Genomic DNA, 251,402 nt, shown 5'->3' with positions numbered 1-251,402 from the left:
TAAGGAAATATTTTTAAAAACTTAATCTCCTCTAGCATGTGTACTGTAACTTCTCTCCTTAATTTATTTAACATCTCTCCAAGAAATTTGAAATTAGAGGTAACTTACTTATTATAATATAGTTATTGCTCAGATATAACATAATTTATATAACCTTTAATCTTTCTTGCTTTATGTCAATTTCTAATCATGCATATCAAATTCTATATTTTGATGTGCAACATCGCCCGGTGGCTCAGAAAGCAAACCATTGTATTTCCTTTCAATTACTGGTCATACGAATTAAACGCTGTCCTAACTTTTATTCAAGTGAATATTGCATACTGCAGCATATACATTACAGTGTGCATCTCTTAATACTTTTGAAATAAAGAATATGTCTTCCTTTCAACCATCAGGTGCTTGACCTAAGTATTGTTCTAATTGTCAGTGAATAATTGAATATATATCAAATGGAAAGATAATATCGGCATTTCATCTACTAGTTGGAGCTAGTAGTTGCTTTTCCAGTAACTTCTCATTTCCTTCAACAGTTACCACTAGATAAGTATTTTCAGCTTCTTCTCCCTTATTAGGCAGGTCAGAATAACACAAAACAAAGTCCTTTCTCTTCTGGCTCTTCAGTTTCCTTACCAAATTGGTGGTCAAGTCAGTGCACCAAAGTGTCGCCTGTAATTTATGGACGCAGGTTATCTAATTATGAACTTAATGTCTACAGTAGCTCTCACATAAAGCAGACCAACTTGTTTAAGGGAAAGGTATAGACCAATCGATTCTTCTCCGAGATGTTTTTTTGCATCTCACATGTACAAAAACCACACCCAGTCATGATATCGGAACATCTATTCTTTCACAACCTTTTTTTCTGTCAACATGTTATATTCACGAATTTCAGGTCAACAGGTTCATTTCCAGTGATCATCATTAGTCTCAGTCACACTGTATATTCTTGTGATACTTGGGAACTTCTTCTTATGGAAGGAAACCATACATTATTCCCAATGAGAATAACGTTTTCCATCCAAACATGATCGAATTTGGCAAGCATCCCGTTCCATTACTCTAGATGTCATCAACTCAAAGGAAGAATGCCCATAACAGATAGGTCTCCCAGTATCAACAAATTTTGTATGCATCTACTTCGTAGTTTGTATTACTCAGTCCACCAGTTCATCAGATTGGGGGTAATAAGGTGATGTACAAATTTTCAACACAATTAACAATTTACTCAACTTAGTGAAATATTAGTTGTTGAAACTAACTCCCTCATCAGTGTGTATTTCTTCCGCTGTACTGAACTACTTTATTCAGTTCTTGGCTATCATACTTGTGATGGTCTGTGCTAGCATATTGACAAATTAATAAGTTTCATCCTAATTTGTGGAGCATTTAGTGGTCACTTTTGACCAGTGGTATTAAGGACGACCTGTAAAGGAGGTCCAACAACTCATTGTTAAAGTTTATTCTATCTTGGTCGATTTTTTCTCTGGGCAGCATACATTGTGTATTTCTCACACTACCAGAAGATAATTTAAATAACTCAAAGCCAAAAGAATTGCCATTGAATGTTAGCTTAAGTGTAGGCTACATCTTGAAGCTCTACATGTTTGTGTTGTGCAAAGTACAGAGTTTTCTTGCAGCATAACTCTAAAGGTTATTTGTTCCAGCATTGTTGGAGCCTCATAAGCTGATGGCAGTAATAACTCATATTATCGAACTTGTACTTGCTGATATAGGGCCATAGGTTATGTGCACCTTGTGCTGATCTGGTTTGAGCTTTATGCACAACAAGAAGTACCTATACTAGATTATTGTCCTTATCACAGAGTCCCTAAATCATTAATTTTGACATTCATCTGCCACAGAAGACACCTACACACAATTTGAGTTCACTATGGCTGAAATCACCTAGGTTTCTATTCACACATAGTGTCTAAGTTCTGTACTTGTTTCACACATGTTTCCATGTTACAGGCCCAAGCAATGAACCATGATATATTCTTGTAAGTTACTCAACAAGCTATCATCCTCTTTAGATATTTAAATTTGTTAAACACTTCAATGAAGCATGGTACACTAAATGGCGAACTTCCTGCTATAAAAGTAGTGTAAGTAGTGTTTTATGAAAAGAACCACTGCAAATAGCTGTTTTTAATTGTGAAACATTTGCCTTTGAAAGCTACAAACATATGACTAGCGTATATGAATAGATTTTTCTGGTCCTTCCTGCAACAACGATAGAACTATTCATACTCCATTTTTTCTGATCTAAGTGTCCAATAGAAATTCGCAGCTCAGGTACAGATAAGCCAGTTCTAAATAATCAAACAAAGTAAGCTTTAGGGATCAGAGTGCCTGATCACACCCCCTGCGCCATGCAAAGTTTGCTTTTACTTTTGTAAGAAATGACAATGATGCTACTATCTTTAAAAAAACTGGCCAAAAATCATTAACAGTATGATGTGAAACTATGAACCCTTCACTTTGTCATGGGTTGAGATCAATTCCTTAAATAGATATCTCAGCTAAGTCCATCAAGATTCTGTCTCTTTCCAAGAGCATTCATTATTGTAATCTCCTTAATGCTCCAAGGTGGCTGACATGGTGCTGCTTTGTCAGATATTTATTTATTATGTTTATATAGTACTGAAAATCACTGTTTGACCCAATCGACCCTTTTGTCCCACATGAACCAGTATATTTACTCAACAGATTACTGAGTTGCTTTTGCTACATTTCGTCTGTATTGATAGCAATATCATGAACCAGAAATTATGGTGTAAGAAAATCCACATATTTCTGTTCAGCCATGGTGTAATGAACAAAACCATATAATTACAGCTAGTGTAAGTTAGTAGCACGTCATTTACCATGCTTACAACCGTTCCAGAATCAATAACTATAAAGTAACAGAATGATTTCATACTTTGTCAGAGAATCACTGTGTGAGCTAATGCTGCCTGCTTTCTATTCAGGAAATAGCGTATTTCTGCATAGCTAAGATGACCACATTAAGTAGAACTGATGCACAAGAAGTCATCTGTATTAAACTGTAGAACATCACTTGTGTACACAGAAGTACCTGGGATAGATCTGGGTGACACTGGATGGCCTTTCCATGGATAATCAGCTCACCAATTGTGCAGACAAAAACTCATGGATACATACTACGGTATGTCAACCCAAAGATGCTAATTTCAGATTATAAACAGTTACTCTTGTTCTATGGGTGGCACTGCCCACGCTAAGCCACAGATCCACTTTTCTTATAATGTGTCATCTATTGCCATTCACCAAAATTAAATGAATATTCATTGACAATAATAGTAATCTCACTGCAAAGGCTTGAGAGATCGTAAGGTCCAATACAGTCCTTACTACTTTTTGTGTACCAAGAACTTAATCTCCCACTCTTATATCTTTACTGGCTCATATTAAGTTTTACCCAATCCTAGCAGAGTTGGACTAACTACTAACTATTTGGTGCATGCTGTCCAGTGTGTTCTCTGACAATTAGTCATATGTGACTTGGTTTCTATCAGTTTTCCAGCTAATTTACCATATAGTCAATCACTTGTTGCTGATGCTCTTGAACATGCTGATTTGATGCTGTGCAGCAGAGTGCTAAATTGTGGTTTATCTGGAATGTTCTATGTTATCTGCTGGGACAGAAAGCTTTGCCATCTTTCTGTATATAAAGTATATAAAGTCCATTCACTTGTATCACTTGTATACATGCGAAAAGATGCTTTACTATTCTCATCTTGAACTATATCTACATGAAGACATTGGCTGTGGCTATAGTACGTATTTTATGGACTAACCTTGTAGTGACATTTACTATTTTTATGGCATAATTAGCGAACTTTCCTGTGGTGAATGGATTAATCTCTCCATGGCATTTATCCCATGGGTTGTTCTGCATAACCCCGTCCTTTCGCTGAAGACCAGCGAATTACATTATTTTTCACTGGTTATTAATAACTTATCTGTGAATAACATACTATTGTGGAAATATCTAATTTGCCACAACAAACTCCCTTCTCCCCATTGGCCAGTTTGAAGGGAATTGAATTGGTGCTATTGTTTGTATACGATTGTCTAAAAATTATATTGCTGCTACACATTTAGTGTTCAGTATTATCAAAGTACACATCATTTAAGCACAGGGCCAGGGATTGTACAACCTGTTTCTGAGTCATTCCATTCAATGAAGTAAACCTACTACTTGAAATACTTTAACATTAGTGAAAATTTTCTCTTGCTATCTGATTGAAAAATGGACTTAATTTCCTTGAATTTGCTCTCAGAAACCTATGTACTTATCTGTAGTCTCTCTTTCTCTCAAAATCCCAGCAATACCAGGGTATGACATCATCGATGGTCTTAGTTCTGGATAGAAGTCACTGAGAGGGACTCTAACACCCAAAATTGGCAGTTAGTCTCAGATTCAAGTCATACATCAATAAGATACTCATGGTGCCATACAGGTGTGTCAGCCTCAGATGACTTGATCAGTTATAAATGACATTGGAAATATTTTCATCACCTTTATGGGTCATGGTCTTCACCCATGGGTGATTCTTATAGACACCTCTGACTGGCAAAAATCGTCAATCAGCTTATGTCTAGCTTCTATCTACTGATTGCTGCTAATCTGAATCAAAGGTCAGCTGCTGTACTAACTGACAATAGTCCAAGAGTTCGATAAAGACCTCTTCATACGGTCTTAAACTTGCCTGGCTCCAGTCCATTTTAGTGATACACATTTATTCATGCTTCCCTTTTGATGAGATTAAAACTCAAAGGTACTATTTGTTCAAGTAGTCTGAACATTTTAGAAGTGGGCAAGTCTTCCTGGGTCAGCAATTATAGGCTTATTTCATACATTTCTACAATATGAGCAAAAGTTTTATGTCCAGAAAAGGGCTTTTCCTAGACTTGGCATCTCTCTTATACAACCATCTCGCTCTGCTCGTAAATCCTTCCCTTCTCTGGTGAGTATTTCTACATCCAAATAATACCATTTTTAGTTAAAGTGTTATTTCCAATACTTCTGAAACAAAATATTAAGCAAAGGCTAGTAGCCAACTAAAAAATGCGTTGCATAAACTCAACAATAAATTGTAATATAATAGCGCTAAAAATTCTCCTTGCTGCTACTAGATCTTTCCTTTTTCTTTTCTTTTTTAACTTAATGATGCTGACATAAATAGAATTAGAAGAGTACTGGTAAATCATCAAGTTGTATAGTTTGTTAAAAAATTCCAGGTCTCAGGTGGCTTAGATATATGTGCATAAGTGAAAGAAAAAGAACAAGATAAGTGAAGTCAAAAATAAAATTCAGTCAGAAAAAAGTTAGGAAACTAGCCAGAGTATGAGTCACTAACCATAATTGGTTATATTTTAAAGTATGTTTGACAGTTCAATAGAGATAAGGAGAATAATTTGTTTTTGTGATTCGAAAAAAACTTAGTTATTCCGAGTTTTAGATAAAACTATGTTATCCTTTCATGTAAAGAATATTTTACTTGTTTTGTGTATATTGTTTTTAAAATGTAAATTGTGTATTGTCGTTTGTAGTTCAAATTCATCGCCAACAAGTCACAAACACTTAAAGTAGAATAAACCTAGCCTACTCAAATACAAAATCTCTTACATTTGGCGAGCCAGTCAGGATCATACAGTGGTAGCAGCTGTAGAAGAAGACATGAATAAGAGCAGAAGTTGGCCTACATACGCAGAGAAAAATATTGAAATTTTTCGTGATGACGAGAAACCCACATGAAGTAAAAATGCATTCTCAAGCACTTTAATTAACATAAAGTACAGAACAACGTTTCGACCTTCTTAGGTCATCTTCAGGTTAACAAAGAGAGAGTTTGTTTTTTATTAACCTGAAGATGACCTAAGAAGGTCGAAACGTTGTTTTGTATTTATTTTAATTAAAGTGCTAATACCCATACTAGCTATCTTGAAAATACATAAATACTGAAGTTTATCACCACGCTGTTAATCGTGTCAACAGATTTTGATAAATTGATAGAAAAAGATGAGCATCTTGGATTAAAAGAGACTATGAGAGTTTTTAAAACAGTAACAAAAACTAGAGAGAGAAGAGAGGAAGAAAGACTAAAATGAATAAAGGAAAATGCAGAGGAAGGATAAGAGCACAAACAGAGAAAGAAGAAAGGGATGTTGAGTTAGAGAGAAGAAGATCACAAATTTAGCTCACCCAACAAAAAGTTGTTGTTGTTGTTTGGAATTAAGCACAAAGCTACACAATGGGCTATCTGTGCTCTGCCCACCACGGGTATCGAAACCCGGATTTTAGCGTGCAAGTCCGCAGACATACCGCTGAGCCACTGGGGGGCCCCAACAAAAAGAGGAAGGAACCCAGGATACTTTCCTAGCAAAATATAAAAGATTCGCTCAAATTCAGAACTTGGACAAAGTGACAGTGCAATCTGTCTCAGCTCCTTCTCACAGGAAAAGTATGTTAGAAGATATAATGGACTATGATAAATTAAAAGTATTGAAAAGCTTTGAACTTACTGAGGAAGGTTTCGATGAAAGTTCAGAAAAATCAAACCTGACACTGAAAATCTGCATTTCTGTAGTGATATTTGGCAAGATTGAGTGGCATGCCTAAGTGTGGCGATAGTTTTGAGGACAATGGGTTGTAAACCAATCTGTTCTTTTATATTATCTTTATGATTATTATTTATTTCCTGGTTTTTGATTTTGTCAATCTTAGTTGTTGAACTTTAAAACTTCAAACAATATAAGATTATTTCAGTTAGACAAAGCAAAATAATTAATTTAGTATTTAAAGGATAATTACTGTAAAAGTTATAACCGCCAAATAATACTTTTATTTAAAACCCCAGATAATACCGTTTTTTTCCCACACACTTATAACATATCAGGTGCGTCAGGTGATACATTAAAATAATTGAAGATGTGATGCAAAGGTCTGGCTCTGAAATAGTAAATGAGGTGGAAATAATCAATGGAAGGAGTATAACGGGCACGTCCAAGGAAGCTAACCAGAGGCTGACGTCCACCGAAGGTGACAAGAACTCCACATACAAAAGTGAGAATAAATCCAATATTTATAATAAAACAGAGCACATTGCAAAGGAGTGCAAGTCCATCACCAACAAGCACACAAAGCAACTACACAATTTACAAAATGGTTTTGGTAAGAAACAAGAAAAGAGTGAATGCCACCACAGATAAAAATATAATTGAGACAACTCATCAGATTTACCACAAGAAGGAAGTGCTATTTTCACAGTTTATGAGTGTATACCTGATGGTCAGCTGATGATAGCAAATGGATGAACAGTGTGAGAGGTGATTGGAGTATATGACAAACATCGAGAGGTGCCAACAAATCACAACATGGCAATAGTTGAATACTATGCTGAGGACAAAAAGTGAAGGTCATATGAGACACTGGGTGCAGTAGTGCAACACTGAGAACCAGTCTCGTATCTGATGATCAGGTGACAAGAAAGCTATGCCGTGTGTGTTAATTAAAGGGACAGCGAAAAAGTATTCCATAACAAACATAAAGATAGATACTTTATACTACAAGGAAAACCTTGATATCATATGTATGGAGGCATCATTGTGATTGGAAACAAACCTAGTTGTAGTAATTTGGAGAAAACAGAAAGAAATGGATGAAGCATCTGCAGTTCGTACAAGAGTTCAATGGAAGAACTTAAAGATAGACATCAAGCCATTTAGAGTATCAAAGAGTGAAAGAAAGACTTTTCTAAGTAGAAATTTTGGGACAATACCCAAAATAAAGTCGATCATACAACACATGAGAAAAGATACTAACAAAACAGGGAAGTGGAAAAGAGTATTGAAACAGACCTTTCAAAGTAGTTTTACTTGTGAAGCTAAAGACAGTAAGAAATAATTATGTAGTTTTACTTGTGAATCTAAAGACATCAAAGACAGTAAAAAATAATTATGTAGCAAAAAGTCAAAGATTGACATCTTGAGGTTAGACAGAAGGTCGTAGTTCATCTACCCACAGCTAACAATAAACTAACTCAACAGTGGAAAGAACTTTTTTGCAGTACAGGAAGTGGAGGTTAAAATATACTATAAGGTAAGTGTGAATGGGAAGAACAAGAACTATTATGGCAATCTTTTGAATAGGTACATTGAAAGGGAAGAGGACTTTAAAGGTGCAGATAATGAGTTACAGGTGGGCAGAAAGTGTGACTGTCATATAAGCAGAGTCTTAAGGCAGTGACTTTGCTATAGAAAATGACATAATATCACTGAGTGGAGATGAAATGTGTAAGGATGTCACCATAAATGAAGAACTGAGTGGGAAGCACGAGAAGGAGGTATAAGATCTACTGTTTCAGTGTACAGATAGATTAGGAAAAGCAAAACATGAAGATGGAGACAAAATAAGAGATCCTGTCAAGTTGAAGTCCTACTGGAAGCCCTAAATGAGGAAAGACCAACAAGAGAATTGTAAATGTTAGTATGGACTATAAGAGAAGTATCAGTATATGTACTAAGAACAGTGTTTGTATATAATGTAAAAAATGTTGTAAATATTTTTCAAGAAAAGGGACTTAATGTTGGATATACAAGACTGTTTAGTGTTAATACATATTATTTAGTTTACTTTGTGACTTAATTTTAATGATTGTTTAACTTTGGTGACAGGAGTGTTGAAGCTCGATTGTTTTAAAAGTGTTAGTTGTGACAAATTCCATATCTGTATTATCTTACATTATGTATGTATTTAATTGTTTTATTAGGCTTTAATAATATTGTTGATGTTTCGTTACTCAAATCTCTAGTATTTTTCTCGTTACCTTAACTGGTTATTGTTAAATCATCACCTCACGCAATTTGTAGAAAAATCCCAGACCTCAGTGATCAAGATACATGTGTGTTTATGTGATCAAATTAAAAAAAAAGTGAAAATAAAGTTGTCAGAAACAAACGTGAAGTTGGCCAGCGTGTGTGATTAACTGTAAAGAGTGAATTTCACAGTTGTAAGGAGAGTAGTTTATCTTGTCAAACGGAATAATGGAGTAACTGAACCCACCTTTGCAGGTTTTTGACAAAAAGAAGATAATTATTCAAGGTTTAGGACACAATTGTGATAACTCATAGTATAGTGTTAGTGAATTATTCACTGATACTACCGTGATAAGAGTAGATAATAATCATTCATCTTACTAGTTGGATTCTAAAGCAATTGAATTAACCTGTGTGTATTTTCGTTTGTTTGAATTTTACTCAAAACTACACGAGAGCTATCAGTTTAGCAGTTAAGACTAGAGAGAAGTAAGTCACCACTTACTGCCAACTCTTTGGCTACTCTTTTACCGATGAATAATGGAACTAACTGATCATCATAATGCCTTTATGGCTGAACTGGCGAACATGTTTTGTGTGACGTGGATTCGAACCTGCGAGCATCAGATTACAAATCGAGCTCCCTAACCACCTGACCTTGCCGGGCTGATGGACTTTTGACAAGATAAAGAGAATTATTTAGGGTTTTAGATAAAAATGTGATATCCTATAGTGTAAAGCATTTTTGTACATATGTTTGAGTTGTTTTGTAGATATGCAAACAATTCACAGATACGCATTGTAGAAGAATCCCAGCCCACTCACACATAAAAACTCTGATAACCCTTTAACAACGATCAAAAATAGACAGAAAATTATATTTTAGTGCAAAATACTAACAAAATATTTTATTCTCGTGTTAAACTAGATATGATAGCACAGGTCTTGCTCCAACATGGTCATTGACATGGTAAATGAGGTGGAAATAACCATTGTTAGTGGTAATACTATGGTTGCACCTATTATGCCACGTTCAAGAATAGAAATTTGGATAACAACTCACTAAGATCAATATTTGACGATTATGCAAATAATCTGGAACCAGCATCATATTTAATATTGTTTTACAAGGTTTATGCTAGCTTTTACAGCATCTTGTGCTATGTTCCTCTTGAGTGAGATAGAGCGATAAACAAATGGGGCTTTACATCACTTTGTGTTTAGGATGCTCAACTTTCAAAATGTGATCCACTATTTCAAATCCAATTACTATATGTGATCGACCTTAACAGTCATGTGGACAATATAATTTGATGGTTAATCACATGCTTGTCGGTAAAGGGTGACCAAAGAGTTTATGGTGTGCGGTTGACCACCGTCCTTCTCTCTAGTCTATCACTTCTAAGATACGGATGGCTAGAGCAAGTAGGTATCAAATCGATTTAAGTAAAATTCAACAAAAGAAATCAGTAAAAACGATTAGTAAAGTTTAATACTTGGAAATTATTATTGTGCACTGGACAATAATTCTGTAAGAGTACAACTTCATTTTACAAAGATGGATGATGAAATTATTCAGAATTTAAACTCTGCAGATACATTTAAACGTATCGATTGGATATTAGTAGATCTTGATACCTCATACTAGTTTAAAAAGTAGCATTTTGTTACTGTCACCAGTTATTACACAGTTTGTTTTAAAACGTTTCTTTTTCCATTCGAATTTCTAGCACTTCAATGTTTAATTATTATAATCATAGAAGGGTACTTCCTAAGACTACACATAATGTATGGCATAGAAAAAAGAAACTATGGTTAGGTTAACCTGAGAATGTGACAATAACTACCAAATGTACTCTCTTATATCTAGAACTTTTGCCAATATAGCATTAGCTATAGGCCCGGCATGGCCAAGCGCGTTAAGGCGTGCGACTCGTAATCTGAGAGTCGCGGGTTCGTGCCCGCGTCGCGCTAAACATGCTCGCCCTCCCAACCGTGAGGGCGTTATAATGTTACGGTCAATCCCACTTTTCGTTGGTAAAAGAGTAGCCCAAGAGTTGGCGGTGGGTGGTGATGACTAGCTGCCTTCCATCTAGTCTTACACTGCTAAATTAGGGACGGCTAGCACAGATAGCCCTCGAGTAGCTTTGTGCGAAATTTCAAAACAAACAAACAAACAAAGACTCTTACTTTCTAAGGTATCAAGCAACGTTTAGTTGTGAAGCACTGATTAAGTGTTTTTCAATAATAATTCGATTTCGCTAGCTTTGTTCTAAATAATTTGTTTTCATATGAAATCGTGTAAAAATCAGGAAATATGGCAGTTACACATCAAAGACATCGCAGCTAATAAGTCAAATCCTAAGGTGATTGTTTAAAAATAAGCGCAAAACTAAATGGGTTATTTGTGCTCTGCCAAGCAAGGATATCGAAACCCGATTCCTATGGCCGTGAATCTCAGGGGGCAAAATCCTAAGGTTTGTTTGTTTGTTTTGGAATTTCGCGCAAAGCTACACGAGGGCTGACTGCGCTAGCCGTTCCTAATTTTGCAGTGTAAGACTAGAACGAAGGCAGCTAGTTATCACCACTCACCGCCAACTCTTGGGCTACTCTTTTACCAACGAATAGTGGGATTGACCGTTACGTTATAACACCGCCACGGCTGAAAGGGCGAGCATGTTTGGTGCGACCGGGATTCGAACCCGCGATCCTGAGATTACGAGTCGAACGCCTTTACCTACCTGGCCATGTCGGGCCTAAATCTTGAGGAAATCGAAAGTTGTTTCAAATTATTTTTGTTTGTTTGGGAATTTCGCACAAAGCTACTCGAGGGCTATCTGTGCTAGCCGTCCCTAATTTAGCAGTGTAAGGCTAGAGGGAAGGCAGCTAGTCATCACCACCCACCGCCAACTCTTGGGCTACTCTTTACCAACGAATAGTGGGATTGACCGTCACATTATACACCCCCACGGCTGGGAGGGCGAGCATGTTTAGCGCGACGCGGGCGCAAACCCGCAACCCTCGGATTACGAGTCGCACGCCTTACGCGCTAGGCCATGCCAGGCCTTATGTTTCAAATGATGATGATCACTTGAAATTTTCAAAAACCTATATCTTAAAAGGACTTTTTAATTCTTGATTTCTAAGCAATTAAGGTCGAGTTTTAAAGTAAATGTTAACAAATAATTATCTATACAAATTCCATGACAGACTAGAAATCTTGAATGAAATACACATTTGAGATACATTACTATTTGAGATTACCTATGTGGTCTTTCATACTGAGGTTTGTAATTAATGTTGGCATACATTTACATTTAGATACTCCATGAAAGATTTAGTGTTCTTACATGTAACTCGACATGGCATTCTCTTATGCTCCCATGCATTATCATACCACACAGCAATCTACCTATAAGTGAAAGGAAGGTGTGTTCTAACACAGCGTGAAAAATTAAGATAGTATATGTCAAGATGAAATGTTTATGATTTTAACAGATTCTTGACTAAAATAGTTTTCATATTTATCTAATGTAACACGCTTACCTGCCTCCTAGAATAAACGTGACTGATTTTGAATATTATGTTATCAAAATAAAATTAATGTTGCTGTGTCTACTAAATTTAACTCTATTTATATACACACTTTTCTTCTGTTGACGATATTAAATGTGAGGTGAGTGAAAGTACGTATCTCTACAGGCCATTTCTGATTATTTCGTTTTGTTCGTGATTACTGTTATTTTCGTTTCATTGTTCGATTGCTACAAATTCTAAACCCTTAAGGCGGCATTTGTACATGTGTAAAAAGTATGGTTATGGTAACGTCGGTAAAGGTGGAAACCAGATTAGATGATGATAAATAACGCTGTATACTGAAAGTATAAATGAGTTAATATGTGACAATGATTTGTTGCTTGTTTTGTTTTTTTTGTTTGTTTGTTTGTTTTGGAATTTCGCGCAAAGCTACACGAGGGCTGACTGCGCTAGCCGTTCCTAATTTTGCAGTGTAAGACTAGAACGAAGACAGTTAGTTATCACCACTCACCGCCAACTCTTGGGCTACTCTTTTACCAACGAATAGTGGGATTGACCGTTACATTATACACCCCCACGGCTGGGAGGGCGAGCATGTTTAGCGCGACGCGGGCGCGCTGATTTGTTGCAACAAAATAAGTGTGGTTTGTTACATTTCAAAACCAGGTTTTACAAAATTAATTATTTTTACAAATGTAATAATATATACAAGTGTGCAAATTTTCAGCATAACAAAGAAGTATGACTTGAGACTTTGCAATGCGCTACATGTAGGGATAACTTGTTTTGATTTGCTTGGATCAAATGAGAAACGAGACATTGGATATTCTGTGTTTTCTTAATGCAGGTAGAAGCTTAATACAAGTTGGTCCCAATTTCAAATACTCATAAACACATGATTTCCAACTAAATGAAAGACATTGAGTTTGTACAGAATATGTATTACAACCACGTCCATTTGTGGACACGAACACATTGAATGTTGCCTTCTTTTCTTCTTCTTCTTCGTAAAGCTCCAACAATCGGACATAACATCACAAGGTTTTTTTTTTTGGTTTTTTTTGCAAAATTGCTAGACAGGTCTTGATGAAGTTTAATTCTGGCTGTCATAAGATTTTGAACTGGAGGAAATGGATTTTTAGGAGAATTCCCAACTTTAGTAGATTGAACAAATACAAGTGTTTGTTGAATGGCAAGAAGTTATATTTGTAAAAAGCAATTTAATGTATTAAAGTGTAATCATTGGAAACGACAACTACTTCCTATTATATTTCAACTTTTTTTTTTTGTCCAAGTAAGTTTTGAGGTCGTAACATATACAACGTTTAAATTCTTCAATCAGAAATAATTGTCTCAGTTTGTTAAAACTGTTGTTAATATGCAACAAATTACACCATCGATCAAAATAAACCCCTTTCTTTGTGGTCAAATTCCATATAAGTTTAATTATCTTGCTTGCGATAACTTTTAAACTTTTGGCAAAAACTTCCTTTACTAACTCGTGTGCTTTGAGAACAGTTGTTTTAACTTTATCATGAATCATAAAATATTCTCGAGATAAAGTGGCATAAGCTTCTTGTGCGTTTTCAGTTTAAACGATTTGTAATAATAATCACCACTTTTCGGTGGGCCATTCCATGGTTTGGACAACCTTCTAAAAATATTGGAAATATTAACCTGATTTCCATTAAGATAGTGATATTTCAACATAATGATTAAGTTCAATGTTGTTATTTTTCCTTGGTTTATCCGAATTGAGTGTAAGTTTTATTTCTTTCAGTTCAACTTCTTTCTCGGTCATGAGAGTTTATTTTCTCTTTCATCATCGATGCAAGCTTGTTCAAGCTCGATTTGTTTAAGTTTTAGTTGGATTTCTAACTTATCTCTATCACTAAATACCGATTGGCCAGTGGGAAGAGTAATATTCCTTTAATGTTTGGACAACAAATCGTAATCGACTACTATTTCAATAGTACGCTTTTTCAGATATTTTTTCTCGTTGACTTTTTAACTTCGAATTCTAAAACTTTAGCAATTCATTTTTCTTATATTTTTCTTGATAATCATACATGCTTACATCTTTCTGGCAGTGATAAATACATAAACTGAATTATAATTTGAATGTTAATTTTGATAAAATTTTGCCTCTGATTCAAATCGCAAACGAGTCGTCAATTTATCATATTAAGTTTGTTTGGTTTGTGTTTTAAATTTCGCGCAAAGCTACACGAGGGTTATCGTGCGCCAGCCGTCCCTAATTTAGCAGTGTAAGACTAGATGGAATGCAACTAGTAATCATCGCCCATCGCCAACTCTTGGGCTACTCTTTTACCAACGAATAGTGGGATTAACTGTTCCATTATATCGGCCCCACGACTGAAAGGGCAAGCATGTTTGATGTTACGAGGACTCGAAGCTGCAACCCTCAGATTACGAATCAAATGCTTTAACGACCTGGCCATGCCGGGCATTATCTTAAGTATTTCGGTTTTGAATGCCATGAACCTGAATGAAACTGTAATTTAGAGTTAAAAGTTAAATAAATGTCGACATATATCCAGTTTATGACACTTGTTGCCGACAAGACTGATACACACAGTTTTCTTTCAATAATAGAAATATATTTTAAGAAAGAAACGCAATTTACGGTAAGGGTGATTACAAATAATGATTTACATACAAGAGTTTCACAAACTTACAAACAATATTGAGGCCTCTATCTGGAATCTCATTAAGGTTTCGATGTGCCAATAATTGTCTGTCTACATAGGCTATTTCAATTACTTTAGAATACCCTTTGATAAGACAAGTTATTCTACTTATTCCTTTTAAACCGTTAATTTCACCATAGCATAGCAACCCCAACAATAATAAACTTTATGTTTTCTAGCTTACATATATATGAATGTCTTTCTTCCGTGACTTTTCTTTTTCTCGTTTTTTGTTGTTTTTTCATTTCGCGCAAAACTACACGGGGACTATCTGCGCTAGCCGTCCCTAATTTAGCAGTGTAAAACTAGAGAAAAAGCAGCTAGTCATCATCAGCCACCACCAACTCTTGGACCTCTTTTTACCAACGAATAAAGCCCCTATGGCTAAAGGGCAAGCACCTTTGGTGTAACGGGGATTCGAACCCGCGACACTCGGATTACTCATCGAGTGCCTTAACCATTTGGCCATGCCGGACCTTTCTTTTACTTTACTCTGTTTACGTTTCTCTGGTCGCTGCTATTTATACGTCTATCACTTATGCCTTCTATAAATCCCCATAGCCTCGACGTTAATGGATTGTACGTAAACGTTCGATAGCCTCTACATCAATGAATTACAAGCACAAGATAAATAAATAAATAATACTACACTAAAGAGTTTTTTATGTGACATAAGCCTCTTTTCTAAATAACGATTAAAAATTTTGTTTCACTACATGCGAAGACTGTTTTTATTTCACATACTAAGTTCTATCGTATAGTCTACATCAACATTCGCAGTTTCTTTGTCTATTACGGCCTGGCATGGCCAAGCGCGTGAGGCCTGCGACTCGTAATCTGAGAGTCGCGGGTTCGTGCCCGCGTCGCGCTAAACATGCTCGCCCTCCCAGCCGTGGGGGTGTATAATGTGACGGTCAATCCCACTATTCGTTGGTAAAAGAGTAGACCAAGAGTTGGCGGTGGGTGGTGATGACTAGCTGCCTTCCCTCTAGTCTTACACTGCTAAATTAGGGACGGCTAGCACAGATAGTCCTCGAGTAGCTTTGTGCGAAATTCCAAAACATTCTTTGTCTATTTCTCCTAACACAGAGCATTTAATAGAGCTTCACTTTGACAGGATCCCTTGTATTTATCTTGATCTTGTGTTTCCTGAGAAATATCTTTTCTGATCTACCTGAAAATTGTGCTAATTGTCTTCGTTTATTTGTTGTTTGTATTAGATAATATCTTCTATGTGATATTTTGTGATTAGGTCAAATATCAGCCCTGGATTACACATCAAGCAAAATAGTGCCTATTGCTTAGGGCACCAACGGAAAAGGGGCACCACAGAGTTTTTACTCTAGCATTCATGCCCTTAACGTTTTCACTGCCACACTCAACTTTAGTCAATCTTTTTTGTAATTGTCCTTATCTGCCGTGATCGACTTTACTCTGTACTGTTAAAACAACGTTTTCTTTGGCTCGGTGAGTGACTAAAGTTTCGAGAAACTATAAAACTATGTAGCTGAAGTAAGTAGTAATTGATTTGCGAAAGCTTGCTGGAAAGAGCAGTACAAAATGTTGATAAAACATCAGATAAAAGATGATCGTATGTTATGATGTCTGACCTCGAAAATGAAATATTTTTCTCAATCATTCCTTCTGTTGTGTGGCCTGGCATGGCCTAGCGCGTAAGGCGTGCGACTCGTAATCCGAGGGTCGAGGGTTCGCGCCTGCATCGCGCCAAACATGCTCGCCCTCCCAGCCATGGGGGCGTTATAATTTGACGATCAATCCCACTATTCGTTGGTAAAAGAGTAGCCCAAGAGTTGGCGGTGGGTGGTGATGACTAGCTGCCTTCCCTCTAGTCTTACACTGCTAAATTAGGAACGGCTAGCACAGATAGCCCTCGAGTAGCTTTGTGCAAAATTCCAAAACAAACAAACCTTTTGTTGTATGTTCATAACATACGATCATCTTTCACCTGAAGTTTTATCAATATTTTGTACTGCTCTTTCCAGTAATCTTTCGCAAATCAATTACTTCTTACTTCAGCCACATAGTTTAGTAGTTTCTCGAAACTTTAGTCACTCACCGAGCCATATAAAACGTTGTTTTAACAATGCAGAGTAAAGTCGAACACGGCAGATAAGGACAATTACAAATAAAATAGACTAAACTTCAGTGTGGCAGTGAAAGAGTTAAGGGCATGATGGCTATGGGAAAATTTCTGTGGTGCGCTAAGCACGTGCCTATTTTGCTTAATGGTTAATCCAGATCTGGGTTCTATGCATACACAATAATTAATAAGACTAGTACTAATATTTCTGTTCTGGCGTTTTGTTAGCATGAAAATGACGTAAGAAGGTCGAAACGTTGTTCTATACTTTATTTTAATTAAAGTTTCAATACCCTTACAGCCGTTTTGAGAATACTTTTGTATTGGTGTTTAATACAGGGTGTTCAGAAAGTCACTGTGCACATATATTAATTAACAGACATGTTTCAATATAGAATACAGGAGGTAAACATGAATGACTATAAACAATGTTGAAAGTGACCCCCATTGGCATCAATACAGGTCTGGATTCTTATTTTGTTTGTAAACACCGCTGTCAGTTACTGGCTTGAAATAGACTGAATAAAATGTGATTATAAAACTGCACAGTAACTTTCCGAACACCCTGCGATGTGTCTGTCAGTAACAATTACTAAATGGAAGGTTATGCATTTACTCATAAATCTCGTATTTGAACTAGCTTTTATTTAAGCCATTAGATTTGTGTTTTATTCTCGCAATGTTTTTCAGTAAAGCAGGAGTTAGGGGGCTTGTTTGTTTGAGATTTAGAATGAAACTTGAATTCAAAGCAAAAGAACAACTAAAACAGTATTCCAACTTTAAGTGAGTATTACTATTAGGCTTAAGCCTTATGTCGTGTAAACTACGTATTTATAATTGTAACTTATTTAAGTTAGGTCAAAGTTCTTCTACCAGTACGTGTATTACTTTCAGTAGGTGTTAGTAGTCTTTACTTCCGACTACAATTATAAATAGTCGAGAGTAACCTATGACTAACTGACCAATATATTCAGGTATAATTTTAGTTGTGATCAATGTCTATAGTATAAATACAATCAAAAATTCTATTAGCGTTACAGTGTAAGTATTATATTTTATGGCAACAAAACACCTCTATGATGTCTGGAGAAGTTGAGTAACTTATACACTACTATGCCAAGATCATTTTAGAAATTTTTGTACTTTTCATATCGCAGCAATTTTCATACAAGTTTCAAAAACATACAAATACATAATTATGCGTGTATGTGTATGTCTGTTTTTATATAAGTTATAACCATAAATGTTTAAACCATAGACAAAACACGTTAAAATTAAACAAAATACACTGCATATTTTTAAAAAGATCCTAGAGTACGAGTTACAATGTTGGATTATAAAATGTATCCTAGGTTTTGGAGGTGACAGTGGACATAGTACCCACATTGTGGTAGGAATACACTGTCTATCAGTCATAACCTCCAGTTCGCTAGAGTCGTATGAGAAGATTAAAAGTTTAGAAACTAAGAGAGCAAGTGTGGGTGCTCTAACCCACAATGTCCCACATCTATATCACCCTTCACTGCCTGCAGACAATTGTGGGAAGGTGATTACTTTCCCAAGTTGAAATAAGAATAATAAAAAGATAAACAATAAAAGATGAAAAATAAATAAATAAAAAACCAGGTACTACCATCTGGGGGTAAGATAAAACTTACCTCTTGAAGTTAACATTCTTGCCCCCAATATGGTAGAGGCACTAATTAACAAGACATCAATAAATTGATAGTTTACTGTGACTGTTGTGCTTTTATATGCAGCTATGTCTGCATAAAGTAGTGCCAAGTTCTTAAATTACTTTATTTTTAACTAAAAATAATTTTTAGTAATTTTAGTGAAATTAAATAATTACATCCAAATGAAGCCAAATATGAATTGTATTCATAGTGTAAAAACCATTTGTGGGGTATAACAGAATAGCACCTCCTTTTTTCCAGTCATACTATATAAAGGGTTCCCATTTATCATACACTTCATATGATTAAAGGGCATTGGTCAGATACATGAAAAAAATTATTTGGTACAAAAGTAAAACTTCAACTTGCACATCATTCTGTAGTATATCAACATCTTCACAACAATTAGAAACATCAAAGATTTTAATGTGATACTAATTGCTTTATTATTATAAAATAATAATGAAATGACATGTCTAGGTACTTTGTTACCTTGGTAACAAAGGTGCAGTAAGACTGTAATCCATTAATAATAACAGTTTGTTTTCTCTCACCGAACTACCTTGCAGTCTGTTTAACTTCTTTCTTTTTACAATGCCAGCTGATATTATAAGTCCTTCTACACGACACTTTATTGAAAGTGCAGATAATATGTAAAAACGTGGAAGAAATTTAGCTGATTTGTAAGTCAAGATATGTCTTTAGAGAAGTCATTTTGGCTTTTATGTATGGGATCGTGTTTTACAAAATGAGTTGTAAAAGCTTATTTCATTAATGTGTGTAGAATTATTTGCTTTTAAAGGTAAGCAAGACTTCTATTTCTATAACTTCCAGGACAACTTCAAAAATAGAACTAACATTAACTGCTCTAATTATCAGGTATCTTTATACTATCTGGTGAATTACCACAAATGAGAGATTTTCATATGTAATATTTGACTTTCTTTAAATTCCTGAGGAAGACCTTGCTTGTTTTGGCACTTAATGAATTTGTAATTTCTTCATGACCATCACAAAAAATCAAAGTAAATAAATAGCCCCTTTTTTTTAGAATATTTGTATATTGTAAACAAACTTAGAATTATTATTATGATTTGTAAAACAATGTAAGGTTTGTAATAGCTCAGTGTTGATTGTGTTTAATTTTATTGTTTTATTCTGTATCTACCATCCAAGTATGTGGCACAAGTACCTGTTAAAACTTCAGACATCATAATATAAAAAAAGATATAAAGCAACAAAAAGCAAATTTTGACACAAATGTGTGTCATATGAGATTGCTTTTAACTTCTGGTTCAATGTGCTGACCAAAGGACACTGAAAGCCATGTGTATAAAATTATCTCAAGCAAAATGTCTTTTTTCTTCTTCTTTTTTTTGAGGGTGAAGAAAAATTCAAAATAGGAAAATAAAAGGATGTTTGTAAAAAGAAGAGAGTAGCATTAGGCTGCTTATTTCAAACAAGCAAAGTTACTTATCCCAAGTGGCACCTGTTTCCAGTTAACCTATCAATTTAAATTACTTCATGGACTTTAAAAAGGTTAATTGTGTTGGCTACACTTTTGGTTTTATTCAGATCCTAAGTTCTGAGCTACTGATACTGATCATCCTAAAAATGTTGAACATTTACCATGTAAAGATTGAACCTTAACAAAGATGTTGACATGAGCATACTTGGGAAAATATCCTCATTTTAACAGTTTGCTTATGTTTAACCCTTTTGCAATTGGTTCATTATAATATACATGATTTTTTCTACACACTTGCACATGTTAAGTATTTGCACTATAACCTTTGATACTACGTGTGTATCTTCCCAAAATGTGGTAGACGTTTAGTGAAGATTACAATTTTTTTTGAAAAAAAAGTCAGGTTTTTTAATTAAATACTATTCAAAATATTTGTTTGTGAAAATATTGAATCTGTTTTGTTGCTAGTCCGAGAGGAAGGTGATTTCATGTTATGATTAAAAGAAGCTTGTCATCGTCCCAAAAATCTCAAATATTATTTGTGTAATCTCTAAAACCTCCTAAATACATTTCAAGTGTTTGTTTACAGTAAGACTTTATATTTTATTATTTTCTGCACTCTAATTATGTGGAATCTGTAAACTGATCAACCTTGTAACTATAATAACAAATTGGGAACTAAATATAAATTATGCTTTTTTACATCTTATAATGATTACGTATTATAACATGAAAACAGAAATAATTAGTCTGACTAGCATAGGCCTCGTAACATTATGTATATTTCGTGATGATGAGAAACCCACTGAAGTAAAAATGAATTCTCAAGACAGCTAGTATGGGTATTAGCACTTTCATTAAAATAAAGTACTAATATCCATACCAGCCATCATAAGAATATATGTATTTATTAGTTTTTATTATATTGAACTTCCAGTCATGCCTAGCTAACATTTATATAACTTACATTGATAAAATGCACGTGCACTTGTATTACTATATTCAATGAAATAAAACAATACAAAGTTACCATTGTGTTTTAGTGGACCAGTATTTTGTAACATGTATAGTTACAGCTCCATTATTATACTTTACGTATGTATATAGATTATTTAGAGATAAGTTATAACATTTTTCTTAAAATATAGAACAGTAAACGAAGAAGTCAAGCAAAGAATTACCTTTTCTAACTATGACCCTTGAACTTGGTTGCTACTGGATGTAGGTTGCTAAGTCTTTTAAAATTGTGTGTGCGAAAGATAGCAAACAAAATCTTTTTTTTTTTTTTTAGGTGTCATATATACAGTTGAATAACCAAAAAATTATAACTCTACTGGTATTATAGAATTCCACTTTATTTTATTAAGCTTGGTAGCTAAGCTCTATTTAGGTTTAAAGAAATAAAAAACTTCAAGCAGATTAGAGACACAATCTACCTACCTTGAAATCTTGGTTTGAAAGAATGTGGTAGCACTTTCACACATTAAAATAGCTAAGAAAAACCACTTGGGGGGCATTCTAAGCTGTTGATTGACTATTTACGTCATGTATTAAAGTGTATATGAAGGACCATTTCTGAAATGGAAGTAGGTGAATGGGTGGGGGGGGGCAATGTGTTTGATTCAGGGCATAAGCCATATCTCAGGAACATAAAAAGATACTAGGTTCTTATTTTATATTCTAGCTTGGTAATATTAGTAGTTTGAGATTCTAATTTGTACAATATTGTACACTTTGTATTTTGACATCACAAACATCTAATTTTAAACAGTGCTGCATTCAACATACCATGTGACTCACTAAAATCCATATATTTAGATGTGTTCTTTTAATGTTTACTTTTAAATTAAGAAATTAACTCATACATAATATTAAAGTTTGAATTATAATCTACAGTTTGATCCAAACTTATGGATATGAGTTTATAAAATAGTAGTTCAATAAAATTTTGAATCCCGGTCAACAAATGTGATGACATGGCCTTTGACCCATGTCCTGGCCTGAAGAAGTTAATGTACTTGGGGTATAAAATAAAAGCATAATGTATATTTCCTGCAACTCACTTTGATTTACTAATATCTTTTTAACCAAATTCCAAACTTTCCTTTAGTTCTTTAAATTTTTTTTGAAAAAAGGTCAGGTTTTTTAATTAAATACTATTCTAAAGATTTGTTTGTGAAAATATTGAATCTGTTTTGTTGCTAGTTCGAGAGGAAGGTGATTTCATGTTATGATTAAAAGAAGCTTGTCATCGTCCCAAAAATCTCAAATATTATTTGTGTAATCTCTAATATTACAATCATAAACTATTTAAGTAGAAGTCTTATCATTCTATTATTTACTTGGTTTATAATTTTACCTTGTTTTGTTAATTTTAATAACATTTATTTCTGTTTAGATAGAAAACACATGCAATAACAAGAGACCTATCAACCGTCTTAAGGTGATTAAATATGAAATTTGTGTATACTGCTCTCTGTTAGAAAAACTTAATATAGTAGTAGTATTTTAAAACTGTTGTGATCATTATGGAAACTGAACTGAAGTTTTGAATTTTTCAACTCTGTTAATATTGTAATATCAAAAATATGAGATTCTGAATAAATTTGTTTTGAATAGGACAGGTAAACAAAAATTATTCAGTGTATGTGTGTTGAGAAAAAGATCTCCAGTGCTGCCTCAGGATCAGAAGATGAGCATTTGTAATATTTTCTGTGAATGTTTTATATATTGTTAGAACAGTAAACAGACTCCATAGCACTGTTTCTGAGTATGATGTTACATTATAATCAGTTTATATGTATTAGAAAGCATTCACTTTTTGAAAATAAAGCAGAAGGTGAAAAGTGTATGCAAATACTGTTTGAGACATAAGAAAAAATATATTGAGATTTTTTTTGAGGATCATTGACTATAAGTAGGTAAATATCTTAAGGTAAAACTGAAAACGTAGAAAGTTTTTAAACTTATTTTTCAATGCAGTAAGCTTGTACCTTTGTATTTAGATGTGAAAAAAATATTATTACAATTAGGGCAATTTTGAGGTTATGAAAATTTTCTAGAGTTCTATATATTATAATAATATAAGGGTGTGGAGAAAAAATCCAAGGGACAAAAAGGTGAAAAAATTCTACTAAAAGTGTCTTTCATAAAAGTTTATTTGATTTTCTCCATCCAATGAAACTTACAAGTAGTAGAAAGTAGATTATATCATAATCAGTGATGTGGAGAAAACCCACTTGTAGAGAAATATATATATAAAAATGGTTCATTTGGGTTGAGAAAATTTTTTACATGGAAGAGTGAAGAACATTTCAACCTTCTTTGGTCATCGTCAGGTTTTTTTTGTGAAACTTATAATGACAGAAGAAGGTCGAAACGTTGTTCACGCCTCTACATAAAAATTTTCTCAACCCAAACGAGCCATTTTTACGTATAGATTATATCATGTAGAATTTGGTTTTATTTAATACTGAACACAACAAGTGCAATGCACTTGGTAGCTCAGATTTTTCGAGAGTGGTGTTTCATTGTATTTTGCATCCAGTTTCTCTGTAAGTATTGCTTTCTGGTTTTTTAACGTTATCAGGACTATAGAGTACTACAGACAGGATAACAGTGGTTTACATTTATGCTTCTACAAACTAAAATGTTGATATAGATATATAATAAACAGTAAACCTTTTTGTAACTTTTAGCTTGTTAGTTCATCTTCCTTGAGTTAGCAGTCAAACTCATTGTAATAATATTGCTTTTTGTTAATGTATATATGTACTCTGCATGTGTGTGTAACTGAGGCTGTGTTAACAAGAGATATGTATGTATATTTGTACATATAGTTTTAGTTCACATTTACAGGCGCATGTTTTTAAATGCTTTGTGTATGTGCTAGGCTTCCATGGTTCGCAATAATTTTCAGAAATGTTTGTTGTTCCCCAGAAATCTACCAGGAGTGTTTTTTCTAGCAATATATTTTTTTAAAACAAAAAGATGTGAAGGCAAAGGACTACGTGTCAACTGGATAGAGTATAACAGTTGCACTTGTCTCTATGACTGATATTGCTGCCCTTGGAGTTAGGTAATGGGAATTGTGTACTCCTGACCTTCCAGTGGTTCAACAGTATGTCTGTAGACTTATAATACTAAAGGTTGGGTTTAGATATCTGTTATTAGCACAGTACAGATTGTCTCTTAAATAACTTTACTCTTAACAACAAACAAATTATGCTTCCGATACAGTACTTACTTCCTCTCACAATACTAGCTGTTCTTGTTCAGTGCTATCCTCTGTATGCAAACCTTTTCTTGCTACAAGGCTTACACTCTTTCCTATTAGAATTGTAAAATTCCAACATGACATGCTCGCATTATGCCAAAACAATCACTTCTCATTTAGCAGGACTTGGGTTTGGACATGTTCTTTTGTTTGTTTAATGCTTCATGTTCAACTTTGTTTACTCAGAAAGTAGTTGTTTTTTTAAATTAATTTACTTTCATTTAGCCTGCTTCTTTTATTAGTATTTATTTCTAATCACCTTATTTTCTGCACCTAAATTTGGGGGAACATTTCTGTGCAGTGAATTCTGAATTTCACATTACCACTTTGGGATCTACACCAACAACAACCTTTTTTTTTTCCTCAGGCTTCAGGTGTTGGCAATCTGATGGTGGATTTATCTGCTTTTTACACTGGGACAATCTTTATTCTCAGACATTGTCCAGGGTACCCCAGAACAGGCTGATCCTATGCAGTCTAACAAGGACTTCAGTCATATTTTTCCACCTCCATATTTTGCCCAATGAGTCTTTATGGCTTTTGTGTCTCAGGTTTGTGAAATTTTTGTCCATTTACCCTATCTAAATTCATACTGATCACTTTGCCTTAAACAAGAAGATTATCATGCCATTTCCTCTGAAGATTTAAAATCATGTTACATTTTCCTACCATTGTGCAGGCTATCCATTTTTAATCCAGTATTTGTTAGTTTCCTTATTGCCTTTTTGGGGGCAGCTCCTGAATCATCTCTCTGTTTCATCTATGTCCTATATTCTCACTTGCATCTTACTCTAATCTGTACAGTATCTTTCTTCCAAACATCTTCCACCTGAAGCTCTCCACAGAAGTCCTGAAGAGTTTTTTTGAGATACCCATGCCTTTCTGTCCTCCATTTTAGCCCATATATAATTTCTTGCACTTGCTTTTGTTGGTACATTACAGATTGTGATGACGTGTTGGTTTGAGTCAATTGAACCTTAACATATCTTAGGGATTTACATGTGGCACCATTTCCAAGGTGTTACATTTTTAATGTAGTCCTGGAAATTAGAGCTTCTGGTCACTTTGGCCCAACACCATTTCACCTTTACAAATATCATAGTTCATTTGTCTCAGTTAGAGCCTCTTATGCCTCCAATTACCATTTTGCATTTTTCTCAGCCCTTACCCATCCTTTCAAGTTGATATGTATCATCACTTTTCTCAATGATATAACCCCTATCTCATGCTACAAGTACTGGAGACTACCTAGTGGTTCAGGTCTGGTTGGAGCTCAGCTGTTCAAGTTTCTTCATCACTGGCATTCTTATTGGTGGTCAGTGAATGCCTCAGATTCTGTTGGATGGATTTGTTGTCCAGTTTCTCTCCCTGTCTCCTTACCCTATTTCCTTCTCTCCCATTCGAGATACTATGACCAGATACTACCTGTCAGAAGTGGTTCAGGAATATTTTTTGCAGCAGGCTACTGATCCTGTTTCCCATTTTTCATGAGGTTTTTATTCCCACTTTTTCATTGTCTTCAAGAAACCTGGAGATTGGTGGCCAATAATCATTTTATCTCACTTAAATAGTTTCATTTCACTACTCTAGTTGACCATGGAGGCCTTTTCTTGCCATGAGGTGGGCATTTTTTTCAAGGGCTGTTGATGACCAAAATGGATGACTCCACACTTGCCTACATAATATCAATAGCACTTCAGTATCATCCTGATCTTTGAATTGTCTATCTTGGATGGGTTTTTTCAAAATCAGGCCCTCCCCTTGAAACTTGCCTTAGCACCTTTACATATTTTGTTGAATAGTCTAAGTCTTTGCTTGACATCTCCATGCTCTGGAGTATCAGTTGGACCTAGCCTTGGTCTTTATTATTTCATTCAGTAGAACCATTGGTTTACCATGCCATCCATCTTCAATCACTTACTGCCCACAAGGTTCTATTGCTTTTCAGGATGTAGTCATTAATGATATTGCTGGTCTCCCAGTGGTCATGCACATACGAGATTCCTTCAGTCAGTGCTTTGCAACTGATATAAATTTGTTCAGGATTCTGTTTCCCTTTCTTTTTCCCTGCAAGATGCTTTAGTGGTTGGGCAGAACCCATACATTTTTACAGACACATCTCTTCAGGGAGGTAAGGTATGGGTAAATCACCAAGAAGCTTTGAGCCATTAGTCTTTAGGTAAAAGCACTTTACACATCAGTGTTCTTGAGCTTCTAGCATTATGTTAAACATTGCATCACTTCCTTCTTTTCATCTGGCATTGTCTGGTGATATTTATTCATAAATTCTACAGTGGTAGCACATTTCATCCATCAATGGGGCACCCTGTACAGAGATCTCTGTTGTCAGACATCAGATCCATTGTACTGGGCCCTTGCAAATCACATTAATATTTTTGCACGTCATGTGCAAAATGCTTTCAGACTGCTCATAAATCATCTTCCATATCATAACTGGATATATTCCATGGAGCGTGCATTAGATCATCATATTCAGATATCTTTGAAATTGGTAGGATTCTCCCCATGTGAATATCTTTACTATGAGGCTCAACAACAAATTATCTCTATTTCAGTCATGTGTACTTCATTTCCATGCTCTAGCAGTTCATGTCTTCAGCCAGGATTGGTCACACAAGTATTTCTTATCCACCCATCCAATTACTTTTTATTGGCCAGATCAGCCTTGATTTCTAGAAGTGACCTCTGAAATCAAGGTCATCACTTGATTACACCATCAAGGATAACCTGTATGATAAACTATATATATACAGTTTATATCCCTTCTGCAGTGTAAGGGATATGCAGAAGTTGATTGTATTGTCATTCTCATTTAGTGTTGCCATTTATGTGCACAAATTTTTTTTGCATGTCACATATTAGTATATGTGAATACTAGAGGTATTCAACTCTAATAGACAGTTGAATGTCTATCAGCTGATGACATTCCTCCAATCTTTCCATTGCATTGTCACCTTTATTTCTTTAAGTGGAGTATTGGAGTCCTTACAACTTTCCAGTTCCAAACCATTGGGTTGGTTTATCATGGAGACACCCTGCTTCAAAGTTATAGTTTGGTACAGGAGTGTAGAGGGAGTTACATGCATCATGTGAGCATGTCATACTCTAACTTTTAAGGAGGTGATGCATGAGAGATATGCTGGAATCTAGCAGTTCCATTAAGGTAGGAGTGGAAAGCTTGTGGCATGCATAAAGTAAATGTTTGCATATAGAGAGGGCAGCACTGGACAAGAATAACTAACCTTGTAAGGAGAGGTAAATACCTATTGGGAATACATTTTTATTATAGAAAAATTGTAACTAATGATATGTTTAGTTGTAACTTTTGTAAGTTTTAGTTGACTTAGCATTAACAATAGACTTGAAGTTATTGCCCTTAAATACTTATGTTTACATTGCTAGTATTTTTTATCCCACTGTTTACAGTCTTTATCCTGTAAACAAGTTGAAGCTTCTTTTTGCTTTAACATCAAGGGTTTTTAAATACTTGTATACAAAATGTGACCAGTATGATAAAATAGGATGCTAATTGTTATATACCATGTGTGTAAAAATAAACTTTAGGACTCCTTATTTTTATGCTCTTGCTTTGAGTGTTTATTCCATTGTTCTTCATGTTTATTAATACTATTTTGTAATATACTGGATTAATCTGCTGCTCATTGTGGCTTTGCACTTGACTGTTGTTCAGCACTAAGCCTGAATACCATGTGTTTTTGCTGTGAAATATACTGACATATGCAAGAAAATACAATATGCAGAAGTTGATTGTATTGTTTGAGGGTGGTAAAAGTACCTACATGATGTCAGTGACTTGTTACCCTTTTTCATTATCCAGTCATTGAGTTCAGATGTGATTGGGCATGAAAATTGAAATAGATTAAGAATTTAGTTTGTATATATATTCTAATGTGTTTTTCTTTCTGTTAAGAAATCTTGGGAAAAAGATAAAAATTGGTGATACAGACCTTCACTTTGAAAAGGTTGGTAGTGGACCACACCATGTACTGCTACTTCCAGGAGCTCTTGGTTAGTAAATAATTAATCTTAGTTTTTGATATTTTATGCTAAGATGTGTTTTAAAGGAATTTTGGACTGAAAAGAAAGGCCTAAAAGTATAAAAACCAAGTTATTCAACTGTGCATCAGACTAGTTTGGAAGTGTAATAGGGCATATTATGGCTTACCTGTTTTCTGTATTAATTGATTATTTTGTTTCTACAATTTTATTCTGACAACACATGATTTGGGGCATTTATTGTTATCTTATTCTAACTACACCAGCCTGTTGTTCTTTTGTTAGATGGCATCTGGTGTTTCAGAATATTTTGAACATGGATTGAAACTGGAATTATTTTTTGCTGGCCAAACCGTGATGTTACTTAAGACAAATGTTGAAAGGGAACAGATGTTTTAAGGTTATGCTATCAATTAAACGAAGCAAGCACTTTGGTGACTGAAATGTTGGTATGCTTTTTTGGTTCAGATTTACTTTGCTGTAATTGTAGTAAGTTTGTCAGATATTTAATTTGAGAGACAAAAAACTACTGAGCCATTCACTGATCCAGAAGGGTGTGAGTGTCCATTTGTCTATTTATATATGCACACTGTGTTTTATGTTGTGTATAAGTAACAATTTTGATGTGTTAAATTACCTTCACTCACATTCTCATTTAGTGTTGCCATTTATGTGCACAAATTTTTTTTGCATGTCACAAGACTTGAACTCCCATATACCCCACAATCAACATGGTTCAACTGCATCTCACTTGTATATCGTCATGAGATAACTCTCCACCAGAAGGAGTGGGATGGACATCCTGACACATGTGGCTCCCTCTATTTGATTTTGCTGACTACCAATTCTTATTAGACAGTGGTCAAGTGCTGACATTTTTCAATTTTGCTCTTTTTATGTACTCATCTAGGTGTTTTTGTTATTTTTTGGGATTTAGTCATTTGCTACAGTTAATTGTCTGAAATATTTTAACATGGTAACTTGACTTTGTTGATTTTTTATTCTCATTTTAAACTTCATGGTTTAATTTTCTCAGTGTAGGACTGACTACATGACCATTGTTACTTATATGTAGTTTTGATGTTATGACTTAATATTTTGGGGCAACATAGAACCTGTTGTTCTTTTTCAGCTGCTCCATCCTTTAAACTTTTTTTTTTTAATCTTAAGACAACTCTTATCTTTCATATACATAAAGGTTTTTTTTTTTTTAACTCACATTTACTGCCTCTGATATATATGAAGGTAACTTATTTCAAAGGTCAACCAGCATATAAAAAAAATAAAAATGCTTTAGTTGAAGAGGAGTCCTACCCTACCACAGTTTATATTTCTATCCCCTCATTCTACTGTTCTCACTGTTAAGTGTGAAAAAATGAATGTTTCAATACCAACAACTCCCTTTACAATTTTAAACACTTCAGCCACATTCTCTCTAATTCTTCATTTGTCAAGAGAAAACAATTTAACAGTTTGACCTCCATCATAGGTACCATTCTAATAACTCTTCTCTGAACCCTTTCCAACAATTGAATGTTTTCCTAAGGTAAGGAGCCCAAAATTAAACACTATATTCCAAATATGGCTTATCCAATGACCTGTACAATTAAATTATAACCTCTTTAAACTTTAATCAGTATTTCTGTAAATACAACCTAAAATTCTATTTTGTCTGGATAACCTATATGCAATATCTTGCATTTATTATAATTAAAACCTATCTGTCATGTAATTATCCAACTTGGTAAATGTTCTAATCCTCTTATAAATTAGCAGCATTCTCTTTAAAGCTAGCAGTAGATAAGACCTCAACATCATCTGCAAGTGTAAGTAATTTATTGACTGTTCCTTCATCTATGTCACTGTAGAGCTGATCTTTGATCCTATTTGCTAATGTATCCTCCACACCTATAGAGATATTTTTTACAAGCCTTTTATGTAGCACCTTCTTAAATACTTTCTGAAAATCCAGATATATCAAATCTACACCCTTATTCTCATCTACATAAGCAATAACTGTTTCAAAGAATGTTAAAATATTTGAAGGCAAGTTTTCCCTTAGTGAAACTCTGTTGACTATCCAATAAAATTCTAGACTTTGTTAACTGGCTTTGTAAAGCATCTTATATCAGACTTTCTAAAATTTTTCCCACAACTGATGTAAAACTAATGGCTTTATTAATAAAATGACAAATTTTATTACCTCTCTCAAAAAGAGGAGTAACATTAGCGAACTTCTATTCCTTTGGTTACCTGCTCATTGTTTAAGGATTGCCAAAAAATTGTAGCTAGTGGCTCACATATCCAATCTTTAAACTTCTAAAACCTTTGGGGAAATATCATATGGCTCATAAGCCTTATCATTTTTAAACTTCCCAATTTTTTTAACCAGCTCAGAATTAAAACAAAGATGATAGCTGATTGAAAATTGAATTAGAGAAAGTGTAGTGTGTTTGTACTGTATTGTTATTATTGTTCACTATACTTAATACTGCTTGTGTATTCAAGCAAGAAATTTAGTTTTTTTGTGAATACCATAAGTGTTTATAACAAATTTATAAGAAATAAAATTGTTTCATCACACAATCTATGATGATGTGAATTTGTTTTAAATTCATTTATAGAGACAGTATAAAGAAAAGAGTAAATTCTTAATAGGGATGTGGTTTGTTCAAGGTTTGTAATATTATACAATGCAGGAGATGTGGAGATTAGATGAGAAATGGGGTAAAATGTTTATTGGAAATTTTAGATGTTTTTATTTAGAAATTGATATGTTGAGAAGATGTACAATGAAATAGGTTATGCATGATCAAGGCTGAGTTGTCTTTGTTTTTTAACCTGTATTATCACAGTGTTTTTCTTCTGACTTGTAAGAATATGACAGATTATAAATTCAGAAATGCTATTCATTTCTCTGCAAAACAAAGAGCTATGACCTCATGTGCACAGCCATGTAAATGTTTACACATGCCACAACCCTCTTGACCAAAGTTCCTACCCTTCAACATGCCAAACATATATCACATTATTTTAATAACCACTAGACTAGTAGCTTATGTACCTATTCCAATTCGTAGGACATGAGGCACAGAACCTGTTTGTATGTCTTTAAGAATAAATTTGTCTTCTTTGTTTTTGTTTTGTAAAGAGCTTTATTTGATCATGTCAATTTTTCTCTCTGTTTCAGCTGTTCTGATTTTTACTGAGCTTTTTTTATTTTGAGGCTAGACATTAGTAAGTAGAAGGGACTCCCATACTTTACTAATAAAAAAAAAGGGGAAAATGCATTGGAGGGTCCTAAAGACTACATCACTGAAGACAGTGCAATGGGTGATCACTGGAGGTAGAAGACTAGTGGTGTGCATTGAATATTTTCACCAATAGAGGGCATTGTTAGTTGAGAAGTTTCTATTGGAAATATACTTTCAATTTAGGAAAGTTCAATCTTTTTTGTGACAGACCTACTCAATCCTTTCAAGGTAACCAATTACTAAACCTCTTTTTACAGCAGGGAGATGACGCAAATGAAAGGCTTTAGTAGATGGATTTCTAAAAATGTCGGCAATGGTATCCTTAACCTGATTGTAGTAACTGAAAATGGTAAGTTTCTGCAATGTGTGGCATATGCAAGTGTAAATTTTAGGAATAGATGAACAGTATTTAAGAACTCCAAAACTAATAAGAGACTCTTTAAGTTATTGATATGTCACTTACAAATCTGTAATAAACTAATGGGTGTTATTGCCTTCTGTTTTCCAAGAATTAAGCACTTTCAGTTCAAGTGTATGCATAAATAGTACAGCTAAGACTACAGCTATCCTATTACCCATAGCTATCACTTATTTCTCTGTGAGTGCATTTCTCCTGCTGTTAGTCTCAGTTCTGCTAAAGAGTTTTTTATTTCTCTACCTTAGTCTCTTTTTATAGCTCTTCTTATCTTTTCTTCTTGTTTCCTTTCCTCCACCTTCCAACCTCATTTGTGTTCTTTCACATATTTTGTGATTGGTCATGATTGATGTGTTGAACACTTTTCTGCACATCTCTCTATATATTCTATGTTTTGTTCATCTATTTTTTGCATCTTTTCTGTTCCTTCAACTTAGTATCAGCCCTTCTAGTATTTGTTGGTATTGTGAGAGCTTTTGCTTACCATATTTACAATCCATGACCAGTGTCACTTTTCTTTAACTGTTTATATCTGTTAACCCATTTTCTCTTGTTTCCTATTTATCTCCCTTCCTTCTTTTATGGTGGCTATGTGGGTAGGAGCTAATCTTTAGAATTTAAATCCTTTCTTACACCCACTCATTGTTGGGTACTTCTGGCTATTTCCTTTTTCTCTCATTTCATTCAGCTTCAACCCATCTTCTATGTCTGCGAGCCATGGCATATTTGGTTTCCAGGTTTATACATTTGTTCTCTTCCTGCATGAGAGGCTTTCTTGATTTGGAGGACTCTGGCTTCTGGAAATTCCTCTTTCCTTTGTATATCCTACAGGGGATCTTATAGACCAAAGGTTTTCTTTTGTGGGGTCCTTTATCCTATTTTTAGTCTTTCTCCAAGGAATTGTCATGGTGACTGGTCCCTGCCCATATTATTTCATGTATTCCCTAACTGCCTCACATGCCAGGTCTCTATTCTTCAATGCTTTGCTTTCTGATTTAGGTACATTTTTCAGTGAGTACAAGACTCCTGACATTGGTATGTTGGATGAGAATTCAGTCTGCATCAAAGTGCTCGACCTTCTCATTTTTCATTAAACGTGTTCCCGTTCTTCCCACTATTGATGGTTCACTTTGTTTTTCCTGCTCCAACAATGTTTGTGGTTCCTGTTCACATCCTTTGCTAGTAACTTTAATCTTAGTGTTAGACTACCTCTCTTGGCCAGTCTGTATTTTATCAGTGAGGTTTACCCTTGTTTGGGCATGTCCATCTTGAGTGATTTTTTTTCCTTCTTCTCAGTTCTGGGCTTTCCTCTCTTAGAGTCCTCTTCCTTAAGTTCTGACTGTCTATTTCTCAGATAGGCCTGATATTAGCCGTTTCTCTATATCTGCTTCCCGGTTCATCTTCTCTTTCTGGGCCTCAGATTTAAAGACTATTCTCATTTTGAACATAACTGTTGATGCCTCTTTGACTGCATTCTCTTAACATTCTTTTCATCATTTCATGATATTTCTCTGTCACCATTTGTGGCAGGTCTTTTGTTATTGGTCCTACTGCCTTTCTTACTTGGCTATTCAATAATGGATTCTCAGGTTTAGCTTTACCTGTTTGTTGGCTGGTTCTAGGCCTTCTCCTTTCCTAATACTAAGTGGTGTTTCTTCCCCTGTCCTTTCCATTCTATTCCACTCATTTATTCTCCTTAGTCCTTCTCATCCTACTTCCTTCCCTGACTGAAACCTTACTGAGATCTTGCTCAGTTTTTTGCATGCCCTATTCAAGCTGTTGACTTCCTGGCTTCTATATCATCTTTTCTTATTTGTCTCCTCTACACCTCTTCAGTGTTTACAGGTCACCATTCTTTAATCACTTCACTATTGTTGAAAGGAATGCATACTATTTCTAATTCAGAGCCTCTCTTTCATAACATAAGATTTCACTAAAATATGCAGAGTCAAGATAATGGAAAGCTCTCATATCATATGTCTACTGTGAGATGGAGTATTCTGCAAGGCCACTAGAGATACCCTTGTGATATATATTCACTCTTGCCTGTTCTACGGATTGTTATGGAAAAATGTCAGTACCATAGAAGTGTTCTTTCCATTTCTCTGGCTCATGCTTGCTGGCTTTTACAACTAGGGCTTTCTTGTCCCCATAGCACAATCTCCAGTAAAAGACTTTTTCCAAACTGAAAGATTTTCAGAAATCCAGGAACATTCTTTGGGTTTTTGCTCCATGAATTTTTCTCATTTCCTTGAGTGAAGCACAAGAGACCTTTCCCACTTACAAGTTCCAAGCTATTGATATGGTATATCATGCAGAACCCTAACTGATTGGAACTCATCTACTATATCTAGAACAAAGATTACCACTACAGTGAGAATTGTGGTGATGGTTACACTGTTAGTGTAGTCTGAGTCACACTTTGTAAATCAGATACGTCCCTCATACCAATCAGGATTTTCTTCTGCAGTTTGAGTCTGTCCAGTAGAATTGATTTAAGCATGCACTAAGTGATTGTTCTCTTCTTGCAACTGAAGCCTGTCCAGTAGAGTTGAGGTGAGCACACAATAAATATGAATCAGTGCTGAAAATGTATTATCCTCCTAATGTATATCTAATTTATTCCATGTTATCTGATTAGTAAATAAAAGGAACACTCACTGTTTAGTACCTGTATATCTGTATCAAGTTCTCCTCCCATAATCTGTGTCTATTTAGTAGACTGAAGGAATCACACCATACCAGTTTTTACTACCAGACTAATGTACTCTCTTCCTGCAGTTCATGTAAATCATGGAAGAGTCAGACAGTAGAGCTGAGATGTGTCTCTCAATACTTCCTCCTTCTACAGTTGGCATAAGTCTTGTTGCACCCTATGATTAAGTTTAGTTGTACACAGGTATTCATATTACATAACAATGTGCTGTACTTCTGCATCTGGAATTTGTCCTCTAGAGTCTCATAGTAGAGTTGAGGTAAGAACTCAAAGTGTAGTCTGAATATGCCCAATCATAATACACATACTGGCTGTTTCACAATTTCTATGCATGTACTTGAATGGTCCAATTATAATTCTTCACATCCCTGCATCACATACTTGTCCATTTTGCCTCTTGTCTTTTCCCAAATGGGCAAAACATGTACCCTTGATGAGACAAGATAAAATTTTACATAGTGTGCTCCAATGAAGCCTCTGCTTTTGGGTGTCACAATTTCTGGACATTCTTTGGATGGTTTCTAAAGGTGCTCATCTACTAAGTATATTCTGTATTGATTCCTTCACTGTCTTAATTTGGAATTCTAGTTAATCCAAGTTATCACCTTGGAAGTTAACATTTATTCTCCTTGAGAATTTATTTCTCATAGATACTTTTCACATATTCCTACCTCATCAAAAAATAAGGATTTACAGTGCAAATGTACAAGGAAAATTAGTGCACATGGATGTGTCTCACTCTTCTGTTGATTGAGGACTTGTGTTGCATCTCGATGGTATCATGCAGTGGTGCGACAAAATTACATTATAAAGTAGGTGAAGGTTGCCCTGAGAGTAGTAGAAAGTAAATTTCTTTTGGCAGATGTGCTAAGAAAAACAGTTAATCTATGTGTGGAGGTGAGAATCTATTGGAAATAAATTTGCAGGTAAGGAAAGTGTTAACTTAAAGTCTGAATAAACATGAAAAATATAAAATCAAACATATGTAAAAACTGATGCTAAGCACATGCATCAAATACACACTGACTGAACCCTTAGAGTTACAGTATAAAAAAAAAAGTAAAGTTTTACTGTAGAGAAAAAATATTTGATAGTTATGAAGTTTTAGTGTTTATGCAGCAAAAGTTTGAACATTTTCAGATGAAGAAAATTGTTTACCTTTACATGAAAATCTTTTTACATTATAAGCAGTCAGCACTTGGATTCCATAACAGCAAAAGAGTTAACTTGTTTCATGCCTAAATTTTTTGAAATAGTTCTTTTAAATTTTATTCCTTCTGTTTAAAAAAATATTTATTGTTGTTATAAAAATTCAACATTCTTTTATTTAAATCCAGGTTCTGCACAAACAGATTTTAAACCTCAACTGAATGGTCTGAGTCATAAGAAATTTTCCCTTGTTGCTTGGGATCCTCCTGGCTATGGACACAGCAGACCTCCTCAGAGAAAATTTTCTACAAACTTTTTCTACCAAGATGCTGAGTTAGCTGTTGCATTAATGGAGGTAGGGTTTTCAGTAGCTTTTAAAGTTTTAATTTCAAAAGTTAAAAGATAATTGTAAGATTTCATTTATTACATTAAATTGACTGAAGTAGTGTTTTAGCTATTTTTTTATGATTATTGACATTTGAAAACCGAGATAGAAAAATAAATATCACTGATGAAATATAATTTAGTTCACCAGGATTTATCTTATATTTTAAAGACCTGCGCAACAGAAATTATAAAATTTACCTTTTTGCTACTGTTGAAAATAGATGAGCTCTGAGAAATAGGGTTGTGGTGCAGTGAGCTAGATAATATTTGCCATGGTCACAAAGGTACTGAACAGCTTTTGTGTATATTAGTATCTTTGAAAGATGGTCAGTAATTCACTGTTACAGTATATTGGTTTACATAACAATTGAATTGTTTATAAGAGTTTGAAGGTATTAATATTATCTTGTTATCATGCAAAATAAAATATGAAAAGTTTAAAATAGTAATAATTCAAGTTATCTCTTTCTTGAAGTCATGAAATTTGCATTTTATTTGGGAACTCTGGACTGGTATGTACTTTTAAGGAAGCCAGATATGGAGATTTTCAGTTTTTAGGTTGAAGGAGAAGTTAAAGCCTATCATAACTGAAGTAGAGGAAATAGATAAAAAGAAGTGTACACTGTGGAAAATAGCAGCAGGATTTTGTTTGTTTTGAATTTTGCTCATAGCTACACAAGGGCTATCTGCACCAGCTATCCCTAATTTAACAGTGTGAGACTTGCTGTCAACTTGTGGGGTACTCATTTACCAACAAATAGTAGGATTGACAGTCACATTATAATGCCTCCGTGGCTTTGGTGTTATGGGGATTCAAACCTGTGACCCTCAGATTATTATGCCTCAGCAGAATTTTAAGAGGAGCTTAAGCTTTTATGTGCAAGGAATACATAAGCATCAGCTAACAATGAATTTCAGGAAGTTAGAGTACTATTAGGGTTAAAAGTATTGAATTTGATTTCTTGACAGGGCAAGTGGATAGGATAGTCTGTATGGTAAATAGAAAAAAAAAAATCAGACTATGCTACCTAGGGATTTTAAAACGAGCTTAAGTTTTTACTAGAAGAGAATACATTAGCTAACAATGGAGGATGTAACTGCCAAGCAGGTGATGTAATAAAGGGAGCTAGCAGAAATACAGCTTTTGTAGTGCATGTAAGGGCTAATGATGTAGGGATAGGTAGGTCAAAGGAGCTAATTAACAAGTACATAGTGTTGATAAAAGTATTTAAATAAAAGTCCATAACGTATTTTTGTCTGGGATACTGTTCAGGGTGAACTATGAGGATGAAGTTATAAGTAAGTCACTAGGGCTATATACTGGTATGTAAGGATGAGCAGATTGGTTGGATGGACTTGTGGGATTAGTTCAGTGGAAGAAGAGCTTTTTGGATAGGGGCTATCTGTGAGAAAATAATCAATGTAATTGATAGTCATAGATAATCAAAAACAGTGATAAGTTTGGGTGCAGTAAACCAAATTTGACTTTGGTATGCATTTGCAACATTTATGTTGACAGCTTAAAAGGAGGTAAATTATGAGTTATAGTAACCTTATGACATGTGTACATACAGAAATCACATCATCAAGCTTATGATGTTAGTCATCAATATCACCATCTCTCAAGAACCGATTACTTGTGGTTCTTGGGTCTTTTTGGGAGGTCTATTGAAATGGAGTTGTGTAGGTGTTTCATGTTGTGTCTGCTATGTCTGGTTATCATATGTGATCATGATCAGGTGATGTTTTACTAAAAGTGTGCATTGGTTAATGAGATTTGTGTATACATGTGTGTCTGTGGAGAAATAACATTCTTTATGTATGAACCAGTTTGTATACATTTAGTTATGCACCTGTATGTCACATATCGAAGAAAACCTTTTTTTAAACAAATTAATAATTTAGCATGGATATTTAGACATGTTACAATGATTACAGTAATTAACTTAGGGAGTACTGAGATGAAAATGTGATGTTGTCTATGTTTATTTGATCTTAGTAAAGAATATGTTTCATTTATACCTAAATTGAACATTTCTTAACTAGAAAATAAATGAACATTCTAATATTTTGAATGGTTCTCAGAAACTAGAAATTTCAAAATTCAGTATCTTGGGATGGAGTGATGGAGCTACAACTGGATTAATCATTGCAGGAAGATATCCGGATAAGGTCCATAAACTGTGTACATGGGGAGGAGGTAGTTATGCAACTAAAGAAGATGTTGACAAATTAGAAGGTATGTGAACAAAATTTTTAAGTTCATTAAGAACTTTGTTTTATATTTCATAGGAAATTATTTGTTAAAAGTAAGTGAGAGTTTGTTTCAAATAATGTGGAATTTGTGTAAAAGTATTGAAATTAAGTGAGAGTTTGTTTCAAATCAAGTTTTGTTTAGGAGCCAGATTTTGTTACAATAGGTGTGGTGCATGTGACTTGTTGGTGATAAATCTGTAGAGTAAATGGACAGCACACAATCAACTTAAAATTTATGCATGTCAAACACATGTACAAAAGTTTGTTACACTGTTGTTTACCACAGTTGAATCAAGAGTTTTAAAATATTCATTTTTCTTCTGAAGGAGACTGTGTAGACTGTGGGAAAGAGCAGCAAGATTTTAAGATAAGCTTAAGTTTATAGATGTAAGAAATGTGTGTATTGTCTTATAGCAAAGCCTCATCAAGCTATCTGCTGAGCCCACTGAGGGGAATCGAACCCCTGATTTTAGTGTCGTAAATCCGTAGACATACTGCTGTACTAGCAGAGGGCAACAAGGAATGCATCAGCTAATAATGACTTTAAGGAAGTTACAGTATTCTTAGGGCTAAAAATAGAGAATTTTATCCTTTAGCTAAAAGGCTGGTCAGTTACTTTAGAATACAGCTGACAAAACAAATTATTCTTTCTCTTTTATTACAATACATTCAGAGATAAATTTACTTATGCTACCCTGTGGATTACCAGTTGTACCAGAGTTTTAAAGAATTTTTTTAATGAAAAAATCCACACAGGTTGGAACAATTACTTTAGAACCCAATTGACAAATCAAATTATTCTTCTCCTTCTGTTCTATTACATCATAAACTGTGAAACTTTCACTTTAGAAATAACCTGTGACAGTTAAACTGACAACCATGCAATCTGTCTTCACTTTTAGTTTTTATGACTTTAACTTTTTACTTGCACTTCATATCTGCATATATTTATAACATGTGAAAGAAAAATGTAAAAATATCTAGCCCTCTAATAACAACAACATTAACATAAGAAAATCATAGAAACTTGGAGTAACATAACATTTTGGAAACCAATTGACTTGGCTGTTCCACATTGTCTAATTTAAATTAAAAATAAATAAATGAAAAATTTTAAAGCCAGCCCCTATCATTCACATGCTTATTAAACATTTTCTTAAACTCGTGTAACTTTGCTGCTTCTTTGGCATCCAAAGGCAGCCCATTCAAAAGGCCAACTGCTGTGTTAGAAAATGAAACTGTCTTAGCTGAAGATGACTCCTACGCTGTCAAAGTGTATATTTATTTCTCCCTAGTTCTATATTTTCACTGTTAAGTATGAAAAAAAATGATGCATTAACACTGTCAGTTCCCTTAATAAACTTTAAACACTTCATTCAGACCCCCAAACTCTCCTTTTTCAACAAAAGCAATTTGAGAGACTTTAGCCTCTCCTTGTATAACAAGCCCTTCATCCCAGGCACCATTCTAGTAACCTTTCCAACAATTCAGTGTCTTTCCTAAGGTAAGGAGCGCAAGATTAAATACTGCATTCCAAATATGGCCTGACCAGTGACCTGTAACCTCTTTATAACCTCTTTATACTTGTATTCAATATTTTTGTAGATACAATCTAAAATTTGCCCTACCACAAGCAACAGCACTCTGCTGCTTGAATACTTTGAGACTGATGAATTATTACACTGAGATCCATTTCCTTCATAACATTGTTAAGGTTGCTGCCATCCAAATTATACTTATAATTAAAGCCCATCTGCCATTTATTTGTCAAACTCACAAATGATTTATATCCTGTTCAAAGCTAGCAAAATCCAAGACCTTAATATCAACATTACAAATTTAACTAATTTATTGACTCTTCCTTCATCTGTGTCATTGATGTACATCTAAAAGAGCAATAATCCTAATACTGAACCCTGAGATACCCTGTTTGTGACATTAATCCAGTTTGACTGAACTTCTGCTTTCTTCCATCCAGCCACTCTTCCATCTAATTTGCTAACATATCTTCCACATTTATACAGGTTTTTTTTAAAGCAGTTTATGTGACACCTTGCCAAATGCTTTCTTAAAATCCAGATATACTAAATCTATACCCTTACTCTCAACTACATAAGCAGTATTATTTTTAAAGAATGTTAAAAGATTTATAAAGTGTAAAGCAATATTTTCTCTTAAGGAAATCATGTTGACTATCTAATAAAATTCTAAACTTTGTTAAATGACTTTTCAAACCACCTTGTAAAAGACTTTTCAGATCTTTTTCTCACAACTGATGCAAGACTGATGCATCATGTCTTTAATTACTGAAACAATTTTTATCACCTTCCATAAAGGGAGTTGCATTAGCTAACTTCCAATCCTTTGGTACCTGCTCATTATTCAAGGACTTAAAAAAAATTGTAAATTGCTTGCATATCCAGTCTTTAACCCTTCAAGAAAATACTATCTGGCCCAGGAGCCTTATCATTTTTAAACTTCCCAATTTTTCTTATCCAACTTTGATTTAATGCACTCATCTTGTTTGACCTCATTTCTATTTTTCAACTATTCAAGATGTGGAACACTTTTTAATTTTTCATTGGTAAAAAACCAAAGAAAAAGCAAAATTTAATAATTCATTCATCTAATAATTGTCAGATACTAGTTTTCCTGTATCATCCCTTAAGGGTACTACCCACACTTTAACATTTTATTTACCCTTAATGTACTTAAATAAATTCTTACTATTGATTTTTACATTTTCAGCCAGCCTTTTCTTCATGATGTCTGAAATACGCGTTTCATAAATTTTCTTGATTTTTGTAATTTATGATGCTTTTCTTTAATTTTATCTCTACAACTCTTTTTTTTTTCAGTCATCCTGGTCTTTCTGCTTACAATTAGCCTTTTCTTTTTATAAGGAATATGTTTATTTTGAATATTTAAACATTTATCTTCAAACATTTTCCACATCTGATCAGTATCTCCAAATAACTCGGCTGTCAAATTCACAAAAGATAATTCTTGTTGCATCCCTTCAAAATTTGCTTTTTTTAAAATCTGTAACCAAAATATCATCATTCTTCATCTCCATATGCAGGAAAACAATGAACTTAATAGAGCAGTAAGCACTTGCACCCACATGTTCTCCTGTTTTCACCATCTAGATCATTTCTATATTTGAAGTTCACAAATCTAACATAGCATTAATTTTAAGAGGTTCCTTAAGTAACTGGTGAAGAAAAGCATCTTGAACAGTTTCCAAAAATCTCTGTCATGGTTTGAGTCTAGCATTTTCCAGTCTATATGTCTGAAATTAAAATCGTCCATAATTATGACTTCATTAACAGCTGAAATCTAAATCTCATTGTAAAGTTCCTCAGTAATTTCATCTGCATCATTTGGGTAAGTAACAAATTCCTACTAACAACCTTTTCCCTTTATCTACTAATAGAAAGTCAAATGGATTCAATCTCTTTGCTATCATCTTTGATATTCTCAATTTCAACAGGATGTAACTCTTATTTTACATATAAAGCTACTTGTCCCCCATCTTATAATCTGTTAAATAGTATGTTACCCTGTATTTCAAAGAAATTTCTGTCATCCAAATCATCTGCATTTAACCACATTTCAGTTATTCTCATTATATTAGAATTCCTCATTCTTACCAGTTCTCTGTTATATTTGTTGAACTTCTAGCATTACAATAATAACAATTAATCCTATCCTTATAACTACTTTTATATCAACCCTCACCACTGTCTAGTCCTAGTTTAAAACTTTCCTTACAGCTGAGTCAATAGCAAGCAAGTCAACCCCCTACCTTATTCAGATATAATCCATCAGTTCCATAAAGCTCTGTCCTACCTCTAAACTGGTCTCACAGTTCCAACTATCCAATCTGATTATCCTTATATACCAACCTAGGCCTAGAATTTAGACCTAGTGACCAACTTACAACTTCATCACGACAGATAAATTGTGGCAGTATCCCTGAAAAAGTTAAATTATGACATTTTACTTTAAATACCTTTATGAATGCCTTGTACTTATTAATTAGCTACTCTGAACTACTTTTCCCCATATCATTAGCCCCCTACATGCACCACAAAAACTGGATCTCTACTAGCTCTCTTTATTGTATCTCCTGTTCTATCAGTTATATCCTGCACCTGTTTCCCTGGGAAACATAATCTGATTCTTTTGTTTTCTTTCTCTCCAATAGTTCTTTGTATGCAAAAGCTAAGGACTGAAATTTGTTACTCAGTAAAATAGGCTCATTATAATTAAATTTACTACTTTCTACTCTAATATTATTCTTTCTAATTTACTGAAAGTCACTTTTAGCTGATGTATCCCTTGCATGTAAATGCCTCCTACTGCCATTTCCCACAGTCTATATCTTTCTTTATCTGTTGCCTCTACCTTAACTAGGATAGCCTCTGACTTCTCAACCTGCAAACTTGGCATAAAAGTTTCACATTCCAGTTACTAACTTCCTTAAAAGTACATGCCAGTCCTGATTTCCCAATATATTAAAATACTAGTACTCAAGTTGACTTGTATACACAATGTACAACTTGCACAGAGTTACGTAATGAAACTTGTTGTTACTAATGCTTTTAAAGTAATTAACGTTTAACACTTGTTCTGAAAACTAAATTATCATTAAATGTTAAATCACTGAATATTATCTCTTCAGCTTAACAGCCTTGTATATACAACATTACACATAACTGAATAAAAAACAAAAAAACTAGTTTTTTGACAGTTTTCATATTTTAGTACAGCTACAGCATAATGCAGTACCTTTCTCTGGTAGAGCTGGATGATTAACTTAAATGATCAAAACTATGAGTAAAGTAATTAGCATCACAAAAATATTCAATTAATCAAAATGAGTGTTTCTGAAATTTTATCAGTTCAACAATCCAAGTTTTATAAGTAACCATTTAGTTAGCCTAATAATAAATCATTATCAAATTCCACTAATCACTTAGTACTTAATGAGTAGAATTAGTAAAATGTAGGATACCTTAAGATATCTTGGATATCTATAAGGGGTGTTAGTTGCTATCTGAGATCTTCTGTACATGCAGATGTATAACAAGTCTCCATTTTTCTGGAATTTTTCATGACAGTTATTACCTGAGCTTTAGAGGATTGCTGTTTTTTTTAATTGGCATTGCTGTACTATCTTTGTGTATTTTGGAGTGAGTTAAGAAAAATTGCATTCAAGAAGTAACAAGTATTTCCTCTATTTTCTCACAGTTGTGTTTCTTAAATATGTATTCACTACTTCCATCTCATCTTTAGTTCATGTTATATTTGTTTGTATTCAATCCATTTCAGATTTAAACAGTTTTATCATATTTAGCCTAATTATCTTCAGTTTAAAATTTAGTATTAAGTTACATTTCATTTATTATTTACTATCAATGGAGAACCTATCTAGATAAGACTATATCATATTTTTGCTAGAATACTTTAAAAAGAAATTGTATTTGCATAATAATTTCTTTGTATAATTTACTTTCCTATTTCACTTTAAGAGTAATTTTTCTGATAAATTGTTTGTTATACAAAAAGAAAATTTTTATATATTAATGGCCTACAACGTGTATTATCCAGATATCAGGGATGTTAGTAGATGGAGTGTGAAGATGAGAGAACCAATGGTTGGTCTTTATGGTAAGGATTATTTCCAACAGCTTTGGAATGAGTATTGTGATGCTTTCCAGTTGCTTTGGAAACATACTAATGGTGACATATGCTGTGAAGAATTGTCAAATATAGAATGTCCAACTTTAATAATCTTTGGTGAGAAAGACTACTTCTTTAATTCTGACCATTTGGAATTTCTACTTAAGAATATAAAAAATACAAAGTAAGTAAGATTTTCTCATTTATTGATTGACATGTTTGAAAGGTTTGTAGTTCCCAGTATTACAAAATACTAGTAGAACTTGTACAGAGTTACTTAATGAAATATGCTGTAGCTAATGCTTTTAAAATAATTAACATTTAACACTTTCTGTGCTATTATGACAGTGAGTGTTTGTAAGTAATGTAATTTTCTCTTTACACACTTTACAAGATGTTTGTGTAAACATCAGCAGGTTCATCGTAAACGGAGATATTTTTTTTATATGGAGCTGTTATATATTGTTTTACAAATATAAAATTATAGTTTTAAAGATACTTAGAAAGTATCTCTGAAAAATACATATAGTTCAGTTAATCTAACACAAGTGAAAACTTTAGATTTTATACTAATTCTATGAAAAAATTAGAACATTTATTTTCTAAAGGTGTTTTTAATTTCACTTTCAAAATGATTTAAAAACCTATTGTTAGTTCTGAATTTGTAAAAGGCAAACTTCATAGATTTAGGTGTTATATATCTTAAGTTTATTCTAATATACAATGATTCTTGAATACTATTTCAAAAATTAACTATCAAAAAATTGGTGAAATTATTAAATGTAAAAGAGATGAAACATGCTTCATGTCTTTCATCATTTTTTTTAATCTATAGCTTACATAGCTTTTGTCTGTGTATTTTATGTTATATGTTAAAAATTTTGTGTTGTATCCTAAATAAATTAAGCTGCTAGATATTGTTACTGATGTATATGCTATAATTACTTTTTTACAGGTTACATAAGATGGCTGATGGGAAACATAACTTGCATCTGCATTTTGCCAAAGAGTTTAATACACTGGTTGAAGAGTTTCTCTCTAATCCATAAAATTACATACAAAGATAGTGAATTTTTATGTTAACTTGTAGAAGTATATTAAACTTTGGTAGTGGTTCAATAAACAGTTGATTCCATTCAAAGTGTTAATGTTTATGAATTGCTGATGGCCAGTATTAAAGGTACTTTTTCATTTGTGGAAGGTATTTATTTCTTACAGAGCTACAAATAAAGTTTCTTTCATTAGGACACTTTACTCCTCAAAATGAGATGAGATAAACTGGGTGAATTGACTTTTGGAAAAATAATTGTGTAGAAAGAAAAGTGCTTTATATATTAGAGGCCATAAAACTACTACTTGACTTCATTCCAGTTAATCTTTTGTTATTCTGAGTATTATTCATACTGACAAATGGATACTAAGGTAGCAATCAGACTATGAATATGAATACTATGGCAGGATCTCTACTCTTTCAACTTTTCAATTACAAGAGTCCTTCGAGAAACTGCAAGTTTTTTCTTGCCTTAATAAGAATTTTATTATTTTATAATTAAGTAAGAATTTTAAAATGTATAAAATCCAAACTACAAACTTGGTTTTCTAACAGTTTAAACAACTCAATTCTCTTGTTAATTATTTCAGTAACTGACTTCTTTTATCTAAGTCCAAAGTCAAGTAAATTAATTTGAGTTTGTGATATTTTCTAGAGAATTAAAACTGAAGAAAATAAACTTTAGGTTTCCTGAAATAAGGATATGTATCTCGATGTTTGAATTCACTCAGAAAACATCAACGTTGTTTAATGGTAAAAACCTTCAGTGTTTTACAATTAATTTATTCTAAGAAAATCTCAAAAATATTATACATTTTGAGTTACCTGTCAATCATTTTGTGCTCACACCCACTTCCTTAACTAAAGTTGTACATTTATAAATTTTAAATCTATCATGTTTTAATTTTTTTCCATCCCAATTTTGAAAATCTGAAATTTTGGTGTGTAACATGAATCGGAAACTAAGACCACAAAAACTGTACAACATTGACCTGGTGTGGAAAAAAATGTAAAACTACTAAGAATTAAAACTAATAAATAAACTTTAATCATTGAAAACTAACCACAGCTAGTGATCTCATACATAAAAAATACAGTAAACGTATACACTCAAGTTATTATTCTAACACCATATATATTTAAATAAACATAATAGACAAACTAATAATAACCAAAACAATCCGACTAAAATTGGGTAATCTCCACTCAAAACAAAATATAAGCCAAAAATGAATACCTTCTTCAACCATTGGACATGAGCCTGGCATGGCCAGGTGGTAAAGGCACTCGACTCGAAATCACAAGGTCGCAGATTCGAATCCCCGTCGCACCAAACATACTCGCCCTTTCAGCCGTGGGGGCGTTATAATGGTACCGTTAGTCTAATTTAGCAGTGTAAGATTAGAGGGAAGGCAGCTAGTCATTACCACCCACTGCTACTTTTTTACCAACAAATAGTGTGACTGACTGCCACATTATAACACCCTTACGGCTGAAAGGGCGGGCATGTTTGGTGTGACGAGGATTCGAGCCCGCAACCCTCGGATTACAAGTCGAATGTCGGGTCGGTCATATCAAAGAACGATGTAAATCCGCAGACGAAGCGCTGTACTAGCGGGAGGCGTTATCATAAGCGTAATCAGTCTTCTTAACGTTTTTTCATCCAATTTTTGTGGGGCGCTACCTTGTAATGAGATCTACAATTTCTGATAGAGATATGGACTTTAGGTCAGCTAGCCAGAATACACAACTGTCCTTCTCTTCTACTGAGGCCATTCGGTATACTAAAGGGCTTATTACATGGAAAATAAAAGAAAGCAATTAGAACAAATGAATCATTAACAATTTCAACGGTGAATCCCACTATTCGTTGATAAAATAGAAGCCCAAGAGTTGGCGGTGGGTGGTGATGACTAGCTGCCTTCCCTCTAGTCTTACACTGCTAAATTAGGGAGGGCTAGCGCAGATAGCCCTCGAGTAGCTTTGCGCGAAATTCAAAAACAAACCAAACCTTCCAAAACGGAACGCAGAATGCACGAAAAGTGATACAAACACACGTACACGATACTTATCTATGGGGAAATTACCGCATAGAACTTCAAAGTCCAGTATTACTTGTATCAAACACATATAACGTTGATATTTGTGCACACAACTAACGGACTCTCGTCCACTAGTTAAAGAATATAAACTTTACTAGGTTTTATATTATTCGTGTTATCTTACAAGTAGAATTATAATCGTTCCTAAGGTGTTTTTAATGATTATGTCAGAAGCAATAGCTTTCCTTCTGAATACCTTGTAAAACTGTTTTCAGAAATAGAGTAGAGTGAAGACGTATAAACCGACAGATATTTATAAGAGATACAATGAGGTATATAAAAATCATTCATATCAATTCTTACGCACATAAAACACGGAAATTTAACAAAATGAGTGTTGGTAGTCAGAAAACACTAGACACGTGTAAAACAAAAAGGATGACTATCTACAGAAAATAGTAATAAAGGTTGTTTGTGTACGCAACTTACAAGCAGTAATGAAATGAAGAATTCGTCAGAGAACGTACATTAACAAGATAAATATTGAAGAAATTACCATGATATATAAACTTTCTAAATCGACATCGAGAAAACTGAAGAGAAACACGTATAAACGACAATTAACTGTGGAGAATAAACCACTTGTAACAGAGATCTGGAATCCAGGATTACTTGTAATAAGCACATAGAAGACGCACAAAGTTTTGCAGGTAATTAACCTTGTCTATACTGTACGTCTTGAAATTTCTTATCCACCGTACAAAAAATGTTGTATTCAAAAACATGTAAGGACAATTGATAAAGTGCTCTTACAAGTACATATGTAATTGTTATTCGTTTGTTTATAATGGTTACGTCAACACCCCTTGCACTTGTTCTTCTAAACAATTCGAATAAATCGTTTTCAGAAATAAAGGAAAAAGAGCGAACGTAAAACGTGGTTATCATGGTTTATTTTCGGTTCTCTCAGGAAAGTGTACTTGTGCATTTTCATTTTTTTCGGTAGTGTTTTTTTCCTGATGTTACAATTTGAGTGAATAGTCTCTAGATGTCACGAAGAAGGCTGTTTGTCGATGCACCTAATGTCAGTCAAGATGAGGTTATGGAAGCTGTTATTTATCAATATGGAGCTGCTACAATAAAATTTGTTGTTCCACTTTCTAAGGGCTATGAGGTTATACCTGATTTAAAATACTACGTAGATTTTATGGTGGATCCTGGATTGACTATTAATAATGAAAACTGTATGGCGCAGTGCATTTTTAGCCGTGCTCTGACTGTTTCATGTTTCGGTTTTCCCAGAATACGTTTGTGATGCGAATATTATTTCAGTTACATGAATTTGATTGCGTCGTTAAAAATAATATTGTTTAGAAACGGGACAAGGGCATTTACAATGGTATTCGATTTGTGCGAATATCTTTTTCCAATTTCTGCCTTACGTGATTAAGGTGTTGGATCCGCTGGGGAAAATATATTTATTAAAGCGAAGCATGATTACCAGTGTTATATGTGTAACTCGTGTATCGCTGACCAGCGGTACAGTGATTTCCCCAATTGATTTTTCAACACTTTCATGGAAAAGGTCATGTTGCTCGTAGTTGCCAAGAGATTGTGGAAGGGCAAGTTATTGAGGAACAGCCTGCTGGAGCCACACATACACAGGTCGCATTGCCGGACGACGCGAATGGTGTGGAGATGATGTCCATCATCGGTTATTAATTATTCGACCATGCTTTTCCTCTCCTGTACCCATTACGTCGAATACAAAACAAGTACTAAAATTTCATCAATTATTATAATCCTGAATTTACACTGTTGGAGTGAAAGGAGGTCAGTCCATCTGCGTGATTACTATCAACAACAGTTCGACCTGAGGTCCCTTCAGTTCGCTGTAAGGAATATGCGAAAGTGGTTGATATGGGAGTGAAAACTTCGGCTAGTAGTAAGAAATGAATGTAAGGGTCTCCTAATACTTATCAGAGTGTGAAAAAAACTCAACTAGCAATCAAAAATATATTAATTTTATTATCTTTTTCCCAAAATAATGAATCAGTATTATTACTAAATTAGTAAATTCTGGCAAGGGCAATTTTTTATGTCAAATGCGGTGAGTGGTCGTCAAAGGGTGGTTGTGCATCTTTCACTTTATCAGTCTGTGAGTTTACACTATACAGAAAACCTGGGAAGAGTAGTAGCTATAAATTGTAATTCTAATAATTTTTTATTTGTCTTGTTTAATATGTACGCTCCTTCTGTCACATCTCAACGAGCTGTTTTTATATTATTATTTACACTTTTTTCAGCTGCGACAAATCTAGTTGTAGTAGGTGATTTTAATTCGTCACTAATATTAATGTGACGGTCAATCCCAGTATTCGTTAATAAAAGAGAAGCGAAAGAGTTGGTGCTGGGTGATGATGAAGAGCTGCCTTCCCTCTGGTCTTACAGTGCTAAATTAGGGACGGCTAGCGCAGATAGCGCTCCTGTAGCTTTGCACGAAATTAAAAACAAACAAAAGAAACTATACGCCCAACCCCCAAACCTCGCTGGCCAGATTGTGCACTACAACCTTTATTGTTGACCAACGAATCATTTAACTCCAACCTCGGTACATATATAGCGTGGGTATGTTATAAATATGTAACAACAGCCAGGGCATTTTTCAAAGACTTTTTAAATTTAAATTTATTCTTAATTAATTAAATCAGAAAGCCTTGATGGACAGTTTTGATGTAATCTCCCTCTTCACAGAAGTCCCAACCACTGAAGCGTGCAAAATAGCTTTAGAACTTTATATTCAAGACCCCAACCCATTGATACACATCCCCAGCAACCAATTATCAACCCTTATAGAATTCACTACCACCAAAACTGCCTACAAATAACTGGCGATCCCATGGACGATCCCATGTCACCAGTTCTAGCCAACATTTTTGTGACATAGATTGAATTTCAAGCGATCAGTTTAACTCTACACCCACCACTATACTGGTACAGATATATTGATGATACAATTGCTGGATTCACATCTTCAGAATACACACTTAGGTTTTCAAACACTTTAACTCTTATACACCTCAACATTAAGTTCACCTGGCAATAGGAAAAAAACTAACCAAATAGCATTTCTCAACCTTGATATCACAAGAACCGATACACAATTCAAAACAGAAATCCACAGAAAAATCACCCGTACTGCGCTATACATTCCCTGGGACTCGGCACATGAAACAAAACAAAACCTCAACATATTAAGAAACCAATTAAACACAGCCACTAAACTATGGCCACCCGATAAAATTAACAATTAAATCAACAAAATAAAACAACAACAAATTTCCTCCAAAAACCGTGGGAAAATTATACGCACACTCCTAGATCAACAATAATAAATCCCAAGATACAACAAACTACAAACCTTTACATTGCTGCGTACCATATATTCCCGGCTTAGCGTAAAAATAACCAACATTAGGAAAAAACTTGAAACACAACATTCCAGTAAACACCAAATTCACTCAAAAGTCAGGTACAAAACTAAAGTCCATACTATGTGAAAACTACACTGGCAACGCAACGCTCAGTTACAGTGTTTATGACCATTAAATACTTCTCTAATCATATGCACTTAACCCTTTCTGTGGGTGATGTGAAAACTGAACATGTACGGCGCAATCCCGCTAACATCACATGTCGCTGTTTCTTTCTTTCGTGGTCCGGCATAACCAAGCGTGTTAAGGCGTTCGACTTGTAATACGAGGGTCGCGGGTTCGAATCCCGGTCGCACCAAAACATGCTCGCCCTTTCAGCCGTGGGGTCGTTATATTATGACGGTCAATTCCACTATTCGTTGGGAAAAGAGTAGCCCAAGAGTTGGTGGTGGGTGGTGATGACTAGCTACCTTTCCTCAAGCCTTACACTGCTAAATTACGGACGGCTAGCGCAGATAGCCCTCGAGTAGCTTTGCGCGAAATTCAAAACAAACAAATACTTTCTTTCAGAATGTGCGTCTTCACTTTATTCCAGTAACGAGTGACCCTCACGGTACGCGTTTTTCATTTGAAATTGAGTGAAAGAAGCTATAGTATTTATGAATTACAATAAGTATACTAACAAAATTACCCTAAAATAGTAACTAAACAATTCCAAATTTCTATAATAAGAAAAGAAATAGCACTAATATTACTTAAAATATTTTTTTTCAGACATAATTTAGAGGGATGAGGATTTGCAGATTTACTGCTCGTGTATAACGCATGCACGTATGTACTATGAGAGGTGAAGTTTCTCAGCATCTCGTTGTGTTTTGTAACAGAAATGCAGAGTTCTTGAATATAATATAATGTTGTGACAAGTGGAGTTATATATTGGGTGTCTAACAATAATAATGATTAGAAGACCTAGAGGTGTTACAAATGTACAAATTTTAGTGGCAGCAGTGGTTGGATTCGTTTCAGGGATTTATATTTGGTATCCACCTCTGCAAAAATATGCGAATGAAAAAGGGAAAAGATTAAGTCAACAAGAAAATCAACGTTAGATACTACTCTGTGATGTCGAGATACTATTGTTATTAGTAGGTTGTAGATGTAAAAGAAAGCTAAGCTCGTTGGGCATGTGTAAGTAGTTATCCTAAAGTTATAGTACTTATAATTATACTAAGGTTAACCATTTTAACGTGAAATTTGAATAAATTAATAAGGTTGATTTACGCTGACAGTAAAAGTAACAATAGATCAATCTATTCATTATATAGTCTTAATATTGCTTCAAGCGAATCATGGTTTTCTTGTTAATGTTAGTTAACGCTGTCGTTAATCTTAAGTTATGCAGTGATATTGAAAATGAAAGACATTGAAACTAGGGAAGGAGCCTGAAAGTTGGTTTTTATTTTAAGTATTGGTACACTTACACGATATCTAGTAATGAAAGTTTGACGAAATGTCATAACATTTTTCACATGCTTAAATTAATTTAGATTCAATCCTGTACGCAAAATTTTGAAAGTTTGTATGGTGGAGTCTAATTTTGAGATCAAAAGCAGACTCGTTTAGTACAGCCTTAGGGCACACAACTATTTAAAACCCAAATATTTTCATGGTTTATCAGAAGAATATAACATAAAGAAGACGTTAAAAACCATAAGCAGCTGTGCTACAGCAATTAAGGATAGTTATTTTACATTGCAATAATGGGGGGGGGGAGCTGAACTCCCACTCTGCATCTGTGCTTGTGGTTATTATTTATATAATGAAGCAAAACATACCCAAAAAATTAAAGATATTAGTACATTTATTCACTTTTCTCATATTATTGTAGTGTAAGAATTTTTTTGTTCATGTTTCAACATCTGGCTTTTTCTTTAAATACCTATTCTTGTTCAGTGATGACGAGAAACCCACTTGTTGAGAAATTTATATGCAAAAACGGCTCGTTTGGGCTGAGAAAACACTTTACATAGAAGAGCGAACAACGTTTCGACCTTCTTCGGTCATCGTCAGGTTCACAAGAAGGTCGAAACGTTGTTCGCTCTTCTATTCTTGTTCAGTTTATTTGCCTTTTCACAATTTACATTAAAGTGTATAGACAACAAATATATTCATTACTGATGTTATTCAAAAACATACACTCAACTATAAGTATTTTAACTTTTTAGTGGTGGATTTAGGTTGGGGTAGGGTGGTTACATATCCCATTTTTATATTAATTTAAAAATGTTTCAAAAATTTGACACCCTATCCATCCTCCTTTGTCACTTATTTTAAATAAAAATTGTTTACTACAACTATGATGTAAGTGAATTCTCCAATAACACTATGTATACAACACAAATTTTGTTCCTGGATAGTATGTGTTATTTCTTAAATGCTTATGTTGTAAAAGTACAGAAAATGGCCATTATTCCCTTCAAACTTTGCTTTTGTGACTTGGATAATGAAATTTAGAAATTAACCTATTTTCTGTGTAAAAAACTGGCAAATTTGCACATTTTCATTTACATAAGGTCTGAATAAAACAATATGTGAATCAAGATTTACACTAAAGTTGTACAAAAATGAACAAAAGTGTTTTGAAGTGAGTAGTTTTTCAAGATGGCTGCTTTCTCTCTGGTGGAGTGGATACAGGGAGCCTAGGGCAATGTGGCACTGGGGCGATGGATGATAGAAGGTCCGGATACATGATAACAGATGCATTCTTGCCAGCTTGATTTTTGAAAGGGTCCATACAGAAGTAGCAATTGCTTGAGTGATCAGTGGGTTCACACCAAATTCTTGGAATATTGAACTTCATGGCTCTCTGTTCCCCTCTGTACCATTCTGCAAAACAGGGAAATAAAATTGTTATTGTGAAGAATAAATTTATTTCATCCACAACTAATGTGTAAGAAGTTCATGCAAAATATTTTATGTGATTTTCTTCTATACTATTGGAAATTTAAAAAAAAAATTAAATTTTAAAAGATCTAAAATTTGTATAATATAAAATTTTACTATCTAAGCAAGCAAAAATTGTCTGTCTTTTAGAGTGTTTTTTGTAGTGCTTGCAGGTAAAATGAGGTGTCCAGGGTTTGTCTTGATCCCTGACAGGCATACCGAAATATTGCCTTGTAGACTTCACACATTTTATCAGATGCTGTCACAGAGTACTTCTTCACTCTTGTCTTGATAAACTGGCCACATTGATAGCAGAATGCATCTGAAGAATGCTTACAACTTCTTGATGCCACCTCTGATAAAATTAGATAGGTCTATGTGTCCACTTAGGCAGATAGAACTAAACTGAAGTGGTAAATGGTGAGCCCCTGTATATATATTATTGTGGAAAGTTCTAGAAAAATTTAAAAGGTTCTTGAAAATCTAATAAGTTCTACAACATTCTAGAAAGTTCTTGAAAAGTCTTGTAAGTTTGAGAAAATTCTCTGTCAGTGACTCAGCACTGAATCTACCTGGAATGTTCTGGAAAATGAGTAAATTTGGAAATTTCATTACCCAAGTCATAAAAGCAAAGTTTGAAGAGGCATAAGCAATTGGGATATAACACTTACTGCCAAGGAACAAGAAAAAGTAAACCATTTGTTACATAGTGTAATACAAATAAATTGTGAATAGCTTGTATTTAACTTTCAGACTGAATCACTAGAATTTTGAAATGAAGGAATGAAAACATATTTAAGTAAGCCAAAACTCTGGTTATACTTAACTTTTAAGCATTGTTTTGAATTTACATGAGCTACTTATGTTGATGTTAGAGATGAATGCAAAAATGCACAAGTTTAAAATTACAAATGGATGTTTATTTTACATGGTTTATGTGGATAAAAAAAACTCCATTGTTTCTCAATCTCTGCAACATCACAAAGCAGAAATATTGTGATATTGTATTTAAATATATATTTTTTAATGGAACATTTTGCCATATAAAACTGATTCATATTTTTTCTGAAGATGCCATGTAGCATTCAAAAATGCAGTTTTTAAAATATGAAATCTAAATATTGCTAGTGTTGTGGTGATGTTATTTCAACAGATTCAATTATTCACGTATAAATAAGGATTTGGTGTACTAGTAAGTGATACTATCAGTTTTAGATAGTAAGGGATTGTAGAGTTAGACTGATCTGTAGAATAATTTATTAATTTTATTTGTAGTTGAGTAGAACAAGACAGATATTAAAGACTAGTTAACTCCATTATAGTTGAAGATAGTGCACAGTGAAAAGAATGGAACCTGTATAGTTGTTGCAAATTTGTATGTTGTCTTAATTGTGAAGCCTAAAAAAAAGAACTTTGTGAACATAGCATTATTGAAGAGTATTTCATATAGTTAGCAGCAAAAATAAATGAAGTTAGGCAGAAGGTTGCTTTGAAGGAGGTTCAGAAAGAGTATTGTGTTACAATGCAGAGATTTATGTAATAGTGGAGCTCTTCATTAAATATACTGATTGTGTAACTTCTAGTGGGGAGGGTAAAGAGACTAAGACTAAATATTATAGAGCTTGTTAATAGTGTAGTTTCTGGTACCAAGAAATAGTTTTTTTTCTTGTGAAAGGGAAAGCAAATAGTGTTGTAAAGTATAAATCATTAGAGCAACTCAATAAATAATAATATTTTGAGATAGTTTTCAAGATAAAGAATTGTATGGCATCAGGATGTTTATGGAAGCTCTTAATTATATTTATTAAAGGTAATTTAAAGTGAACTTGCATAGTGATGAAGAAGTTAGGGAAATGGGAATAAACAAATTGATTATATAGCTATAACAGTAAAAATGTTGAAAACAAAATTTAGAGCATAACATGTTAAACAATACTTTTTAACATAAGTTTTAGATTTAAAAATAATAACACAAGATTCAAAAATAAATTTAGTAATTGCTTTTATTCTAATACCCTAGTATTATGAACAAAATAGATTTCAGGGCAGTAGTTGAAATGTAGAACAATGGCATAAATATTACAGGAAGTTGATTAGGTTTAATGAGTTTTAATACTAAGAATTGTATGAAACTGCAGGTAGTGGACTATATAAGAATGTAGTGGTATTTGAAAAGAGAAGATATTAAACAGCTAAGTTCTTATAATGTTGTGGATTTTTTAATGCTTCTTGGTTTTATTATTTTTAATTAGAGTTAAATAACAAAACAAATAATTATTTATTAAGATTGTGGACTAAAATAGTAGGTGTAAGGTATTAATTGAAATTTTAGTAGTGTAATGTTAGGACTACTAAGTATTAGGCTTAATACATGTAATGGTTCTTTAGGCTTAGTTATAATTCAAGTTGCAGTAAGATTGCAAGACAAATTAAATACATTGTTTTATTTTATGAATCATCATCATGTACCATCTATCTCAGGAAGTTGACTGTCACAATACTCTACTTCTGTCCTGTGACTTTCTCACCAGAGTCTTCACATTTTGGTGTCTCAGCTCACTCTTTAATAATTGCTATTCATTCTGTTTTGGATCTTTCCCTAATATTTACCTTTCTGTTTGACCATCTAGTAGGGCTTGCTGGATGCCATATCATTATAATATGGTCGAAATATGCTACTTTTTTCTTCTTGATGGTTGTTACAATTTATCTTTTCACATTCACCATACTGAGAACTTCTCTGTCTGTCAGGAATATTTTTGTCATATGTTGCTACTCCCACATCTCAAATGCTTCTAGTTTGTTAATCAGTGGTTGTCAGGGTTCATGTTTCACAGCCATATAACAGAGTTGACTATATATATATATTTTGCACTTGATGTTTTTCTTCCTTGTTTTCACACTTATTGTGTTTGATGTCAGACTTCTTTTCTTTCTATCAAAGGTACCTCTTGCCACCTTAATTTAATTCTCTTAATTATTTTAGCTTCATTTTTTCCATCACCTATTACAGTCTGGCCCAAATATGTAAATTTCTCTACTTGTATGTTTTTCTTCTGTTTTTTTTTTTTTTATTTGAATTTCTGGCTTATTGCCATATATGCGTATCAGCATACTCTTTGATTTCTTAGCACTCATTTGCATTCCATACCTTTCCCATGATATCTGCATAATTCAAAATATTATATACATCTTATTCCGTTTCAGCCATTAATACAGTGTCATCAACATATCTTAAATTGTTTATCCCCAAGCTACCAGTCTTAATACCTTTATTACTGTCAATGCTGCAAAAGATGTTTTCTGAGGACAAATTAAATGGACACAGAGAGAGGACACATTTCTGGCATACTATTATTTTAATTTGTATAATGATCCCTCTTTGGTCCTTATGAATTGTTTTTGGTTCCAATACAGACTTTGTATCAACTGCAGATGTTTGCTGTTTATATCTTGGCTTTTCAAGTATTCTATCAGCTTTTCTGGTTGACCTTTTTGAAAGCTTTTTTGTAACCAATAAAACACATACATTTCCCCACTATCCAAGTATCTTTCTGCCATTGTTCTTAAACTAAAGTTTCCTTGTTTGCAATTGATATTTTATATATTCTCTATCACTCTGCCTATCTTCTCCCTTATCTAGATTATTCCTTCCTCCCAAAACCATCTCTGTGACTTGGGTGCATAGTTTTTTCTTTACTTCTATTTACCTTCCTTCCATTCCACATTTTTACTCTTAGCTAGATCAGGATAATCTTCTGTGTCTGGTCAGGACTTTTTGTTGTTACATTGCCCATCTGGTTTCCTTCTGTGATACCTGTTCCTGATTTTTTATCCCATGGCATTCCTATGTGATCTTTACTCTTCAACCCTTACTAATTGGATCTGACTTTTTATCCATTTGGCTTCTTTCTTCTTGCCTTCTTTCTTCCAGAATTTGTTTCAGGTGTCTTCTCATGAGATTATACGCCTCATCTTTTCTCTCACTTGTCATCTTCATTGTCCATTGAAGAAAATTCTACAATCAAGCATGTGAATCATGCTCAGAATGTTTGTCTCCCATTATTTACATGAAATTGAGGTTTCTTCTTTATTGGATTTTTCAGACTCCAGTGTGACTCGTATATTTCTATTGATGCTTTCTTTTCAAGGACTTTCTCTTTATTCATCATTTTATGGATCTTTCTTTGTGGCAAGTGATGTCTGGCCAGGTATTTTTTAACATAAATTCTGAACTGTATAATCATTGTGATTTGCACTTTATCATCTATGGCATGTTCACCATTGAGTTGGGCTGTTCGACAAGGTCATTTGTAGATACATGACCTTATTATATTTTGCTTCATAAACATGCCTGTCCTAGACCACACCACCCATGGACTGCATGAGTAAAGCAGAAGTGGAATGCTGCCCATCTCTGTCATGCATAGAGTGAATAAGCTGGTATGGTCTGTTTTTCAAAATAAGGTTTTGTGGTCACCCATTGCACTGTCTCAGGTGGTGACATTCCTCCAAACTTTACAGTGTGTTGTCACTTTCCTTTCTTTGATTGTGTATGGGAGTTCTTACCACTTTCCATTTCCAAACCACTGGGATGGTTAACTATGAAGGTACCCTGCTGAGTGAGATGTCAGAATTCAGTTCATCCCTTTGATTAGGAATCTTCATTCTACCCTTGCATGGATTATGGTACTCTATGGGCAGGTTTTGGATTTAGAGTGAAGTAATTAATATAAATCATTACACAGGTTTTGCATTGTTTATTTTCCTCCTTTGAATTTCTTTGACTGTGTTGTGGGTCAGTGGTTCACGCAATTGCTCCAGTTCTGTCTTTGGCTATCCCTCATCCTCTCTTGTTATAGGGATATTTTTCCCATTATAATGTTCATGGCTTGTCATGTGGTTCAGGAATTTATTGTATGTAATAGATGTCATTTCAACACTGGATGTCAGATTCACAAATCGAAAACCCAGAGTTAATCCCAGTGTTATACCCAGGAATCATTGTGGTTCTCAATCTTCTGACTTTCAGGGTTGTGGTGAAAACAGTAAAATCTTCATCTTACCCTAATGTGGATGGTTGCACCCCCACAGGTGAGTTTGGCATATAGTTTACTTACCAAGTATGGTCTCCCATTCCTTAGCCACTACAGTGTGGGGAACATCCTTTATTTACTCACCTTTCTCATTGTGAGATTGAGTTACAGTATATTTGGTTAGGATCACTTTCCTGCAAAATTCTCTCCTGTTGGATGTGCTTCTTGCACATCCAGGTTCTATATTTTACACATTCTACAGTTGAGTGAAGACTATATCTGGTTCAGAAGTCATGTTTCCTTTTTCTAATGTTTTATATCTGAATTTTTTATTTCCAGGTGTATTTCTTGGGAAGGGTATTTTTGTTGACTCTTTGCACTGGTCTCTCCTTAGCAATATGAAATTTTAGCTAATCTTATGAGGATAGATAAGTAGCATATTGGAAGTTTATAGGAAATTTTCCAATACTGAAAATTCATTTCTGCTAGATATTTACGTTCTCACACATTTCTCATCATTTTTTTTACACATTTTCCCAGTGCTGACATCTTCCATCAAACTTTGAAGTGATATTTTGGAAGAGGAGTGTAGAGAGAGTCGCACGTGTCACGTGAGCATGCCATACTCCTGTTGGTAAGGAGGTGAAATAGATGATCTGCATGAGAGACATTGCAATTTTGCCATTCCAATTGGGTGAGCAGAAAGGTTGTAGAATGGATAAGAAAACGTTTGCACATAGAGAGAGCAACACCGTAGAAGAACAGCTAAGTTTGAGAGGGAGAAGGTACACATTTGAAATACAATTTCAGTATAGGAAAATTATAACCTTTGCATATGGCTATCATTTATGATTGTGGTTGTTTGCCATTTATAGTTTTCAACATTTTTTTTCAATGTGTTTGCATTCATTGGTTTCAATGATATTTTTTGGTTTGTTTATTATTACCAAATCAAAAAGAGAACTTTATATGAATTTGTGATTCAGTATATTGATTACCTAGTTCCTGTTATTGTTGGAAATGCTACTAGTAAAACTTTCCAGGAATTGGATGTGACTTTATTTGAAGAGGAGGTAAAAGCTTTAATCCTTCTGCAATAGGTCCAGCATAAAATATGAGTTTATATATATATTTGCACATAATTACAGTTATGCCATAATGCTTGATGCATTACATGTACCTTTACAAAATTTGGTAAACATTAGCTTACTAATGTTTTTTGTTTATAAAAAATTAGATTTTTTTAATGAAATATTTTTATTAAAGATTTGTTTGTGAAAATATTGAGTATGTTTTGTTACGAGTTTAAGAGTGAAGTGATTTCATGTTATGATTAAAAAATATTCTTCATCCCAAGTATTCTCAAATATTGTTTGTCTAATCTTTAAAACCTTGTAAATACATTTCAGACATTTAGTTTCAGCAGGACTTTATAATCTGTCTGTTATTTTCTCTAACCATGTGATTTTCTCTAATCACATTAAGAAATACAATTAGGAATTAATTATTTAATTATGCTTTTTTCATTCTAGGGTGATTGCAGATAACATGAAAATACAAATGTTTTGTTTAAGTAGCTTAAGTCTCATGACATTTTATATTTATATATGGATATTATTTATGACCTTGGAGTTGTACCTGGCTAACATTACATAACTAGGATTGATGTATTGCACTTTCATTTGTTACCATATCCAGTAATAAAAAAGTCACTTTTAGCCTTTACAAAGTGAGTGTTTTCACTGTGTAAAAGTTGTCTGTCTTGTAATATACAGTCAAATTTCAGTTATTATATGTGTATATAGTTTATTATTATCATTTAAAATTGAGCTATTAAACTTTATTTATTATGTATTTAGTTGGTAGTTGTTTTTCTGGCTTCTTTTTACATTGGTTTGTTACTCTTTACACCTTTTCAAGAGATTTCAACTTCGATGTCCTTTTTTTACAGTTGGTTACGGGCCCGGCATGGCCAAGCGTGTTAAGGTGTGCAACTCATAATATGAGGGTCACGGGTTTGCATCCCCATTGCACCAAACATGCTCGCCCTTCCAGCCATGGGGGCATTATAAAATGACGGTCAATTCCACTATTCGTTGGTAAAAGAGTAGCCCAAGAGTTGGAGGTGGGTGGTGATGACTAGCTGCCTTCACTCTAGTCTTACACTGGTAAATTAGGGACGGCTAGCACAGATAGCCCTCGAGTAGCTTTGTGCGAAATTCAAAAACGAAACAGTTGTTTACTCAGATTGATTGTCATATGCAACTTTTTTTTGTATGTTTAAGATGAGTGATTTTGCTGATTTTCTTTTTCCTGCTTCACTTCGGTGAAGGATTTTTCTTTTCCTCCTTTCTACCTATTGCTTTCAGATCTCCTAGTGACAACTAGTACACTGAGTACTTGATTTTGATATCCATGGTAGCAAAATGCAGGTACTTTTTATGTAGTTTTGTCTTCCTTTACACATGAGAGAATTAATTATTTCAAATCGTCAATACTTGGGCTTTAGAGCAGGTAAATTTTAATAGTTTTTCAGTTCTAGATTAATGAGTACTTTTTCAATGAGGTATGCTTAGAAAGTTTGTACTTTATATATTCCTACTAACTACATCTAATTCTTTCTTTGTTGGTAAATATGTGCCTTGTAATCTTAATTTTATCATTGCAGGACTTAATTTTTGGGCATTGCTACATCACTGACATGTTCATTTCTTACCCTTTCTTTGTTCTTGAAACTGTAATCCAAAGTTTCTCCACCAACTCTACAATTTGGAGTCCATTCCGATAGTATCCACATCATTATTTTTAACTTAGAAGTTGATTGTTCTAGTTTAGGTCCCTACTCTTTGGACTAAATTTGGCTCCTTATGTTTTGTTGGGTGATAAGAACGTTTGTCCTACGTTGTCACCCGGTAAGTCTTTGCAATCATTAAGTATGTGATTGGCTTCTACTTAACTATTTGTGTTCACAGATCACACTTATCTTCTCCTACAAGAAGCAACATGGAAGAGATTCTGATAAAAGTGGTGAAGTCTGTTTTTACCCCAACTCAATATCTACCTTGTGCATCTGGTTTTCTTCTTCAAGTCCAATCTTGGTCACCTTTGACCTTTTCTTCATCTTTGGGATTGGGAGAAATCATTTCATAAGGCCATCACCTTGCATTTTGTCACACCTTGAGAGGTTCTATCTCTTTTGAGTATATGGGTTTCTCTGGAAACTTTCATTCCTATGGGTTGAGCTCATACAAGTTTCCTTTGGTGGATACTCCTTAGTTAGTGGTACTTCTCAAATCCCTTAAACCACCATTTTACCCTTCCTTCCTTAGTCAGGGTTGGCTTAAGAGCTACACAGGGACCAAACTACAATGACGGATTGGCTTTCTTCACCTTGTATGGATTTACATTTGTTCTTGGAGGCTTCTTTCAAGTGAGTTGGGGTGCTTACCTCAACACTTGGGAAATTTCCAGACTTTTGTCAGTCAAGAAGTCTGCTCTTTATATCATTATTTTCAAATTTTTGGTGGTTTATTTAGCTTCCTCCCCAGGATGGTTATAATACACTGTACTATAGGTGGGAAGTACTATTAGTGAATAGTGATTACATGCTATATCCATGTTCAGAAACAGCAGTAAATTTGTGGGGAATATAAACTAGCACACTGAAAATTAAAATTTCAGTGTAAGAAAATGTTAACATTAATGTTAAAAATGCAAAAAGTATTTGTTTAAACATTAGTACCTAAACAAATTATCTTGACATACTTTTCATTTGTCTACTGCTTATATACAGTTAACTTGTTCTTTGAGTTGTGTTTCTCAAGAGTCCATGTTTACGATGATTGTATTCAGGAATGTAGATTTTACAATTATGTAAAATGTCGGCATTTTTATCACATATCAGGATACTTAAATTGTTTTTTGTAATAATATTAATTTGTGTGACACTTTTGATCAAAATATTTAGTAATTCTAATTATTTCAAATCGTTGATGATAGCAACAGATCATAAACTTATCTGAATGAAGATGGTGTGTATGCAGCATACAGCGTGCAGATTTGTAAAATTAAGAAACTGAAAACTGCCTGTTTCTTAAACTGCTATTAATCTTATAGCTTTTGCAACCATTTTTAAATTAACATTTTAACAGTTGTGTTATCAGATATTTATCCATTTTCATACCTTCTCACAAGTGCTCCAACAAGTCAAGGCCTTATCAAAATTAAGGATAACAGTATGTGGAATACTAAACATAAAGAACAGTAACTGGAGATGTATGGATTTTGGAATATAAGTAAAGGAAATCAAAATGATTTGTTATGTGTACACAACTGACAGTTATGATTTACATAGTTGTAAAACATAAGTGTTAAATTTAGTATGTTTAGAAGTGATAACTTATTGCAGGTTTGTTTATGTAATGGATAATTCATTACTAGATTAGTTGTTGTGAATTATTACTCAAACCTTTTGAATTTTTTTTTTTATCTACATCCTAATGTCTTGTAGTTTGTAGAAAGTTATACACTTCAGTCAGGTAATATATGTAGGTGACAAAATTAGTGAAATTAAAAAGTTAGACTGTGTTTGTGAGTTTAATCTTAATGGGTGATTTTTTAAATGATTATCTAATACTATAATAACAAAGATAAAGAATAATGTCATAGGGTGTTCTAAAATAATTGAACCTATGTGAACTTTGATGAAAAGAAAACCGTTATCTAAAGCTGTGAATAAAACTGTGATTAACTGTATAATGAGTATTTGTATGTATTTTATCTTGGTTTAGTATACTGTTTTAAAACAAGAGGATTGTGTGCTGTTTATTTATTGTTGAAATTTATTGCCAACAAGTCACGGGCACCTACTGTAAAAAATCCTGTCTATACATGTAAGTTAAAACCTGATGGGATTCCTTTTGAATTTGGGGAATTGAGAAAAATGCCTTATGGTTGGATGAGGATGTTATATGAGGATATTATAAAGGTTTTCTTAACAGTAAAACAATTATTTATTTCATTTGACATACAATATGAATTAGTTATAAAAGTACCCCATTAGATGTTACCTATGTTTTAGTTTATCCAAAATCTAAAAGTATTATTTCAGGAACATTATACAGCTAAGATTGTTTTGTTTCCAGAACTACTATTATTGTAGGTTTACTCTGAATGTGCATTACTAATAGATACTTTTCTATTCCACTTAACATATAAATTCTTCACAGTTTACACTTAACTACTTGGAATAACACTGTGCATCATGTCTGTCATTGCAAAGCAACAACTAAAATCACATCAAAGTCATTAAAACACTAAGTTCTTCTATTATGTATAGAAAGATTTTTCCATCTCTAGCACTTTGTGTATATTACACTCAATCTGAAAGAGATGACCAAGAACAGGTCTGCTTAGTGTCAAGAAAACATATGACTTTATAGCAACTATAACTTTGCAAAAAGAACAAGACATAAGTAATTAAAATATGGCTTCAATAGAGTTTTAAATTGCATAAATACAAAACACTTTTAAATTATCATAATTTATCACAAGTGTCAGTAATTTATATAAACAAGACAGTTACTGTTGAATGTCAAATAAAGTATTTTTCTTGCTGTTTTTACCCAACTTATTATTTTCTATGTAACAGTGTTGCAGTTACACTCATAGTGACAATAATATTAGTAATATTTCAGAATTTTAATAATTTCATTATTTTTTTTAGCATCGTGTAAGAAATATCTTGGACAACTGCTTTCCCAATTACCATATCATTGATACTTCCAGTCATTGTTGGATTCTCTGACAAAGCATTTGAAAGGAACATTTCATCTTTATACTCTATGGTCAGCAAGCTGTTGAATGGACTAATTGCCACTATAGTATGCCACATAATTTACAGAATAATACTAATTAAAGCTAGGGATGAAAAAAAGGTCCCTTGAAGTGCATAGAAATGTGATTTACATCCTATTGTAGAATCAATAATACCATTTGTTAAGTCATGATACCACAATCAATAAATCTATCTATCAATAAATAGATAAAACATTTAATATTTATACTCTGTAACATTTTGAAGAGAAAATAAAAGTGGGAATTATTATATTTTGAACTTGTGTTTAAACTATATAAAGTACAATACTTTAATTTTAAACTATATAAAGTACAATACTTTAATTTTAAACTATATAAAGTACAATACTTTAATTTTAAACTATATAAAGTACAATACTTTAATTTTAAACTATATAAAGTACAATACTTTAATTTTGAACTATATAAAGTACAATACTTTAATTTTAAACTATATAAAGTACAATACTTTAATTTTGAACTATATAAAGTACAATACTTTAATTTTGAACTATATAAAGTACAATACTTTAATTTTTTTTGCTACTGATTGGTACAGAGAAAAATACAGAAAATACATTTTAATGATATTGTTTATAACAGTTTTAAACTAAATGGTTTGAAGTATAATATAAATTAAATGGCATTTGTCCACAGGTAAAATATTAAAAACAAGCATACTGATCACACACAAACTTTTGTAAAAAAGATAACATGCATAGGTAGTTCAGAAGTTTGTTGATACGCTTCAGTAATGGAGATATGTAGGAAAATAACTAAGTAGTATGCAATGAGATATGGAGTAGAGTGAAACGGTTAATGGAGATTGCTCATTGGGCTCATTAATCAATTACATTCAACTACTTTGTTACTAATAAAACTGATCCATTATTCTCTATGACATGGTTAAAAAAATAATTCTAAAAATCAAACTTAGAGCCTATGAATACGGAGCACAGATAGCCCATTTTGTAGTCTTGTGGTTAATAAAAAACAGTGCAACATTTTGATTAGTTGGAATCTTCAAAAATAGTAATTAGAAACCCTAACTTCAAGTAGTTGGTTATTTACTTTGGTTAATTAATTATGTAATTGCAACGTACATGGATTGCATTGATTATTACATTTTCTTCAGAGCTCTTACATGAAGCAAAATATGGCATGAAATAGTTGTACTCTTAACAGTATTATTTGTATTGTAATATACTTATGTATATCAAATAAAATTTTGTGTTTGAAAAGTTAGAGCTTCAAAGATGTCAAGAAAAGCTGGAATGAAAATGCATTGGTGACTTTAATATTTTTCAAGTTAAATGTGAAGTTGAAAGTAGAAGAAATCTGAAGGTGAATGAAAGTTTGTGGTTTTATAGGAAAGATCTTTGTAATAACAGGAGATTTAAAATAAGTTGTAGCAAACAAGCTTAATGAAATTATATCAAATCACTAGTGGTATTATGAGCTCCAAAAGGTGTTGGTTGATATGTTTATAATACAATAATTGCAGGAAATTAAAGTTGGAGAGAAAAAAAATGCAAATACACATTACAGATAAATCAAGGTGTCATATACCATTATTTCAAAAGAATAACTCCAGAACTGTAAACAACGTGCATGATACCACAAACATTAAATGCAAAATGAAAGTGTAAACCTGAAATCTGAATGGAAGAGTTTTGATACATTATGAAACTATAATAATAATGTAATGATAACAACATGCAGTTGATTCTTAATGACTTATACATTTTTTTCATCATATGACAGAGGGATCTGTTAAACTTACAAAATTGATTATTCAATACGATTATGTATCGGTCAGATGCCAACTGATACTGGTACTAGTTATATTAACTAGCACACTGGACAGTCAGCTAAGACCCACGTAAGATGCAAGATGGATAATTCCTTAGCTTAAATCTAAAAATTTGAGGAGACACTACTTAAGCACAAAATTAGTAAGTTAAAGCTGGGAACATCCAAGATGCAAAAATTACCAAAATAATGTTATATTCAGTTTTTATGTTACGGCCATGTTACTTTGCCTGGTGTGGCCAGAGTGCTTGACTTGCAGTCTGAGTGTCATGGGTTTGAATCCCACCAAGTATGTTCATCCTTTCATATGTGGGGACTAAGAAGTGATGGTCAATCCCACTATTTGTTGATGAAAGAGTTGGCAGTGGTTGGTAATGACTAGCTGCCTTCCCTCTAGTCTTACACTGCTATATTAGGGATAGCTAGTGTAGATAGTCCTGGTGTAGTTTTGCACAAAATGCAAAACAAACTGAACCATGATATTTGCAGTTTGAACTGTTTTAGTTGCTTTAGTTTAGCAAATAAGTTTTGGTGGAGAATATTTCATAGATAAAATTAGAATTATGAATGTAAACTTGGTTTAAAAACTATTATACCAAAGAAAGAATGCCAACTTTATAATATAAAATTCAGTGTGATGACATCTGATATGTTGTCATGGTAATCAACTTCTGATATTGAATGAAGGAGATTGTAAAAGATAAAATATAAATTTGAAAAACTTTTTTTTTTTTTCCTAATGAGAGGTATTGTGAATAATTATGGACAAATTTGTTATAAGAGATATTTCATTATGATAATCTTATATTAAACTATATCCCAAACAACAATATAACAAAAGTTGATTTACTCTAAATCCAGCCCACCACTAGTACAGTCTTCAGATTTACAACGCTACAATCAGGGGTTCGATTCCCCTCGGTGGGCTCAGGAGATAGCCCGATGTGGCTTTGCTATAAGAAAACACACACTCTAAATCCTCAAGCTGATGTTGAAATAAATTGGATTGGTGTAAAGAGTTGTTAAGAATAATGTTCATAATGAATCAAGTGGTATATTTACCTATTGTAAGAACTACAAGAAATGAAATTAACAATATTTATGATATTCTCCCAATTTCAAGATGCTGAATTAGATTATTCCATACATTACTCAGATTTATTAGTAGCCAAGTTAATATCAAAACAGGAACCTGGTGTTTAGAAAGCTATACCAATTATAAGGTAACTTATTTAAAACTGTATTTTCTATAGTAATTTGAAAATTGAATTTTTCTGCCAGCTTGAACTCCAGCAAAAACAATACAGATCTTCTTCCTTAGTAGCTGATGAGGATAATAAATATTCACAATAAACACTTCGAAAATATGAGAACTTTCTAATAATAGTGAACATATATTTGGTTTCCATGTAGTAATCCATATAAAAAAACATTTAAGAATCTTGTAGATCCATCTGAAATTTGTAAGAAATAATGATTGTACTTGCATTGTTATTTCCAGATGGAGTAAAATCGTAATATTTGTCATACAGCTTTGTGTGAATAAAACTATGATTTTCTTATGAAAGAACTTATTTATTAACAAGTGTTTATATTTCGTTTTGCAAAATATCTTCTTTGGAAATTATAATTTTTGTAATACAATGCTTTATTTGCAAATAAACTGACATTTGTGTAAAATTTTTATTTAAGAATCATATGTCTAACAATTTTCTGTTATTGTAGACAGAGAACCGTCAATAATCCTAACAAGTTTAATAGAAATAATGGAAGGAATAATACGTCCCACATAATGAACCGTTAACATTGTGAATGTAATTTTACAGATTGTTACTAGATGGCAGGTATTATATGATAGTCTTGTTACTGTTTTACTTAAATTTGTTTGCCTTGTAATTCACTAGGTTGCACGAACGTGTTTTGTTAATAAATACACCTGAACGAAATCAGTAACCGGAGATGTCTGTTTCTGAAACTCACTGCTTTATTGCTACATTCTCTTTGAGTGACCAATAATAAACAATTAAGGCATAACGAAACAAAGAATACTGCAGGTGTGGTAAAATTTACGCTTCTAATTGTACCTGAAATAATAGTATCAAAGAATGCACAGCTAATTTGTATGTTGTCGTAATGTTTAATTGGTTTATTCCTTTCAGCTATACCACAATAAGATTTTCTGAATTTATAGTGAACGCTAGTAATCTATAAATATTTTAGATTACTATGGATCAATTTTAAAATTTCCAGTTTTAGGTGGAAAAGTGAATTGAATACGTTTTCTTTTCTGTCACAACTTTTACATTTGTTGTTTTTTACACATTTTCACATCATAAATGCCCATGACTTATTATATAACTTGAATAAAATGTGTACATTGGTTAATATATCTGTGTATGTGTATTCTTTTGAGAAACAGAGAGAAAAATCATTAAATCCTATAAATGGTTTGAATGACGTTTTTTTTAAGATTTTAACGCCTATAAAAGTGATGTGCGCTGTATTTGCCTGATATAGGAAAGTTAGTTAACAATGCACATCCATTTTTATGATAATATTACAGCAAAATCGAAATTTTATTCTGAGTAATTAAAGATATATTTATAATTTTGTATATGTATATATTATTTTTTTAACATTTCAGACACTAAATTATTTTCTTATAAATTGGTATGATAATAGAACTGTCAAACTTAATCTTGTAGTATAGACAGGAAATAACCTACTTCTCTCCAGAAGATAGGGCTTTATCTAAACACCTGTTCTTATGGCAGAGTCTCAGCTGTAGTGGTCATTCGGCCCGTGGGGGCGTTATAATGTTTCGCTCAATCCCACTATTCGTTGGTAAAAGAGTTGGCAGTGGATGGTGATGACTATCTGCCTTCCCTCTAGTCTAACACTGCTAAATTAGGGACAGATAGCCCTCGAGTAGCTTTGTGCGAAATTCGAAAACAAACAAACGTAGTGGTCATGTAAGTAAACTCAGAATTCTTATTCACTGTCTTTAGTAAACATCTTTTCATTGTTTAACTGAAATTTTCCTGCAGTCAGCAATTTGAAGCAGTGTAACAAAAAAAAAAAAAAATATGAGTTTGGCCAAACGTAAATTGTTTTGTTTGATTATGGAAAATAGCCAAGACAGCTGAGAGTAAAAGTAATATAAGTGAAGATTATACACAACTATCATGGTAAGTTTGTCTGTTTTAAAATTACGCTCAAAGCTACACGATGGCTATCTGCGCTAGTCATCACCACAAACCGTCAACTCTTGGGTTACTCTTTTTCCCAACGAATAGTGGGATTGACCGTCACTTAATAACGCTCACACGGCTGAAAGGGCGAGCATGTCGTGGTAAGTTAATATTTTGGGTTCGCCCTGGAATTTCACAAAAATGTTAATAGAGCATCATTTTAAAAAGCCATCTTGTTCTTGAAACAACGCTCAAAATATTTTATCTCAGTGGATGAGGCTACTAAAACATTGATAATAGCAAATTAATTTATTTTTTAATTATTAAAATTCATCCATTTGTTCTTCATATTATTATTCTTTCACGAGCCTGTAGAAAAAAACAAATCACTATGAATATTTTATTCAAATTTGGATAAACCTACCGAAAAACTCCTGCACAAGTAGCAGAGCTATTTTTATGTTGATGCTTGAAAGATAAGGAAGAATGTTATTGGTTGTTTCATCGTTACTGGGCAAGTTTAACTTCAAAGCCACTCCAGTACCAAGCATACAGCAAAAATAGATAGGTACATTGTGCCAAAATCTGTGCACAGCTACTAAGTCAAACATCGCAGAAACATAGAAGATATTTAAGTATCATTATAATAGCTAGAAATGCTCTATTTTATACTAACCAGAAAAAAAATATTTTATTAGAACGGACATTGCATATGTTTATAAGTGTCTCCAGCCTTATTATTGTTGATTAGTTTTCCAAGCTGCTCCATAAAAATACGCTTACGAATATTTTACTGAAACCTGGTCAGCACTGATTAATGAAGTATTAAGTATGAAACATGTATCTAAGTCCTTCATTTTCTGTCGTTGATAAAATCCAGTACTTTATTAACGTGGATTAATTGGAAAATAATTTGTGCAACTTCTATCACATTAATTGGAATGTGCAAAATTAAAGATTCATCATTTTTTAGTTTGTTTTTCAATGTTTCTCGAGTTCGTTGTTTTTCGGTTTTCTGGGGCTATATCAGTATGCTTTCTAATAGTGAACAATTACCGTACCAGATTTCTCTAATTTCGTTAGTGGTAATTTATTCTAATGATTTCCGAAAAAAAAAAATACGCGTTTACACAGAAATTCGCATACAAAATTCCTGGCTCAGTAAATAATGGTTGGGTGGAGAAAAAAGCCAATGCAACAGTGAACTATTGTAAAATATGCAACATTAAACTGAATGCATATGCGCGTATGTACCTTAAAATTTATTTTTGCATATAATCATAGAAACTTAAGAAACAAAATAATCATAAATAATTAAATTAAATAAAAAGGTTTTTTTGTCCCTAATTGTCAGCAGTATTAATAAATTGTAATGTAATCAAAACAGGGATTTGTAACTTGGGAAAATAATGTAGACTATTCCCCGCCTACTGCCCGGCGTGGCCAGGTGGTTAAAGCACTCGACACGTAATCCGAGAGTCACAGGTTCGAATCTCTGTCACACCAAACACGCTCGCCTTTTCAGCTGTGGGAGCGTTATAATGTGACGATCAATCCCATTGTTCGTTGGTAAACGAGTTGGCTGTGGATAGCGATGATTAGCTGCCCTCCCTGCTAAACTGTTTTATTATTTTTAGAGTCCGAGTTGTAGGTTTGAAAACATAATCTTTGCATTTTGATTTACGAACTTTTTTCACAATTCCTCTCCTTTTTTTCATTCAATAATTTCTAACTATTTTGTATATTTTAGTTCTATACGATAATTGTTATTCTTACAACACAAAAATAAATATCACCCAGAGCTTTGTTTCGAATGAATTTTAATTTATAAGTGGCGTATATCTTTTTCTTATTCATTTTGAGTAACGAACTGAAGTAAGAATTCACGAGTTCAAGCAATGTCATGCAGTTACCTTGCAGAAGCCAAATCCAATCAGTAACATTTAACTTCATTCACTTTATGAACCGAGAATTGTTGACATACAACATTTTGTAATATAAATATGGCGTTTGAAAGTACATAGGTAAATGTTGATACAAAAAAGAAATTCGTAACATGAAACAAATCTTTGATTTATAATAGTTATTTTCTTTGTTCAAAGCTACAAAATAGGTTATCTGCGCTATATTACTCGTGTAGAATTGAACCCCGTATTGTAAACTTACCGATGTCCCACCAGGGGAAGTGTTTTGTAAAGAATATTATCACCATTCGTAATATTACAATTGTTCACTCTTTGTTTTTGTTACCAAGTTTGAGTTCATGCAGATATGTGTTTGTTTTCTTTTTAAGTGTAAAACTAGCTGGCGACACTTTTCGTTGGAGTCTGCAGAATGTCTAAAATCAGCATTCAATTTAATTCGTGCCTTGTGATTCAAAACTGCCCAAATAGCATCAGAGTCAAAAGAACGTTCATAAATTAGATGTAAAAGATTCAGTGGTTTGATGCATTGTCAGTTACGGAAGTTTCTCAGTGTCAGGAGTTCCTGTCAAGTCTCTGAATACATTCAAACGTGAAAAGGAAACTAGAAAGGTATTTGAAATAATATTTACATATGATTCAATATACAGCCATTAAAGTGATTAATGGTTTACCGAAATTATATAATTCATTTTACTCTAAAAATTATGCATAACAGTAACTTCATATTACATTTATAATTTTAATATGATTTTTTTCGTTAAATAAAATTACATTTGAAAAGATTCGAATCTGTCAGTGGTAAGTGACAATAAACACCAATATTTCTTTGTTATAAAATTATATCTAAGTTTATTATCTGTTTGTTTCAGTTGTGGAAAAAGCAAATGTTCCAAACAATAAAGAATGCTGAACCAAAAGAAAAAGAATTAGCGATAGAAACAGAAGAAATAGCTGCAAACAGCACTGTTTACGCTGATGGTGATCGATTTCGTTGCTACAATTGGTTTATGTGCAAAAATACTGTTATATCTGGATGTGAGGAACAAGTTTTGCAACAAATTAAAAGACATCACTAGACAGCGTCGTTGCTAGAAGAATTAGAATAAACCTTCCATTCATGTGAAGTCTGACATTATAGTGGAAAGATTCTGTAACAGTGAAGACATGCAACAAATAATATCAGGTGGAGACGCGAGCTTGTATAAAGTATTAATAGCTTGTTTGTTTATGAATTTCGCGCAAAGCTACTCGAGGGCTATATGCGCTAGCCGCTCCTAATTTAGCAATGTAAGACTAGAGGGAAGGCAGCTAGTCATCACCACCCACCGCTAACTCTTGGGCTACTCTTTTACCAACGAATAGTTGGATTGACCGTCACATTATAACGCCCCCACGGCGACCCTCGGATTACGAGTCGAACGTCTTAACACGCTTGGCCATGCCGGTCCTAGTAATAATAAACAAGTGTAATTGTGTTAAACACGTAGAGAAAGTGTAGTGCGCCAATCATGAAGCTCAATGCTACACCAAAGTACTTTATGAAATTTCAAAATCTAGCTTCGAAAATATACGATTACCGGTGTGGAAAGACTTAAGAATTAACAGAAAAAAAATGCAAAGGAAAAAAATATACCCGAACAGTGGAGACAGCTGTAACGAAGTAGTTTTACGATGTATTTAGTGATGTAAAATAAATATTAGTCAACATTTTTTTGAAAATGCTGGTTTATCAAGACATAGTAATATTTCACAATTTCCACGACTCAAAGATCAGTAACTTATTAGCTTTCTGATTAGGTAAACTATAATTCAGATAAATTTGATAAAGGTAAATATAAGTTTCTAATATTTTCATCAATATATAAAGTGATGTTCTTCAATTTTCAGCATGTTTTTAATATTCCACCAAACGATTTTGTTTAGTTTTGCGGCATTACAAAGCCAAGAATAACATTTCGAATAATTATACCATAAGTGATTCTGTTCTTTATTAACTTAATTTTTTTTTTATATATTTGGTAACAACTTCAAAATTAGTCGAAATCTTATGAAGATAACAGTACACTTAGTTTAGATTTTCACGATGCAACGTGACGAATAACATGAGCGAACTTCAGTAATGCAAAATACTGTTTGCCAGCGTATAGTAAACAAATATTTGAATTTTGTTTACACAATTAATCAGGAATGTACTATAAATTAATAGTGGTACTTAGAATTTCTAAAAAAATTGTAGTCGTAAAAACATTTTCTTTACAAAATTTGGTTTTTAATCTCCTAAACACAACTCAAAAATAGGCCTACAATTAGTATTTTGTAAATGTCAAACATATCTTATTAAAATATGATATATTGATAGTAAAGATTCACAGCAATATTTGTTAAAAGTAGTCAATATTGCCAGTGATTGTTTTAACAGGAAGACTAAAAAATATCATGCGTGTAAGTCAGGTGGTCAACTCGTCATCTGAGGGTTACAGCTTTGAATCCTCGTAACATCAAATATGCTTGCCCTTTCAGCTGTGCGGCCGTTATAATGTTTCAGTTAATCCCACTATTCGTTGGTCAAAGAGTAGCCCAAGAATTGACGGTGGATGGTGATGACTAGCTGCCTTTCCTTTAGTCTTACACTGCTAAATTAGGGGCGGCTAGCGCAAATAGCCCTCGAGTAGCTTTGCGCGAAATTCAAAACAAACAAACAAACCATACTACTGCACCTGACATAATAATAGTTTTGTTTTTTTTTCCCCCAAAGGGCTCGACAATTAATGTTTTGACTTGGATAGTGTGTCTTGCATGTTTAGAAACTGATGTCACAGTGTATGGTATTTCCAGAATTAATGTTTAGGCGTTAATATTATTTCTTGTTTTGTTCGATGTTATAGACAAAGCACAAACAGTTCATTGCGTAGCTTTGCCCTTAACATCTAACAAAAAAAACAACAAAAAAAACGAGAAAAACGTTGAAGGTTCAAGTATTTTTACATCACAATATTTAGCAGTGTAAAGAAAGCTCTATACCAAAGAGAAAGCAAACTATATATAGTGCCGAAAAATTAGTGTAAAAAGAAGAGAGAGACGGATATAGACAGGTACTTGTGAGCTTAGACATAATAATATGCTGTAGCGTTTATAAAGTTTGTATAGTAACAACAAAGTAAAGAGTTGCCTTGTCAATTGAGATATAAAGTAATTCAACAATGAGATATAAAGTAATTCAACAAACCCGTGTAGAACTTATAGCTCGAGATACTCTTAAACCCACCAATAATATTGCCGTCACTATACCAGGCAAAGTGAACAGCACAGTTATGTTGGATAAATTAGACTACAATAGCAAAGTCAGACAGGTACTAAGTGTTACCAACTACTGACAGGTCCTGCTTGCTCAAGAGAAAGCAAACTGAATAAATTCATCCTAAATTTGAAGAAAATTAATGCCCTGAACGATAATACTTATGACATTAGACCAGTTCGTTCCAATGCTGGCACACTTGACGTGTTACAGAGGTTCACAAATCTAATTGCTCTATGACATTATTAGACCTATTGTTTCCAGCAAAGGTTATTTTAATTACAAACTATCAAAATTCTTACGTTCGTTTTCAACTTATTTAATTTTTAATAGTTTCACAGACAAAGATAGCATTGATTTGGTTTATATAATGTTAGAAACTTATGGTTTTAAGCTGATCATTTAGTCACCTTAGATATTGAATATCTGTTCACTAGCGTTTCCCTAGATGAGACTATTAATCTTTATGTAAATCTGTTTTTCAAAGACAAAAAAATGTGTTACTGGATAGCCTTCATACAACTGATGGAGTTAGATTAGTGTAAGAGCTAATGTTTTCATGAGAGTTATCTTAGGGATTGTCATACAGAGTTCAAACCTCATATTTACATTCACTCTGTTGAATACATATTTTTATATTCAAAAGTGAAGATCAGTTAGGTGAATAAAAGTTTTATGTAATCAGTTCTTTGTTCTTATCTCATTCTGAGAAAGGTTTTGAAAATATTTTTTGATTCTGAAACTAACACAGTTAAAGCTATTGCTTTATTCATATACACCTTATATGAATGGTGCCTACAAATTTTTAGTAGATACACTGTAAAGTCATAGCAGTTTCACTTTAAACATTATGAGCAAATCACTCTAATACGTAACACAGGTTCCATCAATACGAGTTATAATTCACAAACACTCGTGTATTTCAACTTTATATTCTTCTTATTGCTCCTTCCTACTTTTTAATGGTATTTTCATTTTTTCTCAACAACTTTCATGAAATGATGTGTAAAGAGCTTAATTATAAGTTTGAAAATACGGGTTATATCTATTTGGCTGTTTACAATATGCAGGGGATTGTTTGAAATTACTGAGTAATTGATATCACGCATATCTGTGCAACAGAGAGAAATTTATTTTAATATGAATAACAGTTCACTTGAAAAAATACATATGAGAATGAATCCCTTCCGAGGTTTGCTGTTCATGGTTGTAAAACTTTCACCTTTCTAGTCATCTATGAAGTTTTCATTAGACAAATAGCAGTTGTGTGATAACCTGTAATATCTCAGATAATATTTGAAAGTAGAAACAAACACTTCAAAAATGCATATTACATATATAAATCCTCTTGTCAATTTATACAATGTGGATAACTACAGCCATACCAACAATTAAAACCAACTTCCCAAATTAGCGTCTACACTTTGCAGGAAATAACAAAACACAGATCCTCTTTCGGCCCAGTTTTCTACCATAGCCGCAATCTTCCCATTGCAAACTGTAAATTAATACATTAATATTTTGCTTCACTCTAAAACTATATATGTTTGTAGTTAAAACATTAAGAAGACTCAGGTATTTGAAACATCTTGGTTATGAACTTATCACATCTACTCCTTTGTTTCTAAATGTTAGAAGCTATGACAGAACTATGAATTAAAATAACATAATTAAGTTCTATTAGTTATTATACTTCTAAGTGATATATTCAAAACACAACAGCTGTCTGGTGTCTTTCATTAAAATATAATACACGTTAAGTACAGAAGGCACTTTGGTTTATTACTAACTGTTTTAAGATTAATTTTCATTGGACAAAATTGTAATTTGTATGCCTAATCTCTGGTGGTTAGTTCTTGCCTTATATTTCAGGTAAGGACATCTTTATAGCTGCTTTCTATCACATTAATTGATTTTCAGGGAAAGTCACATGATGTGAGGTGTGCTTTACATGAGTGTAAGAATATTAGTTTCTCTTAATTTACAGAAAACTGTGTATAAAATTATGAACAAATCTTCTGAACATCTATTTAGATTCAGAAATGAACTTGAATGTTAATATTTTTAGTTTTTTCTCTTGACTGATGAATTTGTTAATGTGTTTAATAGCACTGAAAGGAGTTTTGATCAAAATGATGCTGCTACAACTTTCTGTAGTTATTTTCGCAAGCTTAAACAATTTTCAAGCTTTTTCTCAAAACTTAACATTACAGAAATTTAGTCTCAAAAAGTTTTACCTCATAATAATTGTAATTTTGATTTTAATTCAACAGTTCGTTTACTCCCAGTTAACACATTAATTCTGTTGAACTGTATGAAAGATTGACATATCTGCAAATATTTTTAAAAAACTGACACAGTAAGATACATATTTTCTTCAACAAGTTTGTTGCACGTCCTCTCACTATAATTAATAGCAGTTTTATTTATTAAAAAAATAGACCAACAGTATCGTACTGAGCCAGACTTGTAAAACTTTTACCTGATAAAATCAAATGTGTTCTTTAAGAAACCTAAACTTTAGAATGTTAGTTTTGTTGAAATATTTTCAATTAGTTGTTGTACCTAAGAAAACTTACACAGTGGAGTGATTTTCTAAATAAAAGGAACAACTGGAGAAAAAGTTAATTTACTCTACTTCTATTTATATATGATATACACATTAGAAGAAACTTTACAAGCTTATTACACAGACAAGTATACAGTTATATGTACATAGAGATATCTCTATACATGAAAAAATTGTTCACCCAAGTAAGACATTAGTTCTTAATACATTATTGTCTGAAATAAACACAAAGTAAACACTGTCTTATAATATCGTACCTCATGCATCTTGCTTTTTTACCCTTTCTACTATGGAAATCTTACAAGATCAAGCTAAACCTGTTGTAAAAAAAAGTACTGTTGTCAATTTTAAAAATGAATATTCCCTGGATAATTTGAAATGCAGTAAAAAAGAGATTGCTACTGAGATAAACAGTTGCTATAACATATAAACATTACAGTAACAATTCCTAAGAAAGATATACTTATAAACAGTCATTTGTTGTAATTTCAACAACACAAACAAATTAAATAAAGGTTGTACATTTTTTGAGCAGAAAATTGATTTTAGTTTAAAAAACAAAACAAAGCTTGCCTACTTAATAACAGCTACTTATCTGTAAAAAATGTATTATTAAGAATAAACTATTTCTATCTTCATTTGTTAGAATAAAAGAAAAGAGATTAAAAAAATGAAGATAATCATGCTATGAAAACACCAATGTTTCTTTGAATGTTAATTACAGAAAAGCATTCTAGAAAAAATCTTAAATAAAAGAAATAAAGCCTATCACACATCTCATTCACAGAAAAAAAAAACAGTATATATTCCCTGAAAATATGAAACTTAACCTTTCATTATTTTTATTACAGAAAGCTATAATTAACATAAATTATAGAAATTAAGTGATTATCTAATTATGATGGGTAAAATTTTATTTTTCACTCAAGTACTTTTCTTTATAAAAACACTAAAACATTCTTTAAATTCAACCAACACTACAAAGTAGTGAGGGAAAAACATAATTTTGAGATTGTTATACTCCCAGTTTTATTCTATTTTCACAAAATCACCTATTCACAACTTTATCATCTATTAAATACAATGTTACCTGTATCATTACCTATATACACACTATACACATTTTGTTTGAACCTATAATTACAAGTAAGGTACTATCTATTGTATTAATAAAATAATTCCTAGAAAGGCATAAGCTTAACTTTTTATAACATAATAATAATAATCTCCATTACTTGTATTATTACATTCAGTATTTTACAAACTACAACTGGACATAGGATATGTTTAGCAAGCTGCAATGGAAGCTAAAAAGAGAATTTATGTCTCATTGCCTCATGTATCTGTGAAGAATTGTTTAGCAGCTGTCCATTTGTCTTTTGGGAATCTATTAGCCAATATCCATCGAACATCTGTCTCTGAAAAAAGACCAATACATGATTTTACAGAAGAAAGGAAAATGCAGAACCAACTCTGTCAAGTTAAAGATTTCTTGGTATCATATATGTATCACATAATTAGTACAGCAGTTTATGGACAGTATTGAAAGAAGCATAACCATATTATGAGTTGCAGGCTAAGTTGTCTGTAATAATATCAACATTTTTAAACTGCTATAACTCCTCTAGAGACAAGCAATAATAATAAGAATTCAATTTTGTTAAACCACCTAAAATCTTGAAGCTTAGAATACGTATGTTTTAGATGTTCACAGAACAAAAATTAGAGTTTCATTACAACATCAACAGTTATATAAAACACACATTAACACCCTAGGCAATATTCAAATTCATATAAGTAAAATTGTTATTCAAAATGAAAACAACATTATAAAAATATTCATTCTCACTTTTATATAACTGGATGATGTGTTATCAGATCTTGTATTCTGTATCTCTTAAAGTTTCAAAGTTCCAGTGGATTATCACAAGGTACTGTAATACTAATTTACAGTAGTTCATTTTTAAATTTAAGTCTTTTTTTCTTTTTGTAAATATTTCACTGAACTTGAGCTAAAGATAATTTTTACCTTGCTTTAATTTTCTTGTCTTGTCCCTTGCTCACCTAGACAAGACTATTTCACATTCTCCGTCTTACCACACTCATTACAATCACCTGTCTACAAGTGTATTGCTTATTTTTGTTTCCCAAGTAACCCTTCAATCTCTATTTATCATTTGACTTTGCTTCTTCTCCTAGACAAATTTTAACATCTTCTTTAGTTAAAGATGTATTTCTGATAGATATTCTTCTCCATACACCGAGTACCTGGATCCCTTTACCACCTGCCTATGAGATTTGCATACTAATGATGATATCATCACATGCCAATCAACAGGAGGCAACGTATTTGTGCTCTAACTATCTTCATTCTTAAACACAGCAAGAAAATACATCAAAAGCGGGAGGATGTATTGAAGTGAGTATTTATTGGAAATACGTTTTCAGGTAAGGAAAATGTTAACTTTTAAGACAGTACTTCACCCATACATATAGCATATATAGAATCCCACATTAAAATGGTGGAGAAACTGGTGCAATAAATGTAAACAAGTTCCCTTAAGAAAGTTCATGCAGTATGACTCTTGATGGGAGGAACTCCACCAATTGGAGATTACATCTCATCTAGACTATGGTATACTCTTTGTCTGTAAGGAAACAGAGGGAAAGACAAAACAGCTCCAAGTGTTTCAAGGATGGGCAAAATTTGACTTTGATTAACCAAGAACCAGATCACAAATGGTTGATAAAGAAGAAAATGTGATCAGAAAACAATCAGACTGTATGGTGTCTCTCTTATCTTATCTACACACATAGAGATGAGAATGACAAACCCTTCCTACTGTAGAAGGAGGGCATGCTGACTGATTGAGGGTGACCTGTACTAAACAGACAGTGTCACCACAATACTGTGTTGTACAAAATCAGTAAGGACCTCTTTAAGGTCTACCATTCCAGCAGCTAGCTGGAAAGAAAAAAGGGTGGATGTCTGTTGGAAAGATCTTTTACTGAAGACAGTAGAATAGGTGACTGAAAAACCTTATTTGCAAAAGGTGGCAAGCATTTGCCAAAGAAGTGGAAGTCAATTCCTAGGTGTCATCTTTTTGTTGTTTTGAATTAAGCACAGAGCTACACGATGGGCTATCTGTGCTCTGCTCACCACGGGTATTGAAACCCGGTTTTTGGTGTTATCTTTTTCCATGATAGTCCATTGAATGATATGGTCTACATAAGATAAATGAATAATTTTAATACAATAAGGATACATCTAGTGAGCACTGGCAGATTGAGGGCATATTAGTTGAGCACTTTCTGTTACTCCTGGTCTGATGAAAACTTTGGGAGGTAAGTATATCTTAGAAGGAAATACCAGCTACCTAGCAGAATCCTATAAAATGTAAAAGGGTAATGAGAATAAAAATAAAATGTACTTAGCCTTCTTAAAGATGGCATGTAGTTTTATTGAAGAACAAGTAACTGGAAGATATATATGTAAAAACAGCTGGTTGGGTTGAGATATTTTATGTAGAGGAGCAAACAACGTTTCAACCTTCTTTGGTTTTATATATATATTTTTCTCTACAAGTGGGTTTTCTCATCCTCACAGATTAAGCAACTGGAAGCAGTAAAAATGCCATGAGAGATGAAAGAGCCAGATGATTAAGACAGCATGAGAAAAATGTGCAAGTTTGTCTACATGCAAGCCTCAGTGATCTTGTCAAAGGGCTGATAAAAATAAAATGTAAGATAATAAAACCATTAACGTGATGTAATAAAATGTAAAAGAACCATACCATCACATTCCCAAGCAGTTGAAGTCTTGGAAAAAAAGGCCCAGTTTGGATAGAGAAGTGAGTATAGTGAAAGAAAATGCAGAAAGCATAGATGGCATATATATCTGAATGATTTCAACCAGAGGTAAGAAGAGGAAAACGTATCTTCAGAGAAAGAAAAAAAATGAGCATGAAGTTAATGGCTTGAGAAAAGTATGTGTAATAGTGTATAAAATGACATCATAGTCCCAGTCAGGCATGGGAATAGGCAAGGAACTGGTAAAGGAAGGAAGGATCAGAACAAAATGGATAGTAGAATAAAATTGTGACAGTAATAGAAAAGGTAAAATGTAGTTGATAAAGCCATTTGAGAGCCAGAAACAGTGAAAATGAACTATCCATAGATGAACAACAATGTGCAAAAAGCCACAATTTTGGCTACAGTAGGATAACTTGGAGGAAGGGAGAGGCTGATGAGCCAATACTGAAACATACTGATATATGGACAAAGTTAAAAAATGACAGAAAGGTGATAAGAAAGAGGTTACGAAGGCCTAGCACTGCAAGCAATGAATTGGACATGTCCTACAAATGAAGATGAACAGATAACATCCATGGGTGAGAGAGATGTAGTTGGAGTAGGGCATAGGATGAAGAGGCCTAAACATCAAATGACAAAGCACAGAAAATCAGGGTTGTACCAGTCACTGTGAAACCACCAACAATCCAACAAAGTGTGTTATGTATCAAAGTTAGAACATATGGGAGAAAAGAAATAGAGGGAAAGGCATACAGAAAAAAGTGAGACCAGTCCTGGCTGACAGCATCTACTGCCAGGGTTAAACTACAAGGAATTAGAGATCCAAAGAAGGGAAGTTAGGTGTAACAAGTGGCAAAGGCATTGAACAGAGTAAACATAACTTTAAAAATCTGAGGGTGAGGAAACCACTCTAATGCTTAGAACCCTGTTCATTCAAGAGAAGTAGCCAAACTGAGCAACTTCCCACAGAAAAATATAAGTATGAAAAAAGTTCACTCTAAAAAAGGCAAAAATAAGTTAATCATTCAAGTAATAAGAGAACCTCTGCTCTAACCTCTGAACATGGCAAACAAGTTTCTTCTGACTCAATTAGAAATAAGGAATAGATTCAACACCAAAAGGGAGAGCATGGTATTGAAGACCTCAGCTTAATAGATAAAACACAGGATGATCAGAATGTACAAAAAGTGTTCAAAATGTTGACCTTAAACATCCAAAGTCTGGGTGAAAAGAACCATTAGAGACAAAATAAATCATCTATATGGAACCAAGAGACAATAGGAAACCAGCTGAGAGATGGCAGGTTACTAACTGGAAATCAACTTTCAGTCTTCTTGGGAATTACAAAATGATGACAGGAATTGTAAATGTAAATACCTTATTAATGGCATTCTTGGTTAGTATGTGTGGGGCCACATCTGTGAGACACTGAAAATAAAAAAGGAACAGATGGAGGAGGAAAGAAAACAAAAAAAGGGAAAGAAGTGGAAAAACAGACTATGGATGTCAACCAAAATGACCCAACTACTAGATAAAAATGTAAATCAAAAGACACAGGGTCAGACCTGAAAGGGTTGTCATGATGAGATAAGCAACAACCCTGACATCAGTAAGTGGAAAGATAGGAAACAGAAGGCCTGGAAAATGGGATAGGAAGGAGAGAGACAAATTCAGTTGGCACAGGAACAGAATGGTGGCAAGAGAAAAATAGCCAACTGTAGTAGTCAATGAAAACTGATGCCATACCACCTCTGTTTGGGTCTCTAGTGAATCAAAAACACCCCAGAAGACCTCTGGCCAGAGAAATGTAGCCCATCAGAAAATACACAGAGAAGCAGTGGGAAGGTATATTAGCTAGGAGAGCATCCCATCAAATAAGCGCCAACAGCAGAGAAACAGTAAAATTATTGTAGCAGTAGTAGTGTTAGCAAATGAGGTGAAAAGGAAAGAACAAACCTCTCTGGAAAAAGCCTTCTTGGAGCATAATTAAGTGCCTCATACATAAGATGAGGTGACAAGGGGTAATGCAGGAGGGTGATAAGAAGCATACGTAGGTGCAAAATTGGGTAGTAAACAGAAACAGTCATGATTGTGGGACAAAGCAGAAGGTACCATTACCTGAAAAATCATAAAGGTTTTTTTCTTTGTCTCTAGCAATAAAAGAAACCAAAGAAGTTTAAAGTTGCATAAACTCTTACAAATCTCCCATAATTTATTAATAATTTTAAAAACCTGCCCATTCCAGACAATGCTGAGGAAAATAATGAAATTAATTTTAGAAAATTATTTTTAAGTGGAAGTTCAAGGCTAGTGACTTCCAAATCTCATATGAAGATACACGAAGGATTGAGCTGTTATGTGTGTTGAGATGAGAAGTCATCTCAAAATTTGTGGAATAGTACATACAAAGTTGAGCTACACACTTTCTGTAATAGTGATTTCAATAAATTCAGAGCAGAAACACATTATGTGAGCACACATCAAAACTGTTGAACAAAATACATACCATCTTTGTTTCTACTTGAAGACAAGGAAGCTTGATAAAGGTCCAACAGACACTCCTGTTATTATAGAAAAATGTGTTGAATAACAAACTATAGTTTCAGTAATATATTTTATTCTTTCAAGAAGTAAGCTATATATACCAGACCTTTTAGTCAATTATTAATGTTTTAAATATAATAATTTTCAAGAAACTTATCCTGAAATTATAAATGTTATTCAAATTCTTTGCATTTCTTTAAGTCTATTTAGTTAACAACAACAATTATAACTTTGTCAACAAATATACTTTAGATACTTCCTATTTCTATGTTTAGTAGTGGTGTATTAGCTTTTCCCCATTCTATGAGCAATAAAAGTTTTAAATAGTGTGTGTGTGTGTGTGTTTGTGCAAATTTCTGATTATTTAAAAAGTCCACCAAACATGCTCGCCCTTTCAGCCGTGGGTGCATTATAATGTAATGGTCAATCCCACTATTTGTTAGTAAAAGAGTAGCCCAAGAGTTGGAGGTGGGTGGTGATGACTAGCCTTGTCTTCTTGTCTTACACTGCTAAATTACGGATGGCTAGTGCAGATAGCCCTCGTGTAGCCTTGTGAAAAGAAAAAAAAAAAAAGAGTCAATAACCAGATTTTGTAATTTTCTGTTTTTGCTTACGTATCTGTTTTCAATTCTAAATTAAATGTGAATTATTCACATCCATAGAGCAAAAACATCAAGCTAATTGACAAAGATGAAGGCCATTCTTACAATAGGGGAACTCTACTGTTTCAATGAGTTACAACTTTTCTGTGTTAAAAGTACCAATAACTGAAATAGATAGAACTAAGCCATTTTTATGTGTAACTTGATATAAAGTTACTATAATTAACTTTTGAAAACATAATAAAATCCCCACTTGTTTTTTTCGAGAGACAATAATTTGAGAGATATTGAGCTCTCCTCATATGACAACTCCTCCATTCTGTGCATTACAGTATCTACCTTCTGAATACTTTTCAACAATTCAATGGCCTACCTATAGTGAGGAGACCAAAACTTAATGCAATGCTCCAAATGTGGCTTAACCAATGACCTGTATAATGACACTATGCTTCTGTTCAATTTTTCTGTAGATACAACCCAAAATCCTATTTACCTTGCCACATTGTGCTTGGATGGCTTAAGAGACTGATCATTCCCAATAGCAAGATTTATTTCTTCCACAACACTGTTAAGGTTATTCCCATCAAAATTATACTCATAATACAAATTGAAATATCCCAAATGCATTTATTACAATGAAAACCAACTTATCAAGTACTTCCTTTCTTAAAACATTAGCACGTCCTTCTCAGAGCTAACAACATTCAAAACTTTAATGCTATCAACAAACTTAAGTAATTTATTGACCGTTCTTTCATCTATGTTTTTGATGTATTCAAGAATAGCAAAGGTCCTAACACTGAGCCTTGAGGTACCCCATAAATGACATTAATCCAATTTGACCAAAGCCCACTTATAACTACCCTCTTCTTTCATCTCTTTAGCAAGGTATTTATCCAATGAGCCAACCTATCCTTCTTAAACAAGTTTTTTATGGAGCATCTTGTCAAATACTTTCCGAAAATCTAGATATATATCACAATCGTATGTCTACCTTCATCTATACAAGTGGTAACCTTTTCAAAGAATGTCATAAGATTTGTAAGGCAAGATTTGCCCTTAGTTAAACCATGCTGTCTAAATAACAAAATTTTAAACTTTTACTAACTCTTGCCGTGAAGGGTCAGGTCAGTACCAACTACCAACCTTGTAACCATCATATTCCCAAACTATAACTAAAAGTTGTATCTTCACAAAATATGGCAAGCTTTCAGCAAATATTACATAAACAATCAGATTTTATAATCAAGTATTATAAAAGTATTATGAACACATGGAGTTAGGGTGTGAATGCTTGGGGCACAAAGTGTTCTTCACTGCAGTATTAAAAATACTTTTGTACATATAATAATTTTCAAGTTCCACTTGTGTAACCTCTAAAACCTCCTAATTAAATATCATTTTTTTAACAATTAAAATTTATATTTTATCAGTTATTTTCTATGTTATAAATATTTATGAACTAGGGCTCTATTCAACAACCTCACAACAACCATAAAAATATACGAAATGAATCTAAAGTTACATAAATAGCTATTCTTGTTCAGTTCAGCCATGCCACAAGCCTCAAGTTCCTACATACTCCACAATCAATGTGGTTTCAGCTGCATCTTGCAAGTAGATCATCATCCAATAACCCTGCAATAATAGCAGTGTGATATACTCTCCTGATGCATGTAACTTTCTCTATTCAATTCTACTGAACTATTACTTCATGTTTTGCAGAAAATGGAATCACTGAGGGAAGTGTGAGTGAGAGGAAATATATTTTCAGCATAAGAAAAATTATAAATTGAGTTCATTAAATCCTCTCACATAAATAACTAGAACACCACACTTAACAGATGGAGGGACTTGTGCAAGAGAAGGAAAGAGGTTTCTGAAGAGCATCCTAAAAGAGGAGATCCTTGCAGTGGAGGACCATGCATCACTTCCATTACACTTCACACCCAGTATGAAAAGAGGTGATGTAGATAAGGGTGGAAAACAAAGGAGCACATTTAAAAGGGAAATTACACTGGTTGGACAAGGATCCAAACCATACGATATCAACACAGATGACAGTACTGTGAGCAAGAGTAAAAAGGATATGCACCAAGGTGTAGAGTGGCTAGGGTGTGGTGGACTATATACAGCAAGTCATCCATGCTCAAAACTTGGCCACCAGGAATCAACATCCATACAGAGGTAGGATGAGAATCATACCACTAGTAAGTCACCAAAAGTGAATGACAGCATTTTTGAAGTAAGAGCATTAGCTTTGGTGAAGAACAGTAATGGTAAATTATTACTTAAGAATGATAAATTTAAGTACAAAAGAAAACTTTGTATGAAATAAAAAAAAATACGGGAAGAGAGTACAAACCAAAATGATGATAGCACTGCAAAACCAGAAGTGACAGTTCAATGCAATTGAACAGATGGAGTCATGCATGTCAGGAGAGTAAATTATGTTCCTACTGGTGGAAAGTTATTGCATGATAATCATCATGCAAAAAAGCAGTTGAGCAATGTTAATCATGGGGTGCATAGGAGCTCAAGGTTTGTGGAATGTGAAAATATTTTTGCATATAGAGGGCAGTGCTGAATGGGAATAACTATTTATGTAAGTTGAGGTAATGTGCTGTTTTGGAATTACTTTTTTTTTCTCTTTCTTTAATGACTACAAAATGTAACAGGAAACTAAAGTTTTTTTATCCTAAATAGCTTACGGTTTGTAACAGTTCACATCCATTTCTACTTAATTTTATTATCTTATTGCCTTTTGAATAATATTTAATTAATAATACTGACATAAAACTTGTAAAACCACATAGTGAAGTTGTAGCTCAAATTACCATATTAAGTGTAGTAATGCACATGCTATTAACCAACAAATACACTTCTAATTTTTTTACATTTCAGTTACTTGTATAATAATAATAAAAAATATACTTGAAAGACTACAAAACTTGTACTTACATTTGATATTTTTTTGCTGTCAGTTGCCAATGAAACTTGCACCTACTTTTTTTTTGCATTGATGTTAAATTAATAGATTAAATAATTCCTATTTATATAAAGAATGAAAACATAAGAACACAAAAACAAAAAGACTGTATTATAGCTATTACAATTTTACTGGCTTTTCAACTAAGGCTAAGAGCTTTAAAATAATTCTATTACATGCTCAAGTTGAATAAAATAACACTTTCAAACTGAAGATGAAATTGACAATACTCTGTTCTGAAAATAATGTAACATTAAACATCATTTAATAAATTAAAAGCTTGTCGATTGGTTACAAATTACACAAGTCATCAGAAAGAATTATTTTCTACTTGTAAAAAAGACAATGTTACAGGCAGTTGTGGCAAGTAAGAGTGACTCTCTTTTACAGCTCTCTAAACAAATAAGTTTGAAGACAACAAAAGTTAGACTTTGCAAGAGTAATATCTATATTATGAGTAATTTATTTTACATTCCATACTTGAGGGAAGAGTTGTAAATGAGAACAAATGTCATGATTTTCATACAATGAAAGAAATGAGGATTTACTTAAACATTTCCTTATAAATTTAAGAAATTTATACTTGTATACTGTTATATTTTGATTTATTATCTATGTTTTGATGCTAATCTTATTGTATATATTGATAAAGTAGTTATTTAATTCAGTTTCGAATGTAATTGTAAAATGCTGTAACTTGCATATTTTGACATACCCAAGTAAGAGGGTTAAATGACTTTGCAAACCATTTTTTATCAGCCTTTGAAAACATTTTTCTGTTACTTATGTAAGATCAGTAGATCTATAATTACTGGAACAATTTCTGTCCTTTTTCTTTAAAGAAGGAATAACATTTGCCAACTTCTGGCACCTGCCCAGAAGCTTAAAAACATAGTAGCAAACTGCTCAAATATCTAGTCCTTAACCCTTTTCAAAACCCTTGAGTAAATATCTGGCTCAGGTGTTTTAGAATCCTTTAAACTTTCCAATGGTTTCTTAACTTGCTCAGAATGTGGTCATCTTTTTCAACTTTGTTCTCATCTAGCAACTGTTCAGGTAGAGGAATATTTCTCAAACATTTGTTCATAAAAAGAGAATAATAGTCTCATATCAGCCTTTCAGTATCATCCCTCAAAGACTCCACTTCCATCCTAAAATTTTCCCTTCCCTTCACATATTTAAATAAGTTCGTTCGATTTACTTTTTATATTTCAGCCAATGTTTTTACAGTTTCAGATTTTCTATTTTCTAACTTGATCAACTTTCTTGATCTACTACAGTGAATTTAAACTTCTTATATTAATGATGCTTTTAATTAATTTTATATTCTTTGTGAGTCAACCTGGTTTTTAACTTCCAGAAACTCTTTTCTCTACAAGGAATATCCCTATCTTGAACATTTAAAATTTTATCCATATTTGATCAATATCCATAATAAATTCAGCAACTTAATTAACAGGAGATAATTCCTGTCTCTTCATTTTTTATTTATTTATTTTTTAACATTTGGAACACAAATCACCTTATTCCTGATCTCTATGCAGTGAAACATGAAATTAATTGAATAATGACCACTTGCACCCAAATGCTCTCCAGTATCTAGTCTATAAATCGTTTCTTTATGAGAATTTAACAATAACTCTAATGATTTATTGTAACATTTCCCAATTTAAAGTGCCTGAAATTAAGAGCTGCTACGATTATAATGCAAGATTTACTTGATTAATATTTTCCTTCTTGATGACAAATCTATATAAATCTTACAAATATTTTACACATTATTACATTTGAGGAGCAAAAAATATTTCAAAAAGAATAAATTATAATTAAAAATTTTAAAACTCAATAAATAACATACAGGTCACTTATTCACAATAAAAAACTTGCAAGATCAAGAAATTAATTTAACACTAAAATATAAAACTGCACAACCCAAGCACTTTCAAGAAGTGGATCTTTTTTTAGTCAGGGTCAAACAGAAAAAGAAGGGTATACCTTTAAAAAGTCTTGGGGGTTATAGGTTATTATATTTTACAATACAGATGAAGTATCAGTATAAGAAATTATGTTAACCATTTATTTTGTTTGGTCCAACTTTTAAGTTTTTAAATTATTGTCACCTACTGAATTACATACTGGATGTACTCTAAAACTGACATAACTATTAAGTTGTTACAGTTGAGAAAAACACATGGTTTTACTTTTTCTGAATTAAATAACAATACAATGTAATATTTTTTTAGCACGTCTACATAGGCATACAAGTTATCACAGAGCAATATAAGAACTTCTTTAAATATTTTATCTCAAATTAAAAAAACAAAAACACTACCCAAGACTAAGGCTAATGAGAACAATAAATTGAAAATGACTTTAAAGGAATACCAAACTACTTACTTCTATATAATTTGCTAACAGCTCTGGACTCATCTCCTGTTCCAAGATAGCTCTATTGTGACTGTTGTCATGGCAACAAGAAATAAGTGTGGGATATAATAAAGTCATAAGCTGGAAGTCACTAAAATACTGGAAGGGTAGAGCACACAGCTGTTGGAGAATCGTAGGCTGCTGCCCTGACTGAAGGATCGTCTAGCAACATGCACGAGATTATTCTTCTGAATATCATTATTTAAACACTGATGTAAACAACAATTTTCTTTGTGTTTTATAGCAATTATTAAACAAAAAATATTTTCAAAAATAAAATAAGGTTTTAACTTTTAATTACCTCTTATAGTATTCAACAACAATGAAATGGATTTGGAAGTCAGAGTTTTGTTATAATTTGAATTTTATTGCAATGCATTTTTAAAAACACCTTAATGGTTATCTTCCTCTTGAGAATTTCCACCCCTACCTGGTTATCAAGGTTTAGGACAGTAAAGTATCCGATCATAAGGATGACTTCACATAACAGATCTTGCAATTCCCAGTGAGAACAATACCATATCAGGTAACTGGCAATATGTCGTAGTTGTAAAGACAGACCTTCTCTTCCTAGAACATTCTATAAAAGTGTAGTAAAAAAACTATAAACAAATGTGAAACCTTACAAAAAGACATTACAAAACATGATTTTATATGTTAATCATAAATTAACCAGTAGTTTTACATTATACTGCTTTTTTAAGTAATTAAAAAAGTAAAAGTAAGTAAAAAAACTATAAACAAATGTGAAACCTTACAAAAAGACATTACAAAACATGATTTTATATGTTAATCATAAATTAACCAGTAGTTTTACATTATACTGCTTTTTTAAGTAATTGAATGAACAAATAATTCTTGATGTACTGAAAAACAAAAACATCCTATTCAAGAGAAAGCAAACCACTGATTGTTATATATACGTATTACTTTCTTAATTTTTAATTAAACGTTTTATTAAACAAAGATTCAATAATTCCAACGACTTGGTTTCAATCCATGAGAGAGAAATTCTGTAACACTGGAAAAAAAAACATTTCTCTTTGCTCGCATAAATCTGGAAACCAAAAATGTATTATAAGCAAAAGGCTACAGAATTCTATCACATCTAGTAAACCACAATAAAACATTAGAATAGCATCTTCTGAAAACCTGTCCACAAACATTTCACTTGCAAATTTATAAGAAATCAAAAATAATGTGAAATAATATTGAAAACAACTTGCTCAAAATAGGTTTAACAAATTTTAAATTCTGTGCAATACCCAATTAACTCTTCCAACAGCTTAGAAGTACAAACAAAAAATAATAAAATTTACTAAAAAACCTTCATAGCACAAAAAAAAGGATTATAAGGTTCACTGTAGTGTAAAAAACCAACCAATATAAAGCTACAATAATATGTATGAAGATATTACCTTGTTTGGTCTTTAAAACCTTAGCATTAGCTATGGTATCAGGAAACTCTTGTATTAAATTTTGTGTAGTAATTTAGGAAAAGGTATTGTGAATCACCTTAAAATATATTTTTCCAGATACAAATGTTACATTTAACAACTAAAAACGGATTTTAATCTAGAAGTATTTTTTTGTAATATGCAGTTTCTAATAGTACTTATGGACATATCTTTTTGATAAGGAAATTATCTGAAAAAACTGACTTTTAAAAATTTTGTTAACAAGGTTATGTTTGCATCTTACAAGCTTGTCATACTTAAAAAGCTTTAAAACATTCCTATTTGTACAAAAAAAAACTTATATTTCTCTAAACAAAATTGTCGTTTATTACCATTCAATATTTCAGTTGTTGGTCTTATCAAACACGTAGTCCACAGGCAGTATACATACAGGGTTAGGTCTAGTTAAGTCAAAATACCACAATAAACATACCATAAGGAATACCTTTAGTGATTTCCCTCTCACACAAAGCAAGGGTAGTCTTTTGTCTATTTTAAATATTACAAATTGCATATCCCAAACTGAAATGAACAAATACTTCAAATAAAAGTTTACCTATGATGTTACTTACTAAAACTAATTCAACACTTTTAGTCTTACCTGAACCACTTCGAGATCAAGAACAGCCATCTGGTTTAAGAGTTTTCATGTTACCTAGACCATGTGGATATTAAAAACAGTCATATTTTCCAACAGCTTTAGTGCTTACCTGTATCACCTTGATATTAATAACAACCATCTGGTTTATCAGTTTTAGTGCTTACCTGTACCATCTGGAGATTAAGAACAACCATCTGGTTTATCAGTTTTAGTGCTTACCTGTACCATCTGGAGATCAAGAACAGCCATCTGGTTTATCAGTTTTAGTGCTTACCTGTACCATCTGGAGATCAAGAACAGCCATCTGGTTTATCAGTTTCAGTGCTTACCTGTACCATCTGGAGATCAAGAACAGCCATCTGGTTTATCAGTTTTAGTGCTTACCTGTACCATCTGGAGATCAAGAACAGCCATCTGGTTCAAAAGTTTTAATGCTGCCACTGTTACCATAACTGTTTGATGTGGAAGTTCAGGTGGTGGGGTATCCCCACGAGAGGGTGCTCCAGAATGCAGCAACATACTATACAGCAGAGATACTATTCCAACCAATTCAGTTACTTGAAATGTAGCAACTAGCTGGGTGATATCTTCTGGTCTCTTCTTCTCAAATATCTTTTCATGTCTTAAAAGAGAAACTATTTTAAAATATTACTTTTATTAAAAAATGAAGATGCAAATTTGATATTCAATCAGCTGTGTTGCAATCACTACTACTTACAAATAAAGTAAAATAATTTATAATAAATAAAGTAAAATATGTTCTTTCTTGAAAATTATTACCAAGATCAAAGAGCATTCCAATGCAAAGATGACTGCTACATATCTCCCCATTATCAAATATTTAAATGGTAAAATAAATTATCATAATGCATAAACTATATTCAAATAGCTGTCTTATTTCTAAAAAGATTTAACTCTGCTTAAAATAGATCCTCACTTACGACTTATAATAATTTACTCAAATTCCTACCATGCAAAAAATATCTCACCTCATTGCCAAAAGGTCTGCTAAAGAAGTCAGGAAATCCAGACTCTGAAGCAAAAATTCTGGTACATTTTGGGACTCATCTATAGGACTACACACGCTATTGTGATACTGGCATAGTTTATCCACAATACCTATACTAACAGTGTAGCTATAGAAAAAACAAAGTTTATTTCATTTTCAGAATTCAGCATGGCTTACTGTATACAAACAGATACACAAGATTTTGCATTACCAACATATTAATTTCTTCCACAAACAATAACAGAATATTTTTACAGAAAATATTTTACTACTTACAAAATTATTTATTTTTCAATAAATGTACACAACTCATATAGTTTACATTTTGAAAATATTCTACAGTAACATCATTTACAAATAAGACTCCAGTGATTTGTTTTTCAGGTGTACATAGCCACAGATCAGCAATAAAGACCTTCCACTGAAGTTGTCAGTTACCCACTTGGCTAACTTTGGTGCCAAACAAATACCTATTTACAAAAAAATAAATCTGACAATACCCTTTGAGAAAATTAATCAAATCTGAATAACTTGTATCTCAAATCATCTTTCCAGATATAATGAGAAGTACAGTTTTGTCATGTAAAGTTAACCCTTTTGCAATGGGTTACACGTCAAAGGCCATGTCATCTAGTTTGTTGACTTGCATTCAAAATTTTATAGAATCACATTCTAAATTATAATTCATATGCTAATATTATATATTAATTAACACATCTAATGCAAGTTATTTAATGTTGCGTAGACATGACTGGAATGTCATTATAATAAAAACAATAAACATATATGTAAATATATAGCATTAAAGACTTAAACTATTCAGACTACACATGTATTTTTGTCAAAGTCCACACAGATAGATTCAATTACTTTGAACATCCTTTGACAAGACATAATTCTCATCTGTCAGTTATTACAATACAAGCTTTGAAACCAACTTCAGAAATTCCCCATTATGGCTAATTCACACACAGTCTAATTTCACTTTTACATTCACTAACATGGTTGCCTATACACATCTGTATATATGTTGCTCAACTGAGGCTTCAAACTATAGTACATCATGATGTAACAATCTGTCTAGCCATCATTCACTGCACATTATGTGGTTTTAATGGCTTACATTCAAAATTTTATTAGACTACTTTTTGTTTACGTTTGTGGTTCTCAAACGTTTTAGGCTTACGTACCACTTTTAATTTTCTTTATATTACAAACCCAGATAACAACAATTTATCTTAAACACTTATCCATTAATAGGAAGAATGCAACTGTTTTTTATGGCAAGACTGAAAAATATATGCAATTACTTTTGTGAATCTGTATAGTATCAAGCCAATGCAGGTTAAGGGTGATTCTATAAGTGAGGAGGGTAGTATGGGTTATTACAAATTTTATTATCTTTCATGTTAATTTTGTTGTGTGCTACAGTCATTAGCTCCTGCCAAGCGTGTTAAGGCGTTCAACTCATAATCCGAGGGTCGCGGGTTCGAATCCCCGTCACACCAAACATGCTTGCCCCATTCAGCCATGGGGGCGTTATAATGATGGTCAATCCCACTATTCGTTGGTAAAAGAGTAGACCAAGAGTTGGCGGTGGGTGGTGATGACTAGCTGCCTTCCCTCTAGTCTTACACTGCTAAATTAGGGACGGCTAGCGCAGATAGCCCTCCAGTAGCTTTGTGCGAAATTAAAAACAAACAAACAATCAATAGCTCCATTTACTACCAGTGGTACATTTACTACAGTTCGAGAATTACTGATTTATGTCACTACTAATTAGCACAGCATAAAATTGTAGATAATCCATATTTTAGTAGTACAAATGTTTTAAGTTTTTTAATTTTTGTAACACAATTTTTCAAACAATGCTGAATGTTTTCCTAGTGTTAGAAATGTGACATTTCCTCTAAGCATCCCCTCTTCTCTATTTTATTTGCTATCCCTTCAATAAATACCAAATGTAATATAAATTACTCACTATAAAATAATCATGACTCAGACAAACCATAATTTTTATAGTCTTCAATTTTGTTTGGTTACAAACTCAAATAGAAAATCCCGTCTCTTGCCACATCCTCTCTTTAAGGATTTGTTAACAGTTCACTCTTATGTTTAATTCTATATTATATCTAACCAATAGAAAGCAAAGGTTTTCATTTATAAAATGACTTTTTATACTGTTTTTTTTTGTACAGAGCTTTGTCAATTTCTCTTTCTTTGTCAATTTGTCAATTACAAGTTTAATTCCCACAGAAAAGATAATGACTAGTTTAGATGATTTTGTAGCAGCTCTTTTCATAGAGCTAGAACACCAAAAAAACTGTAATTGCTAAGTGAAACTGTCTGCTTTTTGTATATAAAAAGTACAATTACGCATCACCAAAAGCTGACAGCAAAAACAGAAGACCTAGGTAAAGTATAGTACTTTACTTCTTGTTTTTCATGTTTATTCTTCTTATTATAAAAGTAACTTGGTTGTAAAAACAGAGATCTATTTAGGTTAGTTAATGTTAGATTAGGTAAAATAAATAATAATAATAACAAAGTTTCATGAGGCACTCATGTGAGCAGCTTGTGAGTTATGTAATTCGACTGTGTAAAATCAGCTCCACCTTTCTCAAGTGATTTAAAACTTATAATAGCATGGTTCAAAGGACAAAACAACAAATTTAAGTGTAAATAGATGTATACTGTTACAAGTTTAAAGCTACTTAGGATAAACGGATGTTGTTTAATTTTTCTATTTAAGTCTTTCTAGAAATAAAAAAGGATAACTTAAATTTATTTTGATTTTCTTTTGGCAATTATGAGGTCAGTCAAACTGACCAACATTGTATAGATTTTAGAGAAAACAGCATATAAGAGATAAAGATTTACTAAAAACAAACATTTGAAAGGTAGTGAGGTGGTTTTAGAGATTACAGAAATTGAACTTTAGATTTTTGAGATGAAGAGTATTTCTAATCTTAACATAAAAATTACTTTGCACATGGGCTAGTCAAAAGACAATACTAAGTATATTCACAGACAAATTATTTTTCATTTAATTAAATACACATACTGTATTAAAAGTTAGTAGTATAACAACTATATTGACTTTAAATAAGTACAAAGAAGTAATGTGGACAGTAAAATAAATCAAGCCTGTGTTGAGAGAGTTAAAGCAAGGAGAAAAATTCAAAAGGTTTGAGTAATGTGATGTTAATTTATGACAACTGAACTACTCAATAAATAATTCATAAACAGTTGTAGAACCTCACTTTATAATTATCTAAATCACAGCTTCAAATGAAACAGTTGTGTAAATCTTACAAACACTTTACAGGGTTGGTCGATTTCACCAACTTTGAAACCACCATAAAAATTAGAAAATAATTCCAAAGTACCCTTTTCTCTTTCTGGAATGACTGCAAGTTATGACAGGAAACCACAATTGTGTAGCAAATTATGACAGGAAACCACAATTGTGTAGGAAGTTATGACAGGAAACCACAACTGTGTAGCTTAAGTAACTTAAAGCTCATATTAATACTTAATTTTATTGTTTTTCGAACCATGTCTAATCAATAAGCTTTTAACACATTGCAAATCACTTAGCAAAGGTGTAACTCTTGTTACTTTATCAAAATACATAACACACAAGTTACTTATGAGAAGCTTGCAAGCAAACCTCATAAAAACAAAATCATTGTTATTATTTCTATTTTATATGATTAAGCCTCGTCTATACCATTAAGTTTTAAACTCTTATATTTCAGTTAGTTTTATAACAACAAATAAATAATAGTACTTACCTGAGCCTTTGTTTATTTGCTACTGATCAACAAAACTTATCTCTACTTTTTTATACTTGTGGTATAACTGCAATAAATAATTTTTTATTGAATTAAATAAATAATGGACCTAAAAAACATGGAATGATAACATTCCATAATGGCCTATAATTACCACAAGTTTTTAACTTTTGGCTTTCTATCTACATGATAAGAGCCATTATTAATTTCACTTTCAGTTTAAACCTTTATTCTCATGAGAAACATACTAATCAGATGCCACATCCTCTCTTTCACAAAGTGTCAGTACTTCTCTCAACATTTAATATTATATTATTTATGACCAATAAACAGCCAAAGTTTTTCTCTCTCAAATGATGTAATAGGTGGTAGATGATTTATTTTCCAGTTTATGGTTCTAAAACCCCAGGCTGATTGAATGCTATGAAAATTCTATACTTTTTGAAGGGGGTGGTGAATAAATTAAAAACAAAACATCTTTACATAAATAGCCTTATGAAGAAAACACAAAAAATGAGAACATTCATTGTGATAATGGGTAACAAGGTTCTGTGAGGACATTCATTGTGATAATGGGTAACAAGGTTCTGTGAGGACAATCATTGTGATAATGGGTAACAAGGTCCTGTATGTGGTGCTATGGAAACTAAAAATGGCTTCCTGTATACTGAAGTCGACAAAAAACCATTTTCTCTCTTTACAAAAACACCCAAATAAGTCAAATAGTCTTCTTTTTCACTTTCTAAAGTAAGTTGTATTGTGCGGCTGATAGAGTAAATTTTTGTTCATAGGTCCGTCAATGTCATAGTTAGAAATAAATTATTTAAAATATATAGTGACTGATAAACTTTATGAACCTGATAATATAGACGGGATCATTAAAAAAAATACTGTAATAAATTAAAAATTCTGAATGCACCAAACTTATAAAAATAAGCATGAGAAACAAGGAAAGTTAACATTTTCCTATACTGAAAATATATTTCCAGTAATACTTTCCACCACTGACACTATAGCTGTTCTTCAACACAGGTTTTTATTTATCTAAGCATTGGCTTCTCATGTTACAGTCTTTTACATCCCACTTAAATGCACTTGGAAATATATAATTTGCAAATCTCTCCACCTACTAATACTGTATATAAGCATGTTATTCAGATAATGTTATCACTTATTTGAGATGGACATCACCTCTTAGTTGGGAAGGAGGATGGAGGAGTGTCAACTGAGGTAAGTATTATTTGACACACATTTTCAGTTTAGAAAAATGTTAACATGCAAAACATACTTATTAATTGTTGGCACTATAGCTAGAATCTCACACTCAGAAGATGAAAGAGCTAATGAGAGCACTATTGATATATAAAGTGTCTGCACAAATGAAGGGTGTAACAAAACAGTGGTAAGTAGGGGAACCACACTACATTCAGAACAGGTATGTTCTTCACCTGGAGCACAGTTATTGCATCAAGAGTGGAAACAGCCCCAACCAGACAGCCAAAGTTCCACAACTCAGAGATAGAATTAAGGGATCTTTGTCTCTATTATCCAACATCAGTGACTAATGTGATTGAATCTCAATATTAGATATACATATGTTTGTATTCCATCCTATAGCCACAGAATGAAGCATTCCAAACCACCAGAATCATGAGAAGAAAGTAAGCAGCACTGAATCAAACATTTTCCTCAACCTGAAGAAGTCCAAAAGGTAACACCCAGACTCAGAATAATGAGATTGTGTATGCCTTACTCAACTAAAATAGCAGCACTCATCCAGTCTGGAATTAAGAACATTTATCCTAACTCGAGAGCTGAGTGAGCTAGGAGAATTCCACCTGCTACCCACTTAAGACAGTGTTAAGAAAATGGACTTCTCAGCTTTGATAAGAAAACAAGCCTGGTGGCTTCTGAAAAGAAAGTTTGGTTGTGTTTTTCTGCTAAATAATGAGATGGTGCCATAAATAACCAGTCATCCATATACTAGTGAATGCCCAGGCCCAAAGCATGAAGGTGAGAAGAGAAAGCTCTTACCACTTTACAGAAAACATATGATATGGAGGCAAGTTCAAAGAGCAGAGCCCTGAACTGCAGAACCTAAATCTCATGCAAAAAAATGTAGTTACTGATGGAATGACTTCAAGATATGAATGTGGAGATAGGCATTGGTGACACTGAGCTCAGTCATCCATAGACCTGGTGAAATATGCTAACATAGATTGATAAAGGTCTCCATCATGAACCTGAGAGGATCTAAAAACTGGTTGAGACAAGATATAATGATGGTTGGCTGACAGTCTCCCATCTTTTTGGGCACAACAATTAACCAAGAATAAAATCCCAGAAGAATGGAATTAGCTTTCTCCATAGTCCCCTTGACTAATAACTCCATGATTGCTTTGGACAACATATTTATGCTCGATGGATCTGTTGGAGACAGAAATACCACAGGTTGGGAGGATAATGGAGAAGGTGAATTAAACTGAATTATCAAAAGGCCAGAATCAGAAGGACCCATGGAACAATGGTGAAGGAATTCCAGGTGGCCAGAAAATAATGTAAACTCACTTCCTCGAACCCATCCCCACAGGGCAATCATTGACATTCATCCCGAGTGGAGAAGCCAAGAAGATAAGAATCAGATCTATTCTGAACACCAAGAGCTTGAGCAGCAGAAGTCAAGGTTTGGGACACTTAGCAGTAGCACCACTGGTAGGAGCTGAAAAAAGCCAATAAAAATATGGAATAATGCAAATGGGTAACATGAATTTGAGACTTCAACACCTCTGGAACACCTGCAAATATCAAGGGACAAGGAAAAGATGCCTTATATAACTCATGGAAGGCTACCATAGGTAAACAAAAACCTTCAAACAAGGCATCTCTATCCAATAAATCCCAACATCAGACAAGCCAGTCAAACAAAACAAAGAGAAGAAGTTGATGCATGGACTAAGGAAGCAATAAACAAAGAACCCAATGCACATTCTAATTGGTGTGGGAGATGCTTATAAGCTTCCAACAAAATCTGGATAGAAGATAAATACCTAAAAACAGTATTGCGGTTCAAACATATATGAAAGAATTGTAATGTGTTATAAGTGATTACAGGGTCTAGTGTGGAACCCCACATGTCCAAAAGGGGATCAAGTATTTGAGAATATAAATATACATTGTCCTGAAGGTGGTAAACTGAAGTATGCTCTTCAGACAAACATGGTGGATGGACAAGGCATAGCAATTCCATTACATAATTGAGCAGCAATGTCTGGTAAAAGAACAAAAAACAAAATATTTACATACAGAACTTTCTGCCACCAAGGAGGGAGTAGATTCATATGTAACTGGAGAAGATCCCCCATCCTGACTGACTAACTGGAGAAAAGCAGCAGTAGGTGGCTGATCCAAGTTGTTCTCATGAGAAGCCAGCCTTGTAACCACGGGTGGCAAAAAGTCCAAATTCTCTCCAGATGATCTCGGATCATCAAAAAAGCAACCTTAAAATCCCCTGGAGAGATACTCCAGACTGAATATATGTATCCATCTCAGAATGAATCATATCATGAACAGCCTCAACTGAGAGTGCTTCTCTCAATATTTGAGAAATACTAGATATTAGAGTTGGAACAGGATAAAACCAATCAGTCTCTGTGCTTGAAACAGTAACCTGTGAATAAACATCTGTTATAAAATTTAAAAAGAAATAATTAATATTATACATCAGTTATAATTAAAGACATTAGATGATGCTAAAGTCACATCCAAGTATGTTAGTTACGGCAGCACATTCTCAGAGAAACCCTTATCTATATGTGTTGAGCACAGCACATTCTCAGAGAAACCCTTAACTGATAACATTATTTATATGAGGTGTTTATATTCAACACCAGTATAGAGGGTACACTGATGCATATGAAGATATTACCAATAGACGGGAGAAAGTGAGAAAAAAAAATCCAGTGCTTAGATTGGCAAAGCTGAAACCCTGGAGGCCAAATAACAGCTACAGAGTTAGAGGATGGTATGTTTTGCAAAACATGCAGTTGTGAGCCATATATATCTTGTCCAATACATGATTTTTCTAAAGAGGGCATTCATACCACTGAAAATCTCAACAACAAAGACGCCACTGCTGAAATTACATCAAACAAAAACAAAGAACAAACATACCAAAACAATATTTTAGGGCTTATACCCTTTATGAATAAAACTTTAATCATTCATCTTTGTTAAGCAATCAGAAGATCTGGTTTGATCATGCACATCACACAAAACCAGTAAAAAGGTGAAAAATATAGTTATTCATTCAACCTTCAATAAAAATACTTCATGCAACTACAGAAAGTGCTTTGCTAAACTCTGTATAATTAGGAACACCACCTATGTAATGACATGTACACAGTGTTCAGCTACATACAATGGTGGAATCTAGTCAAATACATGATTGTTTCAAAGTACAAAATTTGTGCCATTTCAAATATTTACAATAAAGAAGTCACTGCTGAACATTACATCAATGCACATGATACATTTAATGAGATACCTTATCAGATCGAAATTTTAGAGATTTGTGACAACTATCTTTACAAGAAAATTAAGGAATTTCTTTTGATTTAATTCAAACATCCTTCCACTAATGGATACAATGCCTGGCCCCTATAAAACTATTATTATCTCACATAAGACTTTGTTTTTAACATTTACTTTTATAACCAGTGACTAACCTGTTCAACAATACTTTTAGCACACTTCTTCATTGCCAGTTGTACAAAATCAAGTACAAAGTGGTATTATGTTTTACGCTTTCACAGAAAACCAACAGCTTTCTGTATCTTGCAATATCGAATTTCTATTGGATACTAACTAATTGAACATGCTAACACAGTTTGTTTATTTTTTTCTAAAATACAGATAATCTTTACTTACCGAAGCTTCTGAGTCCTGCTTATCCCGAAGTTGTTTCTTGTAGACGGTCTTATTAAAATATCTCCCATTTTGAATGATTTTAACAGCTTTCTATTTAGAATTGAGAGACCACAAGTACAAATCTAAGACGCTGGAAATAGGCCAACGCGTGACCAATAACCTACGACAGGCTCACAACATCATGTGAAAAAGAGCGTGCGAGTTTTGGACCGTGGTCCTGCGTTTCCAAACTTATATAGTGCTGCCAGATTAGTGAACTGCAGAAAAACACCCATGCAGGAAACTAAGGCCCTCTGTTGTCGAACGGTAAGCGTACTTTTAGTACACTATTCTTTCATATTGTTGTAGTTTTATATTCTTTTTAGTTACTATAACATACAACTAGTTTTGTAACCTGTCACATTCATAAACCCTTAAAAAAGGTGTAATCTAAAAAAAATGTCAGCTCAAAGAAAAAACATTTAACTGAAATTGTTTGCAATCTTTGTTACAAATAGTTTCAACACTTCAGCCAGTGAAGAAAACTAAAAAATAATGAAAAGCTTACAGAACACCTTTCTACCAATAGTCCACAACTATTATCTTCCTACTAAGTTTGCTCAGTTTAAAATAATTCAGTCTTTTACTGTTTTAAATGTTACATTGGTTTATATTGTTATTAAAAACCTCATTTTAAAACTAAATTACTTTTCTGATGATAAAATTTTAACTTGATCAACTGACTATCAGTTTTTTTCCCGTATAAACTGAATGATCTTGTATGATTAATATAAAGTGAAGAGTTCCTAATACAGTAAGTTGATCCATTCTATGCAATTCTTTATTCTATTGAATTATAATTATCATAAATATAAAGTTACATTGGAAAAGGAGGTCCAAGTCAAATAAAAATGAATGAAGAAGATGTGAGTACATCTGTCTGTGGCAGACAGAATAATCTGCAGCAGATTTGACAACTTCAAGATAGTTTAGGTAGTCGATGAAATCCCTTAAAGTAATTCGTAGTTTTGGTCTTCCATTAACTAAACCTGATTTTGAAATCTTTTTTTTTTATATTTGGAATGGGATTAAGTGAGCTGAAACATCTTATCTGTAGCTAGGATACAGTCTACACTCGCACAACAGCTTATGTTTGAACATCTTGCAAAACAGGTTTTCTTGAATTCTGTTTACAATTAGGTTAATCTCATGGTATTTTTGAGATATTCTGAGGCTGTTTCTATAAACTTACCTGTAATTCCTTTCAGATGAACTCTGACATGTAACACAAACAGTATGTGAAAGACTAGACACTCCTAAAAACAAAGATGCTAAGCACAGGACTGGAAAGACTACCACTGACAACTCTTCCAATTTAAAGAAAGCATGTGTATAACTTTGTAAAGCAGCAGCAAAATTAGCTTAGCATAACTAACTGATAAAAAAAGAAAGTTTTTTTCACTTAGTTCAGAGGATACTTTCAATATCACATGGCACTATGTTTTACTTTTGAAGTAAAACTGTTGAAGTTCCTAGCTAAATGAAATTGAAGGAAAAAGCTGTAAAAATCTTTTCTGTTTCTTTAATTCTAAGACTTGATACATCTCATGCAGTGCTATTTCTTAAATAAAATGCTTATTTTGTTAACTTGTTGTGTATACAAGTCAAGTTTAATGATCATCATGATGTGAATTATGAAATATTTGTATATCACAGAAACACTGGATCATTCACTACAAGAAGACAATACTTTACTTCCTTGTGGTCATCATTACTGCTCTAGTCCCAAATATAAGGCAGCCCTTGTTTTATAGTAATATGGTTTCTTTTAGTATTCACCATTGACAAAGTGACGCTATAAGGGAATACCATTTCCAGATTATGAAAAAGTGTCAAAAATACCCTGAAGAGATATGGAAAATGTGATAAGACTACATATCATATATTGCATGATGTCTCTGCATGCTCTTTAATAAAGAAAGTTTCAAGAAATACAATATTATCGTTCTTTCATCACTTCCAGTGAAACAGCTGCTTGTAAGCTGGTATAATTGTAGTCCCAATAAAGTATAAAACTATTTTATTCTTCCTTCATAACTTATCTAATGTCTATTAAATATTCTGGTTTCTTGTAAGGATTATATTACTGAGTTGAAGTATACAACAAAATTATCCATATCGTTTTCTTAAGACCCTTATGACTCACTACTTGGGTAAATTTGTAACTCCAAATCATATTTTCTTAAACAGAACAGAATGCCACATAATTTTTCTTTTATTTCTAATCACAAACAGAAGTACTTCAAACTTTAAAAAAATACAAGATACTCACTGATGCCCCCTAATGATTATCAAACTACTATTGGGAAGAGAAGGTTAAATCCTAGCTTACTATAAGGGTCTACTTAGTACACATATATTTATATTCCCAGGAATCTATTGGAAGTACTTTGGATTGGATTTTCATTAATAAAATATAAAATAAATCAATCACTTACAAAATGTTTCATATTTTCCTAATTTTCCCAATCTTCACTGCTCATTAAGAGGTTAATGAAAGAAAGATCAAGCTATCTTCTTCTCAACAACAAATATTCAATACAAGAGAAACAGTACAAGTAAGCTGAAAGTTAGTTGCAAGCCAAACTTTAGGTCTTAGATCATATCTGGTGAACAGAAATTTTGAAAATTAATCTCTGGCAACCACAAGAGCTCCACACTACTTTAAAAGACAACATAAAATTATCTGAGAAGACATGCCAAAAGAAAGTTTCATCAAATAAAAGTAATTAAACATTCACAGAGTATCTACAAATCCTTGAAGATTGTTTACACGTAGGAAACAGAGCAGATTTGAAAAATTACCCTTGTGAAATGAAGTTCACAATTTGTAAAGCTACTAGCAAAAATTATCAAGTTGCATGATCTGATGGTAAATATCAAGAGATGTTTTAATATATCATGTGGCCAAAACAATCTGCAGGACAAATTTTGTTATTAACAGCAATGATATTTTAATAATTTTCCACTTTCTGTACCTCTGACTATGGTAGTCAAAATTATCACATATTTTCAGTGAATGTGTTCTACTGGACCCTGACTTCACATACCAAGTTTCAAGGCAGTCCATTAGCAAATAAGATAAATAAAAATATGCAATTTTGGTTAAATTTGTTCCTTTATTTTGCACTGAATGTCCAGAAATTTTATTTGATATAAAAAACATACTTACCTTTCATGGACATTTTAAAGTTTGATACACTGTTAGATCTTTAAAAATTACAATTAGATCTTTTATTTTATCCATCCACCATTATGCCCCAAGTTGAACAAAAAAATGTAATCTGTCAGACTAATGAATAAATATTTGCTGTAAAGTTCATATCAATGCTATCAGCACAGCTACCAGTTTGACTGCCAATTTTTATTTCATTCCTTTAATTTGCATGTTAAATACTTTTTGGGTCATACCTTTTTTTTTTAACATATAAGGAGTTTTTGATTAGATTCAAGTAACTTTTAAAAGGAGTTTTGACACCAAAACTACAAAGTGAATTATGAAGATTATGTAGAAGACATCTACAGATAGCTTACATAATAGAGTAATGACACCATATAATATCCTAAAGGATGGCATTAAAAATTATCCAATCAAGAGTCCACATGAGAGAAGTTGTAGAAATTCATCTTAACAAAATGAAAAGAAAAAATGTCAAAAATATTTTTCTATCTTTAATTACAATTTTACTAGTTTTAAACTGAGTAAGAACAACAGTAAGAACAACTCAAAACTATAGAATTAACTTTAACAACACACAATATTTTAAGAAGCACATAACAACGATTCGAGTTTGTAATTTTCCTTTCATAAATATGTTATAAAAAATTATTAGCATTTGTAAACAGTAAACATAATAAAATCAACTTCTGAAGTTATAGAAGCAAACATGTCTAAGGTATTATTATTAATATTAATAGTTTTAAAAAAAAGAAAGTTGTATGTTCACAGTCAAAGACATTTTAGTGATTTGGAAAGTCATCTAATTAGAATTTCTGCAAGTAGTGTTTCAAGTGAAATGGAATAACCAGAAATTTTAAACAAATATACTCTGGCAATAACAATTAGTTCAAACAGTCAACAACCTTTCTGGTGCAGCATGTTGTATTCTTCTTCTAGGATCACATCTTCAGTTTCTTTCATTTTACATTGTTGAAAAGTTACTCATACAAAACTGAAATAACAATTACTAAAAAGGAAGTTACAGAAATGATAAGCATTTGATTCATATGCATTGTCGTGTGAAAAGAAATTGACTACCGTTTCCTCTGAAGCACCTCAGTCTATAGTTTAAGTATACTAATAGAGATTTATTAGCCATTTATTCTCACAGTTTGAAATAAAGCAAATTGTATATTTCCATCGCAAAATATTTAATTCAATTTATACTTTATAACACATTAAACATGTTATACAAGAAGAATCCACTAATTATATACATGTCATTGAACTAAGAAATTGTTGTCATTTTCCCTAACAACGACTTGTGACTCAATTATGACTGACTCAAGTGCAACTGAACATTTGCTTCTTTAGGCAGGCCAATTAACAAACACAAATGTCTCTGCATCAAACAAACAGGCAACTTTCTTTATCAAGTGCAACCATTTATAAAACAACAAAGACAGTTTTGAAACTAAAATTAATACAGAACAGATTAATCAAAAGCAAAAACAAACAAAAAAACAACAATTCTGTGGATCATTTCTTAGTTCTACAAAATGTGAAACTTTAAACAATAAGTTCACTAGTACTTAAATTGTTCTTTTTAGCAACTATACCTTACAACATCCAGAACCCACTGCTGGGTTTCTTCTTCGTTCTTTAAATTGTGAAGGTCAAATGAGCTTTTACAATGATGATGTTCAATTCTTGAAGGATGACCCAAACCTTTGAATGCCATAGCCAGCAAATGCATCAGCATCCCAGCTAATTTATTAACTGGAAGGCAAGCCATTACTGACCCAAGAGAATTCATCATCAGCTGACTAGTGTCACCTTGAAATAAACCCTGGAAAAATAAACAAAATATATTCCTTAGGATTATTTTGCTAGTAGCCCCATCAGTTTTTAAACAAAGTTTACTAAACTATTTGTTCAACAAATTGTTGTATGTGTATGATCTAATGGATAAAGACCCCTAACAACACAAAAATGTAAAAAATAGAGTCAATATTGCAATTAATTTCACTAATTACTAATGGGGTCCCTACGTATTTTACACAAGTGATTTCACTAAACTTTATTGGTCAGTTCTTTTCACTGAAAGTTGTAACATGCAATAAAAGAAAATTACTCAAAATGTGGCCCTCACCTGCACTAACTGATATACAAACTCAGTTGGTAAACTGACCAACACTTAACAAGAAGTAACGGGGAATGGAGAATGTAAAACTTTGCAACTGGGGTTCCAAAATCAGAGTTTAAGACAACAAACTATATGTTATTAAGTTATTTCCTTGCATAATTAAAACTGTAATGCAGAACTGAGAGCCAAAAATACAGTAACTGTTTTTCTGAATATAGTATTCTCACTGTTCGTTGGGTTTTATAATAAACCTCTCACATAAATGATAAACTTTTTATACAAATTTCACGAAAGAAAATAACTAGTTTTAAACAATTTTTATATAATGTTTTTTAAAAGTCTTCTATACATTTTGTAATGTGATAAAACTATACTTTATAAACATACTACATTCTTACTGAGTATTTGTACTTTGCAGCAAAATAAAATATAAATTATTCAGTTATTTATTTAATTACTGTGAAAGTATCTTGTTTGTTACAATAATGTAAGCTATAGGCTTGGAATAATAGGATCACGTACACTGTACTCAATAAAAAAAAAATCAGAACTTTTTATTCAGTCTGATACTATGAACATTCACCCTCATTCCTAACCAAGTGGACAAGGAATATTTCACTTGCCCCTGGAATTAGGGAGAGGAAGTAGAACCTACGCTCAACCAAGAATGGGATCACTTCACATTTGGAAGTGCAAGGTGATAGTGGACCACCTTCCATGACCAATATACTGAACTAACATTGACCAAAAAGAATGGCCATGCATTCCCCAACTGATTTTGGTGAAAAGTGACATGCAAGTGATTCTTCTTCTATAATGATAATCTGTTATAGACCATGTGAATAAATTTACAAAGCAACCTTGAGAGAGAGTAACTGAAGATAAGTCACAAGAAGCAGAAGGATCCCAATGAATAAACAATTGGTTCCTAGTACCTCAAAATGAGTTAGTACAAGTGACATAACACTAAATGTCAGCACCATACATGCATTTGATCTACTTACAAATTGTTTTACTTTTGATCCAAAATGGGGTGACGAAAAAAGTTACAAAATGAAGAAGCATTAGAGTTGTATTGTAGCATCTGAAATACTTGGCAGTCAACAGGTTAAAGAAATGTATGTTGATACAATCACAACATTCTGAAATACACTGCTGGCCAAAATCGTAAGGCCAATGAACATAAAAAGAATATGCATTTTGCGTTGTTAGACTCAATCACTTATTTGAGTAGAACTTTGAAAGATGAAAATAAGAAAAGAGAAAATAAAATAAAAAAAATTTTTTTAGCATTTAATACAGAAAATGTAAACACTATGAAATTAGCTTAAATACTAGCTGGTCAAAAGTTTAAGACCACACTGAAATGAAGCATTAATCGGTAAACATGTAACGAAATTTAGCCATTTGTGTTCATGCATTAACGTTAACATCTCCCAACTGACATCTCCTGTGTTACATTCAGTAAAAACATGGCAAAGGTTAAAAAGTTGACAGAGTTTGAATGTGGTAGAATTGTCAAGCTGCAAAAGCAAAATCTCTCTCAACGTGCCATCGTTGGTGAGATTGGGCGTAGTAAAACTACTATTGCAAATGTCTTAAAAGACCCTGAGGAATACAGAACGAGATTTTCAAGTGGTCGGCCCAAAAAAATTTCAGGGGTGTTGAGCAGGAGGATTTGACAGGTTGTCCGGCAAGACACCAGCCGATCTTTGAACCAGATCATGGCCCTTACAGATAAAGAATGAAGCTTAAGAACAATAAGGTAACATCTACAAGAGAAAGGTTTTAAAAACTGTAAACGTCTTCAAAGGCCATGCCTCCTTCCACACCACGAAACTCTGTTGGTTAAACTCTGCTGAAAAGCACCAAACATGGGACGTAGAAAAGTGGAAGAAGGCTTTGTTCTCTGATGAGAAAAAAAATTTAACCTGGCAATGTTACTCGCACAATAAGGATATCCCACTGGAGACATTTTCTACATGACACAGTGGAGGAGGTTCTATCATGATCTGGGGTGCTTTCTCCTTTCATGGAACAATGGAGCTTCAGGTTATACAGGAGCATCAAACAGCAGCGAGCTACATTGGCATGTTGGAGAGTGGGGGTGGATGGCAAGGGAAGTCTATAGAAATGGATGTCAATTCCAAACACTGCATGATCTTCATAAAGCCATCTTCACCATTTGGAATAACATTCTAGCCAGCGTCATGCAAACACTTATATCGACCATGCCAAAGCAATTCTTTGAAGTTATTTGCAATGACGGCCATGCAACTCACTACTGAGACCTCTTGTTGGATGCACTCAGAAGCGTGTCACAGCGTTAACGAGCCACACACAGCAGCGTACCACAGCATCAATAGACTATACACAACATTGTACCCAAGCCTTAACAAATATATGGCAATTCTAAAAAAATTATAAGTATTTTCACCCTGGTTCTTTCAGTTGTCAACAGGGATCAATGAAGTATTATTATAGTGTTAAAATTAACACTTTGTAATGGCAAGGACGATTTAACCACAGAAAATGGAAAAAATGACAAAATATTCTCTTGTTCTAACAGCCACACACAGCAACGTACCACAGCATTAATAGACTATACACAACATTGTACCCAAGCCTTAACAAATATATGGCAATTCTAAAAAAATTATAAGTATTTTCACCCTGGTTCTTTCAGTTGTCAACAGGGATCAATGAAGTATTATCATAGTGTTAAAATTAACACTTTGTAATGGCAAGGACGATTTAACCACAGAAAATGGAAAGAATGACAAAATATTCTCTTGTTCTAACAGCCACACACAGCAACGTACCACAGCATTAATAGACTATACACAACATTGTACCCAAGCCTTAACAAATATATGGCAATTCTAAAAAAATTATAAGTATTTTCACCCTGGTTCTTTCAGTTGTCAACAGGGATCAATGAAGTATTATCATAGTGTTAAAATTAACACTTTGTAATGGCAAGGACGATTTAACCACAGAAAATGGAAAGAATGACAAAATATTCTCTTGTCCTAACAGCCACACACAGCAATGTACCACAGCATTAATGAGCCACACACAGCAGTGTACCACAGTATTAACGAGCCACACAACCCATACAAAACAGTGTACCCTAGGATTAATTAGCTAGACACAGCAGTGTACCACAGTATTAATGAGCCACACAACCCATACAAAACAGTGTACCCTAGGATTAATTAGCTGGACACAGCAGTGTACCACGGGATATACAGTCAACTAAGTTTGAAAATTTTTGAAATTAATTACTGTATTATTCATTTAAACTTTTAACTTGTTTTCAGTAACTTTCTGGTATTGTTACAAAACTAATTTCTATGACAAAGGAGAATTATAATTACAAACAAGAACAGTGAATAAAAAAAATATTTCTTACATTCAACCGAAGTGATAAGTAGTCAAGGAGAACCCCAAGTTTATTACTGAAGACCATGTAATAACAGTTTTTCTGGATTCCACAAGCAGTACTAAGCACCACACATGCCTTCTCCAAAACCCTAAAAAAATAAGTCCTTATGGTGAATAAAACATAAAACCGAATACACTTTCTCAGGTTACCTTCAAATTTGTCACGAGTAAATCACTTTTATAGCAAGTTTCACAGAATATAAAACAGTTTTCTAGAATAATATCTGTAAATATTTATTAACAAGAGGAAAATTTAGATCCGTTAAACTTTAATTTTAGCCAAAAGTAAAAGATTGTTTTGAATAGATGGGTTTCTAGATTTATAGATATCACACTAGTGCTTCACGTAAGCTTCTGCCACAGAGTATTTTACTCTTCAAAAAGACTGTAATGCTGAAAATGAAAGTTCATTTCCAAAAACTTTTATATTTTTGTATATGAGTGACTTTGTATTTTTAATGTATTTCAACACCTGACAATTTGACACTATTATGGCACTAGGCACTTGGTCTTATTTCTGGGTTATAAGAACCTCCTAAGACAACTAGAGTATAAATGTAATAACAGTAAGTGCTTGATTGATAATAAACAATAAAATTAGTCTGCAGTAATTTTCATTTTGACAATAAGAAAAGTTGCTGATAACCAATGCATAACTCTTTTGTGAATTTTTCCTATCCTTGTTAGAACTTGTACTTTCTGTAAAGAGAAGAAATAGTCATTAAATGATCTATAGGCCCGATCTATTATTCGATTTTTCACTACCTCTGCAGGAAATAGAAATTTTATTGAATCACAACTCTTCAACCCTTAAACAGCAGCCATCATTGACTGATGCTGCTACTTACAACATTCCTGCTGTTTAAGGGTTAATACTTCTTGGAAAACTAAACCAAACAGATTTGATAGGCCTCCATAATACAGCATAGAGTGTAAATAATTTATATGATCCAATGAAAAGGACTTCACATCAAATCCTACCAACTGTTATATAACTCATCTGTCAGTTTCCAGTGAAACTAATCTGTGTTTTTTATCTGTTTTATTAATGATACAGACATTTATTGTTGTTTTTTTATCTGGCAAATACACACACACACACACACATACATATATATATATAAATTATATAATTAACAGTGATTAGCATATGCATGTAATATTTTTTATAATGCATGTTTTAGGTAATAATGTGTATTTATGAAGATGTACATTTCATCTAGAGCACTGCCCCACATTACTTTGTTCCTCGTTGTCTTTTACTTGTGAAAAGCATTATAAATACACATTTATTCTAAAGAAATAATGTCAAAATCTTATTACAAGAGTACCTTAAGATGCTATAGATATTTGGACCACAGGATAAACTATCCTACTGTGTTTGAAGACAGACATCATGAGTAAAAATTAAGAAATTATTTATTTTTTTAACAGAACTAAAGAATTTACAAAATCAAAGGTTATTATTACAAGCTTAACAAAGCATCTTCTGAGTGTGTGCAAATACAGATACTGAGAATTTAATGAAGACAAAAAGTAACTCAGATATTAAACTCTGCAGAAAGAATATAACAAGTTAGATCAAGATATTTAACTTAAATATTTAGAAATTATCCAGTTTTTCCTTTTCTTATTTATGCCACTAAATTTTATTAGTTTATGGAAATTGTACAAGTTCAAATTCTTACTTTTCCACACGTAGTTCCTGGCAGACAAACACATTTCATAGGCTAGTCTTATTTATAACATAACTTGAAGTTAATCTCATGCACTTTTTCTTTACATCCATATTGCTATGTTGTTCTTACAATTGTTAATGCTAACCCGTGCTATAACAATATGCATTATCCAGTTCAGACAATGACATGCTAGATATTTACTACCTTTGAAACTAGACATCTAACAACTTAAATTATACAAATACCAGATCTGAATTAGAGGAGTCACTTAAGGAAACATGCTCCTTGTGCTCAAAGAGTTATAAATTATGGCAATTAGTAATTTTTCTGTGACTAACAGAAAATAGTAAATACAATGCACATTAGAGAAGAAATGTTTATGGCATATTTCAATGATTGAAAATATTAAATACTATTCCAGAATGCATTGTAGGTTACAGAACTGCAACAACATTTCAGCTGTTGAATACTACTGCAACAAAGCTTTTAACTGATAGCAGAGGAGGTAAGACTAATTCAGTTACAATATATAAACTTAACTGAAACAATATTTACTCTAGTCACTTGTAAGGTATCAAAGCCTTATGATATATAATGCAAAAGATGGTAAGTCACAAACTATGGTCGGTATAGAGTGTAATATCACATATGATGTACAAAACAGTGAAGTTAAATCTGTTAGTTGGTAAAGAATGTCAAATGACATCTATTAGCAACTGACATATCATGATTCACCAGCTAAGATGTTATGTATGAATTGACAAACATTTTTAACAGTGGTAACTATTTATTTTTTCCTTCAATTTCATATATTATGTTAAGCTGCATATTGCTTATCTTAGTGTTACTGTTTCACATTAATTAGAATGACACTGTTAATAGTTAACAAGCAATGGCTATCAAATTTAGATACAATGTTGTTGTTGATTCATTGCTTCCCATAAATTAAACATACAGGTAGAGATAGTAAAGATAGAACTAAAAGCTGCCCAAAGGCTGGTTCTTTTCTATGACATTTACCATGACCTACTATTCTCAGCTTCTTTTTATTAAGCATGCCTTGACATTGGCTTCACTTAAGCCTAGAATCTTTGGACACCACACGAGGGTTCAACAATTCTTCACCACCGGACACACTTCTGAGTTGCATTCTTCACTGAACTGCAGATTATTTGCACCATATTCACCTATTGATCTTTTCCAAGTCTGTTTCAGATTGATCACTTTTCTTATGCACTGTAGATTCCATTTGGCAGTTTGTCTGGTGATTTTCGAGGGTTATGTCTAATCCAACCCTGTTTTCATTTTTTGTAATTTGTGTGATGATTGGTTCTCTACTGTAGACCATGATATTTATTTTTCTGGCAACTTAATGAAAGTCTAGAGTTCACTGAATACAGTGGTGTTTACTCTCCATGCTCCAGAACCACATAGCAGTACTGACCTGACATTACTATTGAAAATCCTGAATCTGTTTCTAATGGAGAAAACCTCTGTTTAGGGTGTTAAGGGAACAGCCAACCCTCCATATACTGGTTTTTATGTTTTGATGTTGCAATCCAGTACCCAGTTTCATAAGCTTGGGAAAAGAACATGACAATAACATTTGGTTGCACCTGAAGTCATTGTTTTTGAGAACATTAAATTAGGTAAGCTAGGATTCAGAAAAGCATTTTTGATATTTCATTTCTCCAAAGAAACAAAAGACATTCTCACACTAACCTGAACAACTTGATACCACTTTCTATACCCATAAATACACCTTCTCATGCTAACCTGAATGACTTGAATTCACTTCCTATAATGCTTGATGATATATTATGTTTGACATTTCAGAATGCTTAGAATGGCAATTGTAGTTGTGCAAGAAATTCTATGGGGTGCACAGAATATGGAAACAATCTCACATGTTAAGAGGTTGTTGATGATGAACACAAATAAATACAAATCTCACCTTTTTTGTACATTCTTTAGTTTTCTATTTTTACAAAACTGAGTTAATGTTCAAGTAAAACTTGATTTTTAAGTAGATTCTAAAGATCATAATTGATAACTTAAATATAATATTTTCTTTCAACGACAAATTATATATATACATAAGTTAAGGATAATTAAAAATATAGGAAGATTATTACAAAATTGTTAAAATAATTATATCTTTGGTGTTGTTGAGTACAATGTAAACAAAGCAAAATATCAGTTGCAGATCAGAATCACGTAAACTGCCAAAAATTATCTGAAAGGACCTGGAATAAGTGCTAAATTTATTACATTCATATTTTTACACAATACAAATATTTCATACTTAGATAAAACAACTTAAATAAAAAATAAACAAATTTATTACATCCATATTTTTTTTTTAACACAATACAAATATTTCAGACTTAGATAAAACAACTTAAATAAAAAAGAAACGAATTTATGCCTTGAAGAATGCATGACAGAGATACACAGATGTTGCATGATGTAACCTAAAATCTTGTGTACCCTAAACTTTTTGCACTTCAGCCAGATGATTAACTGCTATTTGGAGTAGTCAAACACAGTTCAAAGAGCAGTGAAACAAATAAAAATAGATGTAAACAGTTACAACTTGAAACTTTTTAGAATAAATCATTTTAATTTTCTTTTCCAATTTAAAGTTACTTCACAGTTTTTATGGTGGTTACAAGGTCGGTCTTAAAATTAAAACCATCTTGCACTGAGATTAGCCAGAGTCTAAGTCAAAATGGCTAACATAAATTTAGAGAAAAAACTGGTAAAAATACTTTATTAAAAATTTTAATGCTTTTATGTACAACATATTTGTAATGCTTAGTAAAAGTTTTCCAAAGTTCAAAAAGATACACTACATAAATCTGGAGTTATAGTAAATATTTCAACAATACAGGGTCAGTCCAATGGACTAAATATGGCCTTTGAAAATAGAGTTAAGTGATAAAATGTTGTACATATTAATTTCTAATGAATTACTGAACCTAAGAAATTACAAATGTTGAGTATGTTTTTGAGTGTTATATAAACCAGCTACATAAATAAATATTAAAACAAATGAGTAATTTCTACTAACCTACTGGGTATTACAAGTCCAACTTTTGGAGCAGTTTCCAATACAGCTCCAACAATTTTCATTAGAGTAGATATGCCTTGTAATCCATTAAAAACTTCTAAATCATCGATCCTGCCCCTCGAAAATATCCTTTGCAGCTCTCCTAAAGCTCTGTCCAGGCTACTGACCAAGCTACTTTCCAGTGGTCCTGAACTTTGACTAGATAAGCACTTAGCTATTTCTTTTAAATTCTTGTGTATCCTGTTCCAATCAAATTTGTATGAAAACTGTCAGATACTCAAGAAATCAAATAATTCCATTTCTTTATTAGATCTAGGCATTTGATACTATAATATTATATATATTTCTTAATGCATATAAATAGCATTTTAGATACTTTTACGTATCATTATAATCCAGCCCAGGTGAAAAGTTGTGGTACTGAACAAATGACGTACTGGACAGTGATTTGCAGCAGACAAAAAGATATACTTGAAGTAAAATATTTACACAGCTATGACATAAAATCCTTAAGAAATTAATCAAAAGAGTTCTTTACAAAATGTGCAGTTTATTACAAAATAAGGATAATGGTTCCAGTGATTCTACAATAACATGTCAGATATCCAGTTATACCATTCTACAAAAATGCTTAATATTATTTTATAACTTTACAGCTACTCAGGGAAGTAAACAATGACTGAAACACATCAATAGTAAATATTTTTCCAATATTAATACAAGGTGATATGGTAGAAGTTGTGCAAAGCATGTATACAGAATCAAGTGAAAGAATAAAACCAATTATTATAGATATTTACTTTTAATTAGCTTTATGGTATTTTTTCAAAGGTAATTAATGTTATATTTCTATAAATGTTCTCACTTTGTTTTGTTTTCTGATTCCATCAAGCCAACAGTTTCAACCCATGAATCTTCATACTCTGTTCCCCTATAGAATACAATATCAATACTTATTTGAAATCTTACAAAAAAAAGCATTATAATACTATAATAAATGTTCAGTAACATTTTGGTATAACAAGTGAAATGAATAAAATTAGTTTAATATCAAAACAATGCATTAACAGATCTTTTTATTCATATTTGTATTTTTGATTTCTTATTATTGATATAGATTTTTATGCTAAATCATGACTTACATTCTTCAAATATGAAAATTCACTTTGGGTTGGGTTTGTTTTGAATTAAGCACAAAGCTACACAATGGGGTATTTGTGCTCTGCCAACCATGGGTATTGAAACCCAGTTTTTAGCACTGTAAGTCTGCAGACATTCCACTGAGCCACTGGGGGGCTTCACCTTTGGAAACAACTGTGAGTTATGTTAAATTATATAGCATCTAAAATAATGTTTTGTTCCTAAAACAAAAGTGAAGAAACTGTCAAGCAACATCAACAATGTATTTGATAATTGGAAAATTAAGCATATAATTATAATCAAATAATTTACAGCCCTAGCACAATACTGTTTAGTACAAACAGAGCAGATTTTTGAATAAGGAAAACCTACATCCTGAAAATGCTCACAATTCTATTTCATATCTCGTGTGATTTCCTAACATAAAGCAAATACATAAATTTTGTGTTTCATGTGGTAATAAAATATATGCATGGTTTTGTAAAGCAAATACCTGTTGAATAACTGTGTGGTTAAAAATCCATTCTTTATGACCTGGCCAATGTTCTTACACAGATTGATTCTTCCAGACCAATGGTCTATTATCACTTGTAATACACAAGTATTCCTTTTTTAAGAATTTTGCTTAAAAACATGGTAAGAATTATTCAAAGAAATACGTAGACTTTAGAATTAAAAAGTTTAAAGTGTTTTATTCTATTTAATCGCTGAATCTTGATGCAGACATCATCAGTTACTTATTACATGTTCTTCAGTTAGATACATGTTTATTTCCAAACATAAATATTGTGCAAGAGATTAGAATTTGAATATTTCAAAAGGAAAACAAACTTCAGTCTAGAATTTGAAGTGTTGAAAAAGAAGTTTAGTCTATAATTTGGGGATGATGGAAAAGAAACTTTAGTCTACAATTTATTTCGTTTGTTGTTAAACACAAATATACATAATGGGCTATCTGTGCTGTGTCCAACAAACTTTGTGCTGAGCCAATGGGAGACTTTGTAGTATTGTGGTGATTCATTTATTGTTTGGCGTATATTTACGCAAAGCAATTGAGCTATATGCATCAAACAAATTATAAAAAAAAACCTTAAAAGTAAAAACATTATTAAACATAAAAATGAATCAAGATAAATCTAAAGAAACTTTAAAAAGCAGGTAAAAAACTTAAATAGAATTAAAAATACCAAGGGCTCTTAACAATTAAAAAAAAAACAAGTATGGTGGACAGTATCATCATGGCCAATGACACATTCCTGAATCAGAGGTAAACTCATACAAAAAACATCTAAAATTGTGTCAGTGTTTAGAGTCATTATGACAGCATGACAGTAAAATGTGAACTACTGTCACTAAAGTGTCACAAAGGCCACACGTTGGTGCATCAGTCCAAGATAAAAGAAAACAAGTTAAAAACTGTGACCAATGCCTATCCCACCCAAGACAACTTCCTCCTCCTGATCCTTACAAAAACAAGACGGCAAAGAGTAATAGAACGTTTGATCTAGAAAAGCTTGTTATCACATTGCTCATTTCAAGTCAACTGTTGCAGAGCTAAGCATGAATACAGGACCATAGTCCATATATGGGACAGGCATGGTAGTGATAGCACCAGAGTGGACATGATCCAGGGCAAAAGAAACAGCATACAACTCAGCAGTGAACACAGAAACTATAGAGAGGATCCCATGTGCAATCACCAAACCACAACAAACCATGGTAAAGCCCACAGAGTCACCTGATTTTGAACTATTTGTGTAAATGGGAATTGAAGAATGGTTCTGAAAATGTTTGGGAAATAGAACATAGTACTTCCACTTGGAAGTTTCTGCCTTTCTCAGATGACTCAAAGAAAAGTCACAGGTGTGGATGGTGATAAGCCATGGTGGGATGGGCTGACCAATGGATACAGCAATGCCATTCAAGGACTGACCTAATTCAGCCAGCTGTGCCTGGACATGAAGGCCAAAAGGAACAATGACAAACCATCTATTCCATAACAGTGCATAGCCCACTGAGGAAGGAAGACAACCATAGGTGAGATGCTGTAGTAAGGTCCACAATTTTGAAGAGTACTATAAAGAAAGTTGCCAGTGGCAGAGGTAAAGAAAAGGTTCGTGGCACATGGGTCAGGTAGCAACAACCATGGCCAGTCTCCCTAAAAATTATAGGAAAATTATCACTTCTCCATGTGTACACTGTAAACTCTCCAAGAAAAGTGAAATGCTAGATAAATTGATAGAGAAATCAATAACAGTAAGACTTACTAGTTGTATAAAAATAAATATAACGACCAGTACTGAAGTAAGAAAGGTTGTGATTCAAGAGCATATGCTCTATGGAACAATCCCTCCCATCAATATCAGCAACACTCCAAATAGGATTATATCCATTAAAGTGCCTCAGGATTAAAAAGGGAGATAGCAACTGTTCAGTGAAAGCATCAATGTCTCATTGATTATTGGTTTCTCCAGAAGACAGACAAAGAGAAAAACAGTGATAATACGACCCAAGAAAACAGACAGGTATGGTCTCTAAAAAAGGGTACTATAGTCTATATTTTGACGTATTGGAATGAAATTTCAGTTTATAATCTGGAACTTTATTTGTATTTTGATGTGTTGAAAAATGAAAAAAATTCTAGTCTATATTTTTGAATTTTGGAAAGAAATTTGAGTCTATAATTTGGGTTCTTTTAAAAAACTTCAGTCTTGAATTTGAAGTGTTGAAAAAGGTATTACAGTCTATATTTAAGAGTGTTGGAAAAGGAATTGTAGTGTAATTCAAAGTGATGGACAAGGAAAAAGAAACTCAGTCTATATATCTGTAGGGTTGGAAGTTCAATCCATATTTTTGAGTGTCAAAGAGAAACTTCAGTCTATATATTGGGGATCTGAGAAAGAAATTTCAGTGTATAGTTTGGTGTATCAGAAAATGTATTACAGCCTATATACTGCATTACTCTGAATTTAAGATGCACCCCACATTTAAAAGGGATTTTCAGGAAAAAAAAACAAACTTTGATGATAATCAGTAGGGAGTAAATATGATTTAAAAGAGTTTATTAACAAATCAAAATTGTTAATAATGTATTTAAAATGAAATAAAATAAATATAAATATATAAAATATCCAGGAAATTTAAAATTTTCATTACAATAACGTTTCTTCCTGCTTTCTTTATTTAATCAGAATGTTACTCCAATGTTTCTTCTGACTCATTGTTATATCCTGAAGTTGAAGCACCTTCATCACTTGATTCACTGTTGTCCCAAATAATACTATCTTGAGTTCCATATTCCACATCTTTAAAAACTAACAGCAATTTCTGACTAATTGCTGTGCTTCGCCATAATGATAAACCTTCTTTTTTCATAAATTTCTCACACAAGCCACAAATAGCACTGAAAGAAATAACACTATTTCTTGAACATTCTTTTGCTTTTAACATTTTAACTTTTCTCCTTTATTTTATAACTCTCTGAAAAACATGAAAACAGAAAACAGAAAATGACTTTGTACTTTTTCTTGCAAAAAACAACAACTTAGTTTCACATCATGCCAATGACATACATTTACGTCACTCACTGTACATTTTTTACTGGCTGCAATTTCCCAATCTTTTTGGCACACAAAGTAAATTTTAAATTTGGTATCATACATAAAATGCTTTTTCATGGGTAAAAACACAACAAAACAGTGCAACAGAAAAGTCAGACAAAAACTGAAGATGGTGACATCCAGCTACACAGATAGAAGTGCCGACATTGACAAATTTGACATTTTCTATGTTTTTCTTAGTCTTTCTAAGCTAAATTCTTTTTAAAATATAGTTCAATCTGTTTGCTAGTGCAGGATTTTTTAAAAAATCTTTGTTGTTTGAGGAAAATGATGTTTGAGATTTTCAAAAGTGTCAAAACAGTGCAAAATTAAGATGCACCATAATTTTCAGTTTGACAAAATATGAATAAAGGTGTCTTAAATTCACAGTGTCACAATATTAAGGAAAATGAAATTATAGGCTATCAAGCAATGAAGTCTCATATGTGCAAGTTTCCTCCTCTATTGTCCAGTTGCTAAAGCAAAGCTATGGTTTCAATGTTCCAAACACTTTCAATCTTTTCTTCTGATAAACACAATTTGAATAGATAAATAAATCATATCTGATTTCACATAAATCTAAAATTATATCCACATAACAAAACTTGTATATTACAACAATTTTAACATATAAAACTGCATGAATAAATAAAAATCACTTTTGTTGGATACACATTATTTGTTTGAAGAAAGTTTCTGTCATCCACTATCAGTTTGACTCATTGACAAAAAACTTATAAGTAACTTTTCAGGCTTTTAATGTGAGGACTCGTATTTGCATTAAGTATAACCATATTTTTTGAGTTTTTTTAAATTAATGCACAATATTTTGGCTCAATTACCCAAGCCTTCTACTGGTGCAATTATGATCAATTAGTTACAATAGTGGAATGATTATTATTTGTTTGTGCAAATCTACTCAAGGGCTGCTTGCACTAGCCATTCCAAACTTTGAAATAATAGACTATATAAGAAGGCAGCTGGTCTTCACCATCCAGTTGGCTACTCTATACTAGGACAAAATGGTATTAACTATGAAATAATAATGTCTAAAAGAGTTCAGTGATTGTTTTTGTTAGTCAGTTTCAACAGCTCAGATATCAAAGAATGCCATTCCTTTCAGTCACTGATTTTTCAGACACCTGACTGTCACAGAGGTAATCAGTCTGAGTTAGAATAAGTTAGAAGCTCAGATTGATGTTCTGGTGAATCAAGAGTAATCCAGCAGCTTTTCTACTAATCGTTTCTTGTATAGCTCTTCACGAAGAGTCAGATACATACTGCCAGTATCAGCTGAGTAGAGATCATTCAGCACAGTGCTTTTACTGCCAGATTCCACACTTCACCTCTGATTTCTTTACTAACCAGACCTTATGTTAAATTACACCTTATGTCGTCATGATGTATGGTTAGCATTCATCCAAGTTGGTTTACAAACTCATCAAACATGTACTTGGGATTTTGTAATACCATTCATGAAAATTATCAAACTGAGAATGATACGGTGATGTGCAAACTTCTACCACACCCAGTACTTGGCCTAAAAAAACTGTTTCTACATCTTCACAATATTACACGACAATACTCTGTGCCCTCCAGCCCCTGAAATAAACTAAATTAGATTTATCTCTTGCTTTAGAGTTATGCGGAGAAACAGGCTGCATCACAGGTTGATTACTATATCTCAGTGACTCATAACAACAACAAAGCATGAAATCCTTCAATCATAACAGACTGCAAAAATTCTTGAAATATTGTGTGTGTCATTACCATGTTTGCCAGTTTTTGATGGCCATACTTTAACTTGCTGAAAGGAAAGTTACTTCTAAGATATGTCTAGGTTTTTCAGATGCTCTCTCAATTTGTGGTTGATAATAATTCATGTCCGTAAACAAGAAGAAATGTCAATATTTGTATGGTTCATCATTGCAATTAATGCAATGGCTCTGATAGCTTCATGGTGTTCAGAAACAATTATTCAAGAAATGGTTATATTTTCACAGGTGGTAAAGATAATATTTGAATGTTTCCATAAAGCTAAGAAAGATATTGTTGAGAAATATAAATGTAACCTTCCTATCAGAAAAATATTGTTCCTAGTGCTTGAGAGAATGTTAAGATCAAGTCACGTCAGCCAAATTGTCCCTAAGCCACCCATTAGCTACAAGAACAGGTTGAGAATGCACATGTGACTTTCACAATGTCTGGTAAAAGACCTTATTCTAGTCAAGTTTGTATTCTCAGATAGTATTCCATTCTCAACTGCAGTTTTGTCTTCTTCACCCATAAGTTCTCTGTAGTTTCAGGAATTAACCTACCATGATCAATATTTATAAACTTTAGAATACTTAGATAAACTTAACAAAAATATATCTTGAAAATAAACTCTTGTTCAGGTTACCAAAATACCTTTCAATAATCTAGTCTTTGACAATCCCAAGTAAAAGTGGAACCAAAAGGTAAGTACTAAGTCAACAAAAGCAGCAGATTTGAAGGAAATGTACTGAAAGAAATAAAACTCGATCAAGCAGCAGAGGGAAGACTCCATATTTGAGAAATGAGAGAGAGCTGGGATATTTAATATCATCATGGCCAGTCTCTAATATATGTTTATTATGCTCTGGTGCCTGTTAAGGTCTTCACCAGACAACAGAGTGCAAGATTATGTTGATGCCTTACACTGTTGAGTAAGACCAAAGTAAGCAAACGTATTCCCTATATAATGGCCAATGTTACATGTAAACAAAGCCCAACGTCCAGATTAATGCACATCTTTGCCACCTACACCTTGATTTCAACTAGATTACCTAGCTTCAAAAAACATGAATGAGAAATTTTGAATATTTCATAATACATATAAAGATATTTTCCTTTTATAAGATATTAAAGGATGTAACATATCTATTTTCAACTGCTATGCTGATAATTAATGTTTGTAAGTGTTTGAAAATCCTTTATCTTCATGCACCAGCTTATGTGCATTAATAATAATATACATGTAAAAAAAACAGCTGGTTTGGGTTGAAAAAAATTTTATATAGAGGAACAAACGATGTTTCAACCTTCTTCGTTCATTGTCACAACTTGTCAGTTGTTCACTCCTCTATATAACAGTTTTCTCAATCCAAACCAGCCATTTTTTTTACATATATATGAATTATATTTCTGATTCAAAATAATCAATAGTGCCAGTAACAGAACAATATATTTTACCAAAGAAATTAGTAAATGTAATAACCTGAAAGTCATTCTTTGCCGTAATTTCTTACACCGTTTCTTTAAGGCTTTTTGCCTTTCCTTATCCAGGGCAAGTTGTGGATCCATTTTATCAGCAGGTGCATCAATAATGTGTTTTAAATTGTAAGATTCCTGAAAAAATACAACAAAAAAACTAAAATTGTTGCATACTTTCTATACCTACAAGCAACCCCAACTCCATTTCAATTGGAAAAATTACTTACATAACTTTTCACTTTAACTTTAGAATTATAAAATATAATTCACACACTATTACTTTTATCCCATACTCGTTTTGCTTCAAACCTTGTTGTAGTAATAATTCTTTAAAATACAATAGATAATTCTCAAGTTTAAGTTTCAAAAAAAGAATCATATTTCAAACCACAGTCTAACACTTTCCTTCTACTTCATTTAAAATGTGTTAATAAAGTGAATTATGTCTACATAATTTACTGTTTTTATGTAAAGAGGTCTTTTCACATTGCCCTCTTTTAAATTTTACTTAATTTTTCTAATTTCAAAATTTAAAATCTGTCTTTAAATGTTCTAATAATGTCTAGATTAGCAGAAATGGCTTATTGCCATTTTAAAATTGGCAAATTTGGACGTAGCATAATTATTGTTCCAATCATTCAAAATATTTTAGTGTGACTGATTTTTGCAAAACTTTGATTATAGTCTTTCCAATTTTCTGAAATATGATACAATCTTAGTACTAAAATTTTCTCTTTTATACATTGACATGTTCATGGTGGAACTGAATACAACCTTAACAAGATCCACCACATTATCATACTTTATATTTATTGAATTACAAGTAAGATGGTTTTAGTCATTAATATTCAGCATTTGAAAAGCTTATCTCAACAGGCAAAAGAGTAGGACTTGAAATTAACACTAGCAAATGAAAGCTGCATGGCACACTCACAGTATTGGGAAATGCGAGATAGTGAGACTGCAGTTTCAACTCATCTGATTGGTTGCTTGGACATGTAAACTTCCTCATAATTATGTCACAAGTTGTTTATCATGATTCTTTGTGGGATCAATGAAGATGAAGCACAGCCAAACTGTTACGTTAGTCCTTTGGCTTGCATTTTGCGCAAAGCTACATGATGGCTATTTGTGCTAGCTGTTTCTAATTTAGCAGTGTAAGACTAGAGGAAAGGTAGCTAGTCATCACCACTTACTGCCAACTATTGGATTACTCTTTTACCAAAAAATAGTGGGATTGTCCATCTCATTATAATGCTTTTGCAGATGAAAATTGAACATGGTGAGACAAGAATTCAAATCCACAACTAGAAGATTAAGAGCCAAGTGTCCTAACCACATGGCTATATTAGTCAAGTTTTGTTTGATAATACAGATTTTGAAGAAACATAAGGCTATTAATTTTGATAAGTAATCAGTTGATATAAAAATATAAGGCACAAATGATAAAAAGTATTAGGAATGGTGTACTTAAAACAAAATGAAATGGAAGTTGTATGTAATTAGTAACTCTGAAATGGTAAGATGTATCATGTGAAGGATTTACTAATGCTTTTATGGACATAGACAAATGAACGGCCAGAAGATGCATCTTCACATATAACAAAAAGTTGAAACTGGAAGTTCATGATTAAACCAAACAAAACTTCAGAACTAGCTTCTGATATAGGAAGTTGTGCATTATACTCTCTTGAATGTAATCATCAGACCAGACCTCAAGAAAATTACCTTACACCACTGATAACGGCAAATCACAGTCCATAAGATCTTTTGAATATAATCTCTCAATAATTCCTACCACTGCACTTATAATTTTATAAAAATCATTTTTTGAATGGCTGTAAAAATAATAATGTTAGTTTTTTTATTCTAAAATAGCAATAAATCATTTCCGATAATCTAGACAATATTAAAACATTTAAAAACACTATTAGTTTGTTTACTGAATTTCACATAAAAGCCAATCAAGGGTTATTTGTGATAATCATTCTCAAGTTTGAAATGACATGCTTGTTGCCAGATTCTCTTTATCTTTTGTTTGAGCATGTCTTGTGTTTGTTTAGCAGTTAAACTAAAACATTTATATGTAATTAAATTGGTTTTGATGTTTGAAAATATTTTGAGAGATGAGGACATAAAAGATTAATACATAAATATACCACATATATCATCTAAATGCCTATTAATATTCAACAGATTAATTAATGAGTTGTAACACAATCTAATTTTAGAGAATAATAATGTTGCTAGTGACAGTCAAAAATCTTTTAGTGCAAAAAAACAATTAGCAACTATTTGCTTGTGCATTCAAAAGTTAAGTTCAAGGCCTGAAAGACTAATATAATTATATATCTCAGGATGGCTGGTATGGGCATTAACACTTTTACTAATAAAGAAGAGAACAATGTTTCTACCTTCTTAAGTTATCTTTAGGTTAATAAAGAAAGAGTTTCCAACTGGCTGGTGCTGGGCACATGTTAGGGACGAGAGTGTAAATGAGTGTGGGATTGTAGGTGGCATTACAGTTAGATGTTAGGTTATTAATTAGTATAGGTATAAAGGTGTTCCTTTATATTGGTTTAATTTTTTGTCTACGTAGAGCTTCTTTGATTTTCCATTAGTTTATATTTGTTTTCTTACTTCGTAACTGGAAGTTTTCTATGGTTATGTTGTGTTTATTTGATTTGCAGCATTCAAAAACGTTTGTTTGTTTGTGTTCTTTGAATCTGGTTTCCATTTTTCTGCTTGTTTCTCCAATATAGAAGTCGTGACAGTTGTTGCATTGTATTTTATAAATAATGTTAGTTCTGTGTTTACCAGTGTATTATGGACTTTAGTTTTGTATCTGGTTTTTGAATAAATTTGGTGTTTACTGGATTGTTGTGTTATGTTTTTTTTTCAAATGTTGGTAACTTTTTCACTGATGTTTAGAACATATGGTATGCAGCAGTGTAAAGTTTTGTAATTTGTTGAATCTTGGAATTTATTATTGTTTATTTGTTGTCAATTGTGTTGTTGTATCTAAGTATGTGCATATAATTTTTTTCAACAGTTTGTGGAAGAAATTTGTTGATGTTGATGAAGTGTTGTCGATTTCACCATTAATTTTATTGAATGACCATAGTTTTTTGGCTGTGTTTATTTGATTTCTTAATATGCCGATTTTTTCTTTTGTTTGGACTACACATTTCTTGGTACTCAGCACATGACTGGCCTATTTTGAATTTTGTGCAAAGCTACACGAGGGCTATCTGCACTAACCATCCCTAATTTAGCAGTGTAAGACTACAGGGAAGGCAGCTAGTCATCACCACCCACCGCCAACTATTGGGCTACTCTTTTACCAACGAAAAGTGGGATTGACCGTCACATTATAACGGTCCCATGGTTGAAAGGGAGAGCATGTATGGTGTGTCGGTGATTCGAACCCGCAACCCTCAAATTACGAGTCAAGTGCTTTAATCACCTGGCCATGTCGGGCCCCTCAGCACATGAAACAAAACAAAAACTCAACATATTAAGAAACCAAATTGACCTAATTTTAAACAGTGGTTCATACAACATACCACATGACTCACTGAAATCTGTATTTAGGTGTGTTCTTTTACTTTAAATTAAGAAATTAACTAATATACACTATTAAAGTGTGAATTATAATCTACAGTTTGACTCCAAACTTACTGATATTAATTCATAAAATAGCAGTTTAATAAAATTTTGAAAACAAGTCAACAATTGTGATGATATGGCCTTTGTCCCCTGACCATTGCAGAAGGGTTAAGTAACAACACAATTTAGCTATTTTAAATTAATTAAGTTATAAAATATTAATATTTAAATAATCTTGAGGTATTAAACTAAGTCTATTTATTTGATGAAAAGGCAGAAAACTAAATTATATTATTCATGATGACAAGAAACCCACTTGAAGTTAAAATGTATCTCAAGATGGCTGGTATGGGTACTGACACTTATTAATAAAGCAGAGAACAAGGTTTCGACCTTTTTAGGTAATCTTCAGGTCACCAGAGTGAGAGCTTGCTACTAACCATTGCTGAGCACATCTTATGGATATTAGGTCAACATAAGTTACATAATGTTAGGTAGGCATGAATAGAAAAATTAAGCTACTTAGACTAAAAATTTGTATTTTCATGTTATAATATGTAGTCATTCTAGCATGAGAAAAGCATAATTTATATTTACTTCCTAATTTTTTAATGATGGTTATGAGGTTGGTTGAGTGACAGACACCATACAGTTAAAGTATAGAAAATAACAAAATATGAAATCTTACTGAAAATAAACATTTGAAATGTATTTAGGAGGTTTTAGACTCATAAGCTACTCTTGTCAGACCAAACAGACAGTGGGATTTGACAGTCAGCCTTTTAATGCAAAGTGTGTAGCGTGATTTGATTTTAGCAATCACGAGACCCAAACTATGGAACCTCATCTGCTCAGTCTGGCACACTAACTAATTAACCATGCTAAATCTATTAAAAAAACATTAAACTTCAAAATGAAAATGAAATATTTTACAGGAGCAATTTCAAGAAATCTCTCTAAAATTACAAACAACAAAGGGAATTACATAATGATAATATATGCTGAAGACATATTTTCTGTGTTTAAAAATCTCTAATATTATGCCACCTACAAGTCTTCTGTTATTTTAATTTCTTTAAATAAAATGTTAAGTTTTTTAAGCCCAAATTAAGTAAGAAAACACCAAAATTTTACAAAAATATTAAGTTAATTACATGACTACTTTTTACATACCACATATCATTTTGAAGAGCACACTGTGGTATGTTGATATTAGTCAAGTAATTAACTTTATACTTTTGTAAACTTGTGCTGTTTTTCTTTCTTAATTGGTGCTTAGAAACTGTTAATCATAATAAAATTTGTAGGTAACACAAAGAACTACATAATTTCATTGACTGCTTTAATCACTTTGATTTTTAATACTATGTAAACCTGTAACATCTTACTACTTCTTCTGTAGATGGGTCATAACCTTGATACTGTTCTTTAATAGCTTGCTGGTGTTTCTTCCCAAGCAAGTGGCTCAATAAATAAACTTCGGAACCAATCTAAAAAAAAATAAAGTTCAAAGATGGAACAGAGTTCAACTGATTTTCCCCACACATGTGAAATATTTATGTAAAAATCTATAAGTCATAAGATAAGAAAAAAAGTTTACTTGTATTTTTCTTATGCTCTTATTTCATATAATGAACTGGTCTCATTAAAATATCTATCTTTAATGTGCTACTACTCTGTAAAAGAGCTAAAGTAATCCTTTCATAAATTGATGTAGTGCATTCATTGAGGAAGAACAGAAATATATTGGGTACATTGATACAGATATAATTTGAAAATGTTTTAATAACAATTCACAAAATCATTGTAAAGAAACAAAATTATAAGAAAGAGTGTACTGCATTCAACATCAAAGACAGAAATTTATGAAGTCCAAGTACATAAAATGTGGTCAACTTGAAAGTTTCTCCTAACTTGCAATTTTTATTCAGAATCTCTTTCTTAAAGGTATGTGACAGAAGAAATACAACAATACACATAATGACCAGAAGCTTATTTAAATCTTTCATAGCAAATGATAAGCTTTGTAAGTATATCAATGAAAATAACTTAAAACTTAAGCAAAAAGCTGTATATAAATGTGACCACAAATTATCACATTACATATCTGAAAATACACTGAAGAAAAGCTACTGCTTGTCATAATACAGCTACTAATATTACAATTAACCTTTTTAAAAAAAGTTTGCTGGAGGTTGTTTCAGGGTTAAGAAAAGCTTGATGTGTGCTATGTTTCTATGATTAAAAAACAAACTTGTTAGGTGTTATATCTCTAGACTGAGAAAAAACTGATGTGTTTCTACACTGGGAAAAGCTTGTGAAGTAGTATGTTTCTAGTCTCGGAAAAGGTTGTTGGATGTTATGTTTAAGGGGTGAGAAAAGGTTGTTTGGTGCTTAGTTTCTAGACAGAAACTAAGAAAAGCTTTCTAGGTGTTATTTTTCTAGGATGGCAGAAAGTTGCTGGGTGTAATTTTCTAGGCTGAAATATTTTGCTAGGTGCAATGTTTCTAGGCTTTGAAACACTTTATATGTGCTATGTTTCTACACTGAGAAAATCTTACTAGACTTAGAAAAGCTTGTTGGGCTTGGTATGGTCTGGTGGCTCAACTCACAATGAGTTCAAGTCGATGTCACCAAACATGCTCATCCTATATAGCTGCTGCTGGGCTGGCCAGCTGGGTGTAAAAAATCCTCACTCACAAATTACTGTTACCTAATTGGGATTGTGGTCATTACAGAGAAAAAGACCTAGAAAAAGTTTGCTGGGTACTATGTTTCTCAGCTGAGGAAAGCTTTATGAGTGCCATGTTCCATAGGCTGAGAAAAACTTGCTAGGTGTTATGTTTTGAAATTTAGAAAAAACATGCTGGGCCTGACATAGCTTGGTTATTAGATTGCTCAATTTACAATGCTTATATTACTCAGTGAGTGTAGAAACGTTTCCTAGAGGCTAAAATATCTTAGATAATACCATTATATCGCTCACAGACACTAACTGATGTGTGTTGATATAAATAATAAATAGTAAAGAAAAGGAAAAAAACATTAAAAATAAAACTAAAATTGACGAGGTAAAGATATGCACATGACCCAAAGAAAATGTTTTAAGCTTATTTGAAATAGAGTTTAAAGGTATGTACACATTTTCATTTCTTAAGACAGGACAGAGTCCAGTAATCTTGATTTACATGTACCATGTTTTCTCATTGTATATTATCTTTAAAAAAGTGTTGGTAATTCTCTAACATTTACATTATTTACAACCAATAAAAAGAGAAGACTTTACTTCAGTGAATTATTTAACAGTATAATTTGTTATAATGACATCTTTTGAATTATTAAACCTAGATATTAAAAGATGCTATCACTAAGTTCACTTCTTCCAAGTAAGGTATAGACTTCAGTTTGAAAGCCAGGGAAATTACAATACCTACAGGAAATTGTGTCCTTTGTATGTATTATTAATTTACATTCCTATTTGAAATAATAAATTCAGTAAAGTACTAAAGTACCAAAAATTAGGGCTAGCTTTTATTGGGGCTTCCCAATTGTGAAAAAAACACAAAATCAAAAATGAATTACAGAACTTCTTGCTTGTTATGTATATATTTTTTATCTACTACAATAACAGTAACTAAGATATAAAAAATAAAAGCTTATTGAGTTAGGTAAAAATATAAAATCAAATTAAAATATTCTTATCAAGGTATGAACACAAGCTGCACATAACTCAATACTTTGATTTACTGTACCTTACGTTATTTCTTCACAAGTTGTTTACACTGTTTCTCTTTTCATGTTAAGTAGTTAGACACAATGTAAAGAACAATAAAGTATTGAAATAAATCAAAAAACACAAACTGTTACAAGCACGAGGCTATTTAGAATAAGCAATTGTAATTTTTTGTTAAAATCTACGGCCATTCTGGACAGAAAAAAGCTGTTCACCGTGGTCCACTTCAGTACATGACCAAGGGCAATTTGTAGTTGCCTCTCAATATATCTCATGTTCAACAACTGACACAAGATGTGAAAGTCGCCAACATTGAGCTTGTTTGCAACAGTAGGAGGGAGTTGTTCAGTGATGGCATTAATCTTTACACTGAAAAGTGTGACACTCAAAACACAGCTCGGAGGGACTCCAAGTTCTTGTAGAAAAGAACTGGAAAGTTTCGAACCCACAGGAACTTGGAATCTCCTGTCTATTAAAAAAGTTTTAATAAAAATCACAAAATGTCATACCTCCATGTTGTATCATAAGCCTTCTCAATGTCAAAGAATATTGATACAAGATGTTGTCGTTTGAGAAAGGCTTCTCTGATTGATGTTTCAAGTCAAATTAGGTGGTTCATGGTGGAGTGCTGTCGTCGGAACCCACACTGGGTGGGCGAGAGAAGGTTGTTTGATTCGAGGAACCAAACAAGATGAGCATTAACCATCCTCTCTAAGGTCTTACAGAGACAGCTCGTCAAAGCAATTGGATGGTAGTTTGACGGAATCTTGGGATCTTTCCCAGGCTTAGAGAAAGGTAAGATAATAGCCTGGTGCCAGACATTAGGAAAAACATTCTCCTGCCAGATCTGGTTAAAAACAATTAGAAGAATATCAAGAGAAGCAGGAGGTAGATGGCACAGCATGCCATAATGTACATCATCTGGTCCAACAGATGTACTGCCAGACTGATAAAGTGCCATTTGCAGTTCCACCAGTGTAAAGGGACAATTATAGTCAAAGAGACAGTCAGTTTGAAAGGAAAGAGATGAACACTCCACCTGAGTCTAGATGGCCAAGAAGGTGGAGGAACAAGTAGAAGAGCTAGATACCTGGCAAAAGCTTTCACCTAGAGTATTGGCAATGCTTTGGACATCAGCTACCTCTTGGCCATCAGAGTGCAAGATCAAGAGGGGGACAGAATTGTAGTGCCCACTGACCTTTCAAACCATGTCCCATATGACCTTGGAACTGGTGGCAAAAGATATGCTAGTTGTGAACTCAAACCAAGATTCCTTCTGGCTTTGACATTTTACCCACCTAGCATGTGCAGGGGCCCGTTGAAAAGCGATGTGGTTTGAAAGTGTGGGATATCTACGGAAAGTATCCCAGGCCCGTTCTTAAGCCTGCCATGCCATGTGGCAGGCAGGATTTCACCATGGTCAAGAATATAGTGGAAAACGTGTCAAGGTTTTGGGAATACATTGAGCAGCTGCTTGTATAATACAGTCAGTTACTGCTGCCACACAGTGGTCTATTGATGGCTGATTCACGATGGCAGGATAAAGTTCTGCGAGAGCAGTGAAAGTGGACCAGTTTGCCTGATCCAGCTTCCACCGGGGCACGCGGGTAGGGTGGCATCGACCACGGCCAGTTTCTCTCTAAAGGATAGGAATGTGATCACTGCCTCTTGGATTATTGTCTACCCTCAATGAAAAATGGGAGAATAATGAAGGGGAGCAAACCGAGAGATCAATAGCGGTAAAAAACTGACTAGGTGCATGAAAATAAGTGGAAGATCCAGTATTGAAAAGAGAAAGATTGTGATCAGAGAGCATATGCTCTACAGAGCGACCCCTCCTATCAATAACAGCACTTCCCCAGAGGGGATGATGTCCATTAAAGTCCCCCAGGATTAGAAAGGGAGATGGTAACTGTTCAATGAGAGCATCAAGGTCTGATTGATCATAGGTCTCTCCAGGGGACAGGTAGAGAAAACAAACACAAGAAACTTTTTAACAAGAGTATCAAAATCTGATTGATCATAGGTCTCTCTAGGCAACACAGATGGCTACGGCTTCCAATGGTGTGTTGAGCGGCAAAGACAGGATGGGCACATGCTGATCAACCACCCCTCCGTGTACTCGGTTCATCACACAGCCTGTCATTTCTGTACAGAGAAAACTGCCAAAAGGTGACTGTATTGGCAGATTTCAAAAATGTTTCTTGTAAGGAAAGACATACAGGATGGTAGGAAGCAACCAATGTTTTGATGTCATCCATATTAGAACATAAACCTTGAGAGTTCCATTGTATCAAAGTGGCCATTTTTAATGATGGGTGGGAGAAGTGGCTGGAGAACCATTTTGTTTATGACTGCGTCTTTTTTCCTTACAATCCTTATTCGAGGGAGGTCTACTGACCTCCATGGATCCTGCCAGGTCTTTGTAGTTGGAAGAGGATTCCAGTTACTGAGGACATGAACGAATGATTGTTTTGCATCTTGGGGTGGGAGAAAAAGATGTATCTGAAGAAATGCCTGTACCTGGAACCAAAGAATGTGGTTCTTGGGGTTTGTTGGAATGTATGGGAGGAACAGAGATGGGTGTAGAAGTTAATTTATCAACTATTTTAACCATAGAGGTCAAAAGATTTTTCATTTGTTTTGAGAACGATTCTCTCTTTTGGCATAGCGAGATCTGTCTGCACTCCCACTGTAGTTGTGGAATGAAGTGCAGCAGCATATGTCCAAGATGACAGCAATTTCCAAGCCTCAGGATAACTAATGATATGAGTCATTTTCAAACACTGCACCTCTTTTTCCTCCAACCATTTAGGGCTAGAACGAAAGTAGGAAGGGTGAGAACCATTGCAGTTGACACAATGTGGGTCCGTTTCACACTCATAGGCATCGTGGTCCATGCCAACAGAATGAGCACATGTCAGGGAATCACAACATGACGTCTTTGAGTGACCAAACCTCTGATAGGGTTTGGAATATATGGCCATACCCTGCAATTTAGGTAACTTGCCTTGACAGCGACAGGTGGACGTGGTGATGTAAATGTCAAAATGAGGACATTGGTTGGCATCATAATTCCATCTTTCTAAGTGGAGATACGCCTCACTGCAGAAACTCCTTGTTGGAGAAACCAGTGAGAATCTCTGACTCAGGGATGTTCTTCAAATCCCTTTCAACAATAACTCCTCATGATGAATTCAAGGTAGCATGAGGAAGTAACCTCAATAGGTACATCCCCAATTGCCTTTGAATTCAAGAGGAGTTCATTGTGCTGTGATGTGGATGTTTCAACCAATATGTGTCTGGATCAAATCTTCTTTACCAACTTTGGAGAGCCAGCAAGTCCCCACAAATCACTTCTGAATAAAAAAGGCAGACATTTGCCCTAAAGGTTTGTCTGACAGAGAATGTAGGATGAGAAAATGAGGTACAACTGGTGGTACAGACGTTGAAGATTGCTGATGAGAGTCTTGAAGACGTGATCGTTTACCTATTGACTGTTTTTTCACTATTTTATTTAAAATATTATTAGGAGGATCCATAGGCAAAAAGAAAATTTCGGTGCTCACTGAACCCACCCACCATGGCAAACACGTAGGTGGATGTTTAGATCCCAGACGAGGTAACCTGAAAAAACAGAACCTTCCCTGGGAAGTTCCATCACCACATTCAGGAATCCACATTGGAGAAACCAGTGAGAATCTCTGACTCAGGGATGTTCTTCAAATCCCTTTCAACAATAAGTTACCTAAAGAGAAAGGCTTTAAAAACCATAAATGTCCTCAAAGGCCATACCTCATTCCTCACCATACAGAACTAAGTTACTGACATAAAAGATATAGACTATTCTAGTCAGAACTACATGAATGATATACAAGATACAAACTAATCCATCCAGAACTATGTTATTTACATACAAGATACAGACTAACACAATCAGAACCAAGTTACTGACACACAGACTAGTCTATCCAGAACTAAGTTACTGACATACCAGATACAGACTAATCCATCCAGAACTACATTATTTACACACAAGATACAGGCTAACACAATCAGAACCAAGTTACTGACACACAGACTAGTCTATCCAGAACTAAGTTACTGACATACCAGATACAGACTAATCCATCCAGAACTACATTATTTACACACAAGATACAGGCTAACACAATCAGAACCAAGTTACTGACAAACAGACTAGTCTATCCAGAACTAGGTTACTGATGTACAAGACACAGACTAACACAATCAGAAAAAAAGCTGTTGATATACAAGGTACAGACTGATACAACCAGAAATGAATTGTTGATATGCTGAACTGATTGGGTATACCAAACATTTTTATGTAATGCTTCAGACATTAAGAAACTAAGTAGAATTTACATAATAGAAGTTTGTGGGTGTGACAAGCAGATGTGAAGAAATGGGATAGGAGAGATCACCCACATTGTGGAATAAGAACTACAACTAGATGAAGTGTGGTTAGCTAGCACTAAGAATAATGTGATTAAAAAAAACTGACACCCAGCATATCCATGAGCAGACTTGAAGAGAAAAAGTAAAAGGCAATCCTATGTTGACAATGACAAACCGACGATGGTACTCTGTTAATACAGAACAGAAACCTTTATATTAAAAGCAATAATCTGAATATTTATGTGAGACTGATTACCACAGAATCATGAAGTGGAAATGAACTGGTAACTAAATTTACTCATTATGACAGCAATCAATCAACAGAAGTCCAAAGAACTGTAGAAGTGCCAGAAGAACTTGCAGGTAGCTGTGCACACAACTTAAAAACTCTTAAGAATACTGAGGAAATATTATGTAAAAACCCACATTAGGAGCTAAAAATTAGCCTTCAAGCTGAAAGTAGAAGCTACCTTTATGCTCAGATTTCTCCAAGACAAAAGGAAAGTTCACTTAACTGAATTTCTGAAAGTTCGAGATTCTGAAGTTGTCCAATTTACAAGAACAGCCAGAACTCCTCTTCAACTTTGGTGTAAGTCAAACTGATCAACTAATGCAGTTAAAAAATTACAGCAAGTTTGACGACAGAAACTGTTAACTGTAGTAAGTCTGCATATCATGCTGATTAAGAATTTACAGAAATAAATAACTTAATGAGTACTGTAAAGGAATTATTACAGGAAACAACTAAATATCTAATGTGAGAAGTTGTATTTTTTATAAGCAAAGAATAAAAATAACATTTATATTTGTGGATGGAATTTCATTCTCAGACTCATTCTTTAGTCTAATACTAAAATTCTTTAAGTTAGAGAATTGTGTGCTCCACTTACAACAGCATACTTTCACCTAATACCAATCTGGTGTGACTTGCAGTAAAGTCATATCATAACTCCTATGACTAGCCAAAACACCTGCCTGTCACAACCAGGAATGAGCTTTTGACATACAAGATACAGACAAGTCCACCAGATCGAAGTTACTCACAAGATATAAATTAATACAATCATAAATGAGTTGTAGGTATACCAGATACACATTATTCCAACCAAACTACATCACTAACATACAAGATATAGAATAATCCAGTGCTTACTCAGTGAATGCATTTATCAAGGTTAACCCTAATCATGTTGGATGAGTTTTCATTCACTTAGTTTTGTTGCGACTTCTCTTGCTTTTGACATATAATGCTGTAATCAACTGCTTAACTGCTAATTTACATGCATCAACTATTTCAAAAAATACACATTTTACAGACTACGCATAAGATTCAGCGAGAGCTGCAGTTCTCATCAATATATAAGATATTCATAGTAAAATCAGTTGCTCGAACCTTAGTGTGGTATTCTATCTGATATTAATGCCCATCCCTTACCTCAACTAATTTATGTAAGTAAAATTTATACTACTAATTTAATCTTTTATCTATATAAAAATATAGGCTAATAATAAATAAGCTGAGCATCATAACTTCAGTTTTATCCCAAAGATTACTGATAAGAAGTGAAATTCTCCCAGAGTCAATACAATGACATTTTGAAAATTCAAAAACAGATAAGACTCACTTTTTTGTCATACATTACAATATTGTTAATGACGGTAAAAAATAAACAAAGTTGGTCAACCTGACATCTAATTACTTTATGCAACATGAAATAGTTTTGATCTACAACTAGTTGAGAGATCCGCAATTCAGAGTGAAAAACAACTTCACAATTTTATTTTTTGTGTAATAATTTCTTCAATTAAAGATCAAGGAATAAAACAGGTGTTATCTTACCAACACATTACACAAAATACACATTTTTTTCACTTCATACGGCACAAGACGTGGCACGTCATCGTTTACAGAAGAATATCGTCGAACACTAAGTTCAAAAGCCTTCTGTCGTATCTGTTCCATGTTTTCCTCGTGACGACGGGCACTTTCTTCTTGCTAAATATGAATTGATGCAAAACTTTAAGCTGTAACATACAGTTTAACAAAAGACTAAAAATTTTTAGTAAGTTGCAATAAAGCCGACAGAGGCAAATAAAAGAAAAACAGTTCTTACGCAGAAAGATGTGATACGATCTCAAATTAGTAATTTCATTTAATAATAGAAGTAAGTACTTGCATCATTCTTTCTTTGTCCACAAATTTCTGCAGCACTTCTATTTATTAAGCATAAAAAATATTTTATATGAAATATTTTACTGCACACGTCAGGTCAAACAAAATTAAAAAAGTTCAGCAAAACATAAAATACAAAGAATATTTTAGTCAAGTAACCATTTCTGAAGTTGTGAACTTTATTCTAAGATACTTACTGAAGAGAACTTTTACTTCTAGTCTGGAAAAATTCTAAAAATGAATCTCAATGAAATATCCACAATAACTCTTTAGTTTAATTTACATTTCTCTTTCAAAAGTTTTACCTTCTGCTGAATTTTCTTCTGGAGCCCTTCCACTACGGCCTGTTGGGCTGCACTTAGAGCTTGTAATCTCATTTCTCTGTCTCTAAACATAAGACAGAAATACTCAATAATATAACAGTTAAGGCTGCAGCATTTATCTACAAAAGAATCCAACAACTATCTAACAATTTATTATGCAAAAATTTCAATTTAAAACAGTAGGTTAAGAACAAAAACAGTCTTTCTTCACAAAGTTACAGATGATCTGTAAGTCATGGCATATTAGCTTACAAGCACAAATATGTTAGGTTATCCAGCATTTGTTTCTAGAAAGCTTACGATGGGATATAGAAAGTTTTCACATAATTGTTAATATAATAAAGTATCTTTACGCTGGATTTTCGGCAAAATAACATTTTCAGAAGTCTCATGTAATTAAACTGTTACACTCGGCTATAAGCACTTTAAACCAAACGAATAATATTTGTCCATGTGCTAAATTTTAGTCTTTAGTGGAAAAAAAAAGCCAAAAATTATTTTCAGTTTGACATATGTTGAACTACTGTATGTTGACTTCCCAGGCATGTATGCAATTAAACAAGTACAGTAGATTCCAGTTAACTGGGCCACCAGTTAATAAGGATGGCCGTTCATTGGAACAAATTTTGAATAAAAAAATCAATCAAACATATAACCCAAATTTGTTTTGCTTATTTTGAACACCAAACCATTTAATTGTGCTGGTATCATGGCGTGCTGTACTGCAAAGTGACCTGTGGATTGTTACCAAGTCGTCGCTGACCGACTCATTGGTGTGTTTGTCTTTACCGCTGCCATATTTTGCTTCTAGTTTGGCAGTGGCTGCTGAATGGATCAGTTGGATCCTTGTCGCTTGTGTAACATGTCAGGCTCCTTCAAAGATGCCATAGAAAGATTTAATGCTTGCTGAGAAAATTGCTTTTCTGCACCAAATTAAAATAATACTGTCTAACACAAGTCAATGCCAGCTGGTTGAGATAGCTGGAGTGCTGAAATCTACAATAGCATGGGTAATATAGCAGCAAGATAAACTGCAAAACAAATGGATCTTACATAAAGGAGGAGGAGAAGGAAATTCTCAAAAATGAAAGTGAAAAGATCAGATGTTGAGGAGGCTCTCAATAAGTGGTTCTCTATTGTAACTGGACAAGGTGTGCATGTCAGTAGTCTAATGCTAAAGAGTAAGCCAGAAGAGTTTGCTAAAAAAGCTGGGTCACAATGATTTCACAGCAATAGATGGTTGGTTGTCTCAATGGAAATCTAGGTTTGGCATTAAATTCAAGAAAGTGCATTTTGAAAAGGAGAGTGCTGAACAGTGAAAGTCAAAAAATTGCCAAATCTGCTTCAGAAATTCTGTAAAGATATCTCCAATGCCAATGAAACAGGCCTGCAGCTTCGTGATCTACAAGCACACAACACTTTCTGATTCAAAAAAAGCAATGAATGACATCTGTAATTTTTGAGAAATGGCTAAAGAATTGGGACACTGAATTGCAATTAACATCAAGAAAACTTTTGTTGCTTCATGACAATTGTGCAGCACTCTCCCACTTACCTTGTTTGAAAAATATCCATTTGCCATCTAATACCACCTCCTTAGTGCAAAGGAATCATAAAAAAGTTGAAAAATTTGTGTCGTAGAAAATTGGTACACTACATCCTCGAAGAAGTTGAAGAACATATGCTGGCATCATCTTCAACAACTAAGTAAACAAGTGCAAAGATTAATCTTTCACAAGTAGTACAGTTTATTGCCAATAGTTAGAGAGGAATAAGCACAAAGACCATTCAGAATTGCTTTGCTCACTGTGGTTTTAAACATTCTGTCTTGGAGTTGCCCAAGAATCATGATAGTGAAAATGAAGCAATTTTAGAAGTGCAACATGTCAAAACCTATGAAGAGTTTGCATGTATCGATAACAGCCTGCAGCATTACAATGCAAATGAAGATTGTGAAGGTGCAATTGTTGATCAAATTGTTGACCAAAAAACATCAGAAAGCCAGAACAGTGATGAGGATAACCACACCTGAGTTTGAACAAGTGACTTACCAGCAAATTTAATGATGGATTATGACATTATTTTATGGAAGAAGGCAATGAAGACAGTACAATATGTGCAGCAGATACCTGCACTGATTTTGTTCAGATGTACTCAGTTAAGAGAACATAGCAGAATACGTTCGATAAATTTCTCCATCAATATGCATTAAGAACTACAGTAATGCAAATAGGTGAACGTGTACAAATTAAATTTGTTTTTAGGATAAATATTTTTGTCTATTTGTACAATTTGTTTCAATTCTTATATGGTAAGCAGAAGTCACCAAGGATACATTTTCCAAATAATGGCCAATCAAGATGGCCTTATAAATATAGCCATATTTTACAGTCAAAACCAAAAAGATGTTCTTTTAAATTTAATGATCCATAACAGTTTTTCACTAAAATCTCTGTTTTGAGTTTCTTTTGATTCTAATAAATCAGCCTTTCTACTGCAACTGTGGTTAATATATAAAAGTAACATATAATCTATATAAAATATAACATTATTTTGATAAGAAACTGAGAAGTTGTATATAATCCCACATATATTTCTAACCTAGCTTTCTGATTGGCTATCTCTTGCCTCTCTTTTTCCTTTTCCTGTTGCTGTTGTTCTATTTTTTTATCCTTTAGTTTCCTTTTCTCCTGTATTTCTTGTAACTTGGCTATTCTTTCTGCTTCTAATACACGACGTCGTTCCTAACGCACAGAAATAAGCAACTGCCATTTTAAATTTGCAAGCTGGCAATGATATCGAGTAACAAAATGTTTCTAATATGTTATTAAAATTTAAAATATTAGAAGTGAATAGTATTTATTATATATTTTCAGTTCTAAAAACCTAAGTATCTTTGGGAAAAATGCATCATTATTTAATTTAAAAGAAAACTATTTAAAATCATTTCACTTTCAAGCAGTAATTGATCTAGGTACTACTGGGTTACAAAACAGTGAATAAAATATTAATTTAATATTAGCTTAACATCAATAACAAACACTCATATCTACTACTCTCCTAAAATGTTGAGAAATCAACAATCAGTATTATTATTATTATTAAAGTAGAGTCTTTATAACATAAAGTCTTATAAAAGGCATTAACATTGAATTCCTTACAATTACAACAATTATACTAAACGTTCTTATAAATTATAAAAAGTCATAATGATAGCAAATTCCTTCTAATTTAGCAAGGTTAACAGAAAATCAATTTTTGTTCCCCATCAGCATAATGTCATTTAAGTAATGTAAGTTATTATCTGAACAATTTGTTTTAGAATTTTTGCAAAAAGCTACACAAGAACTACCTGCACATAACCATCCTTAATTTTGAAATGATAGGTTAGAGGGAAGTCAGCTATTCAACAACATCTACTATCAACTCTTGCCTTCTTATAAATGACATAAACATTCTCAGAGTACAGAGCTTATTTTATGGCAGAGGTACAAACCAGGAATTCTAAGGTTTATAGTCAGAGTATGCTACCATTAAGCCATCGAGAAAATATAAAATAATATTTGATACAGTTCATATTTTAATTTAATGATGGTCAATAACTGAACATTAAATAAAATTTCAGTGCAGTTTAAATGTTTGTTTAAAGATCACCTGTAACTGAACATAAAATAATATGAATGTACTTCATATGTTAACTTAGAGATGAACTGCAATTATAAGAACAATATTTTACTCCAAAACTGCACTTTGGGTTTGTTTTATTTCTAACACATTATTTCCATGTTTTTTTTCTGATCATCCTCATTAATACCATAAAAGTACAACATAAAGTAACTTTAAGAGTATTATTACTTCAGCTGCAGCTTCTTTGGCTGCCTTCTCTTCTTGTCTTCTTTGTCGCTCTTCCTGAAAAGAAAACAAAAATCAAAATTGTTCTTTCTCTGATAATTTTGTACAAATTTATACTGTTTATAAAAAGATTGTGATCTTTCAAACATGAAGCTTTAACAACAGCTTTTATGGAAGAATCTAGAGAAATAAGCTCTTTCACTATGGACTCAGTCAATTTGACATAAAAATTTACCCCAAACTGATGTTAAGAGTTTACATATTATAACTTCAAATATGTTTTGGATATCTTCACAAAAGTTTGTACACTTTCTGTATGCATTAAGCACTATTTGCAGAAAACAAATCACAGTAATTAAAGAAGTATTTTTACTAAAACACTTCTCTATAAATATGTGGAGTCAGAGTGTTGATTTCTCCAAGTGCAAATTGATTTTCATGTTGAAATAAAAATATATTATACTTTATTTGAAAGATCTCAAATTTCATTTGGATAATCTCTAATCTTTGGATAATAAATTTAAAACTTTTTCTTCAGTAAAACTTCACATTTTATCTGTTATTTTCTCTCATCTAACTCTATGCCAGGTTGGTCAATTTGACTGATCTCATATCCATTTAAGAAAACTTGTGAAACTACATTTGTTTATCCTAAATAGTTTTAACTCCTAACAGTATAGGTCTGTTTATACTTAAATTTTATTGCCCTTTGAACTGTATTTAACTAATATTCCCACCATAAAAGTTACAAATAATTTGTCAAAGGTATAGCACATGATATAAGCAACTGCCATTTTAAATTTTCAAGCTGGCAATGATATCGAGAAACGAAATTTTTCTAATATGTTATTAAAATTTAAAATATTAGAAGTGAATAGTATTTATTATACATTTTCAGTTCTAAAAACATAAGTATCTTTAGGCAAAATGCATCATTATTTAATTTAAAAGAAAACTATTTAAAATCATTTCACTTTCAAGCAGTAATTGATCTAGGAACTACTAAATCTCACACAAGTGAGATTTTAGGAACTATGAACTACTTGTGAGCATACTATGTGAAATTTTTTATCATTATTATTATTAATTTTACCTATTTAACATTATTTAATCCATAAATTTTCTAATTTTTAACTTCAGTTTTATAATAATAAATAAAGAATATAAATAAAAAAATACTTGAATATTTTTCTTTTTTACTGTCAAGTTTCACAGACACTTAACCCTACTTTTTTATACTTATGACACTACTGTACTAAGTATTTTTTTATTTAAAAATGCACCAGAAAACATGAAATAATGACATGTAAAAAGTAGATAATGCCTTATAACCCTCATAATGTTTCTGGACTTTCTAACTATGCAAAAAGAGCCATTGCAAAATTCAGCTAAGCTTGTCAATGCATTTCCCATGGGAGTAAAGTATGAATTAGAATTGAAATAGACAACTGTCTGCACAGCATATATACAACACAAAATATATTTTGACAGATTAAAATTTGGCTTTCTATTGGTTATAAATAATATGGTATTAAACATCAGAGTGTGCTAATAGTAATTTGTGAAAGGCAGGTGAAGTAAGAGGGGTCTGACTTTCTATTTTACTGATTTGTAATCAAATAATATCAAAGGCTATAAAAATTATGCTTTGCCAGAGTGTTGATACCATTATAAAAAGTAATTTACACTAAATTATATATATATATATAAACTAGAGAACAGAGGATGCCTAGAGATTCAATGTTACAATTCTCATACTATGATAAATTCAGGATAGTTTTTAAATATTCCCTTATAAACTTAAAAACTCTAAACTTGTATACAATTAAAACTTGAATTATTAACTATATTTTTATGCTACATATATTTATATATCATGTCAAGATAGTAATTTAATTAAATTTTGAATGTAACCCCCTAAACTTTCATGACACTTGAAAAAAAAAAAGGCCATAGCAAAAGTGTTAATTAAACTTGCACACATAAATACTTGCATTTTACATGAATAAGGCAAAGTGTTGAATCTAATAGGAATTTGACATTCAATGTTAACTGTATTTTGTATTTTCCTCAAACTTTAAACTTACTCACCAATAGAACTATAACTCATAAAAATTCAACGAGGACAGGTGAAGTGACTATAAATATTTGAAACACAGCTACTTATTTATTCATAGCTGCTATAATTTTTATTCTTCCAAAATATTTCCCAATTTTACTACACAAATGAAACTCTTTCAGGCCAAGCAGATAAAAATTGTTTCTTAGCCTTTCTCCTTCCCTGGACCTAAATACACTCCTGTCAGTGTCACATAAAGTGAAATGTATATCTATATCCATTATTGTCAAACCATTAATAAATCTGTTATGTGTTTAAAGAAACTTTAGCAGATTGAACTAATTAAAGTCCTACTTAGTAAAGTTGAGATTTTCAGTAATTTATTGAATCAAACATCTCACCTATTTTGTAAAAAAAAATCTATTTTCCTAACAAACAGAAACTTAATACTTCTGACAAAAGACTATTAAAAAACCATGTTATTTTCTGTTTTAAAATTTGATTCAGCTCTATGGAAATTAAAACGGGTTCAAATTCTCACCTGAATATCTTGTAACCGAGCTTCATGGTCTTTTCGTTTAGTCATAATATCATGCCACTTGTTTTGTGCTTCTAGTGTATTGATGAAAGCTATTTCATTAACCTGTAGCAGATAAATAATACTGTTACAACCTCTACTTTTAATCCAGTTGTTTCAAGAAACCATACTGTTTAGCTAGAATAATTCAATGTTCAGTGATTGGAGGAATTATGTGTACTAAGATCACACCTAAGTTTAGGAAAACTTTGATCCATGTAAAAGTAAATTTGGTTGGGGTTATTCATTGAATCTGTTGGATTGGCTTACTGACTTAGTGAGTCTGTCAGTCAGTATGAGATGAGTAGAGTTTTGTCTTTAAAGGATTGCTGTGAGACTACATTTTGGTTTCTACACCAAGCATTATGTAAAGTTTACAAATAATCAGAGCATAATATAATCAGCCAGTTATTAAATTCTGGCTTATAAAATATTTATATTAGAGTTTCAATGAAGAACAGAGAAAGTAAATTACTATAAAAGTGGAATTTTTATTAAAAATAATTTATTTTCACAGTCATTCTTATTTGTAAACATCAAACACAAGAGCTGTAAAACTGAAGTTAAAGAAATAAAACATCTTTATTATTAATAATACTGCACTTTGAATAATTCATTCTACCACATAACATAAATGAACTGAATCACTAACAAAAATAATTACATAAATACTAAAAGTGATCAATAAAAAGTAGATAAATTAAATGCAAAACTAATCAGTTTTTGAAATATTCACCACAGTATCTTAAACAAAGTGCTCTAGGTTACTTGTAGAAATACCCAGGTTAACGATTTCAAATTACGATATTCAACAAATACATCAGAACTCATCTCTTTTTACATTAAATTTCATACCTTCAAACAAATAACATGTATACTCCAGTGATTTTTACTGAAAAACTGAAAGATCAAAACACAACAGTGTTTAACACTTGATAACCTTGCTTATTATATAATTAAAACATGCAATTAAAACACCTCAAAGTAATTGAAATCACTCTAGAAAATACAATTAAAAAAAGGAATGAAAGATAAAATAATGAATAAAAAATTTCTCTTAACCAATCACAGGATTAATTTTTTTGTATTAAATATTGAACAACAATTACCTTCTCTTGATTTTTCACATGACTAGTTTACAGATTCAGTACTCAGTTACTTTCTGACCATCCACAACTGGATTTTAGATTCAACAGTGAACTATAATTTATTTTCTCTTAATTATTCATTAGGTTTTAGATATGGTATTCATAGTTACATACTCTTCACAATTTGTAGATTCATTATTGAATGGAAAATTACTTTATCTTGACCATTCATGAAATTACTTTGTAGATTCAGTACTAAGTTTAAAGTTACCTACTTTAAACTATTCACCTGATGAGATCTTAGATTTAGTACCATTTTTTTTTTTTTAAATTATGACTTGAACACATGCATTTGTCTGTACATATGTCAACATGGATTGGAATAAAGAGATGCAGACTTCTCATGGCCATTCACTTCACTTGACTAGTTTTATAAATACTTGGTACTCAGTTCAAAGTTACCTTCTCCTCACACCCATGTGATTAATTTTTATATTTAGTACTGATTTAAGGTTACCATCTCTTCACATGACTAGTGTCAAATTCAGTACTGTGCTCAGTGTTACCTTCTGATTATTCACAATCCATGACTATTTGTAGATTTAGCACTGAATTCAATGTTACTTTCTCATGATTATTTACATAGTTAGTTTTCATATTCAGTATTGAATTCAATGCTATCTGTACTTCTTTACTTTCTTCATTTACATATATAGAAAAACAGATGAAAATACAGCCCATTTTCCAGTAATATGAAGTTACGATATAATGTAGGATGTTTTCCACAATGAAATGTGATGTTTAATAAAACACATGTACAATAATTTAATTACAGTAGTTTCAGCAATATGCAAGATAGATTCACTTAGCTGCATCTTCTTAACTACATTCTATCTAGAGCTATTAAATGAAATACACAAGTTGTATATGAGAAACAATACAATACAACAATGCTGAATATTAATTTATAACTATTCTTGTCTTTTGCTGAAAATATACTATAAATACATTTCCAAGAAAACAAAACTTTTAACAGAAATGTATTTTCAATGGAATACAGCAAAATCCAAAAAGTTGCATTCAGTAACAAAAATTAGATGAAGCTCTGTCATTTCTATTTGAAAGATGAAAGTAAAATATAACTTTCCTTAACTTTTGAAATAAATACAGATAAAAACAAACCTTCTCTTCCTCATCATGAGCTTTCCTTTTAATCATCTGAAGTTGTATCTTTCGTTTTTGCTCAGCACGTAACAGTTTCTGTTCCATAGTTATCCTTCTCTGTAACTTTTGTTCTTCTTTCCATGCTTTCATCTCTTCTGCCTGTTAGATTACTAACACAATAAGAACTATATTCACTTGGAAATGACTGCATTAAAATCAACTGGATTTTCCATGTCTTGTTCAACAAAACTTATTTTTCAAATTTAAATATGAGAAACAAAACAAGTTTCAAGACACTAATAGAATGTTAAAATAAGAAAAAACCAAAAATAATTAGGATATTAGTAGAATGTAACTTATCAGCAAAGGTTTTTGCAAGGGAAAATATACAACAAATACACATTTTGAACAAAGTTTTCATAGTGTATTTATCTTCATAGAATTTGGCAGTCCTTCAATTGCCATTATACGTCTGTTACATAAAAAAAACACATCTTTTGTGAAGTATTTTAAAAATTGAAATACAGATTTGTCCATAAATACATATTCAATATTTGTTTTGAATAGTCCATGCACAAAGTAATTTTCATATTAACATTAAATATTCTTTTCCTCATTTCAAAAATATCAGATTTCTGATGTGTAAATACATTTCAGATGTTTTGTTTTCAGTCAAATTTTATATTTTATTTCTTATTTTAACTACCATATCTCTATATGGGATCAGTCAATATGACTGACCTCATAACCATAAAAAAATCTAAATCTAAATTAACTTTTTTTTTTCTAAAACGACTTTAAATTGTAACATTTCTTTACCCTAAGTAACTTTAAGCTTGTAAAAGTGCACATATAATTGTAATTAAATTTTATCAACAATTGAACTGTCTCTCACTACTGTTTCCTCCATTATAAGTTGTAAATTACCCACAAAAAGTACAGCTTACATTACACTATCAAGTTATACTACGCTTCAGCTACTACAAGCTGCTTGTGTGTGTGTGCACCTTAAAAAACATTTTTATAATACCATTATCATCATTTATTTTATCTAATCTTAACTAACCTAAAAAAGTTCACTATTTTACATTTTAGTTACTTTTATAACAATAAAAAAGGAATAAACATAAAAAAACAAAGTAGTTACCAGAATATTCTTTTTTTCTTGCTGTAAATTGTTCACAAAACTTAATCGTACTTTCTTTGTACTAATTATAGTAATTCACTAAATATTTATTTAATTAAATAATGCACAAAAGGAAATAGACTAATAGCATGCAAAAATTCATCCAATTTCCCCTAACTATAAAACAATTTCTAGCTTTTAAAATATGCAACAAGAATTATTATAAATCCATCCATGATAGTTGTTAGTTTTTACACAGAAACAAAGCTTTTACCCTGAATGAAACTGACAGTTATCTCTTCAGAACACAATGTTATTTGATAGATGAAGACTTTGGTTTTCTATTGGTGATATGCAATTAAACATAAGAGAAGTATTAACAAATTCTGAAAGAGAGAATGTGGCAGTAGCAGTCTGATTTTTTATTCACCAGCTCTGTAACCACACAATGTTGAAGGTTATAAAAATTATAGTTTGTCTTAGCAATGACTATTTATTAGTAAGAAATTTACATTTAATTTTGTACTTTGTAGAACAGTGGTTGATAAAACAGAGGGAGATGTCTAGAGAAAGTGTGACACCATGGAGAATTCAGGGTTTTTTAAAGTATTGCCTTAGAGTATTAAAAGTTATATACTATTAAAATATAGATTATTGGCTAATATTTTATGCTATACTAATTTATATAACATAAATAGAAAGTAGGTTAATAAAATTTTGAAAGTAAGATAGTGAAACCTTGTGTCATATGTAGTAACAACTACCTGTGGTGATACGGTTAAACTTTGTTAACAATGTTTTTCAGTTCCATCTCAAATGTGGATAACTTCATGATGTAAAAATGAAATACACACACACACAGATATTCACATATATGATTTAAGTCTGTTTTTGATGATTTCTTATATATATAAATATTTTTAAGACCATATAATAATGAAACTCAAACTGAGGTACCTCAAAGCTTGTATTTATAGCAAAAATTATGTTAGTCAGGAAGATGATTATACCAATTTTACTGAATGTAACATTATATAGGTAAAAACAACTGGTGTGGGTAGAGAAAACTATGTAGAGGAGCGAACAACATTTCGACCTTCTTCGATCATTGTCAGGTTCACAAAGAAAGAAAGAAAGTGTTACTGACCAATAGCTGATCACATGTTTGAAGGCAGTTGTGTAATTGTGTGTAGGGCATGCTCAGATGTTTGATTATATATTAATATAGGTATGAAGGTGTTCCTTTGTATTGGTTTATTTTGGGTTTAAGTTGTTGTATAAGTAAGGCTTCTTTAATTTTGCGTTTGTTTATGTTTGTTTCTTTATTTAGTATTTGGGTGTTTTCTATGGTTATGTTGTGTTTATATGATTTGCAGTGTTCGAAAACATATGAAGGTGACTTTTTGTGTTCTTTCAATCTGGTTTCCTTTTTTCTACTTGTTTCTCCAATATAGAAGTTGTGGCAGTTATCACATTGTATTTTATAAATAATGTTGGTGTGGTGTATGTCAGTGTTGTTTTTACATTGTATAGACCTCAGTTTTGTGCCTGGTTTTTGAATAAATTTGGTATTAACTGGAATGTCATATTTTGTTGCTAGTTTTTGCAAAATGTTGGTTATTTTTCTACTGATGTCAGGAATATATGGTATGCAGCAGTATACAGTTTTGTGATATTTTAATTTGTGGGATACATTTACTTTTGTTAGCTGAATTTGCTTTTTGTCTAGGTGTGTGCGTATAATGTTTTCTACAGTTTGTAGAGGAAACTTATTGATGTTGATGAAGTATTGTTTTATTTTGTCTAATTCGTCATTAATTTTATCTGGTGAGCATAGATTTATGGCTGCATTTATTTGGTTTTCTATTATGTTGAGTTTTTGTTTTGTTTCATGTGCTGAGTCCCAAGGAATGTATAGTCCAGTATGGGTGATTTTTCGGTGGATTTCTGTTTTAAATTCTCTTTTCGGTTCTTGTAATTTTGAGGTTAAGAAATGATATTTGATTGCTATCTTCCTGTCCACATGTGAAGTTAATGTTGGGATGTATAGAGTTAATGTGATTGAAAAAATTAAGTATGTGTTCTGTAGATGTGAATATCAAAACAATGTCATCTACATATCTGTACCTATGTAATACTGTATTAATTGCTTGTGTTTCAACTTATGTTCGAAAAATATTGGCTAGAACTGGTGATATTGGATTGTTCATGCTTAGGCCATTTGTTTGAATACAGTTATGGTTGTTGAACATGAAGTTTGTCTTCATCCTGGTGAATTCTATGGGGGTTATTAATAGGTTGCTAGGAATGTCCATTGATAGGTTAACTATTGGTCAGTTACCTCTTTCTTTCTTTGTGAACCTGATGATAACAGAAGATGGTCGAAACGTTGTTCGCTCCTCTACGTAGAGTTTTCTCTACCCATACCAGCTGTTTTTAAATATATATTTTTCTCTACAAGTGGGTTTTCTCATCATTATGGATTATGAATGTGAAATTGGTAAAATATATTTTGCAGCTAAATAAAATTCTGAATCTCAACAGCACTTAAAATTATATTATTTTTCTGATGAAACTTATTTGAACATAATCACTTTTTTTAAAAAGATTAATTACTTTTTTGACTATATCTTTAAATTTATGAGCTCTTTCTTCTAAGAACTTTTCTCTTTGCTCTTGAGCTTTGGCCAACTTCTCTTCATGACGCCGAATGGTTTCAGAACGGGATCTACAGTTCAAGTTATAAAACAAAAACTATGATATTTCAACTGAATTGTTAATAAAGTATAGTGCTTGCAGTTCAGTATTTACCACATAAACCACAATGGGTTATTTATTTCTAAATCAGATGTTTTAAACAATATTTGACAGTATGGCTACAAACCAAATGTTTAGGTCACACAAGTTAACATTTTTCTTACCTGAAAATGTATTTTCAATAGTTACTCAAGTCTGCACACAATTATCTTCCTATATTCTTTTTAATATTCTGCCAAAGATATTTGCACTCCTGCCTAATTTCATGTGAACTTGCACCATTGCATGGTAATGTTAACAATGCAGATAAAGCTCTCAATCAATGGGGGGTGACATCTCCATGTACACCAACTCCCACTATGCATTATGTACTTATGAATCTTTCTTTCTTTCATGAGGCAAGTAAACATTTGGACCAGAAGTGGGGAAGACAGATGGAAATGTGCATGGGGGTTGGGGGTATGTAATGGGGAAAAAAATTTAAGTGAGGAAAATATTAATTTCCATAAACTCATTTCCAAACACAGTTTAACTAGAATCCCACATTCAGATGGTAGAGGGACCCATGCATGCATTAGCTAGATAATCTCCTTTCAAAGAGCATCCAAAAGTATGTAATGGCAGGGATTTGTAAGGAAGATTTTCCCTTAGTAAAACCATTTTGACTATCCAACAAAATTCTAAACATTGTTAAATGCCTTTGCAAAGCATCTTTTAACAGTCTTTTCAAAACTTTACCACAATTGATGCAAGACTAATGGGTCTATAATTACTGGGACAATTTTATTACCTCTGTTGGGAAAAAAAAAAGAAAAAAAGCAATATTAGCCAACCTCCACTCCTCTAGCACCTGACAACAATTTAATAACTTATAAAATACACTACATAATTATTAAGTGGTTTACATATCCAATCCTTAACCTTCTTCAAAACATTTGGGGAGATTATTATCTTATTTAAGAGATTTATCATTCTTTAATCTTCCCCATTTACCTTAACAAATTAGTTAAGTGAAGTTTGATGAGTGCAAGTGGAGGAAGAGAAGAGTTTGTGTACATGGAGGTGTGTTGTTTTTCTATTAGTACAGGACTTTTACTGAATGATGAGATCATCATGCAGTGATGCAAGTTTACAGGAAATTAAACAGGAATTTTTACAAGACTAGTGGCATGAAAACCAATTTGGCAAAGCACATCATAGAACTGAAAATTATATCTAAACTGTGTGAAGAGGTTTTTTCAGAGTAGCAGGCCTTAATTACATGAGCTTTACATTTACAAACAGTTTATGCATTTGGACTTCTTTACTTCAAACATGCTTTGGTCATGCCTAGTCTTAAAATTACCAACAGTAATGTATTCTGCTATCAAAACTTATCCATTTGGATTTATTTACACCAAGAATATGTTATTCAAAATCAGTCTTAAAATTACAAACAGTAACGAAGTGTCATGCTATCACAATTTATCCTCTTATATTTCTTTAATTCAACAATACTCTGTTCATGATTAAAGTCTTTAAGTAATTAATGGTAATGTAGTTTCCTGCTATTACACTTTTTTCATCTAGATTTCTTTAAATCAAGAACACTTTGTTCCAGAATAAAATTTCTAAATAACCAACTGTAAACTCCTGTTATCACACTTTATCCATTTAGATTTCTCTACACCAAGAGTACTCTGTTCAAAATTCTCTAAATTCCATACAAGAATTTAGAACTTCATCTGGCCATCTGTGATTACAATCATCATATCCTAACAAGCTATACATCATGGCACAAGATAATTTTAAAGCAGAACAAAACTTAAGATAATTTATGTAGTAATAATTTATCTTGTATATCTGTAGAATAGTAAAGTGACTTGCAAAAATGCATGTCAGGTGTAGCATATCACACACATAGTTAAGTAAATATTTCATATACTTCAAATTAATCCAACACAAAATCATCTTAATAATAATAATAATAATAATAATAATACAGAGTTGCTGTAGAACTTGTCTGTATAAGGTCAACAGTCATTTTCAATAACATTTTAAATCATACTAAATACTTTGAACTTTGTCAAACTAAGAGAATTCTTAGAGACAAACTGGCAAATATCTTATTTAAAAATTCTCAAAGATGAATAGTCAAACACCAGTTTCAGTGGCATCAAACAAATTAGTAAACTTTCAAATTCATGCACTGTGTATAAATTATAGTATTATTAGTTACAATACAGGCTTGCTTTTCACTTTAAAAACAAATTTAACTTGCAATTTCTAAAGGATCACCTTAACTGAAGACTTTAACAGCATTTAAGTACAGCTTATAAAAATGTTCTGCAATATGTTTTATTCCTCAGAATTTTTAATACAAAAGGAAAAAAATTACTTTTTTCTGTAGGGAGAAGATAACTTTTCATGCATTTGGAGTGCTCTGCCAGGAGTCCGTAGTTCCAGTTCAAGATATTCCATCTGATCACCCCAAGAAAGGCCTAATGAATGAACCCACTCCTGAGCTGTAAGTTATACAAGATTTTATGTTTGATCTTGTGACAATAGGCTTAATGACTCGACCCATTTCTGAAAATTAAATAAGGTTTAAAAGTTGATCTTATAATGATCAACTTAATGACTCGACCTATTCCTGAAAATTAAATAAAGTTTAAAATTTGATTATCTTGAAATAAACTTCATAAATCGACCTACTTTTGTTCTGAAAATTAAATAATGTTCAACACATGACCTTGTTTATGACAGGCTTGATTACTGCACCAACTCTTGTACTGAACATTTCATGATGTTTAACATTTATAAACAATTTGAAATTGTGTATAAGAATACATATTAACAAATTGTTTGTAGTATAATCACTGAATATGTGTTCAAAAGCTACAGATGTAATTTAACACAGAAAACATTGGAATTTTGCATTAAAAAACTATTCTACAATTCAGAGTACAAGTACAAGTGAGCATGCACTAAATAGAAAACAATTTCACCATACTTTGAATCCAACCAGGACAGGCTACACTTTTTTCATATTTATACTTTTGTGTAGAGCTGGATGATTAGTGGTATTTACTAGTTTATTAAATAATGGGCTCATTAATCAATTACATTTAATTAGTACACTTGTCCTGAACCCAACTTTTCAACTTTTGATGTGGCATTAATCATCCTATTTTTATTCAAATTGTTTATTTTCATTTTCAAACAACTCTTGTTTCATACCAGAGACCTTTTTAGAAGGTTTCCATTTAAACATTATGTGAAAAACCATTTTGGTTTAAAATTTGTTATCACAGGTGAGGTAATATCATCTTATTTAAAACATATGACAATTGCAATTAAAAATAATTAAATAGTCAATTTATTTATGTAGGTTATTTGAATAAGATAAAACTACTATTCAATAAATATTTCAGTCATCAAAATATTTTGTTGTTGAATAACATACTAACTAAACAGTAAACTAAATCTGTCTAATATGAAGATGATTTTATGTTATTTGGGCAACATAATAATAAAAATATCAAATAATAACATTAAACTTCTTGACACTAGTCACCATAATATCTGTTTCCAATGAAAGAATAATAATTAATTTTTAAGTGTTAGCTGTGTAATAATGTAATCAATGTTTTAGGTTTTAGCACTCCTTTATATATATAAGAAAATACCTTTACTATAATGATATAGTATCTTGGATTAATGAAGTGTTGACAATATAGTCTTAAAGCAACCCGTATAAATTAAAGTACCACTTGTAACAGTCAGCAATTTCAAAATTTATATTTTTATTTCTAGTGATGTGACTAATGCAAATATAAAAATAAAACCAACTATTTCAAACTTTTTAATTAAAATTAAATAGTTATAATGACAATAAGGGAAAATATTATGGTACCAATAAACATGATACTGATTAAAAAATTGTTTAAATGTTGTTACTTGTACAGCCATATCATTTGCATTTTTACTTATTTTAGACATCAACAATGCGTAAAACATCTTTATCACAAAAATTCTAACTTCTAAGAAATGAAAAAAAATCAATTCTGAAACACTTCTGTAAGAGTTGCAGGTGTCTTAAATGATAATAACCTTAATAAAAATAAATCTTAAAACCCAGATACATTGTCAGAAAACCTCAAAAATATTTTATGGTAATTAACAGCCATATTAAATAAAAAGCTCACATCCAATGGTGCTTTTGATATTTGGCTATTTTTTAAATAATTTGTGGAAAAAAAATTAATGGGTCTCTAACCCCTTGACTCCTCCCCCCATCTGCAACTACTTACAAAACATTAAAGAATGCAATTACTAATTTCTGTTACAAAAAAGAATTATAAGAAATTTCAGATCCTCTGAAATTAATTAACTCTCCCAGTTAATATTCAACTGCTAATACTTCTCTATAAAAATACGGTTACCTGCTATAAATTAGAATCAAAAAAATATAAATTTACATTACACGTAATATTTAAATAGCCAGTTGTTTAAATTTAAACAGTTGTTTGTGGGTGCTGGTAATCAGTTGCCTTTCCTCTAGTTCGCAGTTCAAAATTAGTGACAGCAGACTCGATGATAACGAGCTGAAGTAGTTAAAAAGTGGTTGGAGCAAGATAAATTGATTACCAGCCACTAATCCTCAACTTTTTGAGGGATAACAAAAAGGCAGGAATAAAATCCCCAGAAATGATGAAGAGCAGGTTGAATATCATGCTTTATTCATGACAGAATTGCTTTGGACAGATATTGACTGGTCATGGGATTGAGGAGAAGGGAAGGAAATAGGTTAAGAAAAGGTGAGAAGTGGGAAAAGAAACTGGACAAGAAGTCCTTATGACAAAATCTGAAATACCTATTAATTATCAATAAAATAATGCCATTAATGAAGAAACTCAAACAGTTAAGCTCCAACTAGACCAAAACCACTGGGTAGTCACCAACACTTGTTGCGAGGGGATTGCACTGTTGGCAAAAACAATGAAAAGAAGTACACTGAGTAGGAAGAACATGTAAAATCTGGTAAGGGGAAGGCTGGGAAGCTGGCATACAAGGTTCTGACTGAGATAAGCAGGCTTCAGTATTTGAAAAGCTGTATTGTTGTTGGACTGATGTTACCCAATGCTCTTGAATTTCTAGGATCATATCAAAACCTAAAGCCTCAGAAATGGGGCCAAACAACCCAAGCCAATAAGACATCACAACTTCTAAAGTCTCAAGAACAAAGAAGCCACATATGTAATGCCAGAGTAAAAGATGATATGAGGGTTAAAGCAGAGGAGAAAAGAGCAAGAATATCTCCACAAAACCCTTCAGAATTTCTGTGGAGAGTCTCAGCTAGAAGATGTATGGAAAAAAGATACTGTAAGAGATTGGTACAATTAATATTAAAGTGAGAATATTGGGCATGGGTAAAACTGACAGGTGATTTAATATATACATAGCATCAGAAAGAAACAAACCCTGCAACAGAAAAAAAAAGCTGTCTAGAAATACAAATACCCTTTGAATTTGCAGCAAGTAGATTGACAAGAACACACAAGAATGACTGTGGTAAAAATTCTGGAGGAGAAAAAAATAACAATGATAACATGAAATTTTTTCAATCAATATTTACTGAAGGACAGGAACAGATAAAAAAAATCTAGTCCTAACCCCTTTTACTAAATAGATAATTTCTAAACAGTCCAAGGAGGAGCAGCTCAGAAAACTGCTGCAGAGATCAGGTATAAAAGTAGTATCAACATTTCTCATTACTAGCCTCATCCAGAAAACTGGAGCATAATTAACATGGCAATATATGAAGAGGCTAATTACTTTTCAGCTAAACATTTAATGTCCTAAAGACAAATTTGAGAAGTTTCATGAATACCCTAAGGTGAATTCTCAAGAGAATCAAAAATCTCATGATTACTATTAACAGAAAAATAAACATTTAAAATCACAAAAAAAAATAAAAAACAATAAAACAGGAAAAATCTCTCATACAGTACAAAAATGTTTGGATGTGAACATCTCAAGTTCCAAAAGAAAACACGATAACATCTGGAAAAGAATGACTGAGGTATGAATTAGACAGAGATAGCATAATGTGGCATTACTGGCTAGTGAACAAAAGAGTAAAATGTCATAATGGTTTAGTTTGTTTTGAATTTTGCACAAAACTACATGAGGGCTATCTGCACTAGCCATCCCTAAATTAGTTGTGAATTGTGTAGTTGTTTTGGACCTTGGAAAATTTTATGCAAACTATGCAGAAGGTATGAACTGAGTTTGAAGAGAAAAAGTTAAGTCCATATTATGATATAAACAATGCGTTTTTAGCCACAGAACAACAGAAGACAGTACTGTATCTGTACACTATTCACTATATTTACCACACTACCAATCAAATATAACATGGACTACATTTATCACACTCTGAACAGAGAATTACTTTCCTTTACTTTACAGTGACTGTACTTTAACAAAAATTACTAAAAAGTACCCTCATTTATCACACTTGCAGTACAAATTAGAAGAACTTTGTAAATCACAAGCTATATCAACATTACATAGATTACAAATACCACACTTTGTATTCAACATTATATGGATTAAATCTATCACACCCTACATTTAACATTAGAAAGACAACAACTATCATATGCCATGTTAAACATTATACAGGCTATAAATATCAAACTCTACTAAAAATTAAATGGAGAATATTTAGTACATTTCCAAAAAAAAAATTATGTTAATTAAATAAAATAACACTCAGCATTATTTCAGAGCTTTTAACCAAAGGAACTATGAAACCAATATGTCTTATAAACTATACCTTCTTCTAGAAAAGCATCATTCCAATCAGGACTTTCCATAGTTTCAACTTGATTCTGTAAAGGGATGACAAAGAGAAAAATTTATTTTTTGTGTTACAATAGAATGTTATAGATATATAATTTAATTTATAATACAGTGTACAGTTACATTAGCAAAACACAAGTATCTAAGAACCAAAATGTACCCAAATACTTGTATACAAACATATATTGTACAACAGATATTTCAGAAAAGTGAACATTAGAAATACACCAAAACTTCTACTGTCATTCACAGCTAAGACCAACTGGCACATATTTTACAGTGAGTGTTAGTTATTATGAAAATGTGAGAAGAACACTTGGATAGAGATCTCTGTATTTTCTTGCCTTTCAATGACTGTTTATGAGCTAATTGCATTATAACACAGTCTTTATTGCCTGATGTACGGCATCTTCCCAAAACATTGTACAAAATAAAACTAGAGAAAGTTTTCCTTCAGATGTGTCAATTTAATTTTTGTTACAAAATATATCACATGTGCCCAAAGAGACAGTGTCATACACCATTATACTCTACTGTTCCATAGGATATACAGTCTTTCCCATTTAATCAGCACCATGACATCAATGCTCGAAGCACTAGTATAATGAAAGACTCCACCAAACTTGTACCACCTACTGTTTTGAGTACACTACTTGTCCTTCTATACTTATCAAAAAACAAATACTTACGAGTGAAGATCCTGTTATTATTTATCATGGCATTGATCATGCAGTTGCTGTTGCTTGCATATACAGACAAGATCATGGGTATTTTGAAGTTTTGTGTGACTTTGTTAGCTACAACAACTCAAATACTTCAATTTTCATTTCCTAAATTAATGATGTTGCACATGCATTAATGAAACATTTTCTACTTATTATGTCACTCTCAGACAAATATTTGTAACTAAGAAGCTAAGTTAATGTTCTAATGATTAAATTACAAAACTGGATATTACTTGTTTGCAAATTCAAAACAGCAAAAGAAATTTTAGCAAATTTGATCTTGATCTAAATGGCAGTTGATGTACTACTTTCCACAAAGGTTACCATAGTGATTAAAAGTTATCACACTCCAGTGACATGCCATGAATACATCTTAGTATATTGATGTACTACTTTCTACAAAGGTTACCATAGTGATTAAAAGTTATCACACTCCAGTGACACGCCATGAATACGTCTCAGTTTAGCCAGAAAAATTCTGTTTTACTGACAAAGAAACAGAATAATTAAGTCAATACAAATCAACTTTATCAACTCACAACAAACCTATGGGATGTTTACAGACCTCATGCATTTTTCAAACACTAAGGAATGAATCTATGGAATGCTCCCATTTATCTTTATAACCACAAAATGTGATAAGTAAATGCTGACTTGTTTAGATTGGGCCCCAAAAGGACATACAACATTTGAAAACAAAGTGAACATGAAGGTGTGCCCCTTGTTGATTGGATGTATAAAACATTGGTAAAATTGCTAAATTGGATCATGATTAAAGGTAGGAAATAATCTAAGGCCTGGTAAGCTGCAAGAAGTTCCAATAAGATGATAATGGTAAGAAGATTCATCTTCTGTCCAATAACCTCCAGTCTTCTGAGAACTTGTATGTGCTTCCCATTTCATAAAAAATGCATCTGTGAAGAGGTGTACACCTGAACAGGTAGGAGGCAGAATAAGACAGGCTGAGTTGTTGTTTCTGTTGGGTCACCAGGCAAAGTATCCTTGGAGGGAAAGAGGAGGATAGAATTCAAAGGATCCAGAACAAGATTCTATTGTTTGTATAACACCTGATGAAGAGTATGCATGTGTGCATGAACTCAGGGTATAAGTGCTTCAATAGATGCCCAGGTTAGTCCCAAGAAGAGCTCTGTTGACCTCAAATAAAGAGAAGGTGGCTAGGTTCTGCTAAGGCAGTTGTTGAAAAATGCCCCCAAACAGATCAGATACTGGTTGAGACAGAATTTCTCCAGTTTGACTAACCATCATACACAAACAGCATTCTGTAGAAGGAAATGTGTACAAGTGAGAAGCTTGTTGAGATGGAGCTAAAATTAGCCAATCATCCAAGTAATGATGGAACCACAAAACTTGGTCCTGAAGATGGCATGCAAAGTCTCTAATCACACAAAAGAAGCCACAGGAAGCCAATGCCAAAGCAAAAGGCAGTGTGTGTAAATTAAAAACTTGACCTCCATAAACAAAGGAACTGAAAGAAGGAGGTATACAGACGTGAAGGTATGCATCTATGACAATGATCTTCATCATCCAAAGACCTGGAGTGAAAGCACACTGAAGTTTGAGGAAGGACTCCATAAAAACTAAGTGAGGTCAATGATGCAGTTGAGGTTGGATAGTTCACTAATAGAATGAATATCCCCAGTCTTTTAAGGAACCATGAACAGCTGGGAAATAAACTCCAGAGGAGGGTGATGCACTCATTTTGTAAAGGATCTAGAACCACTTTGGAAGGAAACTGACAAAAAAAAAAAAAAAAAGGGATAGTATGAAGGAGAGAATTAAATTGGACATATGGAAAATAGGGGTGAGTGGGTAGGGAATGAAAGTCTTTCTTAAACAATCAGAAAAATACAGGGACTTGTAGTGATTGGATGACACAGATGAACAAGCCTGGCCAACTGTGGTCATATCACACCAGAAAATCTGGGATAGTCACCAACAAAACTGACATGAGAAAACATGGTGCAAAGCATTTTGGCAGCTTGACACTGAAACTGGCAAGAAGACCTTGTTTAGAAGATGATGCTAGGTGAAGGTGGCAGGAGACTTGAGAATTGAAGCAAGAGAAGGTTGGGCTCATAAAACAAAAAGCAGGGAGAAATATATGTGAAAACATAACATCCACAACTAGAAGGTTCAATACCAAATGTAGGGATAAAGCCAAGATGGAAAATATAATGATGTGAATATCCACTGAAAACCTCTCAGGGAAGGTGACTGGAAGAAAGACAGTGGAGGAAAGTAGTGAGTTATAAGCCAAAGGTGGAAAAACTGGGCTGGGGAAAAACCTCAAAGTAGTCTCCAAATAAAATCCCCATGCTGGAAACAAAGACTCAAATGTCTCAAAGTGCAAATACAGAAAATATGATCTATAATAGGTCATGAGAGTCAGATAAATATGGAAGATAAGATGTGCTGGCACCTGTATGTAATTAAACTATAAATTATTCAGCATGAACTTTAACAGGAGAGGAGGAAATATGAAACAATCCAATGAAGACATAGAATGAATGAATGTGGAGAATGAATCTAAAGAAAACGAGGAATTGGTAAAAGGTAACATACCTGGAAAATCATTGCCAAAAAAACAAAGTGACAAGGTAAATCCAAAAGATATAGCATGGAACTTCAATGCAAAAAAAAGGAGGTAGGAACAGGTTGTCAAATCCTCACCATTGTGGCCTGATTCACCCAGACATCACTGACATTTCTGTGGATACAGGAAGCCACATGAGATCTTCCACTTTGCAAAGTACCATTCCCAATACCTCCTCAGCAGCAGGCATGAATATCAAAGCCACAGAAGAAGTGAATCTCAAGTGGCCAGACTTATGACTGAAGTAATTGCAGTGATGATAAAGTGAGTTCATTATGTGGAATATAAAAAAAATTTCAAAAAGAACTGTGAAGCAGAAAGGAACTCACAACAAACTAACTTGTCAAACACAATAAAATTGACTGAAAATGAAAAAAACTGCAGAGAAAAATTAAAGCATAACTGTACACTAGAATGCCAAATCAAGAAGTGATGAAAGTACTCTACTGTATAAAGAGAGTCAGCTGCACTAGGAGTGTGTATCACACTCATTTTGGTGGAGAGTTGTTACATGCTTATTTGTATGCTCCAGCCCACCTAGATGAAGCTAGGTGTGAATATCAAGGCTAGGGATGAGCAAATATTGTGCATAAAGTGAGTAACACAAATAGAGACAAACTATTATGTGAGGGAAGGTAGTGATTTTGAGATAAATGCTCCTCACCCATCCAAATGATGATGAGATGATGACAGCAATTTTGAATTAAAATTGTTCTCATCCATTTCTTTCAGGATGCCATCAATGACTGATACAGCCATATTCTGAGTAAGAATTGTTTTTCATGTAGGATGATGGTGGTAGCAATAGAACATTACTTCTTACTAGGGTAATTTATTTTTAATTACACAAGGTAAACAAACTGTATTTAAAATTTCTTAATATAAGTATTTGTAAAAAGACATTTAAAACATATTCTATAAAATTCAGTAAAGATTAAATAAACAAGCATATCTCATATAGAGTTACAGAAAGCAATTTTTTTTTAAAACTTTTCTTGGAATTTCAGCCACACTTTTTCTTCTGTTACATACTTATTCAGTTTTAATTTTACTTATTTTCAAGTTAATCTGTACTTTTTTACCAATAGTAGATGATGGACTAGACACGTTCCCTATTATTGTTTTCTACTTTTATTTGTATTTTTGCAATCCTTCGTTGTTCAACCAAGCTGATGACTACTACAAAATAAGATCAAAAGTTGGTTGCAATTAAAAACTAGATATAATGTGGAATAAATCTAATTTTTTATTTAGTTATTTTGTAGTTTTCCTTCCTTAATACTCATATTACACAAGGATGAGTCTATACGATAATACAGGTGGCTAGTTGGCCTACATGAAAGCAAAAGTCCTTGTAGATAACAAAAAAAAAGTCACTGAGTACCATTCTTTTAGTATAACTAGTGTGGTGTTGTAAAGTGTGTTTCTAGTATTGCTTCATATTCTTGAAGACAGTTCACCTTAGATAGCATTGGTTTGTTGCCTTAAAACTCTAACATGCAATATTAGACGTAGTAGACCGAACTTTCCACTAAAATGCACTCAGTCAGGTTGTTTTGATGCTTTGAAGGTCTGATTGTGGCCATTTCTCAAACTCTGCCTCTATTAGTAGGTTTGTTTATATGATCTTGTTTACAAAACACGTACTCACCAATAAATTTTAAACTTACTTGGTCATTCTTGAAATAAGATCAGATCCTATTTCATAGCCTGGTTATTATACAACTTTCCAGATTCTTGAATTAAAAACAATACAACAGTATCATTAGAGTAACACACTTAGAACATGCAATTGATTAAACAATAGACTCTCCGTTTACCTTAAATTTATGTGCTGAAAGAAATGTTCAAACATTTTTACATCTCTACTATAAAGTGGATTGTTTTTGAATGACAGTCTGTGATGAAAATATTCCAATTTCTTGACCACTGATCACAATGGAACTTTCAGATATGTTTGGATATAACCTGCAGATTGTTTTTTTCACTTTCTGATATTCAGTAGTGACAGATAATTCAACGTTCTCCTGTGCCAACAAATAATGCACACGTCTTTGCACCATTTATGTGAAGCTGACAAAATATATGTCTTGCCAATAGCAAGTATCTTTGCTAGTGTAAATATCTTCAACCACCTTGCTTATAAAAGTTAAATTTCTATAAAACTGAAAATTGTTTACTGAAAAAAATCTGTGTTAATAAGATTGTTATAAAGATTTTGAACTGAATTATATGTGGTCAGCTGTTGTGACTAGATTAAAAGCTGGCTTTATGAACCAGATCAGGGTTTCCCAAAATGGTTGATATCAGTCTCCTGAATTCAGTGAGACTGTACAGAAAGAACAAAAACCTACGAGGTCAATAGGGGTAAAAATGTCCCCTAAGATATGGTCGACCTATGAAACTAACTGCTCTATGCCTAGTAACAACAGCAAGTTTGACCTTTTTTTTTCTTTTCTCAAATCATCCACAGTGTATAAATTCACATTGTAATTCTTTTTTACATTTTATATTTCCTAATGATATCATGATGAATAAAAGTTGCTTATTATATATACACAAGTTTCTTGACTATGAGGTCCCATTTAAATTTACATTCTAAGAATATACAGGTTTATGATGACTTTACAAGTTCATCAAAGGATCAATAACTCAAAACGGTTTGGGAAACCCTAAATTAGGTGAACACTTGATAATGATCATCTCTGTGGCAAAAAAATTTAAGCTAAACAAAAATAACACAAGATGCATAAAGATATAGAACTCCACCATTACTATCAAACTTTTAAAACTTATCACACCACTAATGTGAAAGCTACAAATTTCCACACAATAAAACTCCTAGAGAAATTTCACAACAACATCAAGGATCAGAAGAAGCATATTGATGCAAGTCAAAAGACTTTTGGTCTTAAAGAATAGATCAACTATCCTCTAGAGCCACTGCCAAAATCCACTGTTTGATGACCAGGTTCATGACTTTGGTCCTTGATCAATCCACTGCCTAGTTAAATAAATATCTCTCTTACAAACATGTTATTAAAGGTTTCTCAACCAGTCATATGCACACAGAACTCTCTTTAAGCACTGCATCTACACATTATTGATAAGATTCATCTACTGCCAATGACTTGAAGATGGATAAGACAGTGTCTTACTGATTCTCTCAACATTTTAGTTTGTTCTGAGATATATTAAACAATTCCTTCAAGACTATAGAACCCATAAGTAAATAAACTTGAAAAGGCTTTTGCAATCTATGTTTATTCTCTTCTCATCAAATCCTCTTTGTGTCTAACTACACATGAACTAAATAAGATGTAATTTGATTAAAATTTTGAAGCTAAGTGTGCATAAAAACTGTAGCTATAAGGAAAAACATGATAAAAAAGATTTAGTTGAATATATTAGAAGCATCTTTTGAGGGTAATAAAAATATCACTATACATAGTTAATTTTCTATTCAATTTTTATTCTTTTTTAAGTTAAATGACAAACTAAGCAGTTACATTATGGGCTTCAATTCACTTAGACTGATAACAGAGAAAAATTAAGCTACTAAACATGAAGCATTACTAAAAAGAAACTTACCATCACAACAGACAAAAGTCATATTGACTATCCTGATGAAAACTAAACAGTCCTTGTAACACTATAAAATGGTACTGAACACAACTATTTTAATGTCCTCATCATTAAAAAATGTAAACTTAAAAGATGTATGTACAATTTTCAGTTTTTAGGTAGCACAAACTATTCTGATAAGAATGATAAAATAAGATTGACAAACCATGTCTTTGTCTTCTATTAACTGTAATTCATCTCCTGTTATTTCATCATCTATATTTCTGTCTCTTACTTTTCCTTCAGATGAGTTTCTGGAAATGTGCTGTTCAAGAGAGATTTTTCCATTATGCTTTTCTTCCTTCATTTGTGTCTCACTAATTAAAATGGGTTGCTTTATAAAGTTGTTCTGATCAGTAAAACAATTATGAGAAGACTCATTAAACTGATTACAATCTACGGTTTGACTGTTTCTCAGGTGATTGTCATCCAAACAAACATTCTCAAACACACTTTGACACATTTCCTCAGAAATAATTGTTGTAGAATCAGTAGGAGACGAAGCATTTGATTCCATTGTGATGTGAGAAGGTCTATTCTTCAAAGTTTGGTGAGTTGGGAAAAGTGCTTTCCTAGCAACGTCTACCCGATTCATCTTTACGTTGCTCAAATTACGTCGTTTATCAGTTCGTCCCTCAGTCTTAATCAGTTTTTCCTGTGGGGTGCTGAAATCATTGTCAAATTTATTCCCATGAATACTCAAGTCATTAGCAGATAAAGCCTTCCCTTTACTATTTTTCCTTTTTTCACACGTAAATTCTTTCTTGTGACCCTGATACTCTCCAGAATCTTTTTTTTCTGATGAATCGAGGTTAAAGTTCAATGCAGGCATAGAATGAGTAGTTATAGGGGGTTTCCTAGGATTGCATACTTCATACACATGTTGATCTACCTGTCCTTGATTGAGAACTGACTTTCTATGTTTTGGCTCCTCTTTTCTTAAAAACTTTTGAGAATATCCAAAAGACTGCTTTTTAGGAGGTGTCACAACCATTACTTTGGCCATACCTAAAGCTGTGGATTTAGTTTCAGAGACTCCAGGACCCATTCTCTTCAGAGGAGAATTCCGTGACCTGCCACGCCAACGATATACAGTTTCCCAACCACCAGAATTATCTATTTTTAACAAAATAAGCAAAATTTGATTCTTTACTTCCAGCATATATTTTTAAATCTGATTAGAGTTGCTGAGAAACAGATCAGAGCCTACTTTAACACTCTTCACAAATATATTTTCCACCACAAAATTAGGATGTTAAGTTGCCATATTAGTTCAGATGTATCAAAAAACTAAGCTAAACAATTTTTCAAATACATAATTTCCCAGTATGATTTTCATATTAGGAATACTTTTACAAAATAGGTAGTAAGATTCTGTTATCCAATTACCTATTTGAAGAATGAAATTAAATACTGTTTCAAAGAAATTTATTCATAGTGATCCAACATTTCACTTAATCAAATGTAATTTTTTTATATTGATTTATATTATTTATAATTTTGTCCAGCCCTTTGTTATAAAAATGATTTGATTGATTAAATGTAAAACACAGCTGAATGAAACAGGTTCAGTTACAAAACATTATTACATAATAAAATAAAATTGACTATTCTACAATAATACAGTGTCTATTAACCCATTCACTGTGGCTGGGTTTGGTTTGTTTTGAATTTCATGCAAAGCTACACGAGGGCTATCTGCTCTAGCCATCCCTAATTTAGCAGTGTAAGACTAAAGAGAAAGCAGCTAGTCAACACCCCCCCTCCAACAACTCTTGTGCTACTCTTTTACCAGCAAATAGTGAGATTGACTATCACATTATAATGCCCCCACAGCTGAAAAGGGCTATTATGTTTGATGTGACTGTTCAATGCAGTGGAAAATGTACATCCCAGCCACAGTGAAAGGATTCAATTGAATAATCTCAAAATTTTATGGCTTTTCTCATGACTTAGTGATTCCATATTGTTATTGCTCTAAGACAGTTAATATTCATGTGATGTAATACACTAAAAAATTTAACTTCTAACTTTTTCTCCCATATTAACAAAATAATTTACCACAAGTAAAAATGGTTTCCACTAAATGTAAAAGAAATGTATTTCAAAATGTTTAAGGTATAACTGAAAGTGACTAACTTCAACATATTGCAACAAAAACATCTGATAAACTTTGCAAGTCTATCATTTGTATGCAACTTACCATCATCTCTTTCAGGTGTTGATACAAATGGTTCAATATTCATTTTAAGTTCTGAGCTAATCTCTTTACGTTCTGGAGTTAATACTTTAGAATTTTCAGAGAGTTCTGAAACTTTGATTTTGTCACACTGTTCCTTTTTTGATTCCACAAATTTATCAGACAGTTCTGAAGTTGATCTTTTGACCTTGTCAGCCCAGCTCTGACCACAAGATGAGCTACTTAGGGATGATGATGAATCCATTTTCTGTAGATTTTCACACAGTGTAGCTTCCACACTATCAACTGACTCAGCCTTTCTCAGACGATTTTGGGTCATAGTAGTTATTCTTGATGACTTAACAGCATATCTGCTACAAGACTGTTTTGATTCTACTGACTGTGTAGATGTTGCAACTTGAAAATGCCTTAACTGTTGAACAGTAGCATTTGATGACACATTTTGTCTTTGTTTGGTTACACCAACAGATGTATTAATTTGCTGATTCTTCATAGCTGTGGATTTCTGGTGTTGTTTATTTGTCACCATGATTGGCCGACTATTTTGAGTCTGGTCTGATACAGCTGTACAATTTTGTTGTGACTGTTTAGAGAAAGTTGTAGAACATTTGCTTACTTCCAATTGCTTATTTAAACTTGTAGAGGCAAGACTGCACTGCATTTGCTTAGAAACTTGAGTAGATATACAGGTTTGATGTGGTTTAAAAGCTGGTGAAGAAACACAGCTTTGATGGGGTTGTTTGAAAGAATTGACAGGTGAATAGTTTTGTTGTAGTTGCTTAGACATTACAGAAGTGTGGGTATGATGTGGCTGTTTAACATTTGTAGCAGATGAGCTATGGTGCTGCTGCTTAGATAAAGTTGTGGATGGCTGGATTTGTTGTAAATGTTTAGAAACAGTGGTAACTGTATTTTGCTGTGGCTGTTTTGACGGTGGTCTTGAAACCTGATTATATGGTCGTTTAAATTTAGCTGCTGCTAGAGATACATGACTTTGCACTTGCGTTGAAGTACCTACACTGTTTAGAGAATTCTTATATTGAGTTAATAATGATTTATGCTGTTTCGTAATTGGTCCAGAAACTTCATTAGTTACAAGACTTGAAGTTGGCCCTTGGGTATTAGGATTTTTTGTGACAGGAAAATTCTCAGTTGAATCTGACTGAATCTCTTTTGGTCCAGTAGATTCTAACGAGTATACTGATGTCTGTGTGCTGCATAAACCCTCATTAGCACATGGTATCAAAGAAGGATCTTTCTCAGCTTGTTTGTTTACTGTTGTACTGGTCACGGTAGGAGTAAATGAACATTTTTCAACTTCTGAATGACCTTGTGAGATTTTACTGACAACAGGAGTACAGGAAATCTGATCAAGATTAGCAGGTTTTGAATAACAGGAAGTACCTGAATGGACACATAACTCTTCAGATTTGTCTCCTGACCAATCACAAAGCTCAGAGATGTTATTACTCTCAGGACATTTTTCCTCAAAGTGGATGTTATGAATTTTACATTTTTTATCAGTTCCTTTCACGTAACATTCTGGTGACTTTTCAACCTTACCATTAAATATCTCTACTGTTTTTGTCACATCTTCTTCGTGAGGAGCAGTTACTATATCAAGAGCCACTGAAATTGGTAATTCTTTTCCTTCATCACCAAGAGTCAAAAAATGATCAGAACTAGGAAATGATATAATTTTGCTGAAAGGATGATTTTGTACAAATGGATTTTCAGACATAACTATACCCTTATGACCTTGGAGTGAAGATGAATCTTCCCCTACTGTTAAAACTGATCTCAAGGCTGGACAACTGATAGTTACTTTGGTAACTTCATTTGATGTATATGAATCAGTTCTAACTGTACTGACAACTAATGATGGTGTCAGAGTTGAATTAGCCAATATTTTATCAGATATTAAGTGAAGAGCTGGATTGATTGAAAAAGTGGTAGTTTCATGATCAATCATTGATGTCCTCATTGTTGGATCAGGTGTTATTCTTTGGCAACCTGTCGGTATTTTTACACATAAAGTTGCCGAGTCACCAGACATATTATCATACAGAGTTTGGGTTGCCACTGATGTCATCTTCAGCCTGAATAAGTAAACAAAACTATTGGATCAAGACAAAATAACACTAAACTACTTATTTATCATGTAAAATCTAACAAGACCAACTGTTTCTATCCCAACATAACCTTACACTCTTTACGTAAAACTTAACAAGACCAATTGTTCCTGTCACAAAATAACCTTACACTATTTATTCATAATGTAAAACGTAACAAGACCAACTGTTCCTATCACAGCATAATCTTACACTACTTATTTATCGTGTAAAACCTAACAAGACCAACTGTTCCTATCCCAACATAACCTTACACTACTTATTTATCGTGTAAAACCTAACAAGACCAACTGTTCCTATCCCAACATAACCTTACACTACTTATTTTTCATGTAAAACTTAACGAGAACAACTGTTCTTATCCCAACATAACCTTACACTACTTATTTATCATGTAAAACTTAAAGAGACCAACTGTTCCTATCCCAATATAACCTTACACTACTTATTTATCATGTAAAACTTAACGAGACCAACTGTTCCTATCCCAACATAACCTTACACTACTTATTTATCATGTAAAACTTAACGAGACCAACTGTTCCTATCCCAACATAACCTTACACTACTTATTTATCAGGTAAAACTTAACGAGACCAACTGTTCCTATTACTCGCATCTCGTAATTTATTACATCTTTAAAATTCGGAGGTCAGTACCAAACTTATTTCAGTTTGAAACCTTCTGAAATAATCTGGCAAGTACAAATGCAAGGAATATCTGTGGTGAACACGGTGGTTCATAAAATATTAGTTTGTTATCGCTTCACTTGTAAACAAATTATAAAATATTTCAAACTCATTTTAAGTTTCTTTTTAAATATCAGCATCAATATCAACTGCTCAATATTTTTATATTATGCCCAATATAAACTTAGTATATTACCCATTCTATTTATTTTACTGTATAATTTCTTTATCCTTCATAAACTTTATTCACGTTCTTACACTAGCTTTTGTTAAACTTCACAGTTTAACTTTAACTCACATATTAATATTGCCCAAGTCTACAGTTCTCTTTACTGTTTTGTGTGATGGCAGTAGTTTATCAACACTGGCAGGCCACCATGCAGCTCTTCCTGGTGAAGATGTTTTCCGTACTTCCCATGCAAGAGACACAGGCCTATATCACAACACAAAAAAAAAAATATTACAAAGCAAATTTTCTTCTAATTTGTATGTGACTAAACTAGAAAACAATAGTTGACTACGTCATTAAAAAAAGTGACAGTATTTATTTTATCTCTTTGCCAGCTCGGAAAAGGCATTCATACCATAACAATTATAGCTATGTGACTTGTTCACAAAATAGTTAGTCACTGTAAATCCTGATACCATAGCTCACATAATGCTAGTTTTTAATGAGCTCAAGCACAGAAACCAAGATTCTTTGGAGTAAAATTTATTTTTGGTATTCGATTCAAAAATGAAACTATTGATTGGATGGGCCATTTTGCAAAAATGTAAGAAAAACACTAAAATATTATACAAAAATCTATATCTCGAAAAAAAACACAAAAGAAACAACAACCTGTTCGGTATAAAAAAAGTTTTACAGTCACCCATGTGTCACAAATAAGTTGAGTGTAAAAAGAGTCAGTCAAAATTCAGAAAAAGATTAAAAAACCAAAAACTGTTTTACAATTATTCAAATATAAAAGGTTGATTGCAATAACTTTTAAAGTCACTCATAAAACACAAACAGACCAAGTTACAATGATCCCCAAAACAATCCATAGTAGGTAATATAGTTTTGGTAGAACCTCTTAATTTATCTATCCCAACACAGCTTCAGTAGATCTGACCACTCACATGACCTATTTGTACATATTTAAAGTCTTTACAGATTTAATACTTCCATCTTTCAATTAATGTGTGTATTTTAACAAAAAACAGACAGACATTCAATTAATATGTCTTTCACATACACAAAAATCAAATTTTTAGTGAAATATTTTTAACAAACTAGAATAAGCATTTGTTCATGAATATATTGAATATTTGTTTTGAATAATCCACATGCAATGTTATTTTGATGTTAAAATGACAAATACTTTTCCTTATCTAAAAAATTCTCATATTTCCTTTGTGTAATTCCTAAAACCTTCCATATGCATTTCAAACTTTTTTTCAGTAAAACTTTATTTTCTCTATTCTATCTTAGAGTGAAATTGTTCAACTAAACTGGCCTCATAACTACCAAAAGGGAAATCTAAAATTACCCCTTTTTCTTTCTAGAATGACTTCAAATTGTTTATCCTAAGTAGCTCTAAGTTTGTAACAGATTACATCTAATTATAATTACATTTTATTGTTTTATTGCCCTTCAAACTGTAAATTACTCAGGAAATGTGTAGCTCACGTTATGCTAACAAATTCCTACAAGTTGGACTACTACTAGTTGCTCGTGTTTGTTACTCATGGAATATTTTTTTTATGATATTTTTTATTTTACCTCATCTAACCTTAACTAACCTAAATAAATAAAATCCCTATTTTAATATTGTAGTAATTGCTATAATTACACAAAAAAGAAACATGGAAAAAATATACTTTAGTGATCTTCTGTTCACCTCGATTTGAGGAGAGTTAACCTTAAATGTTTTATACTGATCATATTAATGCACTTAATTTTTATTTTATTAAATAACGCATGAAACAATACAAACTATTAATGTGCAAAAAGTTAACAAACTTCCATACTTCTCGAAATTTTCCTAGTTTTCTAATTTTCTAACTATGCGACAAGAGTCATTACAAATTAATTAATGATAGTCCTTAACTTTGCCATGAAAACAATACTGGTACTCTAAGAGAAATTTACATTTAACCATTAAGAACACAATATTATATAATGCATCATTTGATAGATGAAATCTTTGACTTCCTGTTAATTGTAGGCAACATAAACATAAGAGAAAACTATTAACAAGTTACTAAAGAAAAAGAGAATGTGAAAGGTAGATTTGGCACATGGGGTGCGATTCTCTAACTCTCTATTCAATAGCTCTGTAATCAAACAAAATTGAAGACTATCAAAAATATGGTATCTATGAGCAATGACAATTTTATACAGTGTAACTTTCATTCAATTTCATATTTGTTTGAAGATTGGTGGATAAAATAGGGAAGATGACATGCTAAGAGCATATGCATCATGTGTCACACTAGAGATAATTCAAGACTTTTTTAAATATTACCTTGTGGGATTAATAACTTAAAACATGCATGCCATTAAAATATGGATTATTAACTTAGATTTTATGCTATACTTATTGGTATAACATAAATAAAAAGTAGTTTAATAAAACTGTGAATGTAAAACACTAAAACCTTTAGTCATGTGCAGTAAATGATAAGCTGTATTCAAGTTGGCATTATCGTACAAACTTTATATTTGGTTATGCACTTTTTAATCCTCTCACTAAAAACAAGTCAAAGAGAACACATCACATCTTAATTATTTTAAAAAATTGATAACAATGAGGTTTATAATTTAAATTTTAAAAATGTGTTAATTTTTTAATTACAAAAACAATTTAAAACAAAATGCCAAATAGCTTTTTTAATTGTGTCATAACATTTTATCTTGATTTAATATTCATTTTATATTGTGTGTCTACCATACAGTAACTATAATGTTTAACCAATTAAAAACTCAAATTTCAGACAATGACAAACTGGTGTTAAGAATTCTTTATAAAACTCCCATTTTTTTCAATTTTCAGAGGTATAATAATATATATCAAATCCACAACAATATCCTATTATAACACTACATTCTTCTGAAACCTCTTATCTATTCATATCTATTTTCTCCCCATAGCGTACATTCCAAATACATTAATAACAGTCATTTGTAAATGACTTGAAGGGGAAAGCCAGAGTTTCTCTAGAAATGCTGAAGTCTGTTGAGTGAATAATTTTTCTGAACAGAAATAAGATTATTTTAGCCCACATATAGCTAAGTTAGACACCTGGATAAATTACAGTGGCTTTATGTACACCAGTATTGTAATATGATAAATTACAGTGGCTTTATGTACACTAGTATTGTAATATGACAAATTCTTGTTTTCCAAAATGCAAATTTCAAGTCTATAAAAATTCATTTCTCTTCCTCTTGCATTTAAGAAAAACAAAATGAAGTTTACAATGACGCTTAGCAAGTACAACAGGTGAGCAAAAATTAGTTCTCAGTGATGTCGAGAAACCCACTTGTTGAGAAATTTATATGCAAAAACGGCTCGTTTGGGTTGAGAAAATATTTTACATAGAAGAGCGAACAATGTTGCCCATGCTTAGGCCATTTGTTTGTATATAGTTTTGGTTGTTGAACATGAAGTTTGTCTTTATCGTGGTGAATTCTATGAGGGTTGCTAACTGGTTACTGGGAATTTCTATAGTTGGGTTAGGGTCTCGGATATAAAGTTCTAAGGCTATCTTGCAGGCTTCAGTGGTTGGAACTTCTGTAAAGAGGGATATAACATCGAAACTGGCCATTAAGGCTTTATGATTAAGTTGATTTAGATTAGACTTGAAATTAAAAGAGTCTTTGATGAATGAGCTGGCTGATGTTACATATTTGGAGAATGCCCATGCTATGTATTTACCAAGATTGTAATTAAACGATTCATATGTGGACATTATTGGTCGTAATGGACAATCTGGTTTATGAGGTTTGGGGATGCCGTATATTTGCGGTGTGCGTGAGTCGGTTTTACGTAGGTAGGAATAAAGTGTTTGTGAAATTGTGTTGGCTTTTTTCATTTGTAGTAGTAATTTGTTCAGTTGCGTCTCGTGTGTCTTTGTTGGATTTGTGTGCATTGGTTTAAATTTGTTCATGTCTGATAGGAAGTTCTTCATTTTTTGGATGTATTCATTCATGTTCATTATGACTATAGCGTTACCTTTATCTGCTTTTAGAATTTTATGTTTTTGTCTTGTTTTAGGTTTTTAATGGAATTAATGTCTCTTTTTGTAAGGTTGTTTTTTAGTTTTCTGTTTTGTGAAATTATGTTGATGGTTTTGTGAGAAAATTCTTTGAAAAAATCATTTAAGATGTTGTTTTTAGGTGTTTCTGGAAAATATAAATTTGTAATTTTACCTGGGAAGTTTGGCTATTGGATGTCAATAAAATTATCTAAGTTGTCTTCTTTCTGTTGGTTGTGTTTGGTTGTTTCCTTGTTTTTCTTCTCTGTAGAAAGTATCACAAGTCTCTTGGCTAGGTCTTCTAAACATGTTTTGATTTCTATGGTTGGAATGTACCCAGGTGCTATTGCGAAGTTGAGTCCTTTGTTAAGTAGATGTTTCTCGTCTGTGTTTAATTGACGGTCGGATCTGTTAATTATGAGGTTAGTCAACGGTTTGTTGTTTTGGTGTCTTTTCTGTTGTTTGCATCTTAGTTTTTCTAGTTTTTTGTTGTGGCAGATCTTTTTGTCTCTGTCGTTCTTAGTATTGATTTGGTTTATGTTTCGTTGTATAAGTCCGTAAATCTCTGGTTTAATGCAGCATGCCAGTTGATGGTCTAGGTTCATTTTTTGTTTTTGTAAGTCATGTAGTTCTTTGTATTTTGTGTTTAACATGGCTTTAAGTAGTTTTTTCTGTAAATTTTGGATAATGTTTGTGCATGTATTAAATTTTTTTGAAAGTTTTACCTTTACAAAATTAGGGGTTAGTTGTTCTTTTCTACATTGTTGAATAAAATAAATGTCATTTCTTCTATTAATAATTCATTGGTTTAAATTTCTTAGTTTCTTAACAAAGACAAAAAGATCTGCCACAACAAAAAACTAGAAAAACTAAGATGCAAACAACAGAAAAGACACCAAAACAACAAACCGTTGACTAACCTCATAATTAACAGATCCGACCGTCAATTAAACACAGACGAGAAACATCTACTTAACAAAGGACTCAACTTCGCAATAGCACCTGGGTACATTCCAACCATAGAAATCAAAACATGTTTAGAAGACCTAGCCAGGAGACTTGTGATACTTTCTACAGAGAAGAAAAACAAGGAAACAACCAAACACAACCAACAGAAAGAAGACAACTGAGATAATTTTATTGACATCCAATAGCCAAACTTCCCAGGTAAAATTACAAATTTATATTTTCCAGAAACACCTAAAAACAACATCTTAAACGATTTTTTTCAAAGAAATTTCTCACAAAACCATCAACATAATTTCCAAAACAGAAAACTAAAAACAACCTTACAAAAGAGACATTAATTCCATTAAAAACCTAAAACAAGACAAAAACATAAAAATTTTAAAAGCAGATAAAGGTAACGCTATAGTCATAATGAACATGAATGAATACATCCTAAAATGAATAACATCTTATCAGACACGAACAAATTTAAACCAATACACACAAATCCAACAAAGACACACGAGACGCAACTGAACAAATTACTACTACAAATGAAAAAAGCCAACACAATTTCACAAACACTTTATTCCTATCTACGTAAAACCGACTCACGCACACCGCAAATATACGGCATCCCCAAACCTCATAAACCAGATTGTCCATTACGACCAATAATGTCCACATATGAATCGTTTAATTACAATCTTGGTAAATACATAGCATGGGCATTCTCCAAATATGTAACATCAGCCAGCTCATTCATCAAAGACTCTTTTAATTTCAAGTCTAATCTAAATCAACTTAATCATAAAGCCTTAATGGCCAGTTTCGATGTTATATCCCTCTTTACAGAAGTTCCAACCACTGAAGCCTGCAAGATAGCCTTAGAACTTTATATGCGAGACCCTAACCCAACTATAGAAATTCCCAGTAACCAGTTAGCAACCCTCATAGAATTCACCACGATAAAGACAAACTTCATGTTCAACAACCAAAACTATATACAAACAAATGGCCTAAGCATGGGCAACCCAGTATCACCAGTTCTAGCCAATATTTTCATGACACAAGTTGAAACACAAGCAATTAACACAGCATTACATCCACCACTATACTGGTACAGATATGTAGATGACACGGTTGCGGGATTCAAATCTACAGAACACATACTTAATTTTTTTCAATCACATTCACTCTATACATCCAAACATTAACTTCACATGTGAACAGGAAGAAAGCAATCAAATATCATTTCTTAACCTCAAAATTACAAGAACTGACACACAATTCAAAACAGAAATCCACTGAAAAATCACCCATACTAGACTATACATTCCTTGGGACTCAGCACATGAAACAAAACAAAAACTCAACATACTAAGAAACCAAATAAACACAGCCATAAAACTATGCTCACCAGATAAAATTAACGATGAATTAGACAAAATAAAACAATACTTCATCAACATCAATAAGTTTCCTCCACAAACCGTAGAAAACATTATACGAACACACCTAGACAAAAAGCAAAATCAACCACCAACTAAAGTAAATACAGCTCACGAATCAAAAAACCACGAAACCATATACTGCTGTATACCATATATTTCTGACATCAGCAAACAAACAACCAACATTTGGCAAAAATTAGTAATAAAATATGACATTCCAGTTAATAACAAATTTATTCAAAAACCAGGCACAAAACTGAGGTCTATACTATGTAAAAACTACACTGACATACACCACACCAACATTATTTATAAAATACAATGTGATAACTGCCACAACTTCTATATTGGAGAAACAAGTAGAAAAAATGGAAACCAGATTCAAAGAACATAAAAAGTAACCTTCACACGTTTTCGAACGCTGCAAGTCAAATAAACACAAATATGGTTATCCATAGAAAACACTCAAATACTAAATAAAGAAACAAACATAAAGAAACGCAAAATTAAAGAAGCCTTACTTATACAACTTAAACCCAAAATAAACCAATATAAAGGAACGCCTTTATACCTATATTAATATAATAAAATAAATAAAATTATATATTCAAACATCTAATACCGCCCTCTACATTTCGACACACAGTTACACAACCCCTTTCAAACATGTGGTCAGCTTCCGGTCAGTTACCTCTTTCTTTGTGAACCTGACGATGACCGAAGAAGGTCGAAACGTTGTTCGCTCTTCTATGTAAAATATTTTGTCAACCCAAACGAGGCATTTTTGCATATAAGAATTAGTTCTGTAATGCCATATGTACTAAAAATCATGTTTCTATATACTTATTATTTTATGATTTGAGAAAACTAAAAATTAAGCATGAGTAATAACATATGTGCATTTCTATACACTTACTTTATACACCTATAGTTCTGACCAACAATCCTGTGGAGAATAATCAACATGGAAATACATACTAAGGTTATTGAATCAGCCTAGATTTCGTACAGAGCCGTATCATAAACATTTTATTGTATTTTTATTATTTTAGACAACTCCCATCACAACCAAAGCACTATAAATCCTCTCGTGATGTGTTCTTGGAGCTAGGGTAACAATAAACTCTGTGAGAAATTTATATGCAAAAATGGCTCATTTGGGTAGAGAAAATATTTTACATAGAAGAGCGAACAACGTTTCGACCTTCTTCGGTCATCGTCAGGTTCACAAAGAAAGAGGTAACTGACCGGAAGCTGACCACATGTTTGAAAGGGGGTTGTGTAACTGAGTGTCGGAATGTAGAGGGCAGTATTAGATGTTTGAATATATAATTTTATTTATTTTGTTATATTAATATAGGTATAAAGGCATTCCTTTATAAGGAATGTTAATTGCATTAACATACGTATCATTCACTTCTGATCTAGTTGAAACAGCTTTTCAAAATAAATTATCACAAGCAAGCTTTGCACTGATTGAATAATACTGTGTAAGTTTAAGAAAATAATGAACTACAAGAAACTGAACAGATTTAACTTAACATGTTCAAAATATTTATCTGTCCATTCCAGACATTACTCAAATGTCAACTTACACTACACTTAAAATTTGAAGAAAGTACATAAATATATGAACATGTGTGTATGGATGGATTGTGTGTATTTATATCAATTATGAAAATAAAATAAATTATGTGTGTTTTTATTGTGTTTTTTTATAGCAAAGCCACATCGGGCCACCTGCTGAGCCCACCGAGGGGAATTGAATCCCTGATTTTAGCATTGTAAATCCGTAGACTTACAGCTGTACTAGCAGAAGGCAAAAATAAGTTACGAAATAACATCCAGTAACTGTTACTATCCAATGTATAACAATGTACAAAATAAGATTCAAAATATACCAAGTATAAAAGTTACAACCATCCTATACTGAAATATATTTATTTTACGTAATTATTCTTGTTCAGTGTTGCCCTTTAGACTCAGAATTATTTTTTTGTTATGCATGCCACAAGTCTTTTATTTACTCTCTGCTGAAATTCACTGATTACAATGAACTTCTCATGCAAATCATCATGCAACAGCCCTCACCAAATAAGTGTGTGACATACTCTCTTGATCACATAACTCCCTCTATTCAGTTCTCCAGAACTGTCACTGAGGTTTGGTGAAGGTACAAGCATCAGGTTTTAGTGGGGAGGAAAGATAGAAAGTGTGAATGGAAGTAAGTACCTATTGCCTATTAGAAATATATTTTCAGTAAAGAAAAATTACAACTTTGATGCAGTACACCACCTATTCTCGCATACGTAACAAGAATCCCATATTGAATAAGAGGGACCAGTGTGAAGGAAAGAAGCATCCTTCAAAAGGATCCAAAGAACACTTCCTAAGATGAGATAGATTCTAAAACATGATATGGAAGACTGCATTACTTCTGAACCAGGTATACACTTCACCCTTTGTAAAAGTATGTCATACATATGTATGGAAAAATTAAGGAGCACTTAAACTAGACAGTGATCCAAACCATGCAATATGTATGAAATTCTTATCCCAGGAAATATAAAAGTGGGTAGAGTTAAAAGGCTATGCCTTAGCTGTGGAGTGGATAAGCATGATGGACAGTACATAGCAAGTCATCTACATTCAAAACCAATGCTGCTGAGTTCTGACAATTACACAGGGGTAGGATGAGGATCGTACCTCTGGTTATTCAACAATAATCCAAAACTTGGTCACTGGATACTGACATTCATGTGGGAAAAGAGGATCATACTGATGTTAACTGCAATCGAAAACTCAACCACCAAGTGGGGAGTAAAAAAGATTCTTGTACTATCTTCACCTCAAATTCATTAGACAAAAGAGAATCTATATACCCCCCTTTATATTTTAAAATATTTTTCACAACCCATTTTGAACATGTGGTCAGCTTCCGGTCAGTTACCTCTTTGTTTGTGAACCTGACGATGACCGAAGAAGGTCGAAACGTTGTTCGCTCTTCTATGTAAAATATTTTCTCAACCCAAATGAGCTCTTTTTGCATATAAATTTCTAAACAAGTGGGTTTCTCGACATCACTGAAACTCTGTGAGAATTATCAGCTCATTGTGCTTGTCTGCTTTTTACAGTGTTACATTGCATAGTGTCTGATTTTTATAGTGTTACATTGCATAGTGTCTTGTAAACAGTTTTGGCAGAGCAGTGGTTCATTGCTTTATGTTTGGCTAGTTTCTACTTTAGCTGTTAACAGTAAAAAACATAAACAGATGTGACACAATTAGAACTAATTTGGAAATTTGTGGCCAATACTAAAAATGATGTAACACGACTATTCATTTTTTTATGGTGGTTTGGGTAATTTAACTAAGGGTATAGAGTTAGGGTGAAGAAAATAACAAATAAAATATGAAGTTTAATGGAAAAAAAAGCTTGATATTTATTTAGGTGGTTCTAGAGATTAAAGAAATGATATTTGATAATTTTCAGATGAAGTATGAAGCAGTCAACAATGACTATATTCACAGACAAATTTTTAGGGAAAATACTTTTTCAAATTCCTAATTTTTTGTCTATAAAAACTTGCAATGTTTACTAAAACCTTAAAAAAATCTCATGAATATACACAAAGCATGTTAAAGTTATAGTATGGAAACACTTATGGTCAATTCAGGGTCATGTGAACATAATCCACCAAGGCAGTAGAAAATGGGGTTGGGGTTATTAATGCTGATATTTATTAACAGGCCTCTGTCAGTGAAGAATGGTGAATGCATGGTCAACGTACCATTTAAAATGAAGAGTTTTAAATGAAAAGGAATATTTTTACAACCACTGTTTATCATGATAACTCAATAACAGATTAGCTATAGTGATATAATATGTGATTCAATACTACCTTCATCAATTTGATCATAAATTACAAAGTCATTAGAGAAAATACGAGGTCTCATACTACAATGGTCACAGCTTATAAAAAAACAATTATTTGAATTAAGATATTTAAATGTAAATTACAAGTAAGGAACCATTGTTTAATTACAGACAAACTCCAGGTGATAAATTATTTATTCAACAGTTTTGCTTTTTCAAGTGCTAACAGGATAAAATGGCATATAACTCAAAAAATGCTTGCAAGAAATGTAGACAAGAGTAAAGTAATTTGAAATGCATATGTATTTATCAAACTGTTTTCTTGAAGCGAAATGTTTTTCATAACAACTACTTTTAGCCTGATGTAAGACTACAACCAAAACTAGTAGAACTTAAAATCATTTACTTGCAAAACATTTTTAGGATAATAAATTTTATTAACTTTCACTTGTCGTTTTAGTTTTAAAAAATATATTTATACAAAAATATCACAATTAGAAAATCAACGTATCATTTTAATTTAAAAGCATATAAAACCACAATATAAAAACAGCTTTACTGTTTTTTTTACTTAAAAACTATGTAAATATAATAAAAGTTGCAGGAGAAGGAGATTTGCAGAAGCTGCTAAATCAATTAATTAAAAGCACTAATAACTGATTAAATTTTATTAATTACTTAATACAATGTTCCTCACAGTACCTGCACATACAAAGGTTGGTGATAAGAGCAACATGGAACTACACCTTTATATCCTCAGTAAATTTAAGCTTGTAACAGTATACACATATTTACAATTAAATTTTATTTTCTCTATTGCCCTTCTAACCATGTCTAACTACTATCTACACCATTACAAGTTGTAAATCACTGCAGGAATATTATGTTACTAAATTACATTACCCCCCAATCTACTTGCATGTTAGTTTTGTGAAACACATTTGTTATATTATTTATTTTACACAAACTAATCTTCAATAACATAAAAAGATATCTATATTTTCACAGCAGCTTTTATATTAATAAAGAAGAAACATTACAAACAATAAGTACTTACCTAATCTTTTTTATTTTTTGTACTTTGGCAGTAATGCATTAAATCATTTTTATTTATTTAAATAATGTGCCAAAAAATGTAAACTAATAGCATTCAAAGAGACAACTTCTCTTAACTCTCAAAACTTTGGTATCTTTATAACTATGCAACAAGAGCCATAATAGACTGATCCAAAACTAGTCATTTACTTTCTTACAGGAAAAAAGTCTATAATCTGAATTAAATTAACTATTAAAAACACAAGATTATACAACACATCATTTGATAGATGAAAACCTTGACCTTTTATTGGTTATAGGTAATGTATAGTTAAATATATGACAGAACTATCAACAAATCCTGGAAAGTAAGATGTGATAAGTGTGTGTGTGGCAGGGGGGGAGAGAGAGTGATTTTCTGTTTCATACCACTGTAACCAAACAAAAGTGAAGGTTACAACGATTTTGTAGTGAGCAATTTATGTTTAATTTCATATATTTTGAAGGGGTGGTGAATAAAATAGTGAAGACAAGATACTTAAAAAAAATTCGGGACTACTTTCAATACTGCCTTTTAGAATTAAGAATTTTAAACTTGTATTAAAATATGGACTATTAGCTAAGCTTTATTCTGCACTCATAAACAAAACAAAGATTAATAAAATTTGAGTGCATGACACTAAAACATTGTGTAATATGCAGTAAATGATACCCAGGGGAAAAAGGTTAAATTAGCCAAACACAATACCTTTGTTTGGTCAAGCTGAGTTCGAGCAGCCCTTAGAAACCTGAGATTGTTACAACTGCCAAACTGAATTTAAAACAATAAATAATCTTCCAACTGTAAGAGGTAAAATATTGATAGGATGTACATAGTTAACTTTAGCATTGGAAATCAAAATTACTGGGAAAAAAATGTGTTTTTCAAAAATAACACATACCTGTTAGGTGGGGGTGTATTTTCAAAATCTTTACTAAGGTTCAGCCACTGTATTAGTGCTTGGAAGTCTTTAATGTAGGTTTCTAACATCATGATAGCTTCCTAAAATAAAACAAAATAAACTGATAAATATAAACAGCCACAGAAATGTTATTGTGAATAACACATTATCACATTATGAGAAAGAGAACTTAATCGTGTATGCTCTCTACATGTACTAATTAAGAAAAGATACAACTAAAATGTTGTAGGCAGGATAAAATAGTATTTTTTTAATTTAATAAATTACACTGCTGAAAGCCATTATACATAAATTTTATATGAAAAAGTGATGAATAAACTCTTTAAACCTGAAAAGAGAATTCTCACCATTTTAATATTTTCCAAGATATCTCCAGACAGAAAGACCATTTATTCTTGCACACCTCCCTGTAAGATTTTAATGCCACTAGCCAGGAGCTAACATTCACATAAATTCACATTTAATGTGTAATGAACTGGTACAGAATGACATTATCATGTGACAATAGCCTCCCATTAGTAGGATGGTGACAAAACAACCATATGCAATTACTCTTCCCATATAATTGCACACCACAATAACTTCATTCCTAGATGATGCAATTAAACAGTTGAACAGGAACTATAAAAAATGGGTAAGAATGTGTGAAGAGGTAAATATCTATTGGAAATACATTTTTAGATCAGTAAAATGTTAGCTTCCAAGAACATTTCTTACTTCCACGTATAGACTTGCTAAAATACTACAATGAATTTGTAAAGGAGCTGGTGCAAAATTTTAAATCCAGACAAGCTCCCTTCAGCCATAAAGCATTCAAAGGCAAAGTCCAAGATGTATAACACTCAGTGCCATGGGCTCCATGGAGGCACATTGATGAGAGACCACATTTTGTATCAACCAGTGTATACTCTTCATTTAGGATGAAATGAGAGAAAGGCAAAAGACCAATAAGTGTTATAAGAATAGGCAGAAAGTGATCATCACCAATGGAGCATCTGCACACAAGCAGTCAGTGAACCAATATATGTATAATAATTAAGGTGCAATCAGACTACATAGTGTGTACTCCCCTAGTCTCTGTTGGAAAGTAAGTTGGTGGTGACATTATCTATGTAATTGAGTAACACTTCACACACTTAATGTGCAATCTCCTGCAGCCAGAGTCTTTCCACTGTACTGTGGTAAGCCCAACTTATGGTGGAAGGATTTGACTTGGAAAGACCCATAAAAATAAACAAGTCACCTTAAGACCACCAGCTAGAAAGATCTTTTATTGGAAAAGGTCCAAAGGGTGACTGTATAACTATACTTGTAAAATAAGCAGGTGCAAGCAAAACAAATTGAGCACTCTCTCCCCTGGTGCCAGCTTTTTCCACGATAAGCCAAGGAATTGGTACAATCTAAATTGGACACTTGAGTAAAGTTGTACACTGCAAGAATACCTCTAATGTTTTGCATAACAACTTCAGCTCTCAATGAAAGTCAGGGCAGATTGTTTGAGCTCTTTTTGTTGCCTCTGGCCTGATGAAGATTTTGGAAGATAAGCATCCCTGGAGTTACCTGGTAGGATGCTGAGTGAGAGAAGAGATAGAAAAAGAATGAAAAATCACACTTATCCATCTCAAAGATGATGGGCCAGTTGAAGAATGATGAACAGAAGGAGATGAAAATCTGCAGGAGACAAAACAGACAAATGGAAATAATTAGCAATAAACATATAAAGAGTCATCCACAAGCTTGTCTGAAGAATCTCATCCAGGTGGGTCAGCGAAGATGGAAGTCAAGAGAGTGAATCCAGTTGCAAATTTGATGTAATGAAATGCAAAATAGCCTGTACCAGCTGGAGGTATTGATGGACCTATTAAGTAAGAGCAGAAGAAGGGAGGTCCCTGTAAAAAATTGGGGTCCTAGGTAGGAACATCAAACTAGATAAGTAACACCAAATAGCCGAAACAGGACATAGGAGCTGAGCCAGGTCTGAACTATCGTAAATATGAGAAACGGAAGAGATAAGGAGAGAAAGTACATTTTTTAATTTTAAAATCAAAATTACTTAGCATGTAACACAGTCAACATTCAAAAAGAAAAAAACATTGTAAGAAAAATATTACATAAAAAAATCTAAAAACATAATAAAGAAACTGATATTTTGCATTTGAAAACATTATGATTTTAACTGGTAATCTGGAGAGATAAGAAAGGCTGAACATTTAGAGATGAAAGCAGGGAATCCCATAAAACATTTTTTCTCCCACTTTTTTTGGTAAAATTATAATTAATATGCTAATGAATAACAGATGTTGAAATTAAATTAATGTTCATTAACAATTTAAATATGAGAGTTTATTGCAATTCTGAGGAGAAGACTGCCAAAAATTATTAAAAAATTATAGTAAACCTCAAATGTATAATGTTAATTTCAAATTTAATTATTGGAGAAACACTCAGACCTATAATAAACCTCTAAAACTTTCTGAAAATTATATAATAATACAGTGATATCTCACACCTTGCTTTCCAATATGCTTTCATCCATCTCACAGGTCTGATAGATCTCATCAACAGCACGACTCAGGTTATCAAACAAGAATGCCCAGTACCTCGCTCTCAAGTCCTTTTGAGGATTTCTTCCCGCTGAAGCTGATCTAGCACGACTTCCAAGCTTTGAAGATTCACACGAACCCCTCTTTCTTGAATGGCATGAACCACCCAATCTGACATCATCATTACTATACTGAGGTTTAGGAGAAGCAGACTGCGGCCGGGGAGAAACTGGAGGCTTTGTGCAAAGTTTTCCTTAGAATAAAAATACATAACAAAGACAGAAGATTGGCACAGACTCAGGTTTCTCAAGTTACTTAACAAGTCACAACTGTTAAGATTATTGCCAGTAATGTTGTCTCTGTGAAATACATGTATCCTAACCATTTGCTCCTCAGAAACCTAACTCTATTAGTTTCTCCCTTTTTCACACATTCCAGTTTAACCGAGCACTTGCCAAACAAACATATTTACTGACATTTTACCCTTAAAGCTTAGTTTAAAAAAGACTGTCTGTTTAAGTAATCATGAACAACAATAAATAGTATTAATGCATTTCAGGGCAGCTGGTATGAGTATTAACACTTACAAGTAAAGCAGACAACAATGTTTTGACCTTTTAGGTCATCTTCAAACTATTAGGTTGAGGAATAATTCGTGAGTGTTTTTAAATAATTTCATTCAAGCATTACATGCAAGACTATACAATACTTCAATGCATGAACACATTACACCCAAAACATTTATTATGATACTTTATTTCATGTAATACTTAGGTATATAGTACGCATTATTTTAAACGAAATTGCAAGAAATTAAATGCGAAAAGCAGATGGTGTCGAAAATGCTCAATTTTGTCCACTTGACATTCCATTTAATGAGCTGAAAATGAAAGTAAGAATTAAAGACATATGAAAATCAAACACACCATCTATTAGAGCAAAAAATTATCTACCAAATGACATGAAATATTTTGCGAAAGTGTTTCATTTATGAATATATTTTGTTAACTTAAAAAAACGCTCACGAATTATTCCTCAACCCAATAAAAAGGTTAAAATGTTGATCTCTGCTTTATTAGGAAGTGTTAATACCCTTACCAGTCGTCCACAGAATAAATAATACTGACTACACAAAACTGATGTTAGTCTCTAAACAACTAAATCTCACCCAATCTTCTCTCAGGATTAAACTGAATTTAAAACAGGTACTTACCTCTGAAATGCTGATAGCCTTCTCTACTAGATTTCCTTCTGTGCTGTCAACAACTGTATTACTTAAAATTCACTTGAAAACCCTTCAAACAATGAAGAGCATGCATCATCAGTTTACCCCTTCCCACCATAATTCAAGTTTCTTAAGTGCAGCTGTGATGGAAAAGCCAACTTACTCAGTTGTGGGAGAAGACGGGTGGGGATAAGAAGAATATAAGGGAAGTAAATAAAACAAATATTACTTGCTGACTGTCTCAAAACAAATAACTCCCAAAAATATGTGACAATGAACTCCTGCTTGCATGATTTTTGTGAACAGAGACAAGTGAAAGAAAGAAACACATTTTAGATCTGCTGCCAATGTGGTAACAGTGGATGGGTAACCTAGGTACAGTTTGATGGGTTAAGGTGTCAAGAGAACATAAGAATGACAAGGTAATAGGAAGTATGTCAGCAAACTCTATAAAACTAAAGAAGGCTGCACTTGAAATTTGTTTGTTCCAGAAATTTTCATTCTTTGCCCATTTCAGACAAAAGTTTATCACAGTAGCACTGCTTGCTGGTTGTGCAGTTTTGGTTTTAAATGTTATATTAGGAGCATTATCTTTTCCTTAGTGTTCATTTGTCTTTTGCCAAGTCTATTATTTTAAACGTGTCAATGTTGGGTTTCTCATTACAGACATTGCTTAGATGTTTGCAAGTTTCAGAGGTGTTGGAAGGGTTATTTTACACAAACTCCTAAATTCTGATATGCAAGTTCTAAAATGATGAATATGTACATAAACGTTTATTTTTGTATCATCACAAGAACAGGCAAGCATCCTGCAAATGGATACCCATATGAATGTGAAACTCACCAAGGACACTAGACAAAGGTGTAGAATGTCTCTTACAGGTAGCAACAAATGCAGGAAGTTTACATCAGAATTTATAATGAGCAATGTAAATGGTGTGACTGTCCACAAGAAAATCGGAATTATTAAGAGAAAGTAGAGCTTATGTAAGTTTTCCTAACAAATGCTCTACACTGCATCAAGGCCATTAAATGGTTTGAATGACATGGATGTTAATTAACAGAATGAGCAGCTCAACAATGAAAAGCAATTAGTATTTCAGAAATAAGACTACTAATTTGAATAATATCTTTTTTGACTGAATTAAATGTACTTTTCAATCTTAGTATTGTACATAATTTACTTTCTCAAAAACGTCATTGTAATTCTCCAATTAAAGTTTTTAATAAGTCTTTTGTATGTCTATTACCTTACATGACTATAAATATAAAATATTTATGTACAAAAATATTTTATAATATTCTGTACTTATTTTACAATCAACACTCAGAGAATCCCAAAATAACTAACAATGCTATTGAGATTAAAATATTCTCCCTTTGTATCAATTTAAAAGTATGGTATTTATGAAAAGCATAAAACAAATAGTCATAATTAAATTATTAAAGTTGAGTTTCTTGTGTGGAAACAGCAAATTCATATGGCTTGAAAAAAACCAAACAAACAAAATAAAAAAAACTGAGGTGCTTTTTATTGACACAGTAATAAAAGTGCTTGAAGACATAAAATACCTGAAAGAGCTAGAAAGAAAAGAAAATTACTTAATTACAAACATATGTATCATTCACTTCTGATCTAGTTGAAACAGCTTTTCAAAATAAATTATCACAAGCAAGCTTTGCACTGATTGAATAATACTGTGTAAGTTTAAGAAAATAATGAACTACAAGAAACTGAACAGATTTAACTTAACATGTTCAAAATATTTATCTGTCCATTCCAGACATTACTCAAATGTCAACTTACACTACACTTAAAATTTGAAGAAAGTACATAAATATATGAACATGTGTGTATGGATGGATTGTGTGTATTTATATCAATTATGAAAATAAAATAAATTATGTGTGTTTTTATTGTGTTTTTTTATAGCAAAGCCACATCGGGCCACCTGCTGAGCCCACCGAGGGGAATTGAATCCCTGATTTTAGCATTGTAAATCCGTAGACTTACAGCTGTACTAGCAGAAGGCAAAATAAGTTACTAAATAACATCCAGTAACTGTTACTATCCAATGTATAACAATGTACAAAATAAGATTCAAAATATACCAAGTATAAAAGTTACAACCATCCTATACTGAAATATATTTATTTTACGTAATTATTCTTGTTCAGTGTTGCCCTTTAGACTCAGAATTATTTTTTTGTTATGCATGCCACAAGTCTTTTATTTACTCTCTGCTGAAATTCACTGATTACAATGAACTTCTCATGCAAATCATCATGCAACAGCCCTCACCAAATAAGTGTGTGACATACTCTCTTGATCACATAACTCCCTCTATTCAGTTCTCCAGAACTGTCACTGAGGTTTGGTGAAGGTACAAGCATCAGGTTTTAGTGGGGAGGAAAGATAGAAAGTGTGAATGGAAGTAAGTACCTATTGCCTATTAGAAATATATTTTCAGTAAAGAAAAATTACAACTTTGATGCAGTACACCACCTATTCTCGCATACGTAACAAGAATCCCATATTGAATAAGAGGGACCAGTGTGAAGGAAAGAAGCATCCTTCAAAAGGATCCAAAGAACACTTCCTAAGATGAGATAGATTCTAAAACATGATATGGAAGACTGCATTACTTCTGAACCAGGTATACACTTCACCCTTTGTAAAAGTATGTCATACATATGTATGGAAAAATTAAGGAGCACTTAAACTAGACAGTGATCCAAACCATGCAATATGTATGAAATTCTTATCCCAGGAAATATAAAAGTGGGTAGAGTTAAAAGGCTATGCCTTAGCTGTGGAGTGGATAAGCATGATGGACAGTACATAGCAAGTCATCTACATTCAAAACCAATGCTGCTGAGTTTTGACATTTACACAGGGGTAGGATGAGGATCGTACCTCTGGTTATTCAACAATAATCCAAAACTTGGTCACTGGATACTGACATTCATGTGGGAATGGAAAAGAGGATCATAATGATGTTAACTGCAATCGAAAACTCAACCAACAAGTGGGGAGTAAAAAAGATTCTTGTACTATCTTCACCTCAAATTCATTAGACAAAAGAGAATCTAATATATAAAACTTGTCGATCAATTTGGGAGCCTAGAATCTGTTATTGAAAGAAATATCTGCATAACATAAACTATCTCCCTCAAAATTAAAATTGACTCTAGCCACCCGAGATATAACATCTTCAGAACAACAAGCATCAAGGGATAGCAAAAGGGGAGAAACTGTATTAATCTGCAAGAATATCTACCATGACCCACAACACTGATGAAGTAACAATAGTCTAAATAAGGAGGAATATAGACATGTGTAAGAATTTATATTGATTGGTTCAGCTCTAAATCTAAAACCCAGCCACCAGGAACCAATATCTACATAAAGATATGATGAGAGATACCAAAGGAAGGAGTGAGCTGCAATTTTCATGGCTCATTCCAATGACACACGGTAGAGAACATTTCATCATCTACACCTACAGAACATCACCACCATACTCTTAAAAGAATGGCTTAGTTTATATATGATTTCTCATTATCTCACTCAGGAGTGAACAAACCAAACATAGGGTTGCAACTGACAAGTTATCCATTTATGCAAATAAACATTTCTGATGTTCATCTTGATCGTCCATAAACCTGGAGAATTAAGCCCATTTGAGAGTAAGAAATGACTTGGAAGTGAAAAGTGATAAGGAATCTTAAACTATACTAGAAAAGGGGAAAGAAACCACGATGGAGGGTTCAGCAGAGTAACAGCACCTGAGACTGTGCAATGGATGACCATGAGACCCTATTTGTAATAGCACACCATATCAATTTATTCAATACAAAGCATGGGAGGGATGGGCAGCTACCCCCTTCTACTTTATCCGTGCAGTCCATGGATGAGTATGGGCTAGGCAGGCAAACTTATGGTTGGTTGGTTGATTTAGTGTTTTATGGCACAAAGCAGATAAGCTATCTGTGCCAAAGGTCCGGAAAAAAGTAAAAATAAATTAAATGTAGTAAAATACATGAAAGGAAATGAAGGTAAAACAAAACAGCATTGAAAAACAGAAAAAGCATAAAACCAATGTTGACACCTAGTTTACAATGTTAAGAGAGAAAGCAGAGTAAGAGAAGTTGTAAAGGACTTTCTCTAGCATAATGGTAATGATCATAACCTGCCAGGAAGACTAACAGGTAAGTACAAGAACCACTATCAGTCACCTGAAGTTGGCCTTTCCAGTCCTGGTTCTTGGTTATGTGTCATAACAGCCATTATCAAAAGGTAAAGTAATAAAAAGTTTTAAAAGACATGAAGCAAAATCATAATAATAATTAGCCAAATGTCTAGTAAAAAAGTAACAGTAAAGTAAATGTAGTAAAATTCATAAAAGGAAATGAAGGTAAAAACAAAACAGCAATTAAAAACATAAATTGCATAAAACCAATGTTGACATCCAGTCTGCAAAGTTGTAAAGGACTTTCTGTAGCATAATGGTAATGATCATAACCCACCAGAAAGACTAACAGGTAAGTACAAGAACCACCATTAGTCCCCTAAAGTTTGCCTTTCCAGTCCTGGTTCTGGGTTATGTGTCATTATGGCCAGTACCAAAAAGTAAAGTAATAAAAGTGTTAAAAGACATGCAGCAAAATTGTAATAACAACTTGCCAGGATGACTAACGGGTAGTTCAAACAGCAGCGTTAGTCACCTGAAGTTGGCCTTTCCAGTCCTGGTGTTGAGTTATTTAATGTTATGGCCATTTTCCAATTTCAAATTGAACTAGAGAGATTGAGGCTCTTAAAAGGGAACCACAAGTAAAAAGGTGAAATGAATAAATATCAAACACTTAAATGACATTAAAAAGATTAATGGCCATTAAAAAAAATAAAAACTTTATCAAGGTGGACAGTGTCACCGTCACCAATAACACTGTTTAATGTTATGGACAAACCTTGGGACAGAACATGTTTAAAATAGTGCCGTCGTTGAGAGTCATAACAATGACAAGATTGTTCGAAAGATGTTCAGTAAATTAAAGACGGTACTTCCAATTGGGAGTATCTGCCTTTCTCAGATGACTTAAAGAAAGATCACATTTGGAGACTGTAATAAGTCATGGTGGGATGGGCTGACCAGTAGATTCTGCAATGTTATCCAAGGATAGACCATATTCATCCAATTGCATTTGGATGCAAAGGCCAAAAGAAGCAATGGCAGATCGTCTATTGTGAAAAATTATGGCCCCTGAGGAAGGAAAACACAACTCCAGATGGGATGCTTTGGTAAGGAACGAAATTTCAAAGAATATAGTGAAGACAGTTGAAAAAGGCGAAAATGCAGAAAAGGTTCATGAGATTCTACTTATAAGCTTTGAACTGGGGAGATGCGGAAAGCCCTAGTGTAGAGTTTAAGTCCTTGATGATGAATAGGGTCCAGCATCTTTAAGGCCGAGAGTCTGGCAGAGCCATAGACCATTGATCCATTGTCGAGTTTCCATCGAATAAGAGCACGATATATCTTTAACATAGAACATTGATCTGCTCCCCAACTTGTGGTAGAGAGGACACAGAGGATGTTCAGTGCTCTTGTGCATTTGACCCGTAGCGGCTTCAAATGTGGTATAAAGGACAGTTTAAGCACAGGTCAAATATAAGCCCCAAGAACTTGGTCTCAGGGACCACTGGCAGCGAAACTTCACCAATACGGAGTTCAGGATCAGGGTGAATACCCTGTTGGCAGCAAAAGTGCATGCAAACAGTTTTAGAGAGAGAGAAAGTAAAGCTGTTCGCCGTGGTCCACTTCAGTACACGATTGAGGGCAGTGTGTAGTTGCCACTCAATATATTTCATGTTCGAAGCCTGACACGAGATGTGAAATTCATTGACATAGAGCATGTTTGTAACATTGAGAGGGAGTTGTTCAGTGATGGCATTAACCTTTATACTGAAAAGTGTGGCACTCAAACCACAGCCCTGAGGGACCCCAAGTTCCTGTAGAAAAGAACGGGAAAGTGTCGAACCCATACGAACTTGGAATTTCCTGTCCATTAAAAATTTCTAATAAACATGGGTAAATGACCAAGTAACTCATATATATGGAGGTCTTGCAAAATGCCACACCTCCATGTTGTATCATAAGCCTTCTCAATGTCAAAGAATATTGATACAAGATGTTGTCGTATGAGAAAGGCTTCTCTGATTGATGTTTCAAGTCGAATTAGGTGGTCCGTGGTGGAGTGCTGTCATCAGAACCCACACTGGGTGGGCGAGAGGAAGTTGTTTGGTTCAAGGAACTAAACACGACAAACATTAACCATCCTCTCTAAGGTCTTACAGAGACAGATCGTCAAAGCAATTGGACGGTAGTTTGAAGGAATCTTGAGATCTTTAACAGGCTCAGAAAAAGGTAAGATAACAGCCTGGAGCCAGGCATTAGGAAAAACATTCTCCTGCCAGATCCGGTTAAAAACAATCAGAAGAATATCAAGAAAAGCAGGAGAGAGATAGCGCAGCATGTTATGGTGTGCATCATCAGGTCCAACAATTATAGTCAAAGAGACAGTCAGTTTGAAAGGAAAGAGGTGAACATTCTGCACGAGTCTTGATGGCCAAGAAAATTGAGTAACAAGTGGAAGTGCTAGATACCCGGCAAAAGCTTTCACCTAGAGAATCGGCGATGCTCTGGACATCAGCTACCTCTTGGCCATCAGAGAGTAAGATCAAGAGGGGGACAGAATTGTAGTTCCCACTGTCCTTTCAAACCCTGTCCCATATGACCTTGGAACTGGCGGCAGAAGATATGCTAGTTCGGAACTTAATCCAAGATTCCTTCTGGCTTTGACATCTTACCCACCTAGCATTTGCACGGGACCGTTGGAAAGCGATGTGGTTTGAAAGTGTGGGATATCTACGGAAAGTATCCCAGGCCCGTATTTGGGCCTTCCATGCCATGTGGCAGGCAGGATTCCACCATGGACGAGGATAACGTGGAAAACGTTTCGAGGTTTTTGGAATACACTGAGCAGCTGCTTGTATAATACAGTCAGTTACCACTGCCACACAGTCGTCTACTGATGGCTGACTGACGATGGCAGAATCAATTTCTGCAAGAGCAGTTAAAGTGGACCAGTCTGTCTGATTCAGCTTCCACCAGGGCATGCGGGTAGGGTGGCATCAATCAATCAAAAATATAGGAAAGTGATCACTGCCTAGTGGATTATTGTCAACCATCCATGAAAAATGGGAGAACAGTGAAGGGGAGCAAACTAAGAGATCAATAGTGGTAAAGGACTGACCAGGTACATGAAAATAAGTGGGAGAACCAGTACTGAAAAGAGAAAGGTTATGATCGGAGAGCATACGCTCTACATAGCAACCCCTCCTATCAATAACAGCACTTCCCCAGAAGTGATAATGTCCATTAAAGTCCCCCATGATTAGAAAGGGAGACGACAACTGTTCAATGAGAGCATCATGGTCTGATTGATCATACGCCTCTCCAGGGGACAGGTAGAGAGAACAAACAGTGATGGTATGACCCAAGGAAACATGGATGGCTACAGCCTCCAAGGGTGTGTTGAGTGACAAAGACAGGGTGGGCACATGCTAATCAACCAACAGTGCCACTCCTCCATGTACTCGTCCATCACACAGCCTGTCATTTCTGTACAGAGAAAACTGCCAAAAGGTGACTGTATCGGCAGGTTTCAGAAATGTTTCTTGTAAGGAAAGACATACAGGATGGTCGGAAGCAATCAGTGTTTTGATGTCATCCAGATTAGAACATATACCTCAACAGTTCCATTGTATCAAGGTGGCCATTTTTAATGACGGGTAGGTGAAGTGGCTGGAGAACCCTTCTGTTTATGACCACGTCTTTTCTCCTTACTGTCTTTATTCGGAGGAGATCTATCGACCTCCATAGATCCTGCCCTGGGTAGATTGGGCAGGTCTTTGTTGTTGGAAGGGGATTCCAGTGACTGAGGATGCGAATGAATGATTGTTTTTGGATCTTGGGGTGGGAGAAAAAGATGTATCTGAAGAAATGCCTGTATTTGAAACCAAAGGATGTGGATCTTGGAGTTTGTTGGAATGTATGGGAGAAACAAAGATGGGTGTAGAAGTTGATTCATCGACCTTTTTAATGATGGAGGTCAAAAGGCTTTTCATTTGTTTTGAAAACGATTCTCTTGGAGGCACAGAGAGATCTGTCTGCACTCCCACTGCAGTTGTGGAGCGAAGTGCAGCAGCATATATCCAAGATGAAGTGACAAACAGCAATTTCCGAGCCTCAGGATAACTAACGTTAAGAGTTGTTTTCAAATGCTGCTCCTCTTTTCCTTCTGATCATTTAGGGCAAGAACGAAAGTAGGACAGTTGAGAGCCATAGCAATTTTTGCAATGAGGGTCCTTTTCATACTCACAGGCATCATGGTCCTTGCCACAACAGCAAGCACACGTCAAAGAACCACAACATGATGTCTTCAAGTGACTGAAAGGCCAACACTGGAAACATCTGAGAGGGTTTGAAATGTATGGCTGTACCTTGTAATTAAGATAACCTGCCTTGATATTGGCAGATGGATGCAGTGACGAAAATGTAAAAACGAGGATATCTGTCGACAGTGTAACTCCATCTTTGCGAGTAGAGATGCGCCTCACTGCAGAAACGCCTTGAGTGGAGAAACCAGGGAGAATCTCTGACTCAGTGATGTTCTTCAAATCCTTCTCAACAATAACTTCTCGTGATGAATTCAAGGTAGCATGAGGGGTAACCTCAATAGGTACATCCCCAATTGCCTTTGAATTCAAGGAGTTCACTGTGTTGGGATATGGATGTTTCAACCAATATGAATCCAGATCAAAGCTTCTTTACTGACTTTGGAGAGCCAGCAAGTCCCTCTAGTCCCTTCTGAATAAAAAAGGGGGACAATTGCCCTAAAGGTTTTTCCGAAAGAGAATGTAATATAAGAAAATGAGGTACGCGTGTTACAGATGTTGAAGAATGCTGTTCAGAGTCTTCAAGACGTGGTCGCTTACCCATTGACTGTTTTTTCACTATTTTATTTAAAGTTTTTGACGGAGGATCCATAGGAAAAAAAATCTCGGTACCCACTGACCATGGAGACGCACTACAAAGTCATGCAATGACAATGCAGCAACGCCAGGGTTTCATGAGCACTACACCCAAACACCACCGTCAAGCCCAATGTCCACAACACTCGTTGAGAACTTCCAACACTGGTACTTGGTTGACTCTAGCCCAAGTGGACCAGCCGACTGTCCCAAGAGGGGCCACCCAAAGACTGCCCATCTACAGGAATTCAAGGCCAAAGTGGTGCGTTAGGGTTGGACCCCTCAACCACCAGGATCCTCTCCTCCCCTTCAAGGGTCGCCACGCACGGCAAACACGTGGGTGGATGTTTAGATCCCAGAGGAGGTAACCAGAAAGAACAGAACCTTCCCTGGGAGGTCCCCTCACCACGTACAGGAATCTACAACGAAAGGGCAAACTTATGAAGCCTTTTCATTGCAACTATACACCTACAAGTAATATTGCAGAACATGCCACCTCTGCAGCGTGCAGTGCATGGCCATAGAATTAATGTATGGCATAACAGTGCAGATTTGACTGGATAAAGAATACCTGGTCAAGCATCACTCACCATAACACAGGATCCAGAAAATGAGTAATAATAAATTGGAAAAAAGTCTGCTGAAAAAAGAGTAAAGAATAATAAAAAATAAATTACCATGTCCAAGTCTCACTGAAGTCTGAAAAATGGCCATAGGCAGAATATGATAGCCTAAAGACAAAAATTGTGATTCAATGCAAATAGTGAAAGATAAGTGTACTAGAGGTTGTCCACATACTTGAGTAAAAAAATTCTCCAAAGGATGAAGAAGATGAGATGCCAATGAAATGGTAAGATGATGAATTTGATGAGAAGAGACTTGGAACAAAGTTTGTGAGAAAGATGATAAAGAGGAATAAACCAATAAAATTAAAATGCAATTGGTGAAGGGTGAAAGGAGAAAGAACACAAATGAAGGATGTTTGCCATGGAATAAACAGGCAGGAACAAGCACCATGGAAGGAAGCCATGCAGGAAACAACAGTGAAGAGCATGTTCAGGATATAGAAGCCTATCTGGATTGTGCCAAGAATACAGGTGAGAAATGAAAGGAAGGGAATCACTGAAAAGGAGTAATTATTCTCGTAAGTCACCAAAGCTTTTGGGAGGTCAGAAACTGCCCCACATACAGTTAAAATCAACCCCAACTGGCCCTCCACTAGTACAGCAGTATGTCTACAGACTTAAAACTCTAAAATCAGGGGTTTGATTCCACTCGGTTGGTTCAGCAGATAGCTTAATGTGGCTTTGCTATAAGAAAACACACACACACCCCCAACTGTTGAGAATTAAGAAACAGACAGTCGATGTGATGGTATGCTAATGCGAACTTTATAGCTCATGGGAGGCAAGGCATGTTGGCACCCTCAACAAATCGCTCAGCATGAACCATAATATTCAGGGAGAATTAGAAAACTAAATGTGGAGAAAAAGAAAAATATTGTGCTACAACAAAGAATGGGTTTCATAGAAAATTGATATAATAAATAAAACATCATTTGTTTGAAAATTCATATGAAAAGTAAGTATGATCTTTTCGTATAGAGGGAGTCACGAGTCGAGAATATGGTGATGGGTTTTTGCATAATGATTTGCATGAGAAATGGACTGGAATCAGTCACTTTCAATCGAAGGGACAAAAAAGCTTGTGAAATACATAAAAAATATTGCATGTAGATAGCAGCACTTTAAGTTGGTAAGTGAACAGTTAAGAATTGTTTTTGATAAATACTTCAACAGCTTTCCCAGATATTTGAAAGCCATCAGAGTGACATAAAAGGCCAAAATTGTTTTTAAGAGTTTTAAGTTGATTCTGGCTTTAGTTTATAAAAAAACAATAAACTTGTAATTTTGCAAACTTTGAAGAGTGACAACAAATTTTTAAGAAACTTAGGTAAAATAAAAGTTTACTTTTGAAAATAAAATTCACCAAAATAAACAAAAGCTACCTGATTCACTTTCTTCAAATGTATTTTTCTCCACTGGAGAAAGAGGAACTGTCAGACTGGCATCCATACTGCAACAAATGCATAATATTACTATTGCAATACACAGAAATAAAAATCTAACATTTACATATGTTTACAGTAAGAGAACTGAATGGACTAGCACTCAAATAACAAGCCACATAAGCATGAAAGTGAACAACATGTATAACCTTCTTACAAACTTATGAGTGACAGTCAAAAAGAATGTGTGATAATATGTCAATCACACAAGCTCTTGTATATGTAAAAACAGCTGGTATGGATAGAGAAGGCACTATGTAGAGGAGTGAACAACATTTCGACTTTCTTTAGTCATCATCAGTCACGACTTCTATATTGGAGAAACAAGTAGAAAATGGAGACCAGATTCAAAGAACACAAGTGACCTTCACACATTTTCGAACACTGCAAATCAAATAAACACAACATAACCATAGAAAACACCCTGATACTAAATGAAGAAACACACATAAACAAACACAAAATTAAAGAAGCCTTACTTTTATAAACTCAAGCCCAAAATAAACCAATACAAAGGAATACCTTTATACCTATATTAATAAATATAATCCAACATCTAAGCATGCCCTGTACATTCCTACACTCAATTACACAACCCCCTTCAAACATGTGGTCAGCTGTCAGACAGTTACCTCTTTTTTTCCTTGTGAATCTGATGATGACCAAAGGTTGTTCGCGCCTCTACACGGTACTTTCTCTACCCATACCAGCTGTTTTTACATATATAATTTTCTCTACAAGTGGGTTTTCTCATCATCACATTATTATTTCACAAGAGATCTGTTTTACTCAGTAATGATGTGGCCTTTCATACAATATTAGAGCTCATCAAAACAAACATAGTGGTTGAGACGTTACTTGTATTATCAAATAGCATGAACAACTTTTAAGTCTGTAAAATGTAATTTTTATCAATTTTATTTATGCCATCTACAAATCAAAATCAGGGTAAAGATTCTTCACATAATAGTATTTATTTAACATTAATTATTTATTTTTTACTTGAATTAACTCTAATCATCCATTAAAAGACCTGTCACACCAGCACGTTAGTATTACTGTTCACAGAGCAGCAGGTCAAGCAACTGCAGAACCAAAAGTACAAGACTTCATTAGTAACTCTAGAAATTTGAGTGAAAGTAAAATGTACAAAAATGTGTTAGCCACACTAGATTTACTGCATCTAGTACTGAAATGGTTTTCTGCCCAATACCAAGGCACATCAAGCTAGCCTGGACATAACAGATACAGCAGTGATGGCAAATAATCTAGTTCTATTTGAAATTGGTATTTTTATAATCCAGTTCAATAGTAACCTATCCAGTTTTAATACCATTAAGTTAACTATCTATTACCCTTACAATTCTATGTGTTTTTAAAAACAAGAAGAATCAATTAACAACACTTCCACTGACACATCAGAAAAAAACTAAGTTTAAAATGCAAATGGTTAAAAACCTGCCCTTTTACATTTTAACATATTCCAACGTCTTTCTCAAGGTAAAATTCAGTTGTTGTTTCACAAGACATTAGAAACATGGAGCTTGCATATTACCACAAAAATAAATATTCAATATGATAGTTACAAGCTACGACCCTTAATTTCAGCCACTTTATATACAATTTATAAAAACCCTTAAAATTAAGTTATACTCTTCAATTGAAAATCATCATTTTAAGAGTGAGTGCTTCCACAAGTCAGGCACCTAGGCTTTTGCAGTACCTAATTTTTTGAAGTCATTCCAGATTGTTTGTTTATTGGCTGACACTTCTACAAAAATCTGATTGGACAAAAAGTAGGTGACTGCTGCACCATTTGTGAAAATAAGCTCTGCAGCATGCCACAAAACAGGTATCAACATACTACAGACATTCACTAATCTCATACTGATAAAGTAACATTAATAAAAGAAGAGAAGAACATGCCTTGCAAGTGCAAAGTGCATATGTGAAGTATTTGTGGGAAATGCATTTGATGTCAGCGTGGATGCAACAGTTTAATCCCAGGAGTCACAATGGCAAGAAAAGCAGGTAGGAAACAGCTACAGAGCATATTAAATCCACAAAGAAAAAAAAAAAGAAAGGACTGATTATGCTATTCTATTGGGAGAGTGATGAAGATGAAATGTCTAGCAATACTTCTGAGGATCCCATGGATTTCTTCACAAAGAAAGGACACAGATTATCCAAGAACCCAAGTGTGAAAGTAAGGTGATGTTGTAGTACTCCAACAGGATGTGTGAATGATGTTCATTCAATTAGGCAGTTCTTTGGTATTGAACTGGAAGTGGTATCAGACATCCCAAATAAAGAAGCTTGATAGAAGGCACCAAGTTAGAGTGATCTTGACAAAAACAAGCAATTTTAAATACCATGTTAATGACATTCACAGAACTGAAAGAGACTGAAGAACAAGCCTTTGAAACAGCTAGATGGCACTTTTCTCAACTGAAGTTGTAAGTTGCAATTAGAATCTACAGTATGATCTGTCTAGCATTATTATTACTGTAAGTAAACTGCACTGAAAGTGGCAGAGTACTATTGATCAAGGAGATTAAAATTTTCTCAGTGACACCAAGGCCTTCATATATGCTCTGAAACAAAAAAAATGCATGCAACTTGCCAAAACCCAACAAAATATGTTTTATCTTGGCCGGCAAGGTAAGTCAACAACACACCATGTGTACATCTTCTAACTTCACTAATTTGAACTATGGAAATCAAAAACTTGTGATAGCATCACTAAATCTGAAAATTTTTTCATTAAACTTTTTGTGAAATTTTAATTCAACTTGAAAATGCTAAATATAGAGTTTTTAGTTCTTTCTGGTATGATATTATATGTATTTACATCTGCCATACAGCCCCAATTCTGAGTGTGTGGCTCATGTGCTTCCACTGATAAACAAGAAATAACAATTGTACTTTGTTCTGAATAATATAAGTTCTTATTTTAATTTAAAAAAACTAAATAGCAAGTAACCACGACAATATTTAGGATATTATTCTGTAATATAACAGAAAATTACTAAATATAAAGTAAGAAAAGAAAACACTTGGTACAAACTTTGGCATGTAATCCTGGCTGTTCTAGACTTTTGATATTTATCTGGGGATTAAAAGAACACAAAACTATTCAACTTATTTCTAATCTTACTAAGTTAAAGTACTGATACACTTGAATAAATTATTATAAAATATTTTTATAAAATCATATGGAGACTGATTTTGAGTACATTAACCCAATAACAACCAACTAGTTATTCAACTAATGTTATTTTAAAAGTGAATTTATGTATGACTACAAATGCAAAAAAGTTTTCACTCTTATAACCTTTTCTTTTTATGCTTAAAATGGATGCACATACCTACCAGACTCAAGGCACTGAAAAGACACCTTGAATTCTATAAAGGTCAGCACAAGCAAATTTTTGCAAATAAGCATCCTACATATATGAGTCATTCTTCGCACACTTCACATTCTCTAAAACTCAGTTCAAGCTTTTACATTTCAGACCAACTACCCAGTTAGAAAAATAAAACTGTCTTTGGTGAAAGTGACCTACCAAAACCATTAAGTGTGAAAAAAAAGATACATCAATGCTATTAATTCTCTTAATAATCCAACCAGCTCCTTTTAATTACTTGTTCAAGACAAAATAATTTCAAGGATCTTATTTGAATATAACAATCTTTCAATCTCTGGTTTCATCCTAGTAATCCTCCTCTGAATCATTTCCAACAATTCAATGTATTTCCCAAGGTAAGAAGCACAAGGCTGAACATAATATTCCAAATCTGTATCATTGTACATAATCAGTCTGTGAACTGTGTTATCATTACAGTAGAGAAGTCTCCCACTGTCTTTACTTCTGCAGACCCTCTACAGAATATCGATTTTGTGTTAATTCCAAAATGACCAATATGTCACTGCCAAAACCAATATAACATGGTTTTGTCTTGCATGGCAAGACATAAACATTGTCTTGCCATGCATATTTTTTTGAACTGATAGAATGTAGTCTTGCAGCAAGGTGAGCATATGGTTGAATTACACAACAACAATAAAATCAAAATTATCTTTCAAAACAACACACTACATATGTACGAGCTTCGTGTTTGACTTGCATCATGAATCACACTACCGGATTTACAGTTTTAGACAAAATACCTATCATTTGTTCCTTTTGAATGATGTAATCTCATCGGAAATCGTGTCAATGTATTATATACAAATGAGACGTTCTTGGTCAGGTGGTTTCATTTACTAGAGTCAGTCAGGGCTAAAACAAAACTAACAACATCTAAATTTGTCTTTGCAAGGATACAAACAATCTGAACTGGCATCATACATGGTATTGTGGATAAAATATTCATATACTTTTGTATCTTAGTATGAATCTGAGCTGGTATAAAAGCTTAATTTACATATCTGATTCAAAAGGTAAAAACAGAAAGACAGATAAATCCATAAACATGGCATACTCAGGTCAGACACTTTTATGAACAGATCATAATTTGAAGCCAAGTTGATTTTGTTTCAAAAATTAACAGATCTATATGTTTTAATTAATTAGCATTTCATAAAGTACATAGACATAAACAGCCAAGTTATTTAATAATGCATACCGATTATACATACTTGTTCTGATTTGTGTTACACATTAGCAAATTTACATGTATTCTGTTCTGCACGCTATCTAGCATTGTATGAACACCTGTTTCATCAGCATCAGATAGTATATGCTACATAATGAGCATGATCTTGAAATATTGTTACACTTATCTTCTGTTATACCTGATATGATTTCACTCTCATAATTTGTAAAGGCATTCTTCACAGTAGAAATCTTGTAATTTTATAAAAAAAATCTTTCAAGTGTAAAAATATATAAGGAAATATAACAAACATTATAGGAATTTAAGCTAATTTTCAAATGTATAGGAATTTTTAAGCCAAAAATATAGAAGATTATAAGAAATGTAGCCTGGAAAACATGCTAACATGATGCAAGGTGACAGAAAAATGCAGTCATCCAGACTTACCCAAAAACAAATATGCCTCATGACTGGAAATATAACAATTGAAAAGAGACATGAGAGAAAAAATGATCACCTTTCTGATGAGCAGTACAAGTCCTATGTCAGGGAACAAATCAAAAGATCCTTACAGTATAGAGGAGAGAAAGACCCAAAGAATGAAAGATTAAAGAAAAATTATAGTAAGCAAGAAGAATTTATTGCTTGTATTAGAAGGAGTTAAACAGAAATCACTGAAACAAAAAATCAAGTAAAGCACAGGACCTGTAAGACACAACTGGAGATAAAACAGACCCTAAAGAGAGTGAAGGTGTCTAGAGTTGTCCAGTCCAACAGAAAAGGCACTGGCATAAAGATGCAAATCACATGGAAGCAGGTAGGGATGGATTACCTTGGGTCGTATTGGAGTAATTTAGTCAGAGCAACAGATAAGAAAAGAAAGATGCATGAAAAAGGTAAAATGGATAACAAGATATATGCTATGGATTTTTCAGAGCCAACTGAATGGGAGATGTGTAGAAGGAAGTAAGATAACCCAAAAGAAAGAGAAGGAGTGTGTAGAGCCTTCAATACCAAAATCTCCATGGCATGATGACACAGAGTAGATGGTTAAACCCAAATGATACAAAAATGAAGAAAAATCACAGAAAAATATGGAAGAATGTGAGGTTTGAAGAAAAAAGGATAGGTGGAAAGATGGGAAGAAAGAAAAGAGGACAAAAGCAGATACAGGACCAAAGAAAGAATTTGTACAACTAAGAGATTACCTTAACTTCTGCACCCTTTAAAACCTTCTTCTTGCATATGTCACTACATTTTAGTGATTTCACTTCAAAACTGAATTAAACCAATTTAATATCAGTGGATTTTAATTAAATTATCATTATCATGCACATTATATGTTATAATTCAAAGTTGTACGTTATTTAAATCTCAATCCTTTTATTTCAAAAAGAAAACATTAAAAAAATACATAAAAACTTTAGTTGTTGTTGTTATGTGATATATTAGCATTCAAAACACCTTTATTTTTGGTTTCTATTATTTGAATGATACTACAGCTGCAGTGTACATACACGTCGAGACAAAAACATGTAAAGTTGTTTACCCATCACTAGTTTGAAAGTCCTTCCAATAAATTCTCAGAACAAGGAAATAAATGTTGTCATACCCAGAGAGTAGCTATATGCCCACCTTCTAAAAAGAAAATGGAAATTATGTTATCTTCTACATAAATGAAGTAAATGTTTATAACCATTAGAAAAAAGTGAATTTTAAGCAAGTCTCTCAATGATAATTTTAAAACTGGCAAACATTTATTAACAACTCAACAAACCACTGGAGCATTGTTGAAGTTTCATCCTTGCTAGAAATTACTTACTCTTTCTCACTTTGTACATATTATTTTGATAGTTAAATTGTATTTAGGTTTCACTTTTATTATATTTTAGTTAAGCATACAATATTTATGTTTTAAACTTCATATTTGAAGGTGATTGTTTTTTTTTAAAGAACAACCTGAACATTGCCTTGCTTAGTGAGGCTTAAGTAAGCTGGATGAAAATCATTTTGTCAAAGGATAAAGAATCTCTACTGATGATATCATTATACCACCCACAGGCAGCTGTTTACACGTGTTAACATAAATATTTATTGGTTAAAAAAAAGGGGAAGAAAACTAAAACATTATAAATTACAAGTGAGGAGATAAAGATGACAAATTAAGTATGAGATCCAAAGTTATTCTAATGCTATCTGAAAAAGTGTTAAAAAGTATGTACGTACTTCCATTTCTCAACTCTAAACATTTCATAGTACTGCATGTTGATTGTAATAGCTACAGTTGGTGATGTGATATGGGAAAAAATAAAATATAAACATATACCTTAATGTTTTGATGATTATTTAAGAGATTCTAGGGGTTATTGCAAATGAAATTTGAAAACTTAGACTTAACATGAAAATTACCTTGATTTTGAACTATTTAAAATCTCAGTGCAAATAACTACAAAATAATAATTTTTAGTAGAAATAGTAAAAAACAAATATGAAAAACAAATATTTTAATGAAACTTTACATACATTAAGAAAATTTGTGAACATTTTCAAACAATTTCATCAATTATTTATATTTTTGGAATGCAATGTGTCAAGAGCTATGTGTCTTTACAACATAAGGATCCAGTAATCAAAAGGATATAGAAGTGCAAATGAGAAGAGGAAGACATCAAGGGTTCAAGAGTCAAGTACCAGCTCCACGAAAAAGATATCACCGAATGTCTCAACAGCTCATCTAATGAGAGGTGGAATGGTGGGTAGAAACAGTAAGATAAGGTACAGAAAAAGGAAAACCTCACAGGATTTCCAAGATCAGATAGCTAACATATATCTATGGTTAGTGAACCAATAAATCAGGGAATCAATGGAAGACTGTTGATGGACAGCCCCAGCCTGAGATGCCAAAGAAGTAGGAACACCTCCAAAGACTAGTGCAGTGAGAAAAAAGGAAGGAACTGGGTCAAGAAAAGAAAAGGAAAGGAGGAAGACATCTTAAGAAAGATGAAGATGACTAAAAACATAAAAAGAGATATCTATTCCTCATCAGAGAGAAAAGAGTCAGAAGCTAAAGTAAGAAGTAAAAGAGCTGGCAAAAATCATTCAAAGGAAAGGCAGGCTCCACAGAATGCAACAAAACAGAATAACAAGGGACCTGATCACTGCCTGCAGAATGTTATGGGAAGGTGATTGCTCTCTGAAGTAAAGAAAAACTGAAAAATAAGAATAAGAAAAATAAACTTAAATCTTGAAGTTAGCATTCTAGCCCCCATTATGGTAGAAAGGTACTAATTGGTAGCCCAATAAACGAAGTATACTGGTATGAAGGTTCCCATCCAGTTATCTAAATTTACTAGTATAACTTCCAATCACTATCCATTAAATTTACTGTAACTATCATGCTCTAAATAAGCCTTTACATGCAGTAAGGTGTACATCTGCATAAAGTAGCATCAAGTTGTTAAATGACCTTATTCACATACTTAATAGCCAAGTTAGAAAATATTAACCTCCAAAAGTTATCACCTGAGCAGATAGAAATAGTGAAAGAACTTATGCAAACATTAAACCTACACGATCTCCTTTCACAAAGAGCATAAAGACAAAGCCCATTAAGTGACATTTAATGCAAGAGATTCACAGACACACACATTAGGAATAACAACCTGTCCTGACCTGGAAGGAAACTGAGGGAAAGACAAAATAACTCCAAGAGTCACAGGGAAGGATAAAATTGTAGCATGATAAATCAAAGAAATGCAAGCAGATAGTGAGACGAGAAGTGTATTACAGTTAGGGTGTTATCAGACAGCACAATGTGTTTTACCTCAACTCAAATGAACCAGAGGCAGATGATTAACCCATCCTTCTGCAGGAGAAGGAAACACTAGCTGTTTGAGGGATAACCTCCACTATACAAACAGTGCCATTACCACCATCTTACTTACCACTGTCTTGTGCTACACACAAGCAATATTTACTACCTCAATGGCTAGAAACTAGTAAATGGCAAAGACTACCTATGCTTCACTTAGAGAAGTGCTTGGATAGCCATCAAATGCCTCCCACAAAAGTCTTTTACTTGTGAAAGTGCAATGAGTGCCCATAAAAACCCTAGTTTGAAAAGCTTGTAAGTAAAAGCTAAAGAAGCAGGAAGTCACATTCTTGGTGTTTGTTTTTTCCATGATATTTCTAGAAATGGTACAATACTGACTGGGCAACAGAATAAGTTTCATATCAGACCACTTCATCTCAGCATTGAACAAGGGTAGAGGGGTTCAACACTTTCCATTATCCCTATTCTATTGCAGATTTTGGGAAATAAATATGCCTTTGGAGGCAACTAAAATCATGTGGCAGGGTCCTACAGGAAAAAAGAGGATAATGAAAAAGAAACTTGATTATTCTTTTCAAAAACAGTACATAGATTAAAGAATAGTGACCAGAGATAGTCAAACTCCCACAGGAGAGAAAACTGCTGGAAGATTACAATAATAGGAGATCAATAGATGTGGATTCAACCTGAAGGATCTCATCCAATGGCCAGGGAAAATGAGACAAAACAGTGAAACAGTGACAAGTCTGACATAATGTAAAGTGAAAAATATTGCAAGCATCAATATCTTGAGAAGGATTTTTTTGTTTTTGAATTTCGCACAAAGCTACTCGAGGGCTATCTGTGCTAGCCGTCCCTAATTTAGCAGTGTAAGACTAGAGGGAAGGCAGCTAGTCATCACCACCCACCGCTAACTCTTGGGCTACTCTTTTACCAATGAATAGTGGGATTGACCATCACATTATAACGCCCCCATGGCTGAAAGGTCAAGCATGTTTGGCGCGACTGGGATGTGAACCCGTGGCCCTCAGATTACGAGTCGCATGCCTTAACACGCTTGGCCATGCCAGGCCTCATCTTGAGAAGAACAGACCAACTGAATGAGCTGAGAAACCCATCCAGTTTGAAAAGGAAGCAACAGGTCCTCAGGTGAAGAGGTCCCAAAACAGAAATAAATAACGAGAAGAACTAAAATGAAGACGTGCCAAATTACTCCATGTAGCCTGCACTTGATACAATAGTAGATTCAGATCCAAACAAATGTGAAGGTGAGAGATAGAAGGGAGAGATATAGGAGAGGAAGATCACCTATCTTAACAGCCAAACTTGGGAAGAACAGGCAGGTCTAGGAAGAGGAACAAATAATAATGGTGAAAGAAAGTGCAAAAAGAATTGATGGCATATAAATTCATATTACAGCAATCACAGGCAATAAGGAAGTAAGGCTACAGAGAAAGAAATACAAAGAAAAAAGTAAATGACTGAAATGAGGTACATACTAGAGCATGTAAAACCACATTAACTTTATAGCAATGGTGCCATTTTTAATCTTTATTAACTCTTTCTATACATGTTAAAGTTGCATTCAAAACTTAATTAAACCAATTTAATATAAAAATATTTTAATGAAATTATTATCCTGTATATTATAATTTAAAGTTTATATTATCTGTATTTTATTCCTTTATTTCTAAAAGAAATATCTACAACAGCAGTTAAAGTTACAGCATTTTGTTATCATATAATTCATTTGCAGTTACAAATTTCAACTTTTAAGAGCTCTTTTTCAAGAAACTGCAGGTAGCCAATATAGGCTGTTCATTTAGACAGTCAAATACCCATTTATCATCTGTAAATTTTCGAAAACTTTTCCCCATGTTAAACATTATAAGTTTTTCATAATTTTAAGGTCAGCCATGCCCTCTTGCAAAGTCAAAGCCGTGTTTCTAAACAACAATTTGAAGCCGAATGGAGTCCTTATACCCTTATAACCAATAGAAAGAGGGCATTTCCTGCTATTTACTTAATAACCGAATAAACAATACCAGTGTATGGAAAAGGAACTAAGTCTGCTATTCACTTGAGGGGTATGTAGTGCTTGGCAAGTTTCTTGCCCTACATACATTAGTTTGCTAAATAATTAAATTGCATTTAGATTTCAGATTCGTATTTTAATTTTTTGTGTTTTAAAATACATATTTGAAAGGTTTAATGATTTTTTACAAATTTAACTTGTTTTAGCTTGAAATATGAAAGTGCCCAAACAAGACAGCATCATTTGCACATGTGAGAATTATTGAAAAAGTATGCACGGAAGTTGCCCTATAATAGTAATAATAAAGCTCCACGAAAACCAGTTAACATAGTGGCAAGAATGATAAGACAAAAAATTGTAAAAAATAAATAAATAAGTTTAAAGATACAGAAGTGAGATTATGCATATTAAAAAACAAGTTTCTGAATACCTCTTCAAACAGTTAAAACTTGTCTACATCTTACCAATTCTTAATTTTTAACATTTTATTGCACTGTACCTTAATGTGATTAACTGGAATTAGTGATATAGTTGATAAAATTAAAAATCAAATATAAACATTTAATTAAAAAAAAAAAACGAGGATCAGAATGTCAAATGTTGACTCACTGATTCCACATGGTTCCTAAATTTCAGGAATATTCACAACACCAAACCATTGAAGTAAAAAAAAAAAAAGACATCCACAAGTTCCAAAGGTGAGAGCACAGTAAAAAACAACCAGAAAAACTGCAACAATAGAGCATCCCTCCCTAAAAGATCCCAACAATTAAGAAACCACATGTGAAGAGAGAGAGCCAAAGAGTAAAACTTGCTGATGTAGAGGTAAGGAAGGAGAAGCTAGTCCCTGGAAAATCTCTTGGAAGGTCAAAGGCATGCTTTAGAAAGGTGATTGGTGTACAAATACCACAGGAGAATCATAAGGGTAAGATGAAAATGAGAAAACTGCATCTGAAATAAAGAAACAGGATCATCAGGATCAGCCTCCACATTATCAGTAGTGATTCTAACTGCTGGGAACCAGGAAAATTGTAATTTGCCTGATGGAAAGTCAAGGAAATACTGATTCTTGGCCATTGAATGGCGAGACATGGTAGCACCAGCTTGCAACTGAGAAACAAAATGCTCAGTTAGTAAGGAAAAAAAAAAATTTACAGTTTGTTTTTTTCATAATTAGACCACCAGGATATGGGCGAGTAGTATTTCCAGTGGAATATAACACAACTTAAAATTACCTACTTTGGTACAAAAACAATTTTTTCACACTCCACTTGTGTATGTGTGTGAATTCAGATCATGGACTGTACTTTTTCTGCTCAATCCTCCAATAATGTATAAAACACTTTAAACTGTTGTTTTTTTATGACCTTGTTGATTTCATTATTGTTCAATATTGTTGGTCACATTCACTGAAAATTGTTTCCATCACCCTACAGTCAGCACTAAGAACTTTACAAACGAGAAAAAAATATTTCTGATTTCAGGGGTTCATAATGGAAAACACAAAATACTGGAAAGAAGGGACATTATACAATAAGAAAGGAACAGCATTGTAAGAAATCAGGAGAAATGCACAGCTGGTTCTGCATGAGAGGTGCAAGAAGGAATGGCATAACTAGGAGGAAGAAAAAGGCAGTCAAAATCTGCATAGTCATGAACAGCTTCGGCAGGATCAGGAAGAAGTAAAACATTTTTATATAATTTGAATAACCAATCAAAAGCTCAGAATGTCATCTTAGTGATTTTCTGAGCCATTTCCAAATATAATGACACCTTTTTCTTTTGAAACAAACATTCATGCTGGTAAGCCAAGTCTTTAGCCTGTTCAAAATTTCTTATTTATTTAGACAAATACAGGTTTAGTTACTAACTTTGACAAATTATAATTAAATTAAGTAGAATCAGTATATCAATTTACAATTTTTTTTGGTTTTTCAAACACATATATAAATTCTAAAAATATTATTTCACCTTTTCCCTGTGCAAAATTTCCCAAGGCTTTGTATGCTACAACAAGCAGCAACTTAGTACAAAGGTCATAACTTGGAGAGATAATAGTTTGCTTTTTCTCTTTATTTACTGTTTTATGTTTTAAGAATAATATGTTTAAGAACTTGTTTGTACACAGTAATAATCTATGTGCATATATAATGAATAATTGAAATTTGACTGTATTTTACAAAATACTAGTCCCCTAAAACACAGCAAAACAGTCTGTAAAGACTAAAGATTAATTTTATATTACTGGATACAGCAACATGAGTACACGTATGCAGCATCATTGTAACTTCTACAAGGTTAATATAATAAAAATAACAAACATATATATATAGTATAATGTTACTGGATTTAAGCTAGTCTAAACATTTATGATTTTCATGTTATAAGCTGTAGTCATACTAGAACAAAAAAAGGCACAACTGATATATATTTCCTTCTATTTTTTTATTGTGTTTATGAGATCAGCCTAATCAACAGAGCCTGTACATTCATGAAGATAATAAAATATAAAGTTTTTTTCATAAAAACATTTTATAGTTATTATGTTATGACAAAGTGGAAGGGAAATTTGAAAATTTTTTGATGCATAAAAGCATTTTTAATCTTAAAAATTACTTTGTAAGTTGGACATGCAAAAAAAAGCACGAGAAAAACACTGCTCAATAAACCTTAAGAATTAATTTTAAAAATCCGATATTTTGGACACAAAATGTTTATTAATAATCTGCAAAATTTTGTAAAAAGAGGTTTACTATTTTAAAAGTAATAGCATTAAAACTGTAACAACTATGAGGTTGGTTCCAGGGATCAAGTCCATGCTGAAATAGTTAAAACCTGTTGCACACAAAGCAATCAACACTGACATTATATATCTATGGACAAATCTTTATAACAAATACTTCATTTTAAAATGTTCAGATTTTTGTTATGTAGAAACATTTTGCAATGCTTTACTGAAAACTTGACAAATTCTGCAAAATTACACAAAAGACATTACAAATTATAGCACAGAAATTATGATGATTACCTTGTGGTTACAAAGCCTATCACACGAACCAACCCCATATAGAAAGTTAAACAAGAGAGTTAATTCCATAATTATTGATAAATGTTCAACAGAGACAGAACAGAGGATAAAAAGTTACTTTGAAAATGCAACTCCTCACAAGTATCTATGGTGCAAAGAGGATTATGTACCTTCCTACTTTTGGAGGGCTGTTGTCACATGACGATTGCACAATATGTAGTATTGCAGTTAAAGTAAAGACAGATGAATTAGGCGAGATGTTTGAGAAATAGCTCCTGTGTAAACACAGGTTAAGTGATTCATTTTAAAAACAGTTTTTCAAAATAAAAAACATGTAAGATTTTATCATAACCTAAAAGAATGAAACACACAAAATTGTTTTAGGATTATCAGAATCCTTGGTATATTTCAAAATGTTAAAATTTTCCATTGATATATTTTATTTAAGAATGCACATTAACAATTTCTGTAATTTTCAAATAATACTCACCTCCTATCACATTACAGCTACTGCCATGGTTTCCTACTTTTGCCCATTTAAGTATTCATTTGAATTTTTATCTCTTGTTCCAGTATTTTATTCCCCATTTAATTGACCTCAGTGAGATCTGTCACAAGCCTCTTTCTACTTACACCGATGTGTCCTCTATTCTAGTGCTGTATATAAGCACTTCTTTCAGATAATATCATCACTTTTTCAAAACTGACTATTACACAGTCTCTAACATTGGCTATTGGTGGGAAGGAAGGATGGGAGAAGGTGAAGTAACTATTGTTGTGAATACATGTTAAATTCACAAACATATTAACTTCCCTTCAACTTGAATCCTACATTGATAAGGTGAAGTGGCCACTGATGGCACTTACCATACAGAAAGCATCTGTGCATATCACAGATGTGCCAATGGAAACTTGACACTCTAGTGAGAGAACCACAATATATCCATAACAGTTATGCTCTTCACCTAGAACTTAATTCCTGTAATGTGGATAGAACTTCACATGATTTACTATCACTATTGGCCAGGCCCCAACAAGGCAGCTGAGGTTTCACTGCTCAGGGTTGTAAATGTCGGGCTATGGTCCTTATATTCCATGTTGGTGGCTGGAACAATTAGACTACATAATCCATGTCAGTGGATCTCAACCTGTAGCCATAAAGTAATACATTTCAAGCCACTAGAATCACAAGAAGGTAAGCAGAACCAAAGTGAATTAACTTTCTTCTCAACTTGAAAAAGTGTAAGTTTTTCAACACATCAAACTCAGAATGACAGGATCCTGTATGTCATACTCAACCTTAGGAAAGAGAAGTCATCCAGTCTAAAATTATGAAACTCATCTTCACTCTCCAACTGTGTGGGCAAGACAAATTCTTCTTATCTCTGGAATTATGGGTAGGATATGGAACAAACTGTGCTCAACCAAGGACTGAGATAAGATCATGTTTAGAATTATGAGGAGACAATGGACCCTCTTCCATGAACAATGCATTGAACCAAATAATGATCAAGAAAGAAGAGCCATGTTCCACCCAACTGGACAGCCAAGCATCAAATCTCAACCAGTATTACAAGTAGGTTCCCTTTTAGGTTGATGCTTCTTCTATTGACATCTATAAAAACATCCAGGGAACTTAGTAAGAGGGCCTCTAACTTCACCCTCTTCTCTTAGAGTAGAAGGATTCATTCAAACACTCTGGAAGAAGAACCTCTGTCCATCAGTAGAAGGTTCTAGGAGGTAATACACATTGGGAAGCCCTAAGAAACAAGTTCCCTAAATTTTTAAAAGCAAACTGACCCAATGATTGATAAGAATGGGCAGATGCCCTTATGCTTTACTTATGAGTAGCAGTCCAGCATACTACAGTAATACCATCTGGTTAGACTCTTAGGTGGTCTCATACAAAACCTCATTTCTTCAGAGCCTGTTGCAATCTAGATATTTCATATTGAATTAATGGTTGCTAATGTAGATTTGATTTGATAAAAGTACACCCACCTAAATATCACTCACCTTAGATTGGAATCCTGCAAAAATGAGGTAAGGGAGTCTAAAAGGTCATGAGTAACAACAAAACTACTCATCCACTACATGATTCAAGAGTATGTGTTGAGAAAACTACAGCAGTTAGTTAAAAATCCTCAGATGAAGATAATGCAAGATCATATAAATAATGTGAGATAAAAAATATTAGAGGAGATCCACATACTAGCCCATACAATGTCCTCAAGTAGCAATTCAACCAGGTCACTAAAGAAATAGATAAGTAATGAATCTGAGGAAACATACCTCACAAAATTGTCTTCAAAGAGAACCCAAAATAAGTGATGTGGATAACATCATACCCACCTCATTATAAATCCTGAGAAACTGAAAGATCACAATGAATATGGTTGTTGTTTAGCATCTCTAAAGGCATTAATGCAAACAATAAAACCTTCAAGACCCTCACTGAACATAAATGATTAAGATCTGATCAGTCATAAAAGCAATAAATAGTGATCAGTTGAGTCAGTGAAAATGATTTATCCCCTTCCCTGATTACCAGCGTCTTAAGGAAGAAGAACCAGCTTGAGAATGTAGGTAGGATGATAAAGCGTGTGCTACACAATCAGTACAAACCTCTACAATAAACATTTGTAGATAAACAGCAATGAAAAATAAACCTTCAGAAAAGGATGATATATGACACATAAAGCTAAGGTCTCAAACAGGTGTTTAGAAAAGCTGTGTAATACCATCTCAATATACCAGCTAGGTTATTGAAATGGTTGTTTCAGACAAAGAAACCAAAACAACATGGGGAAGCTGGAGAGTACTGGGAACTCAAAGAATTTTTTCTCTCAAGTATTGAAAGGTAGTCAATAAAGCTGCTTCATATAAGGTGATTGTGGAAGATGCAAAACCTTTGTCAAAAAGCCACGTCACAAAAACAAATTACGAGTCCCACACCTCAACGAGCTTGGCCATGCTGGGCCATTCAGGAAAGAACTGTGCACTTGCCATTGGATAGGTCTTAACCATAATATTAATGAATCAACGTTTATCCAACAGATACATATATTTTAAGTTAATTTTTCAATATAATGATTAATATACATGATACAACATGATTTAAGTTACCATTCAGAAAATAAAAGTCACATACATCTTATGATTTCTTCCAGAAGCAAATTTAGAGCTTATAAAAAGTACTATTGCCCACAAATATGATTTCTACATAAAATGGCAGTTACTATAATAAACACTACCAACATTAATTTTGTAAAATACAGAAAACTAAGTTTGATTACATGTTTTGCTTTTCACTCTATGATTTGCCAAATGTAAAATACAGGGTTTTTGGAAAGTCACTGTGCAGTTTTGTAATCATATACATAAGTGCACAGTGACTTTCCGAACACCCTCTACAACAACTGAAATAACATGGTACTGAAAGTGACACTTCTGACTAGAATTGACAAAAAGTTTTACAACTGAGGTTTAACATGTCTAGATCCTGTTTTATAAAGAAAACAGACTAGAAAAGAAAAAAATTCAGATACCAATCAAAGATGGCAAAATCAGTGCTAACTGCAAGGAATTTTTTTTTTTAATGTTATATTTCTTTTTTTCTTAGAGTATGCTTATTTACAGTCTCAAACACATTTTGGTATTCTTTTTTATCAAATTTCTTTTCAAATTTCATTGAACAATAAAATTTAATACAAATAATTTAATAATATACTATTATTTACAAAAACACAAAAAATTAAATTTAATAAAAGACAAATTATCTATATTTTTTTTCAATTCACAAATGTGATTTTGCTCTCACGATAAGACAAAATGGTCCCTGGTAGGTAAGGGGTTAATTGTGATTTAATGACCTAATCAGGTAGCACCTTTCTTTTCTTTGAAAAGTGGCTTCACATTTTTTTAATCTCTGCAATACCATATTATACAGAAATAAGGTGTGACTTTAAAACAGATCCTTACTAGTTTTGATTTCATGCTGATAAGGCACTGCAAGGAAAGAGAAAACTTGTGAACTTCTCTAATCTCTGCAAAATCACATTTTTTAAAAGCTAACTTCTTAGAAAAACATGTTTTATTCTTAGAGTCCCTATACAATATCTTTAAGGCATTTAAACTATCATGCTAGAAGTGACAAATAATTCTTAATTCTAACAATTTATTCTAGTACTAGTACTACTACAGATGCAAAACTATATTATATACTTATAACTGCAGGCCATTATGTGGTGAATGGCTCTGCCCTACCTTACAACCTATCTCACAGATTCAATTACTTTTTATTGTTCATATTCACTGACTGCCCCCTGTTGAAAACTGAAAAGTAATTCATAAAATATTGATACATTTAAAATTTTGAAGAAGCTCATAATACCTGGTTAAAAACTCTATGTGTAATAATCAGAAAGAAAAACCTTGTTTTTAATCTTCCATTAATGGAAAACTAGCAGATGTAATTATTTAAATATATTTGACTGAACCTATAATACAGAAAGCCTTTCATAGGGCATTTTATGACTGCTTAGTAACACTAATTTATATAGAATTACATATGAGAATGTAAAAAGGAAGGAGACAGAAGACCATTAACCAACTGAGGATGCAAATAAGTTTCTACATCCAACTTCATATCCAACAAGAACCTAAAACTAAGCCCACAACAGTACCAAATAAATTACATCCCAAATTTATAAATCTGACCAAAAGAATTTGTCAAGAAGCAATTATGTGTTTAGTCTTTATTTACAGTGTTTTGATACCCTTTAGAATATTACCCAAACTCCAAATAATTTTGAATTCTTGTATCTATTTCTCTCCCTTGTGATTTTGCACTCTTGAGAAAACCAGATTAAAAATATGAAGCCTCTTCTCACAATTTCTCCATGATAGGCCTCACAACTATTGTACAAGACTACAATAATCTTCACATTACTTTAAAATAACATGATACCAATCTACATGTGCAGCTATGCAGTTAACACCAAAGTCCTTTTATTCTTCTATGATAACAATAATCTTCCACACAAGGAAATTTCTCAAAATTTCCTTACTCTTAATGCATAACTTTACACTTACCAATATTAAAACACATATTACACATCATGACTTACACACTAAACATGTCAAGGTCTTTTAAAAAAGACAACAGAACAAGTTCTTCCCAGTAATTTAATATTATCAGCAAATTTACTAATATTACTGTAAAAAAATTACAGTTTCAAGTGCATAGAAAATGTATTAAAACAGACCCATGAGAAGACAAACTAGTATCATTATTTCTTAACAAAATTTATGTTTCCACTGAAGAAGTTTTCTATCCAATGCTCATATTCCTGTACATTCAACTCACCACATAAAATTCCTGTGTAACATCACACAATACTTTCAAAAAGTCAACAAATAAAATATCAACCAGGATGTCTTTACCTTAAAAAGTGGATAAAATAGAAATAAATTACACATAAGATACAGATTTAGTCTTATTTAGAAGGCATTATAAAGATACTATAAAACTTTTCCACAAATTAGTAATCAAAAGCCAAATTTCTAAACAGTTTCTTAAACATTTTCTATGAATGAAAAAGACCTCACATTTCTTTAATCAATTATTCTGAAAGGTTTCTAAACCAAAGAATAAAAAATGTAATAACATTGGTTGAAACACATAGAAACAGTAATCATTTTTATCAATGTTTTGTTACATTTCATACACAAGACATGTGCCTATTTATGGTTTCCTTATATATAAATGTTTACTGTAAGATCTCAGTTTTCATTATTCATCACAAATATAAATTTTGATGTCACTTACCTACATATGGCAATTTTTGGAGAAATCATGGAAAACTTCCAGTACTTAGTCTGAGTTGTTCTCTGGAGTTGTCTTCAATTTAAATATTTTGGGACTTGCTTCTCTCAGGTTGCTCTCCAAACACCTATATATAAAACATGTTTTTACTTTCAATTATTGGACAGTTTAGGTAATGAGGTAGTCATGTCCACAAACAGCTTAAAATAACTTAGTCAAAAATAGTTCATTTGAAGTCTTTAAAAGCATTGATTGATATTAAAACTAAAACATACAAGTCTGCCAAACTACAAAGATTTATATCAACATGTGCAGCATAGACATTTGTGTGTCCTTCTGCCAAAATTTGAATCTCGTGTGTTACAATACACAAAGATTTTTCAAAATAAAGGTCCAACATCTCAAAATAAAGGTTATGGGGTTACTTGAATAAAGTAAATGTTTAAAAAGTTGAGCTACCTGAAAATGTATCTAAGATAGATAATAATGTCTCCACGGATCTGAAAGCCATTGCCAAAAGATTTAAACATAAGTCCAAGAATCATACAAAACACCCACCTCCACATGTATTAACATGCACTACACAAGTATATGATGCATTTAGCATTAGACTGTAGTCTCTTATCAATAGAAGCACAACATATCCTTCACACTGAATAATCTCCTTTAGCACACTGTGTTTTATGAAAATTTCATTCCTAAGGAAAAAAAGAGATACAGTAGAAGTGGGTGATTCAATGGAGGTTAATATCTACCTGAAACAGTTTCTCATTTTCAGGTAAAAAAAACGTTAATTTCAGAAATGCTATACACTTCTTTACAGAATTGCAAACTAGCAACCCATACCAAGATAGTGGTGGAGTGGCTGATATAAGTACACAAATGAAAAAGATGAGCTTTTTGTTTTAATACAGGTACAGAAAGGGTTAGATTACGAAGCATGATGCCCACTCCAGGTGAAGTGGCATCACCTGGTGGGAGACCACAATTATCTCATTTAGTAAGTGCTCTTCACTCAAAAATGTTGGTATACCATAAGATATTGTTAAATGAGCCTTTTGAATGGTGACAAAGTGTTGTACAGGAGTGTGAAATGGAATGACTGCTTTACAAGCCTGTATTTTTCAGACCAGTCAACAATGCAGGTATGTGTAGTGTGACTATGGAAGTTAAGTCATACAATATATGAGAAATACTTGTGTTTTCCCAGACCAGTATCCAAAGCAGAACTCAAAACCTATATGGTTGGTATAATCATTAAAAACAGTTCAACTGTTAATGTAGGAGATAAAAACCCAAACCCCACTTCTTTTTAAGATGTGTCCACTCAGACTTGAAACGTAGCAGTACAAGGAAGACAACAAAGAACTGCCCTAACAGATCAAAGGAAATGAATGGGGTTGGAATGGTGATTCAAAAAGAGTAAAAATGGTGGGTAAGTGAAGAAAACATCCAACCATCCTCATGGGTAACCCATATTTTGAGAAGAAAAAAGCAGGTTTAGTTAACCTGTTCCTTTGATAAATAATGCAGAAAGCATCCAATATTAGTGTCAAAGTGAAGGCTCCCATAAACAAGGAGATAATAATGTTGTTCGAGAAAGATGATACAGGGACCAGATGGCCCAAGGTTCAAATGGGATACAAAAGGGTACCATGAGAAATATAAAAAAATGTTTCAGTCTCAAACACACTTTCTGAGCTTCAGATATTTCTGATAACAAGATGTGTTTCTGGAAGCGGTCAATCCCCACTATCTTCTTGATTAGTGGCAGAAAATCAATGGAAAGAGATGACAATATATTAACTAAATACACATTTAGGAAAACTAATACTACCAGTAACATTCACAACTGGAAATACTAAAAGGCATCAATAAGATTTCCAATGCACTGAAATGCTAAAAAGACCTTTGAGATCCTTGCTTTTCAAGCACCTATTTAAAATTTTTAGGTAAACATTAGTAGATTGATCTTGTGAGAAATTACTACACATTGCTCCTGTTATACACCATTTAAGTACATGTTTACTCAGTATTGTAAGACCTGAAGATTCAGGACTTTTACATAACATAACATTTAGGGAAAATGAGGGACCTTCGGTCTACCTAAGCTGTTCCATCCTCTAAACTAAGTTAAAACTATTAAATAAAAATATAAAAAACTCAAAGCCAGTCCTTATCATTCATATATAATAGTTCTTAAGCATTCTCTTACACTTCAATTTAGTGCCTTCACAACATCCAAAAGCAACCTGTTCTAAAGACCAACTACCCTGTTTGAAAAACAAAACTTTCTTAGCTATAGACAACACCTACACTGCAAAATTTATACTTGTGCTCTCTAGTCCTACAGTTAAATATAAGAAAAGATGATACATCAGACTATCAATTCCCTTTACAATCTTAAAAACCTCAATTAGACCCCCCACCTCTCTCTTTTTTTTTTAAAGAGAAAACAATGTGACAAATAATAAATGCTCCTCCCATGACAACTCCTTCACCCTACATACCATTCTAGTAACCCTCCCCTGAATCCTTTCCCACAATTCAATGTCCTTCCTAAAGTAAGGAACCTAAGACTAAACACAATTCTTCAAATGCAGCCTAATGAGTGGCTTACATGAGGAAATTACAAGTTTAGTGTGTTGTTATGGGTTAAGAGACTGATCAAACACTACACCAAGATCCCTTTCTCTCGTAACCTTGTTAAGACTATTTCCATCCAAATTATACTTATAATTCAAATTATAATAATCCACATGCATCATCTTGTATTTTTTTTATAAGTAAAACCCTCTGCCATTTATTCAACCAACTCAGTAAATGATCTAAATCTATTTGCACAGCAGAAACATTTTCCTCACAACCAGCAACACTCAAAACCTTAATATACTTATCAAATTTAAGTACTTTATTGACAATTTCTTCATCCATGTCATTCATGTTAAATCAAAAAGAGCAAAAGTCTTAACACAGAACCCTGATGTACCCCATTGGTGATACTGAAAACATTTTGCTTTCTTTCATCCAACTGCTTGAAGGACAATTAGTTCAGGCAATATTATCAAGTGGTCATTGACACCATGTGATCATTAGCATGCATTCATTGCTGTAAAAATAAATATACACTAGTACCTTGATTATCCACTTATCTGTGGAAAATCAAAAACTCACAGATAACACATACATTGGATAATTGAGGCACTAATGCATCTTGCTAGTTAATCCAGCAATTAATTTAGAATTAAAAATAAAAGAGGCAGCAAGGTTAGGGTTGAACTGTGCTTTCTTACAATTTGAATGCACACCAAATCCTGCATGCAAAAACTCCATGCAACACCTGAAATTTTGCAAACAAGATTAATTTGAGCAACACTTTTTCTAAAACATGTAAATTATTATCTACAATTGTAATGGCACAATTATTCAGAAAAAATATGGGGAAAAGAAAAACTGTGGATAATAGAGACCCAGACAATTAAGACACTAGTTTAGCATCCATTTCCCAGCACAAACAGTAGTAAAATTAGATTAGATACACTTGGCTCATGAATATTTGGGGTGGTTCCTAGATATGATATAAAGTTTGTTAAATGACTTTGCAAAGCATTTTTTTATCAAACTTTCCAAAACTTTTCTTACAAATGATGTAAGACAAATAGGCCTATAATTACTGGGACAACTTCTGATCATTTCCATTAAAAAGAGGAGTTACGTTAACCAACTTGAATCCTCTTCCATTGCTCACTATTTATGAACTTACAAAAAAGTAGCAAGTGGCTCACATATCCAATCTTTAACTTCTTTCAAATTCTTTGGAGAAATATTATCTTATTATCCTTTAAATTTCCCATTTTTTTCTCAACCAGCTCAAAATTAGTGTGATCTTGTTTCCATAAATCAATTGTTCATGATGAAGAATACTGATTAAATCTTCATCACTACAAAATGAACAAAAGCAGATTTAATAATCCAGCTACCTCATAACAATCATCAAATACAAGCTTTTCTTTATCACCCCTCAAATGTCCTGCCTATATCCCAATATTTTGTTTAACCTCTGCAGAAGAGGGTTTTAAAGGGATACTTGTTTCAAAGGAGTTAATGTAACTAAATAAACACTTACTGCTAATCTTTACATTTTCAATTAAATTTTTTCATTCATTTTTTTCATGTTCTAATTCCTATTCGACCAACTTATCTTTTATGGTGTTCTAAATCTCTAGACATACAAGACAATTTGAATTTCGTATGTTTGTGGTGCTTTAATTTTACCTCGTATAACTTTCATAAGCCAACTTGAATTTTCATTTGCAACCATCTTTTTCTTCAAGTTTTCCACATTTGATGAGTATATCCACATAACTCAACTGTCAAATTCACAACAGATAATTCTTGTTGCATACCTTCAAAATTTGCATTATTGAAATTTGGAATTAAAATATCATTATTCTCAATTTCCATATGCAGCAAAATATCAAACCAAAAACAGCAATGATAACTTATACCTAAGTATTATCTAGTTTTCACTCTCTCAACCATTTGTATATTAGAAGTTAACAATAAATCTAAAATTGGATTATTTTTAGTAGGTTCCTTGACCAACCAGTGAAGAAATCCATTTTGAACAGTTTCTATATGCCTTTCTCTCTCTATTTCATGGTTTGACTCTAGAATTTCCCAATCTATAGCATTGAAATTAAAATTGGTAATAACTATGATCACGCAACACATGAATCTCAATCCCATAATACATAAATGGAAATGAGAGCAAAAAAACATCCAAACAACACCCAAAAAAGTGGGATCCTCACAGAAGAGGATCATACATGGGAGAGAGCACCACTTCTGGATCAGGTATACTGTACACCAATGTAGAAGAGGTGAAACATGCATGGGCAGAAATAGGGAAAAAACAAAGGTTGAATAGGAATCTGAACCACTTGATATATAAATTTCAATCTCATAGGTGACAGTAATGTGGGTGTGAATAAAAAGAATGTGCCCTAAGGTGTGAAGTAGCTAAAGCATGACAGATCACACACAGCAAGTAAACTGCATCCAAAACCTAGCCACGGGTAATTGACATCAATGCAGGGGCAGGATGAGGATACCAATGGTAAGTCAATTATAATCCAAAACCCAGATATCTGGTATGGGTAGGAAAGAGAATCATACTATCTTCACCCCAAGTTTGACAGACCAGAGGGAAATATAATATGCAAAAAAACCTGTGATAATGACACAGGATAGCAAATTGATAAAATGTTCAACAGATCTGGAATCTCACATATGAATGATCAGAATAATAGATATTTCTTTATTGTGAAACACCTCTCTCAAACCAATCAGACAAAAACTACCAGGTGTAGTAGCATACTTAATACATGAAAATCTTTAAGGAATAATGCAAAAAGAAGAATTGTAGTAACTTGCAGGACCATCCACCATGATCCACAACCAACATGGTTGCAGTGAAACTGAGTCCAATTGTGTAAGGGAACAGACAAACCTATAATACATATGTGAGAATGTATGTTGACTGATCCAGACTGAATCCAAAATCCAGCCACAGGGAACCAACATTCATGTAGGGCTAAGATGAGAGGCATTCCAGTCAAAAGCAACATCTCCTCAGGTAGTTTCCATTCAGAGGTGGAGCATTAGATAAGATGAAATTGCACTATCTCACCAGCAGAACTACTGTCCTACTATTAACTGAATGGTTTCATTATCATTTGAATTGTATATCACTATCACATTCAGGAGGATACCCCCATGTTCCATCACTCCAACAGATTGGAACTGAAGAATAAGAGCTCCCATACTCCACTAGAAGACAAAAATGGGAAAGAAAGTGCTGAGTAAAATCCACAAGAACATCAACATTGAAGAATGTGCATCAGTATAACATGAAAACCATATTTTAAAAAGCAAGTCAGTCCTGATTTATTCAATATAAGAAGTAGAAGGAACAAGCAGATATTTCCCTTCTGCTTCACTCCTGAAGTCCATGGATTAGTACAGTTAAAAACAGTGAGCATTTAATGACCATGAAAACTATAATTCTTTAGTTATACTGGCCTTACAGTGGAGATTTGACTGTTGTAGAATATACCTAGACAGATACCACTCACCACAAAGTGGGATTAATTAAGAAAAAAAGGGAAATGACCCTGAATAATAAGAGGTATATACAAAAGGATAACATACCCAGTCACAGCTATCTGAAGCAGATAATGAGAAATACACATACAAGATGTAGTCCCAGTACTCAACAGAACAAGTATCTCCAATGTATGATGAAGGTGAAATGCAGGTAAAAGGAAAGGTACTTGACAGAGTGAGGACACTGAGAATTGATTATGGGGAAAAAGATACAAATAAGAAAAAACAATTGAATAAAAAAGGTAAGAGAGGAAGAAAAAAGTTGTAGACAGTGGAGTAGTGCCAGGGAATAAAACAGAAGAAAAAAGAACCAACAAAAACAAGCATTTAAGGCAATGAAGCAACACAAAGCATGTATGGGACATAGAAGGCCATTCAGATCCATCAGGAAATAAAGGTGAGAGATGAAAGAAAACAAAATTGAAGAAAAGATAGAATATTCCACAAGAGCAGTCAAGTGATGTACAGGAAAACTTGATCAAGAACAAAGAGAACAGCTAAAGTTGACACAGCCAAGAGAACCAGGACTGTATTAGCTTTAAAGAAGCAATCAGAAAAATCCAACACAGAATGGTAACGATGAACAAAGTTATGTAGAGAAGAAGAAAGATGACAAATAGGATGAGAAATAAAGGTATAAAAAGGTCCTAAGAGGTATAAACAGGCATAAAACTGGTGTTCAACTCCATGTTGAAGAAACCTAAAGCAGCACTACAAGTGATAAAAAATAGGAATGTGGGCAAAGAATATAAAACTTCAACCCTGGGCATCTTCAGTATGAGAGGCCACCAGAGTGTGATGGAAGAGGAAAAGAACCAAAAACTGATGAAGTCAGAAGAGATTGATCACAGAAATACAACTAATGAAGGAACTCTGAATTGTAGGACAGGTATGACAGGATGCTGCCATACATGCAATATGAATAAAGAATGTAATGGAGGGGAAAAGACAAATGAGCAACCAGAAAAGATAAAAATCAAATGTAGCAACATGGATACCAAATGTGATACTGAAGTCACAGGAGTAAGATACCCCAAAAATGGAAATGGTGAAGACAAATGAGCTGTCCATAAGTCCCAATTAGAAGTGAATGGAAATGAACTTTGTACAAGACTGTCCACCCAAGGAGATCCCAAAAGTAAAACATCCACATGTGCAGAGAAAAAAACTGAAGAATGAAACTGTCCCAACTTGAAGTTAAAGAGAAGGGAGAATCCCATGAAAATCCTTAAGAAATAGGAGAAACGCTAAAGTAAAGAAGTGTATGATGGTTAATTCCAATAGGAGAGGCCAGAGGGCAAATTAAAGGCTGGAAACCTTGTCCAGAAAGAATAGGATAAAATTAATGGATTTTGTGCCCCATACAAAGCAACACAGAATTGAGACACAGAGAAACAAGAACACAAAAACCAATCAGCCTGATCGTAAGCTAAGGTAAAATGAACCAAAGCCCATAAAAGGCAAGGGCACACCAGCTAATCCATCAAAAGAGCAACAAAAAGGACAAGCATGAAGTAAAAAGTCTGGAAAAGGAGGGGAAAAAAATGTGTATAGAGAGGGCTAAGGTAAGCCAAGCAGACTCCACAGTATAGTTCAGGGAAGGCCAAGTCATAATCATGTGGAAGAGAATTATCAAATTGATGTCTTACTGAATGAGTATGGCAGTTTGAGGAAAGCAAGCAATGCTGAGAGAATGTTGGGTAGATCTTAGACCTAAAGGTCCTCACAGATGAAATTAAGAATAAAATACAAGTAATTACAAAAAAGAAAATGTCATAATATTCTAAAAGTATATTTTGAAAACAAGAAAATTAGCTAGTATCTGTTGAAAAAAACAACATTTAACCTATTTTATGATTTATCAGTAACAGGAATGATAAGCAAGCCTAAGAAAACAAAGATAGATGTTAAGCTTAATCTACCATTGTAGTACAAAGGATATCATAAAATGTTAATTAAAAACCCTAAACTTATAAGAAATAGGTTCAAGCTTAATTAAACATACGTTAATGAAACCAAAGAACTACACATAATTTTAATAACAAAATTATCTGAAAAGCTACAACAGTATAACAGCTTATCTGTACAAAGTTAGCAGATTGTATTCCAAATGTGTGAGCCCTCAAACTTGAAGCCTGATTAAAGTCAACTCATATCATTAATGATCAAGCTTCCAATGTATTGAAGCTGACAATTATTCAGCCAAGTATTTCCACCTGAAGCCTTAGTAACTGTGCTGGAAATTAACAATAATATTTTCAAAGTATAAACAAAAGCATCCATGAAAACCAAAAAACTTTAAAGAGCCAGAAAGTAAATTATCACTTAAACTTGGTCAAGTGGGAAGTAGGAAAAAAATGACCTCCACTTTGTATGAAATATCACAAAACAAAAATAAAATGGGAAAAGAGCACAACCAAAAAAACATCTTGACCACAGCACTGAAAAAGGTGAAATGATAGTTCGATAGAATCAAATAGAGGGTAATCGCATGCATCAGGAGGGTGTATTGTACTCCTTCTGGTGAAGGGTTGTCACATGATAATTTGCATGTGAGATACTGATGAACCATTCTGATTGTGGAGTATGCTCAAGACTTGTGGCATGTGAAAAACATTTTTGCACACAGAGAGCAGCACTAAACAATTACAGCTATTTACGTGAGAAGAGCTGATGTACTTCATTGAAAAGCCCCCTTCTCCCATTAAACTGATCCCAGAAGTCCAACCAGCCAGTCTGCTTATCCTTACATATTACCCTGAGCCAATCATTTATCCCTCATAACCTATTTATAATTTCATCCCTAAAATTAATTTTCTGCAGCATTCTTGACATAATTATGGTATGGCCCTATTTTTTTTTAAATGCCTTTATCAATCTCTTGTACTTATTGATTAGCTCATCTTATCTACCTTTTTCTAGATCATAAGCCCATAAATGGACAAAGAAAACGGCATCATTGTTATCTCCTTTATTATATCTCTTGCTCTGTCAGTTATTACCTTCACCTGTACCCTTGGATAGAATTATTTACAACATGTATAGATGAAGTTGCACTGATATCTGGGGAAGTTGTATTAAATCTTACAGTAAGAGTACAAATTTTGTTACAAATTTATTTTTTCTGTGATACTGACTGAAGTGAGTGGACTAACTCATGAGCTGCAGTACAACACTGTGATAATTCAGTTACTGGAACAGCTAATATGTTTTGCTGTCACATATTGCATTTAATCTGTGTTGGTCTGAATGTTCATTGATGCATGTTGCATTGTAAAACACAAATATTAATTATGGCTGATTGGTTGGTGGGTTGGTTTGGAGTTTTATGGCACAAAGCAACCAGGCTATCTGCACCAAACATCCAGTAAAAAGTTAAAATTAAAGTAAAATTATGACAATTCATAAAAGGAAATTAAGGTAAAACAAAAAAAAGTTTAACTTTTGAATTAAAAACATAAATGGCATTAAATCCAATTTTTATATCTAGTATACAGCAGTAAGATAAAAACATAATAATACAAGTTGTGAAGGACTTTCTGCAGCATAACTGTCATGATCATAACTCGCCAAGATGACTAACATGTAAATTCAAAAATCAGCATTAGTCACCTGAAGTTGGCCTTTCCAGTTATTTGATGTTATGGCCATTTTCAGAAAGAAAACTAATACAAATTTAAAAAGACTTGTAGCAAACTTTTAATTATTATAACTTGCCAGGATGACCAACAGGTAGTTCAAACTGCAGCATTAATCACCTGAAGTTGGCCTTTGCAGTCCTGGTTTCATGTTATTTCACGTTATGGTCATTTTCTAATTTGAAATCAAACTAAATGTACATTAATTCTTAAAAGGGAATCACATTAAAATAAGTCTCATGTATAACTTAAAAAACTTAAATAGCATTAAAATAATTAATGGTTTTAATAAAATAAAAACATTTCTAAGGTGGGCAATGTCACCATCAATAATAACACTGTCTAACATTATGGATAGACCCTGGGACAAAACACGTTTAAAATGATTGCATCTCTGAGAGTCATAACGATGGCAAGACAGTAAAACATGGCTTATTGTGGCCTGAGTGTTACACAGATAACACATTGATGCATCAGTCCCAGATAAAAGAAAACGATAAGTTAAAAACTGTGAACAATGTGTAGTCTAGTGAGAACAACTTTCTCTTTCCAATATTATGAAAGCAAGACAGCCTAAGTCCAATATGGAGGGTATTATTTGGAAAAGCTTATTTTCACATTGCTCACTTCAAGTCGACTGCCAACTGGCATGGAGCCAAGCCTTGAATACAGGACCATAGTCCATGTATGGAACAGGCACAGCAGTGATAGGGTCAGAGAAGATAGATTTAGCTGCAGTGTTGATGAGCAGGTTCCCACAAATACCAACGTGTCCTGGTATCCAGAAAAACTGGATAGAAGTAGATGTTAAAGAGAAATGGGCCAGTCAGTTTTGAATATTGGCTATAACAGGATGTGAACTAATATAAGCAATTCCAGGGCCAGTAGAGAGCTAATCGAGTCAGTATAAATAGTGTAATTTGAATACTTCTTAGCTTCTATGTAATCCAAGACATAAGAAATGGCATACAGTTCAGCAGTGAACATAGAAGCTGTAGAGGGGATACTGTGCACAACCACCAAACCACAACAAACCATGCCAGAGCCCATAGAGTCACCTGATTTCGAACCATCTATATAAATAAGAATGGAAGGATGGTTCAAAAGATGTTCAGCAAATAACAGACAGTATTTCCAATCCCAAATGTTTGCTTATCTCTGATGACTTAATAAGTCATGGTGGAATGGGCTGACCAGTGGATACAGCAATGTTATCTTGTTTCAGTTAATTTGCACAAGAGTGTAGAAAATATGCTGGTTATGAACTTAATCCAAGAGTCCTTCTGGCTTTGACGTCTTACCCACCGAGCATGTACATGGACCTACTGTAAAGCAATGAGGTGCAAGAGTGTAGGATACAAAAGTATCCCAGGCACGTTTTTAAGCCTTCTGTGCCATGTGGCAGGCAGGATTCCACCATGGATGAGGATATCGTGGAAAACATGTCGAGGTTTTAAGTATACATCGAGCAGCTGCTTGTACAATATAGTTAGTTACTGTTGCCACACAGTCATCCACTGATGGCTAACAGACAATGGCACAATCAAGTTCTAAGAGAGCAGTGAAAGAAGGCCAGTTTGCTTGATCCAGCTTCCATCAAGGCATGCAGGTTGGGTGGCATCAACCATGGCCAGTCTCTCTCAAAATTATAGGAAAATTATTACTGTCTCGAGGGTTATTGTCAACCCTTCATGAAAAGTGAGAGAATAGTGAAGGTGAGCAAACTGAGAGATCAATAGCAGTAAAGGACTGGCTAGGTGCATGAAAATAAGTATAAGTACCACTACTGAAAAGAGAAAGATTGTCATCAGAGAGCATACACTCTACCGAGCAACCCCTCCTATCAATATTAGCACTTCCCCTGAGGGGATGATGTCCATTAAAGTCCCCCAGGATTAAAAAGGGAGGTGGCAACTGTTCATTGAGAGCATCAGGGTCTCTCCAGGTGACAGATAGAGAGAACAAACGGTGATGGTACAACCCAAGGAAACACAAATGGCTACGGCTTCCAAGGGTGTGTTGAGCGGCAAAGGCAGGATGGGCACATGTTGACCAATCAACAGTGCCACCACTCCATGCACTCATCTATCACACAGCCTATGAGTTCTGTACAAAGAAAACTACTGAAAAATGACTGTATCAGCAGGTTTCAGAAATGTTTCCTGTAAGGAAAGACAAACAGGATGGTAGGAAGCAATCAGTGCTTTGATGTCATCCAGATTAGAACGTAAACCTCGACAGTTCCATTGTATCAATGTGGCCATTTTTATTTATCTGTAAGTGAATTGGGTGGAGAGTCCTTCTGTTTATGACCATGTATTTTTTCTTTATTGTCTTTATTTGAGGAAAATCTGTCGACCTCCATGGATGCTGCACTGGGTTGATTGGGCAGGTTTTTGTTGTTGGAGAGGATTTCAGTGACTGAGGACATGAACAAATGATCATTTTGCATTTTTGGGTGGGAGAAGAAAATGTACCAAGGAAATACCCATGCCCGCAAACAAAGAAAGTGGATCTTGGGATTTACTGGAATGTATGTTAAACACAGAGACGGGTGTTGACGTTGATTCATTAACTTTTTTAACCATGGAGGTCAAAAGACTTTTCATTTGAGAACGATTCTTTGGAGGCACAGAGAGATCTGTCTGCACTCCCGCTGTAGTAGTGGAACGAAATACAGCAGCATACATCCAAGATGAAGTAGTGGACAGCAACTTTTGAATCTTAGAGTAAATAATGTTTTGAATACTTTTCAAATGCTGCACCTCTTTTCCTTCCGATCATTTAGGGCAAGAATGAAAGTAGGACGGTTGAGAGCCATTGCAGTTAATGCAATGATGGTCCATTTCATACTCATAGGCATCATGGTCCTTGCCACAACAGCGAACACAAGTCAAAGAACCACAACATGATGTCTTCAAGTGACTGAACCGCTGACACTGGAAACATCTGAGAGGGTTTGAAATGTATGGCTGTACCTTGTAATTAAGATAACCTGCCTTGATGGTGGCAGGTGGACGCAGTGATGTAAATGTCAGAATGAGAACATTGGTCAGCATCATAATTCCATCTTTGCGAGTGGAAATATGCCTCACTGCAGAAACTCCTTGGGTGGAGAAACCAGCAAGAATCTCTGACTCACGAATGTTCTTCAAATCCCTCTCAACAATAACTCCTCATGATGAATTAAAAGTAGCATGAGGCATAACCTCAATAGGTTTATCCCCAATTGCCTTTGAATGCAAGAGGAGTTCACTGTATTGAGATGTAGATGTTTCCACCAGTATGTCTCCAGAGCGAAGCTTCTTTACTGACTTTGGAGAGCCAGCAAGTCCCTCTAGCCCATTCTGAATAAAAAAGGGAAGCATCTGCCCTAAAGGTTTGTCTGAATGAGAATGTAGTATAAGAAAATGTGGCATAGGTATTACAGATGTTGAAGATTGATGCTCAGAATCTTCAAGTTACGGTCATTTACCTATCAACTGCTTTTTCACTATTTTATTTAACTTTTTATTTGAAGGATTCATAATAAAAAAAAGAATATTTCAGTGCCCACTGACCCCACCCACCATGAAGTCCTGTGAAGGGACACACTACAATGCCAAACAAGGACACTGCAACAATGCCAGGGTCTTGTGAGCACTACATCCAAACACCAACATCAAATACAACGTCCTTAACATCTGTTGAGAACATCCAACACTGGTACTTGATTGACCCTAACCCAAGTGGATCAGCAAACTGACCCTAATGGGACCACCCCAAGGCTGCCCGTCTACAGGAATTCAAGGCCAACATGGTGTGTTAGGGTTGGACCCCTCAACCACCAGGATCCTCTCCTCCCCTTCACTAGTCACCACTCATGGCAAACACGAATGGATGTTTATGTCCCAGAGGAAGTAAACTGAAAGAACAGAACCTTCCCTGGGTAGTCTCCTCACCATGTACAGGAATCCACACCAAGAGGTGTGTGGCTGATTGCATTTTATTCTTAGTTTATCAACATCCTGCCAGAGATTATTTATTTTATGATGTTGAAGAAAACAGTCAAGTTTAATGGATTAAACATGTCAGTATGGTAACATATGGTAGATACTGAGACAGCTGAAAAAAGCAACCAGTAAGGTTAATATATAGTTACTGTATTTGTATGACACTATAAACATACATGAAGAAATGTTAATGTATGTATGTATGTATGTATGTATGTATGTATGTATGTATGTATGTATGTATGTATGTATGTGTGTGTATATATGTATTGCAACTTACATGCATAAATACATTATATTGATTGATTGATTGATTTAGTGTTTTATGGCACAAAGCAGCGAGGCTATCTGCGCCAGACATTCGGTAAAAATGTAAAAAAAAAATAAAAATGTAGTAATAGACATAAATGGAAATGAAGGTAAAACAAAAAGGATAAAACCAATGTTGACACCTAGTCTATAATGTTACGATAGAAGGCAGAGTACAAGAAGTTGTAAGAACCACCGTCAGTCACCTGAAGTTGGTCTTTCCAGTCCTGGTTCCGGGTTATGTGTCATAGCAACCAGTATCAAAATGTAAAAGAATAGAAGTTTTAAAAGATACATAGCAAAATTGTAACAATGAGTAGCCAAATGTCCAGTAAAAAGATAAAGTCAAGTAAATGGAGTAAAATTTGTAAAAGTAAATGAAGGTAAAAACAAAACAGCAATTAAAACAGAAAATGGTGTAAAAACCAATGGTGACATCCAGTCAACAAAGTTGTAAAAGACTACCTGTAGCAGAATGGTAATGATCATAACCCGCCAGGAAGACTAACAGGTAAGTATAAAAACCACCGTCAGTCACCTGAAGTTGGTCTTTCCAGTCCTGGTGTCGAGTTATTTAATGTTCTGGCCATTGTCCAATGTCAAATTGAATGAGAGAGATTAAAACTGTAAAAAAGGAACACAATTAAAAAGGTGTAATGAATAAATATGCAACACTTAAATGAGATTAAAAAGATTAATGGCCATTAAAAAATTAAAAACATTATCAAGGTGTACAGAGTCACCATCACCAATAACTCTGTCCAATGTTACAGATTGACCCTGGGAAAAAATATGTTTAAAATATTGCCGTCATTGAGAATTGTAACGATGGCAAGAAAGTAAAACGTGGCTGATAGTGATTTGAGTGTTACACAAACTACACATTGGTGCATCAGTTCCAGATAAAAGAAAATGATGAGTTAAAAAACTGTGACCAATGCGTAGCCTAGTGAGAACAACTTCCTCCTTCCGAACTTTACGGAAGCTAAACGGCCAAAGTCCAATTTTGGGTTTGATTTGAAAAACTTTGTTGTCGCGTTGCTCACTCCAAGTGGACTGCCAGCTGGCACGGAGCCGAGCCTTGAAGATAACACCATAGTCCATGTACGGAATAGGCACAGGAGTGATGGTGCTGAAGCAGACATATTTAGCTGCCATGTCTGCAAGCTCGTTCCGCGAATACCAACATGGCCTGGTATCCAGAAAACTGGATTGAAGTAGCTGCTAATGAGAAATGGGCCAGTCGGTTTCTAATATCAGCGAGAATAGGATGTGAGCTAACATGTAGCGATTCCAAGGCAAGTATAGAACTAAGCGAATCAGTATAAATAGTGCAGTTGGAGTACTTCTCAGCTGCAATATGATCCAGGGCAAGAGATATGGCATACAGTTCAGCAGTGAACACAGAAGTTGTAGAAGGGATTCTACGCACAACTACTGACCCATAGCAAACCATAGGAGAGTCCACTGAGTTACCTGATTTGGAACCATCTGTATAAATGGGAACTGAATGATTGTTTGAAAGATATTCATTGAATAAAAGATGGTACTTCCAATCTGGAGTATCTGCCATTTTTAGGTGACTGAAAGAAAGGTCACATTTGGGGGCTGTAATAAGCCATGGTGGGATGGGCCGACCTGTGGAATCTGCAACGTTATCCAAGGACAGACCCAATTCATCCAATTGCGCCCGGATGAGAAGGCCAAACGGAGCAATGACAGATCGTCTGTTCTGAAAAAGTACTGCCCACCGAGGAAGGAAAACACATTTCCAGGTGGGATGCTTTGTAAGGAATGAAGTTTCAAGTATATTGTAAAGATAGTTGCAAACGGCGAAGGTGTAGAGAAGGTTCATGAGATTCAATGTATATACTTTGAACTGGAGAGGTACGGAAAGCCCCAGTGCAAAGTCGAAGTCCTTGGTGATGAATGGGGTCCAGCATCTTTAAGGCTGAGGGTCTGGCAGAGCCATAGACCATTGATCCATAATCGAGTTTCGATCTAATAAGAGCACGATATACCTTTAACATTGAACAGCGATCTGCCCCCCAACTGGTAGAAGAGAGAACACGGAGGATGTTCAGTGCTCTTGTGCATTTGACCCGAAGCTGCTTTAAGTGTGGTATAAAGGTCAGTTTACGATCAAAGATAAGCCCCAAGAACTTGGTCTCCGGGACCACTGGCAGCAAAACTTCACCGATATGAAGTTCAGGATCAGGATGAATACCCTGTCGACAGCAAAAGTGCATGCATACAGGTTTGGAGAGAGAGAAATTAAAGCCGTTCGCCAGAGTCCACTTCCGTACACAATTGAGGGCAGTTTGTAGTTGCCGCTCAATATATCTCATGTTTGACGACTGACATACAGCCCATTCACAACAGTGAGAGGGAGTTGTTCAGTGATGGCATTTATCTTTATACTGAAGAGTGTAACACTCAATACACAGCCTTGAGGGACTACAAGTTCCTGTACAAAAGAGCGGGAAAGTATCGAACCCACATGAACTTGGAATCTCCTGACCATTAAAAAATGTTTAATAAACATGGGTAGATGGCCACGTAACCCATATGCATGGAGGTTTCGCAAAACGCCATACCTTCATGTTGTGTCGTAAGCCTTCTCTATGTCAAAGAATATTGATACAAGATGTTGGCGGTTTAGAAAGGCTTCTCTGATAGATGTTTCAAGACGAATTAGGTGGTCTGTGGTGGAGTGCTGTCGACGGAACCCACAATGGGTGGGCGAGAGGAGGTTGTTTGGTTCAAGGAACCAAACAAGACGAGCATTAACCATCCTTTCTAATGTCTTACAGAGACAGCTCGTCAAAGCAATTGGATGGTAGTTTGAAGGAATCTTGGGATCTTTCCCTGGCTTAGAGAAAGGTAAAATAATAGCCTGGCACCAGGCATCAGGAAAAACATTCTCCTGCCAGATCCGGTTGAAAACAATCAGAAGGACATCAAGAGAAGCAGGAGATAGATGGTGCAGCATGTCATAATGAATATCATCAGGTCCAACAGACGTACTGGCAGACCAATGAAGGGCCATTTTTAGTTCCACCAGGGTAAAGGGACAATTATAGTCAAAGAAACAGTCAGTTCGAAAGGAAAGAGGTGATCGCTCTGCCCGAGTCTTGATGGCCAAAAAGGTGGAGGAACAAGCAGAAGTGCTAGATACCCGGCAAAAGCTTTCACCTAGAGTGTTAGCGATGTTCCGAACATCAGTCACTTCCTGACCATCAGAGAGTAAGATCGAGAGGGGGACAGAACTGTAGTGCCCATTAACCTTTCGAATCCTGTCCCATATGATCTTGGAACTGGTGGTAGAAGATATGCTGGTTGTGAACTTAATCCAAGATTCCTTCTGGCTTTGACGTCTTACCCACCTAGCATGTGCACGGGCCCGTTGGAAAGCAACCCGGTTTGAAAGTGTAGGATATCTACGAAAAGTATCCCAGGCCCACTTTTGAGCCTTCCGTGCTAAGTGGCAAGCAGGATTCCACCACGGAGGAGGATATCGTGGAAAACGTGTCGAGGTTTTAGGAATACACTGAGCAGCTGCATGTGTAATACAGTCAGTTACCGCTGCTACACAGTCATCTATTGATGGCTGATTTACGATGGCAGGATCAAGTTCTGCGAGAGCAGTGAAAGTGGACCAGTCTGCCTGATTCAGCTTCCACCGGGGCACGCGGGTAGGGCGGCATCGACCATGGCCAGTCTCTCTCAAAAGGATCGGAAATGATCACTGCCTAGTGGATTATTGTCAACCCTCCATGAAAAATGGGAGAATAATGAAGGGGAGCAAACCGAGAGATCAATAGCGGTAAAAAACTGACTAGGTGCATGAAAATAAGTGGAAGAACCAGTATTGAAAAGAGAAAGATTGTGATCAGAGAGCATATGCTCTACAGAGCGACCCCTCCTATCAATAACAGCACTTCCCCAGAGGGGATGATGTCCATTAAAATCCCCTAGGATTAGAAATGGAGATGGCAACTGTTCAACGAGAGCATCAAGATCTGATTGATCATATGTCTCTGTAGGGGACAGGTACAGAGAACAAACAGTGATGGTATGACCCAAGGAAACACAGATGGCTACAGCCTACAAGGGTGTGTTGAGTAACAAAGACAGGGTGGGCACGTGTTGATCAACCAACAGTGCCACCCCTCCATGTACTCGACCATCACACAACCTGTCATTTCTGTACAGAGAAAACTGCCGAATGGAGACAGTATCAGCAGTTTTGAGAAATGTTTCTTGTAAAGAAAGACAAACAGGATGGTAGGAAGCAATCAGTGTTTTGATATCATCCAGATTAGAACGTAAACCTCGACAGTTCCATTGTATCAAGGTGGCCATTTTTAAGAACGGGTAGGTGAAGTGGCTGAAGAACCCTTCGGTTTACGACCACGTCTTTTTTCTTTAGTCGGAGGAGGTCTCTCAACCTCCATGGATCCTGCTCTGGGTCGGGTGGGCAGGTTTTTGTTATTGGAAGGGAAATTCAGTGACTGAGGACACGAACGAATAATTGTTTTGTCTCTTGTGGTGGGAGAAAAAGATGTATCAGAAGAAATACCTGTATTTGAAACTGAAGGACGTGGATCTTGAGGTTTGTTGGAAGGTATGGGAGGAACAGAGATGGGTGTGGAAGTCGATTCATCAACCTTTTTAACCACGGAGGTCAAAAGGCTTTTCAATTGTTTTGAAAATGATTCTCTTGGAGGCACAGAGAGATCTGTCTGCACTCCCACTGTAGTTGTGGAATGAAGTGCAGCAGCATATGTCCGAGATGGAGTTGTGGACAGCAATTTCCGAGCCTCAGGATAACTAATGTTATGTGTTGTTTTCAAACGCTGCACCTCTTTTTCCTCCAACCATTTTGGGCAAGAATGAAAGTAAGAGGGGTGAGAACCATTGCAGTTTACGCAATATGGGTTCATGTCACAGTCATAGGCATCGTGGTCCTTGCCTCCACAACGAGCACATGTCAGGGAACTACGACAAGATGTCTTTGAGTGGCCGAATCTCTGACATTGGAAACATCGAAGAGGGTTTGGTATGTATGGCCAAACCCTGCAAATGAGATAACCTGCCTTGATGGTGGCAGGTGCACGTGGTGAAGTAAATGTTAAAACGAGGGTATTTGTTGGCAGTGTAACTCCATCTTTGCAGTGGAGATGCCTCACTGCAGAAACTCCTTGAGTGGAGAGACCAGCGAGAATCTCTGACTCGGGAATGTTCTTCAAATCCCTTTCAACAATAACTCCTCGTAAAGAATTCAAGGTAGCATGGGGTATAACCTCAATAGGTATATCCCCAATTGCCTTTGAATTCAAGAGGAGTTCACTGTGTTGGGATGTGGATGTTTCAACCAATATGTCACCAGATCGAAGTTTCTTTACTGACTTTGGAGAGCCAGCAAGTCCCTCTAGTCCCTTTTGAATAAAAAAAGGGGACATTTGCCCTAAAGGTTTTTCCCAAAGAGAATGTAATATAAGAAAATGAGGTACGTGTGTTACTGATGTTGAAGTTGCTGTTCTGAGTATTCAAGACGTGGTCGCTTACCCATTGACTGTTTTTTTACAATTTTATTTAAATTTTTTGGAGGATCCATAGGAAAAAGAAAAAATTTCGGTACCCACTGACCCCACCCACCATGGAGCCCTACAAGGGGACGCACTACAAAGTCATGCAAGGACAATGCAGCAACGCCAGGGTTTCATGAGCACTATACCCAAACACCAGCATCAGGCACAATGTCTACAACACCCATTGAGAACTTCCAACACTGGTATTTGGTTGACTCTAGCCCAAGTGGACCAGCCGATTGACCCAAGGGGGGCAACCCAAAGGCCGCCCATCTACAGGAATTCGAGGCCAAAGTGGTGTGTTAGGGTTGGACCCCTCAACCACCAGGATCCTCTCCTCCCCTTCACGGGTCGCCACGCACGGCAAACACGTGGGTGGATGTTTAGATCCCAGAGAAGGTAACCAGATAGAACAGAACTTTCCCTGGGAGGTCCCCTCACCATGTACAGGAATCCACTCCGAGGGGAAATACATTATATATGAATATTCCTGTGTATGTAATGCTGCACACGTATATGGAGACTAAATAAAGTTTTTCACGGGAAGTGTTGCACTTAGGAATCAATTACACAGGATGTAACTGTCAGGCCTAAACCACATGAAAGATTTGATATGAATGCTAAGACACTGAAATATGAAGTCAACTATAATGAGTGACCTGTGAAGCACCACTGGAAAATAACAAAACAAATATTTTCACTGAAAAAAGAGTATAGTTTTATCTGATGTTTTTTACTAATGGTACTGAAGAGATTTTGTAAATGGAGCACAAAAATATTCATAATCAGGTGAAATTATCTACAGAAAATGAAAACTGATGGAAGTGTTTTACTGTTACAACAAAGCTAGACTTGTTGTATTCAATGTTACATTTCTTTTTAACATATGTACAGTCATGCAGACTGAAATACTGCATAAGCATGCATTTATGAAATATTTTCTTAAAATTCAGCACAAACTCAATTTAAAACATGCTAGTGAGACTATGACATGAAGCACAATGTTACACTCATGTAATACTGCTTCAAATCATCAGATCACATTAAGTTGTGCTGTGCTTGAATCGAAGCAAAGCCTTATGGAAATAAAGTGCTCATACTAATGGATTCTTATGGTTAAAAGATAAGAGGCTTTCACTCAAACAGTGACTGGCCAATTTTACTTGTATAGGAATAAGTACTTAAAGATGTTATAAACTTCATTCTCCACTAAACAGGTTTGTTATAGTAGCAAAATACATTAGTGAAAGTCTGATATACATGAGAATGGAAGCTGTGTTATTTGTTGTCACTTGTAAAGAGTACAGTAAATGATCCTAAACTGTTAAGATGAAACCTGCTGAACCTGAATATTCACACATGTAAGAAAGACACAGACTACAGACAATACATATATACTGTAAATGCAAGTCTATTAAAATTGTAGTAGACCGAGGCAATTATTTTGACACTCTATGTCCAAAATATATTGTAATGTATACAGAAGTAGTTTGAACAAGCCGTAATAACTTTGAACATACACTTATTAATGAAGTTAAACTTTAAACCAATTAGAATCCATGTTGACAAAAGAATTTCAAGTCTGAGTTTTTTGACATAATTAACTCTTTTGGCTATTTCATTCACTCAGCCAGCTAACACTTTAATCACAGTAATTGTTGCTTGACCATCTTGTTATATCCAAGTTGAAAACAGAACTTTGTTTTTTGGTTGATTTTAGATACTATGAATAGTAAGTATCCCACAATACTCAAGTCTTGGCCCTGACTTATTCTTTGTTTTAACCAAAACCAAACCAATGTATAAAAGCAAGTTGCTGGCCAGCTCATCTTTGTACAAGTTCTAATAGGGTTAGACTTAAAAATATTTGTGTTTGCTATAACCCAACTGAAGATCTGAAAATAGGGACAACTGTGAGATTTGTTTGACACTATCACCTAGGGCATTTTTATTTTTATCAATTTCTGCTGATATACTGACCCATCTAATAAAATTTTCTAATTTAAAACTTTTTATCATCACATTGTGGTTTGAAATTATTCCTTGGAAATTTGTGTAGTCTTCAACAACAAGGAATGGCATTACCTGACTATCAGTTGACAGCTCAATGCTTATTAGCCAATGTACTGAGGTTCAACAGCATAACGTATTTCATTCCCAGAACCCTTCTTGCTAACCTGAAAAATACAACTTAGCAGGGGAAAATTTACTATTGAGAAGCATACATCAACAACATGGTGAACACAACTCTGTTCAGTGCATCCGTCTTTGAAAAATATTCTTTCATATTAAGGATTAGAATCAAAAACAAATTTAAATCTGATTGCAAACTTATCCAGGTGAAGTGAAGTACTTGTAGATGTAACTTGGTAAATGAAATGGAAGAACAAACAATACAGTTGTTGACAACAGTTAATTCAACTTTGCCAATCAAGGCTGGTATCAACCAGTAAGTGTTTGTTGTGAAATAATTTGAATTTCTGTAATTTTCTTCATACAATAAATGGTGATAGTAATTATATTCATGGTTTAACACATCATGATTGAGGTGATAATGGAACTAGTTGCACTTTCAAAGTTTTCATTGCCAACCAATCTGAAGAAAAAAAATTACCTATCTATCTTTCAATACTTTAAGCCAATTTAGGGTTACAGCAAACAAAAGTATTTTTAAGCCTGGCATGGAAGCTATCAACATATTAGGAATGAGATCTTCTGAAATAATTTAACCACTGGAAAAAAACAAAAACATACCATCATCTCGTAATTACATTATCCATGTTCAGGAGGCCATCATCTTATCCTAGCACATCAAAGACTACCTGATGCACCGTAAATGCAACTGACACCTGCAATGGAGATGGTTACAACAATGAAGACTTAGCCATCAAGCAAGAAAAGTCCCTCTGAAAAATACATTGTGACTATATAACATCCATACAAATGGACAAACACCTGTGTTATAGACTACATCTCTACAATTGAGAAAACTTGTCGACTTAAAAGGTCCAAAAGGAACTCAATGAACTCTAGATAAGAACAACATCAATGACAGCCTTGTCATCAACCAAAATGATATAAATAACAATCTTCAGAGTAACATTGACTGTCAACACTGCTGAGGGAGAAATTAGTAGAACATCAACTCATTAACACAATATTTAATAATAACAAGAAGCTTGTTGGTTTACCTAGCCTGTTCCATCTACTATATTAAACTATGATTAAAAAAAAACAAGACCCAAAATTAGCCTTTATCATACAAACATTTATCAAATCTTCTTTTTAAGCTACATTAATTTATTGCTTTCACCAAACCTAAAATCATTCTATTTCAAAGGCCAACTTCCCAGCTATAAAAATACAACTGCCCTTTTATGAAGATGACTCCCATCTTTTCAAAATATGTGTTCCTTATTTGAATCATTCCATAACTTCAGTACAATGAAAAGATGTTGCATTAACACTATCAAATTTCTTAATAATATAGAACACCTCAATCAGATCACCTAATAACTTTTCTTTTCTCTCAATAAAACAACAGAGATTTTAACATTTTCACATGACAAGTATTACATACCAGGTACGATACCAGTTGGGTTTTGAAATTTTAACATCCCCAGAACAAAATTCACAAAACTCAACTCAAACAAAATTGATCTAATATACACCAAACAAACAATGCAACATTACACTGCAACTTACCATTCATTCCTCACATCAGCTCAAAAATAATCAACACTTGAAGAAAACCTGGCATTAAGCTGAAATCATTATTAAATAAAAGATTAAATAGAATTACATAATTCCAATATGATTTACAAAATTACATACAATAACCGTCCAGAATTTTACATTAGAGAAACAGGAGGAAATTGTAAACCATATTATATGAACATAATAAAAAAAACATTGCAACTGAAAAACCCCAGTGCATTCATACAAAACACTAATTTTAAACAAATAACCTAAAAGCAAAAAATAAAATAAAAAAATATCTTGAATGAAGAAACCAATCCCACCCTAAATCTACACCCTGGGGTACAAAGATACCTATATTTGGTTTTGAAGCAATATCTGGTCATGTGATTTCTCTTTTCTATACTACACACATATACATGTATATTCATGTATATCTGTAAACTGCTTATAGTTAAGGATGACAAAACCTTGTTGAAATGTCATTTACTTATAATAGTTTTTCATTACCCAGTCAAGCCATCTGACAACTTCTATTTTCTTAAAAAATGAGTTCCTCATTATCAAGTGTTCAGGCATGCTAATGACATTTATGACAAAAAGAGGAAAAGGTATATAGCCTGACGCCAGATGCCACAGCGCGGCGCAGCCGCGCCTGACTAGTGGGGTCCGGGAAATTTTAAAAAAATGGATGCTATTTGGTGTGATTTGGTGCAATCTGGGACATAATATCTTTATGTTTTTTGACATTGCAATGTTGGAAAAGTACACAATATATATCATATAAAATAACAAAAGGAAATTAAAAGACTAAATCAAACTAATAAAAACTATAACTTTCATTTACAGTTTTTAGCAGATTGATTTATTCTTTTAACTTGCATTCATTTTTAGAAGGTATATCAAAATATCTAAAATTAACAAATAAAATAAAAAATAAATAAATGAAATTTAAGATTGTTTACTTGCTATTTATTCAGTTTAATTTTTTCTAAATCAAAATATATTAGTAATATGAGTTAATAAAGCCAAAATAACTCAGTAAATATTTCAAATACAAATCATTTCATTATTATCCTTTTTGTCATCAATAACATCATCATCATCAACTACTGGTATGCTGCCAATTAAATGTTTTACAGTCATTGCCAATAACTACTTCTCTGCTGCATATATTCCATACAATTTTCAAATCACATAAAATTACTCTTTTGACTAATCATGACTACCTACAGTTCAAATTGTTCATCTATGCAATCTTGTCATTATACTACTGGTACCTTAATGTCAGTGAATTTTCCATTCTTTCACAAATTGACAATACAAACTAAAACAGCATATGAAGGAAAGCTATGACATTGCTTAAAAATTCAACTACTGATATGGTTCAATATTAAACTACTGATATCAGTGATATGCCTCAGAAATTAAATTTTGTACAGTCACTGACATCAACAACTACTGCTCTGCTGCATGTATTCCATTAAAATTTCAAATTACTTAAAATTACTCTACATGACTACCTACAGTAAAACTTGTTCATCTATACAATCTTGTCAGTAAATTACTGGTACCTCAATATCAGTATATTTTTCATTCTTTCACAATACAAACTGAAACAGCAAATCAAGGAAAGCTTTGGCATTGCTTCAAAATAAAATTAATGATATGCTTTAAAATAAACCACTGGCACTGTATGCTGCAGATAATAATAAAATATTTTTCAGTCACTGATATCAACTTCTGCTCTGCTGCATAAATTACAGTCAAATTTCAAATTACTTAATTTCCTTTAATCAATCTTGGTTACTTTCCTCTTTTTCGAGACAAGAGTTTCCAGTGCTCTCTTCCAAGCTTTTTTTCTCTCCTTCTCTGAATGGGCCTCTGCGGCTTTCTGGACTTTTTTCTTTAGCCAAGGTGGCTGGGCCAGATTTCACAGAACCATAGGCCTCAAGCCTTTCTGCCCTTTTCTTCTGATTCTCCCTCAGCTTTGAGGTATACTTTGAAGCTGCTGATCTAATGTCCTTACACATTCTCTTGTCTACAGGATCAAAATGAACATCTTTCCTTTTAAACATTTCAATAGCTGTTGTTTCTTTGGAGCGTAGAGAATATTTTATCGTCTGGTATGCACACGATACCAGACCACGAGACCTGCAACGAGACAAAATGAGACTGCCTCCAAGATGGCGGTCAGATTTTTTTTTTCTGCAATAAACATTGAAAAAATACGATTTCTCCTCAAAAACCACCTACCCGGCTCTCAAATCGCTCATATTTTCTCCTCGAATTTACACGAATCTCGTGGGTGATCGTTGGCCGTTTGAAAACTGCGGAATTCCACGTTTCAGCAGAAAAATGGCACGCATGAGTGTTTGTCTTACTGCTCATTCTCATTCCTGGAAGAAAACCAGTAGAACAATTCATGTCAATATTTAATTTGGTACTCCAATGAGTAGGTGTCAGGAGGAAAGAAATGGAAAGTGAAGTAGCAATTTCCAAGTTCAATAACAAGAAGCAGTTGTGGCAAGTTGCTGAAGAATGACCAGAATTAGTACATCATGTACTTGGTAACACTGAACCAATGAAGATCCTTCATTTGCAAGTAAATGACCATTTTAATCCCAAAGAAAACCCACTGCAAGTGCATCCTGCTGTAAAAGAAATTCAAAATTTTTGGGGCAGCCTTCTTCAAATTAATAACTCACTGAAAAATGGGCACAAATACCAAAGAGCGTCCTTGCAGTCATATAGTGCTCTGAAGGAGTTTATAGGTCATTGCTTCTACCAAAGGCATTATTCTTTCTGTGTCAAGAAGTGTCATAGTCCAGCTTAAAAAGTTTGAAAGTTACTAAGACTTACACCAGAGATATTCTTAAAAATTAATTTTCCTCCCAACCCTATCCGTGATGATGATGGACATTACAAGTATCTTGAAGGTATATATGGTATTGCAACAACTGAAGATTTCCATCTTTCTTTGGCAAAGTAACCAATGAAGAAATGTCCCACCATTTGTAAACAGTAGTCAGTATGTGTGCAGTGTGAATCAGACAGAGGAATGGCAAGATGTGGCAGTTTCTTTACACACTTAGTAAATCATCATCTCCAGCAGGGCAACAACTTGCAGCTCATTTAGAAGACTACACTTACACATGTAGTGTAAATTTAAGTGATTTGTAACTCCCTGCTGTTTGGGAGGTGCAGTGTCATGAGCCTTTTGAGAAATTTTATTATTCAATGAAATATAATCCAATTTGTATATGTACCGTTATATTTCTGAAAATCTTACTTCTGCTGATAGACGTTATTCCCAGAGTAAGCAATGCCAGAATAGGGTTCCAGTACAGAAGAGATACTCCTAAGTAGATTCCTATTACTGCACATGTAATTTTGTATTCCATTGTATTCATGATAACAGTTTCTTGGTGTCTACACATCTGTTTCTGTCTTTCAAAGTTTTTTCACTGAGGAGTTTATGGTTACTTTTTATAATAAAGCAAATATCCTTTAGTGGTTGGCTTTTCTCACAACACTCTTGTGTGTGTATTTATAAAACAAGTACTTTTGTGTACATGGATTGCAATTATTTTAATATCAAATTTGTGTTGTTGTACATGCACAGTTGTACACACATTTGTCTATCATTTCTGTTGAAAGCATTATAAAGAATACTAAATAAATGAATTTGAGAAAATTAATCATAATGGCAAAATGGTAGTGCTCTCCCATCCTTATCCAGTTTAGATAAAATCCCTGATGAGAAACTAAGTACCAATAAATAGTGGCCTGACCCTTATTATAACTCAGAAAAAAAGTCATTCAGCCCTTTATTTGCTTGGTTCACAAGATATTCTAAATACTTCCACAAAGCACATGTTTAATGTAGACAACCATCTGAGCTTGACAAGAGACTCAATAGCATAACAGAAGTAAAGGATCTTCATACAGTGATGAAAAAGTCACAAAACAAACCATTTAAGCATTGTTTTTGTACCAGCAGAAATGCTTATAGCATTTAAGTTTGTATTTACAGAGATATTCATAACTTATTAAGTCAAAAGAGATAATTATCTATATACAGCCACTAGTTAGGCTTTAATTGAAATAGTGTATATAGATTTGGTCTCCTTATCTAAGAAGGGATACCGACAAATTAACAACTGACAAATAATATCATGATGATAAATATGGAACTTGGAAGGGTTAAGTGCCTCATTTTATTTTGTTTTAATAAAAGATGGGTATGGGGTGATCTAACTAGGTTTACAAGATTAAACAGAGATGACAAGCTACATCCTTCTCTTTTCTCTGAACTACATTCTGAATACAACAGGTCAAAGTTTCATTCAGTAAAGTTTTATTTTTCCAATAGGGCGATTGGTTTATGGAAAGAATTGCCTTTGGTTGTAACTAGTAGTAAAGGTTGGCAGTTTGTAGTTTACAATATTTAAAGTATAAACTTTAAGTTAAAGTGTAATTCAAGTATTTCTTGGAAAATATATGTTGTATTAAAGTCTTCACTGTTCTTCCATGCATGTGTGTGGGTAGGAACAGGCATGAAGAACCATTAAACAAAATATATGAACAACAGTTATTGTTGTCGTATGTTAGCATTCCTGCCCTAATTATTCTACATCAATGCTCCTGTCACAGTACTAGCAGTAATGAAGTAGTCTAAACTAAAGTTTGTAAAACTAAAAGTTTGAAAACAAGCATTATCTTACTTGATGTCATACCCATACTGATTATTATGACTATACCTCTAAAAACATTCAACTCAGTCACTCGGATTCCAACTTTCAAGACTAAGAGTACCAAGTCTTTAATTTATAAATTATAGAACTATTTTATTTTGAGTATTTACAATCTGTCCTTTGAACTATCTATTAAAGTTTAATCATGAAAAATTTGAGTTAGTTACTACAATTTCCACTGGTAGTTTAAAGTAAAATAATTATTTACCTACCGCATGCAGTACAATTCCTAATTTTTCACCTGTGAAGAATACTGTATCATTACCACCATATTTCTTTCAACACACAGCCTACACAATTTCCATGCTGTGTATTTTTGGAAATATTTGGTAAAGGCGTTACCGCGCGGACAAAAATATTAAAATATAAATTTTCAGAAAAAAAAATATATAAAAAAGCTTCTAGGGTATATAACATAAATAAAATAGTAAAAAACAATATTTGCATAAAATTGGTATTAGTTACATTATTCATTAGGCTTACTTTATTCAGTTACATAACGTATTTTATTTTTATTCACACAGAATAAATAAATTTCTTTACCGCTGTATTTCTCTCGTGGCACAGAAATAAGTCTGAGGGCTTACAAGCTAAAATTTGGGTTTCGATATTCTCAATGGTCAGAGTACAAGCCTTGTGCGACCTTGTGCTTAATAAAAGTAAACACACTAATCGTTGTACCTCCGTTAATGAATGAACAATATTTGTTAGATTAATTCTTGGTGACGATGCTTCTCATCAATAAAACTGTTAATATCCATACCAGTCGTTCTGGGATAATTTTAACTTAACTGATAATAATAATTTTATAAGCAAAGCTCATATTAAACATTTTGACAGTATATAATACATCAACAAGCTGTCCATACTCAAAACTAAAACTGAAATTAATACAGTGGCATATTGTTTAAAACAATAATTTTGTTTTGAGTATTTGAGAATAATGAAAACGTCTTACCTATTCGAAAGATTAACCTTAGTTATCGTAAAAGCTATAACGTTATAATTTTTTTTTTTTTTTTTTTTTGACATTGACTTTCACGCTTTAGTCCATCGGCCCATTTATTAAATTTTGATTCGTCGATACCACCCAAAGCAGTACATTCTAATAATGTTGCTTTCCAAAGCCATGTGTCCATGGGCAATAAAAGTATATGATAGCAGCTTTGATCATATAACTTCACAATTTGCCACTTATAATCGCCTATTTATCCTGAGGGAAAAAATGAATACTACACAAATGATCTTTTTATATGAAAAGGTAATTATTTTAAATTGATTTAAAATAAGAATTTGGACAACGCTGATAACAAAAACTTTTCATATATAAAAATACAGTTTTAACTATTTCCTGGGCACAGCTAAGAGTAACTGCAATATTTGTTTTATTCTCTTTAGAAGTGTATAGCTAATCATAAGATGAACAATTTACACTTGTAAATAAGTAGAAATATTATCAGCCCGGCATGGCCAGGTGGTTAAGGCGCTCTAATCCGAGAGTCACTGGTTCAAATTCTCATCATACCAAACATGTTTGCCCTTTCAGGCATTGAGATGTTGTAATGTGTCGATTAATCCCGCTATGTGTTGGTAAAAGTGAAGTCTAAGAGTTGGCGTTGGCAATGGTTGGTGATAACTTGCTATATTCCTTCTAGTCTTGTACTACTAAATTAGTAACGGCTGTGCGCGAAATTCACAAACAAACAAGTACTATAATCAATTCCTGTGTCTTACAACTTCATTTTATTAAATTCGTTAGTTGGAAGATCACATAGCTCTCAGTCAGCACTTTGCTTTTTTGCTCACGCTTGGATAGTGTGGTAATCTACAGGATCTTGCACGTTTGCAAACCAAAGGTTCCATCGTGGCTTCAATTCCTGAAATATCATCCTTTCAGTTTGCATTTATTTCGTCTTGGCTGTCTCCAGATGCAAGCTTCCACAAATCCAATGGGAGTTTGTATCTCTGGCTCTGTGTATGTTTAAATAAGACAGCCGGCACATCAAAGTAACTGATATGAATTAATTTCAATATTCCTACAACTTACAGGTAAATTTATTTATTTTGTAGAAGACCTACTTTCAATGACGGAATTGGAAAATCGTTATTTTATCCTTTTCTAATAGTTTTCATGCTTATACAACATAGTAAATGTAGATCAAACTAAGGTATTTGGGTACGAAGTTACGAAAGGAATGAACAAAGAACATTATGAAACTGTCGTTTAAAAAGAAGAAGTAACATTTGCAAACAAATCTGAGATGAAGAGTGATCATGAGATTGTTCAACTATTTACAATTTATATTTCAGATATCGGAGACTAGTCATTGTTGCTTATATTATGAAAGAAACAATACTTTCACGTTTTAAGTATGTACTCTGAAGTATCCTGTCGTCCCTCCGAACTCTAATGATAATGTAGTAAATACAGAAAATTTAGTGTATTAATTACCACAATAAACAAGTTCAATATGTTTTAAGTAGTTGCTTTCTACTTTACGAGGCTTCAAGTAACAAAGTACAATGCTCTAATTCGCCTGTGTGTGGAGCATATATCACCGATATATATGAGTGCAGTTTTAGTCTTTAATAACTATAGACACTGCTTATCAACAAATTTCATCATTCACCTTGACAAATAACTGTTGGTGATGGTTATGATGTTAATTTCACGTGATGTGGAACGCTGCTCTGAGAAGATACAGCTTTTCGCAAATGACAATAATATTCACAAATTAATCTGTATGTTGAGTGAAATTCTTGATGAGAATAAGTGTATACTTGAAGCAATGCTGATATGCTTATTGTGCATAGGCATTGGAAACTGTAGCGACGTATTTATGCAAATTAAAAACGACGCTTAATATTTTATTGCACCTTGGGTGACTTGTATCCAATGGCATCTTCTTGACGTTGGTTAAAAAATGTATGCAACCATTAATACCATAAAACAAAGCTTTGAAAAATGAAGGTGAATATCTCAACTGAAAGCTAATGTGTGTGTCAAAAACTCTCATAATGAGTAAGAGAACATGTAGAGTGGTTAAGATCTGAATTAGTTGATGCACAGAAATTTGTACGTCATCAGCTAGAAAAAGCTATAAAACATCAGAAGTACTACCATAAGATAGTAAAGTAAAGTGTGTGACAGCATGGAAATTGACTCTAGTTTTGGTACACATTATTAGAATGGAAACAACTAGGATGAAATTGTAATGAACAATATTTCATATTTCAACAGTATCAGTATTAGGCGTACACACATCAATTAAGCTTTATCCGTACATCACAGATGAACATCTAGACACTAACTTTACCAGGAGTCAGAGGTTGAAATGGATGAGCTGCAGGAAGACAAAAATATCATCTCATGCTATGTCAACTCCCTTATTGATGAGAGAAAGAGCTAGAAGTACTTATTTAGCTGTCCACGGGGCCCGGCATGGCCAAGCGTGTTAAGGCGTGCGACTCGTAATCTGAGGGTCGCGGGTTCGCATCCCTGTCGCGCCAAACATGCTCGTCCTCCCAGCCGTGGGGGCGTTATAATGTGACGGTCAATCCCACTATTCGTTGGTAAAAGAGTAGCCCAAGAGTTGGCGGTGGGTGGTGATGACTAGCTGCCTTCCCTCTAGTCTTACCCTGCTAAATTAGGGACGGCTAGCACAGATAGCCCTCGAGTAGCTTTGTGCGAAATTCAAAAACAAACAAAAAACAAAGCTGTCCACAATAAGCCAAATGACAAATTCCTGTACTTAGAAGCAAAATACAATTTAGACAGTCAATCAAGTTACTTCCACCAGCCTCCTCATCACTACAGTTGAAATTAATTGACTTCAGAAATGAGAAAAGTTGGAGATAGTAGATAGGTTAGGGTAGTATTATGAAGAACAACGTATGAATATCAGAATATAATTACACTCAATTTGTGTGAAATTAGGACAGTTCGTTGATCAAAGAATTAATAGCAAGAAAATAACAACTTTTACTTTCCAAGTTACTGAGTTGCGTTTCACTGCATAAGACATACACCAGATACTAAATGCTAGTTGCTCGTTAAAATGATAGCTAGGGGTTCAAAAATTAAGAAAAAATGACGTCAAAACTTTTGATTTCTGAGCTTTAGATGATATTTCATGGTATAATGTGAACATTATGTTTTGTGTTTGCCACTTAACTTATATCATAAGTTACGATGTTCATGATATTGAAAAATCAATCATTGAAAGAGTATTTTTATGTCATTTGTAAATCGAATAATGATACGCGTATTTAAAAAGTATATATTATATCAAAATAATATCAAACTTTATGAATTTATATTGTTATGACAAATCAAACCAACATTGTTAAATAAATAAAATGCATAAAGCAATAAGTAAACTACTAACATTATTGGATTTAGAATAGAATATATAACGAAAAACATTTATTCACATTTGTGTTGGCAAGTATTTTTCGATTTGTTTTATCATATCAATTCATACAAAATTAGTGTCTGAATATATATTTTAATCATTATAATTGTATATAGAGTTTGTTTTGGAATTTCGCACAAAGCTACTCGAGGGCTATCTGTGCTAGCCGTCCCTAATTTAGCAGTGTAAGACTAGAGGGAAGGCAGCTAGTCATCACCACCCACCGCCAACGCTTGGGCTATTCTTTTACCAACGAATAGTGGGATTGACCGTAACATTATACACCCCCACGGCTGAAAGGGCGAGCATGTTTGGCACGACGCGGGCGCGAACTCACGACCCTCGGATTACGAGTCGTACGCCTTACGCGCTTGGCTATGCCAGGCCGTTGTATATAAAGACTTCAAAGTTCAACATATTAAAATCTTTAAAATGTGTTTTATGTCACAATACTAACGGCCAACCTTCGTGTTTTTTAAATTTAGGTTTATTTTTCTTGATTAAAAATGGATTGTTTAATTTTTCTGCCCAGAAAATTACGACATTCAGATAAAAACCTGTTATCTGTTTGTGGTAGGCCATTTTCTTATCCATAATGTTTTGTAATAGTGTTATCAGTATTGAAGGTTTGAATATCATGCACATGTTCAGATATTCCATCGCCTACGGGTTGGCAAGTTTCTCCCATATGCGTACTGTAGCATCTGCCACAAATTACTCCATAAGCAATGTTTCAACTACAGCACCTATTATTTAGCACATATTTAGTTGCTTTACAGTTATTTTTGATATATCGTGTTTCTTTCTAAATTGTGATTTTATTTATGTTTAGAAAGATAAAAAAAACAGTTAGAAAAACTGTTTTTGTTCATATGTTAATATTCTTTTATCCTAATCTTCGAGGTATGTCCTGTTTCACCTATTTAAAAGAGGTTGAGCAATTGTTACACTTTATTTGGAAATGTTTTCACGTGATATGTTTAATTTTCATTCCAGGGTGGAAATAAAGCTAGGCGTTATGCTAAATTATATTTATGCGATAATCATTTAGAAATTTAAGTAAAAAGCTAGTAAAACTTTCATCTATCAACACAAAACAAAACAATTAACACTAGAGAACAATATAATCTACCTCGAGAACTTTCAACTCACTGAATCTTGAGTAACACCCCTAAATGACGGTCTTGACTGTGCGGTGACTTTTCCCACTATTACAGCGTTATATTTTAAAAGTGCTTTGAAAACTTTTGCAAGAAAGTGTCATGATATAAAAGACTGTTCAGTGTAAATATTATTAATTTATTTTTTTTTGTGACTGAATATTTTGATTCTTTAGTTCCCTTCATGGCAAGAGTTTGGAACAAGTATTTTAAAGTACGTTTTATGAAGAATTTAGTTACTTAACTCGGTACATTGTGTTTATAACTCATTGATGTGAAGATTACAGAAAATTGTGTGCAATTTATTGATGTAGAAAATATATATCGAGCAGACTATTTAGTAATAAACATAAGTTGTATGAGACGAGCGGGAAACGCCAAACAGACAGAGCTTGTTTGTTTGTTTGGAAATTTCGCACAAAGCTACTCGAGGGCTATCTGTGCTAGCCGTCCCTAATTTAGCAGTGTAAGACTAGAGGGAAGGCAGCTAGTCATCACCACCCACCGCCAACTCTTGGGCTACTCTTTACCAACGAATAGTGGGATTGACCGTAACATTATAATGCCCCCACGGCTGGGAGGGCGAGCATGTTTAGCGCGACGCGGGCGCGAACCCGCGACCCTCGGATTACGAGTCGCACGCCTTACGCGCTAGGCCATGCCGGGCCACAGACAGAGCAGACAAAAAATAAATAAATAAAGTCACACAAAAGAGACGTTCGGACAGAAAATGAATGTTTACATGTATTAAAAGGAGATTAACGGTGCTAAAAGAGATAAAAATAAGTTTATTTCGTCAGAGTTCTGAAGTAACTGAATTTGCATGGATGGACTTTGACAAAGGCAGACGATCATTATGAAGCAGGCCTATTTGCAAAATACGTACGTTTATCGAAAATAAGCCTAAATACGAAAAGGGAACAGACCATAGAAATGTAAGATACGATCGTGGTAACTCAACTAAACTATAATGAACGATGTTCGGATGGTTTGCCGATAGTTATTAGCACAAAATAGGCGTAGCATCGCCTAGCGCGTTAAGGCGTGCGCTTCGTAATCTGAGGGTCGCGGGTTCGCGCCCGAGTCGCGCCAAACATGTTCGCCCTCCCAGCCGTGGGGGCGTTATAATGTTACGGGATTGACCGTAACATTATTATTACGGGATTACCAACTATTCGTTGGTAAAAGAGTAGCCCAAGAGTTGACGGTGGGTGATGATGACTAGCTGCCTTCCCTCTAGTCTTTCACTGCTAAATTAGGGACGGCTAGCACAGATAGCCCTCGAGTAGCTTTGTGCGAAATTTCAAAACAAACAAAGCACAAAATAATAGTCCGACTTATCAACTGAAATTGCAGAGCAATTAAAGAGACCTAAGTGGACTTTTGACACAAAGAAACGAACTACACCTTGTTTATTATATGCGTATATATCTATAGTGTAATGAATTTGTTGTAGGTAGGAATTAGTTCGAATATATATTGTGAAGCATTACAAATTAAAAAAGCCTGAAAGTACATTAAATTATAATTCAGACTTTGAGGGTATGCAATTTATGATCTTTCCAACAATACTGATATACAAAGTTTTCTTTTTTAATAGAATATATTTTAATATTCGAATAGTAACACAGTTTACAATAAATACAAATACTGATCCATATTCAGAAAGTTTTACAAACGTACAAATAATATAATAATATTGAGTCTTCTATAGAGTCTGGAACAATCTTGATATATTATCGAGGGTTCACGATGAACAAATTAATTTTGAGTCCGTGTAGATACAATTCACTTAACAGGGTGAAGGCTCGCTCTGTGCTTTTTTTTTTCCCAC

General features: G+C 33.4%; 2 protein-coding genes and 3 long non-coding RNA genes across 30 annotated transcripts; 3 read left to right on the top strand and 2 right to left on the bottom strand.

Annotated features, from left to right (window-relative positions):
- The first annotated feature begins 17,498 nt into the window (after positions 1-17,498).
- Positions 17,499-45,660, top strand: LOC143247054 (serine hydrolase BPHL-like). Of its 14 annotated transcripts, XM_076494418.1 has the most exons (10): positions 17,502-17,979; positions 22,739-22,783; positions 24,280-24,460; positions 28,569-28,666; positions 29,356-29,552; positions 32,166-32,257; positions 36,377-36,543; positions 38,661-38,814; positions 44,448-44,703; positions 45,475-45,660. In XM_076494418.1, exons 5-10 carry the CDS (start codon positions 29,464-29,466, stop codon positions 45,566-45,568), a joined length of 852 nt encoding a protein of 283 aa, XP_076350533.1. In that variant the 5' UTR covers positions 17,502-17,979; positions 22,739-22,783; positions 24,280-24,460; positions 28,569-28,666; positions 29,356-29,463; the 3' UTR covers positions 45,569-45,660. The 14 variants fall into 14 exon arrangements, with proteins under 14 accessions (XP_076350544.1, XP_076350530.1, XP_076350533.1 ...); XM_076494417.1 differs by lacking the exon at positions 24,280-24,460; XM_076494423.1 differs by lacking the exon at positions 29,356-29,552 and having other exon boundaries at positions 17,505-17,979.
- On the bottom strand, positions 41,538-47,585 carry LOC143247059 (uncharacterized). Its single transcript, XR_013026329.1, has 3 exons — positions 46,808-47,585; positions 42,640-42,809; positions 41,538-42,123 (listed from the first exon to the last, which is right to left on the bottom strand). It is a non-coding gene; the product is annotated as an uncharacterized LOC143247059 (long non-coding RNA).
- A 4,059-nt stretch (positions 47,586-51,644) lies between these two features.
- LOC143247056 (uncharacterized) lies at positions 51,645-65,131 on the top strand. Its single transcript, XR_013026327.1, has 3 exons — positions 51,645-51,659; positions 51,821-52,234; positions 64,751-65,131. It is a non-coding gene; the product is annotated as an uncharacterized LOC143247056 (long non-coding RNA).
- Positions 65,132-71,872: 6,741 nt separating this feature from the next.
- LOC143247057 (uncharacterized) lies at positions 71,873-75,788 on the top strand. The gene is made up of 2 exons (XR_013026328.1): positions 71,873-72,418; positions 72,679-75,788. It is a non-coding gene; the product is annotated as an uncharacterized LOC143247057 (long non-coding RNA).
- Positions 75,789-76,216: 428 nt separating this feature from the next.
- ssp3 (SCAPER domain-containing protein short spindle 3) lies at positions 76,217-244,662 on the bottom strand. 13 transcript variants are annotated; one of them, XR_013026326.1, is made up of 32 exons: positions 244,206-244,355; positions 238,292-238,443; positions 215,840-215,963; positions 196,456-196,523; positions 184,095-184,381; positions 181,565-181,665; positions 169,367-169,501; positions 166,251-168,346; positions 164,214-165,163; positions 157,059-157,113; positions 152,613-152,739; positions 150,095-150,206; positions 146,371-146,511; positions 144,065-144,166; positions 141,468-141,521; positions 140,214-140,356; positions 137,595-137,676; positions 136,957-137,112; positions 128,353-128,454; positions 123,360-123,490; positions 116,248-116,313; positions 115,383-115,622; positions 110,599-110,719; positions 106,657-106,886; positions 93,096-93,242; positions 92,491-92,728; positions 90,479-90,628; positions 90,019-90,210; positions 83,993-84,047; positions 79,008-79,091; positions 77,931-77,990; positions 76,217-76,379 (listed from the first exon to the last, which is right to left on the bottom strand). XR_013026326.1 is itself a non-coding variant. In XM_076494408.1 (32 exons), exons 5-32 carry the CDS (start codon positions 199,588-199,590, stop codon positions 79,009-79,011), a joined length of 6,372 nt encoding a protein of 2,123 aa, XP_076350523.1. In that variant the 5' UTR covers positions 199,591-199,624; positions 202,664-202,752; positions 215,840-215,963; positions 238,292-238,443; positions 244,206-244,347; the 3' UTR covers positions 76,217-79,008. The 13 variants fall into 13 exon arrangements, 12 of the variants coding, with proteins under 12 accessions (XP_076350523.1, XP_076350522.1, XP_076350526.1 ...); XM_076494408.1 differs by adding exons at positions 199,583-199,624; positions 202,664-202,752 and having other exon boundaries at positions 76,217-79,091; positions 244,206-244,347; XM_076494407.1 differs by having other exon boundaries at positions 76,217-77,990.
- Between the last annotated feature and the right edge of the window lie 6,740 nt (positions 244,663-251,402).

Source organism: Tachypleus tridentatus, chromosome 3 (assembly GCF_004210375.1).
Source record: "Tachypleus tridentatus isolate NWPU-2018 chromosome 3, ASM421037v1, whole genome shotgun sequence".
Classification (NCBI taxonomy): Eukaryota; Metazoa; Arthropoda; class Merostomata; order Xiphosura; family Limulidae; genus Tachypleus; species Tachypleus tridentatus.
The sequence above is the reverse complement of the archived record's forward strand: the minus strand, read 5'-3'. Positions and strand labels throughout refer to the sequence as shown.

Bases quoted from the DNA above. Each gene is read 5' to 3' on its own strand.
- LOC143247054 (XM_076494415.1), top strand. From the start codon at position 17,876: ATGTTTTTCAGTAAAGCAGGAGTTAGGGGGCTTGTTTGTTTGAGATTT. The intron at 38,815-44,447 runs GTATGTGAACAA...TGTATTATCCAG, and splicing joins AGATGTTGACAAATTAGAAG to ATATCAGGGATGTTAGTAGA. The intron at 44,704-45,474 runs GTAAGTAAGATT...ACTTTTTTACAG, and splicing joins AAGAATATAAAAAATACAAA to GTTACATAAGATGGCTGATG.
- ssp3 (XM_076494406.1), bottom strand. From the start codon at position 215,868: ATGATTTCTCCAAAAATTGCCATATGTAG. The intron at 157,114-164,213 runs GTTTGTCAATCT...ATCCCTTTACAG, and splicing joins TAATAGAAGACAAAGACATG to AATCAAGTTGAAACTATGGA. The intron at 146,512-150,094 runs GTAATTAATCTT...GTAATCTAACAG, and splicing joins TTAAAGATATAGTCAAAAAA to GCAGAAGAGATGAAAGCATG.